Consider the following 233,268-nt stretch of genomic DNA (forward strand, 5'->3'; position numbering starts at 1 on the left):
AACACATTGAAATGTTCTATTTCAGACTGGGGTGGAAAAATATTGTAGCATTACTGCAAGTTATTATCCAAAATCAAATCATTACAAACCCAAAATCAAAGTAATTGTATTTTTTAAAATGTAATTAGATTAGTACTTGATACTCCTTCTACACTAATAACCTCCAAGCCTTCCAAATAAATAAATCCTGTTATTGACATGACACAAAACAGTGCAGAGCTCACTGAGGTGCTGCTAAGCCTCACAGCTGCTAGGCCAGACTCACTAAGCTGTACCTGGGACTCCTCAATGCTGTTCCTTCCTGCGCTTCTGGCTGCTGCGACCCACAGAAGTCAAGGTGGTGCCTCCTCACAGCACTAATTTAGCATCAATTTTCAGAGATTCCAGCAACGGGCAGCAGGAAAAAAATAAGAATAAAAGGATCAGTGAATTTGCTTGCAGTAATCATACAGTCACTCAGTCTTACTTCCAACTCAGTGTAGCTTAGGAAAGGAAACATAACTAAGTACTTCTAATCCTACATGTGTGTAACATTTTTATAAAATCTATATACATTTGGGAAAAAAACTATTTACAAAGGTTTTGGCTTTTATGATATTGTTCAATATTCACCTTTTTAAGGATGTGTCATTTCTGTTTCTACTTGTAAACCAACTGAAATGCATATTTTTATTGTGTTGCTAGCAGTTTATGAAGAAAAGAATAGGTAAAATAAACTATTTGTCTTATATTTGATGTTCATTACTTTATCTTTTATACTCATTACAGTGTACTTCTTGCTTAATCTGTTCTCTGTTTTAGATAGATCAGGATTGTGTTGCAGCATGAGGGCATTGGTTACGTCTGCCTTTCATCACACTTGCACAATAAGTTGTGACAACCATGGTTGTGTGCTGACTGCATTTCCCTCTGACCCCTCCACAAGTTCCGCACTTGTCCTTCTGTTCCTCTGGGCCAATGAGTCAAGATGGGGTTATTTAATGACCAGTTAAAACTTGAGTGGTCTGCAAAGAGATCTGTGCTGCAATTATTTTATTGTAATTCATTATGACCCATGAAAATAACTATAAACATGCAATCTTTAAGAAGACAAAGATGTAGATGTCAAATATTGGATTGTGTTAGTGAAGAAAACCAGAACACTGTTAGAAAAGCCTAACAGTGACCTTCATTACATGTTATGTGACAATAGATTTACTGGACGTCTGGTAGCTAAGCATTCAGTGAGAATTATTTCTGGCATAATAAACTACCTATAACATCATTTTCTTTGTATAAATAACATTTAGTGCAATTCAGACATAATTTGAATAAAGGTTTTACTTTAACCTAGAAGTTATATTTCATCATGTTTAGGATGTGTGGGTGTGGAATGGGCTGAAAAAATATACACGTAACGCAGCAAATGGCTCTAGGATGGAAAAAAGGACAACAGAACAAACATTTACATAACAGTGAAGATGGTAATATTGGGGTCATTTCCATAATGCATAATCAAAGCAAAATTATTAAATATCGGTATTTCAAATAGAATGTCAGTCTGTTTTTCCATCAGTCTAACCTCTATTGTTTTTAAATGTCTGAATTCTAATTAAAAAGAAATTTACACACAACGTAAGTCGCATACCCCTTTTTCTGTCTTGTATCATGCCATGACAATCCATGAACTTTTTTACAAGAGAACTACACAGGTGTTTCCTAAAATCATAAGTGAAATGCACCAAACTCTTTTAAGAATATTCCTTAAAAAAATCCATTTAAAAGATAGCTGTGAAGACGCAGTATGTAAACAGTTGTCTGAAGATTACATAGCTGGCATTCACGTTGAAGTAATAGGCATTGGTGAAGTAGTTATGTCCTCTGCGAAGAGCATTGTGTTTCTTCGGTGTCAGTGCCAACTGAAGTTGCTCCTCCTCCCCCGTTGAGGTGGTGTTCTTCTCTCTGTGTGGTGGTGCAGTGGCCCAGACTTAGGAATTGATCCAGGCTGAAAGAAACTTTCTTGATATATTGTTTCTAAGTTGAATTACTTTCCCAGAGAAAGTTAGGGGCTGCACTGGCAGTTGTATCCATATAATTGAGGGGCTGGGAATGACATGCCAGAGGCAGCTGGGGGCTGTGTAAATCCACATCGCTCTTTAAATTACACCTTCAACTTCTCTTTACAGAACTTCTGACTTTGTCCATCAAAGAAAAACAAAACAAAACCCCAAACAAACCAACAAAAATGAAAACAAAACAAAACAAAAACAAAAACAGTGAAGAAGTGCGTGCTACTGAATCATGTATAGTTCCTTGAATCTTGCAGGACATAGCATCAGGTTGGACACTTCAGGATAGAGAGAAAAGATGACCCACCTAGTCCTTCTGATGGCAGCAAAGTACCTGGACTTCAAATTTATGTTGAGAACCATCTTATGTAAATTATGACCATCATAAAGAAACATGACCTGTTAGGTCTTCTTATGGGTTGCTTTTGGTCTTAGCATTTGAAGCTAAATTGGTCCATATTAGGAATTTATACCAATTTAGTTAGAACCATTTCAGTTAAAGTGATGGACTTTTATAGCAAAGGTTGTTTTGGCCTCAACTAACAAACAGAGCACCCCAACCCTGGCATGGTAAGAATGCGACACCTCCTCTTCAGGGCCATCCTCTTCCAGCCCACCAACTTCAGCAAACTGTATCAAGAGCTGGTGCCAGTTACTCATCTTTATATCATCAAGGACTAAATCCCTTTGGCAGTTTGCTCTGTCCTCACATACTCTTCATTAAGTTATCAGAGGGAAGAGATATAAATAGTAACAAATTTGTAGTTAAACATTTCAAAGCTGCTTATGGCTTACTTGAAAACTAAGTAAAATAACTGTTTTTCCAAATCCACACTGCAAGACTTCCATGGAAATTCTCAGCTTGTTTATGAACAACTCACTCCAGTGGTTTCCATTATTTAACACATTCATTCAAAATTTCTTCGTGTTTGTAATCAGACTTCTACCTTCAAATGCATTTTTGAGAAGCTACTAGCATCACTAAAGCTACTTTAGACTTTTTCAGTATACTAAGCAAAGACAGAATTTCTTCCAAAGGCTTCAGCAGTTAATTCTCAGTAGTTTTACACTTGCTGCTCATTTGATTATCTTACTATTCTACCAAATATTTTCTAATTGACCAGCAGTTTTCTAGTAAAGCACAGCTTCTGTTGAATGGGTGTAACTATTTTGTACCTAATGGGTTAACTGTCAAACCAGGTTATTAATTGTAGGAAGAGAAACTCATATTTAAAAACCTGAAAAGACACATAGAATATATACAATGAACAAAAGGAGGGAGACAGAACTCAAAACAGGAAAGGGGTGTTGTTCATTATTTCAACAAAGTAAATGTAGAATGAAAACTGAAAATTTGCATAAGCAATAGGGACATTACAAATTTTGTATTCTTTGCACTAAATTGATTTTGATAGCTGTGTTAACTTCTGTGAGGCAGAATTACAAAGTTAAACACTTGAAAGCAAAACCCTTTGCAGATAAATGTTGTTCATCTTTTACAAAAATCAAAGATAAGAGTCATTTGGCGCTTTTTTTTTTTTTTTAAACACAGGAATTCAATATCTAGGTTCTCTTCATTCAATGAATAAGACTGACAAGTTGACCTCTACAGACATGTTACCACATCCTCCCATTCTTCTGTCACAATGAGTCATGTGAAATTAACATAGGTTATTAATTCTTATTTGGTGCACTACTGAGTAGTTTCTCAGAGAAAAAAAAAAAGTACATGAACATGGACAAATACACTATGTAATGTCGGAATATAAATGGAGTGATGTATAGACATATAATTCAAAATATACTGTGTTATAATCCCTTGTCACATTACTTTGTATAATAAAATACTGAACGGCAGTAAGACATGCTAAAACACCACGAGTAACAGACTGCAGAGCTCAAGCATTTATGTAGTTTAAATATTATTAAAACTGAGAACATGGGCTTTACACTTCCTGGAACAAGAACTGTTCAAACATTCAGCACAAACCAAACATGACTCATGACATTTGAACGTATCCTGTGGCACCAAGGGGGGAAACACGCACGGAGCTCCTGTTTGTTCTCTCTTGGCATTTTCTGGTTTATTTAGATGAATAAATACAAAACACGACGTCATATTTCAAACGGAAAACACGCAGTATTGAGAATAACTGTTGTAAGGGATGTGTTACAGTAAGCAGAAGCCGTGGGCACTGGCTCGGCGGGGCGGCCTTGCCTTTGCCTGTCGCACCGCCCGCTGCCTCGGCACCTTCCCTTCTCCCCGCTACTCCGGCACCGCCCAGGGTGGTGGGCGCCCCGTTACTCGGAGCAAGCGCCCGCCTCGGCTGGGCCCCTCGGGGAGGCCGCACGGAGAGTGTTATCGCACTCCTCGGGGAGCGGGACCACCACCCCGGCCCGAGCCACAGCTCCCAGCCGTTCCCCGGCCTCACACGCCCAGCTAAGGAACCGCCTGTCAGCCCCCACAACAGAAGTGAGACCCGCCCCTCCCCCCAGCAGCAGACTCGTCCCGCTTCTCAGCCAATGAGAGGCGCTGCCGGCAGCCCCGCGGCGTCGGTTGGCCGGCTTGCCATCCGTTGCGCGCCCCGTAGCCAATCGGCGGCCCCGCCTAGGGCCCGGCTCCTCCTCCTTCCGCGGCCGCTGGGGCTGGGAGTCGCCGCCGACGCCATTTCCTCAGCGCCCCCGCGGCGGCGAGGCTGCATCAGCGCTGACGTTGGGCCGACGTGCGGCTCCGCCCGGCCCAATCCCCCCCACCCCCTGTGACGGGGGCAGCACGTACAGGGCGGCGGGTGAGTGCGGGAGGGGGCGGGGACACGTGTGCGCGCAGCCCGACCCCCTGCGGGCCGGGAGCGGGGGAGCGCCAAGGGCAGCGGCCGGGGCCGGCAGCGCGGAGGGGCGGGCAGGGGAGCTCAGGGGAGCTCAGGGCAAGGCAACTCAGCTCAGCGCAGGGCAGGGCAGGGGGGCGCTGTGCCGCCCGGCTCAGCCCCTGCCGCCGGGAGCGCGCAAGAGCGGGCGGACGCGCGTCCCCGCTGGGGCCGGGAACGCGCTACACTCAGGGCCGCGCAGGGCCCGGCGGCTTCGTTGGCCCGGCGGCTTCGTTTCCCCGGCTCAGCGCTGCTGGGCGACCCCGAGACATTCCTGCAGCCCGGGAAGGGGGGCGTGCGGAGCGCCCCGCTCCGTTACAGCCCGGGAGCCGAGATGCCTGCACTGGGGTGCGGCTCGGGACCTTCGTCCGGAGCGAGGCTTGGGAGGGGGTCTGGCTCGGGAGAGACGGGGCAGCCGCCTGCCCGCTGCAGCCAGGGCCCCGGGACGGCCGGTTCCCGGCGCCTCCGGGGCTCGGTCCCTGCTGCCGCCCGGTGTTCTGGAAGCGGGGAGAGCGTTGGTGCTCGTTCCCCGCGGTCCGTTGGGGCTGGTTACATCCTTGCCCACGGGTTGTTCCAAGCTGGGACAGGAGGACAGCTGGGAGAGGATCACAGTGGGCTTCGTGAGTCCTACATCTTGCTTGAAGTTGGAGGATTTGCGGCATCCTCCATTGCTGTGTCAGCATCTTGGTGCTAAACGAAACAGCAGCATGTATTGTACCAGTTAAACGATTCCACAGGTACTGACGCTTAAATGACCCTCTTCCTTATTCAGGGACTGGTTGGACGACTCTTCTAAACGTGGACCATGTGTCCTCTTCACAGCAGACTCAGCACTGTCTGGTCCAGATTATTGAGGTGGCAGATGGAAAGCAATGGGTAGCATGTTTTTACTTACAGTAATAGCAGGTTGAGTTTTTAAGTGGCTTTTTAGGTTTTTATTTAGATATTATAGGAACAAAGTGATGGGGAAGAAAAAGGAAACACGTTTGAATTTAGGAGGCACAAGAAAGTGTTCTGCTGATACTAAAAATGTAACAGAAAGATTACACTTTCAGAATCTTGCTCATTTTACCTGGCTGAATGCTGTGACTGCCTTGGCAGTCGGTGTGCTTCACAAAACAGTGTAGTAAAACAGATTATAGACTTCATACTTCAAAGCACAAATGCTCTTCTGAAAGTAGTTAGTTCTGAGAGTTTCCACATTTGGTGTGAAGTCATCAATAAATGCAAAACGGGTGTTTGTAAATTCATATCCGTGCTTTCTAATAACTTCCCTGTGAAAGAGATTTGGAGCAAGGTCTTAAACATATTTCTTAGCCTCTTACAATTTCCTTTGTAATAAGCCACCTTTGTAAACACTCTCTGATGTATGAAGTACTGTTGAAATAAAGAAGTTGTCTTTAAAATGTCTCTGGGTATTTAATTAGACAGTCATACATTTCCGGTTATGCAAAATACTCTACCAGTTTGCTTATCAGTTTAATTTCATCAAAATACATTAAATACTATATTAATAATCAGTGATGTACTTGTAAAACAAGCAGCAGTATTCGGGGAGAATGACAGGAATTTTTGTGCTCTCTACTACACAAGCACACATCTTGATAGTGATGCTATCCTTTTATCTGTGGACAAAAATAGAAAAGGCTTGCACCTTCAGCTGTAAAGGCCTTCCAGTTTTCTAGATCACCTGGGCAATATTTTACTTTACCTGATGCTGTCTGGCAGCATTGTCCCATCAGGGATGCTGTTGCAATCAGCTGAAGAAGCTTTTGATGTGCACTAAATGCATCTTCTTAATCAGTGTCTACTCACAACTGACCTACTGGACATTAGTCTCAATGACTATAGTAAATACGTGCTAATATATATTGAACCTCCTGCCAGATCCTGAAGATTTGTTTGCTATTTTGTAGGAAGAAGCAGGTATCTTTGCTGACATTATGAAAAGCCATTTTTTTGCCCTCTTTTTATCGGAGGGGAAAGGTACAACTTCTTTATTAATTTAAAAATCCAGACTAATATTTAAAATTACTGTTCTGTGATGGTAAGAAACCAAGCTGGAAAATATAAGAAACAAGTGTATTAATACTGAATATAAGACTAAAGCTTGTATATAATTAATTGTACAATGAAGAAAAACGTTAGATGATTTTAAGCAGGACTTAAGACCATATATTTAATTTAAACCTGCATCGTTTTCCTTGAAAATAGGAAGAAGGTAATATAAACTACTATGGATACACTTTTTTATAAATGATTTAAAGTGCTTGTCAATAGATTTTTCTTACTTTGAAACTTAAAAGCAATAAATATGTTACAATTTGCTTGCGATGTAGACTGATGGAGTGTGATACACGTGGAAACTGTTTATGTTGGTAGTTTCTGAATTGGATTAATAACTATTACTTACCGCAGTCTGTATAACTGATTTTTTAGGAAAAAAACGTAGTTATGATCTTGCTCTGTATTTTTCTGTATGTTTATTAACAAGTTTGTATTCATGGTAAAATTATACCTGAGATAAGACAGGAAATACAAAACCTGTGTAACTCGTGATATAGTAATCTGAGAGTTTATGAGACTGCATGACAGTGATAACCTGGATTGGACTGTGAAATTCAGGAGTTTCTTGGCACACACACGCTTGACCTGTGCACAAGCCCACAACAAGTGAGGAGACCCTGGGGGCTCAAATAACTTCAGCTGACCTTCACTGCAAGTGTAGGAATCCCTGTGGCTCCCTCCAGCCCAAAGCCCTAATCTTGTAACATGTCTGAGTTATGCTACTAATGTGCTACATTTTGTCTTCGGTTATCTTTTTCATTGAAGTTTTATGCCAAGATAACTAGTGTAGCTTTTAGAATTATGCCCTTTGTTACGTTTGTTTCAGTTTGAAAGGCTATAGTTAGGTCTTCATATTTAAAAGGCATTTTTAGTCAAGTCACTATTTACAAACACACTAGGACTACCAGGTTGTCAAAAAGCAGTGCATTTTAGCTTACCTAGAAAGAGAATTTTGCCCTGTTCTAGGCTAACAATGTCATTTTATGGCAGTAAACAAAACAAACAAAAAAAGCTAATTAAAAGTAGTATACAGTTTTTCAGATTTTACTTGACTTTGCTAAAGATTTTTAAAAGGCAGTAATTTGTGTTAAGAGTCAGCATCTACACAATTATAGGTGGAAAATCAATTATGGGAGAAAAATCCTGATATTCAAAATAGTAAAATAACTTTTTTTTAGTGTTCTGCAATCAGTGAGTAATTAAAATTTAGAAAGTAACCCTATTTTTACAACATGAAGAATGGCTCTTTCTAGGTAAAATTTCTATGCAATGCAGTCACTGAGAATAAAATCGCTTGGTGTTTTTGTGGCTTTTTTTCCAGCAGTAGGTTGTCTGTGACAATTGCCTTTGGATAAGAAAACCTTTTAGGGCCTGTATAAAGTGAATTCATTCTAACTACATTCCCTTCTTTAAGAAGAGATTGCAATGAATATGTTGCCAATACCTGTTCATTATTTAATCTGCCTTGGTGTGTAGGCTGTTCTGAAGCTTATGGAAGCAGCCTGACATGAACCAGAGAGCTTTCATGTCTGAGACCCTATGGATGGTCCTAGTTTACTAAGGAGGACCGTTTATTTTTCTACATTTTTATTATTGTTACATTGAATGCTTATATAAAACCAAAATTATTTAATATGATAAACATCTTGTTATGGAAAATTATGGGGGAAAGCCTGGTGAATTTCAGTAGATCTTTTTAGATTGTATCTAGAGAAAAAGGTAATTAGTGGTAACTAAGAAGATGGGAATGTAGAAAGATTTTAGGTAAAATATTTTGTTATGAATTGATACTGGCACAGAGTATGTTACTTTTGTTGGCAGAAATACTAATGTTAATCCATAAAATCTTGAATTGTGTATGGCTTGGCTACCACTAGCCATAGTACTGTTAAGTCTGGTCAGTAGAATACCACTGGAGGAATAAAAGCTAGAAATATGGTTCTCTGCATCATTTGACTGGATTCGTTTTTGTATTTTCATGCCCTTATTCTAGGCAAAAAGAGTGATTTTAAAAAAGTTTGTTTTCCTTGAAGATTGTGCAATATTGTGTAAAAAAGTGCCGCAAAAGGAGTTGGAATTACATTTAATTTGATTTCATGTAGTTAACTTTTAACATGTGGGACTAAATTGAGGAGCCTGGCAGTCAGGTGCATAGCAGGATTCCTTCCCCATCTCCCAATGTGTGACCTGAGAAGAACCTGCAGTAACTTTCCTCCAGTTGCAGTAGTTGATTGTTGAGTTCAAATGGGCTTGCCATCCCATAGTTACGGTAATTGAACCCAAGGAAGCAAAATTTGCTGCCTCTTAAATCCCACAACTATACCACATCTTCCTTTTGCGGCCTCAGTTCCTTGTGCAATTAAGGTGTAGGAGGGAGTGCGCCTGTGGGGTGTCCTGCCTGCCTCTGCCTGACCCTGTCCTGTGTCTGTTCTGTTTGTAAACTGACCTGTTGGCATGGCAATGTTTGTGACATCACCTGTTTAATGTTGCACCTTCAGTGCAGGGTTTGGTAGGAGAGAAAGGCAGCCGAAGAGAACCAAGCTTTTGTTTTAAAACACACCTTCCGTTATGACTAAGTGTGCCAAGAAATATGGAAAAGCAACTGTCAGGTAATTGCATTTTTATATAGCAGATATATTTGGAAGCTTTCTCTGTGGAGTTTAAACTGGTGGCTTAAATTGAGGGCCAGGGAGTTGCGTATTCTTCTGTGGAACTTACCCCACTTTTAAACCTGTAAACCAAGAATTACTGTTGGAGGTTTTGAGGCACAAGTAGTTTATGGACAGTTCAACTGTAGATCCCAGCTAGGTGTTGGTATCTCAGAAGGTTTAAGAGACTTGTAACAGCGCATGGCTGCTGGTCAACTTGAGCCTTGTCTGGAGGGAAAGGAGAGGCAGGAGGGCCCTGGTGCGGACAGTGCTGGTGGGCTGCTCCGGAGCACTGTGCTCCCAGCCCCACGGGCAGCGCCACACCGGACCCCAGGACTCTGCTTGTCCTTCTCCTGAGAAGCCTTTCTTGAACAGTCCCTCCTTGCGGCTTTCCAAAGTAATTGTTTTAGAGCTCCTGGCTCTATGAATGAATATTTTAATATGGGGGAGTGGGAAGAAAGGACTCCAGTTTATCTGATAGTTTTGAGAGATACCTATTTATTTTCTGTTAGATGTCCGCTCCAAATATAAAATAGTCTGGAATTGCTGTTTTCTCCCTAGGTGCCTGGTATACTTCCCTGTACTGCATTATTTAGTTCTGTATGTACTTACTTTTAGACAGATGACCATGGAAATGGTTGCATCACAACAGGATGAAAATGCAGTGGATTCTGTGCCAGAGAGAGATGCTGCTCGCTTTCAGAATCAGCCAGGCCGAAGTCAGATTTCTCCAGAATCTGAGGTAAGCTGAAATGTGGAAAGATGAGAAGAATCAATAAAATTATATACAGAACTGCTATGATTTTTAAATTATCAATATATATGGAGTTCACGTGTTCTGTAAGACTTATTAAATAGGAAAAATGTAGCAAAGGTATACTGAAAACCATGTCTTGCAGTATTTAACGAAGAGCTAGTATAAAATCAGGTCTGTTAAAAGGTAACAGTTTTAGCAGATTAGGCTTTGACCAGTAGGCACATTTTTGTTTTTCACTTTTCCAATATGATTATGTTATAGAGATGGAAATAGAGTCCTAAAGATTTGAAGTAGCTGCAAGATCAAACATAGCTAAAACGTGTATCTTGAAGATGTCTCATATAACAAAAAATAAAAAATGAATAAAAGTAACCATGGTCCTTTGCTGGTTCCAGTTTTTATACAGAACACGTTTTGTCTTCTTGCAAGTACATTTTTAATGTATGCTTGTTTTGTTTCATCCCTGTGCATCCAATGACAGTGCCTGGAGTTCTGAAAATATACTTTACATGTCCTTTATTGTAGTCATACCTGGATTCTTCTTTGTTAGTTAATGGATAAAAGATGACATAATAATAATAATTCTCAAACGTTAAAAGTATGCACTGAAATGTTCGTCATTTGAGAGAAATAGTGTTCTTGCCAGTACTAAGATTTATAGCTTCAGGAAGCTGTATAGACCCCTTAAAAGGATCTTCCAAAAACACTTTGTGGAATAAAAGAACCGATTAGAACAAACAAACAAACCACAAACCGCCCCCCCAAAAAAAAATCTTACAGAATTTATTTATCATCAGAAGCTAGAAGTTACTTGGTAAGATTTGATGCCACATATTCGGTATGCTAGATACTTGATTTACATTATAGGTATATTTTCAAGACTGAATGCAGCTGCTTTTTGTTGGATCATCAGACACAACAAATAAGCAATCATAAAAATTCTGCAGTTTGCTTTGTTTTTGTTACCTATGTCTTTTGTTGTGGTTTTGATACCTGTAGCATTGGAAATACTTTTTTTTTTTTTTTTTCTTGAAGAATGGAGCATGAGATCAATAATTTTATTTGGTTTGCTTTGTTGATGTTATCCCCTCATTTCTTTGTTCTTTGATAGTTCAGTTCAAATTTTGTGTTTTAACTTCATGGGATGATTTACATGTAAAATCTATTGGCTTGTGCAGTAGTCTCTGAAGAAAATTCCTATTAATTCTGTCACTTGGGATTTCTAACGTTGGTCAAGAGACAAAGCTGTCACTGGTGCTGTAGGAAAGCTTCTGCCACGTCCCTAGGGAAAACACCTTTTTATGTTTATTTCCATTTAATGCTTGAGTACTGCGTATGAAGCTTCAGCCATACTCGGCACGGGGCTCGGATCTTTCAGCTTAAACTAATAACCCTGAAGTACTGACAGATTTCAGTCAATCACCACTCAAATGAAACGTGTACACCTCAGTTTGAAGGCTCAGGCTGGTACTCAAGTTTACATCTGGGAGTCCCTCTTTTTGGTCAGACAAGGTCTAGAGAGCTGGCCTGCACCTGTCAGAGCTGCCTGTCATAGCTGGAGCCTGCGGCCCTTTACCGGGCCGACCACAAAAGTGGGGTTAGTGCAGTTGTTCCGCTCTGTGAGCAACAGTAGAAGCCGGGAGGCCTCCAGCGGCCCGTCCTGCAGCCTGAGCCCCTGGCACTGCCGGGCCTGGCAGCCGCACCCGGGGCCACGGCCGCACCGCCACCACCGGCCTGGGCAGCCGGAGTCCGCGCACCCCCAGGCGGCCGGAGGCTGAACTGCCGCAGCGTTTCTTGATAACACGGGCCCTGGCGGAAATCTTACTGCTGAAAGGCCTTGTCGTGACATTTATTTGGCTTAAGATGAGGAGGATGTTCTTTCCTTATTTCCCTCGCTGGCAGGCTCTGAAGGTGAGGAGCTTTGTCCTGGCGAGGGTTAGTGGCAGTCGTTGGGTGTTAACCCCACACAAGAGACATCTCCCCGCTGCCTGGGCTGGGGTGCGGTGGGAACTCGGGGTTCCTGAGGAATTGGTGGCTGGGCTGCTGGTCCTGCTGGTCCTGCGTCTGTGTGTTCGGACTGGTCCAGAAGGGCACAGAGAGCCCCTTCTCCCTCCCTGGGCTCTGGAGAGCACAGTTATGAGCAGAAAAGCACTTAAACTGACTGAGATGTGCCTTGTGCCAACTCTCAGTCATCTCTCCTACTAACCTTTGTGCAAATGTGCAGAAGTATGAGAAAACAATTACTTGGTTCTTACCAAGAGGTAACATACCTGGTCACTGAAATGGAAGGCTCCTTTTCAGATACTTTTGTGGGTTTTCCGTTTGTTGTGTGGTGGTGGTGCTTTGTTTAATTTTTTTTTTTTCAGCCAAATATTTGTTGAAACTTGGTTTTGTTCACTGAGGAGTAAAGCATTTTAGTACATTCTACTAGTCAATTTGTAGTTTTCTCTGTATTATCAAAGAGCTGCAGGATGGCTGAGGTTGTCAGGGAGCTCTGGAGATCGTAGAGTCCAAGCCCTTGCAGGCAGGGTCAGCTGGAGCTGGCTGCGCAGCGCTGTGTCCAGTTGGGTGTGAATATCTGCAAGGATGGAGTCTCCACAACCTCTCTGGGCAGTGTTTGACTGCCCTCATAGTAGAAAAGGTGGGATTTCTAATGTTCAGATGAAATTCAGTTGTTTTTAATTTGCTCACTTTTTAAATTATGGCTTTGGCCAGGGAATGATGAGCAAAATGCCGAGGGATGCAACTACATAGAAGGTGCTTGTTTTTTGTGGTGGTTTCCCTCCTCCAGAGTTCAGGCTTTTTAAAGAATAACCTTCCATTTACTTTTAAAAAGATGGACAAGGTATTCAATAAGATGATAATATCTAGAGGGCAGACATTGTTTTGTACTGAAGCATTCTTAATGTCTCCCCTTTTGGGAAGGAGGGGAGACATTAAGAATGTCTGTGCTGGAGCACTGTGGTGTGATGGGATAACGTTCAATGTGGAGGAGGACCTATTGTATATTGTTCATAGAGAAGAGCTAATTTTTTTTTTTCTTTTTTTCCTTTTTCCTCCTAGCTTGTGTAATAGATATTGCCAAATACTCCTGCAAATTTTTGGTGCTAAAAGTAAAATGACTTTTTTTGCAAAAGCAAAAAATGGTAAATTTGAAACTAGCAAAAATGATATGCATTTTTCATCCACTGAGGCAAAATCAACAATTTATATCTCTGAAAGGTTATTTTAAAAGATCGTGTTTATAATTGAATTTCTTGCATCCCTCGCTTTCAGCCAGTTCATGAATGGACACAGTATTGTTTTGGTGATCCAACCACCAAAATAATTGGGTAAGAAACTACTAATTTGTAAAAATTTTGGTGGTTGTCCTTAGAAGCTGCTGGAAATATACAGAGCACTTGTACAGAAGCTTGACACCTTTTCATCAGGGAACGACAAAGGTGCAAGGTGGAAAATTTCTCATCCTGTTTTGAGATGGGCTCCAGGGGTTCTGTCTCACATGCAGGGATTTTATATTAATACATATAGGGCTGTTCTTAAGAGGAGATTAATTTGGATTGAAATATTATGATAATGTTGATGGTAGTCAAACTTGTATCTGGGAACAGTTACATCTGCATTGGCATTCAAAGAGAAATTAGTTCCTCTTGCAGGATTTCTAGAGGCCATATTGCATTGTGTTCCCTGTGCCCAGCTACACTAAATGTAACTGTAAAAATGTAAGAGGAATGTGCTTAGGCCTTTTTCAGATTGGACAAAATATATCTATATTTTTTATTTTTATTTTTTTTTCTTTAATCCTATGGCCTTGATGGGTTCCTCTTTGAATCACTTTTTGTAAACTTTGTCATATTTTGTCTATGAATAGAGCTGTCTGCTGTCTTGGTGTGAGATACCGTCTGTTTGCCTCTCAGTGCCGGCCCTGAACTAAACACAGGTCAGGATGTAGAATGTGAGACCTGCTTTTGGAGCGAGCAGAGGGAGTTTTCTGGAACCTGGAGTGCGTTGCCTTTCCAAGCTGGGACTCCTCAGGTTTAGCACTTAAGGGATAATCTCTTTGTGGGCTCTTGGCATCAAACTGTGTTAAATCTTGCTCCCAAAAGATTGAGCCCTGTAGAAGTTTGCCAGGGTGTCTAAAACCAGGCTGCCAAATTCAAGTCCAGGACATTTAGCAAAGTTGATGCTGGAGCATGATGAACCTTCAGCCTTGTCACTATTTTGTGCTTCCTCAAGGGTATGCTGTCATCAAATGGCTGAAATCAGCCTGACCTCGTCTTCCTTGACATTACGTACTGCTTTTTTGGCATTAGCTTTGGGATTGACGAGAACTTCCCTGTCTTCAACTTTTTCTTATAGAGGCTACTCAGTGCCTGAGTGTGGTGAGTCCTTTGCTCTTTTATTAGGTGAATCCAGGATGGGTTTGCCTTGTCTTTTCCTTTTCCAGAAGTACTTTGCGCTGTGCTTCTGGAGTCCTTGTCTTGCTTAGGTTTTAAAGCAGAGACAGAAACCAGATGGAGCTGTGCACTGTGTACTTCATATCAGCAATGTTTGAGGTAAGAGGGGTTGAATGTGAACGTAACCTCTGTAGTATTCTGTAGGGAAAAGTTATCTAACCTTGAGTACCGAGTGTGCGTACATCCACAGTGCAACTGTTCAGATGCAGATGCATCTTGAAGTCAGATAACTGATGAGTAACCTCTTTCAAAAAAGAATGTGTGCCTCGGTATGAAGATAGTCCTTGATCTTTTTCTGCTGGCTACTTTTCTCTGTCCTCTTGGAAGATGGAGCACTTATATTGCCAAATGTATGAAGTATGGGACCATACTGCTATGACAGAGTGCATGGCTGATATTTGTTGAAGTTACTAGACTTCACCGTTGCATACATAAGAGGAGAGAACCCAAAAGGACATTACAACATCTGAAGTGTATTTGCCATTGCCAGGGACAATAATCCTTACACTTTTAACCAGGTACTTAATGTGTTAAGCTTCCCCTCACCCTCTGTGTTCCTGAGTTGTTTCTGTTCATTGTTTTCAGTCATTGTGCCAGGCAGCACTTGATGTAATGATGTTAAAGGTAGCGTTGCTCATCACTGACGTCAGAAAATAATTTTTTGCCAAGTCTGTTTCAGTCAGCATTTATTTGTGATAGCATCAAAAGGTTCTAGAATTTCGGTTAACATGGGAATACTCGGTTTGCAAACAATGCAAAGGGAAATGTGAATCAAAATTGTTTTAATAATTTCTAATATTTATAAGAGAGATGCAGAAGATGAAGTTGGAAAGATTGTGTTCAGTTTTAGTTACAGGAAACAAACCTAATGCAAAAGAATCAGACATTTTAAAATTTGTAGGTTACACATTGTGTAACCTGCAGATATTTGTGGAAACTTGGCAAGCAGCGATCAAATCACATTGACCCATTTAAAACAGATATAAATGAACAAACAAATCACTTTTGGTTTTACTCAGTTTTAAAATACTACTGTCTCCTCTTCCCTTATACTGAATAAGGATCTTTTAAATGTAGTGTTTCTTAATCTTGAGTACTAGCTTAGTTCCTGATTATATGTGCCTGACCCATTTTGTACTAAAAACAAACTCATAAACTGTTCACCTTTTACTGCTTTGTGTGTGTTGAACTCGGAAAGTTATTTCTGATACACTGAGTATTGTATCTGGTGGCAGCTCTCACAAAGATAGCAGTAAATCTAAAGGTTTGATGAAATATCCTTTGTAATGTTTTGAAAAGTTGGCACAGTTTGTAACCATTTGGACTACCCCAGGATCTTTCCTTGAAACCTGGGTTTAGGGTGATGTCAGCTTTGACACAAAACAGATCATACTTTTCAGATCTTCAAGACTTTCTAGATCTCAATCTCAAATATCTATTTCTGATAAATTTCTGGTAATATTTGTTTTACAGGTTGAGAAGAAGTTGTGTGTGACTTGTTTACATATTGCCATTTAAGCCATTGAAGGAATAATTGTTTCCATTCTGGGGTTAGAAATGCCCTCAATTGTTCTATTTCCTGAAAAGCGGTTCAGTTTCCCATAACAATTGAACAATTACATAGTAAATGTTGACAAGATCCTGTCTCCGTTCCCTAGAAACATTGTTTCTTCAAGATAATTCCAGCCGACATCTGGTCTTTTTGACAGTTGTACATCTTAATAGTAAAAATTTTTCTCTTGCCTTAAGGAAGGAATGTTTCCCAGACAAGCAATGGCTTATGGATCAGGAATGAAAGCTTCTTTAATATTTGAAATTTTAAAAAACCTTCAGTGTGAATACAGAAAAATACAAAACTTTTTTTTCCCAATGTTCAGTGTTCAGCATGATTTTCTTCTCACTATCCTCTCTTTTTACCCTTACTGCTTGTACTAGACACCTTTTGGGGCTGAGAACCAATCTAGGAAGGGAATAATACCAGAATTTTGCATATGAGTCTGGGTTTTTTCTTGTACATGCAGAATGTAGAAATAAGGTTTTCCAATGCAGTCTACTTCAAAAAAAACACCCCATGATATCTCTTTATCGTATGATTTATGTTTGTCATTCTCTTCCTTTTCTGAGTTTAGCAATGTTTCATCTCACAGAACTTGGGATTAATCAGAGTGTTTTCCCTTTGCTTCAGTGTTTCTGTTAGTAAACTTAACAGTAATAGCATAAATATTGAACTATTCCTTTTAGCCCGTAGGTGTTTAACTGTTTCTTAACCCATTCATTCTCAGTACCAATGGTGGGGAGCCAAGGGCTGGGGAAAGCTGCGTGTGCTGTAAAATGTCATCAGAAAAGGGATCAGATTATTCCTAAACAGAACACTGTCTTCAGCTTTGCTAGGCTTAAAGAAGAGACAGCTGTTCTTTATTTTTGTTGTTCTACCAGGGCACTGATGCACTCAATTTTTCTTGATATAAAAATATATGTATATATAAAGAGGATTTATAGTAGTAGAACAATTAACAAATCCATGTAATGCTTTATTTAACTTTTGATTTTTTAAAAAAAATTTCTGACTGAGAACGTTCTGCCCTGTAGTTGTTGCATTAACATACCTCTTCAGTGAATATTGATATTTTTTGTTAGAATTCTTAAGGTTCTTCCTAACCTTCATGCTAATAACAACAGATTTAGTGTTTGATAGTTTATGGTTGTTTTAAATTGAAAACATGAAGCCTCTGGCAACAAAAGAAAAGGCAGAAGAAAGATTTGCAATTTGATAGGGAACAGTTTTAAGTTTTCCATACCATTTGGAAAGACCTTTCGCTAGTAAAACTAGTTTATTTCTGTGTGTGATAAATGCACATATATAAGCTATTTTCGATATGGAATCAAAACCAGATTCTTTTAGTATCACTTCTAAAAGCATTTGCTGACATCTTAAGGCATGTTACTTAAACATGGTGACTGTAATTTTTGCAGGTTTCTGTAGCTGCATCGAGTGCTGGCAGAGGATCTCCAGCTGTCACTCTGGTGCAGTTGCCTTCTGGTCACACTGTTCATGCCCAGGGTGTCATTCCAGCCACACCACCCTCAGTCATTCGCTCAGCACACATGCAAGCTGTTCAGGTTAGCTCTTTTACTGTTATGTTTTTATGAATATTTAGTGCCTCATAACTCTTCTCTCCAATCCCATCTTCAGTTTTTCTCCATTCCTATCAGCACAGCAAGATTTACTCATATGATGTGGCAAACGGAGAGGGAAGGAAGGTGGCAAACTGCCAGCCAGGAGCAACTCTACAAACATTGTGGAGCGATTCCTTAATGCTTCTTGTTTATCTTTTAAGAAATTGTGTCTTAGAACCTGCACAACAGCAAATTTGTGTAGTAATGTAGGCTTGCTTTAGTGTATCTTGCAGCTTTTTTGGTTTGTTAAATTTTATGAATGTCATTTTTCTAATGGGAAATACCAACTCATAAATTTGCAAGTATCTCGTACTTTATTTTTGGAGAGCATCTGGATGTAATGGAAGTAAACATATTATAGTCAAATGATTCCGTGTTGTTTTTATCAGGCCCTTTAAAAGCATCTGATGTTGCTTTTTGTGGGTGTGGATATGTAAAGATGAAAAGTAAGGGCAGCCTCAAAATAAACATTTATTTAGCAAATCTTTACATGTTTGAAGTTGCTGAAGTTAGAAAACAGACTGATGCAAAATGCTTAAGAGTTTTCTGAGCTTTTAAATAGTGAAAAAAACTAGAGGGAATGAACTTACAGTGTTTTGAAAATGACTTGCCCCCCCATTGGTGTTTTTCTTGTAGCAAGAAGTGCCTTCGCTCTGGTTTTCTTACAGTGTGTTTGTGAAATGTCAACTGAATTGCTTTTTGCAAACAAAATTTATATCTCTGGTGAGAGGGACTATATACCTGTAATGCGTGAACAGTTTTACCTGCAGTCATGGCAACATGTTAAGGAAAAGATATGTTGTCAGTCTTCTTGAGAAGCTACCTTTCAAGTTGGATTTGTCTTAATACCTTTCAAGTATAATGAATAAAAAGGTATATGTAAGTATCATTTATCTTAGAGATGAAAGAAAAATAACAAAACCTTGGCCAAATACTGAATACTTTATTTGTAAGCAGCAGGTGTAGACAATGTGACCTGGGAAGGTTCTGAAATTCTAAATCGTTATTGAAACAGGTGCAGCAGGTGGCAAGATGCTTGGGTTTAGTCGAACTTGAAGTCAAATCAGAGTATTCAAAATAAATACTTTTTAAATGGATTTTTTTCTAATTGAAGTTTACCAGAGTGGACCATCAGATAAGCGCATTCCAGTCATTCTCAGTTTCTGTCACTGCTTTTCTTCCAATCAGTGTAGTCAGGACATACATGCAAAAATAGAGGACATGCTCCAAAGCTCAGAAGGGAGAATTTCTCTGGAATCTCTTGCCAGCTGCTACTGTGTCGTCTTAGGGGAATGGAAGTCGACTATTTGTTGTGTTGAGTGAACTCTGGCTGTCTTCCCTTTCCCAGAGGAGCAGAGACAGGAAAGCTGTGTCGTGATTAATACTGACTAGTTTGTTCCAGGGTTTTGCTTTGGTAACATTTGAGCGTGCTAATGGCAAATAAGATGACTCTACAAAGAAGGGCTTGAGCATGCAGTAAAAGACTCCATTACAGAGGTTGCTCAGCCTTTCTCTAATCCTCTTAAGTACTTTATCCTGCCACCTGGCATTTCCTCCAGATTGTTTGGCTTTAACTTGATATCCTATCTCTACCAGTTGGGAAATTGGGAAATTATATCAGTTTACTTAAAAAAAAAAAGGTGTGCTGGAAGTTGATGTTAAAGCTTGCGTGACCTCTCCCTCAAACACCTGCGGCTTTAAACTGGAAGGTGTTCAAAATTTTTTGTTGTAATGCTGTTGCATTTGGGATGAAAAAAAATGTTTATCTAGATCATGTTTCTTATTGTTTTGTTAATGTTGTTTTACTTGTAGGAAGGATTATGTTCAGATTGTTTTGCGACTTTTCTACTTGCTCCTCCCTGTAATGTATCAGATATTGGCAGACTAACATGAGCTTAAAGTTAAACGTGAGAGCAGTGTGGTAAAGTTGAAGTCTGAGTTATGTCCAGGAAAAAGTGGCAGTGGCTTCCATTGGTTAGTATTGTGAATGCGGTTGCTTGCTATTAGAACAAGCTGAAACATTAAATTTATCTCTTTGTATTGATGGAAGTTAGAACTTCCGAAATTTCTTGCAGAAAGTGTCCTCTTCCACATTCATATGCTTAAATCTTGTTGTGATTTCCTTATCTTCTTCCCAAAGTTCCTGACTTCTTCAGCCACCTGCTTAACCTAGGGGTGGCTGTTGGTTTGGTAACCCTTAGTGCACTGGGAAGGTTTAAAGGCACTGAGTTCTTGTTTTTCTGCTGTTTGTCCTGGGACAAATAATTTCTTTTTTCCTTCCCCTGCCCTGCAGAATGAGAGTTCTGTCCTGAGCCAGGATGCTGTGTAATGCTGTCTTAGTTTTGAAGGTTTATGTCAGAGGCTTGAAGGTTGATCCACAAGCAGATCGCTGTAGGGCACTGGGGAGAAATGCCTTGCAGGCGATCTCCTTGCTGCTCAGCATTGGCCTGTCCTGCAAAAGGATAAATACAAACTTCTCGAAGCTCTTGTGTCTCTGCCAGTCAGCTCTGAAGTCTGGTTTGGCGCTAGACATCTATAGACATGCAGAAGTGCCTCTCATTATTTTTAAGCACTCTTTTTTCAGTTAGGCAGGCATAGGGTTTTAATGACAGTTCCTATGTATTACCCAGCAAAATGAGGCTACATTAAATATTTTTACACAGAACTGGAATGTAATAAAATTAACAAGTGAAGAGACAATTTAATTCTGCAATAACCTGTAGTTCTTTCAAGGTGTAGTTTTGTAGATTTGAGTTGGGGTGACCCAGGCCTATAAATTTCTAGAACCTTCCAACCAGTTGTTTTCTGTTGGGGTGGTGCAGGTTTTGTTTCTAACGCTGAGCACTCAGGCCTGGCTATCACATTAGTTCTGGAGCTCGTCCTTGACTTCCCTGAGCTGCAGGGAAGGCTTAGGTCAAACACTTGAGACTTCTAGTCACTTAACTCGCGTTTGTCCAGCGTTAGCTTAACCCAGCGCTTAGTCTGAAACTGCAGACTGGTCTGTCTTGATGTGGAAAAGTTGTTTTCCACACTAACTTTACTGCACTGTTTCAGTTTGGAAACCTTGTACTCCCAACAGTTCAGAGTAGTTAAATTAATCAAGAAAACAGCATGTTTTCCAAATTAAATAATCCCTCTCAGTTCTGTGTAATAAGATAGTTGCTGGGAAAGAGTGTGATTCACCTCCAGGCCTTCATGTTGTCTTGGGTAATTTTAAGAGAAAAAGAACCCGTGAAAATACTACCAATAAAGGTCTGAGAAATGAGGCACTGTGGACTTGTCAGGGGTTTCTAAAACTTGCACAGTATTGCTAAATAGTATATTTGTATTTTTGAATGCATCAGTAAATGTAATATGTGTATATGTGTACTTATTTTCTAAGTAGCTTTGGTGTGGTTTTGAAGAGGCTTTTTTATTGTATACTGTTATTTAAGGTGCGTTCGTGCAGTATTCTGTATTTTAAATGTTTAATTTCACTTTAAAAGCTAATTAAATTGCATAATATTTTCACATTTAAATAAGTCTTCTGTCTCCAGTGCTTTTTCTAGGTGTCACTCACAAAAAAGTAACTTGGATTATTTTGATTTTTTTTTTTTCCTTTTCAAATGGAACATGTCATTTAAGTGGCTGTGTGTTGGTAACCTCATAATTTGTGGTTTGCTCTGGAAAAAGAAGTCCAAGATCACACTTAGTGATAAATAAGTGCACAAACTTCCTGTATGCAAACATGGAAATAATTTTTTTTAATCTGTTGCTGTCTTTTTTTTATGAAGTTATGAATTCCAGAAACTTTGCTATTGCAGGTAGCATCGATTGCAGATGATTGTGTAGAATCAGAAGGGATAATTGATTCTCAAAGACGTAGGGAAATACTTTCAAGAAGGCCTTCATACCGGTAAGGACTTTTCATTTTGATTTTGCTGGGGTTTAAAAGCAGCTTATATATTGCAGCAAAGCTATCTGATAAAAGCCAGTGGCTTAGTTTTTTCATGAATATGGAATTTCAAATGTATAAAATTATTTACATTCTTTTTTAGAAAAATTTTGAATGAACTCTCATCAGATGCTCCTGCAGTACCAAAGATTGAAGAAGAAGAAAAGTCAGAAGATGAAGGAGCGCCTTCTGGAATGTCTCCAATGGCCATGCCAACCAGCCTGTATCATACTAACGCAGGGCAATACAGTACGTTTGCAAAGATACTATGTGATGTTGCAGAACATATATAGGAACAACTCTGTTTCCATAATGAAGTAGAGATGTTGGATTTTGGTGAAGAAAAATGAGAACTTCTGTTTTTCTAAATAATTTCAATTTTAATATTTAATTTTTCCTAATGTGGGCGTTGTAGACTTTTAGTCTGTTTCTTGTAATGTCTGTTGGTTGCTAGATTTAGTCCTAGAACTCCTGTGCATTAAAAATGTGGAGGTGAGGCTCAGGCGAAATGAAAAATGCTGACATTTTTATGTGAATGTTCAGTGTTATAAATCACTGCAGTTTCAAATTGCTGTGACTTGCTATCTATTAGTGCTATTTATTACATTAGATGACTATTAGTGAGTTAGGCTTTTTAAAGTATGAGGTTGGAGTATGAAATTATTTATCAACTTTGAATTTCATCTCTTAAAAGAACTATGTCTTTTCCTCTCCAATTGTCAAGTATGAACACTTTAGCTGCAGAATTAACTTAAATTGTGGTCTCCGACATTTGATACTTCATGGAAACAGAAGTTAAAAGCTGGATTCACAGTTCTATACAGTTTTATTTATCATTATTCCTGCATTTATGTTAAACAATGTTGCAAACTCTTTCTCCATAGCTTCTTTGGGCTTAATCGTATATCATCTAAGGGTTAACTTTCTACTAACTCTTTTAGAATTATGTATTGGATAAAGCATCACTCCTACACTTTCGTGGTTTTGGTTTGTTGTTTTGTTTTGTGATTTTTGTTTGTTTGTTGTTGATGTTTTGTGTGTTTTGTTTTGTTTTTCCACGTCTTTTCATGTGTAGCTACATGGAAATGCAGGTGTTTTTCCTTTTATATAATGACAGGAAAATTGCAATAGAAATGTTGTGGGTTTGTTTTCTTTTTTCCTGAAACAACGGAAGTCTATTAAAGCATTGCGGTGGTGTATAAAAGAGGATACAGTGGCTCTCTAGTTGTATTCTAGTCATCCTTAGAATTCTTCAGTTATTTTTAATTTATCCAACTAAAGTAATTATCAACTCTGAGAAAGCAGAATTTCTTATAATATTATCCACCCCTTCAACATAGAAAGCAATTTTACTTGGGCTCCTAAGCTGCTTTTCTTACCTGTTCTGTAAGGTATAGACATAAATAAATGTCTGATTCACGATGTACAGCATCTGAAGTGCTTTTTCTGTGAACTTGTGCTCCTGCTAAATGACAGTTATCCAGTACAGAATCTGTCAGGTATCCTTGAACAAATTAAATTACTTTCTTCAGGTTTTGAATTTATGATTCAGTTTGGCTTTTGCTTATTTAAAAAAAATACATATTTGCAGTTTAAAGGCTTAAAAAGAGGTCCTGTAGTGTCTGTACTGTGTTCAAATGAGCCTCCAGACCTTTAGAATTTCTAATAAATTAGGTGTTTAGGCTTCTTAATTGTAGATTTCTCCAGGAAACCAGAGTTGTACTTTTCTAGCCATGTCTTGCAGGAGGTGACTATTACTTCTTAACTGATGATGTTTTAATTTGAACATAGCTATAAAACATAGTGACAGAGAAGTGTGGTTTTACTTTCTTATTCAATCATACATTTACTTCTGAAAAAATCAAACAACAGAGAGCATCACCAACAATGTGCTTAATTTAGCAGAGCCTACAAAATTTTAATGAAATCTTTAGTTAGACTTGGCTTTTGCCTGAGCCAAGCATACAAGATTTCTGGTTGATGCTGACTTTTCTCTGAATAAGTTATATGCATAGCCTAGAACATGTACTGTATATTTAAAGTAATTTAACTTGTTAAGTAAATTCTCAGCCATAATGAGGCATTGCTTTAGGATGTGATGTCAACTTTCATAGGCTCTCCTGATTCTGGCTCAAAAACTTTGTTTTGAGAGCTTTGGCTTCCTGGATATGTTTTTTCTTACCCAATTTATTAATTCATTAATTTGATTTTTTAATATATTTTTGTAAGTTAAAATATCACACATCTTTTGCTGCAGTGAAGTTTCTGTGTTCTCTGTAATTCTGGTTAGGAAAAATTACATCAAAATCAATCTTAAGATGCTGGTCATTAGCCTTAAAGTTATTGCTTGCCAGAAAGGTTGCATTTCCAGTTGAATCCAAGTGGTAGCAAGGATCATCATCTCCTTGGAGTAGAGAGAGTCTTAATTTGGAATTTACCAATGAGAGCTTGACTCTTCTGGTCCTTGCATGTATAAGGCAGAGATCTGCAGCATGTCTGAGCAGCTGTCCTGTTGGCTGCTGCGATCCTCAGGAACTGCTAAAACCAGGAACACCACATGGGAATGCGGCCTCTCCTGGGTTGATTTCAGCATGGACATGAGGCAGAAGGTCACTACGTGTATCTACTTTACCTTTATGTCTCCTGTCAATAGCTCTTTACTTCTGCTTATTATTGTATCTGAGTACTCTTCTCTTCTTGGCCAGCACGGGTTGTGTGGTTCTCCTGTGCAGGCATCCAGCAGTTTATGCACAAAGTGCGTACGGTGGCTGTGGCAATGAAGAGCTGGTCTCGCCGTGTCGCTACAGCCATCTGTACTGTGCCCTGGTTTAAAGCTACATTTACCAATTTTTTATTTTCTCTATTGTTCTCTTTATTACTGCTTAGGTGAGGCAGTTTAGTCGAAAATATAAATTTTACTGTGTGTTGGATGTCTGGAATGACTATTTTTGGAAGAAGTTGATAAGCATTTTTTTCTGAAAAACAAGTATACTTCTTCCATTAGCAGCAGTGATGGTGGTTGTTTTCTTTTTACCAGACAAAACAGAATGTTGCTATGGTTTTCAGATATCTTTTTCTTCAGAGCTTCTTGGCTTTCTCTGATGGAAGCAGACAGACTGACACCATGACCAGCTGGAAAAATGTCTTTCCTGGTTATCTTTCTGTAAGAGGATTGATAGTTTTGCATAAGGTTGTGTCTTCTGTATGAGCCTTGGATCTGATCTGACTACAAACGTATTCTGTTGGCTGTAGTTCTGTCATGTTGGTTATTGAGTACTGAAAAATATTGTCTTGCCTCAGCTGTGGTGGTGGTCTAACTGTGCAAGAGTTGTTTGTTCAGTTGGAGTGTGTGAATTAACCACACTCGCCCTTTGCCTACTTGTGTATATCGTGATGTTCTGTCTGAAACCAGGCAGGGGAAATGAAAATGACTAGTTCTTTTGCTATCTGTTTGGGTTGCCTGCTGTCTTAGGACAGGTTTTTAATGATTGGAGAATTAAGAAATCTTTTGAGAAAGACCGACTCTAGATGCTTTTCCCAGTTTTGGAAGGGAGGGAAAGATACTTGGATTAGAGCTGTTGATCATACCTGGAGAATGGTATTCGTATCATATTCATTCCTAGCTAGAAGATGCCACTTACATCCATGTGCATGGTGTACAACTCCAGGGACTGTCCAGGAAAGTCCTGTGCCCTCCATAGAAGGCCCAGTTTCTGGTAGAGCTCCAGCACCACAAAAGTCTGTACAGTGGTTGTGATCAGGACAGTGAAAGGGCTGTGGGCTGTGTGGTGGTCTGGTAATACAGCAGAAATCAGTCCTGTAACGGAGAGAGCTACTGCAGTTAATTGACTTGTGTTTAGAAAGTACTGGATTGCGATCTGAATGAATCATTGCTGGGCAGCCGGGACATAATTGTTTACCCAGGCGCACTGTGGAGCCAAGAACTTTGCATGATTATGTGCTCTTTGTTATGTGGTATGGTACTGTTATGGTGTAGACGTACCATTTTTGGTGCTAAGTCTGTGAGAGGCAGAATTCAGCTGTCTGTAACTTCTCTGGGAGGCAGGGGCAACAAATCCTGCTGGGAAGCTCACACACGGCTGGGAACTTGCTCTTGTCCAGATCGCACAAAGTACAGAGGACACAATGATTTACTTGCTTCTCTCTTCTACCCTGCCCCCAAACGGGGCACTTTCAGCTTTGGAGACCAGACCGAAACAACATCTTGCTCATTTTGTGTGTGTTCTGCTGCACCTCACAATGCTTTACGGAGCCTGCATGCAGCACTCAGCTAGTTCCTACTTCACGTGTTCCCCATTCCAAGGACAGGACTTGAGGTCCATGCTGAGCCCTGTTCCAGTATTGCAGATAGGGCTCAGTGCTTTATTCAGCATGAGAGGGATTCCACATTTTCTCCTACAAGAAGCTAAATTAGCTGCTAGGATTTGACCATTTTGGTAAATAACTTTACTACGTGCTCAAAAAATTAGCAGAGCTTGTTAGTAGATAGTTGCTATTGTCTAATTTACTAAAAACAGTTTACTAATCAACTGTTAGTGTTTTAGTGCTCTTTTAAATGTTATTGTCTGATGTTGCCTTTTCAAGATAACCTGCTATTGTCAGGAGAGAACATTTGAAATCGCCTGTCTCCAAAACTCACATGGGTGTCTAACAAATCACGTACTCAGATAACCAGAGCTGAACCTTCAAGAATGTCACCAAATAGTGTGAATCTGACAGTGAAATCAGGGGAGCTGGCAATCCTGAATCTGTGCCTATATATTGACTTGCATACCATCTCAGACCACCTTAAATACAACAGTGGTTGTAATTTAGGTATCTTCTGGGGGAGAAAGACATTTGTTACTTATTTTTTCTCATCTAAAAGTTCCAGGAGTATTTTAATTAGCACAAGAGACATGGATTTGACGGGTAGACCGCTCAGTGGATAGGGAATTAGCTGGATGGTCATACTCAAAGAGTTGTGATCAAAAACTCCATGTCCAGGTGGAGACTAGTGACAAGTGGTGACCCTCAGGAGTCTGCTTTGGGACCAGTATTATTTAACATCTTTGTCGTGGACGTGGATAATAGAGTTGAGTGCACCCTCAGAAAGTTTATGGATGACACCAAGCTGAGTGATGTGGTTGATACTCTAGAGAGAAGGGATGCCATCCAGAGGGACCCTGACAGGCTGGAGAGGTAGGTCTGTGTGAAACTTATGAAGTTCAACAATGCCACCTGCAAGGTCCTGCACATGGATCAGGCAATGCCGAACACAGATACAGGCTGGGCTATGAGTGGATTGAGAGCAGCCCTGCCGAGAAGCACTTGGGGGTGTTGGTTGCTAAAAAGTTGAATATGACGCAGCAATGTGTGCTCACAACCCAGAAAGCCAATTGCGTCCTCAGCCCCAACAGAAGCAGCATGGTCAGCAGGTTGAGGGAGGTGATTCTGCTCCTCTGCTTGGCTCTCACGAGACCCCACCTGCAGTACTGCATTCATCTCTGGGGCCTCCAACATAAGATAGACATGGACCTGTTGGAGTGAGTCCAGTGGAGGGCCACAAAGATTATTGGGATCTGGAGCACCTCTCCTGTGAAGACAGGCTGAGAGAGTTGGGCTTGTTCAACCTGGAGAAGGCTCCGGGGAGACCTTATTGTGGCCTTTCAGTACTTAAAGGCAGGCTACAGGAAGGCTGGAGGTGGATTCCTTATCAAGGAGTACAGTGATAGGATGAGGGATAATTGTTTTAAACTGAGAGTAGATTTAGATTAGATTTTAGGAAGAAACTCTTTACTGTGAGGGTGATGAGACCCTGGAACATGTTGCCCAGAGAAGCTGTGGTTGCCCCGTCCCTGGAAGTGTTCAAGGCCAGGTTGGATGGGGCTTTGAGCAACTTGGTCTACTGGAAGGTGTCCCTGCCCATGGCAGGGGGGTTGGAGCGACATGATCTTTAAGGTCCCTTCAAACGCAAAGCATTCTAGGATTCCATTATGTTTCTGTTCTTAACAAAGATAATGCAAATCTCAAAAGGAATATACAATTGATAACCTCTCTAGGGAATCTGATTTTTTTTTTTACTTTAGGCCTTAAAGCTACAATGATTCTCTGTGACTAGGAGCTGCTATTTTTTCATTCTTTCTTGTAGTAAAACTATTTAGGAGAATTAATATTTCTGGAAGCACAGAGATAAAATGTGTGGAACACTGTTTTTTATCCATTATAAATGTGGCATGTACTATACAACAGGCTTTATATTTGTGGAAATCAGTATTAAAATTATGTAAGTATTATTGTGCAATTGATCTTTAAGCAAGGAGAAGACCAGGAGTCCTACAGACAATGTTGGTTTTAAAAAAGGAAATGTGTTACATCTCTGTTGCCTAACTTTTCTTTTTCTTTTTATGTTTAGTTACTATAACTCAAGGTGGTGCAATCCAGATTTCTAATCCAGCCTCTGATGGTGTCCATGGACTACAGACATTAACAATGACAAATTCGGGAGCTCCTCAGCCAGGTGCTACCATTGTGCAATATGCAGGACAATCCCCTGATGGCACACAACAATTTTTTGTTCCTGGAAGCCCAGTTGTTGTTCAAGGTATGTTTTATTAGTCTATTGCTTTTTATTTTTTTCATATAAACCAATTTTTCTTAAACGGCTGTTTATTTTGTGTTGACATTATTGCAATACTAAATAGAATATTTATGCATAGCAAGATGGAAAACAGTCTTGGGGGGAAGCTCAGTGTCTCTGTTCAGTAAAGCAGCTACTTCTTTTGATTTAAAAAAAATATGAGGAAGAAATAACAGTATAAAATCACTTTCTGCTTTGAATTCTCTTATCCAGACTTTGATAGATGTTTAATTGCAGTACATGTGTTGTGACAGATTGAAATTAGATGCTGTGACTGCATCTCTTTTAATATACAAAACATTTTTTTTCCCCAGTAGTTAATCAATCTTAATAAAACACAAGTTCTGAAGTTCTTTAGGTATGTTTAGGGCAAAAATTCCTTGCAACTTATGACTCTCATAGTTACTGGAAAGAAGATCCTTTACTGGAGCATGTTTCCTCACAGAAGAACACTTTGTGGGTCCTATAAAATGCACACATGTGAACTGAACTGTGAATAGTGAATTACTGAACCTTGCTGTAGTTTATGCAGTATTTTTTTTCCATCCCATGTTCCCAGCCTTTTGGAAATGCTGAGGGAGTTTGAGAACCAAAAGTCTCCTGGATTCTTACTGATGCCAGGGCAAGTAGGGTTGGAATTTGGGTTATGCTGAGGAAAACCTTTGAAAATGGGGAGGAGATTTCTGCATGCAGATATTAAGTTGATGGCTGTGATGGAGGATACAGGGAATTTATTTTCACTTTTCCCTATTGCTTTTTTTTTTTTTATATTCAGTACAGAGAAGTAGGGAGGAAGGGCTATCCATATGCTTTCTAAAGCCAAAACTGCTATCTGAAATAAACCATGTGAAGGGCTAGAAAGACTTTAAGTATGTATTTGTGGAGTGGATAAAAGTCACTGAGTAAATGTAGACACAGATACCTGAGATAGTTGGTGAAGTCAGGTTGAGGTGCCTTTTTTTGCACTAATATGGATATGTGAAATAAGTTTGTTTTTTTAAGTGTCTGTTTCTCTCCCTTTGCTGTAAAGGAAGCCCAGAATGTAAATAAAGCCAATAGCTTGCAGATATCTGAACTTGTTGAGACAATGCTGAATAATGATACCAAATTTGAATTCTTCTATTGCCTCTGGTTAATTCTTTGCTGAAATACATTTTATTTTCCAAGACTTTTCAAAAACCTTTAATGGAAACTATTAGACTAGAATGAAAAACCCTAAGCCAATATTAGTTTTAATCATGCAGAGAATACTGTTATTACTTCTCTAATTATTATTATTATGAACACATTCTTAGCAAAGCTATAAGACCAAAATTTCGTTGGCCCCCAAACAAATTTCCCACTCTGATAGTGTGTGTTTTCTGAGTATGAGTTTGTTTTCTATACACATGTGTACACATCCCTTAAATTAGATGACTTACCCATTTCGCCAGGTTGACTGTAGTGGTTTGTATGTTTTGCTTTGATTCTTCAGAGTTTTGGGGGTGGGTGGTGCGGAGATAGTAGCTTCTTTGTTGTTTCCTAAAACCTCCCTAGTCTGTAAAGAAGCACAAAATTTAGTGATTGTATCTGGCAGCACTTCAGTCTTTGGGAATTTCATTGGACTGGACTTGCTTTCCAGACCCTTTGTTCCAGGGTTGTCCTCTGACGGGGCTGTGCTCTCACCTCCCTATTCACTTCGGTGATGGGCTCCACGACTTGATCATGTATCCCCTTAAGTGTCTTGCCTGTGGTGCATACTTTCAAAATGGATTCAGAGACACTTACTGAACACCTGCTCTATCCTGTTTCTGGAAGCTTCTAGATACTTTGAACTAAATTGACGTGTTCTCTGTCCATGCTCAGAGAAATTGACTTCTGGAGTTCTCTGTTCCTTTGGCCCAAAGTCCAAAAGCTTTAGTGATGCTCATGTCTGTTGACACAGAAGAAAAGTGCTACATACATATACAAAGGGAATAGTAAGTGAGCATGAACTCAGAGATGTTGAGAAGATAAAAGGTTCCAACTCATTATACGTGCTATTGATAGTGGAAAATCTTTTAAAAAATGTTTAATTAAAAAAGTATGAAAGCACCTGGGGAAGTTTATGGTAATGGAGATGTCTTTATGGTAATAATTGCGTATCATCAACAAAACTGAGTTATTCAGGATGGAGTGAGTCAATGAAATCAGTTGGATAGACATCACAGGTCATCTTGCCTACGCTAGAAAGTCTGTAGGAACATAGTTTATGAGCATTTGTCATTTACATACACATTGTAATTGCTCCACCTGATATTGTGATAGCACAGATTGCAACAGGAAAGCAACATTCCGCTTAGTAATCTTTACACTTATGTATATGTTTAGAATGGTTTTGGGTAGGCAGCATATAAATGTTATTTATAATAATAATGAAAGTAAAAGAAAGGAAAAAAAAAAAGTAACAAATGTCAGTCCTAGAGTAGAAAATATCTGTTTTAGAATCTTGCAAGATAGCATACGTATTTGTATTTTTTCTAAAGTATTTGTTGATGTAGCTCATGTAAAAATGGATGACATTACATAAACCCTGTGCTTGATATTTTCTGATAACCTGTGATGCGGAAAAAGGATTAATATAAAAGTGCCAAAGGTGTTGATCCAACTGAGTGATATTTCATTTGCTACAAGTTTATATTCACAGGCAAAATAAGATTCAGTTCTGATGTCCTGATAGTTTTCTAATACAGGTTCAGGATTTCTTTTCCTGGATGGAGCAAAAGAAAGTGTTTAATTATTAGTGCAAATGAGTGTCGAAAAGTTGTTTCAAAAATCATTTTGTTGTGAACTGTATGTGTTTTCATTATATGGTCAGTGATATTTGAGATCTGTGGCTTGAATTTCTTGCGTGCTTCAGTTCTGATCTTCTGTTCATATGATCCTCAAGTGGTCCTGTAATCACAGGGCGCTCCTTTTTTGTGCTGGTGCTTCCATTATTGCTGTCCTTGGCATAGTTTCACAGCTGACGAATTACCAGTCCCAATTTGTTTATTACAGACAAACGCCTTACAATTTTGCTGTGCCCTACATACAGACCAGTGCCCAGACTGGTCTAAAACTAATTTTGTTTGAATTAATGTAAATAAGGAGTAACTCTGTTAGAGCTGAGATTTTTTTTTTTTTTAATTTGTTCTTTTTTTAAAACTAAGTCAACCAGCTCTCTTGGTTTTATTTTGGAAAACAAGGAAACCGAGGAGAGGCAGCCTTGATCCAGAGTTACTGTTCTGCTTATTACAGCATCAGAAATCACTAGCTTTAGGTTGACTGACTTTGGAGCTTTCTTCAACCTTTTTGGAAGCTTTTAACTGAAATTAAATGAGTGGATTGTGGGTTTTCCCCCACTGCAAGGAGCTTTAGCCTTTCATTTACATATTTGCTGTAACTTATTAAGCTTTCCTGTCTCACGTGTCTGTCGGGCAGAGTTCTCTGCCTTTTAGTGGAATTGTTCCAATCAAAACAATTCCATGTCTTTTTAAAATGTCTCTGTTTTCTACCCAATCGTGACTATCATTCTGGTTCCTTCATGAATTCTAGAGCCACGTTTTAACATCTGTCAGTCAGTGCTGTGAATTTTCAGGTCTTGCTTTACAGCCAGCTTTGTGGTGAGGGCTTTCTGCAGCTTTATGAATAATTCAGGGAAAAAGAACAAAGCTGGGCTTATAGAAACATGGAAGAGGAAGAAAAAAAAGCTTTACTGGAAGAGGGCTGCAGTTTCAGTGAGCCGTTCCGGTGACAGAGCATATTGATGACAGTGGTAAGCAAGTGAGGTCACTGTGATGTCAGTGCTCTTGCTTGTAATCCTGCACATGCTTGCTGGTTTGGAACAGTTCACGCTGAGCTCTGCTGGAGGAACAGGAGAGTCGGGTGTGCAGGGGCTGATCATGGCTGTGACAGGCGATGAAACAGGTACAAATTTTGTTAGTCTTTTACATAGCATTTTTGAGTGTCTAAGCAGTGCTTAGTTGGTATTTGTGACGTTTTCTTTTAAAACTGTTGCTGTAACTCTTGCATCTTTCTAAACTGGTATAAATAGCTTTTGTTTATATCTAGTCACTGTAGGATTTCAGGGCAATTTTAACAGTTTCATTTTGGGGGGAAAAAAATCACTGTTAGTGCATGAGTTCTTATACAGATTGATTCAGATAACTAATCTTTACTAGTAGTGCGGGATTTTTCCGAAAAAATCCACCACTCTTTTAAATCCTTTTTTCTTGTGGAGATGGTCATAGATGTTACTATGTTTATAATCGTTTTTTATTTTGTAAAAATGACACTCCTTTTTTTGTTTGGCAAGAAACACTTCCGATTTGATAGCCAAACCAGACTTGAGCGTAGCTGTAAGAGAAAGGTGTGCATTGTTTCAGTAGCGTTAAGAAACCCTGCGCTTTTATTCTTAAAGAAAATACTGAACGCAAACAAATGTGAGAGCAATAATTGTAAGCATTGTGCCGCCTGCTTGTTTTCTCCTCCGCCGTTCTGCCTCTCTGTTCCTCCGCTAATTGAGTTCAAAGGGCTGACGTCACTGCATTTCCTGGAATCGGTTGCAGTAGGAACTGGAAAAGTTAAACTCCAAACAAGACACACATTGACGTCAGCCCAAGTCATGCTGCCATTTAGTCAGTTCCTTTCTGCTCCGTCAGTTGCCTCCGGCACGGCTGCAGCGTTAACCCCTTCGCAGCCGGTGCCTACGTGCTCATGGAGCTGCTCATGGCTTCATTAATCCAAAGATAAGCATCTTCCCCAAGCCCGTGGTTTGGTCCCTTTTTTTTTTGGATTCTCAAAGGAATAATGATTCATGCCTTGTTTAGCGAGTTTAGTGGGGAAGTTCAAACCCCTTTGATATTGTAGTCCCGTCGTTATGACTCACAGAAGGGGAGAATAGCTGCACTAATGCACAGCGTGCACCGGGCTTTTTTTTTCTCCTGGATAACCACTGAAAGAGCACAAGTGCAGGGATGCTCTCTAGTGTTTGGCAAGTTACTTTTTCCAAGAACCTGCTGATACAAGGTGGTTGATATTTTTGGTGTGCTATTTGTTTTGGTTTGCTTTTAAATTGCTCAGAGATTAGTTTACAAGGTTAGTTGTATTCTTCCAAATGTGATTTGATTTTTTGTTTGTTTGTCTTGCTGTTAATAATTTCCTTTTTGTAAGTCTCAACTCAAAGCTTCAGGTTTTCAGTGACTTGTTATTCCCTTGCAGTTTTAAGGAGGAAAAAAACCAACCAAACAAAAAAGATGACTGGGGGCAGTGTGTTAGGGAAATGAACCATCTCCAGGTTTGTTGCTGCTTTGGCAGTCTCAGTCCTAGGTCTGATATGTTAGGAATGACTCTAAACCTCCATGGAGTTTCATTAGAAATGGCCACAGAGATGTATCAGTCTGGATCAAGGTGTGTTGGAATTTTGTCTCAGATGCTGAAATGGAAGGTACCCTTCTCTGTAATATGCAGATACATTGCTAAACTACTGTTTTTTTCAAGAGTATTTTTTCCACATCCTCCCCCCCCCCCCAAGCCTGTTTCATCTTTCCTTACGTCTTTTTCAGAAGAAAACAGTAGTTTATTGTAATTTTTTGAGATTTTTTTTTTAGTTGCAGACTTTGAAATAATTGATTTGCAATAATGTATTGTAATGCACATATTACTGCACATCTAAAAGATACTTTGTCAATGCTATGCCTTTTTTTTTTTTCTTTTTTTTAACTGTGCTGTCTGGGTTTACAAGGTCTATACCACCAAAATGGTTGGTTATCTCTGTCACCACACTGGTTGGTTTATAAGTGAGCCACCTGTTTGGCAGGGACAGACACTACTGGGCCCTGGTCAACCTATTCATGCACCATGGTGTTACTTATCCCAGTGTTTGCTGATCCCAGCTGAGATAGCGACTCAATTCTGTTAAAGCAGGTTGCAGGTCCATTATTGTACTGAGTTCTCAGAACAACAGTGGCAGTGAGTGCTGTTAGCTGACATCTGACTGTAAATCAAAGACATCAAAGTAGTTGGTCTGGTCAGGCTGAGGTGACCTCAGTTGTGGTTCTTTCCCCATGACTTGATCTACAAAATGGTTACTTGGATTTCTCATTCATTGTAGCTAATGCAGACGAAGATAACATCTCTTTTTTTACCTAGTGATGAGAGCCAGAAAAAAATAGATCTGACAATAGTCTATAAAATTTATATAATGTGGCCTGCATAAAGGTGAGACTGAAGAGTTTCTAAAGTTCCATTTTTACAATTAGTAAGTATTGTCCCGGTGACATAGCTGGGATTGCTAAGAGATTTGAAGAACTTAAATAAATGGTTAAGTGTCTCTCTTGTAGATAGACAAGAAGACCAAGCCCTGTGTCCATGGCAGCTGCTCTTAGTGCTCTCAGGGCTGTCCTGGGCTGATTTCTCTCTCCCTCCCCATCCTCAGGGATTATGGTAACCCAGGTCAGTTCACTGGTCTGGTTCATCTTGTAATTCCACAAACACTTTTACCCCCAGGACTCAGAGTGGGGGAGGTGCACAGTGTCTAAGCTGATAATGATTTAAGGACATGGCTGTGGAATTGTAGTCTAAACACAGCTTCTTCCTATTTTTTTAATTAGTGAAGCATGAGCTTAATAAGAATAATAGTAATTTTTTATTAAGTTTTGGGTTGGGTTTTTTTACATCTGCAGTTGACTGGTGTCTCTTTACTGCTCTGTCAGCCTCCCCAGAGTGTTTTTGTCTACATTTTACTTTTCCAAGTTGTTTTTCCATTATTTGAATATTGCTTTAGAGAATTAAAATATGAATTAAGTATAACTTAGCAGCCACTGAAATTTCATCTTTTATATTCCATTGCTTTAATGACAAAATTTAAACTTTTGTTCTGTAATAATGTAAAAGATTTATGGAAAGGAATAGGTAAATACTTGCTCATAACTTGAAGGGAGATACATTCAAAATTTTTTTTTCGTATGTTGAATGAGACACAAGTACTTAGGACTTTCACAGCATTATGAAGTCAGTGTGCATCATGTAAGAGCAAATTACTTCAGAAATACAGAAATGAGGTAAGACTATCCAAAAGGTGTTGGTTCCAAATAACACGTCAGATTTCAGATCTGCCTTTTAGCCTGGGGAGAGCTCAAAATTGTAGGTTTAGGAGCTGAGTCTGAACTTTTGCACTGGGATTTACTGTGTAGCTACAGCCCTTCCTGTGCAACTGCCACTGCCTCCTCTCGCCGGCCAGTGCTGCTGCGTCCCGTTCATGCTCCTCTTGCCCAAGGAACACACTCCTGTTCACCACGAGAGCTTGGCTGTTCTTTTTCATTTTGGCAACAGCAGCCACTGCTGGTTTTGCAAGGGTTGCTGAACTGCTGCTGGAAAGGGAGGAGAGGCAGTAAGGCCAGTACTGTTGCTGTCACAGGGAGGGAGGGGAAAGTTGACTCCTGAAACATCAGTGGCTACAACAGCAGGATTTCATGGGATTGCGCAAACAGGAAATAAATGTGGATGCTCTGACAGGGTTTCTCAAACAGCTTTTCCTATGTTGTCTGGAAAGAACCTTGTGGAAGCTTTCACAGGCTTCAGGCTGGCTGGCTTGTGGGGCCACATGCTAGAGCAATTTAGATAACTTATATTACAACATGGAAATAAATACTAGTAGGATAACAAATATAGTTATGACACTACAGGCCTGTGGAATATATTTCTGTAGCAGGGATCCTGGATATCTCATCAGCAGAAATCTGTTATTTCCAGAGAGACTCCTGTAAAGGTCTTTGTTGCCATAGAGTTTAAAATGTGCTTCTTTTATACAGCTGCCACTGGAGACATGCCAGCTTACCAGATTCGAACTCCCACTACTACCTTACCTCAGGGAGTGGTAATGGCAGCCTCACCAGGGGCTCTGCACAGCCCTCAGCAACTGGCAGAAGAGGCAACACGCAAGAGAGAGCTGAGACTTATGAAAAATAGGTAAGACTGTATAATAATCAACGGTCAGTGGTAAAAAACAAAAACAAAAACAAAAATTTTAATGAAGTTTTCTTCTTAAAATCATGAGCAGTGCCTATGGTTGATGAAGGGAAGGCGAGAAATTGTCAGTTATCCCACATCCTTATAGCATTGAGTATTGTCTGCTAACTCTGGAAAGATACAGCTGACCCTATCACCATGGATTTTTAGTTCTAAAATATTATGGTCATTCAGAAATCAGTGTTGTCCTTTTCTGAAAATTTTTGTGATAATCTTCAGGTATACTTATTGTTGAATTATTGTTCTCCCCACCCCCCCCAGTAAAATGGCCAGTATGGGTTTGTTCATCTTGAAACATCCCAGCAAAGAATTGGCTAGGAAAATATCTCATTACCATCTGTCAATTAATGATGCTGTGAAGAGGACTTATTTTAGGATGGAATGATAATTATAGACTTTCCTAAATGCTTGGCTACTGAGATAAGTTATTGTGCACTGCTCCTGTCATTTTGTGAGGAATATTGTGTGAGGTGGCTATATATGTTTTAATTAGTTGGCATGGACTTGACTGTATGCTGTAAATGCCAGTCTTTCTCTGTGCATTCTTCTTGCTGTTCTTAGGGAGCTCCTTTTAAGTGCATAGACACTGCTATCAATGACAGTTAAATTAATGGAAGAAATAGTATGCTATGCAAATTTTTAATACATTAAACAGCCACTTGCCTTATGATTGAATTAATGGTATTGCTTTGCTCTCATGCCTGTGCTTTATTTTAAATTACTCACAAGAATCACTGCATTGTTGTGCCTCCTTTTGTTTCTTCTCTCTTCAGCTTTAAAGTAGCATCTATGCTGTCTGTCATGTAACTTGCTGGAAAGCTACACTCTCACAATTTGACAACTTATGTTCCAAGATGTTAAAGGAGTGGACTCCCAGTACTTCTAAAATTTCTTCTGGAGTTGAATTCTTGTTCAGTCACATGCTTCTGGAAATACTACCCAACGTGTGTAGCTTCAATATAACAGAATTCCAAGCAGAACTGTGAGAATGGCTCCAGACTGCCCTTTGCCAGCAACAAAAGGAGCCCAGATGCATGTGGCTGAATGTGCCCAGGTGGACAGTTCTAAAATGCTAATAAATTGTATTTGTTTGGACTTAAATTTTACTGCTGATTGTTACATTAAGGTGAAAAAAAATTACAGCAGGTTGTAAGCTTGGTATCTAGCTTTTTATGTGAAGAGAGTAGTGTTATGCTTGTGTTTCCTGAAAGTAAATTCTTTGGGTTTGCTTTTAAGATTTTGATTACGGAAGATAATATTCCTGATGAACACACAAAGTGGAATGTGACTGGAAGAAGACATGCTGCTTTCAGTCTTAATGTTTAGTACAGCTCAAGTCAATACGTTATCATTTACTCACTGTTTTTCTCAGTTCCTCTGTGTTTAAATTCCATCTTTGTATTTGTTGATGCTGAATTTGTTTCAAGCTCTGGTTGTTTTGAATTGTATTTTAACGATGTTATTGCTTATGGCTGTTATCTGCTGTTTCTGTTTGTGCAATCCAGCGGTTGTTGTTGGTTGCTGTTGTTATTGTGGAACTGCAGGGATTGCAGGTAACTTCATTTATCCAGTCTTTGCCGTGTTGTGGCTGTTCCTGTAGTCATTTGCCTTGTATTGGTTCCAGGGAAGCTGCCAGAGAATGTCGCAGAAAGAAGAAAGAATATGTCAAATGTCTTGAAAATCGTGTGGCTGTTCTTGAAAACCAAAACAAGACTCTCATTGAGGAACTCAAGGCCCTCAAAGATCTTTATTGTCATAAAGCAGAATAACTGTCTTTCATTCGGACCTTGTTTATTATGAACTTTAATCAAGGCATGAGAGGAAGCAATTCTACAGATTGCCATATGAACTTGAGAAAGAGACACTTGAGGCCCTTGTGGAACCCAGTTTTGCTTAGTGTTTTCAGACTGATTTGGGAGATATTCCGAAACTTGGAATTCTGTCATAGTCTCCATAATCTGCTGAGCTTTGTAATGGCATGCAAATGGCTTTTTTGTTTGCACTTTCTACTTCTGCTTTTTGCAGGGAAGCTGCTAAAGAATGTCGACGTCGGAAGAAAGAATACATAAAATGTCTGGAGAGTCGTGTTGCAGTGCTAGAAGTTCAGAACAAGAAACTTATAGAAGAGCTTGAAACCCTAAAAGACATTTGCTCTTCCAAAGCAGATTAGTAAAAAATATTTATTATACTGTGAACTGACTGAAATATGTCCAGTTGCTTTATAAGGCAATACATAGCCAACATGAATTATGGCTTTCTCTCTGTGTCATTTATATTATATTCCAACTTCTAACATTCCTGAAATGCTTTCCCGCTTTTTGTCAATTCATAGCTCTAATTTCAGGTTTTCCATGCTCCTCCCTTCCATCTCCCAAGGAGCCAAATGTTAAAAAATGTAACAAAGTAAAAAAACGCATAATTTCTAAAAGCTGTTTCTTTGCCATATATTTACGTACTACTTTTTACATGTTACTGAGTGTCCTGCACATACAAAATATTTTACAATTGTTTTAGATGAATCATAAAGATAATGCATCCAGTAATACAAGAAAATCAAACAACCCAAGCTATCTCAGGAAAGAGTTTATAAAAGAATGTTATGATTACATGTATGTACTAGCATACTAGTCTACAGATGATTTTATGCCATATTTTTATATTAGTTGCTTTGTGGAAAAAAAAGTATTGTATTGCTGTCACTGAGTGCCATGGTTAAAGATAGTTTTTAATAGAACCATGTTGTTTAACCTGTGTAGTGTCTGATTTCCTTTAAACATCTGTTTATTTGAGATGATTTAAACCCCTGAGTATCTGGAGGAGGACAAAGGAAAAAAGCATACCGGAATGCATGACATGATGCTAAGTATGTTGTAAATACCTGAAAGCAGCTGTCTGTTTACTGCTATTTACCGAAGTTTTCTGTAGTCTGTAGGATATTTGATTTATTTGAGATCTATGCATCAAAATTCATTTTGCATCCTGAATATTTCATGTTCTAGATTCTGGACAGTTGTAGACAGTTGCCCATAGCAAACACCGATGGTGTAGTTCTTTTCACACTTTCTGCAAAGTACTGAGAGGAGGCAAATATGACTTAAAGAAGGAAGCTTTCCAATAAACAGTAACTGTCTGCTGATTCACAGGGTTCTGGAGTAGCCTATAGGTAAGAGCTGAAGACTTTTAAAAAGAAACCCATGCTTAAACTAGATGATAGATCTGGTAAATGCCGTACATGCCAACTTTCCATTGTGCTTTGAAAGAAAATAGTGCTTATGCAAAATTGCTTCTGGGTATTTCTTTAATTCAGGAATGACCTAATTGGTTGTTGGCCAGTACTGTCTATGAGCAAGAGTATTCGAGAGCTTTGCTGGAACTAGCAGCACCATTGCCTTACTGATGTGGTAGGAAGAAAGGCTTTAGTTCCTACTTAGCTGGCTTTACTGGGGGAAGTGTTTGTGCGTGGAGGGTGGGAAGGTTGGAATCACACCATTACTGAAGTCCCTGAGACTGCTTCACTTAATTTAAACTGAATTAACATTTAACCCAGTCTTTACTGTGACACTGTTAGGTTGGGGGATGTGTGTGCACTTTTCTTAATATATACGTGGTTGTCTTAATTTTCCCAAATACACAGGGTAACTTTCCAATATGTTTTGAAAATCCCACTAGGTACCCAAGTGAGACCATTTGTAAGAAGAGGTATTATCTCTTGCTTCCCGCAGCCACATCAGTTGATTTAAAAAGGAAACAGGCTACCTTTTGGACCCATGGGCTCTGCTTCAGGTCTGGAACAAAAATAAACTTTGAAACGTCCGTTCCACTGTGAAAATATATCTTAAGTGCTAAAGTCGGCACAGATCAAAAGTTCTGTTGAAGTTGTTGGACAGGATGAGTGCAGTCTGCAGTCTCTAGACTGCAACAAGAGTGTCCAGCAATATTTTTGTTGTGGCTCCATCATGAGAATCTGTTTTCTGTTCCAGGTAGGCATTGCTCCTGACTCTCAAGGGATTTGGAAACTTAAGTGGAAAGAAACTTGGGCGCATGGAGGATGTCTCTCCAGTAAAAACTTCTCTTTATCTTCCCAATAGTATCTGCTAGTAACTGTGGTTAGAAAATTGAAATGAGGAATCCTTGTTTCTTCCGCATCTATGTAGTCTACAGTCTTTTCTTTGCTAATATTTTTCAAACATTTGATTAATATTTCTTTTTATTTAAATAACTCCTTGGGGGGTGGGGAGGATGCTTTTGTAATAATGTGAGCTAAACCCAAATGCTCCTAGCATGTGTTCACTCATTCTGGAAAACTCCATTTGATCTATTTATCTGCACCAGGCAAAAGTATTATGCTTCAGAAAAATAAACTGCACAAAACCTGGCTCATTTAGACTAAGAGTAGGAAAAAAGAAAAGTTTATGACATATTATTCTTTCGTTCTCAGTAATTCAGTTTGGTATAGCATTAATTTTGACAGAATTAGCAACACATTTCTGCATTTTTAAAGTGAGAATGAGTGAGTTTGTTGGTGAATAAGAACATTTAAGATGAATGGTTGGTAAATTAGAACCGAGATGCCTCTTGTGGTGAAAGAAATAACTAACTCAAAAATTAGCAGAGGCAGGTCTGCACAAATGCCAAGAATCTGTTGTCAAATTGCTACTGCAAAAATTACTACTTAAAAACAATACATCCAGTCTGAATTGGTCTTAGGGATGTACCCTGAAAACATTGTGAAAGACTTAAATGAAGATTTGAAGGAAAACTCAGTGTACCACTGGGCTTTGTCAGAGAAATAAGAGCAAAATACTTACGTGAGATGGGACTGATGGAGCCTGGGTCTCTGTTCAAGCAGCATATCAGAGGATTAAAATGATAGATAGGATATATGATGGGATATACAAATTAGCTCAGATTATAAAGGTAAATCATATTAAGTCTTCCCTCAGTTTATGGTTTTCTTTTTCAAGTCTCAGTATAGCCCTCTCACGTTTTAGATCACTTTGGGGACTCATTTTATGTCAGTGTCGTCTTTCTGAAAGTATGTCAGCCCTGGAGTCCAGAGCAGATGCACATGTGGTATGAATGCAAAGACAATTTTTCTTTTCATTTGCTGTCCACCAAGCTTGTATTTGTGCAGGTAAGTCCCGTGCTTGCTAGTGCAGAAAAGCAAAAATGGCTGGAACTATTCATTGTTACTTCTTAACTTTCATGGAGGAAAACTGAAATTTGAGTGGGGTCGGAATTCATAACTGCCAAAGCTTTTGGGAGGTGGCACACATTTTAGGAGCTGTGCTGCCCACAGTCCAAGTGACACTGTCTGTGCTTGTGTAATGGCACCCACATTCCGGATACCAGCCCAAGAAAAGGTCCATTTATAATGATTGTGTTTAACTTCTTAGGGTAAATCTTAGGGCTTTTATCAAAATCAGTTACTGATCTTTTTCCTGAGGATACATGTTCATGGGAGAGAGGAAGCTGCTTTCTGCATTTTGTCTGTCTCCTCACTTTGTGACCACTTTCGGTTCATCCAAAGGCAGAACAGTCTGTTTGCAGAGATTTACCAAGTGGATCAGACACTGAGTATTTCCTTCAGGAACAATGGCTGGAAAAGCTGACCCTTTGAGTTTCTTCACATCTCGTTCTTTGTGTAAATGATAGATCCACCCCTTTCCCTAAAAGTATTATTATCTAAAATGGTACAGTGCAAGCATGCAAACTGTTGATTTTTGTGAGAGGTCCAAGGAAACACGGTACCGGTGGCTGTTGTGGTTCCTGTGAGAACCAGGGAGGGCTTGACCTCTGTCTTCATTTTACCACTTCAGTTCTCAGATGAACCAGGCTTTGAGTTCGGTGCTCTTTCCAAAGAACTCCTTGACTGCGAGACCAAATCCACCTTCTGTCTTCTAACACCTACGTATTGTTGGTTTTAATGCCTTTTCCCACAATTTGACACTGAGGTTGCTAAGAATGTACAAATAGCAACTGAGGAGGTGTTCAGTCTTAATTACCTTACTCGATGACTGTGTCACTTATTTGACAAGGCTGGGAAGTACCTACTTCTCTAATAAAAACATAACTCTGAGCTTTGGATACCAATAAGATTTCCACAGGAGTCTGATTCTGATTCAGATTTGTGAAGCAGAGCACTTGGTATGGTGCAGGAGCAAGGCCTTTTCAACACAATGTTGTCATTAGTACAGAAACTTTAAATGAATCAGTTTATTTATTACAAGATAATTTGAGCACCGCCCAAGCTTTGATTTCTCAAAGCCAGGAATTTGGGGTTTTTCGGTACAAGAAAAAAAAGACTGAAATGATTGTGATTTTCTTTCTGTAGGAAAATTACATCCCTATGGTATGAAACTCTTCTCCCTGAAATCACACAACTGCTTGACAATTTCTTTGAAACAGAGAAATGGAGGATCTGCCTTTACTGGAGGGTGTATACAAGACTGCATGGATGGGTATTTTTCAAATAGAGTTTGATGTAGCTCAGGGGAAATGGTCTCTTGAAAAACGTCTTCAGCCTCCAAGGGCTGTGGGCGATGAGGAATGTAATAGTCAGCTTCCTGTGAAGGTACAGCTTTGAGTCAGAGCTCTGTTCTTCCCCAGCTAAGTGCAATGGGGAGCAGAGGTATAAAGAGAAATCTCTAGGCTATCCAGGCAGAGCTGCCTCTTGACTGTCTGAAACAGCCTCAGCTCTTGTGACTGGAGAAAAAAGGCATTAGAATAAATATATTTTGTAAGTGTGGGTTGGTTTCTTTGGGGATTTTTTGGGTGATTTTTTTTTTTTTTTATTGTTAGTTCCCATAGATTTTTCTGTTTGCAGGAATAATTGTAGTTGTTCTGCCTGTGCTGATATGGTTTTAAGGAGTGCAAGCTGTTGCCTCCCACTTGCTTCTCCAGGGCTTTCCTTCCGTTCTTAACAAAGATCATTGCTGATCTGTACTGTTATCGCAGAATCATGAATGTCCTGAGTTGGAAAGGACCCACTAGGACCATTGAGTCCAACTCATGTCCCTGCATAGGACAACCCCCAAATCTTTATCCTGCAGACATCAGTATAGTAGCTAAATCCAGTGTGATTGTTTTTTTTATGGATGAAGTATCACTTCACAGAAAAGAAAGTGGTCTGCTCAGCTTCTCATTTAGATTGTCTCATTTTGCTCAAAGTTTTTTTCTGTTTTATTCATTTGGTATTTTGTCCGTGGGTGTGTACGTGACAAGAATGTATTGAATGCTGAGCTGCTAAGCAGCTGATGGAAGTACCTGCATTTTGGTTCTCAGCATTCCTGTATGACATACGGACTTACGGGTAGTGGGTTTAATTTGGTTGGGAATTTTTTTTAAGGCACTGTGAGGCTCTTTTGGATGAGGGATAACAATTATTTTGTTATTCCAGCAAAAGGTATGTTAGTTCTAGTATTTGCTTAATCTAAAAACTGAAGGGAGTGAGTTAGTTTCTAGTATCTCATGCAGACTGGCAACGGCAGGTAGGAAAAATCAGTTTATTCTTCTTCTGTCTCTAATGAAGCTTTTCTAGTCTATTTTGTCAGGTTTCTGGTTTTTCCTACTTCTGGAATAGAGCTTCCGTATTGCAACTTGCTTGTTACGAAGCAGCAGCTGTGTATATGCATGAGTCTCAAACAGGGCAAATGCAAGAGTTGAATGCTGTGTATAGACAAAGGAAAACAAATCTTAATTGTATTCCGTATGACTTGCATGGAAAAAAACAGTGCAGGAAGTGTCTCTGTTATGGTAACTGCTGAGGTTTTTCCTCTCCTTTAATAGCCATATCAGTGGAATCGGGTATGATTAATACATCTTGTGAATGGAATTATAACTATAGAAATGTCACAATGTAGAAGTCTCGTTAGCTAGCCAAATCATTGTTTTTCTTCTGTGGTTTCAAAAAACTGATTTCCAAATGGCCTTGAATGAGACTTTTCATGATGTGTCTCTTTTTTTTTTTTTCCCTCTTTCTCCCAAATGTGATTGTGCTCATCCCAGGTAAAAGCTGAGTTGTTTAACCAGGCCAGTCTTGACCTTAGAGTCTGCTTCTTCTCAAGTAGCTCTCTTAAAGATTTTATTGATTTATTTTAATGTCAGCAAGATATTGATCATGTTTTTAGCTTTCATTAATTCTTGCAGAAGTGAAAGAACTGCGAATGCATTTTTAAGTTTAATGCATACTGAGGTGTTGTGCTTGATCAAATAAGTTTTGAAGAACTAGATTGTCAAAGACCCTGGTTGTATGAACCAAAATCTTCCAGAACTTTGTCAGCTGCCATACAAACAAGAAAATGCTTAGATCCTGACACACCTGCCTCTTTATCAGTGGAGCTGTCAGTTACTTCCAAGATCTGGACATGGGCCTGGAACTGCAGCCTTCCTCACGCAAGTGAGCAACCAAAATCTGTTGAGATCTTCAAAGCAGATGTTCTTTATTTTCTCTCATTTGAGGCCTGACTTAATGGGCTGTTCTGAAGTGTGTCTGCTAGGAATGGGTCTAATGTGAAATATGGCTGGAGTGAAACAGGAAAAAAATCAGGATAAAGTGAACAAAGCATTTGAAAGCTGTAGTGTCACACGTATTAGCAATTTGCATGCTTTTTTCTTAGTTCTGTATTCTTTGTGTAAGAATCCTGTTATCTCTGTAGGGATCAGAGCTCTGCTGTATTGAGCACAGGATGGAAAGCATTGACATTTCAAAATTGCTTCCAGTTTGTATTGTTGTATAAATTGTCACCTATAGCTTCCTCCCTCATGCTGACAGATTTATTCCATACATTCTTTGTCCTTTCTCATAGATGATCTTAATTGTCTTCAAGCGTTAATCCTGTTTCCTGTGAAATGACAGCTCGGCACTCAGGTCTCTGTATGATTTCTTCTAGTATGTTTTGAACCTGACAGTCAATTTCAATTAAAGCTGATAGAAGTGGCAAAGATCTCTCTGAAGTTCACAAAAATAGGTTACCAAAGAAGGCATGGACTTACTAAAGGAAAAGCTACAATGTAAGCATACTTAGATATAAAAAAAAAAATATTACTTGGAATTCTCTCCTGTTTGAGCCAGAGAATTAATTCACTGATTGCAGACAAACCATAGAAGACAAGGTTTTATTCGTTTTATTACTGACAACTGTTTGTATTTTGGGGAGATGTTAAAATTTCTATGGAATACATCACGCTTATTTTAAAGGAAAATGTATTTATAGACAACGTGTATTTTATGAAAAGGCTTAAATGCCTTGCAGACCTATGCTGTTGGGTCTGAAGTTGTTCTCTGCCTCTTCACTAAGCCAACAGTAGTTGACTAGAGGGCAATGGAATGTACCCTGACAAAATACTTGCTGGATGTTGTCCCAGATTTTAACAGTTACTGACAATTTTGCACACTTCAGCAAGGCAAATAAGTTAAAAATAGACTAGTTTTGAAATATACAGTTTACAAGGAAAAATACCGCCTGTCTTCACTGTTGCATTGCAGTAGCTTTGAGTGGAGAGTCTGGTAGTTTTCTCTGTTCAATTTTAAATAAGAGTCATTTCTGACCTTTTGGGTGAAGCTTCAATCAAAAAAGGAATGATTTTTTTCCAGCTGTTTTAGGGTGACACCTTGTGGACTAGAAATGTCTACACTTTATTTCTGAACTGATTAGGCAGCCAAAGGTTATTACAGAAGCAGAGAATTTCTTGTATCCCGAGGGGAAGGCGGGATGTGGGATGCTCTGTGGCTATTGAGAACACAAACTCGTTTGTTTTTTTTTTCTGCTGTTTCTCTGTTTTATATGTATTACTAATAAGTGATTTATAATTTGATAGCCTTCTAACAGAAAAAAATTGTACTGACCAATTTTCAACTTAGAGTCTTTCTGACTAATAGTCTCATTTAATGAAAACCAAAGTGAGAATTATTAAATTTTGATTTATATAAATTCTAATTATCATAGAATGTTATCTAAATACTTTAAAAAACATATTACGAATACCACTGTTGAAGCACTGTAGTTACTAGTTCTAGGTCAAAAAAATGAAATATAATGAAAAACGTAGGTATCTTTTGAAACATAACGGTGTGAAGGGAAAAGGAAATAATACAGTTTTTATTCAGGCATATGGAAAGATCATTTTGAAAATAGGAGGAGGGAGGGGATAAAAAGTGGGAATATAGAAAACAGGAAAATATAAAGGCACAGTGATGAAGAAAATCCACTGTTTAGGCTTGATAGATTTCACTTTTCTAATAAATTGCTCATTTCTGCGTTAGAACCGGGAATACATTGTGTTCCACCCCGTAGTCACATCTTCAAGGGGCTGTCAGCATGCACAGATTACACAGGGCTGTGTATTTCCACAGCTCCTGGGAAGCCTGATCTGAGCACCTAAACAGAATTTTTTTTCCTGATTCAAGAAAAATACATAAGTTGTGATCTCAAGATCTGGAACAACAAATGAATTTCTGTATGGTAAGTTGATGAGCTTGTACTACGAAAAATGAAAGGATACATGGTTTCAGAATTGTTGCTATCAACAGATTCATTTAAATATTTATAGAATTTAATTAACAGTTAAATCAGTTTCTGATACCATGCAATTTGCAGTCATAAAAGTAACGTTGACTCAGTCACAATTTAAAGCTGTTCTTAAAGGCTGTGTTGCAGCGGAGAGTCTGGAGGGGTTGGTGTCCACTTCCACTGCAGTGTATAACTGCAAAGCTTGGAAAGCTGAACCGCTGCCCCAGCTGTTTTCAGAGTTGCTGGTTTGGCTGATGTGAGATCTGGTTGTGTCTCTCTTCCCCAGATCTGAGCATCCCTGAGGTTAGAAACGTTATGGTCAGACAACATTTGACATTAGCTCTTGCTGTTTGAGTAGATCAGTTGGTTTCACGTGTCCCCCCGTCCTCATCCTTTCTATACTGAAAGAAAAAAATGCAACATTTCTTTAGCCTGTACTTTAGTCCTGGAGATGCTTCAGTCTTTGCTCAGTCTCCTGCATCTGCCATTAGTGCCCTGAGGAGCAGAAGTGGGTTTTCCCTCATAACACAACTGAGCTCTTTTACTAACAGCAGAGGTCTCACTGTCCAAAAACACATGAGGGGAGAGGAGAAACAACTGGTGCAAATATGTGCAGTATCTGTGGGCCTCAGGTCAGAGCCAACTCATACTGACACACATGTACCAGATCTCCTGAATAAATGACTGAGAGCAGAATCTCTGCTGGACATTTGCCCAAAGCCAGATATAAGGAAACTTGAACAAGTTATTCTCGGTTCCCCAAGTATCACTTTCTGTCTACTCTTTTTACTTCATTTTGCAGTCTTTGCTTTGAGTGATGGCTCTTGTGGCAGAGTTTGGCCTAGTTGCCTCTAGGTAATGATGTTTGAGTTGTTTTTCCAGAAAAGCGACTGTCAGCTTCCACCTTTGGCAATGGAACTTGTTCTGCTTTTTCATCCACACTTCATACTGAGGGAGTCACTACAGACATGCTGAAGAGATTTTTCAATTGTATGAAGGTAATATAAAGGCATATGCTCAAATTCGAAGGTAGGAAAAGCTTCCTCCCAGCAAGAAGGGCACTCCCATAATAAAATTATCAAAGCTGTGCTCTAACATTTCATAACAGACTTTAAATCTGACCAAAGCATTCCCTCACTCCTCTGCCTCCTGCAAAGGCTTTGAAAATATGGAATTGCAGCTGTACATCCAGTCCAAAGAGTCTGAGAGAATCAGTTTACAGCAGATTATGTAAAAAAATCTGATTCCGATGCCTACATCTGCTGAAGTTAAAAGAAAATAAACCTAGTGCTTACATGGGTTTATTATACATGGCCTAAAGACTATATTTAGAAGAGAGAGAAAACAAGATTAACAATGTCAACATAAACTTAAATTTTGGTTAGGATATGGGGCAATTTTATTTTTCTCAGTTACACTTGGGAAAATCATCATATACAGAAAAAAATGACTAATCTATAATGATTTATGCAATTGCACAAGAGAAGTTTTGTATAGATCAAACAGAAAATATGAGTCAATTAGTGTCCCTTATGAAGGAGCACAATGGTTAAGTATGTAGGTCACTTTTGAGAGATTAGTTATCTGCGATCTTGGACAGATGCCCAGTAAAGTGAACCACACTTAATGGAATTGCTGATGTAAAAATAATCCTATTAAAATAAAAGATGAACTATATAGAAAGTGGTGTAAAAACAGCAGCTTGCTTTTAAAATACATAGTTCATAAGGAAATACACCAATCAAATGAGTAAAATCTCTTCATAAGCACGATGACTAAAATAAATTTGAAATGTGATTGAAGATATATTCCTGATTAATTCATCTGCTTTGATATTTTAGCAATATAATGCAAGGTAAAAGGTATTCGAAAATACAGGGAATGTAGCTGATACATGACCAGGTGATCCTTAGTATGTGACATTTAGGCCAAATCAGTAGGTTTTGTTTGCTCCTGTCAGTCGATAATTGTAGCAGAGGCTGGCAGCAGCTTTTCCATGCGAACCAAGAGATGGCATGCTAAAGCTGTTGGGTTTGTTTGGTCTTTTGCTTAGATAGGTAGATTAAAAATAAAAAAAATCAACAACCCAAACTAACCAACCAGCCCTTCCCCAACAACAACAAAAAAAACCCAAACCTGGTAGGTATCTGAGGCAAAATGAAGGAGTTCACTGGAACAAATGGAATGGACAAAATGCCTGCTGTCTTGGCCAAGTATTCCACGTATGCAGTAGAAGTCTGGAGTGTGGTATGCCTGGTTCTCCTTCAGCAGAAGCTGAGTATGTCCAGTGATGAGAGAAGCTGAGGTGCCTGAAGCACAGAGCACTTCACAGCCAGAGCCTGAACTGCAGCTGTATTTGTGCCTTGTCACTGCAGGGTCTCTAGAGGGGGAAACCTTACAGAGCATCCCGTGTTGGTGGTACCCAGAAGAACTACGATGGCATTTGTGAACCTACCGTGGGAAGTAGGAGTACCTTAAGTGCCAGACCTTATATCATACTGTAAATTGTCGCACATCTAAACTCTAGATATCTGGTCCTGGGCATGGTAACTGCATCTCTCAGTGTGCACAAGGTCTCTAACCAATATGTGACTACTTGCATTAAAATTCAGCAATGTTTGTAGGGTCAGACACAGAGAGTCCAGGACTTCTTTCTCCAGGCTGCTGGACAAGTTTGCTAACAGCTTGAAGTACTATTTGTCTTATCTAACGACAGTCATCTGAAATCCAGGTATTCCTCAGTATTCTAATTCTCTGTTCCATGGGAAAGCAGGAATTGTTTCCACAGTACAGTCTATAACTTTCTGAGAATGGAATTATTTGCCTGTGATGAAGCCCCTTTCCTGCCACTGAACATACAAGCAGTTAAGAGAAGAGCTAGGAAGAGAGAGCTGAATTTTCAATAGCTCAAGTAAGATATAGTCAAGATACACCCAACACCAAGGTTACAAATTCCTGACCTTTCTCAAGACAAATCAACCTTTATCTTGAAGAAAAAAATCTGAGGGGAACGGCTGTGGTGAGGCAGTGGAGCCCATGTTGTCAGAACCATGGTGTGCAGGTGGCAGACCCTGACTGGGAGTAGTTACAGACCCCTCCCAAAAGAGCTATAAGGTGGAGTGTTCTTTGGCGGAGGAGGAATTCAATGCAGGTCCCACATATCTGGGCCATGATTCTGATTCTGTGCTGCAGAAGATGCTCCATAAACACCCCAGGCATGGATTGCATCATTTTAATGGGGAACAACAGCTTTGTTGGCTTCATATATCAAGTTTGATGTGAAGGCACAAGGTCAGTTTTGCAACTTTGAAGCTAATTGAAACCCTGAAGGGTATCAGGCCAATGTTTTGGATTCTGGTTCGGTTGAGTGCAAGCAGCCCAAAGAGGACTGAAAAAATTGTAGCTGTTAACAGGAGCAAAGCTGTAGTCATGGCAGGAGCTCCTGATCTTAAGGACAGAGAGAGCCAAGTTCATTCATACCCCATTTTAGATAGTGAAGCCTTTTTTAGATCTGACCTTGTTGCAGTATGTTTAGTCAAATATCATGTTCTCATATATTTTCTACGTTGGTAAATGTGGATATAAATACTTTCACAAGTCTAAAGTACAAAGATATCCATGACTATTAAATACTAGATAATGTTAACAAATACTTTATTTCTCTTTTCTGTATTCTTCCTTATCAGCTAGCAGGTTTTATTTAGCATAACCCGTGGTTTAGTAAAAACTTAAGTATTTCTGCATAGTTCTTAGCCTGTTGAATGTATTCTAGCAATACTTTATGGATATTTACAGAGTTGGACAATTCCAGAAAAATAAAAACAGAGCTTAAACTGTCTAAAGTGTGACCGTGACTCTTGGGAATGAGTCAAATGTTCATTTGGAACTGAAAAAACACAGTCCTAGGAGAAGGTTCTAAAGTGCTGTCAAGCTACTTTGTTAAAATGTGTTGGGTTTTTGTCAATAAGTTGTCAGCAGTGGTATGTAAATGAGAATTAATTGTTACTTGTGAAAGTCTCACACTAAAACCCCTAAACTCTTCACAAGATCTTTTTTTTTTTCTTATTTTTAGGGAGAAAGGTTTAAAATCGAACATTGTACAATGTTCAAATTGTACACTGCAATGAAGTTCCCCAACCTATATCTCTGGTCTAACCTAGATAGTTATTTAGTTTATTTGGATACCAGATATCAACTTCAAAAGTTACGTTTTTCAGATGAACAACATAAATTAATAATCAGTGCAGATCTGAAAATGTTTGAAGTTATTTTTGTCTTCATTTGCAAAACCACTTGCCACTGATGCTGTCAGCTTCAGGACACATGTGATTACTTCTCTGTGCAGACAGAAACTTCTCTGTTATCCTGTATTTAAACACAGGCTTTCAGTCTTACCGGTGCCTCAGAAAAAAATCTGGACTTACAGAGCTGAGTGTGGATCTTGCTTCTACAATTCTGTACGTCAGTGATGTGTTCAGTCCCATCTGGAATACAGTGGTTGTCCTATTATCTTGCAGTTTCTCATGTTACCTTCTGCACCTTGCCATTCTGTTTACTTATACCACCTGGCAGACTGGAATCAAATTGATTTGCGTTAGTAGGTAGGATAGCAAAGTCTTTTAACTGGTGATGGTCAGTACATACAGATACAGAAATACAGATTTGCTTGTTGAAATAGACTTATGGAAGTCTTCCCTGAAAATGTGTGTTATTTTGGTCTATATAGTTACATTACATACATAATAGGGTTCCAAGATGTATGTCCAGCAAATATGGGACTCCAGGAGACGCAGTAAGATCAGTGGTGGAAGTAACAGTGGTACGAAGAGTTGCAAAACTGAGCTCCTTGATTGCCAAAGAGAGATGGGTACATAGACGCCTCCTGCCTCAGAAAGTCCCACAGACACGGGGTTAATCTCTACTGGCAACACATCAGCACCTCAACACCTTCTTCAGCAGTGTTTTTCCTTCATTATATAAAGGAAATTGGTTACTGACAAAGGCAGCTGCCTCCTGCTATAGCTGGCTAAAAGTACTTGGTTTGTGTTGGAAAAATGTTTCATCTCTTTTATTTAAGAAGAAACAAAAAGGACAACAGGCAAAAAAGACCACACAAGAAGCCCCGAACTAAACATACAATGCCAGTGAAGGCTTCTCACTTGACAGACCAGGAGCGTGAAACCCCAGAATGGATATAACATTAAATTTCCACATAATATCCCTTTGGCCTCTTTTGACCTGAAGAGACCAGTGGGTGTGGTGAAGATGCCATCTGGTTAAAGGCTTTTCATAAAAGTTAACTCTGGAAAGTATAGGTGAGGCAAGCAGGGTACCCTTTTTGGAAACTGGCTTGATACCGTGAACACCATTTAACTTGCATCCAGGATGTCCCTAATGCAGGAGGTGAAGGTGGGGGTTACAGTGCCCACTCTCTTATGACAATTCCTCCCTTCTACTTGGATATATGATAAAAGAATAGAGCTGTGCAACTAAGATGCATTTCAAAAGAAGAGACTGAGCAGGACAGAGTATCTTGTGTGCACTTCTCTGTGCTACATTCATTAAATGCTGGGAATTGAAGCAAGAGCTCAGCATAAATGTGTATTTGATGATGCATATATGCATCTCTCATTTTGTTGTTTACTTCTGTGATTTCAGAATCTCAAAATCAATGAGCCCGGAATCTAATTCCTATTCTTACTATATCCAACAAGTTGTTGGATGGATCATAAATAACCACAATGCCACACCAGGAGTGAAATCCTGATACCTTTGTTTCCTAAGCTTCCTATACAATGCTGGGGGATGATAGTCTTGCAAACACAATTCTGTAAGTCACATTGGAGTGTCACTGAGTTTGGTGGCTAATGAAGACAGCGCATCTTTTGTGTGCAAAAGCTTGAGCTGAAAAGTGCTCTGCTGTAGGTCCTGCATCTTATATATGGATATCATGTGAAAAATGCTGATCCAAGTGTGCAACACTTCTCTGTTTCAGGCCTTATTAGAGAGCTGGGGTTTGTGTTCATTCAAATCAAGTGTTTGAACCCCCTTGTTTGACAATTGTGTTAAGCTTTGTACCACCAGTCTGAGAGCTTGCATGCTATCCCTTTTCTGTAAAAAATGCATTTTTATTTTGTAAGAGAGGGACTCAATCTTGTTTCCTTTAACTTGATAGCTAATTACACAAATGAGGCAAGGTTCACTTCTCATGTGAATCCTGTGTTCCCCAGCATTCTGCCCTAAATACTGGATGAAGGTTGGAGGTGGTGGCCTCCTGTGCACATGCAGAGATGGGGGAATGTCTGTGCTGGGAATTGTCACAGGGCTGCTGGCCAACCTGTGCTTTATGCAGCATCATCCCAGGTCTGCAGCATAACCTTGACTGTGAAGGCAGGAATTGTTTCCTTATTGTTATATACTCCAAAAGTGCACTATGGATGGACAAGTTTATTTTAAAAATATTATTTTTTCCCAAATATATTTTTTTTCCTCTCTTACTTTTCTTAGTCTTTATGATTTTCCGTGGGTATACAGGGGGTGGTAACCAAGACAGCCACTACTCAACTCTGTGTGAACTGTGGGTCAGAGAAGCTTCAAAGATGTGAATGATGCCAAGATGAACAAAACAGAGGTACTAAAGACAGCCTGTTTCCCTAATTTACAAAGGATGGAATGAAAAGAATAACTGGAATGTCTTGACAGAGAGAGAAAAGTAGGGTTTTCCAGATCTCTTGGACAAGAAGAAGCAAGTGTACTTGGTGTACACACGTGAATGCTGGGAATATACAGTGCTGTGAAAATTTTCAGAAAATGTGAAAATAATGCACGGAGGTTTGATAGGCAGATGACATGGACAAGCAGTTGTCCAATCTGGACGTATCTAGGACTAGAAATCTTGGGCAAAATCTGGAAAACCTTGATCTCTGCTCATAAAAGTATTTCCAGGGAACGTACCAGCTATGTATACTTGTTCTGTAAGTAAAACAAGATACTTGAGACAATACGCAAGTATCCTTACGTCAAAAATGCCCGGAACTAAAACTGCCCTAGAATTCAAGAACTGAAGGAGTAATTGTTCTCTTTTTTCCAGGTGGAATTCAGTAAACTTGGAGACAGCTGCAAGGAAGCTAAGATTTGACTCTTCCAGGTTATGCTTGTTCTAGGAGTGCGTGAAAATTATTTTTCAAGGACTTCCATGCCAATGCTTCTCATAAAAATAATACTGTGTAATCTCAAAAGCATTGGTAAGAACTGTGAGAGCTTTGCATTTATAGTTGTATCCTCAGAGGAAAAGTCACCTCGAGTTTATTATAATTGGTTATTTCCTGATGTAATATATTTTTGTTGGTTCTGTGTGGGCATCAGGCAGATAATATCTGTCTCAGCCTTCTCTCTTGCATCATCTCAAGCACTCCAGCAGGTTGCTGGAAGTCAAGGCCAGCCTGACACCGCAGCTGGGGAAGCAGAAGCCAGTAGCTTCCATTCCCACACGTCTGATAACGAGCAGAAGCGGGCGGGTGATCCTGCAGGAGCTTTCTGAGAAGTGGCATGAAAAGACATTGTTTCACTTGGTTCTGCAGCCCCTCATATCCAGCAGAACTTTTTTCTGTTGTCAAAAATATGTAACTCATTCCCTGACAGAATGCTACGATTCCAGTTTTCCTTTGACACAACATAAAGCCTAACATCTCTTACTTAAAAATACTTTTCCAAAATTACCCAAGCAGAGGTCCAGCAGCTTTGCTTGTGACATAATTCAGAATTATGATTTCAAGCATGATGGATAAAGATAACAGGATTAATAAAAAGCCAGTGCTTATTTCAATACCCATATTGTATACTTCTGCTTCTTAGTCTGTGCCCAGCAGTGCAGTGTGATGGTTCCAGGTTCTTGAAGTGGGAGGAAATAACAGAACTGATATAAAGAGAATGGCAAGGTGGAAGATTTCAAATAAACTGCTGAAGGTGCAGTTGTCTGGCGCTAGTCAAATTCACTTGACTAAGGATACTGTCCTGCTTTTGTCTCAGCATCTTGGAAAAAACATCGAAAGGTCCTGGAAAAGGAAGTGGCAGTGTAGGAGCAGGAATAGGGAGAGGATTGATGAGAATACATGTGCTCTCAGATATGATTCCCAAATTTAGGCTGCTGTCTCAATCACTTAAGCCCCTCAAGTGAGACCATGACCCAGAAAAACAGCCCCAGTTGCATTTTTCCACTGCTTCTCTTGAGCTGGTAATAATGTTAGCACAACTGCTTTGTAAGCTGGGTTAGAAACTGGCTAATAACATTTTTGGCTGACTTAGCTTCAACCAGAACAGGCTGCTGATGTAGCTTCCTATATGGCCACACAGACAATAATGTTGGTGGAGGGGAACAGACATGATCACACATACGGGAGATCAGGACAGCCAGTTTTATAACAGTGCACACTTATGATGTAGAGTGAGTTTCAGATAGGATCATCTGGCTTTTTGAGGGTATCAATCAGTGTAAAAGTTAGGAAACCGCATCATCAGGGACAGCAGATGTTCCCAACTCACCTGCATGTGTGTGCAGAAGGAAATAACATGCAGTGATTTTCCTTCGCAGAATCACAGAATGGTTGGGGTTGGAAGGGACCTCTGGAGATCATCCAGTCCAACCCACCTGCTAAAGCAGGTTCACCAGAGCAGATCACTCAGGAACGTGTCCAGGCAGGTTTGAATGTCTCCAGAGAAGGAGACTCCACAGCCTCCCTGGGCAGCCTGGTCCAGTGCTCTGGCACCTCAAGTTAAAGAAGTTTCTCTTCATATTTCAGGTGGAACCTCCTGTGCTTCCGTCTGTGTCATGTACTACACTTGTCCCAGGGAGAGGAAAGAGGGACAGTTCCGTGTCTTTCTGTGTTTGCCGTTTTGAAATATTAGGATCTAGGAGTTCTGTATATTGGAAACTTCTATCGTAGGGTGAGACTTTGCAGTGGTGCAAATGAAAGTCAGGATGTTGATTCTGGTTTTCTTTCATTGGAAAGGAAGCATTTACCTCCAAAGTTCAGAGTGGCAAATCTCCCTTCTGAAATGACCCTCTTGGATACATGACACCCTCTTGGTGTCATCGGGCCCAAGTAACTTGATGCAGTGTCAGTGGAAATACACTTTACAGTGTGACCTCTCCTCTGTGAAAAAAAAAGAGTATTCTCAATAAATCTGGACATGCTAAAGCTGAGCAGTGATTGTTGGAGTGAGGATGAACGATGTGTTTTTCTGCACAGGCCCCTGACATGTTTACTGCTTTGATGGCATCTTCAGATTTGTACATTAAGTTTAAGCATGTATATAAAATCAGGATATTGGGGCGTGTGAGCACGTGCAGTGAGATCGTTAACTGGTGGTTGTATTTCTGCTTCTTCCAGTGGCTGTTTCAGGGGAGTTTTGCTCTGCAAAGTTGCAGAGCTGGTTTCGATGTGTGTTTTTGTGTGTGTGTTTTGTTGTTTTGTTTTTAAAACTCTTGTTAATGAGACTGTGCACGATTGAGGGTACAGACCCAACTCAAAGAGTCTGTGAGCCCTAACACTCCAGTAGCATGATTCATCCTGAACTTAAACACTTTGCCAGCACATACTTGATGAGAAATATCAGCCATCACCAATACACATATTTTAGCTAGGTTGGCAGCCCCATACCAGTTGCAAATTCAAAACATATCTCAGTCTGGGAAAATTATGAAGCTGGTTAACAGACTCAGAGAAAATCCTGTATTATCATTATGAGTAAACCACCGTACTTAAACAGTGACATGTATCTTTAGCAAATTTATTATGAAGGTAATGAAGGCTGAGGTTAGAGACTTCGTGTAACTTGAATATATAAAGTCCAAAGACTGGATCTCATCGGCTTTGAGGTTCTAGGGGGCAACTGTGAATACCTGACCTGAACTGCCTAAGCACTCCAAAGAATTTTGCTTTGTAATCTTGTACCAAATTTTGCAATTCAAGTAATTCACCCAGTATTTTAACTCAAAGATTGTAGAAACAAACAACATTTGTTTTAAATTGTGCTTTTGCTATCTTGCTGCTACTTTAGAATTTTTATAATAACATTTGAAGAAAATGTACATATGCTTACAGACAGATATTCTGTCCTGTATTATACAAGATACCTTTCTGGTTTTAAAAATGGATTGGAGGAAGTTTGTGTTGTCAGTTTGGAGCCCAGCATATCAAGGGGGGGCTGCAATTTATAGTCATATATTGTAATATGGTTTCATTTATTAGAACTTAGTAAACTGTCAAAATATGTGACAGTTCAAAGTTCCTGGAATGTAAAGATCTGGTGTCTCTAAATCCTTTCAAGTTAAGTAGCTTTAAAATAAAGGGGCAGACTCATCACCAAATTAGTAATTTTTTTTTTTAGAAATGTCACACTTGCGAGTGCAACAAACTTATGCTACAGTTAACCTGGCAATGCAGTGAATTTGGCCTAAGAAAATACCTGTTCTAATGCAGATATTTTATTTCCTGTAGCAGTCCCCAAGGGGTATTTTATGAGTGACAGGTCTATTAGCAGAGAGGGCACTTTGGTGAAGTGTTGGCTGAAGAGTTCCAGCAGAGAAGGGCAACACTGACTTAGAGCAAAAACCAGCAAACTAGTCCCTTACTTGAGATAAAAATGTCTTCATTAATTATATTGTCTTGAATTTCAAGCAGAATTCAAATTGACTAGATTTTTCCCTATGTTAGTCAGCAGTTTTCTACAGAAATTGCTGAGCTGGGTTCCCTGTTCAACCACCCATTGCAGATGCCGTGACAGATCACAAGGCCTTCTGGGCAGCTGCCACCAGGACTGCAGGAGAGTGAAAATCATAGAATCATTTGGGTTGGAAGAGACCCTCAGGATCATCGAGTCCAACCATAACCCAACTCTGGCACTAAACCATGTCCCTAAGAACCTTGTCTAAGGGCCTTTTAAACCCCTCCAGGGATGGTGACTCCACCACTTCCCCGGGCAGCCTGTTCCAATGCCTGACAACCCCTTCCCTGAAGAATTTTTTCCTAATGTCCAATCTGAACCTCCCCTGGCACAACTTGAGGCCATTTCCCCATGTCCTTTTAATACAAAAACTTAGATTGTATTGGTGACACTTTAAATCTTTGTAATATATAACCTCTTCCTTATAAAGAGCATAAAAAGTATTCCCTGATTTTTATTTTTATTAAAAAGTAACTTTCAATGTGTCATTTTGCCTTTTGATTATTTAGAATAATTGCACATGAATGTATTTTTATTACTTGGGTTTATTTTCATGTTTGCTAGGACACTACCATATGGTCCTACTTCCGTATCCACTTTAGTTCTTGTCACTTTTAACTGTGTGAAGTGGATTCATGGACATCCAGCGGGAAGCATTTGTAGGTCAGTGACTAATTTTCCCCAGCCCGTTTTGCAGATTCTGGTGATTTATACCAACTCTATTTATAGAGCAAAGATGACTTCTTTAACCTGTGAACTTACTATTCTCACGTTGGCATTTCTTCTACCAGCTGATGTATCCGCTTGTTGAGTGATGATGACAGCAAAGTTAATGAGCTACACAAGTGGCACAATGTGTTACAACATACAAGAATTTGTTTCACATTTAATGACAGGCACTATCTGCATCGAGCAATGTTGGCGTGCACATCAGAAGTACCATGATAGATCAGAACATCTAAGATTACAGAGTAATCCAGCCATTTTATTTATTTGGTCCCCTTTCCTATAATACACGAGCAACTTGCTGTTTTAAATCTTTTGGTCTTTTTACCCTTTGACGCAGTGAGATTTTATTGTTCCCATTTCACTGAGAGGGACCTGGGAAGCGGGGATGAAGGGGTTTTCAGAAGCCTTGCGCACAGTCTGCAGCAGAGCAGACAACTGAATGTGGGCTCCTTGACTCTGTGCAAATCAGTGGGTGGTCATATTCAAAACCAATGCAAGTAGTACTGCTATCTCTGTGATTACATAGTTGAAAATTCGCTAAATAAATAAGCAGAAAGATACAGATCACTGACAATGTATCTGACCGAAGGCTTGCTGATAGCAACTGAAGTGAAATGTAAAGCCAGCTTCACCTGGTTAAAGAAAAAAGCCACTTTCTTTTTTTTTTTTGCCAAATGAATGGAAATGGATTCTAGTGATTATGACAGTTTTTGCTATATTTGAGGAAAAAAAAATTAAATATTAATGTGGGAGCCTCAGTTTTAATTCTGTAGGCTTGCTTATGTCCTGGGTACTACTTCATTGACAGGGAAAGGACTTTGAAAATCATACAAAGAGGTTAATGTTTTTATTACTTTTGTAGGCCAGCCTTTCTACTCAAAGGACATTGAGACCAATGCTCATTGACAGTGGACACGATTCACTATTCAAATAGAAAATAAAGAAGAGCTTTTGGCCTGTTCAGGTGCATAGGTTTCAATCTTGCATTATTTCTCAAAGGAAAGGGTACTGCCTAAAGCCATGTAGGACCTGAGGAGGCAAAACAAAATCTTCATGACATACACACTCAATACGTTGTATCTCCTGTTAATTTGTTAAGGGCATTAATTAATTTTTGGTTCTTTACGTCCTTTCCATTTTCTGTATTTTCCAGGCATATACACAGAAACTCAGGGGATTTGTCTTGAGAGGGGTGACTTTTGGTCTCCCTGCAATTCTAAATGAGTTCCTATAGGTATTTACGATTGCAGTACCTGGCTAAAAATCAACAAGCTCATGCCCGGACACTTCTATATTGAAAAGTTGGATACTTCAAGAGTTTAATTTTTATAGTGAGAATTTTCTCACTTTTAAATTTTGCCTCTTGATTGGAAAATTAATTGAGGAAAGTCTATTTTCACTCAATATAGATGTTAATACTCAGCAGAACTTTACTCAGTCTGAAAACGTGTTTCCCAATGCTTGAGATAAGTCTGTACAGTTTACCAAATTTAGCTTGATGCTCTGTCTCTGAAACCTTGAAATTCTTCAAATCTATTCTTCAAACAAAGCCTTCTCATTCTAATTAAAAAGCTGGTCTTCTAGGGAGATGTAGCCTAGAGCAATAAACTTCCCTGGTGCTTTTTTTCATATAGAGGACTCAGCCTGAGCACATGTATGTACAGACACATGTTCTTCTGGTGAGCTATGTTTCTGAATACTTGAATCCTTTGCATATTAATCTGTATTAGTTCAGAATATGGGACTATTAAGCTCATACTACACGTCAACATTACTAACTGCGGGCTGCCATGACTGATACTCAAAATTGCCAGGTATTGAGAGTTGGGTAAAACTTTTTTTTGGTGTCTGAAGATGAATTTGAGAGAAAACAGTTCTGTCTGAACATGCCATCCCAAATTGCTGCACCTGGTTCACATCTCATTCTTAGGGTAAATTAGGAGTAGCTTGATTGAAACTAAAGAAGTTGTACTTGCACAGACTTGTATGAAATTAGAACAGATTAAGATAGCTCTACAGAATGGGATCTTTCACAAACAGAAAGGACTGGAACACAATAGGCTCTTATTCATACCCCATGTAGACTCCAGCAGGCAAAGTGCTTTGTGGCAGCACTGCTTGTTTTTACACATTATTTTGTTTCATTTTCTCAGGCTTTTCTCTACAAGGGGTTTTCTTGTTCAGGAGAGGGCTCTCCCAGTCTTGCTCATAGTCACTAAGCCGTGCTACTGGGTAATCATTGCTCTTTACATGCCAAGATCTCAGACGCAGAAAAAGCAGCCAATCCTGACATGGGGAGACACACGCTGGCACGAAACAAACTAACCTGGGAGACAATGAAGGGAAAAAAGCACAGAGAGACACTGTATGGGATTGTGCTCTGCCCACAACAGCAGCATCAGGGGCAAGGTTGTTTTTCCCCAGTAGCTTTCCAGTATCTTTACTCCATTCACTGATGAATTAAGAGTATGTGAAACTGTGCCAAAGCTAATCCAACCAAATTCCACCCAGCTAGTTAAATCCAATAGCTTGTGCCTTCCTCCACCAAGCAAGAGCATCCATGGAACAATCTGCTGAAGTGACTCCTCCCCTCCAGTTCTCATTGCAGATCTGTGCTGTATGGGTGATCTCTCCTCCTGTGCATAATGCCTGGGGTTCTGGCTGCTTCCAAGTGCAGATCTTATCTTGCTCCATCCCCAAAGAAATAAAATTTTAAAAAGTTATGAATGCTTGTATGTATAAAAATCTTCCAGTATAGTTGTTCTTGAAGTGTTTCACCTAAACCAAGGAACAATCTTTCCCTAGTTGAGGGGAAACCACCTCTTTCTGCAGTGATTTCAAGGTTGCAAATAATATAGCAATAAATAAATAAACTTATCTGGGATATGTATATTCAGGGAAGTATTCTAACACCTGCTCTCTGGTGTATCACCTTCATTCTTGAATTGCCTATTTCGTCCTGTATAGTAACTTAAAATCAATAGGATCCTCTAGTTGCCATGCACTGCAGAGCATGACCTTGACTTTGTGCTCTGATTTATTGCCTAGAATAGAGCTCTTCATTGGCTAGCACCAGATTAACATCCTAATTTATGCACTAAAGTTAAATACATGAAGTAGGTAGCCCAAATTTTTCCCTCTATCTTCAAAAGAAATATTGATTTATTCTTGACATGTTTCCCTCTGATTCAAACAAGGTAGTTGCTTTCTGAGAAACAAGTGCCATTCACCAAAGGACTGACTTCTCGGGCTCCATTTGAGTATTTTTAAGCTGGGTAACACCAGGCACTAACTCCCATCTCTTACATAGTTCTCATTAGGTGTTGAAGTCTTTCCTGGGAGCTGCAGCAATCTGCTGAGTCCCACAGAAACCTCCAGATATCTCTGGTGGCAGCACAATGGTTGGCACAGGCTCAGAAAGGGCCTCCGACAATAACTTCTGACAAGGCTGAAAGGATGTTTTTTGGCAAGCACTGGATTTCTCCCTCCAAGAAAGACAAGACTGCCTTAGTCCTAGAAGAATCAACACCTTCAGCAAGGGGAGATGTGCCCCAGAATCTGTCCATTCACATCCATAGAGGTGGGAATCTAAGACATGATCCCCAAATGTGTTCTCTTAGGGAGCACAGGGAAAGGCTGTGCCATTGGGTTGGCTCAGAATCAAGAGTGAGCCATTTCTAACATGCCTTGAGGAAGAAAGTTTCTTACTGCTACTGAATTCAGGCTTGTAGCAATAAACTTAAGTAAAAACAAATAGAATTATCAGAGGGATAACAACATTCCTCAGGTGTGTTCGTCACTGCGGTTTTAGTTGATTTGGAATTTAATATCACAGTCAAAATAAATTTAGCAATTAAAATCAACAGAGTTTAGGGTATGATTCAGTTGACCAGCCAGATCACTTTTTACATAGCTATGTTCATTTAAAGCTTTTGCTTAAACTCCATACAATGATTAGCTCTGTGATAAATTTGACAAGATGGCATTTCAGAGTGAATGTATGCCCAGATTGCTAGTAGGACTCTTACTGAACATTAGATGGCAGTGTGGGGAAGGCATTGTGTGACACGAATTTCTCAGACTGTATTTGAAAGATTAGCAGAATCAAAATATTTGGTTGTCACCAATCATTTCTCTTAAGGATTTTATTCTAACTGTGCTTCCCATATATTTTGGTTTGCAAACAGAAAGTACTTTTGGATTAAACAATATTTATCATTTTTATTTATTCAAAATAGATAAAAATCTTATTTAAGCAAAACAATAACCTACATCTGCTGGTCTGAAAACACTTACATTTTTCAATAATGTCCCAGGAGGATTTCAAGCACAAGATTTAATGGGTCACATCATTAATATTTAACCTATTAAAATTTACTGTCTTCTGTATAGTGATGCTGCAGATTTAAAAATATCTTTGTGCAGAAATAAGCCCTTTGTAAACAGAGGTACCTCAGTGCTGACCAGTCTTGAAAGCCTTGGCCCTTAGTTTAAGAAACTTTGTGGTATTTCTCATCTGATGCATGAAGGTGCCCAGGATGGAAAACTCAGTAAAATACATAACCTTAAACCTCAAGAGTAAAATGGTCTCTCATCAAAGAAAGACATAAAACATCTTCTTGAGACATACATGACATCTAAGCATGTCAGTAAGGTACGATGAACTGTTCTTGTTTTACTGTACCAATATTTATCAAACAATACGATTACATTTGCATCATAGACTCAATAGCTGAAATAAAGTAATCATAATTGAAAACTAAATATGCTTTGCTGACATATATTTCACCTATGTACTTTTCTCAGCTCTTAGATACCAGTAGGAGACCATTACCCTACAGCAGTGTTCTTTTTCTTTGACTTGATCTGTAAATATGTATTGCAGCACCTTTGCCATTATAATGTACTTCAGCAAGCTCTTAGGGGGAAGGGAGGAGGAATAAAGGTATATGAAAAATTCAGAACAGAAGACTTCAAGGAAGAAAATAGGTAGCTACATAAGAGATTATATGGTCACAACTGATGATTACAAGTTATAAATACTTTATATTTTAAGAACATTTTAAATGTTTACTTTTTGAATATTAGTTTTAAATATAGACCAAAGTTTAAATCATTCCTTTTTGATGAAGAAAACATGTATTTTTATGCTCTGCTTGTCTACTTAAAGAAGCAGAGATGGCAATTAACCCGTCTCCATTATTGTGTCATTGCCTGTTTTGTTTCAAAGCTTATGAAAATTGTGGAGTAAGTATAAATTGCCAGACTTGACTAAGGATTTGCTACAATAGATCATAGAATCATTTCAGTTGGAAGAGACTCTCAGAATCATTGAGTCCAACCATAACCTAACTCTGGCACTAAACCATGTCCCTAAGAACCTTGTCTAAACATCTTTTAAACCCCTCCAGGGATGGTGACTCCACCAGTTCCCTGGGCAGCCTGTTCCAATGCCTGACAACTCTTTCCATGAAGAATTTTTTCCTAATATCCAATCTGAACCTCCCCTGGCGCAACTTGAAGCTATTTCCTCTTGTCCCATCACTTGCTACTTGGGAGCAGAGACCAACCCCCTCCATGCTACAAGCTCCTTTCAGGCAGTTGCAGACAGCGATAAGGTCTCCCCTCAGCCTCCTTTTCTACAGGCTGAACAGCCTCAGTTCCCTCAGCTGCTCCTCATCACACTCGTGCTCCAGACTCTTCCCTGTCTTTGTTGCCCTCTTCTGCACTCTCTCCAGCACCTCAATATCTTTCTTGTCATGAGGGGCCCAAAACTGAACACAGGATTTGGTGTGCGGCCTCACCAGTGCTGAGCACAATGGCACAATCACTTCTCTAGTCCTGCTGGCCACACTATTCCTGATACAGGCCAGGATGCTGTTGGCCTTTTTGGCCACCTGAGCACACACTGGCTCATGTTCAGCTGCTGTCAATGAACACCCCCAGATCCTTTTCCCCCAGGCAGCTTTCCAGCCACTTTTCCCCAAGCCTATAGCGCTGCCTGGGGTTGTTGTGACTCAAGTGCAGGACCCAGCACTTGGCCTTGTTGAACCTCATACAATTGACCTCAGCCCAAAGATCCAGCTGGTCCAGGTCCCTCTGTATGTCCTTCCTACCCTCCAGCAGATCAACTCCCACCCAATTTGGTGTCATCTGCAAACTTACTAAGGGTACACTCAATCCCCTCATCCAGATCATTGATAAAGAGATTAAACAGAACTGGCCCCAATACTGAGCTCTGGGGAACACAACTTGTGACCGCCTGCCAAATGGGTTTAGCTCCATTCACCACAACTCTTTGGGCCTGGCCCTCCAGCCAGGTCTTTATCCATTGCAGAGCACACCCATCCAGCCATGAGCTGCAGCTTCTCCAGGTGAATGCTGTGGGATACGGTGTCAAAGGCCTTACTGAAGTCTAAGTACACAACATCCACAGCCTTTCTCTCATCTACTAGGTGGGTCACCTTGTTCTAGAAGGAGATCAGGTTGGTCAAACAGGACCTGACTTTCATAAACCCATGCTGACTGATTTAGAACTGTTAAAAAGTCTCTAAATACTTAGTGGTTCTGAAATGTTTGCTGTATGCCTAAAAAATTTAGCAGGATTTGTCCAGCGAGGCCAGGCAACACAATGGCTTCCCAGTTAACATTACCCAAGCATGTACTTAAAAGACAATGGCACTGGGGCCCCAGGGATGGTCATGCTGGGAGACTGCAGGTCAAAAAGACCACAAATGGGTAAGTGTTCCTGATTCTGACAGGAAGGTAGAATTGAACAGGGCAGGTCAGGGAGCTGTGGCAGGCAGGTGAACAGGTGATTCTTACAGAGGCCTCTGTAGCTCTGTTGAAGCTCTCCTGTGAGATGTGCTTAGCTAGGCTTTTCAGTAACATTATCCTATGGTATATATACTGAGTTCATTGCTACAAAATTGTGTCTGCTGAGAGGAGTGCAGCCTGCAGCCCGGGTTGAGCAGAGGAGCGGGCTGGGCCAGCAGCTGAGGAGCAGGGTCTGCTCCAAGGAGCCCCAGGTGCCCTCAGCAAGGACCTGCGTGCTGGGGAAAGCACCAGTTAGCACAACATCCTACCAGATAACCTTCCTAGACCAGAGCTCCACCAAATATTTTATTTCCTTTTGTTTGGATGCAAATTATTGAAGACACTAATACGCAAAAGAGGCTAAACCTATTCTTATTCACCTCAAGTTACTCAAACACAAAGGGACAATGTAACTCACAAACTGCTGCGCATCAGTGCTTTGGGGGTGTCAAAATTAGGTGCAGAAACCTTCCTCAAAATATCTTTTTCCTAAACTTTTTCTTGTTGTTTCTTTGTACCCCACTAGGGTTTTTTATTGGCGTTAAATAAACATTCAAAGATAGTTGAAAATTAAAAAAATAGTTTTTCCTTGCCATGTGTGATCTGAAAATGTGGGATGAAAACTTGCAAGTCTTTAATGTAATCATCTGACTTCAGAAGATCTTACAAAAACATCAGATATCATGAGATACCTTGTAGACTAACACGTAATTGTTCCCTGGACACGTGGCTGTAAGTCAAAGCATTTTTTATAAACACACAAATGTGCTTTTCTGTTATCAAATCATCAGTATAACCATTCAACTACCGTGCCTGAGACCTCCAGTAGTCATGAGATTTGCTTAAGAGATTTTTAATATTAAAAAAAAAACACCACCAAAAAACAACTAATCAAACTAATGAAAAACATGTCCTGTCTCCATCTTTAGCGTTCCATTGACACTGAAAAGGTGGATTTTGACTGGGAAAGCTCTGAACACAGTAGAGCGGTATGCAGGGGCACATTACACACCCCTCTTCCTTTTTGGCCAGTTATCTCTGACACCGCCAGTCCAAAGGAGTTCTTAACAACTTCTTAAAGAATTCGTAAATTCTTTAAAAACCTGGAACCCCTCGGTGACAGTTCCCCGTTGGCAGCTGCCCAGACCGCTCACCCGCGGGCCGGAGGGGCCTGGGCGGGCGGCGAGCGGAGATGGCGCCGGGCGCTTCGGCACGTTTCTGCGGCAAAGGCAGCGGGGGCTCCCTCGGGCCGGCGCTCCCCACCGGGCCGCCCGGCAGCTCCGCGGAACCCCCGCCTGGTGCGTACCCAGCCCGGCGCCTCTCCTGGCTGGGGAGGGAGCGCACAGCACGGCAGCAGCTGCTGCTGTTACCCCCGCGCTGGCTCTAGCAACAACGTGCCCCCTCTTATGTACAAATATACGCGTGTGGGTGTGCGCAGGGTGCCCGGGCACGCTCACGACAGGAGCTCCGGCCGGTTCCCGCCGGCTAGCAGCGCTGCCGCGCCGGGCCGCAGTGCCCTCAGCGCCGCGGGCGGCCCCACGGCCGGAGCGGAGGGCGGCTCCGCGAGCAGCGCCGGTGGCTGCCGGGTCGGCCTCTCTCCGCCGGGCCGGGTACCGCCGTCCCCCGGGAGCGGGCACAGCTCCGGCCGCCGCTCTCGCAGCCCGCCCGGCGGGAGGCGTTACCGCCGCTTGAACCGGAACCGCTTGGCGGGGGCCGCCCGGGGCGGCTGCTGGTGCGGCTGCCGCTGCCGCGGAGGCTGCGGCGCTGCCGCGTGGGTGCGTGCGTGGAGCGGCCCGGCGGCTGCGCGGGGGCGGGGGAGGAGCGCGGCGGCCCCGCCGGCGATGGGGCTGTGCTTCGGCGGGCCCTGCGCTGCCTGCCCGCGGAGGAGGGCGTAGCTGCCGCAGCCCACGCCGGCGGGCCGCGCTGCGGGGCTGCCTCCGCGGATGAACCGCCGGGGGGATCCGCCGGCGAGTGCAGCCGCAGGGCGCCGCAGCCGCCGCCTCTGCCCCCGCCGCCCCCCCGCGTCTCCGCCGCTGCCCATGGCTGCCCGCCGCCCCTGCTGACCGGCCGCCCCTCGCCTCCTCCCGAGCCGGGCCGGGCCGGGGCTGGGCAGAGAAGATGGGGAACACCACCTCCTGCTGCGTGTCCTCCAGCCCCAAGCTGCGCAGGAATGCCCACTCCCGGCTGGAGTCCTACCGCCCCGAGGCCGAGCTGAGCCGGGAGGACACGGGCTGCAACCTGCAGCACATCAGCGACCGGGAGAACATCGACGGTGAGGGCGGACGGGCGGCCTGGGGAGCCCCCGCTTCCTTTCTCCTCCCTTCCCCTTCCCGCGGCGGGGCCACGGCTCTGCCCCGGGTGGCTGCCCCGCGGATGGGGCCGGGCCGGCCGGTCCCGCCACCCTGCCCCGGCGTTGAGCTCGCTGCCCTGGCACCGAGGCGCTCCGTGCCCCTCCGTGCCCCTCCGTGCCGCCACGGCCCGGTGCTGGTCCCCTTGTCCGCCCCTGTGGGTCTCCCGGGGGTGTGGCGGTACATTGCGCGGGGTTTAGCCTTCAGAGCTGCTCCTGTCCCCAGGGAGGGTGTGTGGGACGCTTGCAGCCAGCGCTGGGCAGCAGATCCCCCTCCCCGCCGCATCCTCTGGCAAGGTGCGGTGTTGTGGTCCTGGGTCTGCTCTGCCAAGACCCTTCTCCCTCCAGGGTGCCGTGAGGTGACATTGCTGACACCCGTCCCCACCGCGGGGCCCGGTGGCTCAAACACCCATCTCGGTTATCTCGGTTGTGGCCCAGGGCCGCGTTCCTGGCAGGGCTGGGCAGTGCAGCCCCCGCGGTGCACAGCGAACGTCACCTGCCCGGGTGTCACCTGCCCGGGTGTCACCTACCGGGCCTCTGCAGGGGCGAGGATTTAAAGGACAAACCCAGGCAGCAGTAAAAGTGGGAGAACTGTTTGCCATGACAACCTTCCCCATTACTGTCATGATGAGGCACTGCTCTATGATATCATGAATGCCTCCTCTCCCTCTCTTTCTCTGCAGTGATATTCAAAAAAGCCATATCCCCCCTGGTTTAATAATGACTGAATGTGCTCCTGTTCTGACTAACCAGAATACAGCTTAATTTTAAATATGTGGTTTAATGTATACACATAATTTAGTTTTCAATTAGCTGAAGTACGTAGTCCTTAAAACTCTACCTGATAAAAGGTCAGCTATCTCATGGATTAGTTTACATGAACTGCCTTTGGTAGAAAGCCAGAAAGAGGGACCTCGATGTGCTTAAGTTTGCCTTCCAGTTTTTTTCATAAGTTATTTGATTATGATTTTATTACAGAGTTTGATGTTAAGTCAGTTCTCGATGCTGGCAAAGTTATGAAGCCCATAGAAGCAGGCAGATCCCCTGTCTGGTTAAGTTTATTTCTTATAATGATATACGTTCTGGAAATACGAATATTTTTCAGATGTCTTTGCTACATGCAGCTGAAAAATAGGAGTGTAACAGGATCAGTAGATGGAAAAAAATTCATAATGGTGTGGTCTGAGCAAGCCAGGGAGATGAAAGAACCAATTGTTGATCCATGAATGATTGATTCTTCGAGCACCAGTGTTGTCCAGCATAGCAGCATGCAGTGCTCTCTGATGGTACGGATTTCTCCATCTGTACCAACATAGTCTACAGTAAAGTTTTTGGTCTGAGATGTGCGGGTTTTGTGCCTTGTTCTTGATTGTTTTAATTGGGATGGGAAGAAGTGTATAGGTGGAAATAGTAAGTGCATGTGCACTTGTTAAAATATGCATGTAATGCATAGAACTTCCTGCATCTTAGTAATTTGCAAAAAAAAAAAAAAATCTTTATTGCTTGGTTGTTTCATTTGTTGGAGAAAGGCACGCGTGTGTTCTGTTTCACTTCTCCTTTAAACGGTGGGATGTTTCAAGCCTAGAGTTGTAAGCTGTTGTTAGAACACAGAAAATACCTTTTGTGTTAGTTATTTTTAAATTTTGTTGGTTTTGGTCTGGGACCATTATCAGTACAATGTTGCATTTTCTAATGGGCAAGCTATCTTTAATTCTGAAAAAGAGCAAACAATTTTGAGTTTCCTTTTTGTGCCTTACACTAGTCGTGCCCCTTTTTATGGACAGATTCTGAGAAATAAGTTTTCACTGGGGAGACTGACGGACAATAAATGTCTGCACACACAGACCAACTGGAGACGCTTTGGGTAAAACAGCTTTTTGAAATGTCCTTTGTTGCAGGTCTGTTACCCTGGAGTCTTGTTCACTGAAGGTCTTTTGGTCAAAGATGGTAGACTGATTACTGCAAGTAATAAGATGATACCATGATTGTGAAATTTTATTTCCTATTAGACTAGCTATTATGCTTTTGTTGTCAGATTGTTTGAAATTGCACGGCGTATGGATATTTTGGATGAGACACTGGAGTGGCAAAAAACCTTCACAATAGAGAACTCTAATGATATTTTTATCATTTTACAATGATGTTCTTTGCAATGAAAGAATGATAGTCTGGTTATCTGTGTTGCGAAGAGAAAATGCTGGATGTTGATTCCTTAGTGTTCCTGCAAGTCATAAAGTATTTCCAAGAGTTTCTCAAAAGGGTAATGTTCCCAAGTGATGGCAAAGGCTGATGTGCTGAAACTTTTTTGACGCTTGGAATTTACGTTTCTCACTATTGTTGCAGTGAGAGCCCTTCCACGGGGCTCTGAACACGCGGCACTGGCAGTCGGGCTCTGTCCCCAGCGAGCGTTTGTCTTTGAGTGGTACTTTCAGGGCCTGTAACAAATCATGACACGCAGTGTCTGAGTTAATATGTTTCATGTGGAAGTTGCTTTCATGCTCGGATTCATGGAAATTCATGAAACGTTTTATCTTTTGTAGTGGGTAAAGCTGCTTGAATAAAACAAGGACTTTTAGAACCTTTAAAGCAGCTGTGGGCTGTTTAAGCTTTGAAAGAGATGAGCGGTTTCCACTGTTCTGCAGGCCGCGATTCTGGCAGTATGAGGAGGAGAAAGAGGAAAAGTGGGAATGTCAGACCTTTAAGAGTGATTTAAATAGAAGTTTTAGTATGGGGGTAATTGTTTGACGTTTGCCACTCTTAGATACTTCATATGGATATATTTGTTAAATCTGCCTCAAGATCACGCCTTTGAATTGTCTCCTGTAATTCAAGCACAATATCCAGTCCAGTAGCGGTTTTTCAAAGAAGGATTGGAGGAATTCTCCTTCTGTAGGATTGGCTTTTATAGCAAGATTTTACTTCTATGTCACTGGTACCTTGTCAGAAAATCTCAGTTTGTGTAATATTTCACAACTGTTTGTGAAGTGGTATCTGAAAGAGAAGGGAATTTTGAAAGGTATTTGATTAGGAGGGATTTATCAAATTACTTATTCTGGAGAATGATAATGGTGATTTTCACTTTCTTCCTTTGTTTCCTTCCAAAATTTCTAAGAAGGTAGCAGATCTCTTTAAAAATCTACAAATGTGAAAAATTGCCTCTCTGAATATTGTGCAATCACCAGAATGCTTTTTTGTTTTTTCTTCATGATAAGGAAGAACACCTAACAGATGTTTACTGCTGTTTTTTTGGAGAAAGAGCAAGAGGATAAATGTAATGTACAGAGGTTACTGTTTGGTTTTGATGATTTATTGCTGAGAGGAAGCTTCAACATTTTTCAATGCTTCACATTTAAAAATTTGCTTTAAGAAAATGATGGCAGTGGGTTCAGCACTTGCAGATTCCTAGCTCTATCTGTTTGCCTTCAGGGCATTTTTTTACAGCAGTGTTAATGACAACAACAAGTAAAAATGGTAGAAACCTTAGTGTATCAGATTCTTTATCTCATTTGCATATAACCTTTTACCTGTGCGAGCACCTTGGTGTATGCACTGTTTAAATCCTTGGTGCCTGGACTGACCGTAGTCTGGTCTCCACTTACTCCTCACATCAGCTGGATCCGCCACTGGTTTAACTCTCGAAAAAGCTGCATGTGCTCAAATGTGGTTTCTCTATTTGAAGCGTGATTTCTGTAGTGAGAGTTTCAAGTATGGAGCTGTCGTGAGAGGGCACAGGGGGTGTCTTACCACAAATATGGTGGTATGAAGCGAAGTTGATACCCTGTAATGACTTTGACCAAAAGACTGTTCTTGAAACAGAGACTAGATGAAGAGTTCCTTTGAAGGAAAGACAGTGCTTAATGATTAACCCCTTCTCTGTCTTGTCTTTACCAATCTTCCCCCTCTCACCCTCCCAAAAAGATCAGATTTTTTTCCCCCTCTTTGTAAATTCCTGCTAATGTCACTGGGTCATTTTTCATTGCTGGCTCAGATAGTGTCATCCTGTGCAACTGTGCATCACTGATAAACCTCTTCAGCCCTTTTTGTGATGGGCCAATCATGTTAATTTTTTGCTGCATAATGCACAGGCTCTTAAGAATTGAGTGCTGTTTAAAAAGCTCTTTATTTGTTCATTTATATACCCTTTCTCCACCTTCTTGAGTGGGAGTCTCTGAAATGAATTTAGTTAGTATTTGTGTGTCTCTTTCTACTGGGTTTTATAGGAATGGTGAGATTTTTAGCAAAATACAGGAAAGTTTTAAAATGTCTGCCCTATATACCTAATGAAATTTTGTTGAAAGGGAGTGCTGGTGTTTTCAAGAGCTGGGGCATGATGGGTTGCACGTTGTGAAGGAATTGACCTACATTCATAAAAGTCAAGATACAAGCACTTCAGAAGCAAATTAAAGATGTACTGTGTTGCATGCAGACATTCCTGCTAACAGAAAGGGTAGCCCTTCTTTAAAAAAAATTGTCTATTTGGTTTACAGAAAAATATTTTCCAAAATTTTCTCCTTCCCTTATCCAGAATTCCTGCACCGAGGTGATCTATATGCTTTTCAGTACTGTTTGCATTACTGACCTAAGCATTTGTCAGAGGTCATGTATCAAGGTACCACTGCAATCTGGTGCATCAAAAAATCAAAAATAGAACCTGCTGTGGCCTACATCACTGAATGTGGTCCTACGCTGCTGGTGATGCATACCTCAGAGCTCGCTTTTGTCTTCTGCTATCAGCTTCATCTCTTTATTCTGTGCTGTGCCCTCCTTCTCAAACAGACACCATCATGTTGTACAAAGCCTTCCTAAAGCCTCACTTTCACATTGTTCACATTAAATCACTGAATTCATGCTCTTTATGAAGTCAGTATTTTCGTATTTAGCTGTAAAAGCTGTCAAGCACACATGCTAAGGCTAATCATATTTGAACTTCTAACAAATTTTATTAGTGCACTGCACTGTGATTAAGATTTTCCTTGAAAGTGAGTTACACAAGATCAGCAGCCTTGGCTGGGCAAATTGGTCCTTGAAGCAGAATGACAAGACGTAAAATTGTAGGTCTCTGAAAACAGAAGGACTCCTGTTTTAGAGGTGGGTTTTTTGCCTTAAATTTTATATGTAATAATAACAACACATTTAAAAGGAGTGGAAACCTCTCCACTGTGTGACCACAGCTGTTTTACATAATTTTATGTGTTTACTGAAGGTTTTTCAGACTTTCAGGTTATGTTTACTGCATCTTCAGGCATTGCTTGAGGTCAGATGGTACGAAAAGCAGTCCTGAAGTGTGGCACCCATGTGGACACCATTTTCTGAAGCATGTGAGATGCTGTTTGCTGTGCACATACAACTCCCTGATGCTTTTTGTAGCTGCTCTCTGTGATGTATCATGAGGCTGGAAGGGGAATAAGTGAGCAGAGCCTTGCGCTGCTTAATAGCTGTCCTGGTCCCACCAGCCAGCTGCAGGTCAGACAGAGTCTAAATATCTTCCCGTTTAATATCTTTGCAATATGATATACCCTTTATCAGTGGAAAACAGGAACAGTGTATAGCTTTTCTCTGAGCTTTCTATGTAGAGATGAATCAGCATTACTCTTGCTGCTTTTCTTTTGAACTCGGATAACGAGCTTTTAAAATCTGTTATTTTTCTATGTCCATTCTGACATATGAAATGATATTTTTTACTTCAACCTGCAGAATATATAATGTATGTGCCATACATCTCTGAAATGTGTGTGAAGAGCTAGTAAATGTTAATAAACTTCTGAAATTCAGTAATTTGTTATTTAGATAGAATACTCCCAGCAGTATGCTTAGGTGGTGCCTTCACTGGAGTAGCTATTACTCCCTCTGTGTCTTCTGTAACAGTTTTGTCTCCTCACAGCCTAACTTGAAAAGCAAATGTTCCAGAACTGCTGAAATGGACTGTTGGGATTTTAATGTTTCACACGCTGAAACTTTTGCAGATGTTGACCGACATTCGGAGATGGTTTTGTTGAGGTCAGCTGCAACTACCTTTGTTGCAGATTGTGTAGGCCCCATTTGTCATCGTAATCCACATCCTCCAGGCAGTTCAGTTTGAGCGTCAGCAGCTCTTGAGCTTCTTCTGGGAGGATGAACTGAAATTTAGAGCCTTCATTAGTCTGAACTAGATGGGGAAAGAACCGGGAAGCAGCAGTGTTGTCCTGAAGACTAGTCCTTAGCCGGTATAGAAGCTGGCCAAGGAACTGTGGTTGACATTAATGGGCAGTTACAAGTGGAAGCTGGTTGGAGAATTTGCATTGAATCCTTTTTTCCCCCCTTTTGTTTTTATTTGTTTCCTTTCTCCTCACGCTTGTAACATTTCTGGCCTGTAAAGGATTTATTAGACCAACTATCATTCAGCTAAGACAAGATCAGCAAGAATGTACGTTTTTTCCTTAACTGGTGTTATTTACTTCTCTCTCTATTTCTTTGCAGAATAACTCTGTTTCTGTTAAGTCAGGCTAATGTAACCGTTTTACTAAAATACCTTCGCCATCATAGATGCAGTTTGCACTGCGAAAGTCTTACCTTTGTCCTATAGCTTACGATGGTTTGAATGAAATGTATTGGTAAAAGCAATGTTTTTGTCCCTGTGAGTGGCACTTTATTACTACCTTTGTTCCTGTAAAAACATTGCAGGAAACTGTAATGTTTGAATGCTAGGCCAAGTTTATGGAGTAGAGCTAATCCTAGGATTTAAAGTGAATTGTTGTCCACCTTGCAGATTGTTTCCCACACTCTTCTCTATTGTGGTTCTTAGAAGGGGAGAAATCTGCACTGGGATCTGCTCGTATCTCTTTTTGCAAGAAGAAAGCCAGGCTTCAACTACCGATTCATAATTTTCTGTGAAATAAAAAAAACCAAAACAAACAAATACAACACCCAACTTTAGTTAAAATAAAATGTTTCTCAGGCTTTTTTGCTTGCTAGGTTTTGTTTTTTTTTTTTGTCTGCAAAATGCTTCTTATACAGCTGTGGCCGAGATCCAGAAGATATCAGATGGGAAGTGAAAAGATTTACTTTCAACAGTATTGAAAGTAATATGAGACTGTGTTGAAATTTTAAAAGCTTCTTTTCTTTGAGGTATTGTTATTTAATTAAGAGTGGGAATTGATTAATTATTCCTGAATCCAAAAGTTGGATTGTAAGGAGATAGAATTGTTACAGAAGATAAAGAAGATGTGGTAACTGCTCCAGGGTTTTGTAAAGCCAGGCTACCCAAAATGGCGTGATAAGGTGCATTGTTACTAACTGAAGATGTGAGACTGCTGGTACAGGGGTCCTTTTATAGATTTGGAGCAAATTAGTGGATTATTGGCTTGCTTAAAATTGTTTCTGCTATGCAGTTTATCCCTGCACGTTCGTATTCTGGGAAATGGTACCTTTTTGTTGCTGTGCTGTCATGTGTCACATCATCTTACTGGATGCTCCCAACTGATAAAGGAACTTATTACCATCTTTGTTGCTGGAAAGAATGCATTGATTTCAGATATTGCAAATAATACTGCATGAGAAAGAAACTATACTTGATCAGCAAATATGTTTTTAAATACTATCCCATACTTTTGCGCTTCTGTGTGAACTTTCTAAGGATGGGGTAATTTAGGAATTGTGAGTATATGTGAGGTTGTGTATGTGAAGTGACTGGCAGTAGTTCTGCTTCTGTGCTTGGTGGTTTTGTTTGTGTTTTTTAGTATTTATCAATAGTTCCGTTTTACATCTAAATATACTGTGGTTTCTTTATCCCCTTTTCTGACCTTCCTCAGGAAGAAGATTGCATTAATTGAAGATGCAAAGTTTGGGAATTGCAGCTGGTCCTGAACAAGGCAGGACACGCTTCCCTGCTTCGGCTAAAAGAAACTTTCAGGCTGTGGTCAGTGAGCTTTACCACCAGTAGTTGCATCTCTGAACTACATTGTGAGCTGTGGTATTCTGTAAAATGATGCAAGTGATGTAAAGACCTTGTAAAGGCTGATGTTGAGAGTTTTAGATCTTGTCTGTTTTCTGGCTTGAAAAAAGTTACCTATATGTTATACCATCATATATGCAGTTTACATTCAGTAGGATGTAGTCTCTACTGATTTGGTGTGTGTACCCCCGCATTTCCTCCTCCTCAAAGAATTCTGTTAAAATAACCAGGGTGAAATATAGGTTAGAAAAAAGTTATGATTGAGAGCATGCAGATAATCCTAATAGATTTTTTTTTATTTCTAGATGGTTGTTTTGTGTATTATAGGACTGCAGTCTCCTGTGTATTTGGGAGATAGTATTGTAGCTGTTATGTCTCAGGATCTATATAATCTGTTCTAATACCTGTTTGTTTTGTTTTCATGTGGAGATCTTGAAAGGATTTGTTTTGGTTTTAGTAAGTTTATGAAACTATATAACTGAAATCAACAGAGATAAAATTCATAATTGTAAGTCCAGTTATTGCAGAGTGTTTTGCCGAACCATTCAGTGCATTACTGTGTCTGTACTTAGGAAAAATAGAACTGTTTTAGTTCTTAGACACAATTTTATTTCTGGTTGCAAATACAAATTCAACTACAGCTGTAGGCAGGATCTTAAATTATTTGGATCCCTAAACTCAGTAAAGTCTGTTGAGGATGATCTTACTTGTATTTGAAATTCTCTGCCATTATCACTATAAAAATAGGGAACATGAGTAACCTCTTGACGTAATTATTCAGATATATGGTCTGAAATTCTAGTGTTTTGAATATTGAGTAGTAATCACCGGTAGATTTGTCTGCATTTGGAACAGACATTTCCTGAAAAGAGATTCTGAAATGAAGTTACAGGAGATTTCTTGTGATTAGTATTTTGTCATTTCTTGCTATGAGGTCGTATGTAGTAGATTAGCAGTTCAGACGTTAAAATAAGCATCCGGATAAAATCCAGCTTCATGACTGAATGACAAGGTCTTTTGCATGTGCTTCTACTAAAACTACATGTCAGTCCCACCCGATGCTCCCTATGACCGCGGAGCTCTCAGGGGCACTTTGTTCTCGAAGCTTTTTGTTGTGACTGTTCCTCCCTGGCAGAAATCCAGAATTCAGTGGAGTGTGAGAAGTTTGTAGATGCAGTTGTATTTTAAGCTTTGAAACCATGCTTTCTTCAAGTAAATGTCCTCCTTTTTTGAATAATCCATTTGAGATGGTGTCTAGTATACTGCTTGGGCAATATACAGTTATCCTTTCTGTATCAGGCTTAGAAAGAAAGAAATGGGAATTGTTGTAATTTTACTGAGGGGTATGTGCACTTTTCAAGGGTTTTAGATAGGAGAGAGATTCCTCTAGCTGAGGTGGTCCTGGAGAGCCAGTCTGTGATTAAAAAAAAAAGGTAGTAGAGAAGATCTAAATGGTTGGTTGGTAAAGAAAAACAAACCTATACTGCCTTTGAAAGCTAAAGCAGGCAAAAAAAAAATCCATATATAAGCAGTGATGTAAATTCTGCATCTCAGAACTTGTTTGCCCGTGGCAAAATTGATATTTAAGTGAAAAGGACGTTGCCAAGTTAAATTTAACTGGACACGAATGTTTTGTGAAAAGTGAGCTCTTGACCTCAAGTCACATTTCTTTAAAAAATATTATAGTAAACAGTTATTTTTATAACAAGAATTTGAATCACAGTTTATGCAATCCAAACACTGAAGCTTTATGTTACTCCATGGGAATCTGAACTTATATTGAAAAACTGCCCTTATATTTTGGGTGTGTGGTTTTTTTTTTGTTTTTTTTTTTTTTTGAAATTTTTCTGACTTCATCCTTCAATTTTTACATATAAATTTGTAACTCAACAGCAGTGAATTTATGCGTGGCTGTAGGTAGAAAAGGAGAAAAGATCTTAAGGAAGCCATCAGCGGTTCTTTTGTCTTTGATTTTGTGTAGGTGATCTCAAAACGGGTTCATGTGGATATCAATATAGTTGTTATTTGAGAAAGAATGTGTGAAGCATGGTGCTTTTTGAGACTGTGACTTCTGGTGAGCTCGATGTGCTGAAGAGAAGGCGGCTGTGGGCAAGCTGCTGCCCGAGGGAAGGGGCATGTGCAGCGAGGTCCCGCTCACATCTCCCTCTCCCCATTCCTGGTGGCCAAGGTTGTGGCTGGGGGCCTCTTCTGTTCCTGGGCTGCTGGATAACTGCGTGGTGTCCACCCAGCATGGCATTTGTCCTTTGGATATTTGGGAGCTTCAGGAGTCTCCAGAAGTGAGGGCTGTGCCTCCTGGCTCTGTTGGAAACACAGACTGGGGGTAGGCAGCTGACTCTTACCCCCTCCCCGAACTTTTTTGCGTGTGTATATTCTTGAATGAAATATTTGTAGCTAAGATTTTATATTTAGCAAGTGTTTTGGAAAACAGCATTTTTAAAGTAAGGTGTTATTTTCTCTTTTTTGCTTTGTTGCTAGTATAATGTTAAAACTAGCTGTGACCTGAAAGAGAAATGTATTTCTTTTAGATCATTGCCCTCCTCCATACGTGTAGCTTCAGCAAGATTGTCTGATTTTTCTCTCCTTTCCCGTCCCTTTTTGTTGTATATGTCTGTCACCTCACTTGCTTCCTGCCTGTGCTTCTCAGCCCAACCTTTTTCTCCCCACAACAAACACAAGTTCCCATGTCTGATCTCATCACCGCTTCCTCGACCCTGTCTGTTTTGCTGTGCTTTTTGAGCGATGAGAGTACACAGCACATACAGTGTATTCTAGAGCAGGGTCTGTGTGATGACTCCAGGATGGCATCATAACTTTCAATGTTGATTTTGAAACCCGGTTTTAGATTACATCATGTTTGCCTTTTGACATTTGCTGAACTTTCCTGATTTGCTACCTCTCGTGCATGTTGTACAGTCGAGGAAATAAAATAATCCTGTTCTCTCAGATCTGTGTGACGCTTATACACATATAGGTAAGACTTCTGTGTTTCCCCTGGACTTCTAAGGAGCATTGAACCTCTTGTTGATCTCTATAATTTTCTTCATGACTTTTGGAAATGTGTGCTTTATGATGAAATTGTGTCCTGGATTACAAATAAACCATCGTGCATGACTTGTAATTCTTAAAATAGGTTCTGAGGTTGTGTAGGTTTTTTCTTCTTAAAGTGTAGTGGAATGCATGTACAGTGCTTTCTGCTAAATGAAAAGCTGGAAAGCGATTTAGTTAGTAGCAATATTAGCAATTCAAAGGAGGAATTTCTTGGTAATTGCCATCTCTGTAATTGATAATCTGCCCATGCTGCAATGTGTCCAGCTGTATGTAAATCTTCTCTAATTACATATTTTTGCATTTCTTTCCTCATGTAAATGAGGAATCTCCTTGGTTTCTATTTGGGGACTCCGGTCTGATTGATTTGGCATCACCTAATTGAAATGCAGATTCTCTAGCTGGAAAAGGTTTTTCCTTCTTACTGAGAGAGTGGGATCGTGTGACTTCTGAGCTCTGAGGTGGTTGATGGGTTGGTGACGCCTCTTCTGGCCAGGGTGTCACCCTGGGGGTGACAGGGTGGCACTGTTGGGGTGCTGGGTCCAGCCCAGCCCTGTCCCCCTGCGGGTGATGGGACCAAGAAGGAGTTTTCGTCTCCCACTTGTGACCCATGTCTGGTAGTCTTCCTTCCCTTGGTTTTGTTGGTGGCTCCTGTCCATGTGAAGGTTTTAGTTTGTGGCTCTGTAGGTCAGAAAGGCACTCCAGCCCTGTTGTCTACTTGTGCTCGGAAAGAGTGTTTTGCAGAAAGTTGTTGAAATCGTTGTGAGTGCTTCCAGTGCTCTACTTGCTGGCCATGCCAGCAGTTCCACAAGCTGCTTCTTCAGTCTAATCATGCTGTGCTACTGAAGCCTGTAGGGAATGTTGCATGTGAAGTCAGCCTGCTGCCAAATGCTGCTGTAGCTCTATGACTTGTGTTATTTATGTGACAAAAATTAGTGGAGGCATCTAGATCTCAAGAGAAGGTGCTGACTTGCTTGAGCCATCAATTCTTATGTGGGGATTTTAATCCTGTTTTTCATCAAGGCATTTAATGCAGGTGTACCAGAAATAAGCTGTTAGAGGTAACCTATCAACAAGGGGGGAAGATAAGTCCTGGTATAACCACTTTGGCAGGGGTGTAGTACATAATTTGGTACTATGAAGCTTCAATTCAGCAGTACATGTAAAGTGTATGCTCAAGTCCATTGCTAGCTGTAAAGCACTTATATTCGCAAAGATATTAAAGCATCTGAGCTTGTTCTTATCTTGCAGTTAAGTCCTATGATAAGTTTGCTAAACAGGGCCTGTGTGAGAATAACGCTTGTTAAAATAATTGAGAACATGGAGTTTGCTCTTGCTAGATGCTCAGGATTCAGTTGTGTGTTCAGCAAAGCACGTATTGAGAGGCTATTGCGTCTGATTTATAAATAGTCCTGTTAACGTCCTACTGCTCGCTACAGTTCTCTTTCCTCAAGTAACTCAGGTACTTTTTTTTAATATGTTAGAAAATAAAAGGGAAAGTATATGCTGATAAAGTTTTATTGTCGATGTCTTCTAGAGAGTTGGTAATATCTAGCTGTAATCTGGAACATAATTCCATCCAGGAGCCTGTTTAATCTGTGGAAAGATCTCTGCAGCATCTTTAAAGTAAGAGTCTGACAACATTTACTTATCGTTTGGAGAAAAACCGAAGACTTGGTTCAAGAAAGCGATTTTCTGTCCTTGCTAAATGGCATTACCTCTGTCTGTCTTGCTCTCTGTGTGTGGTTTCTTTGTTTACCCAGTATATTTTCATTGGATCCTTCTCTTTTGTCTTCTGTTTATCTCTTTGTGGCAGGGTTTATTGTTTTCCAACAAGTAAGCTTTCTTACCCTAAGAGGCTGAAGTTATTATCCAGGAATGGGTCATGATAGCATTTTTCATCCCATAAATTAACTTCTGTTTAGTGGATTTTCTTGATGGAGCTTAAAACAGATGGGAGGAAAAGGGCACAGGTTTCCTATGACAATATATAGCAGTTAGCCACAGGCATGTGCCTATGTATCTTAAATAACAAATACCGTGGTAGTTACCATTAATTTTTTCCATTAGCTTAATTCCTTTGATTAAAAGGGATCATTATCATCTCCATGGTGGTACATTGACCTAGTAAACAATGGAGAATCAGAAATTACTTGCAAATGAAGGTTGTTGTGATGAACAACACTCTTTATGTATTCATGCCTGTACTTATTAATATAATATATTAATAATGGGTGACTTATTATGTTTTCAAGCTCAGACACCAGTAATGTCCTCAGCTCTCTGTTTACCAGAAGGATGGAATTAAACAAAAAGGATTGATGAGATTTACAAAGAAAGCCGAAGGCAATTTGGATATTAAGTAATCTTGCAAATACTGTGCCAGACTCTGGGAAAAAGAATTTATTTTTGAGTTAATGTATGTCCTCTTCCCCTTAATGGCAATTCTTTTCTTTCCCTGTTATAAAAGACTTTTATTTTTTAAAGGCAGTATCTTGATGCCACAAGCTAGGGCTGAAAATAACAGTGGGCATCTTTCAAGCAAAGCAATCTCCATGTCAACAAGAAGTAAATTTGTGAGGGAATTAAAAGCCCTTGAAACACATGAGAAGACATGTGGTGAATGGGTAGGGAAATACTGTTTTATTCATTGGTATTACAGACTGTAGTAGGAATTTCTGAGTTCCTAAATTGCTTGCTTAAAGACCCTTCTCTCAGCTCTAAAACTCACTTGGGGTTAAATACTGATCGGTTGTAAATAACCTCAACTGAACTCAGTGGAACTACGCATAAGAAAATGTATCTTTATTTTCCAAGGTGATGTATCAAGGCAGCTTTTAAAACCAAGTTTTGGGAGTTCCTTGAGGAACACAGCAGTTTTCTGAGGACTGTAAAGAAAGAAATTGAGAGGTTTTCTGCCAGTTCAGATCAAGTTAAAAGTCAATCTAGTTCTTGTAGTAAAATTACTGATTTGAAAGTAATATAGTGCTGTAAGATTCATGGAATAGATTTAGTTGTGGGGTGAGTTGTTTTTGTTGTTTGTTTTTTTTGGTGTGTGTACATGTATGTATATATTTAGGTATGTATATATAAAAAATGCCACAACTAAAATCCTTCTTTAAAGAAAATGAGGGGTTCTGTGTGAATGTAGAAGTAGAAGCCATGGGGGCATAGGTTTCTGCTGTGAACACATAAATCAAATAGAGCCAAAGGTAACAGCTGAAGACTTTTATTCTTCTGTGTTGTGGTCCTTAGTTGAGGGCTCATGTAGGAGTTTTCATTCTCAGCGCTCCGGGCCGGCAGCTCCGCTGCTGTGGGGCTGGGAAGCGCCCCATGGACTCGTGGGGTGAGCAGCATGTGGGGCTGGTTGGGGCACCTGGCTGGAACGTGTGTACAACAAGATCAGCAGCTTTGCTCTTCTGTAGAAGATGAATTTAACATTAAATGATGCATTTGACGTGCTGTTTTCTTTCTGAGTGAAGTTCATCTCTACTTAGAGCTTAACTTATAGTTGCTCTGATAGTAGTTACAACCTTGAGCTATGGAAATCCTTTCTCAGCTTTTCTAACTCATCACGGGGTTTAGCAAAGGACAGATCTTTTTCTTGTCTCAAATATTTTCTTTCTGAAAGTGTATTTAAAAGGTAGCTGACCAACTGCTCTTCTGGCTCCTTCTCTTCCTTCATACTAAGGGTCTTTTACTGCTGACCATATTTTCTGATGAATATTTGTTTGTAGAGAATATGCTAAGATATTCACTATATAAGGTTGACTTTCATAAATGCAAACCATTTGATTACTCTGTAAGGTCAAAAAACAAATGCAAAGTAAGCCTTTATTAAATGTTCTCTCTTTCCAAAAAGTGCCTTACATATTTATCTTCAAGTGTTGTATTACCATGTAACAGAGAATTTGAGAAATCCCACACTTGGTCAAGCCAATGTATCAGAGGATGTGTGCAGAAACATCTGCACTGTGCTGCATTAGATGAAGAGCCTCACAGAACTGAAAAATACCTCTGAACGTGTAAAAGATGGAGATGGGGAATAGAACTGTCATTGGATGTGACCCTGTTTTTAAATGAAAGATAATACTAGCTTAAAAATATATATAAATGTATATGTCTATATATAGATATAAAAATATATAAATTGCTTGTTTATAAACCTCTGTAGTAGATTTGGGTTGCTTCTTGTACAGGAAAGTTAGTTAGTCCATGGGATTGTTTTGGAGTGTGCTCCTGTATTCCCAGCAGAGGGGCACATGCTGGAGTCCTCCAGAGAGATGCTGGTATGTGAGCAGCAAACATCCTTAGATATTTGACAGTTGAGTCTTGCTGGGCCTATGCTACATTGAGGGTCTATGAGCACACGCTGTGACAGGTTTACTGAGTCAATTAGAATGTTGAAAAATACAAATTATTTTTTGTCTGCTTTTTTTTTTTCCTTAACAAAACCCTGAAGTTCTTAAAGATCGTTATCACATACTGATAAGTTTTATAGGGACATGTGAATCAGATTAGAATTTCAATGTGAAACATGATTTTAGTTCTTATGCGGTAAAATTGCGTGTCCTTACAGACTGATGTTTGCTTTTGGCCTTAAAGGGAAGAGCAGGGGTCAGCTTGCCCAAAGCCGGCTGTGGAAATGGCACAAGCTTTCCAGAAGTAAGTTGTTAGTTTACTTAGGTCCTGGCTTCGTAATTTCTGAGGGAGCTGCCGGTCAGCCTTACGATGTCTCTAGCTGTTAACTTGTTTTCCTTAGAATGCTGGGGGTGATTTGAGTATTGCATGGCCTATAAATACTTCTTGGTGGGGATGCAGTGAAACCATCAGCTGTGCTTCATAGTCCGGGTTTTCCTTGCCTAGGAGCACTGTGTGAAGGGGAAAATAAACTGAAAACATGACACTTCTGTTAACAGTTAAATTTTTGCTGCTCTGTGTGTTGCATTGTTAGCACACTGAGAAGAAAACTGGATTTATCTTGGGAAATGCAGTACTACCGGATGAAAGGAAGCATTTGCTTCTAGAAAAGGTGTCTTCCAGAATATACTGCACTTGATTATATAGGCAGCTTTAGTAATTGCAAAAGTTATGTACTTGAAAGGTAAGTAAAACACAGAAGTTAAGCTAAAGTTGAGAACTAGCCATGTGGTGAAAGCGGATGTGCGTTTAAAATCCAGTGGTGCTTTAAACAATGTATTAGGAGAAAACAATCTAACATTCCCCACACACCCTGTACTGCACTTATTCACAAGATAGATATTCAAGGAGGAAGCAATATTGCTGTTTGAGACCACAGTCAAGTGTTCATGCATTTATGGTGTTATTATTTCAGTTCCCTTTCATTTCCAGTGAGTAGAAGAACCTTTTCAAAGACTGCATTTCACAAAAGATTAGTGTTCAGAATATTGAATTCAGTATAGTCAACAGGTGACATTTTAGATCATAATTTGTATGTATTTTATCTAAAGCTTGTCCAGAACACTGATTAAGAAAATACTTTCACTTTCACCTTTTATCCTGGCAATTTTGAGCTGGTTAAAAAAAAATAATTTCTGTCCATGTCTTTTGAATATCTTGAAGTCTGATGAGGAACCCAACAGATAAAACTTACAAAATGTTGCACCATCAGTATTTTTGAAACTGCCCCTTATCTAGCTCAAATTCTGAGGTTGGGCATCGTGTCCATTTTTAATATGGCTTCTATCATAATTTTAAAGCCAATCCCAGTCATTTCTGAAATTGCAGTGAAACCTCTACGTTGTCTGATGCTACTTTACAAGGTTTGGATGTGGAAGCAAATAGACAGCAGGTGATATTACTCTGTCATCTCTCTGTCACCGTTTGCTGTTACTGACTCCTGGCTGCTGCCTGTGACTTCACTGATGTCTCAGAGGCTCCTTTCTTCTTGTTCCCTGAAAGTTTTATATACAAGTAATAAACAACCCTTTGGCGTTCTGCAACTCCTTGTATCTAAAGATAAGAGAAAAACAGCTGATAAGTACCTCCAGTGCAGGTGTACAGTGTGACATAGAATGTTATATGCAAAATGGGCATTTTAGCGGAGTGTCCCCAGCCCAGCGTTGTTACTCTCTGTTCTTTCTGTCTCTGGCGCTCAACAGATGTGCTCGGCAGTGGTAGCTGTGTCAGGGACAAGGAACAGCAAACCCACCTTGTGTTTCTGCTCGGAGGTGGCTGTATTTAATTGACGGGTGAACAGTCGAAGTCCACTATTGGCTTTAATCCTGCTATTGTTTTTTAACTGGAGCTGGTTCAGTGATGGGCACTGAAACTCCAGGTGGGCAGATGGAAAGACAGCAGAAGGCTTTTGGATTTTAACAAAAAGAAAGTCTTTGCTCTGGCGTTTACTATCCCAGTTCTTTATTCTGTTGTAACTTTATCATGAGGGAGTGCAAGAATGTTGCTCTAATTAATGAAAATTGCAAGCGTTATTACTGTTAATTCTGTTTTTTGTTTATCTACTAACCAAGCTAGAAAAGCTTTTTCATTGTGAGGCTGCTCTTCTGTCATTTTAAGTTAGCTCTTAGACTATTAGTAATTCCAGTTTTATTTGTATCACCGTTGAAATATTCTTTATGCATTCACGACAGATTTCCATGCTTAGAAGAAAATTTTGTTATTCATGAACACTGCTTGTTTTATGATTCGCTTGGACTTCCTTCCCTCATGCTGATTGATGCTTAGAAATCATCATAGATTCCTGAAGAATTGTCCCCTTTCTCCATGACTGTTCTTCCTTATCCCTTGTTCTGAGTAGTTAAATATTCTGATTTTGAAATTAATGTATTTTCAGAAGCATCTTGTTACAACTGAAATCCTACCAATTTACTTCCAACGTTTTCCATTTCACGTGATCCTTTATAGTCCTCTGACTATTTTCTGCTCTTTGTTGCTATGTGGAAAACATCCTTTTTCATAGAGTAAATTTACTGTTTACTGATGTGCTCATCTGTGTTATATACTCATTCTTTGTTTCTTTTTTTAATCCATGTGGTAACAATGACAATTCCTACATATACCTATTTGCATATATATGTACACACTTAAAAACATTGAGAATGGTTTGGCACTTCTGACTGTTTATAAACTGCAGAATATTGAGAACATTGAGATTGAAAGTATTGAGGATCCACGCAAAACACAGCAAAGTGGTACGGAAGCCAGAAGTACTGTTGTGGAGATACTAAGCAAATATAGTATCTCTGTCCCTCCCTCTCTGTTTATGTGTTACCCATTGCTTACTAAATGTTTGATATAGCAAGTTAACATGGATGAATATTTACAAAATAGATGCATTACCTTGAAATGTAAGTGTGCTAGAAACTGAGATGAACAATGGTTAAATGCCATATTAAGAAACTGAGCCAAACTGAGAAATATGTGTATTTGTTTTAATTTTGATTGAAGAATTGATGTTTAATCATGCAAATTAACTTTTTTTTTTTACGCTTGTGAATCTGCTATTTTCGTTATTATAATTTTGATGTAATTACTTATCTGAAATTAATACTTTAAAAATAGTTTGGTTATTTTTCTGGTTTTGAATGAGGACTTCTCACACAGTTAGGAAAGGCCAGGTACATGTGCTGTTTGTAACAATGCTAAATCAGAGTGATGCGGGTCTCTCTTTTTCGGGTAAAGTTTTCTTGTTTTCTGTTGTGCTTCTCAGTTCATGAAGTAGACATCCACAAAGAGAGAAATAAAAACCTCCCTGTAAGGGGTTCAACTCTGTGTATCAGCCAGAATAACGCAACTCTGTGGTACATTCTCAGAAGTCAGAGGGGACCTGCTGTCTTAAGAGACACGCTTGTTATTCAGTCTAAGTAACTTGCTGGGATGGCACTGTGAAATTAAGATACAGAAACTCAATCTTTAAAACCTCTGTTATAGTATTTGAGTGTGTGAAAGATCTGACTGGGTTATTTTCCTGTCCCCTTTGAAGAAACCAAGTGATTTAGTAGCCATCAAGAGTATAATTGAATGGCCTTTTTTCCAGGGAATTTCAGATATGTTATTTTTAGGGAAGCACTTGACAAATCACATCTGTATGCCTTAGCATTTAAGTGTTTAAATTATTAGTTTTGTTTTGATTAATAATATTGCTAGAAAGCATTTTTTTTCCAGTTCAGAGAAGTGGAGTCTCTCTTTTTCTCTTTAAGGCTGCTCTAGGCTGTTGTTTGATGCTGTAATGCAGAGACTGTTCATTTGCTCGCAAAAGTGAAGTCAGAACAGAATTGCAAGTGTGCTGAGAGCGAAAAGGCTTCACGGTTAACCCTGATCTCTGTGCGTACACCGGTCCCTTGGAAGGAGTATCTTTGTGTGTTTTGTCTAACTCTCGCCTTTGCTTCTGTGCTAGAGAAACTTAACCCTGTGGTAATTAAGTTCTTGAACAGATCATTTTCCTTCACCAAATCAATTTATTTACAGACTTTTAAACATTCAAAACTCTTGAAAGTCCCAAATTCTGATGCTAATTCCAGATAAGCCAGTGACACCTGTGCTCATTTGTCTCAACACTGTAATCCCTTTTAAGGGCTTGAATTTTCCTGTTTAATCTGCGAGCTCACATCACAGTGTCTCCTTTCAAAGCCTCTTGTGTGCTCTGAAGTTGATAGCTGATATCATCTGATGCCTTTTCCAGAGCTGGCCTTAAGAGCTTGGCAAAGTGGAAAGGGGACTCTGTCATGCTTTGAGAGAGAAATTGGTTAGTCTTTCCTTATTTGCAGTTAAAAGCTCCTTTACGTTGGTCCGTGGAGTCACTGTGTTGCTGTTGTAGGAGAAGAGTAATTATTTTCTCTCTTTTTTGCCACTACAAATGCTGAGTTATAGCTTCTTGCCTTTTGGGAATCAGTTGTATGTGGACTTGAGGTGGAGACACCTTTAGGGTTCCCCACATCTGAGTCTTTATCAGAAGGGAACTATATAGGTTCTAAAGTTCATGTAAAACAGAAACAAATTGTAAACCAGTTATGCCTTTTCAGAAAGGTGAATGGATAACTAGTAGAGGCTGTATTTTATGTTGTGAAGCAAACTCCTGTCTAACAGAGGGTGAATAAATAATTTCTAGCAAGTATACAGCTTTCAGATTGAGAGGAATTGTGGTGTTTGGTTTAGGAGCAAAAGTAGATAGTGACCATTAAAATATATGGCAGAAGTGATAACCAAAGTGTTAACAATTCTTAACACATTATATTGGATTTGGGAAATTTTTTTCAATTTGTTTTTCAGTTTTGTTTTGGGAGTTGTAAAAGCAGAGGGATCCCAAAACCTTAGTATGTAACTGACCTCTGAATGGGCAGTAGCGTGTGCCTTTTCTGAAGAGGAGATCTGGTTTGCTTTAAGTTATCTGGGTTTGTTTTCTGTGTGTTAGAAATATTTTCAGAGGCCTTTTTCAGAGCAGTATAACACAATTTCCCCTCTCCCCCGAATAATACTGTTAAAGATAAGCAGTGAACTGAATGTGGAGCTCCCTCCTGTAATCTCCCGTCTGACTTGTGGAGTTCGCTTGTTTCACACCAGCATTTGTTTAATTCTGAGATACTTCAGGAGTAGGACCCCATTAATCTTTCAGTTTCAACATCAATGACATTTTTAATGGTTTGATCGATCATGCATATATTATGGCATGTTACATATGAGAGGGCTGAAAACAGCTGTCAGAGAACTGACTCTGAGAAGTTGGTTTTTTGAAGTAATTCTTATTAGGGCTGAGACTGCTGCAAAATAGACCGGAGTTCAGCTGGCACTAAATAGAAATGTTGGAGCTCTGAACAATCTGGCTTTCAGCTTTGTGCTAATAACCATGGGCAAATATTAAACAAGTGGTAAGAAAACTGTCTAAATCACAAACCTCTTGCACAAGTCTTACCTGATAGTAATGACTTTAATGTTGCTTTTACTTAATCTTCCTAAACTTATCTCCTGCTTTGAATATTTAAACTTATCTCCTGCTTTGAATATTTTAACTTATTTTTGTGTGTTGGTCACTGATTTGTGGATATCAGAGGCGCGGATCTCGTGCCTGTCACGTTACACGAGGCCTGACGAGACAGTTCATGTGAACCCGAGGTTTGCCTTTGGCTGCCTTCTTGTCTGAGGACTTTGCAAAGTCCCTGCCAGATTTTGACCTGTTTGTAGTGGTGGAGTCCACACAAGTTGTGTGTGCTCTTGAGTTCCTCAGATAAGTGTTCCTGCATATAGGAACATTGTGCTTCACCTGTGTGGAGAGGTAGGAAATACCACAGGTGTCTTCAGTGATCTGAAACTGAGATCTCATCACATACCCAATGCTTAAATTACATAGCTCTAACATATTTATTCACTCATTGAGTTGTGCTTGGAATTAAGAGCGTTTCATATTCTCTGAACTAATTTGGTTGGCAAGAGTTTCTTTTCCTTTTTTCCCTTCGATTAAAAAATCACACAAGTAAAAAATTTGCCTGTTTTGTTGTTGTATTGAAATGTAACTAATACACTAGAAATACCTTTGAATTTTGATTCTGAATCACATGTATGTTGTTATCTTTTAGTTTATTTTCCCCCAATCATTCTGTCTTCTGAAAACACAAGTGCTACATAATTTTGCTTCAGGAGTCAGCCACTGGAGAACTCTGCATAGCTTACTCGTTACATTTGACAAAGTTGTTTTAATTTTTACAAATGAGAAATTTGGAGCTAGGCTCTGTTTTCCATAGACTGGTAATGTTGGGAGGAAAGTGACCCAATTCCAGCCTCTTTATTGAATTTATGGTTTCTACATGTTTGTATCACTGGGGAAGAATAATTTCAAATTATTTTTTGGTTGCTGAAATGCTTATCTTCTTGCTGTAAATTTAGCTTTTTACCAAATGACTTTGAATAGACTTCTTCCTTCTCTTGCCTGTTCCCAAATAACCCCTCTTCCAAATCCGGTACATTTTAACTTCATTATTTGTATCAATGTATGTAAGAAATAATATTCATTTCAGTGCTGCAGACAGTACTGTTACATTTTCTTGCTTTGTCACAGCTCAAGCAGTCTTTGGGATAGTTTTGGCTCAAGCATTGGCACAACTGTGCACAGACATTCTCCCGGGGGCCAACTGCTTTTTAGTCCTTGTAGTTAAACCACAAAGTGTGTGGCAAACTGGACTATTATCTTGCTTTACTTCATACTTAGAGAAATGTACTGTGAGTAATCTACAGCATAAAAATTAGCCTGCAAATTTAGAGATGCGTTGGCTCCCCAAACCTTTCCTGTTCCCTGAAAACGTCCTTGAATGGGAAGTATTTTGTAGGGCTATGTTTAAATCCCGTTTGAAAAATAACCATTTCTGTTAATCCCTCCAAATCTGAGTGTCCCCTGCCCCATCTTGAGTGGGAAAACTGAACAAACCTGAAGTCTTGTTGTTTATTGTGTGGCTGAGATTGAATGAAAACTGTTAAGAGCAAGTCAAAGCACGGTAACTACACTCACGGAGACAATGACGCGTATTTGTAGCTTGTTGAAATAATTTTGCTTTTGACAGGAGTTGTGGTATTTATTCTTAATTCCTGCTGCTTTCCCATATGCAGCTTAACAGAAATAGCATTATGATGCTAGATAATAAACATCCTGAAGGCAGTGAGGGGCATGTTCTCTGTTCCTTAATCCAATGCAGACAGAGACCTTCTCTGCCACCAGTAGCTGTGCTATGGAATTGGTGGTGCTTTCTTTTTCCTATGGTCTGTCTTGTTCAGAGAAACTCCATTTCTTCTCATGTGTCCTACTAGAAAGTCAGCTGGTCTGGATTAAATGAGAGGAGTTTTAGCGGCATTTGAGTGGACTTGGGCTCAGACCACCATGCTTACTCTATTTTACACTTCAGACTAGGCTCTCAGAAGTGAAATATCTTTCAACCCACACAGCTCCTGCCATACGGATCAATAACATTGGGCTTTTTGATTATTGAGTTAATCTAGAGGAGCTAATTCCAATTATTTTTCTCTTTAAAATGTCTGAACACTGTGTTCCTGTACTTGGGATTGCAAAGTGAGTAGTAACACACTTCCATATCGCAGATTGTTCTTCATGCTTAAAGTGCTTTTCTGACATTTACTTCTGCAAGCTTATAATTTGGGGTTAGTAACTCAAGGTCACATAAAGTAGGTGGATGCTCTTTAGTGACCTCTTTTATTTCTCAGTAGCAAATATGAGCACAGAGTGTTAGGGTCCCACAGGAAAACAGAAAACCTGTTGTATGTTTTAGAATCTCCTATGAGTTACATATGTATAACGAATGGTTTATTTTTATTTTTTCTTGTAACAACAGTCTTCCTTTTCCTCCTGCTGTTTTCATTCCTTCTTCTCTACAAGCTTCTGTTGTTGTCAGATCCTGTATTTGTTTTTAGTGTTGCTTTTGTTTGTATATGAGAGAAGCAAGTTCGGAATCTTGTCATATAAATTGAGATTCATGCTTTCAAGATTGAATGCTTGAAATTAATCTTTTAAATCAAAGAAGCTCAGTCATAACGATGTGCTGAGTGTACGCTATTTCTGTGGAAGCTGTATATGACCAGCATGTTATTCCTCTTTGATTTAGGATATTAATCTTAGGAAAGTGTTCAGCTTTGGGGTTTTAATGATACTGCATGACAAACATGTTTTTGTTCTGGTTTTTAAAATGCGTAAATACTGCAAAGGCTGTGCTTTTAAGTCATTTAAAGCTGTCTGTCGTGAGGCCTTTAATAGTTTCTCTCTTACCTAGATTTGATAATGAATTTCTGGGTTGTTTGGTGGAATCTTCTTAAATGTTCATGTGCAGCAGGAGTAATATATGCAAACTTTTACAAATGGTGATTTGTAGGCTATGTAAGGGAAGCACAGACCTGCTTCTGCTGAATGGGACCAGGATGTCACCTTCTGTTATTTGTCTCTTGTTTCCTTGTGTCAGGTGGCTGGTGATGTCTTTGGTGAGTGGTCTGCCTTCAAGATCAACATAAATAATTCCATTAAGACAAAAGGAGGAACAGAATTACAGCATCTTCCGTCTATTCACAATAACATAATTTGGCTGCTCTTTCTTAATGTACAGTCAGCTAGGAAAGTCTCCTAATGCCCTCTGCAGCCTGGGAATTTTATCTCCTGTCGTTTCTCATGATAGATTAATGGAAATGGGCTTTCCAAGAGCTGTGAAACAGATGTCAAAATGCAGCTAAGAACAGTGACAAACTCTGCTTTCTGTGTTTCTTGTTATCGTTACATCTCAGCATGGTTTTAAATCGGGATGAAAGAAACCACGTCAATATAAGAATTCCTTTTGCTTCTGGTGGGTGTTCCTTGTAAATGTGACCTTCAGAATATTTTTGGTACGTTTAGAAATACGTCTGCTAGAACAGCACAAGACAGTTGGTTTGTGTGTGTAGTCACAAGGAGATGCGGAATCGCTTGCCTTACAAGCGCTAATGTGTGTGATAGAACATATAAGAAATTAAAATGTTGCCTGCAGTTCTCCAGCCTTCCTTTCTCCTTGTGTCTGGAAATGAAAAACATTTTGGGAACTTTTTAAAATAAATTAGTTCTAAATTAATTTACATTTTTAACATTTATTAAAAGCCGTCATATATGAAAAACTGAGGACAGAGCTCAGATCTTAAGGGATTTATTAGCCTGGGAGTTTGCGGTTTAGAAAACGTATAGAAAGTTTAGAAAGTACACTGTGAGTTTGTCTCATTGTTAGAGGACACTTTTTCCTTGCGTTCTCTTCAGTCTGGTCGGTTCTTTACATATTACTCTGAAGCTGATGTGCTTAGGGCTTGGGAAAGAGGAAAATAAATACCACCATACAAAGACTGTGAAATAGAAACAACCTTAAACAGTATTCATGAAGTGTGTTCTGTTGTGAATAGCCTGAATTGGTATAGTGTCTTGATCTATGGAACATTTGCACATACATTACATTTATGGCTTAGATCACCTGAAGATATTTCTATCCTTAGAGTTAAATTTAGTGTCTTTTTTTCTCTTAATAGTATTAGAATGGGTGAGTTGTTACGCTGGAGTACATCTAAACAGAGAATTCCTGCAGTTGCTCAGTTGCTTTATAACTATTATATTCCAGCTATAAAAGTAGCTCCATTATAATTTCATTTCTTGCCATAACTCTGTTCTCATTTACATGTTTTTCTTTGCTTTTAATTAAGATGCAAGGTTTTATGAGCCTGTATCATTTATGAGGGGAGTTTTTGCCATTTGTATCAGTCTGAGCAGGCACAGGCTTTAAAATAGCATTATGTTTGATGGAGATTAGATTGATGTTAATTTACCATGAAGAAGAAAATTCTGCAGAGTTTACCACCCATGCTAACTCTCTGTAGGATTTTACTGAAACAGAACCATGCTACTATTGGGTTTGCAAAGATTTTCAGAGAGCCTGCAGATAAGGATTAGAGTATTAAACAGGTTATTACTTGTCATGGAAGTCAGTGGCTGTGGTCGTATGTCGACACTAAAGGATAAGCCCTATTTCTCCAAATAAAATAAAACAAAACATCAGTTTGAATTTCTAATACAATGGATTGTTTATATCCTTTACTTGAAATATTTTTTAAAATCAGTTTCTAAATTGCTGTCTTAAGAAGTGAAGTTTTGAGCCCATGTGTCACAGTGGAATATGTCAGTGGCAAGAACATGGGAAGGAACCTCCTGAAAGTGTCTGCTGACTGTCTTGTGGTTGTATTTCAAAATCCTGACGCCTGGGTATAGGACCCACTCCTGCTTAGTCTTTGCTCTCAGGGATTTGACATAGACATGACTTGCTGCAAATCATTTAACCATTTAATAATCACTGTTGCATTGCAAATCGCTTGGGTATTTTGAAGGGCTTTTTCTTCAGGCATCCTATCCAAGCATATATCCTTATATATTCCATTTTTATTTTGTGGTAGCAAAATGAAACTGAAGAAAGTGTCTACCCTTAACTTTGGAAACATTCATCTTTAATTTGAACACTTAGAAGAATCACGAGATCAAGAAATACATTTAAATGTAACAATAATGAATCTTTGAAAGCAATTTAATTTTTATCTAAATGTATTTGTCACTGCTTCCAGCTATTAGATTTTACTATGGCTTTAATAATACTTTATATTACATCTACTATTTATGTATGTATGTGCCCCTGCAACTTGGACTTATGTTTTTTTTCCTTAAGAATCCAGAGCTTATCAAAATACTGCTGTCAGTGGTTCTTGGGTGCTGTGCTTCTCACATACTGTCTTTGAGTGGTGAATTTAATCACTACCAGAGTGGTAAATCATATTTTTATTTCCTAGTCTTTTATTCCATTAAGTAATCAGTAATCAGTTTGAAACGCAATCAGTAATCTTCCCCATCCAGCCCATTTATTCAACTGCTGTTATTCCCCACTCTTTCAGAAGGAGCTGGCAGTATTCTGTGTTTTTTCTCTCCTGTTTGTGTGCTACTCTGATGATAATAGAGGGGAAGTTGTCTGTCATACAGCCTCTGGGACATAATTTAGCCGCAATAAGGCTTGTCTGTGCTATCGCTCGTGACAGCCTGTGCTTTGTGTTGGTGCATTATCTCTACCAGGTATGCCATAAACCAACAGAACCTGTGAGAGCCGAGACAGAAAGAAACCAGTCTAATTTATAAACTTTCTAGTTCTTAAAGGGAGCTGAACGTATTTGTCTCAAAGAACGCTTGTAGATGGCTTTGGAGGGATGATGGAGACGAAGGGAAGGTTGTGTGTGTGGTGCAGGGGTTAGGATGTGGCGGGAAGGAGCAGCCTGTGCCCATGGCCTGGCTCCTGCCCGCACCCTCGGGAAGGGCTGGCACTGCCAGAGCTTTGCCTTTCAGTGTCAGACTCGGGTTTGACACGTGAAGAACACATGTCTGTCAGGAAGCGGCTGGTAATGGTGTTACGAGTGCCCACATCTTGCTCCACGCCTGTTGGACCCTCAGCCACGGGGCTCAGGGCGGCTCACTCTGTCTGGGGCAGCTGCTGGCTCTGCTCAAGCAGCCACCATCGTTTCAAGTGACCTGGCCAGGTGAGCTGGCAGAGGTGTGACAGGGTCAGCCACACCTCACCAGAACACCTGAAGCCATCCACGATCCTTCCCGTTTGCTGGGTTTGGGGCAGGAACCCCCGGTCTGTGTGTGTGCGGGGGCGGCCGCCGCGGGGGCCGAGGGGCAGCGGGGGCTCCCCTGGTGCTGGGCGCTCACACATGGGGAGGGAATCGCGGCGTTCCGAGCCCTTCTCTGGAGAATTGCCCAGCAGGGAACTTGGGTATCTTAACAGTGTTTCTGCCTTGTTCTGGAAAGGGGTTGTATTTCTAACCACTTCTGGTCAGGTGGGAATTGTTGCACAATTAAATGCAGCAATGTAGAGACTACACAGCTTTTTAAAAAAGGAATAAGAAAATTGAGACATACAATGCTAATTTGGCCTAATTTTTTAATTTTCTCATGTGTAGATTATACTTCCTTGTCATTTGTTTGAGATGCTTTCATTTTTATTTTTTTTTCCTAGTGGACTTTGGTATTTGAAGAGTATGCAGCACAGACAAGCTCAAAGCTTTTTGCCTTTCTTAACCCTGTACAAGCTTATATTAAGCTTTGGTAGAGCTTTGGGATTAATTAGTTTTCTTCAAGACAAAATGAGCTATGCTTATTAAACAGGGTTTGAATTTTGCACTGATGTTTCATTTTAATAAGGTGACTGAGGTGTAGGAGGGAAACAACTCTGATGTCTGTCCCAGCTGTTTTCTGTAAATACAGTTTTTACAGGGCTAAGCTGTGCATCAAGGCAATATGCAAGTTGAATCTGCTACATCTTTATAATTTAAAAAAATAATTTTAAGAAAGTATGTGTTTTCTCAAAAGTTAAAGCAAAGTTCTTCATTCTGAACATGCTTTTATTTTTCTGTTTAATTTTGCTATCTTAAAAGTGTCTTTGGTTGTATGTTGATTTTTCTTTGGAAGATCATGGTACATAAATGATACTTCACTCTTCTGTGATTCTGTAATTTTTCTAATATGGTGCTAATTTGTGGCTCATTGTGGTGTCATTTTTAAGATGTACAGTAACTGCAAATGGTGGTTGGTAATTGTGGTTTCTGTTACTTTTCTTGCAAACATCACCTGAATTGGGGGTGCTTTCTTATGATTTCTTAGTGTCACCGCTTGTTGCGCTGCAGATGAGAAGGAAAGAACACAGCTCCTCTCGCACTTTGGACTTCTGTCCTGCTTCATTGAATATGCCTGAGGCTGAGGGAGTACCTAATTTTTGATAAATGCTTGTCTCCTCTTCTGAAAATGTTAGACCCTAATACATAATGTTCTAGCAGAAGTTGCTTTTATGGTAAAGATAGATAAAATGGACTGTGATTCCTGAGAAGAACAAAAGCTGTGGTAAATTCCATCAAGATCTGAACAAATGCTTCTAAGTGTTCTTGGAAATTAAAAAAAAAAAAGTCTTCCCATTACTTACCATATGGCATTGGTTTAGATCTTGCTGGGAGGTCTTGACTGTTCTATTTCCTTGGTTGCATGACCCGTCACTTCAGAAGCTTGTTCACATTGATAGCTGGCTAAGGGAAGGATGAACGTTTATCTTCTTTGGGATGTACAGACTTAAAATTTTAGCTTTATGGGGATTCACAACAAGAATTCAAAGCAGTTTTCCTTCTCGGCTTTGTTGCAAGAAGCAGGGGAACTCTTCATCTGGGTAACCAACAGTTGATGTCTCTTTCTTCCCTTCCCCTCCTCGCTCTCCTGCCCAAATAAACTGTGAGTGGATTGGAGAATATTTTAAGAAGAATTCAGGGCCTGAGATTTCTTTCTTTTTTTTTTAATTTTAAGATGGGATGATGTATATGGAGAACAGTTGACATAAGGAATGGTTGACAGACTTGCGTGGTTGAAGTTTATCTAAAAGAATTAGAGATCAAAATGGCTTTTGTAGAATTTTTACCTGTTAATTGTCTACTTTGCATTTTCTTTTATTATAGATGATGTACAGCCTAATATTAGGTTTTTTGTTTGTTTGTTTGTTTGTTTGTTTTTTACAATGACTGCTACTGAAGAGGTTTTTGGTGGTGTGGTTTTTTTTTTCCCCAAACTTCTCAATTTCAGGATGTTATATCTTTCAGACATTGGTATACTTATCATCTTCCTTGGAAGATGCTTGTCATAATTTTGAAGCAAAATTAGTGAAATTTTTTTTAAGATTTCCTCTCAACATCATCTCTCCAACTTCTCTTCACACATCTTCCTCAACTTAAGTAGTATTAGGGGTTGCCCTCAAGATTTTTTTGGGCACAATGTAAGAGGAAATGAACTCCTGCAAGTTACTACATAGCTATATGCCTTTAATGGCACAGGAAATATTCTAGAATATTATTTCAAAGCCCAAGAACACACTACACTAATTGTTGCATTTTTTGCTTTTAGATTGATTGATCCTGTGAAGTATTATGTCCTTTTCTGTTCAGGGAAGAAGTCTTTGCTTCCATAACACAGATGCACATCAGAGCAGCATTCTCATTAGAAGTGCACTGGTTGTATTCTTGATTCACTGCAGATTTTGTTGTTGGATTATTTTAAAATATTTAGTAGCGTAGATACATAATACATTTTTACTTTGCAAGGTTGATAAATCTGCCACTCTGACTCTTGTTGAATAATTCATTTACTCAATAAGTGTAACTTTTTTGTTTAGCTTATACAGTTTATTTGGTAGAAATACTTGCACAGTAAGATACTTTCTAACTTGCAAAAAATCCAATGGCATATTAGATGCACTCTTTATTATATGGGAAAATATTTCTTACAGTTCCTCCTCTGCTATCACAACCTGCTTTTATTATTGTAATTTATCAACAACTGTAATGCGGTTTCATGATTCAGATTGTTATAGAATTATAGACTATGTCAGGAGAGATCTCTTCACCTCAGTCACTGCCAGCTACTGCAGGCCTTTTCCCAGGTGAAAACCACTAGTCATTGCGTGATCACCAGCAGTGAAGCAGTTTGAAGATTTGAGTGGATGTACCATGGGCTTCTAAGGTTGCATGACTGGAATTTTTAGCCCAATGCTAAATCACAGTATCACAGTATGTTTGGGATTGGAAGGGACCTCAAAAGATCATCTAGTCCAATCCCCCTGCTGGAGCAGGAACACCTAGGTGAGGTCGCACAGGAAGGTGTCCAGGCGGGCTTTGAATGTCTCCAGGGAAGGAGACTCCACAACCTCCCTGGGTAGCCTGTTCCAGTGCTCTGTTACCCTCACTGAGAAGAAGTTCTTTCTCAAATTTAAGTGGAGCCTCTTGTGTTCCAGCTTGATCCCATTGCCCCTTGTCCTATCATTGTTTGCCACCGAGAAGAGCCTGACCCCATCCTCGTGGCACTCACCCTTTATATATTTATAAACATTAATAAGGTCACCCCTCAGTCTCCTCTTCTCCAAACTAAAGAGCCCCAGCTCCCTCAGCCTTTCTTCATAAGGGAGATGCTCCACTCCCTTAATCATCTTTGTTGCCCTACGCTGGACCCTCCCCAGCAGTTCCCTGTCCTTCTTGAACTGAGGGGCCCAGAACTGGACACAATATTCCAGATGGGGTCTCACCAGGGCGGAGTAGAGGGGAAGGAGGACCTCTCTCGATCTACTGACCACCCCCCTTGTAATACACCCAAGGATGCCATTGGCCTTCCTGGCCACAAGGGCACAGTGCTGGCTCATGGTCATCCTGTTGTCCACCAGGACCCCGAGGTCCCTTTCCCCTACACTGCTCTCTAATAGGTCATTCCCCAACCTATACTGGAACTTGGGGTTGTTCCTGCCCAGATGCAGGACTCTACACTTTCCCTTGTTAAATTCCATCAGGTTATCCCCCGCCCAACTCTCCAGCCTGTCCAGGTCCCGCTGGACTTAGGTATTTGAAGAGTATGCAGCACTACCCACAATGTTTTTGCCGATGTTGTTCTTCTGAAGCCTTGGAGTGTATTTGTTTTCATTTCCACCAGCAGAAGACCACAGATGGATGTGTTCTTCCAGGGCAGCATGAAGCCTCTGAAACATCCGTCTCCAATTGCCCATCTGTGCTCACGTCTCCCAGGAGTTGCAGAAAGGGTGCCTATGATCTGACCCTTTGTATTATTTTTTCTGACTGTTTGTCTGTTACATGGGTATGCGTGCACTGTCCTTGCTGCCTTGGGTTCCCCGTTTCCCACTGGTGCTCACTGCTCTGTGGGTCTGGGTTCTCTGCGCCTTGTTGCCACAAATACTTTTTGAAACGTTTGCTTTCTGCTGCATTACAGGTTTGTTTCCCGTGGGCATTTTTCCATTATTAGAATGTTGATGGGAACTAGTTCTTGTTCTCTCCTGGTGAAACTGGTGTATCTGGAAGTTATACATGTATTTCCTTCTTCAGGTTTTAGTAATAAAAGGTTTGAACTCTCTTACATGGTGCTGCTCAACACAATTTTCTATGCTGCCTTTCTCCGCTTTTCTCTAGAGGTCTCATTGCTACAATTTGCTCCTTCATTTTAGTAAGGCAGTTCTATTTCATTAAGGAACTTGTTTCTCTTACCAATAGCCCCAGATGTTTTCATCTGTTTCTTTCCTTGAGAAAGAGATCTTTAATTTTGTATGAAGAGTATTCCTAAAATAAGCACCACGTTTCTGTGGATGAATTTGTTCGATTTCTTGTGGTCAGCAGTAATTCTACTTGCATAAGATGTGGAATGGCATGTTGTAGTGTTGTTCTGTTTTGTTACATTTTATAATTTCAGTTGTGCAAGGCTCAATATTTTGCTTTAAGTACCTATCAAGAGAATGTTGTGTATATGATTAAATGCTTCTGCTCATAGGAAGAAAAATATCAGAACTAGAACAAGAGCAATTGCTGGAGTAATATATAATTTCCCTCAGTTTTTCTTGTTGGAGCAAGTGCTTTTCCTCCAAGTTTGTGCCTGCTGTATAAAATGCACAAAACAGCTGCCCTAGGTCTGGTTTGATTTTTTGCCTTCTGTTCAGCCACTGTGGATCTAATCAAAGTCAGTGCATCCTGCTGAAGTGCTGCAGAGGGACAAGCCAGGTCTATGCAGTCACTTTACATTTGTGGTCTCCCATTTTGCATCTGCTATGAACTGTTTCCTTTCTCTCTTTTAAAGTCAGTATCTCATTTGTGTATAAGTTTGTTCCGATTTCAGCTGAAAAAATTTCGAAGTCCCTTTTGACATCACGAAACAACTGAGCTAATTAAATTGGTTTTCTCTCAGCTTTAGAGGCGCTGTAAGGTCATTAGGGATATTTTTCAGTGGCTTACCGTAGTGGTTCATTTTGCTATCTTACTCTGTTTTAAGCAGCCAGCATACAGAGCGTGCATGTGGAGTAACACGGGTTTTACCTCCATAGAAGAGCATGTTTTGTGGTTCAGTAGTTAGTGTCCAAAGAGAAACAAATTGCCTTTTCAAGTATGAGTGAAGCCTGATATAAGGAGTAATTTAAAGGAATAGATTTAATGAGATAAACCCACTTTTGTTTGTTTGATGCACCAATAGAAAATAAATTTGAAAAGGACTTGACTGAACTTCATGCACTCAAAGCTTAAGTCTCCAAAGATGAGCTCTCTGGCACATTAAATTCGTCCTTTCTATCCATGTTTTTCACCACTTGGTGACCACTGAGAACAGGCAGCCCAGCTTGTGTAAGGAAAATTAAATATTTGAGTGATTGGTGACACATGCAAAGTAGTAACAGGAGCTGGATAGAACTAAATCGGAGCAGTACAAACCAAAAATATTAATAGAAGCATTTTTTAACATGATATGTGAAGTGCCTACTTTCCAGGCTTCTGTTTTTCTAGTGCAGGACTATCTTTATTGTAACCATCTTGAAGTGTTATGCGAGATAAAGTTTTTAGCTCTGTTTATGGCACACAGCTGTCACTAATGTGTTTTGTCACCCCTGGTGGAAAGGGGACATTATTTAATTTTAGCGTGTTGAACTGCTGCTCTGGAAGGTAAAAAGTTGAAATTACTGAAAAAATATATTTGGTGCTGAAAAATAGTATTCTCTGTCAGGTGGAAATCCTTGCAGAACTAGGTAATCTTTTGATCAATTTATTAAAATGTGACACTGTTCAAGGCAAACTACAACAGTAACAGCTTATTACAGCAGTGGATACTGGCTTACAGCATTAGAGTTTCATTTTCTTAAGGTAAGCTACTGCCTTTATGCAGTATTTGTGCTCCTATTCTGATCTTCACCTGCCCTGTGAAGAGTTCTCCGTTTTTCCCCCTTTCACCCTCTTTTTGTGCAGGTTCCCAGCTGCAGCTGTGCATCCCCATGTGCCCATCGCAGTGTGTGGGGCATCCTTGCTCGTCCTTCATGAGTTGTGTTTGTAACCCGGTTGGCCAGCTGAGCCCAGTACCAGTGTCTGGTTTACAGACCTTGCTGAAGGTACCTGTTTTTCCTTTTCTCAAAGAAAGTTGGGTGTGATTTCACAGCGGTAGCCCCAGGGTGTCCTCCTGCGGATGGCACAGAGTCCCTGTGGTCACCTCCTTGACATGAGTCTTCTGCTGAGCTTCCTTGCTGCTGTAGGAAGTATTTGTTGCAGGCCAAGTCTGCATGTGTACTGGCCCTGATTTAAACGAAAATGCAATTTTTAATTGCCTTCAGTTATTTTGCTGGATTTGTAACTCCCTCCAGAAGCAGACACTAAGAGGGGCTCCTGGGGGGGGATCCAGCGTCTGGTGCTGTTGAGGGCAACAGTTAAAATCACATTGCTAGGCACAGGGAGAAGGACTAGCACGTTTCTTTTCCCTTATTTGGCCACGATAACCTGTTAGTATATGTAATTTGTCTGCCAAGAAGCTGGCAAGCAGTGGCATTTCCAGTTTCCTTTCTCTCCTGGGCAGTATGTGTTCTGGATAAACTTGGGTCTGGGTCCAGGTTTACAGTGCCTTGAACTTCTGTGGGATATTTGGGTCTGAGGTTTCCAGCTGGTGCTTTCTTTTTGCAGTTTTCCCCCCGTGATGCTGTCCAGGTGAGGTCAAGTAGTGAAGCCTGGTGTGGGAAGGCATCGTGTGTGCTGGTTGTGTGCCTGTCGGGGGTGTAAAAATCCCTGAATGAACAGGGACAATGTCTGACAGTCTTTTGCAGCCCAGGAGGAAGGACATAGAATAGAGAATGGTCTTTAGACTTCTGGATGTACATTATGAAATACATAAATATATCTCTAGCAAAAAAAAAAGACAGCAGAGAGACTCAAGCTGTCAGCTTTTTGTCACAGTCGCAGGGTCACTTCGGGCTTGCTCTGACGTCTTCCCACTGCCTCACAGATGGATTCCACCACTCTCTGTAGGAAGATGCCCGTGGACAGCACTGTCACTCACCCACCACCTCCGTTGGTGACCTGGTGACACGGGGGACAGTTCTGAGTCAGACGCTCTGTGATGTGAATGTTCCGTCTGTCCAGAACTGGCCTGAGATGGAGGGCTGATTTCTTGACTGCTTCTGTGATCCTTTGGGTAGGGATACTTTGTTCTTGCAGTTCCCTGTGCCGCTCCGTTTGAACCCTTTGGTTGGGTGAAGGGGTTTCTTTTTGGTAAATACGGTATAGCAGTGGAACTGCTGGTCTTAATGGTCTGGTTTCATCTGAGCTGCTGACCAGCCCCTAGAGAGCCAGTAATTGGGATTGAATGTGAATGAAGGCCAAATATTTATTCCCCTCACAAATGGATAAGGAAATAAAAAACCAACAAACACTCTTCTATTTTTAGAGGAAAATCTCTAAAGGCTGGATTTTTTTGCTAGAAAGAAAATAAAGTTAACAAAAGTTTTGCCCTATTTAGTGCAAAAACGCAGTTGACGTTTGTGTGCTTGTATGTATTTTGTTTTAACTTACTGTTGTGAAACCAATAGCAGGTAGATCTCCAACGCTAATGCCTGTATGACACACCATAATGCAAAACTTGCTCATGCTTTGGCTGGCAATGTGAGAGATTCATAGGACAAAAATGGTACAGCACAGTAATTCCTCATACAGGTCTGAAGCTTACTTCTTTTAATACAGTGTTGAACACATTTTATCGGCTCTTCTGTATACAGAAAGCCATTATTATATCGCATTGAGCTCAAAATTCATAACTGTCTCCTAAATTGTGGAAAATATCCTTGCAAGAGATCATCAGGCCTGAATTCATCCCACCTGATGAGGCTGGACGTGTGCCTCTGTCATACCTAGCATTTTTTATTTTTAAATGCACATCTGTCTTGTTCAGAGATTTTTTTTCTCACCTCCCTTTATAATGGTAAGCAAACATTTCAGGCTTCAGAACCTTTGCTATTTTTACCAGTAACAAAGAATTATGAGGCATCTACATATATATCTTAAAAATTTAACTGCTAATTTAATAACTAATTTTGCCTTACAAGGATGTGTACCTTTTCCAATAAAGGTATTGTGACCCATTTTAGTCGTTTGGAGGAGTGTCAGTGTAGTCTTAAACAGAAAATAAAATTTGAACTAAGTTTGTCAATATCGCAGTGGTTATTTCATCAGGGTTAGTAGGGTCTGTCCCCAGCAGAGTTTTAAACCTCAGCAAGATGTTTATTCTTCTGTCTTTATAGTGATGTTCAATGAGGTTCTGTAACTATATGTTTTTAACAAGGAAACACATTACAGAGTAGCTGTGAGTTCACAGGCAGCATGTGTGATGCTCATTTCCCTTGTGCTAAGCATGGATGACACGTGTGTTGTTGTGGAGAAGAGATGGCAAAGCGCTCACCCTCAAGACTTGTGTTTCTTAATTTGTTTTTCTGTTTGAAGATTCTGGCATGATAATATACAGCTGAAATATTCTGCCCAAGCAAAAGTTTTAATTCATCATATATTTTGTCCTGCAGAGCAGGAGAAAGTTTCTGGTGCTTCATAATAAACCTAGGCCTGTTGTAATTCAGGGCTGAGTGTTACTTGCCCTACAATTAGTTTAGAATCCTCCCGGGTGTAACCCTCGGTGCTGTTTTCTTTCCCAAAGCAATTAGTTACTGAGTACATGTGTTTTCAAATGTGCCCCTGATGAGTTCACGGGCTGGCTGCTGTGCGCATGGGACTCTGTCTTGTTTGTGCCAGTCGTTCGTGAACAAAGCACAGAAGGAATCGGTAACATAATGTGGGACTTGCAGGATTTCTCTACGTCTGCATTTATGTGGAATTTTTTTTCCCACCTGCAGTTCAGTGTGTTCCAGCATTGAAAAAGAAAGTCTTTGGAGACTTAAATAGAACAAAGCTTCTTTGTCAGAAGATCCTACAGTGCTAGGTGCCTTAGAAATGTGGATAGGTGTTCTGCAGGAGTGCTTATCACTCAGAAAACCATTTAGTTCTGCTCATTCAGTGGGGTATAAACACCCTTCATTTAACCTGATGTTCAGGCATGCCTCTTGAATATAGAACACTGGGAAATACTATTGCTTTGGCTTAGTGCTAGGAAAATTGGTTGGGTTTTACTAAGATTACAAAACAGCAGTGAGTTGGAAACTGGAAAAGTGTTGGACAGGAAAAAAGATCTAGTGCTTTCCTGTTTGACATAATTTGTAACTTGAGTGATGCCGGTGGAGGTGAAAACCTACATCTACCTTCTCTTATTTCTTCTTTTGTCTGCCCCTTTTTTTTTTTTCTCTCTTTCTCCTGAAATCTGTAGTCTTAGTATCTCACAGAATGTCAGGGATTGGAAGGGACCTCGAAAGCTCATCCAGTCCAATCCCCCTGCCGGAGCAGGAACACCCAGATGAGGTTACACAGGAAGGCATCCAGGCGGATTTTGAATGTCTCCAGAGTAGGAGACTCCACAACCTCCCTGGGCAGCCTGTTCCAGTGTCTGTCACCCTTACTGAGAAGAAGTTTCTTCTTAAATTTAAGTGAAACGTCTTGTATTCCAGTTTGAACCCATTACCCCTTGTCCTATCATTGCTTGTCACCGAGAAGAGCCTGGCTCCATCCTCGTGACACTCTCCCTTTATGTATTTGTAAACGTTAATGAGGTCACCCCTCAGTCTCCTCTTCTCCAAGCTGAAGAGACCCAGCTCCCTCAGCCTTTCCTCATAAGGGAGATGCTCCCCTCCCTCCATCATCTTTGTTGCCCTGCGCTGGACTCTCTCCAGCAGTTCCCTGTCCTCCTTGAACTGAGGGGCCCAGAACTGGACACAATATTCCAGATGTGGTCTCACCAAGATGAAAGATGTGGTCTCTACAAGATCAAAGTCTTGGTCTAAGTGGGCAGTGTATCTGATGATGTATAGTGGCTCCCATTGGAGGCTCAGATACATAGGGAGGGGAAAAGCACCTGAACTGTTTCCTGAACCATCTGTGTGAAGTTCTTACCAAGACAGGAGATCGATAAAAAATTCTATATTATTAGGTTATAGTAATTTCGATGCCTGTCTCCATTTGTGTGTGATTTATATGAAGTGTATATTCACAATATACACATTATTAAATCAGATACGCAGCGTATCATGATATTTTATAAATGAAACATCCTCATGTCTCTTTCTTTCTCATATGTATGTATAAATATATATATATATACACACACACACACACTTTTATTTTTAAAAATGTATTCATGCACTTATGTTTATGTTATGGCACAGAACATGTGAAGGAGAGATGCAGGTTTGGTGTGTGCATTCTCCTAACTTGCTTGGTATCCATGGTAAGAGTGCAGGCAGTGTGGGAAGGCTGGGAGCTTGTGAGAGAAATCAGAGACTGGGAGGAGGCAAGGATCGGTTAGATCTGCTGGGAAGAGAATTGCAGATGCTACCAGCTCTCTAGGAAGAATTAAACCATTTGAAAGGCAGCAAGCATGGGGAGATTGGAGAAGCTCCAGACCATGTGTGAGAGAGAACAATGTACTTAGAAAGGTTGGAGAGAAAATCCCATTTCCAGCCACACACTATTTCAGTTTTAAAGAAACTCTAAAAATTTACTCACCATCCTTCTGTTCTTCTACAAACATACCAAAAGAATGTAGTGGTTTAATTGCACATTAATAGATTTTGTTGCTGTTGGTTTAGGTTTTTTGAGGTAATTCTTCTCCAAATTGAGTCAATTGCTGTTTTGTATCTCCATGTTGCAACGTGCACACAGTAACACCTAAGCCTTAGATCCGTCTCTGTCAGCTCTGCAGAGAGGCTGAGATCTTTAGCCCATAATTTAGGCTTTATTTAACAAGATGAGTTGAGTGTGATCCTAGCAGAGGTATTTTGTTCTTTTTTAGGAAAATTTTTTAGGAAAAGTGCAGTTTAGTATTATAGTGTATTCCCGGTTCTCATGCATGTTCTTACTGTTCTTGTGCAAACCCCTTTAATCTTCCATTTTTCTAGGCCACAACCCTCCTTTAAGCTGCTTTGGAAACGCAAATGTAGCACGGCCCTTCCTTGTGAAAGGATTGATGAGGCTTTCCTGTGCCACTCAGCTTCAGCATCTGTGTGGCTCCCCAGAGTTCCAAATCTGCCTTTTTCCAAGTCAGTCCTGGTGTTCTGGGTCATCTCCTCCACCCTGGGCCTTTTTGGCTGCCTGAGGCCATCTGGCCCCTGCAGCAAAGGCGCTGCCTGGAGTCTGGGTGAGCACATCAGTGCCTAGAAACCATTATCAAGTCACCTTTGTGTGCTGTGGCTGTTCCTGGCATGCTTCTCAGCATTTAAGCCCTTGAGTGAGCCCGGCCAGTTCATTTCAGACTTATTTTGGTGCTGGAGTGACAGAGATCCAGGTAACTCAGCTGCTGTGGAGTGGGCAGCCACTGATGCAGCTGCTTTGTGTCTGCTCAGTGCTACATGTATTTATGAATGGATGGAAGTGGGTAAAGAAAATATAGGAAGTAAGTGAACCTAGTGAAGACAGAGCTCATGAGTGCTCGATGTTGATGTTAGAGGAGTAGAGAGAAGTTGTCCCCAGTTTATCTTCTCCTAAGGAAGAGTAAAGGGAGAAAAGGTAAACATAAAACCGAAGCCCTAGAGCAAGACAAATAAATACAAAAGAGGGAGAAGACTAATAGTGTAACTTTGAAAAAACAATATCTGTAGGGAAAAATACTGAACTCTGACTACCGGGCAGGAAACCTGTATTCAGGAAAAGATATCTGAATAGATAATGCTGTATGTTACTGTAACATTAGAGTTTGTTGTGGAAGAAAATAGGACATCTGGCAAGCAAAGGAAAATTAGCACCAGGAACAGGTTAATGGGAGTAGACACGTGGTGGTGTGACTTCCCAGTGGATGATACAAAAGTAATTTACAGTGGTTATCAGTAATAAGGCCACAAACACAGAGGAAAACCAGATGCCGTTAGTTGAGTAGTTCTCCCCTGTCTATGCTTCTCATTGCATCTGCAGATTTTGTTAAGACAGATTGTCTTTATGTCCTTGTTCCTACAGGATATGAGAATAAACATGTAATTGCTGTTCAGAACGAACATTTGTATTAAATAGCCTAATGCAATTTACGTCAATTTTTAAAATTCAATCTGAGCATAATTTTGCCGTCATTGTAAAATTATTAGTGCCAAGGGACATATTTTAAAGATTGTGAGGAGTACTTAGGATCATTTTAATCAGGGATGGATAAGTCCCATTAAACAATTGAGCTAATCTTCCCGCTAAGAGCATAGCATGCTATATGCACATGTATGTATGGTGTTTCATGAGCAGCAAGTCTAAAAAAGTCTCTCATCTTAACAGATGCATGTGACTTGTACCCTGTGCTGCTGTGCCCCATCTTCCTCCCATTTTCCGATCTCTTTGATTGGACTCAAGTGCTGTCCCTGGGCTGGGAATGGCAGGGGCTGCCTGGCCACCCCTTGGGCTGAACTATCACTGCCTCCTTCCCCTTAGCCAGGTCTTTAATGTGCTGCCTGCCCTACACCTGCCTGCAAGCTTTCCCAAAACGTGCAGCAGGTTGTACGTTTGAGATATTTAGCCTTTTATCAACATTTTTGAAGTTGGTTGTGGGTGTAAAAAGTATTAGGAGAGAGGGCTGAGTGTTAACACAGTTGCGTATGCCTGGTTTCCTTAGGAAGTTAGCTAAATATAGTGTTATGCTTTAATATTTATCTACAAGCCAAGAAGCTGACATCATCTATTGTCTGTGAACACTGTTTGTGAACAACAAAAATAAGCAAGTACAGCATTTCTGCATGTGTCAATTTAGAAAAGATGATAGCTGAAATTTCCTGACCAGTGTAGTAAGACTCTCAGTACTTTCATGCTTAGTTTTTTACCCAAATACATACTATATTTTTTCTTTGTTTCCTTTTTTTAAAAAAAAAAAATTTTCTTTTTCCGCTTTTCCCCCCCTTTTTTAAAAAAGAGATGATTGTTTCGATGTAGTTGGCTACCTAGGACCCTGTCTGTATAGTAACATTATATTAGCGAATGATCTGTATGTACAGATATTAAGTGAGAACTGATCTAAATATTCACCCAATTAGAAGCATATCTAGGAAACAGTAAAATGGATTGCATAGTATAATTGTTGCACATATAAAATACTGCTGTTATCATTATTTTACTTCGTGGCAGAGTGCTTGGGCCTTTGGGCTAGGTAGTGTACTCTGCATGCCCAGTAGTGCTTTACCAAGTGGCCTGAGTTTCACTGAGTTTTGCTCAAACTCTCACTGTGGAAGCCAGTTTTAGCAGAATAATAGTAATGAAAATGCTTTCTGCAGGTAGTTCATACTTCTCCCTGTTTGTGTTGCCCAAATCGAGAGCCTCTTTATGTGTTATGTACCTGTTTTTTGCCAAGGTGGATGAAGACAGTTGCTGCTTGAGCCCCCATACAAATTCTTAGATTCCCATGTAATTAGGCTTTTTCTCTGATATCCCCCATTAATTACCTGTGAGTTTACAAACAGTGGAAAAATTGGTCACTTAGAGGGCAGCTCTAGTAGCGTGAAATGTAGCACATACCTGGAACAATCAATAAAGAAATATTGTGTCAGAGACAGATTTGTAATTCAGGTGCTTATCTTTATGACCTGAATATTACCTGCATTTGTTCCAATTTTCCTCTGTTATCAGTGTCTTTTAAGATGATCGTACAAAACATTTTTAAAATAGCCACATACTTTGGCTTTAAATTCTAAAAGAAGACTGCATTTTTACCAATGTGATGATAGTGTTTTGTGATATAAAGTGTGATTTCACGTTGAAATCTGCAGACATATAGCATCTGTTTTGTCAGAATAACCTTCTTGTTTACTCAGTCACTCTTCTGATGTCAGTCTTTTTCGTATGAATTCGAGCTGCTATTATAATGCTTTACTCTAAGCATAGGGCAAATCAGTCTTAGCTGTTTAACCCCACTGCAGGCAACAGATTTCTACTCTGATTACTATTTGCAGTGGAACTGGGAGATGCATGTAAGCCCTTTGTGTTGCTGTTCAATCTGGCGCTCAGCACAGAGAGGCAAACCAGAGTAGTGTTGATCTTGGTAGGCTTGCAGGTGTGTTTACAGGATATAATGTTAGCAGCATAGCAGGCTCTGCAGCGCTGTGTGTGGATGCGATGCTCACGTGGTCGAAAGGCCCCTGAGATGAGGCTGAGCAATCCTCCATCTGCCTAAAGGATTCTGTGTAGGGAAGCACAATTTTTAGAGGAACAAAACCCACAGGGATATGAGCACTGCTTGATATTTAATGAAGAACTGGAGATAAATGACACCAACAGTTTAGCTGCTTTGTTTACTTGGTGAACACACGTCACCATATAAGAGAGCACAAATTAATGGATTTCAAAGTACAGCATTAAAAATTCGTCTGAAAGCTTAATGGTTTTTGTTCTTCATTGCAGACCAAATGACGCTGGGTGAGCATTGACCTATCTCAGTTCATGCATAGACTTGATTTACTTAGTGTTTGGTCAGAATTAGAATCTGTGTCATTACTTAGTAGCATAATATGTTTTATCATTTACAAACAAGTAGATCACAGGTGTGTTAAAGGACTGTGTCATTTATTGCATGCCTGGGAACCTGACAGACAAATAGCTTTTGTTGTGTTGTTCCATCACCGAATTCTAGAGGAGGAACCACTCAGTCTCTTGAACATATTATTTCACCTGACAATAAAAAAATATGTATTTATCTGCTAATTCTTGCCTTCTGGAGGTAATAAATAGATAAGCCAGCATGAAATAAAGTTTAAAAACTTCTTTCAGGGTCGTGCTTGTAATGAAAGATCTGGAATTCACAGTAGCTATTAGAAAACATATTTAAAATATTTGTTAGTAGTATGTGCTCCATTTTTTCATAAGGCAGTGGGGATTTATTTATTTTCATTCTGGACTAAGAGTTTTTTATTGCAAGTGGATACTTCAATAGAAAAAAGATGCTCAGCTGGGAAACCAAAAGAGAAAAAACCTGCTTTTAAAATTTTATAGTGGTCAATTATGAAGCACAGCTCCTGTTACTGAATTTTTTTTATATAAAGCAAATACTGTATAACATTTCTTGAACATGTAATGAAGCAGATGGGCAGTGGGCATTATCTGTATGAATTGTGTTATAAATGCTGCATTCAAAGAATATTAAGATCCAAAAATCAAACACTTGAAAAATAGGAAATGTCAGAAGTTAAAGCTGCCTTTCAAATCTAATTTATCTTGCTATTCCCCTCTTGTTACGCGCTTTCCAGAACCATGGACTCTATCTGGCCTTAGTCATATAATGGACGGGGCTTTTCAGTGTTTTTCTCATCCACTGTTCACTTGTGGGCCCAGGTCTGATCCTGTTCTAGTGTTGTTCTAAGGCAAGTTACACAGCAGTGCTTGTTTTTCCTGTTCTTTCAGGAGTTTTGTCAGGTGTATCCTTACATCGCAGATGGTGAGATGATATACAGAGTGATTTTGAAAATACTCGCTAATTTAGTGGTCATCTTTAAGTTCCCAGGTACTTATTTTTCTGGGGACTGAGCATTATGTAGCAGTTCATGTTCTTGGCAAAACTGGTGTTGGTGGTTGAGGGTTACAGCTCTTTATTACATGATTGCAATGACTTGATTACTTTTAATCAGACCTTAGGAAGAGCTGGACATGCAGAATACGAGGAACTTGGAACAAAGTGTTGCCTCTGTCAAGTTTGGGTTTTGCTGAGCAGCAAACAAGGACTGCCTGGAGGCAGAGGAACCATTTTTTCTGCCATCACGAGAGACTGGTTTCTTATTTTTACAGTCAACTGCACACTTTGTTTTCTGTGATGAGAGGAAGAGATCCTTCAAATAACTGTTCTCCTTGTTCAGTGCTGCAGATGTGTTCCTGCAGCCAGTGTGTTTTCTGTGTTGTGTCTAGTGCCTCTGTAATCGCTGGAGAGATGGAGGTTTATACTCGAGATGGGTAAAGGCTGACAAAGAGAAGGAGGCCTGATTAAAGCTGCACATAAACCAAACCACTTTGGCTGAACTTCCCAAGTCAGAGAACTGTGCTGAAGGCTTTCTGCTCACTTAAAGTTTTCCCAAGTTGTAAGTAATAGGTCAAAGTCTGCATATAGGAAACATAAGGTGATCAGCTGAGAGTGTTGGGGAGGCTACAAGCATAGGCTAACATAAATTTTTCAGAATACAGTACGTAGAAAATTCATACATGAAACAATACTTTGTGTATTGATTTCAGTTGTGAGACCATACCTTCTGTTGAATGAGTGGTGAAGGTTTCCGTAGTCCGACAAATGGGAGATAGCAGGATATCTCAGGATATTTAGAGTAATAATTTAGAGTATAATAATTAGGATAATTATTCAGGATATTTCCTGATAATAGAAATTAACTGGGACCTCATGCTACTTACTTCACACCTTCAATTTGTAGTATCACGTGCCGATTATTTTTAATCCCATTACTGGACATTTTCTTGGCTCCCTTCAGATAGAGGAGCCTGTTGTGCCGTGTGTGCTGATCTGCAAATGCACAGAAGAACCGCTTGAGGAGAACCTCAGAGAGGTGATTCATGAGAACCCCCTTGTTTCTGGAGTGGGAGTTAACACCTGAATTCTTGAGAGTCACATGCGAGTTGTGAGCTGTGTATTAACCACCAGTACTCCAAAATCCCTTTGTGTTCTGTTGTAACTGGCAACAAGTAGACCAACCATTCATTCTGCAGTCACAGAGTTTGGATCTGTTGGACTTTACTTGGTCCTGGTGAGAATTAGTTTCTAGGTAAGTTCTCTTAATATTTCATATAAAGAAAAGAGTGATTTCGCTATGAGACTATGAGGAAGTGTGGTAGGAAGTAGGTAAATAAATTTTGAAGGGAAAGCAGAATGGAAAGGAGTGTTTATGAGTTTTGAACATCCCCTTAGTGCAAAGCCTGGCTTTAGTAATAAAAGCGTTCGTATTGAAGTTATACTCAGTATTGTAATATTCCTTCTGGCTGGTGTCACTGTTGTGAAACACAAATCTTGCCTGGGGTGGTGTAGAGCTCCAAGCAAGAAGCTTTTCAGACTAAATTGATGTGTCACTGTGCCCTGGCCGGCAGGTTGGGGAGCAGAACTGACCATACCATGTCAGACTGTCCGTCTGCCAGCTCAGGAACCCTCCTGCAGGTTCTGCTTAGCACCCTGGCCTGCAGAGCCAAAGGGATAAATGGTCTTCTCGCTAGAATGGCTGAGTCGTCAAGGGGAATCTTGTCCTGAATTTATGTGCTGTAGCGTGGTGCTGATGTTCAGCATTCATAACTGTAAATATTATTAGCCCTCACACTATTCCATGCACCTAAGCGATCCTGCATTTATTCAGTTTAAATAGAAAATATGTCCATGTAATGATTATGTCATGCATTAAGAGGGTAAATTGTGTTTGAAATTTTGTTGCAGAAGCAGATATTAAATGTGATTGTGAAATGACCCTTGTGGGCTGCATGAAATCACAAACTAAGTTTTTTGTTTGTTTTTTACCAATTAAATCGCTATAGGTGTAGTATACTAATACTTGCTTACTCAGAACAAACACAGTAATATATCTGGAGAAATCTCAGATAATACTGTAGGTATTTCTACTTCTAAAAGGCAAAGAGGATCTGGGTCCTGCTTATATAAAAATGTGGAAAAAAAAATTCCGTCAGTCTATCAACTGTATGTCTCATTTTAGAACAGAACTTTATATTGAATTGCACTTTTTTTGACAAATCTGTATGGTTTGGCTGAATCTGATGTGTGCAAGCAATAGCGTTTCTTTACTTTATTATGAAATACAAAAAAATACAGCTCGGCCTACTTTATGCAAAGCATCTTAAGATATTAAAATATTCTTAATATTCATTACCAGTTTGCATTGCCTTGGAACATTTTAGCAATAAGGAGCAGAATAAAAAAAAATAATTCTGTGTTATTATTCAAAATATTTTTGAGTCAAGCTGTTAGATTTTAACTCTCTCATGGAGATAAAAATTACAGAGGTGAGTGACATTTTGTATCTCTGTGTAATCTAGAAAGTTTCAGCTGATGTATTTAAGTACTTTCCTGGTTTGGTGTGAAGCTAAAACTGTTGCTGCCTGCCTTCAGTTACCAGTAGAAGGGAAGCAGCTAAAAGAAACAAAAGAACTGAGCTACTTTGAAAGCAGCCAAGCCAGCTGACTTTTTATTAATTATTCATGAAGAGTACATTCATGTGAAGTCCTTCATTGTCTGAAGTGTCAGACTTCCTGCTATTTAAAAATGAAATATAATAAACCTCTCGATGAAAAGTTTCTATTTTTATACCTTCAAGCTCCAGAAAGGATGATTTTGGTAAATAAGATCCTGTATCTTTTTGAATACCTGATTTGTTATTTTTCTGAAACCTGGTTTGTAATTGTTTACCCTGATGTGCTTTTTGTCTTTTGATCTGCCAGCTAATCAACCCAATCTATATAAATCTGGAATGACTGTGCTGAGATTGTTATTTAGTGTAAAAATTCTCCCCAGTGGCTGAAGGCTTTTTTTTCTCCTCTCTTTTTATTAAAAACAAACAAGCAACCCCACTACAAGTGTAATCATATGTTTTTGTGTTATATCAAAATACTTTGTCCACTGTAAGGGTAATTTGCAGTATCTTTTTCCCTTCTCATTTGTGTCATACCTTGTTTTTTTTATTAGCATCTTCAACAGTTTTACTTCTTTTAATATTGAAAATAATTAGGTTAATTCAACTTTGTTATGTCTGTCTATCACCGTATCATATAAAAAGGATCATGGAAGAAAGCAAATAGAGAAGGAAGGGAGGGAATATAGATGGACCTGCAGGTTTACCCCTTTCCTCAGTGACTGGTTGTCCTGATTGCTGAGTTACCTGTAGATTTTACTCCATCGGTCCTCTGATCTTTTTCTGTGGTGCCCCATTTTCCATCTTACCCTGTCTAAATTGTGAAGGGAAAAGAAAAGGTTAGATTTGGTCAAATATTGGTTTATTTGAGTTTTTGCATTCCAGATTCTATGATTGCATTTCCTTAAATGCAGAGCTAGGGGATGCAAGATTTTCTCAACCTCCATTAAAAAACAAAACAAAACAAAAACCAAACCAACAAGAAAAACCCAGTAAGTTTTATTATTGGTGGCATTGAGAAGCTGGATGACAACGTGAGAGCAGCGGGATGTGCAGTGAGTCGCTGGCAGGGCTGAGCGGGGGCTCGGACCAGCCGGGTGCCCCGTCCCATGGGGATTCTCTTCATCTTTGTGTTGCTGCTCGACCCAGCAGAGAGTGGCCCAAGAGCAAAGCTTTTAATTGCTTCGGGAGAATGGGCCACGTTTCTTCATTTGCTTTTTCAGTCACTGCAGCCTATTACCAGCTATCAGGATGATACTAAAAAGCAATTATTAGAGAAATGCTTGATGAGAGGTACAAATGAAGCTCTTTTTTTTCCTTTTTCCTTCACATGCTTCAGTCAGTCTGTGCTCCCTGTTGATTTTGTTCCTCCAGCTGTTTCTGTACACTGCAGGCACTTCTTGTCGTAATTTTCCTCTTGAGCTGTTTTTCCATGCTCCTTGTGAAAATTTAAACAGAATGGAGAAATCCCTCTCCATGCCTTTTTTTTTTTTGCCCCCCCCCCCCCCTCCTTTTTTTTTCAAGTAAATGTACTGTTGTTCCTCAGAGCTAATAGACTTATGGGAATTCAGGCAAGATGAAAAAGAGATCACCTAAGAGGAAGACTGTATTGTTTTTAGTTGAAAAATCTTTCAGAGCTAACTCCAAGATCTAATGATAGTCCTGTTAAAAACATGTCTCCAAGGAGTAAGGAACATCTTTCACCAACACCTAAAGGGTCTAAAATGTTTTGGCAAGGAAAAAAATGAAGAGATCAAGGTACCAAAGCTGGAAAGTGAGAGACCCAGATATTCTTGTTCGCTGTCACTAATGATTGGTGACATCTCCTTATGAAAAAATAAAGCCACAACATATGTTTTTCTGATCTAAAATAGAACTGTTTGCTAGTCTGCTGACATAATTGTTCACACCATTGATCACTGTAGATTGAAAACAACAGCCTATTCAATAGCCAATGTTGTTATATGGCAGAATAATAGTAGAATATCTGTTCATTTGATGCAAATTAAAATTAACAGAGAACAACTATTTAAGTGTGCAGTACTAGTTGTAATGCATGATGAATTTCAAAGGAGCAGTACAAGAAATGAGGTTCTAAATGTCAAGTTTTTCTTTATATTTTCAACTGTTTATTAATAGAAACTTGATCTTGGAGCAGTTTTGCAGCAAAATGTATTTTCCAGTAGCAACTGTAGATCGTGGTATAAATATTTGAATATGCTTTTCTGTGGTAATTCTGAAGAAGGATGATCATTGTGATCATTGAAGCTCTGTTGCAATGAACTTCTTCAAAGCTTGAACAAAGTCAAGAGGGGAGTAATAAAAGATTGGATGCTATTTTGAGTAGGGATGTATCTTAATCCTTATTCAAATAAGGGAATTGGAAACTTGGATTTAAATCATGTTTTACACTTTCAGTTTTCTAATGGAGAACAGGTTGAATCTGTTTTATTTAGTAGTTGTTCTTATTGGCCAGAGAAGAAAGACTGACAGGTTAGACAGGCAACTGTATAGTTTAATCTTTACTTAACTAGATAGGTTAATCTTTGTATTTATGTTAGAAGATGCTAATTTTTTTTTTTTTTAAATTTACATGAGAATAAGGTTCCCAGAGCTATATGTATCACTAACAATATGCAGACTGCTTCAGAATGATCAACAGTCTGATGTGTAGCCAAGGTAACTACTGGTGATATTTGATGCTCTTTCAAGGTGTCAGTAGGGGTACTTGTGCTTGATAAAAATATGTACTTGAAACACTATGCTAACGCCTAACTCACTTTTGAAATGTGCTGTATGTCAGGCTCTACTTGCAAGAGATTTAGGAATTAAAAGAAATGCACAAAACCAGTTAAAACTGTTTTACTAGGTAAAGTAACCCATATAATAAGAACGGCAAGAGAGGGGAAGTATTAATATATTTCTTTAACTTGTTAAGGAGGAAGATATAGTAACTATTGTTGTATTGTTTCTAGACCCTTTTTCTGAATTTTAGAGCTAATGATTTAATCTCTACTGGTTTTACTCATAGACTAAGCAAGCTTTCCTGTTTCAAGCAGAATTTTCCTTCTTCACTCAGTTATATTAATGAAAATAGCTTCTGCACTTGTAGAAGACCCATTATTGACACAAACTGGTTGATGGCCAGCAACTTGCATCAACTGAACCTTCTTAAAGCATCAGTTGAAAATGTAAAGGAAAACAAGCAAACACCCTGAGGCTTAAGCCTAGGACAGACAAAACTCCCAGGTTATTTAATGGTTAGTTTTTAAAAAGGGAAAAATTTAATTTAAATACTTTCCTTTGACACTTAGTTCCCATTCATCTTGCATGGATTTCTGCCCCAGCCCTTCTGCAGAGCTGTGAGTGCTTCCAAACAGCAGCTCAGTAGAAAACCCTGGAGAAACCCCCAGGTTGCAGCTTGCTGCTACACTGAATTTGCTCCAAAACACTCCTCTGCTGATGTTTTGCACCCTCTGATCATCTCAAAAACATATTTTCTATCAACTTATAACTGCTTACTGGTTCATTTTTCTTAGTTTTTTCCCCTGTACAATTATGTCTGAAGTTGAAGCAGGCAGACTTGCAAAGTGCACATATTCCACTTTTCAATACAGAGGGTAGAATCTTCTGGCTAAGATTTTCTAGCCCATCATGGTCTAGACAGTGTTTAGACAGACATTGTCCAAATGTTTTGTTAGCTAGTAGTAAGATGTGATCAGAAAAAAAACTCAAAGCCTGACAGCATTGGAAACTATTGTGCAAGGGTGTGCTAGAGCACATGCTTGGATGGAATGGGACACGGATAAGGGGGGAGAATGGTAAAGTACGTGTTGGGATGAAGCAATTGGGTGGTAAGTGATGGATGATCACCTGCTACTCCTGATTAGACAACCTTGGTTGTACTTGGAGATGGGGAAATTATCATATTGGTTGCAGAAGGGATTACTTTTGATGACTTGGATAACATCATCCTTTTGCAAGTTTTTGTTTGGTTTACTGAGGACCAGGTAATCAGAGTCCTGGTTGAAGGGTACCTTATCCAAAACATGTCGCAGCGTTCAATTCTACATTACTGAGAGCAGGAGAGTTAATTTTTCCAACAGTGTGATAAGATTTCTGCTTCCTAAAATAAAGTGTCTATACAAATCTCTTAATTAAGAGACTAATAGTCTCCTCAAGAGAGCAGAGTAGGCCCGTGGATGGGGGAGAGCAGCTGTGTGGGCACCGGGCTGCACCAGCAGTGTTGAGAATGGGAATGTTTGCAGATGTTGGGGTGAACTACAAGGAAGATATCCCATAGCAAGGTAAAATCAAATAATAATGGAAAGATAGGTTCCTCTTTTAGTTTAGATTTAATCAAGGACCTTTAGCAATACATTGTATGAACCTTCATCTGCCAACAAATTATGGAGGCTTGAGATAACCAATGGTGGTGGAATTCAGTTCTCTGTGCAGTGATCTGTCGTTTCTTATGCCTTTACTGTTGAGTTCTTCCCTTTATGAACAGAAGATAATCGAGGCTTGCCAGTGTGGGAATGAGAAAGTGAGCAACAAAGTGAGGAAATGGGAAATGGGGGTGAGATTCTGTGAGTCCAGTGTAGACTAGCGCAGCCTGGATTACTGTGAAGTGTCATTTACACGAAGTGACAGATTAGCTGTCATCTTAAGGCTTCTGCACTTCATTTGCTGATGTGTTTATTTGTAATGTTTTCAAAATTTCTCTGGAGAGTTTTGTTTGACAGAAAAGCATATGTCTGAAGGAAAATTAATATGCAATCAGTCATCTGTCTGTAAATGGTGAAATTTGTAATGCTACAGAGGTCACACATAGCTGGCAAAAACTTACCTTCACTTGCTTTTTTTTCATCCCAGAAAATAGGAAGTTGGGTTTAAAAATGCTGTTGGTGGTGTGGTTTTTGTTTTTGTTTTTTGTTTTTTTCCTCTTGGAGAAATAAAATAAAAACTTACATTGGTATAAGAAGGGAAGGTAACTAAAGATATTTTGCAAGTCCTGTTCTGTTCTAATCATTCCCTTTTTTCCCCCTGTTGCTTATTGCTTCTTGTGGTGGATTGAAGAGAACGATTTTCCACTTGATTGTATATGTGTTACTGTATGACAGTTGGAGACATACTAATTCATTACAGAATGGATATGAAATTTTTCTAGTGAAGAGAAGTGGGAGGGAGAGAATGGAGAAAGATTTTCTTATGACAGTTAAAAATAATGAGAAATATTTGCTTGGGAAAAAAACATTTCAGCAGAACTTTCTTACAGCTCTTTTGACAGACCAGCTTCTCTTTGCTAGAATGTTTGTTCAGGTCACCTTCTAGTCAGAAGTGAACAAAGTGGTAGCTTGGAAAGAATGCCCTCTGTTAGTAAAAATATGATTCTTCTGACACTAATGTGACAAATGCAGAACAAAAGTGGGAAAAAAAATAGCTTATGGCTTCTCAGAAAAAAAAAAATGATCCTGTTAGATGTCCAGGGAAATAGGGAAGAGTTTTCTGCAGTGTTCTGGTCTCACGAATTTAAAAAAATGGGAGCAGGCCAACAAGGACTGCTTGTATGGTCCCTTAAACCATAAGTTTAACTCTTTACATGCCTTATCTTTACAGTGTCAGCAAAAGAGAAAGTGGAAACTGTCCCATGCACTGAGGGATTCACCCAGTGAGAGAAATGCAGGAAGTTTGGTTTGTAGTTTGCTGTCTTTTCCAGAGCTGATCTGGCTGGAGCTGACACTGGCCTGTTTGAACTCTCCTCAGCCACCTCTTGGTCTCAGCATCTCAACAGCACTGGCACATCTGCTGTGCTTGCTGTGTCTCAGGAGGCCACGGTATTGTTTCTTTCCTGGCATGTTGGATAGATTTCCTGGTTTTAGGCTTCTTGTTACCCTGTCACAAAATGGAGGTTTCTGTCTTGACTGCTTTAAACTCTCAGGTCTGTGCTGACTTCCAAGGTATTTGGGGCTTAAATACCATCGTGTTCCAGATCTCCATCCGTATTGGCTTTCTGGGGGCATCCACTGCATGTATAGGTGTGTGTTACCATAGAATTATAGAATTGTAAAATACCAGTTTGGAAGCGACCTCAAGGATCATCTGGTCCAACCTTTCTTGGTAAAAGCAGGGTCTAGACAGGATGGCCCAGCACCCTGTCCTGCTGAATCTTGCAAGTGTCCAATGCTGAGGAATCCACCACTTCCCTGGGGAGATTATTCCAATATGTTATGTGTGACCCTATACTTTTAAAGTATTTTAGGACATCATTGCTGTTTACTTAGTCAGATAAAATATACAGAGATTAGGCAAAAGTGTATACCCTCTGTTTCCTCTTCTGAAATACTGTGTTGGCTTGGGTGGAAGATCCAAGATTCTTTTGTATGCACACCCATGTTCATCCTTTCTCCCTCTCAAACCTGCCCAAAACCTGCCTGTGTCAGCTCTGTCCTCTTGCCTCGTTTGATATCTTCCTGTCCCCAAACTAATTTTCTTAGACAGCTAAAATATTAGCTTTTTCAACCATTCACATTAGTCCTTCAAATATTTAGTTTAAGTACAGATGTTTTAGTCAGTCATCCTAATTTGGTGGGTACATGCAAGTGTCCTCTTTAGAAAGGGTATACTAACTTACCCAAACATATGGCATCTTTCTTAGTAGCAACTTCTTAAAATTTGAAAGTTTTCAAAAGCTGTGTGTAAACTCTTCTTCCCCTCAGTCATTAGACATGGTTATCAATTTGAAATTAACTTGTGTTGCTTTAGTGCAGACAGTTTGTTACAGACTGCTGTATGGGCCTTGAGGTGCTATGTTCATACTTAGAGCAAGAAACAACCAGTCTTCTAAAAGGTGTAAAAGTGTGAGTGAGTCGATACACCAAGGTTAGGAATCCAGGAAAACTACTTACGCAAATTCACATAGTAAGTTTGTGGCAGAGTTGAGTAATTACCTGAAATCTCAGGAGATTTCAAGTTATCTCAACTGTAATGACAACCTTTCCTTTACAGTGCTGAAGAAAAGACAACACCAGAAATAGTGGAGACTGGTGACCTATGAGTGCCGTGGAGAAGAGTGTATGTACCCAAAGCCAAGGCATGAGGAACATGGGAAATCTTTGATGGGTGTCTCAAAAATTGTTGCTGTTTCTTCAGATATTGTGGTATTTTGAAGAAATGAAGTACTGTGAACTTGCAGAATGTATTTCCATATTCAGTTGCTCAAAATAATTTGGGACATCTCTTGTCAGCATTGGTGAGAAGTGACTAAGATTTGAAAAAAGACTGCAGGAATAGATTGGTAATTTTCCACTGATTTATTTGGGACTATATTGGTGTCCAGTTGTGGGAGTCTGATCTGCATATCTCAAATTTAAGGTAAAACATTAAAATTAAAAACATAAATTGATGTTCTCTATGCAGATATAATCGTATTGAGGACAAATAATTTTCTGCTTTGAAGTCAGACATTGGAGACAGCATCAAGTTTTACAAGTTGAAACCCAGAAAAAGAAGATGATGTTAATGATTTTTCAAAGGCTGATACCTTTGAGCTAGATTCACCTTGCTATTATGTGCTGTGAAAATGTGTTGAACCTTTTCTCTCTTCTGTATTCTTCTTCAGTTTTGTGAATCTTCAAATAGAATAATTGGAACTTTCCTTAAGATTGCAGTAGTGAATATTAAAGGTTGTTCTGTGGTATTTTTGAAAATCTTAGCCCATTGCTGGTAAATGAAAACAGACTGGCTTCACTGATAACTGGAAGATTTCCAGTTGCCTTAAGACCAAGGCACCCTGAACACTGGCAAGGGAAGAAGGCGGCCTGTGTATCACCGCTGTCACCAGAATCACTGATGTGTTATGTGCCCCAGTGTTTGCTGAAAAAAGGTGAGAGTTCAGCCGGTCCACAGATTCTCAGAAAAGCTGCCACCAACAGTGACGTCAATGTCAGTTCTGGTGGCTGTATTTTACGGTGACTGATCCGCTGGTATTTGGACTGAAACCACTGAAGTTACTGGAGAGTGTAAATTGGTGTAAATCCATTAACTTACTTGGAGTTCTCATTTGTGACTGGACCAAACCCAAGTTATTGAATACATGCCCATGTCTGTGTTCTAATTTTTTGATTTTACTATCTTGCTCATGTAGCTTTTTTTTTTTTTAATAGTGTTTTTGATGATATAGAGTGAAGGAACTCCACTGTGATTTCAGCTACATGGATGTGTATTTTGGAAAAATATGCTGTCAAGCTTTTGAAGGTGTAAGAAGTGTCAGGTTTTCAGGCAAGTCTCCAAATCCCTCCCACACCTCTGGAGGTTATATAATGAAATCCTGTGCGTGTTCCATGTCGCTAGGACAAAGTACAAACAGCAAAGGGAAATTAATTCTTCTCCTTACATAGAAGGCGGCTAGAAGCTGCCAAATTTTGCAGCTTTATTACAGCAAAAGTAGCAGGGAATTTTTTGGGGGGGTGGTGAGGATGAAGTACAGATTGGATCCAAACTGAACACAAGCAGGAGGTAAAATTCTGGTCAGTCGAGTAATTTTTCTGCACAGCTAGGATGTGGATGAAGGGCAGGAAGAGAAAAACAATCCTTTTGTCTTTTTGGAAGTGGTCAGAGGCCGGTCAGGTCTTTAAATCGTAAGACAACACTGTAGGTTCCAGCATTTTTGAAGAAATTTGGGGTAGCGAAGCAACTTTTAAACCTCACAGTTTAATAGAAAAAAATATTTGTTTTGTTATGTTTGTGATTTGTGTCTCTAGCTAGCAGGGGTCATGATTTACAAATGTGGGAAATCTCGATTTTAAAAGGCGTGTGTCAGAATGAAAACACTACATTGAACATGTCTCTGCATCCAAAACCTGTTAATTTTTAGAAATGTGAACTTGCGGTGTTTCGAAAAATATTGACAAGATGTTCTTGCACCAAGGTCTTGGGGTGTATGAAGAGCAGAAGCAGCAGTTTTGATGTGTGTTTACTCAAGTGTTCGCAGTTCCTCTGGCTCTCAGCGAGCAGTGATGTGCTTCTGGTGTCGGCTCTTTGGTGAAGTCAGGATCCAGTCTCTCCTTTCTGCCAAGACTTTTTTAAAACCTTGTTTGGTTGATAAGCTGTTGTTGAATAACATGTTTAATAAGTATCTGTCAAAAGTGTTCAACAAAAGCTGTTAGATGCTCACTCATGAGCCATTACCTTGCTGTCCTGTGGTTTGGTTGTCTCCCCTGCCTGTTTCTGAGTAGACTTCTGTATTTTAGGTGTTTTCTTTTGCTAACTGTTGCAGCTTTGCTTTTCCCCGTGTTTTACACATTATTGCCTGTCCAATATAGTGTCTCTTTCTCTTCCTATTTCTGTTTTTTAAATTTATCTTCTTTAGTTTATTTCGTACTCAGTCTTCCTGTTTCTCACTCTATTTCACATAGATGAAGCAGCTGCCCACTGCAAAATAATAAGCAAAGCAACCCAAGTGAAAGCTGAAATTCCTCTTGTGTTCCTTGCACAGAAAGCAAGGGCCTCCAAAATCCTCTGCTTTCAATCTGTTTTCGGAGTGGCATGTGGAGGAAAAGAACCCCAAACCCAGAACGTAAAACCTCTGTTCCTCTCTGCCCAAAAGTACTATAATTTTTTTCCTGCAGAACCAGCAACACTGTCACTGTTTTACAAATCACAGATATATGGGTTTTAATGTCTAGGTATGCACTGATAGGAAGAAGGAGGTTAGTGACCAGTTCTTTCTGGACCAGTCCAGATCCTCAGGCAATTTGCAGTAGATCAACATGTTTATAGTGTTAGATGGGACATGCGCATTATTCCAACCAGAAAAGCTGCAACCTGGCAGTCCGCTGACCCGAATGTTAACTGCAGCAGTAACACGTCCTGTAGCAGATGAATAATTGGGCCTTCACTGCAAATTTGGTTGGGACTTGTTTCACTTCTGAATCATCTGTATTTTGGTTCCTGTGGTCAATGCTACCAGAAGGACAGATGCATGTCTGATCAGTGTTCTCTGAGGAGGAAAGTCCGTGTGCAGCAATACATCTGATTCTGGAAAGTTGACAAAACTACAGCAGTGGAGAAAAGTTAATGTTAAACTAGTAGGCTATGACAGCTTTCCTCCTTCCTTAAAAAGTACCTGCTTGACTGGTAAATTCCCCGATTTGGGTTTAGGTAATTCAGATATTTTATTAGCTCACAAAGACGAAGGACCTATTTAGTTTAAGCTGTTTATTTTTCTAGTTTGTCAGATGACGATGTAACAGGATTTTAATGTGAGCGGTGTTGGTTATATAAGTTCTCCCTGTCCTGTCTCCTGCAGGGGCCGATGGTAGATTGCAAGAACAGATAAACATATTGATACTTCTGCAGAATACCTAGTTGCCCTAAAATTGCACCTTAGGAGCTTCCTGAGCACCTACTGTATCCTTTCAGTTCTTAGTGAATTTGTCTTCCAGGAACCTGCCTAATCCCTTTTGGGCCCTTTGTAACTCTATGAGCTTCAATGACTTCAGTGTCTTATGGAAAGTGGTTCCAGAGCATTAATGTTGCTGAAGAACATCTTCCATTTGTGTGGTTTTAATCTCTCCCTACTTGGTGCATTTATTCCCAATTCCTACCACATGTTTCCTCAGTAGGAATATTCAAAGCTCACCATTTTGAAGATGAAGTTAGATTACTTTTTTTTTTTTTTCCTATGTGCCCCGGTTTTTTGCATTTATCTACATCTGCTATTTGGTTGACCGGTAACTAAGATGTTCATTGTAGCTGATGCTAATTTGCTATGTTATGTCCTATCATCTTCAGACTTTGCAGTTTTATTAAATTCACTTCATGGCTTTGAATGTATTGAAAACCAGCAGAGAACAGTTGTTGAAAAGTGATACTTGCATCCTGTGTTTAGTTTCCCATCTTTTGAGCAATTTGTGCGTGGCCTTTCTGATCACTGAATATCTGCTTAGTTTCAGAAGTACGTGACCTTGTTAAAGGCTTTTGGAAGCCCAGGTAGGTTATGTCATTATGTAAATGTTTGTTATTCCTTTAAGGAACTTCAGAAAGTCTGAGAGACAAAACATTGCATTACAAAAACCTTCTGGACTTTCCCTCCTTGTATCCAGGTACTTTAAATATCAGGACACTATTGTTAAAAAAATGTTCTTCAGTAGAGTAGGACTTCCAAGTAAATACCACATGTTCATTTTATGTGGTGATTCCTGCATGTATGAAATAGTACTTTTTCATTTTTAAAATGCAGTCAGGGTTTGATTTGATATCTGCTTCTGTACTTGCCGGTAAAACCTCTCCTGTGATGTCAGTTGTCTGTCCCGTTTTAATGAGAAATCTCTGACGAGATTTGAAATGAGGAACTTCTGTCCTGAGTGAAATGACTCACTGTATTTAATTTTTTATTGAGAGATTAGACATAGGCCTTCAGATTGGAAAATTTCACGTCTGCTTAGCAATTGCTTAAACATTTAATCTGTGGTGTGACTAAATGCATTCCTGACAGGGGTACAAATTGCTAATGATGTCGTTTACTTCCCTGTCAGTAGATTCCCTCAGTAGATTGTCTTGGAGGAGACTTGATGAAATCATTCTGATTAGCATGCTGCATTAGGTATTATATTTTCTGATTTAATAGATGGCTTTTTCTGATTTTTCTTTTGTCATAGCAGCTTTGAAAGCAGTATTGTAGACTGACATGAGGTGATTTTTAACTCTTCTGTGGTAGCAATTCGCAGTTGTTGCTTTCAGTGTATCTACCTGATGGGTTGAGCACAGGTGTGAATTTTGCAATGAACATTTGAAAGTGTTGAGCTATTTAAGGCAAAAATAGCTTAAAATAATTGAACTGGGTGAGTTAAATTAGCATTTTCCTGCCAGGCAATAATAGATAATGTTTGTCCAAAAATACTACATTACATAGTGTCTGACATTTACGTGTAATTTCCAGTGGTCTTGGTACATGGAACAATTCCCATAATCTGGAAATGAGATACTGCTTAATAAATACGCAGCACATGGTGTCAATGTGAATGATTAGAAACAGACTACAGCAAACTATGACCGGGTTAGTGCAGCACTTTATGTGTATTTTGAACTAATTCCTTGGTACCTTTGTCAAAAAATGTATTAGGAAAGATAAAGGGTTGGCATGTCTAGAGTACAATGCATCTATTCTATCCCACTCTTTTGTTTTATGATTTAACAAAGAGTCACTGGCCAAACACCCTTCTAGAAGTGTCTGCTTTATTGACTGTAGAGCACCTGGGTGACTAGCTCTGAATTAGGCATCTAAAAGTAGCAATATTGGCTTTGGACAGGATGGTCCTATGGTCCCTAAGTATGTGCTCTTCTTTTCCTGGATATCTAGATTGAGGGCTGAGTCTGATCTGCCGAGGTGTGGACTAAGCGCGAAATGGCACCAGGATTTTAGTGATGCATTGACTTTATTCCTTTGCCACAGCTCCTCATCTGTAATAGAAATTCTAGTACCCCCCTCAGCTTCTTTGTCTGTAGTGTCCATAGCTTAACTTGCATGTGTTCTCTGCAACACGTCTTTGGGTTGCAGTTTCCTGGTGACCTTCCCCTTTCTTACCAGTAGCACAGGTGTCCCTGCCCTGGGTTTGATCTGGTAAGGCTTTATCTTCCTGAATTCAGAATGACTGCACTACTTGGTCAGCCTCAAGACTTGAATATTATATGCAGTGGCTGTGTCCACATGACTGGGAGAAAAATAAATAGGAAGCTGCTTTTATCCCTTTTTCTGTTGCCCAGAGAACTACAAGATATTGGATCTGAAACTAATTACTGGTCTGGGACTGGATGTTACTTGTCCTGGGCATTCAGTCAATGTAATTTTGGGAATAAATGCATGTTTGGGACAAGAACAAAACATTTCTGTATTATTTTGATTTAAAAGTAAATATATGAAACTTTTATGTGGCTATTAGAGTTGTTCACATGTTCAGAGTAATATGGTAAAGCACAATGAAGATAGATGTCAGTGTTTTTGATCATTATAAGTAACAAGATATCAATATACTGCTTTTTGTCACTCTGGAAATTGAACCTACAACAGTTACAATTTCACAACATATTCAGTTGTTATAAGGTGCTTCTCCAAGATCAGCACCTAATGATTCTGAGCTGACTCTTCTGAAAACAAATGTCAATTAAAGAACTCAATTAGAGACTGAGAATAAATGTCAAAGATTTGTGTTAGTTTTCTTCAAAGTTCAATGTACCTTTTTCCCCTCTTCTTACTTCTTTTTCTTTGCCTGATGTAGATAGGACATGTGAGTGTGAGTTAAGGGGTTTTTGAGGACAGACAAAATACCTGGAGGCCACAGGCTTTTAGGTTTCAGAAGCTTCAATGTCTGGAGTCTGGGCAAGAATTACATGGCTACATCTGAAGGGCATATATGTTGAGCGAGCTATATTGTATGTGTTTTGCCGTAAAACCTGGAGGAGACTGAGCCTCCTGGCCTTAGGGACAGCACTACCACTCGGCAATGGAAACGCTTGGTGGCTCAGGTGTGTTTGTCTACATGCACATGTGCTTTACATGGATGTGTTTATGGGCTTCTGCACATGTGCACAAATATGAAGTTTCAATGATGAGAGGTTTTAATTAGATGTCAGTTGCTTTTGAGTTTTAGGTGGCAGTCTGCATGTAGTACTTATTTTAAGGCTGTATCTTGGTAGCATGGTAATGTGGTTGCCATGTGAATACAAATCTGCAGGGGAAAAATGGAAAGCCTGTTATTGTAGTTTACCGAGTATCCTGTGGTATTCCTTGGAAAAGATTGCAAATTATATTTTTGCATGTTCAAAAAGCAGCTGCTGCCCTTGAAGTCAAGGATGTACCCTTACAAGTGTTTCATAATACACTTGCACTAAATTTTCTGAGAAACGAGAACATAATATTTTTCTGTTTGTATTTCATGGGGTACCTATTAGCTGTTTGATAAATACTTTAACTTTAGGTCACGCAGCTCAGCAGGGAAGCAAAAGGAAAAAGAAGAAATCCTGGAAAGGTGCCATTTTCACTGGCATTTATTAAAATAATTTCTCCAAGGGAATGAGGAAGGGTAGCCTCAACCTGCTCTGCTGGGCTGGGCTGTGAGGGCTCCTCAGAACCTGAGTCATTATTCTGAAGTTACTTTTTTCCAGAGAAAGAGTGGAGCTACAGCTCAAACTCCTGTGCCCTGATTAGAAGAACATAACCCATCCTTAAGGTCATTCAGTTTCTTAATGATTCGCGTGGCACTACCGTCTGTGTTTTGAGGAATGGTGAAATGCATACGCCTCGGTGCGATTCAGGTTTATAGTGTTACCTCAACTGTGGTATGATGATGATTATGCTGCTGACTTTGTATTGATCTGTGTCTTCATGTAAAATTGGTTCACTTTACTATAGGCTCACCCAGCGTCTCTGCTGACTCTGATATCGTGTGTTTGACTCGGTGACAAATAATTCCCTGCCAGCTGCCAACCTCTGGGTTAAATTCTTGGCAAGAGTGTCCAGGATCCCAGCCAGCCACACTTGGGGCATTGATGGCTTGAGGCCTCTTCTGGTGGCAAGCATGGTAGTGGTGTTTGAATGTGTTGAAATTAGAAGTAAAACAATTTGGTATGGCAATAGCTGATACCATTTGTTTAGGTCTGTATTGATACTGTGTTTATATCTATAAAAGATTTAACATGTATCATGTTAAATGATTATCAGGGGTGATAAGCAAATCATAATGTATTTTTTTCTGATATATTTACAGCAATAAAAATGAGATTTAAAAAATTATTAATAATATTTTAGAAGTCTTTCACCGCTCTTTATATTCCATTCTTTCTACCTTTAGATCTAATGGGCAAATCAATTTTAAATTGGTGTATACATTAAGTAAAAATGCGTCAGGGAAAAGGCACTCTTGCTGCTCAGTGTCACTGGGGCACTAGGGAAAAGCACAAACTTCAGTTTGAGGATAATAGGACAGCAGCTTTGTTCCTTTGGTTGCTGCATGAGCTGTAAGTGGAGCATGAGTGGTGTTGACAAAAGCAGGCAGTAGTTGTTAAACCCCCGTGGAAGTGGGTGGCGAAGCAGATCAGGTGTGACGTTCTCCACCTTATGGAAAAATCCACTTGGGATGGAGAGGTGCCAGCAGCGTTTCTGGTGGGATACGGTCACATCTGGCGTGCATTAGCTGGCACTGTGTCATTTGGTGGAGGAAGGTTATTGAGAGAGAACGTGGGACTGAAGAGCTTGAGTACCATGTTCTCTAGTGCCAAAAGCGGCATTTAGTAACAAAATGGAAAGGCTGGCAGTGAGAGAATGAGCAATGGTGGCAGCTGCCCAGCAAAGCAAGATAATCTTTTTCAAGTGTGCACTGTAGTTCCTCTTTGTCTTGCATTACTTGAGGACAAACTGTGTCACGTAAGATCATCGAAAAAAGGTTTTGTGGGAATAATGTTTTCATATTATTGCTTATATTACTTAAAACATTCAGAGCAGACCAGGCTTCTGAAAAATGATGGCAAGCCTTGCCCCAGCTTTGTATCCCAACAGCAGAACTGAAACGTTGTGTTTGTATTTCTGTGCCTTTTGGTGAGAAGCATTACACCAGCTTTGTTTGGCTTTGGCTTTGTTTTGCTGACAGTGCGTTCATCCAGAGGACCTGAGGCAGGTGGTTGTTGGCAGAGCTCTGGGGGTGGCTGCTGGGGCTGGCTCTGGCCACCTGAATCCACTGGGCTGAAACCTGCGGTCTGCTCCATGCCAAGGAGCCAGAAGTGATGTCAGCTCTTACTTACATGCCTTGGACTCGCAGGACTCCGCCTGCTGTCCCAATGTAATTTTTTCGTTCTTAAAATCTGCATCTACTCTCAGTATAATGAAAATAGGGGTTTAGGATGAATTTTTGTCTATGAAAACCAGCAATGTCATGGAGAATGTTGTCCCTCATCTCTGGAGTTGGATTGTCTGTATCCTGGCACGTGTCCACATTGTACCTCTGGATATCCTGCATATGAAGAATTTTGGGGTCCAGCAGTGATTCCTGGGCTAGACTCTGCTGAATGCTTCATAAAAAGTAATTTAATTATCTTTAAAACGTTGGTGGGGGTCTTTCTAGGAGGACAGTTTTTAGCTGGGTATTTATCAGTGTCCGTGTACTGCACCAGGCTGTGCACTGGGGCAGGGAGTTGTGCTCACACGTGTGCTTGTCGTTACTCTTGCTGGTTTTAACAGGAAACTGGTTTTACTGGAAAATGTTAAGGGAACATATTTACAAAGTTGCTTCTCTATGCCGGCCTTAGATTTCCATTTGGGTAAGTGAAATGACGTTCTTTATGCCAAGATATGCTGATATAAAGAACTGGCTTTTAGAGTAGACCATGTTCTGCATTCCTTGATTGTATTTTATTTTATTTACACTTGAGGTGTTTTTAGGGTACTGTAATGAAGAATCATGCTTTATGTTATACTCAAAAGCCAGGGAAGCGGTATTTGGGTATGATGTAAATACATGCACAGCGGTATATTTTGCATTACCCACTTTTTACAGTGGGTCATTCTGTTTAAGGTGTTGGGGTGCTCTTGAGTTAATAGTAGCACATAGTAGCACATAGTAGCCTCTAAGTACATACTGATTTCTTCATGTAGTGTGGAGAAATTGTCTTCTCTGTTTTCCTGAGGTGGGATGAGGATGAGGGTGGATATGTGTTTGCATTTTTTTTTCTATCCTCTGCTAACGTCTATATTGATAAAAAATTTAAGCTTCATTTTGGTTACAGTTAAAGGAAAAACTAATAATTGCAGTACTGGAATATAAGACAGACATGAGATGAACTTGAGAGGGAAAAGATTTATTAATTAATGTATTTTCTGTCTTAAATACAAGGAGATGGTAAAAAAAGAGACTTACATACCACATTGTGCCAGGTGATCTAATTTGCTCTTTTGATGTGTCTAGTTGGGAGAGACTGCTGTGAAAGCGAATGCAAGTCCTGAAAAGTGATAAAAATCTAAAAATCCTGGGTACAAGCCTTGTTCAGCCTTTTTCTGTGAAAAGTTATATATGTGATTTTCCTTCTAGAAGCCAAAATAAATACAGTTGTGTCCGTGAGAACTACTCTCTGTTGTAACTTGGCTGACTGGTGAGGAATAACTGTACAGAAATGAGCATTATTTGCCACAGAGGGCTCCTTGTACTGATGAACCATCTCTGTGTGTCCCTCGAAGACCGAGATCAGAGCAGAGCCTGGAACAGAGTCACCGTGTAATTGGAGCTTGCTGGGAAATGTCGTGCCCGCCGTTTGCTTGGAATGTTACGCAGAGAATACCGTAGCTCCAGGGTAGCAAAGATCACATCCAAGTTTTTCCAGCAGCCCAGCCAAACCTGAAGGAGTTTACCCTTCCAGCCAATTGCCTCCTGAAAGCCTTTCAATTTCCAAATTTCTTTTCTTCACATAATCACTGTTAAAAAAAACACTGGAATGTCATCATTAATGTTTGTTCTTACAAGAATACTGCAGGCAGTAACACAGCTGAGAGGCATTTTCATTTGGAGTAGATTAGTTGCTGCTCACACAAGACATGAAGTGCTGTAAAATGGTGCAGATAAATTTTGTGGTCTGATACTGATAAATCTTCATACTGGGATGGTGTGATGTTTGAGTGGCATGAGCTAAAACTTCTAGTAGTGGATCTCACATCCTGGAAGCTTTAGTGTAAAAGCAGATGCAGTTATTGTTATTACCCAGTGAAACCAGCCTTTGTGATTCAGTCTTATTTTGGCGTGAAAGCTATAAAAACTTCTGAACAGAAAGCACCACAGTGCTTTGTTTATTTATTCATCCCAGTAAATTATTTTAGTCCCAGTGCTTGGCACATTCCACATTTTAGAGCCGTTAATGTACAGAAGTCTCAAATGGAAACTTAAGTACTAGATTTAGTCATAAGTTTTTCCAAATGTAAGATTATATTGTGGCTCCTTTGCATAAGTCATGATTTAAAATAAAGTTTAAGAAAATGGAAAATAATGATGAGACATTGCTTTCTCCAGTCTTGTTTCTTTGCTCTCTCTTTTAAGGTAATTTTCTTTTTTTTTTTTTTTTTTTTAAATTCATTTGACTAGAGACAGATGAGGGAGATCCTCATTGCTGAGGTACCCATGTAACTCTTACCAACTCCTGAGGGTATTAGAGTAACACAATAATGCTTAAAGGAATATTTTCATTACTGTACATTTAAATAGTTAATTGCTGTTAATGGAGGGGAGCAGCCCAACAGGGTAAAAGAGGAGCAGAAAGACATGAGGTGCAACGAGACTTCTGAAATGTATTTCAGCAGCTTTTTCTGGGTTCACTGTTGGGGAAGCTCATCTCCTGGCCTGTGCCTGGAGAATACTGTTTCTGTTCCTCTTCCCACAGCTGACATTGACTCAGTCGTGCGGGCTGGTACGGTGAAAGCCACAGCAACGCCTTCGCTCTTTCTGACAGCTGGAGAAATAACATCTGGGGTCCTGCTGGCCCCTGGGAGGTGGTGTAGGTGAGGGCACAGCCACACCACTCCGCATCCGAAAGCCCTGCCCTGGGCCGCTCTGTGAGAGTCCCCTTCCCTTCCCTTCCCTTCCCTTCCCTTCCCTTCCCTTCCCTTCCCTTCCCTTCCCTTCCCTTCCCTTCCCTTCCCTTCCCTTCCCTTCCCTTCCCTTCCCTTCCCTTCCCTTCCCTTCCCTTCCCTTCCCTTCCCTTCCCTTCCCTTCCCTTCCCTTCCCTTCCCTTCCCTTCCCTTCCCTTCCCTTCCCTTCCCTTCCCTTCCCTTCCCTTCCCTTCCCTTCCCTAGGTCACCTGCGCTTCCCTCTCCCTCTGCTCCCACCACAGTCATTTTCTCTTCCCTTTCAATAGGCTCCTGGAAACGCGTAGGGCTTAAACATTGCACATTGCTTGCATTCTTTTAATTTCTTGATAAGCAGCTTTGTGATGTTTTTGTTGTTTTCCACCCACCAGGCCATACCAGGCAGTTGTTCTGTAATGTCAGGTGGTGAGTGGAGAAAAGACAGCGAGAGGCTAACTGGGTTGTGTAGTGTCCTCTGTGGCATGGCCTGGACAGGTCTGTTCTTTTCATACCTGAAGTCCCTTTAACTAACAACAACAAAAAAATCTCTTCTGAGGTGAATAAACATGAATTTATTTCGTTTTTAAACATATGATAGGTTGTTAAACTAATATGTGACACTAACTATTTCCATAATGATGGTGGTTGTGCAGTGGCAGTGATGGCCTGTGGTCCCACGGGTAAAGGGAAGGAAGGTCATTTTACCAGATTATTTCAGAATTGTTTAAGTCTGAAACAAGTGGTTTATACTCCAGTTAGACTTTAGTTACTCATTGAATCAGCATCAGAGGTTTGGCAATGCAAACCTGCCCAACTTTCATTGTTCAAAAGGAAGGAAAAAACATTTTTCTGGTAGAATGAACACGCTTTCAGACCTGCTCTCTATGCTGCAGCCCACGTGCACTGTCATAAAAGCAGCAACTGTGTTGGTTTTTCCTGTTTGTGTCACGTCAGAGCTTTAGTGCATGTTGCTCAGAAGTTAGCTGCTGCAGCACCCATCCTTCATCCTCTTGAGGTGCCTGTTTCTATCTCAATAGACTTGTGAGTTTAAGAAACTTCATTGTTGTTGTTGTTAAAATTTTGCCACAAAAGATTTAGTCTCATCCTTTTCTAGTTTTATCTTGCATAATGTATTCTGACCACAAGTCTTAAAACGTAGCTCTTTCTGAAGATTGCAGCAGAGTCTGGTGCAGTTTTAGAAAGTTTACAGATGTGCCACTGGGATTTGCCGAGGTTTTGTGCTTAATAATTTAAATATTGCTGTTTCTGAAGATTTTATAGAACTTAGGCTAGAGGCCCTTGGGATCATCTGATCTGACCTGCATATGAATCATAAGCCAGTAACTTGCATATAGTTATTCTTAAATTGAACCTAAATACTCATGCTGGACTGAAGCCTAAAGATGTTTGGCTGAAGCCATCTTCTAGAAAGGGAAAAACATCAAAATAAGTTGAGCTCCTTGGGCATGGAGCTTCAGTGCCTAATTATGCTCCTTCTTTTTTCATCCAAGTTCATAATTAAGATCTTTCTGCTTTCATTTTCCACTGTTTTTGTTATGCTGTGTGCTAGATTACAGAGAGCTTTCAGTACTTCTTTTTCTCTCTCTGTGAAGGCACAAGTCAACTACAAACACCTCCTAGTTTTCCTTCTTCGTCAGCTAAATGGTTTGAACTCAGGCTCTCATTTGAAGGCATTTTCTACCATCCTTCAGTTATTCTTGTAGCTCTCTTCTACAGTCATCTGAACTCTATTCCTATCCTCTAAGAAAGGGCAAACTGAGGCTGCATTCTGTATTTTTGCCTTCAGTATTGCTTTTTAAGATCTTGTTTTGAGATTTAAGATCTTGCCTGGGCTTTAGCCCAAATCTGAAACTGAACTGTTTTACAGTTCACTTCTTTTTCTGGCCATATTTGAATGCAGCTACTGTGGCTTCAGGAACCAAGTTTCTCACAGTGTACAGGGTGAATCTCATTGTGATCTTCTTCAGCACAGTTGTGTACCGAATTAAGTTATATGCAAATTCTGCTTTTTCCTGGAGAGAAAGTGAATTTATTTCAACGTGATAAATCAGAATGCCCATTATAATAACTGGTCTTTTGGCATGCCGCTAAGCAAGGAGGAGAATGCAGTCCTGAGTAGATCTCTATGTATTTGTAACTCTGGTCTTGCCCAAATCCTCCAAAATTGTGTGGATTCTATTAGGCATGTGATCTCTTAGCTGAATGTACCTGAAGCTGATTTTACTTTGGCTTACCAAAAACTAGGTTTGATATAAATATGCATATACCCGTTTCTGTATAGATGTATATGTATGTAAACATGTATTTGTAGACACACACCTTTGGCTCCTAATCCTGAGAAGACAAAACCCCTGAAATTTTCATGGAGCATCACGTTGTTTAGGTGTTTACAGAATGGGAGTTAAATTTTGCATACCTTAACAGTCCTTTAGAAATGAAAAAAAGAAAACCTGATCTTTGAACTATGAAAAGATGTAGGAAAATATTCCATACCTGTTTAACTGCAAAGAATATCTACAGTGAAAGATTTTTGATGTGGACTGTCTATGAGACAGTGAGTTTTTCTTAAAAGCTCATTTTGGAGTGCAGGGTAACTGCTGGAAGAAGTATGCACTTCAAATCTTTCCCTTGTAAAGTTATGGTGACTCACAGAGCAGACTGCTGGTAATGGGGAAGATTTTTGTACAGATTTCAATAATTGAAATTCTGGCTCTCATTTTCCTGTCTTTCGAATAGTAGAGTATTGCTTGTGTGACTTTATATCTCTCTTTATCTCTGACTATTCCATTACAAAATGTGTAAACCTTTCATATTGTGGCTGCTTCTCATGATACTTTTGAAACCCCAGAAAGAGCTGTTCAGAACACTAAAGCAGTATGAATATATTATTTTCTTTAGGATGGAAGTAACCTTTTGATGGATAATGCCCTTTGGTGATGAGTTACTAGCTCCAGATATGTGTCTATCATTTGATGTCTTTATTCTGTAACATGGTTTCTAATGACAGATTTGTAAGGATTTGTTGTCAGGTACAGAAAGGCATTTGTTCTCAAGTTGTACTATAAATTAAGACATCTAAGATGAACCAGGGACTGAAGTCTTGTTTGTGTGTTGTGAAGCTTCATCCATTCTAACGCTCCTGTGTGCTGGCAGCGGTGGCATGGAGTGGTGTGGTCCCACGGGTGGCCTGTGGTAGCCCAGGAGACCTTGTGCTGTTCCTCAACTGGAGGTGGGAACCAACCTCTCTCAGCAGCATTTCTCTTCTTGTGGCAACCTGGTGCTGGGTAACCTGCCCTGGCAGCCTTTGCTGCTCCCCTTGCCCACGTCCTCCTCTGATTTTTGTGCAGGTGGTTTGAGAAGGATGGATGTGTTTGGTGGCTGCTGTTGCTGAGGAGGATGCGAGAGAAGGGATGTGGAGAGGACACGTGGTGCTTTGTTGGGTTCTGTGGTGGGAAGGAGCCCTGGCCACTGCCTGGCAGTAGGTAGTTGCCTCTCCCAAGATGGTTCAAAAATCCCTGGTTTAACCTCTGCAGCTGCTGGGCTTGGGCCTTGCTGGCCTTCCAGCTCCTCTCTGAAGAATTACAGGTCATCCAAGAGCCTGTGCTTTTTGGTAGTTCGTGTTTTTATTTTTGAGAAAACCTTTTAAGTCCTCTGCTGGTTTACTGCTTCTGCATAATAGCCTTTTATAACACAGGAATCTTAAACAGTTGCAACTTGACTGCAAGATGCAGCAATTGGTTTGGCTTTATTTTCGGCCTGCTAGCAGACTGTCAGCCTGTACCGCGTTGTTATTACTCCCCGAGCAGATAATTTTCTAGGCCCAGAGGAAAGGAATGCTTGTCTGTTCAGGGGCAGTGTTTTGTAAGCTGAGTTCAGTTTCATGGTGCTGGTCCTGTTTTGTTGACTGGATTTGTATTGCTGTACTTTAAAATATTTGTAGAAAAATCATCTGTAGTGGTTTAAAACAAAAGTCATTTTTTGTTTATGGTGGTTTATTGTGGTGTATAGTAAAAGATGAAGAGGATGATAAAAGACAAAGTATTTCACAATTTTCAAATGCTGATTACTCAATGAATTGCATCTTGAATTCAGCTTAACGGAAAAACTATCCTGAAATGGAAAACAATCTTTACCAGCACTATTTATCTCAATAGATGATTTTTTATTCTTCTCTATGTCTAAATAGGTGCAGAAGGTAACAGGAAAACATTGTTTCTAATTCACAGTCCTTTCATGTCAGAACTCCTAGTAGTAAGATGACCTTCCTAGAATCTTGTCCAAGCTTGGCTGCAAACTGTGGTTTCTCGGAGAATCAAAATGATTTTCCCTTGAAATTCCTAGATTTCTTTTCCCTTATGGCTTTGATAATAATAAGACAACTCTTTTCCAATTGAGGAATTGTTCTCGGTTCTTCCTTGTAAGTAGGAAGATCATATTTATTCCAAAGTTCTGTCCAGGTACCAGCTGCGTGTCCGGCTGCTCATCTCATGGGCTGCACAATGCAGGGAAATGGAAAGGAAACCAAGAGAGGATAAAGGGGTAAAGACAAAAAGTACATTTGTAAAGAGGCATGTGGTCAGGAGAAAAAAGCAGGGAAATGGAAGACCTAGTAAATTAGAAATAAAAGGGAAGGGGAGAAGAGAGTATGGTGATAGATGGTGAAGGAACAGGGAAAGCTGTAGATAGGAGAACCCCTGGTCAAATAGACTTTGTTTTGTTTTCATAAGACCTGGGGTGTAATTTCCAGTTTTGCTGAGCTTTCACAGAGATATGAAAGAGGAGTGAGAGAAAAGTAGAAAACCTGGGATAATCACAGAAGATAAGCACATCAGTGCCGAAAAGTAGTCTCACATAAATGCCTGCATGAAATGCAAGAAAACGCATATCTAGAGAATGTAAGAGAGCTGAGGCTGAGACAGCCGCACTAGGAGAGCAACCAAATTACAAAAAAGTGCTGTGCCATTTTTAGTGGCATGCTTTCAAGTGCATGCAGGCATATGAGAGTTTTGACAAATTTGTGGTTGAGTGGAATTTGGGAAAAAGTAAATTCAATGGCATTCATAGAAGTTTGTATAAGATGTGTTAGATTCAAATACTTTTAGAAGTTGTTGCAGCAAGGAATATGTTCATCTGTGAAGTATCAGGAAAGCTCCAAGTTTTTGTAATCTTGACCATTTAGAACAATCTGGTCCTAGACTTAACTTGTTTACATTCAGCTGCAATAACTATTTATTTTAATCACATCAGATCTTGGAAACCCATCTATCTACAGAGGGTTACGTATTTGTTTTATAATACTTAATTCTTCTATAATTACATAAACCAAGCTGTGTTCTTGTGCTTAGCAATGACTTTAGGGCATGGCGGGATGAAACTGATGGTAAATGGATAATTCCTGATGTCTTGTGTACAAACTTCTCGAGCTGCTTTATCTGGTTTGATCCAAAAGTAGCACTTAGAACCAAAGTCTAATCCCAGACATGTGTTGACGCAAATGCTTTGCTTGCCAAAAAGAGCCACTTGTGTGAAGAAGGATAAAAAAAGTACGCCTCAAGATGAATTTTGTTTTACAATAGCTGCTTAAGTATGTAAACTTGGTCTTATTAAAAAGAATGAGAAAATTTGTGTGTACTGTTGGATAATCATAAGTGTTTTTGTGCTCTTGTTTCTTTCTTTCTTTCTAGATTTGAACATGGAATTCAACCCATCAGATCATCCACGGGCCAGTACAATATTTCTCAGTAAATCACAAACAGATGGTAGGTTACTGAATTTATTACAGTATATGCTATTGCAGTTATCTCTAAACCCTTTGCTAGAATGCATGTGATGACTTTTTAGTATCTCATTCCCTTCCCTAAAAAAAGTGGCTTTTATAGGCATCATGTTAGAGTTGGAAGAACTCACACCTTTGTTAATTATTTTGTCAGACCAGTTGTAGAAGGTACAGCTTTGAGTCCTGTCGTGTCCTGAAATTGTAAGTTCCAACTAGTTGTTGTATCAGAACTACAAATATGGATAAAACTTAATATTATTACAGTTTTTTAAAAAATTCCCTAAATCCAAAAATTTTCTGTGTAACTGTTGGGGTTTTTTTTAAACTCTGAACATTAGGCCAACCTTCTGGGAAATGTCTGGGGCATATTTGCGTAAGAAAATGGCAGTTTACATTAGCAAAGAACACGGTTCAGAGTTTCCTCCAGTATAACTGATACTGTAAGTTCAGTACTAGATTTTAATAACAAAACAATCCCCATCTCACCCAAATATTCTCTCTTCTTCTCTCATTATGGATTTGATAGAATAGTATATTTTTCTCAAGTATTTTTTTTTAATTCATAGACAAAATGATCCCTCTGGAGTCACATCTGTTAAGCAAGCCTCTTTGGTAGAGTTAGTAGAATAGAAGCCATTTATTCTGGCTCTTTCATTCCCTGCTGGACATGTATGACATGTTGTTTTAGAAGCAGATGAATAATCAATGCAAAACACATTATTTTCTACCAAGACTTTCAAAGTGGTGTCTACATTGTAATTCTGACTGCTCAGTAGGAGTTCTTTGTCCTTCTTTCTACTGCTTATAAATGCTGTTTTTGATTTACATAGTAAAGTGCAGTGTCAAACACATCACTTAAAAATAATGTAGTTTTCACTGACTGTAAATTTTTTGCTAATTTTTGATCATGATTAGAACAAAGAGGATGTAAGTTCAGGGCCCAATTGAAGAGTGATTATGTGAGGAGCTCTTCTGCCCCTCAGATTGCCCTTCTGAATTCAGCCCTGGTTCTGTCAGTGCGTTATTATGTGGTTTTGGATGTGATTTGCCATTCTAATCTGGTTTGATAGTCTGTAAAATGAATATAATAGTATTTCCATAGTACACTGTATTATAAAAATCAATGTATGTTTTATAATATTTTTATAGTGTTTTGAGACTGTATAATCCTGTATGTATACTATACATTTCCTGTTACAGCATGTTGAAAAAAAGAACAAAAAAAAAATCCCAAATCCAACAACTAAACTTTTAACCAGACTTGATGATTATTCTTACTTGTAGTAACAGCGGTTAATTTATTACAGTATATAGTTATTTGTAAGCATTTTTTAAATGACAGTCTGCCCCAATGCTAAAGTTGGTTTATGAAACTTTGTCCTAGTTTAAGTAATATGAAGAACATATTTTTGAGTGAGAATAATGAATTTAGTGAAACAATTTAGAAACATAATCAACAGGAGTGTAAGGTGTGTTTACCTATCCTCGATCGTGGTGGTAAAAATGCAAAATCTATGTTGCTTGTACAAAAGAAAAAGATTCTGCAAACATTTAACAGCTGAAGTTTTGCCAAGAACCATCCTGTCCTGATGGGACAGGTCCCAGTAATATGCATTTTGCTTGGCTGCACTTTGGGCCCGTTGTGGAACCAGGGGAGCTGTAGTTCTCACAGTATTCAAGGATGTTCCCTAACACCAAAATGCCACAAAATGCTTGTTAAGGGGAAGACGTGAGATTTTTTTCAGGGTGTGTAGGGTTGTATTCTGACAGTCTGCTGTGAAACCTGGGGGACCCCCAAGGCTTCTTAAGTCAGTGTAGAAGGGGGAGAGCTGAGCTGGCAATGTTGAAACCACTGAACTTCAGCATGTAACTACCTCTCTCCATTACTTGTGTAGTGTTGGGCTGGCAAAGCTTCCTCCTGACTGTAAGTGAAACTATCTATAGACAAGAACTGAAGACATTTAATATATACATACTGGAGAGCTGAGGGACATCAGGTCTTAAGGTTTTGTCCAAGATCTGGCTATGACTCTTGAGCCTTCATGATGTGTTTCTACACCAGGAGAGGACCCAGTCCATAACTATGTGCTAGAGTGACTTGGCAACATTACCTTCAGGCACTTCCACATTTGACTTTCTAGTAGCCCTGCATTCTTTCAGCCGTACTGGTAATCTTGTAGGACTGTCCTGGCACAGGAGCTGTGCTTGAGCTGCTTGTGATCAACATGTGGGTGAAGAGCAACAAGCTGACTACCCCAAATATAATCAGACAGGACATGGCATCTCAGGATATTATACAGTCTGAATTTCCCATTGTTCTGTGACGCTTGGTTGCCATGCTAAGCACCTCCAAGTCAGTAGTCTGAATGCATCCTTAATTACCTGAGGGTTCAATGAGCCTGTAGAAAAGTTGAAGTTACAAAAAATATTAATGAATTTCCTAACTAAAGTAGCTTTTCTAAATGTTTCCAGCACTTTGCAGAAATTTTCTAGGTGCTGAATCTTACATGAGTAATTCTTCCTGCTTAGGGAGCTAGAAAAGAATATCACTTTTTATGTCTTTAACTTCTATGAGTGCTTGATGCAAGTTCTCCCTTGTTTTCTGAGTCTGGCCTGTACGCCAGAAGGTGACTGAAGAGCCACATGCTGTATAGTGTGTGGTTGTGGTTAAGTCAAGGTTTCCAAACCCTAGCACTCCAATAATGTAACTTCCTTTCTTTATAATAGCAAGTGGGCAATGGTTGCCACTTCAGGCTGCTGGTAAAGGCCTTTGCAGTAAGTGGGTTACAGCTCTCCACCTCTTCTAACTTACATTAGGCTTTACACATTCCATGTCCTGGCTAAATTTTGCAGTATCAGTGCAGCAATAGGCTTCGAAGAGGATTTTGAAATTGTATTTATATAGTGGATAGAACTGAAGTAAGCTGCCCTTACTCTTTAATCTTAACTAAGACCAATCTCTTGTCTTGGACAAAACAAAAAGAAATTATTTACAAGTTACCAAAATGTGAGATGTTTTTATTGATATAATCCTCAAGCATTTTGTTTTCAGTCCTAATAGGGATAACACTAAGTCTATAGAGATTGCACAAAGAAAGTTTCTGTTACAGTTAAACGAAAAATACATGCATACATACAGAGACACAAGTGTACGTGTATGTGTGTCCGTGTATTTCACGTTCTTAGGGACATGGTTTAGTGCCAGTCTTAGGTTAACAGTTGGACATGATGATCTTCAGGGTCTGTTCCAACCCAAATGATTCTATAATACATTTTCCTACTGTTGCGAAAGTTCAACAGTAACAGTTAAAAGTGCCTGCAGAAATAAGAACAGGTCATTGACCTTAAAATGAGGAAAACTAAGACAATTTGGCAGCATCTCAGTCTCCACTTAAAGAATGCCATTCCAACTTTCAAGTTTTAAAATGTTAGAAAGTAGAAGTTTAATTGCTTAAACTGACTGTAAATCTGTTCAGCTTCATTTCGTCAAAACCCCATGCCTGAAAGCCAAAACCCTGGAGTTGCAATTAGGAGTTTATGCCACAAAATGATGGTTAATTATAGTGCTGTGGTCTGGTCTGCTGGAGACCATGCTGTGCTGTGTGAGCAGCCCAAAGCATCTTTAAACTGAGTGAAGCCAGATGATGGAATTACCTGTTTGCAGTCATTTTGGCTTGGCAGAAGTGGCCTTTTGCATTGTGTAATACTCATCTTTCCCTTGCTTGTGAACACAAAAGATAGTGGTTGTGACAAAATGGGTTTCTGCTGTGCCCAGTTACCTATGGGCCTGTGTCCATAGCTGGGCCTCACGCTATGGCAGAGTGGGCCAGAAGCACAAAAGCACGACTGCTGCCCTCTAGTCCCTCACCAGGGAATCCAGGCAAACTGAATTTGTCTTACATGGGGAAAATAAGGAGGTCAGTGTGGTGCTTAGAAGAATGTGCAGCACAAGCAGTGCTTGAGCCGGGAGAAGTGAGGGGTATATATAAAGACAATATGTTCGTCTGGAGATTGGAAACAGCAAACGGGATTGAGCTGTGAATTATATTCTTTGGTGAACAGGTGATTGTACTTTCATGGTGAATTGAATAATATAATAGATACAAAGGAAAATACAGAAGAGAAAAATTAAGGTGGGGAAGAAAGGTGATTAAAATTGAATTTGGAATGTATGTGCAGGCTGTCTTTATAGGATTTCATCTGTGTAATTGTTTGTGATTAAAATACTGTTAAATACTTAACTGTGTTCAAAATTTTGCAGTTAATGGGTGTTAATTTTCAGTTACCTACTCTATTTACATGCAGCCTATCAGAATTGTTTACTGCCTGTACATTGCCATATGCAATACTAGACAAATACTTTGGCTGTTCTTAGAAGTGAGTATCTGTCATTATTTTGTTGTTTCCCTTTAGATTACCTTTGTCCCTTGCTGGTGATAAATGCAGTGTGTGGAACATAAATGTAGTGCAGTGTTTTAGCAGGATTTCAAGCAGTTTAACTATTTACTAGATGATCAGAATTTTCCTGCTGTTCCTGTTTAATTGTTTCTTATACAATGTCCGTAATTGTGGATCTGAGCATGTACTAAGTGACATGGCTAACATCTGTCATGTATGATTCTCCTTTCTGCTCCCTGGGAGGAAAATTATGTAAGGATTTTTACAAGTTTTTTCTTATTTTCTTTTCATTTTATGTCTGCATTAAACACAATTAGTTTGCAGTATTCACACATACAGCCTTGTTTATGTGAGATTGCTTGCTTATAAAAAAATCGCAAATAATGGCTTCTCATCCAACAGGGAATGGACAGGCTATCCCACCATTAGCAATACTCTTATTTTGCTAAGTGCATTGGGTTGCATAGCTTTCAAATCATGTTGCACCAAAGTGCATTTAATCACCTACAGCATGAAACCATTGTTATCTTAAACCTGCAGCTTGATTTATGTGTTAGTTGCCTCCAGACTAGTGTCCTAAATGCACTGGTATTTGTGCTGGAACAGAACTCCACAGGCTCTCTATGGGGTGAGTTAATTGGGAAAGTACTTTAGAAAATCGGAGTATATTTAATCAGCTGTAATAAGCATTTGCCTGACAATTAAGACTCCATACATCTACCTCCCTTGTTGCTGCTTGCTTTCTGAATATTTTGGCAAATTGTTCCTTTGACTTGCAACCCTTGCTTACGGTGACTGGTTCATACTCACCAGAGTAATATATTTTCATTGTTACATTCTACATGAGTTATAGTTTCAGGCTTGCAGCTGATCATTACAGGAGGCAGTGATATAATGCATATGGTTGCAAGGCTCCTCTGTGGGAGTTAGTGCACAGTAAGTTATGATGAGAACTTGCTAACTCCATGGCGTAGCTGTTCAGGTGCTTTCAGACCTGCAAGGAAGCGTAGGCCACTTTGCGGCAAGGTCCCTTGCAGGAAGGCACTGGTGACTCAGGAGAACCAGCACAGAGAACTGGTGAAGGATGGCTAATCCATTGCTAGCTTGGACTGTAGCTTACTGCATATTAACTTTCTCATGCAGACCAACACCTGCTGAAGGTACCCAAATGGATGAGAATTTTAATCTATCACCACGCTAGTGAGCATAAATGCATTTATGCATACAGATATATATGTTCCTTCTGTGTTTGATATATAAATATACTTGATTAGTGCAAAAGCAATTATAATGTTGCACATAGATACCCTCCTGTTCTTTTTATTATAAATGGTATGTAAGAAGCTTAATCGGGAAAAATAGTCATGTAATATTTCTATCATATTTTGTGTTTTTGCAGTGAGAGAAAAACGCAAGAGTCTCTATATAAACCACGTAAGTGAAAATGCCTCGCTATGCAGCTTTCTCCTTGTTGTCTACATGATACAGTAAATAAGAGTTATCACACATTATTTCCATATTGGTGAAAGGGTGCTGATGCTTCAAATGTCTGTTCTGCATCAGGGTTCAGAAGTATAGATCTCGGCTATTGAGTTAGTGGAATGGATCTGTTCATTTAAAAACAGCTTCATGCTCACAACCAACGTATGTAGGTAACTAGTACCTGACACAAAGAACCACACACATTAATATGGTTTTCAAAATTCTTACAAAAACTCTCAAAACTTGAAATTACATTTGTGTGTAAGTTTGCTTTGGCAGAGAGCTGCAGCATTTGATATTTATACAGAAGTTCTGAACTGCCTGAACAGTGTTGATGCAATGTCAATGTTGATTGGTATGTGGTGCATGCTGAGTATGAAGATGGGGTTTTGATACACTTGTGGACTCTGGGTATTTTTCAGTTCAGTTCTCTTCTTTTTGAATCAAATTCTTGGGGAAGCTGAGAGCAAATCCCCTTTAGCCTGATTTGGGACGGGACCAGGCTCTTTGCCCCAGTTAATTCTGTCTATACTACTGAAGCACCTGGAACCAGCGGGGTTCCCAGTATGTTAGGCTTTGTGCTGAAATACCTGGAATCACGCCTCAGTAAAAATGATGAGGGAAAGAACTAATTTTCTTCCAAATGGTATTTGCCTTTAGGGTAAATGGGGAGAAGTTCTCAAACTTTTCTTTATCTGGAAATGTAGGCCATAATTTCATGAATTATCTTTAAGCCAGTACAGCTGTTGAAAGAAGCAGATGTGGCTCATGGCCTCTGCATCCCTTTGTGTGGGGGTGAATGTGCAGCTCCAAGTAAACTGAACTGGGGCACAAATGTAGGTAGAGTCATCATGGCTAAAACCTAAAATGGATCAGCTCCTAGATGTGATTCATTCCAGGCTTGTACCTGCAGAAGGAGGGGGAGCCCGGGAGGCAGAATGAGCCGCTGAGTGGGGTGAGAGGCAGAGCTGCTGTGTTTGTTGGCAGAACTGGTTTGTGCTGAATATTTCTGAAACTACTGCCTGGCTTCAGAAGCAAGCTCAAATTTTCATTTTCCCAGGAGTTAAGAGTTTGAGAAGTCATGAGATACTGTGAGGCTTATAAAAGCTTTAAAGTTGGCCCCACCAAGACTAGTGGATATTCTCATTCTCAGTGCTTCTCACCTTCTGTTCCCGTTAAACATTTCCATGGTTTACAGTGCATGTGAGGGTGGTTTGCAGTGCAGTTGTATTGTTACAAAATTACTTGTAAAGTACTGGATTCCCACTAAACTTAATAATGTGTGCTCAGTAACTTGCAGCATGCTTTTTAGCCTCAGACTTGGAGAGTTTAGTACCAAAGAAATAAACATTTAGACACTGCAAAGCAAGTTATTAACTGTGTCTCTGTGACAGTGCAAGTTGTGTCATGAACTAAATTCTTGTGTATCCTGAATCTCTTCATGTCATGTAAAAGATGGATTCTGCATTAGGCAGACTGCGGGTGGATTCCTCTGGTGGATTGAACAAAGATGACCACCACAACTGCTGCTGGAAGCACACTACTGCAAACCCTGGTATAAAATATTTCCAGGCAATGCTGGACTTGTTGCAGAAAAGGGAAGGGTAATCACGTCACTGAGGAGTTGTTAGAGCTCAGGATGGCAGCTTATGCAGTTGATACCCTGAGCACTACACCTCTTCCTATTTTTTTTTTTCAAGTATCTTTCAAAGCATTGGCTAAGGTTGCAGCAATGTAAACTTCCCCCAGTAGTCTGGTTTACTGCTACCTTAAGTCTGACTTCTTAGTATTTATAAAGTACTGCTTCTGAATTACAAAGCTAAAAATAACCTTAGGCAGCTCAAGTCCTTACTATGTCTTTCTGTGTGTGTGTCCTTTCAAGTCAGTTTTTTAGCCAATACCCATAGATAAGCTATATTTTCAAATTTGGCCTGTGATATTCAAGTTGTTACTTTGGCACACCTGTGAGCATTAATTCAGCATCTCCTAAATGTCCAGTCTGCTAAAGCTGGTGCACAAACTGGTGATAATTTTTGAAGTGGTTGCTGTGGCTTTTATCTGGGAACTGTGCTTAGGTTTGTAGACTGCAGGGAACCATTGTTGTTTTCCAGACTGACTTGTTTGAAGAAATTTGAGGGAATAGTTAAATTTAACAATTGTATGTTGCAAATTAAGGATAGTATTTTCATGATAAGCTATAATATATGTTGTGTCCTATTGGCTGATCAGTTCTTTTCCACCATTTTTCAGTGTGTGTCAAGTGCATTTCTAGCAGGAGCTATTGCTACTCATCTGTTTCCGTGTTGATCTGAACTTTCGGGCCCCCACATCTGCGCTGCAGGAAACAAGCCAGAGGACATAAATTTTAGAGTGTTGTTTTGTCTTCCTTTTACAACAACTCCTCACCATAATGCAGAACTCTTCTCTTTTTCCGTAATGTCATCTTTTTTTGTTGTTTTATAAGTCTTTTATATTTATTCTCCTTTTGTGGCAAATAACCAAGATGAGCAACAAAATATTTTTATCCTTTTGTGCACTATCTTACTGGTTCTTTTGCAGGCAGAATTTAACATCCCCAAAATTATCAGGGTGGCAGACTAGCAAGAGAAGTATCAAGAAATGTTGTGCTTTTTCTTCTTTAACTGCTTGTCTAGTTCTGGTTTTTAATAGATCAGAATATTAGTTTATATAAATACAGTTTCAAAATGTTACATATGAAAAAAAATCTATTTAATGAGTTAATATTGACTCTTTTTCATTTAAAACCATGCTTTCTCAGTATGACAACACCACTGTTCCTGTCTTGCTTGCTCTTGTTTGTAGAATATTTTCCTTGACTGAATAGTTTCCTTTCATCTCCAAATACAAATAGTGAGTTCCCACTTTGATTTATTGCACTTCGTCAAGGGCTGGCAGTTGTCAAGTTTCCAATTCACCTTGTCAGTAGGTGAGATGGGGAGGGGAATGAAGAAAGATTTCAGGGCCTTGGGACAGTCAGTGAAAAGAGGCTGAGGCGCAAGTGATTTTTCTCTTCCCTCCTTCCATTTCTGGGTGACTACGTGGGATGGAATAGAAGAATTCAGTCCATAAATGGTTGGCTACAGGACTGGTGCTACAGGCAGGGTTTGGATTATTTGGTAACAGCTGGTTTTATAAGACACCAGTCCAGGCAGTAATACATGGGAAAGTTTTATCTCACAGGGGCAAAAGGATACTAGGACAGGAATTAGCAGGGCTCATTTGGACAGCTTTAAACTAGATTAGAAGGGGGATGGGGTTGCCGCTGGGCTTGCATCAGTGGGGCAGCACTGTAGAATTGATGAAGACTGCGAGGCCTCCCATACCCCTAGGGTGAAATCGGTGTGCTCGGCTCGCTCTCTGAAATGCTTGTACACCAATGCGTGCAGCATGGGGAATAAGCTGGAGGAGTTAGAAACCTGTGTTCGAGCAGGAGATTATGACCTGGTGGCAGTTACAGAGACATGGTGGGACAGCTCACACGACTGGAATGTGGTCATGGATGGCTATGTCCTTTTCAGGAAAGACAGGCCAGCCAGGCCTGGTGGTGGAGTTGCTCTTCACGTGCGAGAGCAACTACAATGTATTGAGTACTGTCCAGGCACAGATGAGGAGCCAGTTGAGAGTCTGTGGGTGAAAGTTAAGGGGCAGGCTGGCAGGGGTGATACTGTTGTGGGTGTCTATTACAGGCCACCAGATCAGGGTGAGGAAGTTGATGAGGCCTTCTACAGACAGCTGGGAGCAGCCTCACAGTCACAGGCCCTGGTTGTCATGGGGGATTTTAACTTCCCTGATGTTTGCTGGAAGGACTACTCAGCCAGCCAGCCACAGTCCAGGAGGTTCCTCCTGTGCATTGATGATAACTTTGTGATGCAAATGCTGGATGAGCCACCTAGAAGAGGAGCACTGCTGGATCACGTCCTCGCTAACAAGGAGGGTCTGGTTGAAGCAGTAAAGGCTGAGGCCTGCTTTGGCTGCAGCAACCATGAGATGGTGGAGTTCGGGATCTCCTGTGGCAGGAACAGAATACCAAGCAGAATCACAACCCTGGACCTCAGTAGGGCCAACTTTAGCCTTTTCAAGCAATTGCTAGGGGAAATCCCATGGGCAAGGGTACTTGAAGGTAAAGGGGCCCAAGATAGTTGGTTTGCATTCAGGCATTGCTTCTACCAAGCTCAAGATCAGAGCATCCTGACATGTAGGAAGTCAAAGAAGGGAGCCAGGAGACCTGCGTGGTTAAACAGGGAACTGCTGGACTAGGGAAGGTGAAGGGGGAGGAATGAAAGGAGGGGTGACAGGGTGCCGTGGAGAAGCTGTCGCCTCTCAGTCTTTCCATGGAGCCCAGGGAGACAGACGTCAGGATGATGCTGGATCCTTTGCAAAACTTCCAGCGTCCTTGTCAGTGCTGGAAGTTGCCTATGTACAGTGTACCTGGCGTGTTTGCTTTCTTCCAGCCTATTTGAATTTCTAAGCAGTTGCAGCAGACTCTGCTTCCCTTTCCTGTTGAACTGGCAGTTGTTTTTTGCTACAGCTTTAATGTTACTTCAGTGTGCACTTGTCTTTTAATCTGCTTAGTCAAGCTGCTGAGGGGGATAAAGATGCAGACTGAGATAGAGGTGTTTCCTTTTTTCAGAGAGGAGAGATTGCATCAATATCTCTGCTTGCACAAGGAAAGCAAACAGGAAGACATATTTCATGTTTTTGGGGGAGGGGAAGTGGAGAAAAAGTGAATTTTTTACTATTGTTTGCAGTAGTTAGTTCTTTGTACTGGGTGATTATTTTTTGCAGGGGAAGGGAGCAGGGCAGGGAAGGAAAAGTTGTTTTCTCCATCAAATCTTTCTAGAAATTTTTCCCTTTCAGACAGGATGAAAATGCTCTGTTTGCCAATGGACTTTCTCTTCTTCTTGACAAGAAATGGTCTTATAGTTGAATCTGTGTTTATGAGCAGTAATATCTAGTAAAAATAAGGGATATTTTTTGAATATTGGAATATTTCTGAAGGAAGATAAAGGGAAGTAATATCTGTCCCCTTCTCTTTTTTCTTCTTTTCTTTTTATTTTGGAGACCCTTCAGCTTTGTAGCAACAGATTCCTTTCACCATTGCCTTATCTAGCAATCTAAATTATTTAGCATCTGGACATGACTTCCCCTGTCTGCTACCCAGTAACTGCATGTTCAGATCCCAGCAGACTAATACTGGTTTTATCATTCCAAATAGGAAAACTAACATCTTTGTATAGATCAACATTTTTTTTCAGCATCCTGCGGAAAGCTTCCTGGGCATCATTCATGTCAGAACCTCGGTCCCTGTAGGTGACCCTGCAGTGATTCACATCAGGACAAACTGCTTCCCAGCGGCAGCCCTGCTGATGGGGGCTACTGGAGAACAGACGGGCCTTTTGCTGTACTTGGTGTGGCACAAGCAATTTCTGTGAGCCTTTTTGTGTGCTTGAAATGATGTATGGTATTTGCTCCTGTGTAGCCCCCACATTTTCCTGTCAGAGTGGCTAAAGAGGCTGTCCTGCTTCCCTGTTGTAAAACTACTAGGCATGTGACTGGTAATCAAACACTTTCAGCTAGTGGTTATAAGAATAAATGTGGTACATGCTGAAGTGGGAACATAGTCTGAAAGGTGCTTTAATCCATGAAAAATGCAAAGCACAACATAAAATGTGAAATTTTATTTTTGTGAAGTGCCTGAGGCCGGCTGCTGTAAAGGTTTATAATTACTGTCCAAATTCCTCAAGATATGTTAATTAACATTCCTTACTCGAAGAACAAGATAAACTAGAAGATAGATTAGAGGCTTCTCAGGTGCTCTTGAAGCTCTCCTGGAGATTGCTTAACCTGGTCTTTGCTCCTCTCCATTGCAAGATCACAGAAAGCAGGTCTAGAGGGGGGTCCTTTATAGGCCATCTGACCCATCTAGCAGATTCCTTCTACTGATGCCATTCTTAACTGGTACAGTTTAAGATGCTTTTTCAGGCTTCCAGTAAATTAGAATCAACAGGTTTTCTTCAATAGCTTGCTTAAACTTCCTGTTTGAAATGTTTTTCTAAAGTCTTTCAGCCCCTTGCTGATCTTCCTGTCCTCTAGAGTGAAGAATTTTACCTCTCCTATCAGCCTCAAGGCAATTAGTTATATGAAGTGGCAAATTTTAGTAGGGGGAGGAACAAAAAATAACTTTTAAGGTGGAATGAGAGCACACAGGAGAGTTATTTTACAAGGTTGCTATATAGTACTTGCTGTGCTGGGAGCCTAGTGAAGTCCCTCTGGTCAAATTGCACAACACTGGCAATTATGCGCTATGTAAATATAAGCCTTTGAGCTGCTTTTAGTGTTCAAAGAAATATTTAATCTTTTCAGATTTGTAAAACAGGGTGCTTTATCAGTGGCTAAGTAGGGCCTGTGTGTGCTGCAGGAGAGTTTCCCAGTGGTTGCTGAGCCCCGCAGGAGCTCGGGGGTGCTCTGACATAGTTTGCTGTAGTTGACATGATTAAGGACGAGCTTGAAGAACAAAAAGCTTGCAAGTACAGATCTGGTCTAAGGCATCAGTTTTGGACATTATCAAACATGGGTGAGACTAATCAACTGAGGGCAAGGTTGAATCATGTCAGAGACTGATGAGGTACAATGGATATTACTTAAGAGTGGTTGGACTAGGTCTTTTTTTTATTGTAAGTGTTGACACAAAAAGGTAAGCATACAGTGGTTCAGTTTCCTGTAGCTTTTTTGCAGGTGAATGTACCCATATCTAGCCAATAAGTATAGACAATTGTGCTGTAGTATCAAATTATGCAAGATGAAAATAAATGCAGAGCTGTGCAGAGAATTGTGTTGCATGGCTTGCTTGATTTTTGGAAGCACTTTGTTGACCTGTAAAATCGTGTTTCTTCTCTGAAAAATGTTGTCAGCACTAAATTATGTCCTGAAGCAACACAAGATCCCCAAGATAGGAACCTCCGTTTCCAGGTCAGAAGTAGTCCTGGTACTTTTGCTTGTTGCTATAGTTTGGCTTCTTGTGTACTTCTACATGGCAGTTTCCCATTAGAGTTTTGGCCACCCTCTGCTGCCTGCAAGCTCATGGGCATGTCTCCCCAGATGGGTGCAAGCAGGCCTCAGTTTTTCCATGGGGGGGAAATACTATTTAATAGTACCTTTTAAAATCATGCAATAACTTACACCTGGTTTGATATAAGAAGAGACAGTACTATCATTATTTAAGACAGAAGCTGCAAATTATCTTGTGATGGACAGGTGCAGAACATTTAAAAAGACGAAAGCTCCTCTGCCAGGCTGGAAGCTGACTGGCCGAAGGCCAGTGCTGGTACAAAAGCCGTGGAGCTTCATTAGGGACGTGTTGCGCCCAAATGAGCAAATCCTGCTGAGCACCAGGGCAGAGCGCCACGCTGGGGGGGCTGGAGAGCTGCCAGGACAGAGCCGGCTGCTGCCCCTGCTGCTCGGCTCTCAGTGGGAGTTTTGGTCAGTACACACCCGTCCGTTAGACAATTCTACTCAAAACCACCCTGAAATGACTATTTCAACAAACGAAATAGCAACACGCCCCCTTTCCCCACAAATTTAGGTTTAATTTCTGAGTGATTCTAAAATGAAGGCTGAGCGAAACGAATCCTTTTGTGTATTCTCATTGTGAATTAGGAATTTGTTGTGATTCCTTTCATAGGAGATACACAGAAGCAGCTCTGCAGAGCTTGCGTGATTTTGATGGCAAACGCAGCCATTCTATTTCTGATAAGATGTATTTTATATAAACTTCAAATAAATCATATTGTTCAAACATCTTAAAATAAGCACGTTTTGGAAAGTTGTAAAGTTTCAGGATGGAGCTGGGAGAGAAAAATAAAGCATTGGTATTTCCTCAGTACTAGCTGTGCAAGGGGGGAAAAGTGCTCTTTTTAAGATCTAGAAACACCTCGCATTAAATTGAATCTTGATCTTAGAGCTTGTTCTGTAACACATGTGAAATATTAGCAAGTTAAAAATAATTTTTTTCCATATGTATTTTTCTGTAAAGACAGGATTTCTGCAAAACAGCTATTATGTATTCATTGTAACCTATATTGCCAGCATTTCTTAATTAACATCTTTGGTTGAAACAAGAAAAATGGCAACTGCTTCTGGAATAGAGCCATGAATCCTCTCCACCAAAAGAAATCGCAAAATGGTGGAAAATTGCTCCAGAATTCATCTCAAGAGTTTGTTCAATCTGGTGTCTTGCCTCAGAGCATCTAAGATATTCCTGGTGTGTTTGTTTTATCTTTTCTTTGCAACTTTCAGTGATGGAGATTCTGTCACTGCTCAAGTCACTCAAGCTGTCTCTGCCATTAGGAAAAGGTGATAATTTAGGGCGGGTATCTTTTTGCCATCATCGCCGCTCATACATTCAAGGCCAGTCTTACTTTTCCCTAGTTCAATATAAGCCTGCTCTTTCTTATCCCATGCATAATGGTCATGGAGAACAACATTACCTTCTTTGGAACTCCCTTCAACACAATGTAAGGCCAATATTGCTGCTTTGTTCCTGGAGAAAACCTCTCCAGTCTTTCAGTTTTTCCTTCTAAATAAAGTTTTTCAAACCTCTGATTAATCTTGCTGCTCTCTCCTGTTGACTCTCTGAAATCAATTAATATTTCATGAAATACAGTGGTCAAAACTGGACATAATATTCCAGCTGAGCAGAGTGGAAGGGTGCTCCATCATGTTGTATACACAGTAGCTCTCTTTAAAAATTCTGTATGATTTTTTTTTTTTTTCCAAAAAGAGATCATTTGTTGTCATATGATCCGCAGCTCCTTTGATGACAGCCTTGGCAGTTGCTTGCCATGTTGTATTTAGACAGATGGTTCTTCTCTAAGTGTACAGCCTTGCTTCTGTTCTTCATGGATTGCAGGGATATACTTTTGTGCAGACCACTTCCCAAATTTGCCAAGATTGTTCTAGATTGTAACCTTGTTTTCTAATAATTTTTTTTAGTCCTCCCCAAGTTAATGCCAGCTGAAAATGCAGTAAAAATACCTTGGTCTGTTTTCAAAGTTATTGCTCAGTATTTTGTATTGAGTAGACCAGACCTCTGTGGAATGTCCCTTACTTCAACCTTCCAGTTTGAAAGCGATCCCTGGGTAACCAGAGGATGGTTTTCCAAGTAGTTTTTACGTACCATGTTTTCCTTGTTCTGACCTTCGGGCAGTTTATGTGAGATGGGAGTCAGAAGTCTTGCTGAAGTTGAGAAGCATGACACCTACTGAGTCTCAGCTTGGGTACCAGAATATTACTCCTGCAAGTTAAAGTACATTTAAAGTGAATCCCACTTCATGACAATGAGGTGATTTTCATTTGTAAAGAAAATATTTGCAATAGCAGAGATTGTCAAGGCTCCACATGTGTCCTGTACTTCCCCATGAAGGTTCACAAAAGGAGTGGTACCCATCCTTTCTTTCCCTCATATCAGCCTTAGTGATGGGGAGAACAGGAGAAGGATCCCATTAATGTTAGAGGGCTTGAATAATTTCTTCAAAGGGTCTATAGTCTTTCTCAGCTCTTTTAATTTTGCTTGCTCAGAGCCCGTCTCACTTGTCTAAATGGAAGTTTTTTGTGGTCAGATGTGACGGATTTGAAATGCGAAGGCAGTAAGCCTTCGTACGGATTTGGGTGGACTTATTCCATTGGAGTGGCCACAGAAGAGGGTTTCTGTACGGGACAGTGCTGAATACTGAGGGTGATGCTCAGTAACCTCTTTGTCCTTTGCAAGGATGGGGAGGGTTCCTGTGCAGCTTTTTATGGCGGTTCAGACAAGTTTATGTGGCTGAGGTGTGGGACTTGGGGTGTCTTTCAGCTTAGTCAAGCTAGAATATGAAACTGAGAGTGTTTTCCAGTAAATAGGAAAAGGCAGAAGATCTGTTACCTGGCATACCATATGGCTGCAGTTGGATGTCAAGAGGAGAAGCTGGGAATGTTGATGTACCGATAGGTTAGGTGTTCACATGGCACAAATGTATATATATACCCAAGATAGTAGGTTTATACTTGGCACCATCTTCAGACTGGGAGAGGTGCCTCTGCCTGCCAAGTTGTTATGAGCAGAAGTGAGGTATGAGACACCACGTATTTTTCTGAAGTGTGAAAAGTTCTAAGCCTGACGGAGTGTGATGTGGGCTGAAAACTGTGGAGAGTTCTCTGATGTGGTAGTTCCAGGAATAAGGTGCTTGGCTCTAATTATTGACATGTATCAAATGTTAGAGTGCTGTTTACATAAGAAAATTTAAATCTGATAGTGGTGTTGCTACAGAGTTGTTTTCTGTTCGTTACTCATACTTGCCTTGAATGAATCCAGTCCATCTATCTTAAATTTTATCTAAGCCTTTAAAACATGTTGACACATAAAATGTAGAATTAAAACTCTCCATGTGCTTTCTTTTGTTGTTGTTGTTGTTTTTTAACGACACTGAAATGTCTGTACCTCTCCCTTTCTTTTTCAACCACTAAACAGTCTCATTTTCAGCTGGTTTTAAGTTGCTTTCCCTTTGTCATGCCTGCACAAGGTACTCAACACACTAATCCACAAATTTGAACTAAGCTGTGATAGAATAAAAGCTGTAAATCACTGGTCCCCTAGTCATTCTTTCTCTATACAGCAATGCTAGATAATACATTTTATGGCATTAATGCTTCCAGTGCTTCTAAATTTTCTGTTTCTTGCCTTGCTTAACATATAATAGCTTGGAAGGTAGATGGATTGGGAGTATTACAAAGTACCTTTCCAAACTCGTGGAGAATTTTTGAGGGACAATAATTTTCGTTTTCTCAGTAAACTTTTTGGCTTCCAAGAGAAGCAGTTCAGCCTGCAAGTTTGTTGGTCAAGTGAGGGGCCTTGATAGAATTTGTTGGTAAGCTTCCAAATCGTTTGAACATTATGTTTCTACAATTGTAACAGCTTCAGATTTTATTTTTTTTTTTTCAATTAACAGGAAACTTTGAATGCTTTTCCACTCATAGCTGGGAAAAATAGAAAGATGACTCAGATGTGTGTAGGTTTTACCAGCAGTCTGTCTGTTCTGTATCGTAATGAATGCTGCCTGTGGAAAATGAGATGATAGTGAGATGATGAAGTGCTGGCACTTGTAGTAGTATCTGTTTTGGAAATGAGGCAGGGGAAGATGTACTGAGGTAGGAGTCACAGGACCATGGTCTAGATACTTGTTTGCTCTGAGCAGGTCAATGCCTGTGGATTCCACCACTGGTGTCGACATTGGTCTCTCCATTGAAACACTGGACACATGCATTGCAAGGCACGTTAAATTTCCAGGTTGATGTGCCAACTGAGTTTTAAACCTATTCTTTTGTAAGTAAAACATGTAATTTGACTGATCTTAACTTTCCTGACACAGGTTCTTGGTCAAATTATTCACTAGTGCAGGTAGAATAAGCAAGGATAAAGTCAAACAGCATTAATGACTGTGGCAGCTATTAGCTGATATGATGAAACTGTTCTCTTTAGACCAGTGGAGTGTTGGCTGCTCTACACAGCTGAAAGAGAAGGCCTGTCAACAAAAAATACTTGGAAATAAGTACTGTTGTCAAATGCCGTTTTGCTGCTGAGCTTTCCAATGTTTTCCTGCGGTAGTGCAGAAATAGCATTGAAATCTGTCGAAAACTTTTTCTATTAAGAGATCTATTTCTTTTTTATTTGTATATCCACTTTCTCTTACATCCTTTGATCAATTTTCTTCCTGTCTAATAATCTGATCTTGATTAATTAATTTTTCTCAGTTTTCTCTGTTGGTTTTTAGAGGTTTAAGTAGTTTTACTGTAAAGACCTCTTTCCCCTACTCCTTTCTGTCATGATTGTGGGGTTTGGGTTTCTTTTTTTAGTTCTCTTTTCTCCAAGAATGGTTTTATATTTGTTCCTAAATCAATTTCATTGTTAACACAATTTCCTTTTCACTCTTTCACTTACTCTTTTGGTATGAGGATAGAAACACAGGCCTTATTCATCTTTACAAATGTGTGTATAAATTAATATTTGAGCAATTCTGCACAAAAAATTTTGCATGATTTTGGGGAAGGAGGGACAGGGGAGATTAGGACTTCAAAACATGAGTCAAGGCTCAGGTGGGGATTGTTGTGATTGTTGCACTGGTCATTATTTCTGAACTTTCTGAACTACTTCAAAACATGATCACATTACTGTGTGCGTCATTGTGAGAGACGGACAAATTTGCTTTTTTCTAAGTTCTTACGTCTCCTCAGAAAAATGCTTTGGTGTTACATAATGGCCATTGTTCTTTTGCATGTTTTTCATAGCATCCTCCTGGGCAGTTGAGAAGGAAATACAGTTCCTGCTCTACTATTTTCCTGGATGACAGCACAGTCAGTCAACCAAACCTCAAGTATACCATCAAATGGTGGGTTTTAGAATTTCTTTTTTGCTAGAAATTACATTATGTATATGTATTTATGTATAAATATTTCTGAACCATTCCTAAGCAAGCTTCAAACGTTTTAGTTTTTGAAGCAGTAAATTTATTTCATCTAGTCATGCTCCAGAGGCAGTGAACAGGATGAGCAAAGGGTATTACTCTTATTTTAAGTCCATGCAGAAAAAAACCCTCTCAATACTGTATATCTCAACAGAAAGCAGCAATTAAGGATCTCAGATTCCAGCAGCTGAAATCCTTGTGCTTCTGCATTTGACTGGGTACCTGCTTTGGATTAATTCTCAAAATTTACTTGGGTTCTTATTTATTCAGAATTTTGGAATTATCTGAAACTGAAGAGCTCTTTCCTGTTCATGAAAAAATGCTCATTTGCTAAGCTTTCCTTCCAGTTTTCTGTTTGAAATGGAAATTAATTGCCTCCAGATTCATCTCCTCATTGAGTACAAGGGCACTGGCAGTTTATTACACAGCAGTGGGGAACTTTGTATGTGGAGCGCACATGGGCTCGCCCTTGGGTGATGTCTCAGATGAGCATTTCAGGTTTCACTGGTGCCTTTTTACATTTGGAGAGAAATGAAATTGATATTTATGGGGTATGGTTCTTTACATTTTGTACAGTAAGGGGAAAAAATGAGAGAACAAATGCTCAGCCATTTTATGCTGTTTGTTTATTATGATTGCTGATATACTTCCTTGAGTTGTTTGTAGGATGGTTACCTTCGTATATTCAAATGCAAAATTTATTAAGACAAAATCAGTGCTACAGAGATACTTACATGAGAGGCAAATGTATTCAGGCTAACACATCCAAAGCAGTTTGTAATGCTGGTGGTCACTAAAAACATTCGTAATTTTTCTGTTTAAGGAAAAAAGAAAGGAGTGGAGAGTGGAGGGATTTGCAGTCAGGCTGCCACCTAATTCCTCATCAGCTATTTCTACCTGAAATATAGTCCTGCTTTTCCTCAGGTTTCTTTAACTAGTAACTTACAAATAATTCAGATGAACACCGGAAAGTGGGTTTTGTGGGTTTTTTTTGTTTGTTTTTTCCTTCTGGAATCTCATAGTCTTCTGGTCTAAAATCCTTTGCATGGAGATTTTTGTAAGTGCTGCCTTCTGGGTGGGTTTCGTGTCCCTTTTTGCATCAGAACTGGGACTGCCCATGGAAAGAGGAGATGGGTTCAGCTGGCTGCAGCAGCCAAGCAGCATTTTCAGTGGGCCACGGTGGCCAGCAGCAGCCTGGAGAAAGAGGAGCCAGACAGATGAGCTGGGGGGGATCAAGGTGGTGACATTCAGGGGGACTGGGGGTTGCCTGGGGGGTGGGAGCTGAGGGCAGGAGTGGGTGCTGGGTCAGGATGGAGGAGCTAGCGCTGGGTTGGCTCAGGGAGGCGTGTGGGGCTGGGACCAAGGGGTGGTGGCTGCAGGAGGTCAGAGGGTTTGCAAAGGGGTTGTGTGGGGTGAGAAATTGGACTCTGGCCCATGAGGCCTGTGGCTGAGGAGCCTTTTCCTCCTCTTCTCTCCCGTCTGGCTGCACATTTAACAGATTGAAGGGTGGTGAGATTGCAGGATTATTGCTTTGGTAGTACAACTTCGTTCCTTGCCCTCATCCTGGCAGTCTTTGCAGATAAACGACTGTTGTATGTCGGTAAATCGATGAGGAGTGTGTTTCGGCCAACTTACTTATTTCTTCTGGGTCGTGTTGTGCACTGGTGTGTTTAAAATATTAGTGCACCTACCGGAGATGTGCAGCGTCAGTGGGATGGCCCGGGCAGGGTGTTGGAAGCTCCATAAGCTCCTTCCCTGCACACAGAGTGAGTGCCGGCTGACCCAGCCTCTGCAAAGCACAGTGGAACTTGGATCTGGGTTAATCTATTACAGCACTGAAAGGCTTTCAGATTCTGATATAGACTTCTAAATAGTAAATATTTTCTAAACTTAATTTGACGTTTTGTTGCAAAAACAACCATATGGGCATCAAGCGGAGCTCTGCATGTAGATTCTTGCATCTGTTTTCATAAGTGAACTGGAGCTGCAAGTGTGTTCCTAGGGACATAATTTAAAATTTAATTGTAGGAGTAATTCATTTTGGGAATAGCTTTCAGTCAAATTAAATTCATTCATAAATAACGTTTTTTTTTTTCTGTTTAGTGAGGACTGTGTCCTTTAAATATCCATGGTACACTGTATCTCTAATGCCTTAAATATGTCTCTATAGAAAAAATCAAATTTCAAAAGCATTTATGATCTAAAATCTTACAGTGCAGCCAGGTAAAAGCTATAATGCTCATACAAAGTTACTAAAATGTATTTACTTGCAACTAAGAAAAAATATTTTCTGCTACGTAGCTGTTCAAAAAAAAAAAGGAGGGGTGCAAAATAACCAAACCTGAAATAATTTAAAATTCTACTAATGGGGTAGCTCCAACATATTGTTTTCCTAACACACAGTATGTCAGTTTTTGTGTAAAAATTCTGGAATAAAATTACAGAGCAAGCAATTGACTCTCTTAAAAGGCCTTTTATGGAAAGAAAAGCGGGGGACTTTTGTGTCATTATAAGACATAAACATCTTACAGTGAATCACTAACAAAACAAACTATCAACAAATAGAATCAGTGAACTCCCTCCTCCTTCCCCTTTAGCTTTGGCGAAGGTTTATGCTGCTGAACAAGCGGGGGATGCTGGTTCTGCTTCATCCCATAGTAAAGCTCTGTCACGTGTAGAGCATCTGTCCTGGGTGATGCTGGAGTCGTGAGCTGGAAACAGGAGAATAACCATGAGAAACCATGTCTTAATTTTCTTCAGTCTCAATTGTGAATAAGATCAATTAATTGTATACGTAATTAAAATCTTAGCTTTCTGTTAATATAAGGATGCATTTTGTCTTTGTGCAGAATGTAAACAGAGGTACTTGAGTGTACGGTTGACAACACGGGAAATGCTTAATGCACCAAGTTGTTCAGGGAGTCGGTGTTCCTGAATTAAAATAAGTAACTTATTGCCGTAAAACCATAGGAGCCTGGTATTTGCGTATGGTATGTTAGTAACTATCTAGAAAGACAGGCAAAAGTTAATGGATTTAAATACAAAATCCAAAGCCAATGGTGCTTAAAATATTTCACGTTAGCCTGTCAACATTAGCAAACAATAAAGAGAATGTCCAAGTGATGCCTTATCTGCAGCCTTGGAAGGCAGTAGGAGTTTTAGCATGGACTTAGTGGAGCAGGGCATTAAATGGAAGGTATGTGCAACTTGGTATGTGGAATATGAGTATTTTTTTAAGGTTCTTCATTACTACTGAAAAGGAGGCACTTGGAGTGTGCCGAAGAAATAGTATAGAATTGTCTGTTTACAGCAGTTTTCCTAGTATGTAACAATAAACAGAAGAAATAGGCTGTTGAGCATAGTTTTTGTCATGCATTGTGCTAGGTTTTAAATTTGCTTGTTAATATGATGTATAATATAATTTGACAGTGCTGAGATATTAACTCTGTATTTTTCTTTACAGTGTAGCTCTTGCAATATATTACCACATCAAAAACAGGTATGTGAATAATTAAATCTTGAACTGAATATATATTTACCCAAAACAAATCAACTACTCAAACCCTAAAAATCCATGCACTGTTTCTTTCAAAATGTTTTTGGGTAGTAATTTTCTTATTTCCCATGTTAGAAATTAGAACTGTATTCTTTTGTGTCTTTATGTATATTATATTATATTGCTTAGAAAAATAAAAGTTGGAGGATTACATACCATAAGAATCTGGAAGTACAGTGCAGCGTTGAAAAACGTGGACGACTCAGTGTTTGGCTTTATGTGCACTGGATGCTTCTGCATTGTTCTGTATCTTGCAATTACATATAGAGAAGCCTGAACAGTGTTTTTCAGATTTATTTTTTGAGGCTACACCTTTATAAAGTTAACTGTGTAAATCAGTGATCAGTTAATGTTAATAGATTTTGAAATTTAAAAAGCAAAATTACACAGTAAGAGAGACATTGTGAATAGATGTAGTTCAAGATGCCTCAGAAACAGAGCAAGTCCTGCCTTATCTTTTCTGGTGCAGTATGTGCTAGATCTCTGATCAGTCAAGTTGATTAAAATAGAATAGAAAATAAGTTCTCTAAAAAGTATCTTGGTGCATGAATTAGCTTTCTTCATGTTGAATTGTGCTTTTGTATCTTGAATTCCACGTTCTCATGTCACATTGTCATAAAATAGTATTTCCTGACATCTCTAACAAGAGATTACATAAATACTTCTGTGTCCGTGGCTTTTCAATGTGTCTTTTCAGAGAACTTGGCTTAGATCTCAATCTAACAAGCCACTTACATGTTTTTTCTTCTGGACTCTGAGAAGTCTGACTAGAACAAAAGGAATTACTGATAAATTTAAAGTTAAACTGGTACGTCATTTGGGACCATGTTTCAGGTCACTGGAACCCATCACACTCCTTGAAACAAGACTGACATCTAAAGAGAAACCTTTAGAAGTGCACAAGGGCAGAAAGGCTTAGAGCTTGATCCCTGCTGAAAGCTCTTAGAAGACTTTCCAAGACGTCGGTTGGCCTTGGACTGAAACATGGCAATACTTAAAGCTAAAGTTGGATTGAAATATTTTTGCAAACTTTTAAACTCATTTCGCAGGAAATGAGGTGTTAGTGGTCATGCTTGAATTACTTGTTTATCCATCTGTGTTCTCTTTTTCCCCTTTCCTCAGTCTTTCTGGGGTTGGTTTGGCTAACTAATCAATTTTACTAGAGTTGACTAAATAACAGAGATCTCGACCATAATCACACTACAGAGTTTTGTGGAAATAAGTTATTCTTAAGCACTCTGTTAAGTATCATGCCAGCTGAATGAAAGGCTCAGGAGAATGGGGAGCGTTAGGGATGACATAGGGTGAGAAACTTCAGTAGGATCTCAGAGTCAAGCAGGAGGAATCCAGAGCCAAAGGAATCCAGACTCGCCGTGTGCCAGTTGCCATGGAGCTGATCTCTGTCTGCGGTAAAATACGCCCGTTCGTGGTCTTAGCAGAACTTGATGCAAACAAATTCGATCCACAAGTGGTAGACAGAGAGGCTAAATCTTTATAAAATAACGAATCCCCTGCCATTGTCTTGAAACAAATACATTCTGACTGTTATCTTTTTGGGAAACTTGCTATCTGTCCTTTCGCTTTTGGGATGGAGAGGGGATTTATTCTGGAGAAACCGATTGCTGTTTCTCCCCTCTTGAAGCTCTCTACGGTGGGCAGGTGTGCAGTTATTATTAATGATATATATATATAAAATAATAAATATATATATAATTAATGGCTCCTAAATGCAGGATGTGAAGTGACCATTCTGTCTGTGGTTGTCTCTGATTTAGGAACGGAGGGACAATGTGATAACATTATTCAGTTGTACTCGCTACTGAAACGGAGATAGCAAAACATGTGTTCTGTTTCCTGCCATTATAGGCAAAAAGGAAGTTGTTGACGTATGTGGTAGATTTTGGTTCATTATGGGAGGCTGGGAGTAAGAAACCACCATGATTTCTATAGACTCAAGGTTGATTTTGACAGAGAATGAGCCAAGCACCTGCTTTGGCAGAAAATCGTTTCCAGACAATATTTATTTGTTCTGCGGACTAGGCTTAAAACTAAATTACTTCCTAATATTCCAAACTCTCACCAATCCCTTTTTTTTTTTTTTTTTAGAAACTATTTGTGAAATAGAATATTCCTTCATATGTTTCCCACATTTCATATGATGGTAACATTCTAGTTAGCATTCTCTCATTTCCCATTGTCTCCTGTCATTGTGCTATTGATTTACTCTCTGCAGCTTTTGTTGTGCTATTCAGCAAGTGGTAAAAGACTCCACCTGCCTTGTTTTTGGAGGAGTGCATAAGCATTCGTCAATTTGCTCAATCAGTAAATAAAATAAATACCAACAAACTAAATATGAAAAATGCTTAGATCAATTAGTAGATGGTTCATTTCTGAAAGATAACAATGTGAATTTGTTCTAATAAAGAAGAAAACCCATCTCTCTCTCTCTCTCTCTCGTAATTATCTCAATCTGGGGTTTTTTGTCGTTGTTTTAATTTAAGTACTACTTAAAAAAAAAAGTGTTTATTTCCAGTGTTAGCAAGCTTTATAGCAGAAAAAATGTCACCTTCAAATGTTGAGGTTTAAATGTTAGCTGCTAATAAGTACATTTTGAAGGCATGAATCCGCTGTAAACCTCGTGTTTACGTGCTCTGAGAGACACGTGCTGTTGAGTAAAGAGACAAAACATATTCAGTGGTTTCTGTCTTAAGAAATCCATGACCAGAGTACCAGCGATGCTATAAATAAAGATGGGATTGTAATAACTGGATCACATGGATGCATCTGTCCAGAAAGTGTCCAGTTCTAACTGGTACTGTTATACCACTGGCTTTTGTGGTTGTTAATGTTCCTGCCAAGATGACACACAGCAAAATCTTACATTGCATACTGGATGCTAGGCTTGTGAAGCTGCATCAACTTGAATGCTGATCTTGAGGGATCTGAGAGAGAAATAGCAAATAAAACCAACGAACAGAAATATTATTTTGTCTGTACTCCTGTATTTTGTATGTACTCCTTTTTGCTTTCAGAAATCATTAGGAGGATAAGGTTTTCTAAATAATTTAAAAGTGAAGTACGTGTATGTTAACTAAAGGATAACTGTAAAAATACTGTTGCATATTTGTAAATGTTCATGATGTCGACAATAGAGGAGAAGGAATTAAGAGATTACAAATATTAACACGATAAAGTTAAGAAAAGGCTGATTTTATTATAAGTGTATAGTAGTACCTCTTAGGCTGTGAAAATGCCTCACAGTAGAGAGCACAAAAGCTGTGTATCTTGGATATTGAGAGCTGAAAATTTTAGCAGACTTTGTAATACAGGTTTAATATTACATGTGAACCTTATGGCAGGATAGGTCCAACTTCTGTTTGAAAATCCCATTACCGCAGTGTTTCTAAGCACCCTGCAGCATGAGTTTTGGAGTTGTAACACTGCACTTGTGTCTGTGAGAGCTGCATGCTGTTGTGTTCAGATAATGACACTACTTTGGTTTTAATACTTTTTAGGGACACAGACGGAAGAATGCTCTTAGATATTTTTGATGAAAACCTTCATCCCCTTTCGGTAAGTTCATCTGCCTCTTCTTCCCTTTCATGTGAACTGTCTTTCTCTCTGTCTGCTTCATTTTGTTTCAGTCACCTATTTGGAAGTATTTCTTCCTTAGAAATCCGAAGTGCCACCAGATTATGACAAACATGACCCGGAGCAGAAACAGATTTACCGCTTTGTTCGGACGTTGTTCAGTGCTGCTCAACTGACTGCTGAATGTGCCATTGTCACCCTGGTGAGTGTCTGCGAGATTACATCAGCCAGTTGACAGACCCGGTTTTGTTCCCAAAGCTTGGCTTTGTATGATTTAATAGATCTAGGTGCTGCCAGGGAATTTTTTCTCACCATGGAGACCAAGGGAATTTCTCGATGGGAAGAGATACTACAGTTCATTTTCTCTGGGAGAGTAAGCGGTAGAAGAAGAGATTGGGTAACACAGAAGCCGGGTTGTGTCTTGCCCTCGCAGAGCGATAGCGTTACAGGCCACGAGGGTGACTAATAGAAAATGCAGGTGGCAGAAGTGGTCTGAATGGGAGGGAATGTTAAAAGCAGAAAGGCTTCCACTTTGGGGAGGTTTGCTGTGTATCATTGCAGCTCCCAGCAGAGACTCGGGAACAGCTGTACGTAATTTAATAGCACTAATAAGAATTGATGGGCACGTGAAGGATTTGGTGAGTGACTAGTATGTGTTGGTGATGGCTCTTTTTTTTTTACTTGCACTGTACTTGCCTTTCAGGACCATGTCATAGGATTGAACAATTGTACTCAAGGCTGAAGTTTAGCTACTTAAAAATAGCATGACACAAAAGAAGGTTCAGATTTTCAGCTGGTGTGGATCAGCACAACAGTGTGGATTAAAGGAGCTAAACTGATCTCCACCAGCTGAGAACTTCTTTGTTTTCCTGAATTTTTTATCTTGCCAACTCTAGCAAGCATCTTCAGCTTTCAGGCACAATTTTGGCCATGTTCTTGACTCAGGAGATTTTAAACAAATGAAACGTGTTATGTTTGGTTGGTTTTTTGGTTGGGTTTTTTTTTACCACTACAACATGTGGTTTCATAACAGCTTTGTTACGCACTTGAGATCGAAGAAGGGGAAATTGGAGAAGGTGGATTTTGAAGCCCAGACCTACTCATTTCCTCTCAATCTCTCTCCCTTGGTTTCTTAGATAGGTGGCAGGCTTTTCTCCTTCAGACAGCCAGAATGAATTGTACTAGCCAGTACAGAACAGGGATATGAGAGAAATAGGGCAAGAAACACCCTGCAGTGCTCCACCCTTGCATTTTGAAGTATTACTCTACCTAGTTACTTGACCCAGCCATTACTTGTTTTCTGAAATGACATTTTTGTCTGTCTCTTTTACATAATTGCACTAAGTACTTGTCCTTTTCCCTTTTCTTCCTAAGTGTTTTCTGCTGGAGGCAAGATATGTTGTGTGAATCAGTATGTTCTTGTGTAATTTAATTAATCCACTGTCAAAGGCAGTGGAACCTTGTTGTAGTTATCTGTTGTTTGATCTTAGGTTGTTTGATCAATGGAGGACACTATTTAGTAGAAAGGAAGAAGGCTTTTTTAATAACAATATCTTCCTGTTATTGCAATGCATGGAAAGTTCTTCCCCACAAATCTTGTTAACCCAGACATATATTTCAATATCTTTCATTTGTAACTACTTCCTTCCCTCGTATGGTTCTCATGTGGTTTCCCTGCAAGTAACTCTTTTGGTGTGATCTGCAATGAAGTATAAATGTTTTCAACTCATTTGTTGCATTGCAGAGGCATTTTCCATAGCTGTTAGGTCTTGAAACCTCAGGTGGCTTGGGGTTTTTTGCCCAACACAAGATAACAGATAAACTGTTTCATTGCCTAGTTCTCAAAGCAGCCATGCAGACGTCTGCAGACAGATTTGGTGTAGGTGATCAGCATTCCTGTTCTGCTATACATGCCCATGTTTTCAGGATGATGGCACCTGCCTGAGCCCTCTTTCCAGAAAGCTTCAGGTTTTTGGTAATAGTGGTTTACAGGTGTGAAATCCTGCTGCTGCTGTTCTCAGTTTCCTCTGTACTTGTAGCTCCTATTTCTTTATTTGTTAGTGTCATCAGGAGGAGCCCCAGAGACAGATCGTGTTGTTTCAGAGATGTTCAAATGTGGAAATGAACCTGTTAAAAAACAATCAACCTTTCGCCCCTCTCCACACTGTTGAAATCTTAACAGTGTTGATACTGCTATTTATGACCCCTCCAAGTGCTTTCAGTTTTGATACTCTGTCTGGAGGAGCAGAGAGCAGCATTCCCCGCTGGAGCTTATGTTCTGCCGTCGTCTGGCCACCCGTCGGAGAGCAATCTGATAGCCCTGGCTGCCACTTGTCCGCCCTGGGAGGCTGCCAGGAGGCGGGAAGTGGATCTGTGGAGATCACAGTGCATTCTGAACAAGATGCTACAAGTATTATCTTTCTTTCACTCACTCAAAGTATTTTTAAAGAGTCCTAACCACCCCTTTTTACTGCCCAGATTATTAACATGGTCTAAGGTGTGCAGTTGAATGCAGTGCTGTTTGTCTCTTCACATGCCATTAGGCAGAAGCAACAGTCACAATTGGTTATATAGCAGTCTGTGTGTTCAGCACAGGAGCTGAGTAAATGTGATACTCCAGACTGTTAGATAAGCTAATCTCCAGCAAAAAGCCAGCATTGTATTGCTTCAAGCACTTAATTAAAATATTTCAATTAAGGCCTCCACTATTACAGCAAAACCAATTTATAATTAAACAAAAAATTTAATTTTCACACAGCCTCCAGAGCTGCCAAGAGATTTACTGTACTGATAGGTGAAAAATTAAAATCTCAGGTTGAAACAATTAAATACCAATTCACGTTATTTATTTATAAAATAATACTATAAGAATTAAATTAGTTTTCAGGATTGTGTTGCTGATTTAAAGTCTTGCAAATATATATATATTTTTTTTTTTGTCACAGTGAGCAGCTGAACTATACTGTGTGACCTGACTTGGTGAGAAAAATAATGCATATGCTTCTCTCTCAACCCAGAGTGTTCCCACTCTTACTAAAACTGAAAAATGTCTGTTTCTTCACCGTCTCCTCAGATGCAGAGGAGACAAGTTGTACTTACGTTAATCTATTAATTAGATAGCAAATAAAACTGTGAGCAGGAGGATTATCCATACCAACAGGAAAACAATACACTGTTTGCATGTCACGGGAATTAAATATTTATGCTTTGTTCTTTCTTTCTGTAGAAACAAAACAACCCTGTTAGGTAGACCCAAGGAAGGGAATGGTCCAAATTTTCTGCTTTGCCTTGCTATGACTTTCTGAGTTTTGTGCAAATAGACCAGATCTCAGGCTCCTAGTACAGTTCAGTGTCCATAGTAGTTTCAGAGAGGATACATTTTGCATTTGCAAATAAGCAAATATGCTACAGACTGATCAGGTATGATGATGTGTAAATACATATAATACGTGAGCTGAGTTATTTCAGTGAAATTCAGAGGAACGTGCCTTTGAAATATGTTACAAAGTTCATAGTGTGACTGAGAGGATTTGATATTAGGAAATTTGAAATGTGAAGTATGCAAGAATAAATTCTCCTTATGAAAAATAGGGATTTAATTAATCCAGCCAGATGTTCCTGAGTTCTTACTGTACTCTGCAGTCACATTCACAGCAACTAGGTAAAGAGAAAATTGTTGAACTGTGTTATGAAAATTATAGTGTTTGAGGAGAATTTTGGTTTTTATGTGTTTGGAGGAAAGGAGAAAACTTTTAATTTGTTTCCTTTCACTGAAATATTTGTACTTTTAAACGCTGATAAAATACCTGGGTTTTTTTCATATTTCAATTGAAGTATCGATAATCTGATATTTGTTTAAAAGAAACCAAAACACAGCAGGAAGTGACCAGAGTCCATAGACACACTTGATCTGCAGCAAAAGTCCTGTCAGCTGGGCCAGCGTAACTGCTGATCTTTATGCAGCTCTTGGAAGGTGCAGGTTTTTCTGAAGACTTCAGAGCACAATACAAAGTATTGTTCATTGCCTGGTTTGAAAGCTCTCACTCTCCATCCAGTGACCATAAAGGGGTTGTGAGTGCAGTTGGGTGAGTGGGGCAAAGCGCTGAAGCTGTACTCTACCTCATGTAAGAAATCCATGAGGACGGTTGTGTATATCCACCTTGGTGGCCGCCTTTGTCCTGGGCTTCAAGCATTCCCTGGGAGATGGATGAAACCCACCACTTTGGCACATTTGCAGAAGGTCTTCCAGGCACAGAGAGAGAGAAGGTCTCTCCACCCATGCTGTGGATCCTGAGCCCCCTGAGCCGGTGTGGGTCAGGGCACGCTCTGGAGAAGGGCCAGAGGAACAGGGGCTTCGTGCCTGTGCTTTGGGCACTGGTGGGAGCAGAAGACTCAGACTCTGATGCCCGGTTTTAGGGCAATTCTCATCTTTTGACTACAGTCCAATATACAATATAGGCACCATTATCAGTTAGCACCTGTAGGTCTCCCAGTTAAGTCTTGCTTTAGGCTTACTGGGATATACACTTTATAAAAAGACAACAGTGAAACTTGGGGGAGGGATACTTTTTTAATCCCCAAGAGAAGAGGACATTCATTCGAAGAATGGGCATCTGTTTTTTGATGCATCTCTAAGGGCTTCTGTTTGGGCAAAGAATGAACACTGATCACAGTTTTAGACTGGAATGTTGATGTTGCCTAATAGCTTGAGCGCATTTTATATGTGTTACAGATTTTTGTCTTAAAATGAATAGAATAGAGGGCAAACGTGGAGATGTGTGACTTTTCTCTCAGTTCCTTTAGTGCTTTTTACAAATATCTGCAATGGTACTTTGCAGTCGTTCACATTTTCAGAGTTTTGTGACTGCGTTTGTTACTCTTTTTCAACATTTGGTCTCAAAAAATAAAAATCGGATGCATTTGCAAGGACCACGATGATGTGATGTCCTTTTCCACCAAATGGATGGCATCAGACCTTTGTGGAACGTTTTAAATGCCCAGCTGGGCAATTGCAAAGCACAGTTATTTCTGGAGAGCCGTGGTAGGGAACTGGCTGATTGCTTAGAACAGAGCATATGGCAATTTAGTGATTGGATAAGAGCTGTAATTTGGCTGTATGGGACCCACTACCAATTATAATTTTTTTCCGTACAAATATCTTTTTAGTTTCAAGGCATTGTGACACACTGAGGTTTTCTCATTAAAGAGACAGGACTGTGTATTTCTTCGTAGTGTGTTGTGAGGGAAACTGTCTTTGTTAGTTATTCTGTGCTGGTACAACTTATAATGTGAGTTACTTAGTGAGTTCATATGGAGTCTAAATGAGAAAGGGAGGGAATGAGGTTTTAGCAAATACATGTTCATTTCTAGATTCTCAATTATGGTAATTAAAATACCAAAACCATCATCTCCTTTCTGTCAATGTAAGCCAGGTGAGAAATAATTAAAGCCACTAGAGTTTTATTGGTAAAATAGAAATGGAATTTGACATATACCAATATAAAAACAGCATGTGAAAAGCTAATGCTTTACTCTTGCTGCTGCTGCTTCAAAATTTGGAACTGTTCTAGGAATGTCAGTGATATTTCTTGGTGATTGCCTGTTCTTCAATGTGCTGATACTCCCACTGACCCTCCTTGGACAGCACACAACTTCAGCCCTCACCATGTTGCACCACAGGGCACTGCAGACAGACAGGATCATTCAATATTAAGGTTGGAAGGGACCTCTGGAGGTCACACCTGGTCTGGCCTCTCCTCAAAGCACAACCAGCTGGGTCAGGCTGATCAGGGCCTGTCCAGCTGAGTTCTGAATTTCTCCAAGGATGGAATTTTCAGAAACATCCATAGAAAACCTGCTCCACTGTTCTAGGGAAGTCTAAAAAAAGAATTACAGTGTCTGGGTGCTTAGGCTACAACTCCAGTGTGATAAGAGACATCAGTGGAACATTGGAGGTTAAAGTTGAACAGCTTCAAAATGAAGTAACAAAGAGAATCAAAACTTCCATAAGAACCCTATGGTAAGATTTTAATAACATTTGAGTGTTCCTTTGGATTATGAAATATGAAATGAATTGACACTCTCATATTTGGTAGATATCCTCCTGCAGGGAAAATAAAGAGGAAATAAACCTCCACTGATATGTTAACTTTTCTTTCTACTTGAGAGTGTTATATAATATACGAAGTACGCTATAATGTCCTCTGAGATGGAAGAAATGAGATGCTGTTTCGCGCTAATTAAAACTGAACACTTCAGTGCTATCTTTAGTTTTCAGTTTATTCAAACGGATTTATGTTCTGTTGATTGGGATGTTGTGTAACCAACTCTCTGCTATCCAGGATCATGGGAGGCAGGACATCCTAGATAACTGGGACAACATCGGATGCTGTGGTTACTATCAGACACTTGGGAAGTTCAGGATGGATTCACCCAACTGCAAATAAACACCCCAGGGATTAGTTCTGGCTCAGCAGTGGCCTTGCTGGATCTTGGGTGCTGTTGCTGATCCCTGCTAGTTTGTTCCATGTTATGATTCTGTGTCTGGATAAAAAAGTTCCCCAGGACTAGTGGTGACAGTGGGTGGTTAAGCCAAGCCATTGCAAGACCAAGTCCTGGGAGTAACAATCAAAAGCATCCAAACCGTCTCAGCATGGAGTCATTTTGGGTCTGGCAGGTTTATGAGCTCAAGATATGTGCTGAAACAAATTATTTCTGTACCTGTGCTGGACCTGAAATGGTTTTGGAGGCCAAGTTACCCAATTGGCTTATGATTAAATAATAATTTGCCGATGTTCCAAGTGTAAAGGTCAATCATTGCAAAATCTTGGTGCGAGTCTGTGGGAAGAAATGGAAAATAATAATCCAGTATTGCTGTTCTGAAATCTTCAATCTGTACAGTGTATCTTCTGATATGTGTTCAAATTATTAAAATGTCTCCAATGAGGTGCAAGTGTTGCCCATCAAAACTTGTTAGACTGACAGTCATCTAAAACCGCGTGGTTCATGTCAGACTGAGGTATCGAGTTTGTAAAAAAAATGTATTGACGGACCAATGTCCATTGGTATTTTCCAGATCAGAATTGCATTTTCATTTCAGCTAGGAATTGAATTGTGTTACAAATAAGTTTTGAAGGTTGTAGTGTTGTTGGTATTAACGCTGAGTTCTACTTCTTCTTTGCAAGGTGAGAAAAAATGAGAAAGGTATGTTGTTTGGCTGAAGTCACTGAGAGTTTCTGCTAATAACATATCAGTAACTTTCATATTTTATTTAAATATTCTTGTTATCATTCTGTAAAAAAAAAAAGAATCTATAAGCATACAGTCATAGAACTAAGTGGGTAAGGATGGGTGTGATGAAGATTGCTCTTGGAAGCTATTGAAGTGTTTGAGGAGAACTAGATGTTGAATTCAGGCAGAATCAATCTGTTGTCTTTTTGGAATTACAATTTTGAATGTTCAGTAGAGAAGCACTCAAATTTTGCTACAAAAGCTTACTTGCAGAAGAGGCACTGCAAAGGATGAATTAAATTAAAGTAGAAATTAACATTGGTATAACAGCTTCAATTTGTTTTAAGCTTTAGTTCCACTTTTAAGTACGAATGCAGCTGTTAAAAGTGGGTGCAGGCAAATGATAGCATTTATTTTAACTTATGTCTTCTAGATGCAAAAAGCTCATTTTATCTTTTATTAGTTCTGATTCTGCAAAGGAACACCTCCCAAAATAATCCAGAGATTAGCTTTTCAGACTTTTGTTTAAAAAAAAAGTGTTTCTCACATTGTTGCTTCTGCATTTTTTGGTCTTTTAAGGTAATTAAATTTCTTCCGGCGTTTTGGGATGCAAGTTACAGTATTCATTTCTACAGTGAGCTTTTAAACTTCAGCTTTCTCGTATGACTTAAGAGCAGCTAGTCCTAAAGAAAATGTAGAAAGTGTTTTGCTTTTGAAAATTAAGCCAGTGAAACTCATTACAGCACATGAATATACTGAACCACGTAGTACACACAGAATGCCGTGTCTGTTTGATACAAGCCCCATTAGTTAAGAAAATGACCCCTGTGTTTAAGACGTTATTCAATGTATAGTCATAATTGGATACAAATGGCATTCAACGTTTCAGTGATGTTTTTTTTCTGTTTTTTTCCTAACTGAGGTGCAGCATGCCTGCCTGCGTGTGGGAAGGCTCGCTTGCTTTTGCCAGCAAAGGCAGGTGGTGTTCTCCCACCAGCCACGAGTTTGTTGGGGGTGAGTAGCGTAGTGATTAACCACCCCCAGCCTTCCCCATCAGACGGGCTGGGAGCCACCTGGCCGCCCTCCAAAAGCCGCCCTGATTCAGCACATCTTCGCAGCAGCATCCGTCCCCTTCAGCAGTGCCGCCAACCGCTGCCTCTCCTTTTTACTCTGGTGTCCCATCAAAGTCAAAATCTTAGTGCTGGGGCTGTTACTGTGTCCTGGGCCTGGTATATTGAAATGCTCTGAAGTTAAAACCAGCGGTTGACAGCTCCATTTGTCAGCAATGATGGACTTTCTCACGTTTGCATAGGAGACAGAGCTCACTTGGCTGTGTGCGTGCTGCTGGTACGAGGATACTGTCTGTCAGTAGGGCGAGAGCTCAGGTTTGTACCAGCTTTTCCTCTGCCTAAATTTCACTGTCTACAGAGTCACCTGGTTCTCTCCAAACTAGAGCTAAGGAGAGCCAGAACGAAGACTGTGTGTGTACCTGAGTGGGCTTGACTGCAAGTTGAAGAGCTACACTAATGTGACAGCAGAGGCACATCTCTGGTAGACAAGTCCTGATTGCAGTGAATTCCCACATTGGCCGAGGATCTCGATAAACTTTTACAAATGTTTGCTGCAAGTCTTGTTGTTTTTCTGTCTTTTCTTACTTGAACACATACACTTAAAACGCAAGGCTGAGTCAGGGAACCCACAGCAAGTGCGCAAAACAAAGTGCTGTCTTGTAAGGCATTTTCAGGAAAGGAGCCAGGAGCCACACTAAGCACCTCTTTCCTAGTGAGATATTTATCAGATGCTCAAATATGGTAAAAAAGCTAGTATATGGATAGTGTCTTATTAAGCTCCTATTTAATTTTAAAGTTGGTTTCTCAAGTATATGCTGTTGAGAAGGTAGTAGCGGTCTTTCTTAGAACTCATTTTGTTTAGCAATCTGTTGTTATTAATGTAATTGTGCTCCTGTTATCAATAGCAGATAACTGTTCACACAGCATGTTGACAAACTCTCTCCCTTTTTACTTAGGTGTGAGTTTATCTGTTATGAATTATTCTGCTTTATGTCGTTCCTAGCAATGTCATTCTTACCTGTTCTTATCAGTTTATTTTTTTATCTCTGAATGCCTCTGAATTTGAGGCCACAACAGAACCCTTCCTCTGTTTTTGTTTTGTTTGTTTGTTTTTTTCCTTTCCTTTTTTCTCTCTCTTTCTAAACTAGAGCTGCGCATAAGAAAGGATACTATTTTGGGGGGGGTTGTATGCTTTCTATATCTATAGATGTAGAATATTCATTCAAAATCTACTAAAACTGCATGCAGAGCATGCAGATACTGGTGAGATCCATGCGCCACCTTTTTCCTGAGTTGGGTGTTTCTGTGGCTTGATCAGTGTTTGGTTTTGGACCACGCAGAGGAGAGATGAGTCTCTTGAGTCTCCACCACTCTTCTCATCCACCCAATTACACGCTCTTGTTTCAGTTTCTGTCTTGAACCCTTGCCTTGGAGGGAGCCCTTGCTTGTTTTTAGGGACTTAATTTTAGTTTCTCAAAGCATTTAAACTGTACTGTTTATTTTTGATTCATGCACCACTTGAAAAGACTTCATAGGCAAAACTCCCAATACCAAATTTTATACATCAAAATCTTTTCAGACTGAGTCTGAAATCTGTTTTTAATAATGGGCTTGACACATAATTTGCAATTTGTAATTTTGTACTTAAATAGCATCTATGAGATGTTGCTTTTCCAGATAAGATCTCTATGCATTTACCATTTTGTATGTACTCTCCTTTTATAAGTTAGTTGTTGTTACTTGTTTAAAGTTAGTCCAGTATTTATTTGAAGGTAGAGATATCCCCAAAACTTGGGATAAATATTTTCTAAATGTTTTGTGGATTTCAGTATTTATCTATTAATCAGTCATAATACCTCTTAAAAATGTTTTAAATTGGTGAGTAAAAAACTTCAAAATTATTTTAAAACATAAATATCTTAAAGGAATATTTTCAGTTTTCTTAGTGGCCGTGTATTTCTTTTGCTAGAGCAGAAGTAAATTTCCTTCAGCATCTGTAGAAGAATATCTGTAGGTATTTAAAACTCAAAACAAAATGCTGGTCGTTCAGAGTCCGAAGCAATGTTCTGTCTTTATAAAATATGCAACCTTTCCAGTAGGTGTGGTATTCTGCATGTATGTTGTACTTCAATCAAAGTATCTCATAAAATCTCCTGCTAGTTTCTGTCAGTCAGTGAAGACTCTTGTAACTACCAGCCCACATCACCGCCTAATAGCTTTTTGTCTCAATGCAGTGAAGAAGATGTAAGATCTGTAACAAGATACAAATAATAGGTAAATGCAAACCTGTATTTTTATAGAGTAGCATATCAGGACGAATTGTTTGTTTTAGTAAATGTGTCCATGTTGTCATGTTGAAGCACTTTTCAGTTTCAACTTCTGCTCTGTCGTGCACAGCAAGTGGTTCCAGGGGTGAGAAACCAGACCACAGAACACGTTCACTGCCTGGTGCCAGTGAGGGCAGTAACAAAAGTTTCCACCCGAATCAGAGCAGCATTTACTAAATGAATGACTGCATCTCAGTTTCCTTGAATCACTGACAGACGTGAAACTTGTTTGAAACAACCTCAGAGTGAACTGAGAAGTTGCTCTTGGGAGAGGTAGTCTGTTGAGGAGAGAAAATTGTGTTCTTTCAAAACATGAATTAATTGTCATATGACTTTATTAGTGACCGTTACAGCCACTGTAACTCAAGTTTTGTTTTCCTTCAGTAAGAGTGAAGACCTTTCTGGTGGCCACTTCAAACAAAAGTTGTCTAATATTGTGTGGTTTGTATTTTTTCCCATGATTTTCTTGCTCAGTAGGCAGTTTATACTGTGAGATGGTTCATTTTGTGGACTGTGTACATGTATTCAGAGGTTTAATATTTCTTTCATAAAATATATTTTCTTCTGCAAAAGTTTAGATTATACAACAGCTGTCTACTGTTTTCAATGATCTGTTGCCAAGCTCTAATTACATGTGCGTATCACAATTGTGAAAATTAATGGACAAAACTATGCGAATGATGGAATAGGCCTTGATGTTATTGTGCATCTGTAAAAATACATGGGATTCAAAAAATATTAATTATTATTTCATTATTAATTGAATCCTATTTTCTACTAATGTTAGACCGTTCAAGAAGCACAGATCACCACAGCAGCTCTGTGTGCTTGTATTAGTGCAAATCCTTATAGAAAGCACTGGTGAGCTGTTCTGGCTTTTAGAGTTTCCCCCCTAAGGTCACCCTTTCCCCATCCCCTCAAGTCCCTACCAGCATTGAATTTTTGATGTACTAGTTGTTCTTCAGATATTTATTTGATTTTATTTTTTTATGTATTAGCTATTCTTTGGGTATTTTTTCATAGATACTAGCTATTCTTTGGGTATTCTTTGATTAGGTGCCAATAAGCATTAACTTAATCAATCTGCAGGAGATTTATTGTGTCTGCTCAGCTAGTACATAAACTGTTTTAATGTTTTGGATTGCAGAAGTATTCAGTTTTGTTTATCGTCTCACAAGTAAATATTCGTAATTGTGATTTCCCTTTCCCTAACAGGGAGTAGGTAGCCACACAGATCACCCACAACTGATATTTCTTAAAATGCATTTTGTTTATCAATCTGTTATTACTGATGTAATTGAGTTGCTGTTACCAATAGCAGGTAACTGTTCACACAGCGTGTTTACTTACTTGGTCCCATGGATCACTCGTGCATTCCCTCATAATGGCTGGAGCATCAGTTTGGGGGGGCAACCTAGCTCTGTGTTTGGAAACAGGGGGCCATACTGCACCCCCCACCCTAGCAGCTCCTTGGTAGGTGTTCAGAAAGTCCCTCCAGGGTCCCTTGTTTCATCAGATGTGCTCATATAACCCTGTAGTCTTAGCAAGTTGTAGCCACCACCCTCTGGGCTGAGGTCTGGGCTGTGCTGGTGGCCTGGGCCAGGTTGGGCCAGACTCTGGTGTCCTGAGCTTACCAGTTCTTGTAGGTCCTCCACTATTATGAATTAATTACCTTCTTAGCATGTAATTTCCTCTCTGTTCAGCCTGCTGTTTCTCTGGTAACTGTTCCTCTGTCCACGCTATAGGTGTCTGTAGAACCTCTTCACACAGGCTCGCCAGAGAGGCCCTGTATGACGTGATGCTATATCTGATAAATTACCCATAAATTACAGCTATAGTTGTTTGTATGATAGCTAGTAACTCTTATTAGTAGGATACCCTTGCTTTCCTCATTAGTAATTAGCATTTCATTTGTTTACGTTATTAATTTAATTATTTAAGCTATCGTTTGAATTCATTCCAACATGTGGCTATATTAGCAACAGTTACAAATAGAAAAATGAGAAGTTTGTTTCTGTTAATATGGTCAGAAGGCAAAGGCCAACTAAAATATGAATTTACTACATCCAGTCTTGAGCTTGGCATAAATGTGTGTATTTAAATGTACAGCTTTTATAAAAGAATCTTCTTGAGAGCAGATTGTGGTTTTAAAATTTCTGGAATGAATTTTGAGAATAATTTTCTTTTTCATTTCTACTTAATAGCGAAATAGATTAAGTCTTGATTTTAATGTGCTTCCACAGGTATACCTTGAAAGACTTCTAACTTATGCAGAGATAGATATTTGTCCAGCAAACTGGAAGCGAATTGTACTGGGTGCAATTCTGCTGGCATCCAAAGTTTGGGATGACCAGGCAGTGTGGAACGTGGATTACTGCCAGATCCTGAAAGATATCACGGTTGAAGACATGTGAGTGCAGTATGTTTATCTTTGTCTATGAATGCCAAGATCTGTGTATATGAGGGGGATGGGAGATTCTCTCATAAATTACATAAAGTTTGTGTTTCTGCGTTGTATATAAACATGGTGGATGCTAATAGATGGCATGAAGTCTACTTGACAGTTGCTTACATAGAAGCCATACATTATCTTTTTTTTTTCTGGTTGGAGTATATTGTGCCACTGGATGATCATGCATGGTGGTGAAAACAGACCTGCAGAATATTTAAATGTATGACTTGATAAACAACCCCACATCCAATGAGCCTGCATGTGTTCACTTCAGCAACATTGACTGTCATGCTAGTTCTCTGTGCAGACAGTAAACCAACATGTAAGGCAGGAAAAAAATTGTTGTGACCCTAATGACCCTAAGATGATCATCCACTTATTTATTGCCATTATTCAAAATAAGTACTTTGGGGTTTTTTCCTTTTCCTCCCTTTGTATTCTGCTGCATTCGTTTAAAAGATGTTAAAAATCTAACACTTTTGCTTGCAAAGAGAAATTTCCGTTTTTCGTCTTTTTTTATCTGATGGCATTCATAAGAAGTGCATATTATAACAGCATAGAGGGTTGTGATATCTGGCTGGATACTCCTGAGACATATTAAGACCAAATAATAAAAGAAACTGTAGTAAGAATAACCACAATTAAGATCTTAATGTTTACAAATACTAAAATGAATGCTCATTTCACTAAATAGTCGAGTGTTTTGCTTTTTTGGTTGGTTGGTTAGCAGATATTACATGTATTGGTTGAAGTGCCCAGGGTTTGTATCATATGTGTGTCCAGGGCTGGGTCACATCCCATGCACACTTTCCACGGTGGTCTTGCCGGAGCTGCCATGTGTGGGAGAGCCGTGCTGGAAGGGCTACAGCTGGAATTGGTGCTGGGATGGGGCCAGAGGGGCCGGATGCCTCATAGAATCACAGAACACCAGGTTGGAAGCGACCACAAGGATCATCTGGTCCAACCTTGGCAAAAGCCCAGTCTGGACAAGATGGCCCAGCACCTTGTCCAGCCCCTGCGGCTCATGCGTTCAGAGAATCACCTTTTCAGTCTACTGGTGCACCTCATTTTTATAAGAACTAGTAACAATCAAATGATTAGCAAGATGTTTTAGTACAGTATCTGTGTGTTTCAGAGCTCTTCTAAGCCGAGCTTGGTGTCTGTAATGAGAAGTATATAGACTTGTCTCTGCTTTAACTCACTTAAATCAGGATGGCAGCCACTGAAAAGAGTTGGCTGTGCATAAGCACTCTGGGAAGAGGGAAGAATGAAGGAGGGAAGTAGATGAGAAGAAATGTTTACACGGACAGAATGTTTTTTGAATCTCAGTTTGCAGTCTCAAAGCAGTGAAAGGCCAAGCGTTTTTGCTAAAGCAGCCCTAATTTAGTTTCTTAATAGCTCACCGTTTGTCAGATTTATAGCTGGTCTAAAAATGATCTGTAAGGGAAAGGTTGAGTGTTAGGAGTCAGCTGATGGCTTTAAATTAGGCATGGTCATACACTACTAGATAAGACTTATAAATTGTGAGTAGCTGTCATTGTTCAAGTATTAGGAAAGTTATCTCTAAATCTGTATCAACAAGCAATTTGTTATAAGGTGTTTTTTTCCTGAGTCAAAGTGAAAAACACAAAGCTTGTGTGGCTGTGGTATGCCAGACTTACTTTCATTAGTTTGGGGAAAAACTCTCATTTCAAAATAGAGATGGGAAATACCACATAATCCCATTTCAGTATCTGTTTTAAAACATATAAGCTACTTTAAGGACTTATTTTCCAAAGTCACCCAGATAGAACGAGATTTCCAAAATAAAAGCGGGGCTAAGAGGGGCAAGAAGCTGAAATCAGGCCCTTCGCATTTCTTTGTGCAATATTATTCCGTGCAGAACAATTTGATAACGCTTCCTTGACTGTTTTGAGTGTTTCTTGAGTGATTTTTGCAAAGCTACTTTTCCCTTGATCCTTTTCTTATGCTTTCGGGTGTTCGGTGGCAGTAAGTGCCTCCCTCCCTTCACTCCTTCTTCAAGGCAAATCTGAGGACTTTTAAAGTGTTTCTGAAGCTGGGACATGAGCTGGAGTGCTCAACAGCTTGAAGCAGACTGACAGGTTTGGTTGTGCCACATGACAGTGTTAATCAGGAATGGTTATAAATATGAGTTTTGAAACTGCTGATTCTCAGGGCTTTTTGTTTCTTTTTTTTTTTTTTTTGAAGGCAGGCGATGAGGCCAACTGTGATAGTGTGAAAGGAAACAAAAAGAAAAGAGGTTATTGTTTTTGACAAACACATACGATGGTGCTGCTGTTAGCAGTTACACTTGAGCTATGTAACACCGTCACTCACGTGGCAGGCCTGTGCTGCCATGTAACGTCAGCCTGCTTTCTGCACTGCGGATTCCTTAACCAAGCTCTGAGGCCTTGTCCTCAAAGTTTGTAGCTTCTTAATCTCTTCAGAGTTCTCACAAACTCCAGAAGCCTTTGGAGGCCCAGTGCTCTCTATGTGGTTCTTGGTAATCTGGCTCATAGGCTTTCTGTTTGGAGCTTCTTGACAATCCTCCAGTGAAGATTTTGATGCTTGTTGACCTGATGTTTATATTCCTGTTGCCTGTTTTTCCAATATTTTTTTCCTCCTATCCCTAGTGTGGTGGATTTTTTTTCTTATTTTTCAGGTAGTTAGGACAGTACAGTATTATGATTTTTAAGTGCCTAGCTCTGTGCAAGACAGGGCCTTTCATTGTTTATATTAATAAGGCAGAAAAGCTCTAGGTCAAAATCTTCAACTGCTGTGAATCATTCAGCATAAGTGGTGCAGGCCTTTCAGTGTTTTGTAAGTCACTAGCACTACATTGAGCTGTGTCTAAAAGCTACTGGAGGACTTGGAAGGACTGAACTGCAGCGTGTGCCTGTGGTCGTGTGTGTAGCATCACCTGGAGTTTCTGTGTGAATCTGAGGGGTGGCCACAGGAAAGCAGATGCCAAAGCAGTCTAATGTATATGTATGGAGGAAGGAGGGTATGGTGGCTAGTTAAATTATGTTAGTTAAAGTAAGAAGCAGCTGTATTTTTTTGTTCTTTCTCAGCTGTAGTTAGTCTGCTGATCTAACCTTCAAATCTGAGAGCTAGGGGATAGTAAGAATCTGAGGCTGCATATTGTTCTTAAAGATTTGGCGGTACTCTTCAAAAGAGGTACATACAATGTCTTTCTGCATTAAAATAGGCTTTATATGATCCTTTAACATAGATCTTTAGGCTTAGCTTGCAGAAAGTAAAATGGTGGCAGGATAAAAGGACATTTTAAAATAATCTACTTTGTTTATTGATAGACATCTTAAAATGGTTTTTTTTTTTCATTTTTATTGTTTGAAAGATAGAATCTTCCACAGTGTGAATTCATTCCAAGAAGTCCATATCTGTCTTTCAGATAGCCTTTTAATGTTAACTAATATTTATAATTAGAATTTTGGCAGAGAGAGAGTGAAGGTAAGGAAAGACACTGATTATGATGTTAGAGTGATGTAAGAGTAGAGTGACAAGAAGAAAAATCATTCAGGGTTGAAAAACTACTGTACCAGTACCACTACTTATCCTCAGATCCTTCCTTGTCTGTTGCCAACTGCCTGCACATCCCTCGCACGCTTACACCGCACTCAAAAAGTAGCTTAAATGCAATGTCATAGTCAATACCTGCTGGTAACACAGCTGTGTGGTCCATATACTCTTCAGCAAACATACAGCTTTTACCACACATTTATTTTTTTATTTCTCATGTCTTGAAATCACTGTTTCGAATTTTATCACGTGTCCCTGCATGAGTATTATGTAGGATGTCTGGTTACTGTGCAATTTGTGAAAATTTCCAGTCCTTAACTTTGTTGGTTTGCATATTTCTTAATATACTTCCTAATGTAATAGTGTAGGTAACCAAAGTTTTCACAGTGTGGGAGCTCAAATAGAACCTCTGCTCCTATCAGGTATTTTGACAATGTCATTTGTTTTAGGTATTGAAAAACAAATGATCACCACTGTGAATTTTGATTGCACGTCCTAGGGAAAAATTGCTTCATTCTGTTTATAAAGAAAGAAAAGACAGTATGCTGAAAAATTCAAGTTTCCCATGACTAGTTTTAAATGATTGATTATGAAAGGCTGAAGAGAGTAAATAAGTTCTCCAGTAATTTAGGTGTTCAGAATAGTTTGCAGCATTTATGAGAGATGTGTGACGAATTTAGGGCACGTTTGCATTTTGCATTTGCATAGCTGTGTGTGCAGATCCACCTAGTGGAGGTACAGCAGAAACTACAAGAAAATTGTTTTCCTGCTAGCTTTTCTTTCCCGCATTGTATTAGCTGAACTGATAAAGGTGCCCTTCCGCTAGCAGAAGTTTGTGTCATGGTTTGATGGGCATTGCAGTAGCAGCTGCAAGGGGCAGCGTCTTTCATATTCCTCGCTGGTATACGTACACCAATAGCACTTGGTAGACTAGGTCAAACCTTAGGCTAGGATAATTGCATCTGGCAAGAATAAGAAATGAACTTGGTTTATACCATTTGCAGTTTAAAGTAAATTACATTCAGAATGCAGAATCTGAAATACATTTTCACATTTATCTTCTTTCTACAGGAATGAGCTGGAACGCCAGTTTCTTGAGCTGTTGCAGTTCAATATTAATGTTCCCTCCAGTGTTTATGCCAAGTATTATTTTGATTTGCGTTCCCTGGCAGAAGCGAATAACTTGAGTTTTCCTTTGGAGCCCCTCAGCAGGGACAGGGCATATAAACTTGAGGTAAGACACTTTCCTTTTAGGTTGCTCAGAGTTGAATATATGTGGGGATTTGGAATTTTTATGTTGTTTCTCCCTTCTCTTCCCAAATATTCCCATCTGTAGTTAGAACATAAATATCATGTGCTCTGATTTCCGTAACTATTTTGTGCTTTGGGTATTCATGGACGTGAAGACAGCTTTTTGAACTTCATACCGTGTCTTGCTTTCCATTTCTTTTTCAGTTCCAGTTGTCTGAATTGGGCTTGTTTTTGTGTTTTCATTTGGTTTCTTGAAACTCATTATCCACCTGAAGGACAGAATATTAACAAATATTGCTGAAAATAACTATTCCACGTGCTTGTTATTTGCTATCGCTCCACTTCACGTGGATCCAAGTCTGTTATCTTCCATCGTGTTTTTCTCAGTAATGGGGAAACAGAAATGAGCACACGTCTTTAGTGAATAAATCATGTATGCTTATGAGACCTGAATATACCATGTGCAGAAAACACAATATTGGGTGGTCTGGACCTGCAAAATGCAGGGCACTATGAATTCACACACACACAGGAGGAATTTAAAATAATCTTGACAATATTGGGCACTTTGCAAGTCTGGAATCTACTTCTCCTGAGCTTTCATATATGACTTTTTCAAATAAGGGCATTATTGCATGAGCGCATACGCATTTTGTTACTAATTTTGAAATTCATCATTAGGTGCTAACTGCTTTTAACATTGCACGTCTTTAATTGTATAACAGCTTGCACCAGAGGTGAGCTTTGCATGTTCTGAAACTCGTAGTGCTTTTGTAAAACAGGCAGGCAGCACTATACAAGTTTTTGTGGGGGGAAATGGTGTGTGGGAAGATTAATTGACTTGTTTGTGACTGTAATGGGAACAGAAAATGTTTGAGAAAGAATCAAAGCAGATTTCACTGAAGTTGTATTTCTCATTCTTTCTAGATATTCTTTCTAAATTTCACAGGTAGCTCTAATAAGAATGTATCTTAATTCTGTGTATGGAGTGTGATGTAGATTTGCGTCAGATTTTTGTTTCTATTGAAGACAATTTCTAAAAATGAAAATTCATTTGGATTGTAATCTGAAATGAAAGAGATAGTTTACAAAGTTACTTAGATAATGGATCTTGATAATAAGTTCTGTTACATAAACTAAAATTGAGCAAATTGCTTTTTAAAGATAATTTAGTACACAGTTTTTCCCCACACTGTTAGTCTGTGTTGCACACAATGTACAATAGCAGGTTACAAATGAAGGTAACGGCGATAGCTCCTAAAACCTTAGAAGAAAACAGGATATGACTGTGAATACCCAGAGGATACTGATGGTTCTTCTTTACTAACTGAAGAGAAGGCATATTTTAAAATAATGGGATTTTTTTTTTAAATAAATCCTTTTCAATAAAAACTTGCCCGTGTTGGGGATGCTTTGCGCTGCCGCACGCGCTGGCTGTGAAGTGACCCTGCCAGGCGAAGCAGATGTCTGCAGGGAACAGGAGCTGCCGTGGAACCAACCTGGTCCACCAGCTCCTTGCCCCAGTTCTGTAGCCAAAATGAAGGGGACATGACAGGAACTGCCTCGTTCCCTGGCAGTTCTTGGTTGTCATTAGTGTGCCCTTGAAACTGGTTGACAGCATAATTTATAGCCTAGTTCCTTGAGCACAGTTAAGCATTTCGTTTGCCAAGAGTTATCAAAATGCATTTGCAGCACTTTTCTAGGTCTCTCGTGTGCTGTTCAGCCCAGAGCTCTCTGTTTTTAAAACAGTTGCTGGGCTTGTCAAGTGGAGGAGATGTAGTACCACATAGGCTGTGATAGTTTTGATCCTGAGAGAAAAGCTGCAGTCTGTGATGAGGGATAACAGACTCGTAGTGAGTGTATATGTGCAGTGGAAGGATTTGCCTTGTCTGGTAAATGGAAGGGAAGGGACCTTGCTCGGTCCTAAGATTTTAAACAACTTATTTACTGACATTTGAAGTCATGAAAACTCTTGCATAGAGAAATGGCTATATTATAAAAGATTTTTTCTGCTTTTATGTTTTCAAGCTATTTTATGAGTCCGAAGCAGGAGCATTAGATATGGCATGGCAGAATCTGCATTGCTATGTCTGCAAATATCATGAGGTTGACATACCTGTGGTAAAAACAAACAAAAACCCAACACCAAGAAGACCAAAGACAAGGCTAGTAAATACCATTCCTCATCAAATGGAAATGCTGGACAAGATCCATCAGCTTTGAGGTGTTGTAAGAGGTTGTAGTACTCGTTAAAAAAATACAACTTTCTGGAGCATCTCTAGGGGATGTTTTTCCATATATAATGTTCCCACAAATGACGCTTAAGTACCTTTGTCTTTTAAATTGCTAAATGAAAGTAATTTTTTTTTTTTTACTTTACCTGTGGCCTAAAAGTGTACTGAATTTGTTATACCAGTCTACCTAGTAGCCAGAAACCATTTTCATGACCTCTCTTTCTTTTTTTTCCCCATTGTATGGGGAAATTAAAAATGGCAAATAACCTTTCATTAGATCATCCAGTCTGTCCACCTGCCAATGCTGTTTTTTCAAACTAGCATATGTTGTAGTGTGTTTTCTCCTTCCTTTTAATTATGTCAAATGTTGAGGCTTCCTTTGCTTCTCCTGAGAAACTATTTTCTAAGATGGGTGATTTTTCTGCCAAGAAAGTTGTTAGATATCCAACCTTAATCCACTATTTTGCAATTTCCTACTCTTGCACGGGGTTATTCTTCCATGTACTGAGCTGAATATGAGTCAGATTCTGCTCTTGGGGTAAGTCCTCAGAACGCACCTACCCTGTTTCTGCTGTGGTCTCAGCACTGTGCTTGTTTCAAGGCTAGATTTTGTAAGAGCATTTGTTAGTGCACTCCCAGCTTAACTGACTGTATGTTGTCCGAGCTTTTCATTATTAGGACAGTGCTTGAGCACATGGTTCAAACCCTTTGAACTATGTGCTGTATTTTCTTGGCCCTAAAGAGGTGCAGTCCCATAGATCAGACAAAGAAGAGGAGCAAAAGATATAAGTAACAAGCAGTGTCTTTATATCTCTCCAGCCTCCTGCTGTCACAGTGATTGATTGTGATCCTTCACGTTTTCTGTGTTCAGAACCCTCTTAGCCAAGAAGTGAAGACAGAGCTAAACTCCTCTGCCCTGTTGTCAGGAGTAACCCAACTGCTCTTCTTTTCGTTCCCTATAAATTAAGGATAACCCCCATCACAGAATCATAGAATCATTTTTGTCAGAAGAAAACCTCAAGACTGTTAACTTAGCGCTGGCACTAAACAGTGTGCCCAAGAACCTCATCTACGTGTCTTATCAACACCTCCAGGGACGGTAACTCAACCACTACCCTGGACAGTTTTCCTAATATCCAATCTGAACCTCCCCTGGTGCAGCTTGAGGCCATTTCCTCTTGTCCTATCACTTGCTACTTGGGAGCAGAGACCAACCCCCTCCATGCTACAGCCTCCTTTCAGGCAGTTGCAGACAGCGATAAGGTCTCCCCTCAGCCTCCTGTTCTCTAGGCTGAACAGCCCCAGTTCCCTCAGCTGCTCCTCATCAGACTTGTGCTCCAGACCCTTCCTCTGCTTCGTTGCCCTTCACCGAACTCTGTCCAGCACCTCAATGTCTTTCCTGTAGTGAGGGACCCAAAACTGAACACAGGATTCAAGGTGTGGCCTCACCAGCACCAAGTACAGGGGGACGATCACTGCCCTGGTCCTGCTGGCCAGCTAGCGCTGACAGAAGCCACACACTGTTTCTGATACCAGATTCCTTTGCCTTATTGTAGAATGGAAATAGCAGGTTTGAAATTTATGTGGTGCTCAGGGAAGTTGCTGTGCACATGCAGTACTTAAGGTGGTTCAAAACTTAAGTGGCAATGAGCAGCAACTCTAAGTGTATGTACACCAGTGATCATCACTGATCTGCCCATACACACTTGCATTATCCCAGAGATGTGACCCTGTTAACACTTAAGTGTTTTCCATCATCACAACATCTAGTTGTTCCAGTGATTTTTCTTCTTTCTTCCATTTTCCTTATATATAACCCTTCCAGACTTAGTGCTGTCTGTCCCTGCTAAGCTCTCTGTCCATTTTTTGGGGTGTTGCAGCACTGGCAGTTGCCGGCCTTTGTGCATTCCCAGCAGTGAAGCCATGCTCAGCCCTGCTGCCGTCCTGCCCTACACAAACTTGTGCATGCAGCCAAAATTCATATTACTACTACGGCCTTTCTCTTCTCTCCCTTCTCCTGACTGGCCCCCTTCACCACTGGCAAAGTCTCATCTAGAGTCATATAACTCAGCAGAGGAACTGACTTCTAGTTCTGTATGCGTATATATATATATATAACGGAAGAACATACATGTATGCATTTTTCCAGTTGATGACAGATATTACAATCAAGTTCAACATCTATGTAATTGAATAGTGTTGCTGTTTTTAGGAATGTTTTGATTTCATAATGAGAAATGGTACCTTGCAACTGTCAAAAAATTCTTTTCTAGCAATAAAAGAAACAGAAATATCAGATGACATGTTTATAAGTTTATCTGGATTTATTTTAACTGAAGGACAATAATAAATATTTATAATTTTCTGCTTTTGTCTTCTTTCCTCATATGTGAGGCTAAAGTTTACTCACTAACTTGTCAAACAGGCTCCAAATGTTAATTTTGCAACTTATTTGTAAATGAAGAGGCATCTGTAGACAGAGTACTGCTTTAAACAGCAGTCCATGTGTTCCTTATCTATATGATTAATCACCAGGGACTAGAGGTGCCAAATAAGAAGCGCCACTCCCAAGCAAAATTTTGTTTTGTCTGACCAACTGCCAGAACAGAAATTCTCCTGTGAAACAGGCAATTTTGAACTCTATACTTTCTCTGGCTGTTTGGTGCCTAAGGTAACAGCCTGATTTTGGCAGCTGAAAGACGCTGAGCTTCACCTCACTGTACCTGTTGGCCAAGCTGTGCCTTGGAACATTATTTCATGATTGAACTCTTTTCATCTATTGGATTTTAAATCTGATTGAATTGCATAAACTTTCTTAGTCCATTGACTTCCTGGTTAAACTAAATAAAATGTTACTAAGCAGTTTAAAGTGAGTTAAGTTATGATCTACAAAGCAACAGGAATATTTGTGTTATTTTATTCTGTTGTGTTCTTCATCTGTACCAAGGAAGTAAACTTGGTTCAGGAATGGTCTCAACAAAAGGAAATTTAGTTTTCATATATAAAGTAGCAATTGGTTTGCTTGTGGTGGTGATGGTGGGATTTCATGTGCGTGTTTGTTGTATTTTTTTTAAATTTAGCCATGTTTTGTGGCTGCCTTGACCAAAGCATTATTGTACTTGCTCTCAGAAGCCCAAGTTGTTTGCTTCTGTCATACCTACGTCTGGTCTTTGCAGGGCTGATGAAATTGAAGGGCTCTTCATCACTTACTGCAACTTGCTGTGCTCTGAGAGTACACATCAAGAAAAAGAAAGATGATCAGTGGAGTCAGGCTGTTAATTTGTAATGTCTTGGTTTATAATCAAACACTTGTACTAGTTTTGTCTGTACAGTACTTCTTATTAAAAAACATCCTATCTTAAGACACCACTTAAAAGCATTCCTCGGTAAATAAAAATACTGGTTTAGTTCATCTTATTTTATAACCTGACCTTGATGGCTCCTTGCAGTGAGCTGTCTCTGCGGGTCTGTGGGTCCGAACACCAGAGTTAACATCACTGCTGATGCCAAGTGTGACCTATCCCAACCATATGAACTCTACTAGATGCGTTATTTTAGGGCACAGTAAATTTGTGCATGTGAGATCTATAACAAAGATTTGGCGTAAACTTGGCTAAGAACAGTAGAAGAATGATAAGACATTAACTGCAGTGTAGTATAGTAGGAGTTGACGTTTGAATAATCTTTCTCTCTCTCTTCAGAAGGTTTTTAACATTTCTATGTGAGAAGCTCTTCACATGTTTTGCTTAATGAAGTGACTTTCTGTAAATCTATCTTTATGTAGAAATTCATGTTTAATTCTATTTTACCTGTACAGCTGTGGTCAATGCAACTGAGGTTGTTTCATTCTTTTGTCTTACAGGCCATTTCCCGCTTGTGTGAAGATAAATATAAGGACTTCAGGAAAGCTGCAAAGAAACGGTCAGTCAGTGCTGACAATCTGACTGTGGTTAGATGGTCCCCTGCTATTATCTCCTAACAGAGGAGACTGGAATATTCCTATGGACGTACTGTTTCATCCATCCATTTTTTGGGGGTGGGCTGGGGGTGGGGGTGATTTAAAAAACAAACAAACAAAAAAGACTTCTGATTTTTTTTTAATTTTTAAATCTGTCAAGCTGCCTTTACAGTGCCTCCCCATTGTGTAGCACACGAGTAAATACCAAGTGGAAGGAGAAATGGAGAAATCAGTGTTCGGGAGAGAAGATGGGCAACAATTGTTTCTCACTTTCACTAACAGCTTTACCCTTTTTATGAGGAAAGAGCCAATCAGGTGCTTGGAAGAAGAAACAGAAAAATGAAGTAGAGGCAGAAAAATATTGAAGAACTGTGCTGTTTTCTAATATGCTGTACTCATGAAGAGAAATGGCAGCCTGAAAACAATCCGTGTAGTCAGATGACTGTGCACGAGAGGAATGAAGTTGGGAAGGTTCCATCTTAAAGGTTTCTCTTAATATCCTTTTTATTTTTTTGTTGTTTTTTGCATTCCTCGTTGCTGCTTCCCAGGATAAATTTGTCCCTTTGCACAGCAGCAAATACGAAGTCTGTATTTACAGTAGCACAAGCCCCTGAATAAATAGTGTTGGGTTTTTTCACTGCACTTTTCTCTGTAAGCTGTCTTATTAGCATTATTCTTCATAATTATTATGCATATGTTATATTTCTTGTATGCCTTTTATTGTATTTCAAAAGAGAGAACTTGACCATAGTGCTGAACCAAAAGTGTGTACAGGGATCAGAAGATCTTCGTAATTTCATGATGTGTTTTATTTATAGTATACTTGGGTGCGTGTGCCTTCCTGAGTTCTTGGAATCATTTATTTTTCCGTAATATAAAGATACAGTTATTAAAGTATTTAGATGATGATGATAAGACTTGGGCCAAATCTCTGAAATTTGCAACAGATCTTGTGATCCTTTTTGCAGATTTTCATAGCATTAGAAGTTTAGCAGGATTCATTTTCATTTTTTTTATGGCCTGACTAGTTCATTCCTTCACCTCCAGCTCCATTGTTGCAAGCAATATTCTCAATTTTTGTATGTTTACTTTAAATCAAAGTGAGTCTGTTTGTATAAAATAAAAAATAATATAAAAAAAAAGAAATGTTCCAGTGAGAAGGCCTGTAGAAGAGCAGAATGGGAATCTTAAGGTATTTCTCACAAGTAGATTCAATTTCAAAGCTAAAATAAAAACCCTTGTGTTTTTCAGCATAGGTGCTTATAGAAATTAGAAGTAACTGAACTGTGAACATCATTTTCAACTCTGATTATCAAGCTCTTCTGTTGTTGTTACTGGTTCCCTCTTACTGTGGCTGTTGCCCCCTTGGAATTTCTAAGAACCTTTTATAGAAAATAACTTGTCGGTATAAGCATATTTGCTTTATAATGCCCCAGGGCAATTTTTTTTCCCCCATTTTTTTTTGCACAGTTTAGAAAGATACGGCTGAAAACTCTCAGTTCCCTGAAATCCTTTCTTTGCGACTATCACTGAAATGAATGGCAACAGACGTCCCTGATTTATACACTACTGTGGTAAACCCATAAAGATTCCATATTTGTTTTATTAAGCCCTATGGGCTTGTAGCGAACCTTGGGGCCCCGAGCTCAGTGCAGGGCTGATCGGACACCCGCGGGTGCTGGCGGGATTGATGTGGTAACACCAAACAGTTTTCACTTGCTGATGTGATTTGTGTAGTTTGAGACATGAAGCTTTTGTCCATAAATTCTCTCCTGAGGTCCTTTGGGCCTTTAAAAGAATCGAATTCTCATCACTTCTTGTTGTGCCAATGTGTCAGAACTGTGAGTCTCCACGTCCATTTTTCCCTTGAACATGGAATGTAAGGAAAGTGTTTATAAGAATACAAATGCAAATGACAGCATTTGAAACCTCTTTACAGATAGTATCAAAAGGAACATTTTCAGAGCATTTGAGATTCATCTTTATAAGCATAAATTTAGGCTTTAAAATATGTAAAATATTTTGATTTATCAACACTTTGCTAAACTATTTTCCATTTAACTTGATATCAGGAATATTGGTTTTATCCATTTCTGGGTGATAGAGATATGAACTTTGGATTATGTAAAGATCTCAATGCATCTACTATAATTTTTGTGAAGTTTATTAAACTACTTTAAAGATTGTATAGTCTATTTATTGTATGTATGTACATAACAGTCTGATACTTTTAAAAGTGGATTCCGTAAAACCTGGCTCAGTCTTGTTTAGACTATTGAATATCGTTTTAGCCTTGTGCACTGGACTCTACCTCTGTATAGGAGAATTTTCCATATTCCTAACTAGTACTGATTCTGTGATTAACTTGGTTATGTTTCTTGCACTAAGAATTAAAAAGCAAAATCTGCTGTAAGCGTGGATTTTTTCTTTAGCTTAAGTTTTGCCGTATGAATCCTCAGCGTTTAGATGGATGTTTCTTTCCCTCATGGTTATAGAATAATTCTTTGCTTTTTCTTCTGGTTTGTTCCAGGGCTGCCAAAAAATACTGTACTTGCCAGTAAATCTTAATTGAGTGTCTTTTGTTTGCAAGACATTCTATACCATGTAATTAAAAATGAATTCTTATTTAGGATTATGTTGTGTTTAGTGTAGTTTTTTAAGCATTACTGTATGGAAAATGCCATTGCAAGGTTAGAGAATCACCTGGGCTGTGAGAAGGGAGGAAAACCAAGTAGTGTTTTAATTAACAGCACAAATACATTGTGTTTTTCATTTCAGAACCTGAAACTAAATTCGCTGTAAATGTTTTCTGGATTAAGGTTTTCATTATTATTTTGGTCACCAGCTCAGAAACAAAAAGGTGTAGGAGATGTAATAAACCTGTCCCTTCAAGCATCACTGTCTTAATGGATTATTTTTGTATGTTGAGCCAATGGGCCATTCGTTTGGTCATTTATACATTGATAATTGGATAAATATTTGGGAAAGGTGTCTTGTAAGGGTTTTTTATTCATGCAGCCCAGAGATGTTTCCATCTGCAGACTTGTTGGTATTTCATTTTTTATTTCTATTTATTTCTTTGTAAGTGCTACATATCATTCTGACAGACACCGTTCTTTGGGACTGAGAACACTGGTGAAGTGTCACATGGTAAAGTGCAAAAGGAAGTAAAAGGTCAAATCACATTTTCCACCTTCTGCAAAACCCTCTCAGTCCTTCAAAGTATACACGTTTTCTAGTGCTAGAAACATAAAAAATCCTGTCCCATAGCAGGGTAATGGTATCCTTTTCAATAACTGTATTTTTTATGTATCTTTTTTATTTTTTTGAGAGTGGGAGAGAGAGAGAGATCAGCATATATGGCTTAGTTTCCCTTAGCTTATGTAGCTTAGTTTATCATGTAAACTAAACATACGATGGAAGAACTGTTTACATTTATGGAGTCTTGGTTAGACTTTGTTTTTTAACACCTCTTTCTCTACTTCCTGGCTCCCCTAATGCCAGAAACCTTAGATACAACCTCAAGATTAGAAGTAGCAAAAACCTCATGAGAAAAGGGTGGCGGTGTGTTGGTGGCAGATGACAAAGTGACATCTGGTCGTGTTTACTATATATAAAAATAGCAGTATGTGGGAGTGGATAGAGGAATTGAAAGGGCAGAACGAGAAAAAAAAAACACAAAGCCTTAACAGCTGAAGCAACAAATGATTTACAGTTGTACTTTATTGGTAACAATCGTTGCATTTAAATGACATTTAAACTACAGACTGAAACACTGCACATCACTGCAGACTCATGTTGCTTCTGCTACTATGTGGTCTTCATAAGGACTTCACTGGACCTCACTTTTAGCACTTTCCTCACTCCTGTTTCAAACACATTTCTGTAATCAGAATGTATATATGTATATTTTTTAGTGTGAATTGACAGTTGTTGAAAGCATCTGCCTACCACTGCAGTGGAGTGTCCCGTTAGTGTCTTTAACAGGTTCTGAGAAAACAACTCTACATATAAACACAGTCATACCTGTGTGAATGTGACTGAGATGTATACGGAAATGTTAGGGCAGTGAGTGTTTTTCTTCTGTTTCTGCTTTTTCTTTGTAGCTGAACTACTTCTTGAGGAAACCACAGACCTGAGGAGAGCTCGAGTTGTGTAAACTAAAGGTAATAACAGAAGATATGTAGTAACCACTATTAGAAAATGCTTTAAAAAAGAAACAACATTTAGAAGAGAAACTGCTGATCATAGGGAAACCAAAAGTGATAGCAGACAGAGATTATGATGCTGAAAATAAAAGTTTCGTAGTGTGCATGAACCTGCTTTCCTGCGTCCTCTTCTGAGAATCCACAAAAAGCAACTGGTGAGTCCCGGAACCACAGCTTGAAAATGAGTGAACACATTTCTCTGGGCTTGGTCATTGGGCTCTGCCCGTTAGAAAAAACAGGTGATAGGATGGCAGATTGAGGAAAAGCAGGTGACAGAGCAGTACAAATAGGCTGTATTTCTTACATTCCTTCTAGAATGGTTGGTCCGATGCAATTCGATGTGAAAAAAGAGTTGTTTTTTTCATGCCCTTTACATAGTGTGTAATGTGTTTCAGCATTATCAGCAGAGCCTTTCGACTATTATTAGCTGGAGATACTCTTCAGTGATGGTACACAAAGCAAGCTCCTTGGTGTGGTGATGAGTGACAACAGGATTCCTGCCTTTCCCATGGGTTGTCCAGAATATCTCAGTTTGTAAAGCTCACTCAAGGCACTGGGCAGTATCTTTTGTGACGATGTCAATGGCCTCCGCAGATTGAGAGCAGCAAATAACAAGAAAGATGATGTAAAAAAATTATATTTGTGAATTATGGTTTCACAATGTACTTACAGGATTGACTTACTCAATGTACTTACATAGTTTAGTTTCAGACCTGCTTTTTTCCTCGCATCTCTGACACTTAGACTGGGGTGCTGTGGTAACTAATGCAGTGAAAGTTTGAAGCTAGAAAATCTTTGGAACTAGCACTACTGCCCCCTTTGAATTAACTGTGAACACAAAAGGCAGATGAAGACTTGCTCATGGGACAGGAGGGCTTTACTAACCAGGCGTTAAGAGTAAGACACCTCCCTCACGTAGGAGATTCTGCAGCACACGCAAGTCTAGAGCTAATTCTACTCTATCTTTTCTTGCTTCACTGCCTCCGGGTTTGCATGCCCTTTTATTTTAGACATTAGTACAAACTATTCTCCATGGAAACGGTATCTTGGGAACTGGCAGCTGCCTTATATTTAAACAATACAGATCATCCTGTGACCACATAGTTCTCTTTCATGTGTTTCAGGCAAGCTAAGCATTCTTCTGTGGGAAAAGGAGAGCCCAAAAAGATGGGGATTGGTGTGCTAGAAGGGTCATGAGGCAGAATTAGGCGTGCATAGTTTTAAAATAAACCTGGGCATAAAGACAGAAAAATGTATCTTCTGTGTGTTAATACCAAAAGGCATTGATGATACTTGAAGTAGTGTGATGATGTTTGGAGTCTGAGGGATAATTGTCTCCCTGCAATGGGACAGGAGGTGCAGATTGTATTGCCATAAATCCTGGGAGGAGAAAGATGAGGTTGTACTGACTAAAATGGCATAGAAGTAACACGTAAAATACACCAAATAAACTTGAATAAGCTGCATTAGAATTGAAGTACTATCTCAGTGCTGATACACAATCTAGGATTGTTTGGAAAGTACTGGTCATCACCTTACTTACATAATTACATCCCATTTCTTTTGTGGCCTTAAAGTAGAAGGTCATCCTGTGTATGCAAAAGCTTAGTTCACCTTATCAGGTACTAGAATACAATTGATAATATTTGGAGGTAGACTTTACCAAAAAAAAAAAAAAAGGCAAAAGAACCCCTGTTAAGAACAGAAGCTGCTGGGAGCAATTTGACGGTGCTGTGGAGCTTGTGTAAAGAGAGGGGTAAAGAGAGTCTCCCGCTTGTGACACCTCCCAGTATGTGTCAGTGACACTTTTGACGTCACAGGGTGGGAGGGTAAGAAGAATTACAGACATACACCCCCATCCCACCCCCCACCTCCCCTGCCTCCCCAAAAAGTCCATTTGTTACAGTTACAGGAATTCTACCTTGGCACTGGTAGAGTTGTGATCGAGATGGGAAAATGGTTTAAATAACATTAAATATTTAACATACTTATTACTACCAAACCGTATGCATTTTACCATGACTCCACAATCTGAGTGTGCACTTTAGTGTAGGGCACCAAGTCTTAAATCTGTCCTCTAAGAAACTAGAGGATTGATTGTTATATCCTAGGAAAATAGTTGGGTTTATCTTGAATATTCTTTTGATATTGTCAGATAAAGTCATCTTCCAGATTTGCTTGGATTTAAGGCTTTGAATCAATGATTTCTTCAGCTCAACAAAAGTAAGTACTACACAGTATAAAGTGGCAGTATTGGCTTCATCTAGAGAAGCCGTGATCGAGTCTGACACCGAACTTCAGTGAACAAAGGACTGGCCTGATCTTCTGCGTCCCTGTTTGATAGTGAATCTACTCCTGAATCTCAGTGAAAACATCTTCAGTGTTGCTGACCTGGGAGAGATCTAGACCATGAAATCATGGCTTTTCTGTGGTGGCCTGTCATTATGGCACATCAGAAAGGCTTTCTTTTTCTGCTCTGTTTTGCTGACATGTGGCAGAACAAAGTTGTTCTGCTCCTGAAAGCACACAGACAGCTAAAACATGCGCTGCCTAGAGCTGCGTGCTTGGATAGCTGAGCACACTTGCGGCATTTTCCTTTTAACTCTTCTAAAATAATCTTATTTTAGAAAAAGAAACCAGGGCAAGAAATCAGACGTGAATTTTCTGTGAAATACAAAGATTCCCAATCAGCATCTAATTTTCCCATTTCAGCTCACGTTGGGCACTGTTAGATACTTGCTTTGTCAACACTAGAGGAGTTGAAACCTCTAAACCTGGGGGATGAATCACGTAATTGCTGAAGGTAGGAAGAGTCAGGCGTGCACATTATGTGAAGTGAAAATTACCGTTGCCAACTTCTGGGCATCGCAATCTGGGGCAGGAACTCCTGCAGGTCACAAATGGGTGTCTGGAGGTCTCTGACACAAACCACTAAATGGAGCAGAAGTCAGTACCTAAGTAACCATAACATTAAGCAGTAAGCAAAAAAGTCCTCCTGACTGTCTTAAATGTGTAGAAACAACAGTGTTACTGTGGGAATGCAGTTTAGACGTGTCCTGAGGGACTCATGCTGATTTTCAAATATAACCTTCCAAAGCTGTATATTTTTGCAGATAAATGCATTTGATCACTGAAGGAAAGGTTAATTGTCTAGATATACATAAACACAACATAACTTCATTTGTCATGTACATTAGAGAATACAGTTATATTCAGGAATGCAGGTATTTGGTAATTTATAGGATTGGCTTTCCAGAAATAAAACCATCATGGGCAAATTGAGTGGGTAAAAGTACTTACACAACCATTCTCTGAGATGTTTCCTAAGACTTTATGGATGCCCTAAGTACTTTTCTCATATTAAGGAAAATGAAGGTAACAAGAAAACAGTAAATAAATACATACATATATACATGCATGCATAAAAAGGGAAAGTGAAATAGCACCAGCAGTTAGGAGGCACAATATATCCACATATCTATGGCCAGTTGAAAGAACTAATACAATTTTTAAATGTGTCAGGGACACAGTAATTGGTAGCAATTTTGTAGATTAGACTAAAATGGCAAAGTACCTGTCACAATGCAGAAGAGACAGAAAGATTGGGCTAATAGTCCTGGTTTGTCTTTCCACGCTGTGTTCTTGCCTTGCTGTAGTAATGAAATTTCATTTCTATTATCAGTACTAAAAGAATTTTCAATGAAAGCTGTTTGATATCTTGGAATGGGCAAAAATCACTTTACTCAGGCAAACTGAAGGGTTTTGCTGAGACAAAATTTGGTTTGCTGGAGACCGTTCTTAGGTCTAGGGAGAAGCCGCCTTTGGAGCAAAGCTGAAGAAGAATAAGTCTAGAACTGCGAGATCGTTCTGGCTGCATTTGCCCTGGGCACAGTAAGGGGAAGGCTGAAGTGCCATGGGAGTGGTGGGTAGGTAAAAGGAGCATAATTTTTTTTTTTTTAAATAGACTGTCAAACTATCATTTAAAAAAAATAATAAGGATGGTAGAGATAGATTTCTTATACACTTTTATGGGTGAGGCTACTGATACATTCTGTTGGATCATATTTGATGTATTTGCTGTATATTTTCTTGCCTGTTATAGCCTAGGTTGTGTCTCCAGAAGCTATAGTGTTTCTTGGCCTCCTCCAGTAGCACGAACCATGCAGGACTTGAGGAATCCCTCGCTTCTTCACTCCGCTCTGCAACAACCAGCCTAGTGAGAGATGTCTACAGCAGCGTGTTCTCAAGAGATTTGGTTGTAAAACCTTTGCTAGCTTAAAAACTAGATAGCTGCTACTAATAAAAACAGCTGCTACCAGTATGAAGCCAACAATTCTGTGTATCAGCAGCATCAGCCAGCAGCTCTGTGGGAGGCCGAACTCAAGAACAGCACGGGCTGTGTTTCATCTCCCCTTGCCTAAACGGGACCTGAAGCAGGACCAGAATTGGTCTCCGTATCTGTTTGCATCCTTGGTAAAACCCTTTATTACTCTCTGCTTTAGCCCAAATGTGATGTTTGACGATGTACCCACCACCTGCGGTTTCCCATTCCCTGGTCCCGGGAGGTGAGTGGTGCTGGTGGGTCCCAGCCCACCTTGAGAAGGAGGGTCCTGCAGGGAAATCTGCTGTGGGGATTCTCATCTGTTTTCTTTCAGTCTCTAAAACATCAGAATAAATCTGTCAGGATCCATGATACCCTTTTGGTGTTATTGTAAATATTTCAGTGGTATAAGTGAAAGTTGGAGATACTAAGGACTGAGCCATCAAGCTGAAGTTTATGATATTTTTCCTCTTTAAAACAAAAAATCCTTATCGATACAATACCTTAAGTATGAATACTATTGCAGTTTAACAAGGGAATTCCGTTTGTCCCGCCAGTCTGTTCTGAGTTCATTAGCGATGGTTATTAAAAATTCTCTTTGGGAGAAAACAGAACAGAAACCATAGGCAACTAGCAAGATGGGTCTGTATTTTAAAGCAAAGATTTTGGGGTGACATTCAAATAGTGATTTCCCCCCTCCCCGCAGTGTTACGGAGGTTGGCCTACTTACAGTTTGTTTAAAATACTGTTTACAAGGCCACTTAAAACTTCAATAAACAGACTATTAGCAAGTCACAGATTAAGGTCGAAAGAAATCTTGTAAAATGAAGTCCAAAAACTCATTTATGTATTGTCCTATAAATGATATTCTATTTCTAGATGTACGTACAGAACTTGTACATCCTGATATTGATTCAAGGAATCTACTGATTTTTTTCCCTAGTAAGTTGTGAGTAGCAGCTACAAGGAATATTAGATTTTCCCATTATTGTTCTCTAAAAACAGATGAAGATCGAAGTCTCTTGCTGTGAAAAAATATGATAAAAGCACGTGTTCTTTATAGACAGGTAAGGATTTTGCTATGTACAGGATACAGCTTTTGGGGGGATTTAAAGTCATATTTTTGACATGTAGATAAGATATAAAAGAATGTAACTTTTGACTTCTGCAAAGGAGTGAATTTAACTTGAAAATGACATTTCTTCACATGCAAGAAGAAATCCACAGTCTGTACCACCTGCAGTCATTCCTGAGGTTTAAACTGTGTGTGAAATAGAGAGGAAAAAAAAAATCACATTTCTATTTTCAGCTCCCCTCTTTCATTTCTGTGTTCATTTAGCCTTTTCCCCATGGTGCCCAGTGCAGGGTTCAAATGACCATGTAGTTGCAATTCATCTGTCCATAGTGAAAGAAAAAGAAGTGTCAGTGTTCAATAACAGAGACAACAGTATAGGTTTTGTTTCTTAAAATGATCGGCCATGAAATACAAGAAGGTGCAAAGAATTCTTATTTTGATTCCACAGTGGCCACCTGTATGTTAAGTCTGGGATGACAGATTTATTTACTGATATCGAGAACCCACACAATTAGCCCTTTTGTTGTGCATGTTGAAAACAGGGATCTATTTGTTCTCCACAAATCTGGCAATGTTCATACCGAGAAGCGATAGCATATAAGTCCTAGATTTACAGCATAATCAGCCAAATATATTATTGCCATCCTCTGTTTATTGTGAAATCTATTTCCCAATTGCTTGAGGCATTTTTCTTACTTAAGCAGTTTCCACAATATTGGTCCACCATCCTTTTTGCCTGCCTGAACACTGCTGGGTTTGGACCCGCCTGAGCAAAGAACTCAGCCTCTCATTAATGTCAGGTGTTGGGCATTGATGAAATGTGTTCACCAGCCTCATTGTAAAATACAGGAACTCAAACTTTCCAAACCTTCAGATTTGTACTCACAGTGTGCAAAAATGTAAGTGTCAAACTAAGTGTCAAACACTAAGTGCAAAATTAAAACAAAACAAAAAGATGGAACCTCTCTTATACTAGGGGGTTTTTTTGAGTTTCAGCAGCGCAAATTTCAGTAATAATGTCATGTACTAGTGTAGCTACTCATTTCAGTGGGAGTTAAGCAGATATTAATAATATGCTTTTGAAAATCCCATGGACTCACTTTGTACTTTTACCACTTAGTAAAATTAAATACTTTTGAAGAAATTGGCCCTGAGCTCCTGAATGAGAATATACTTCCCATTACTTAATTCCTCTTCAGATCAGTGTTGAAATGTTTAAAGTTCTTGGCTGAATAGCTTTGAGGTTGCTGAACCAAATTCTGAAGGAGAGCTGCCTTTTTCATTCCTCTTAGAAGCAAGTTCCCTTTAGAAAGGTGACCTTTCCAAACCTCCAAGTATTTATAGTAAAGGGATCTGTTTGAGGAAAGAGTTAGAATAATCTAAATCATTGAAATCATGCAGTAAAACACAGTGGTATTTTAGATTTACTAAATTAGCAGAGGAAGAGAGATACAAGAAGATGTGAGACACTATAGGCACCAGGCTTAAGTATCTGAGATGACCAAGCTAGTGGGAACTTATCAAGTCAAATCAATATGAGTGGCTAAAAATGAGCTGCTCCGCTGTTCTGGATGTCCTCCTGGACTTTCACACGCACATGCATATGCATTTATACATATTTGAGCACGGGGAGTGGAAGGCAGACAGAAAGGGAAGGGGAAGAGGGAAACGTTCTTTGAGAGTTTCCTAAAAGACCTTCTGAACGATGTCACTTCTGGGGACCGGTGGGGTTGAGGCTGAGCAGTGGGGAGTAGGGACATGATGTTGAGGCTCCCTGTTCAGTAGTTCATGATGGAAAACATTCACCACGCCCCTGCCTCTGTGTGTGTAGGCTCCATAGCCCTAATTTTGGAGTTATAGCTTTCTTGCTTTCCGTATGTCTGTATAGCTGCGACAGCTGCTTTGTGGAGAGACTGCTTTTGAGCGTATTCTGCCTGCAGTGATTATCCGAGTGGCAGACGGACAGAGGTCCCAGGGAATGCAAAGTGTGCAGCGCTGCGTGTGCCTGCGTAAAGCAAGGGCTTTCCATGCTGTGCTGTCTCCTTCACTCTGTGTGCTGCCCTAGGATTTACACGCATTGTGGGATTACTTTGAAGATTGTCTGACGTGTTTATGTGCGTGTATACACATTATGTGTGTCTTAAAAAGAACATTTGTTCTGGGCAGCTTTTCCTGCTATTTGTTTGCTGTTGTCCTTCATGGCTAGCTTGTTTTCCTCTTCTCACCCTTCTGCTGTATTTTATCAATTTTAAAAACAAGTCCATCAACATTAATAGCCTTCATTTTAATGTTTACTGTCCCTTCTGAATAGATCACTTTTTTCCTGAATTTACAGATCACCTGCTGAAGAGCTAGATTTACTGCAAGATTGGTCATCAATACATCATTTTTGCTAACTAGAAAAGTTCTAAACAGATTTTAAAATTAGTCTTTAAAGTATTAGATACACATCTGTGTTTTTTTCTTTCTTAAATAATAACCCGCCAAAGAACCTGGACTGACATGCCAGGTCCAATTCTGTTTTAGGGAAACTGCTGTTCAACTCACTTTGCTCTAACACTAATTAAATTGGTAGAGAGAGGTTGTTTTGTTGTCAGGTGCTGTGTAGGGTGCAACTCCTGTAGTAACTCCCACTTCACTGCACTTAAATATTGGAAGTTGTTGACTGGGTGTTGACTGGATAAGACAGATGTGGTTGGGATTTGCTGTACCAGTGGAATCCCTCTAGTTCCGAGGGGGTTTTAGCGTGTGATGTAGACTGGGGCGCCCTTCAGGTGTCTCTGACTTGCTCCTGGGTTGGAAAACCCTGAAGTGGCTTAAAGCTGACTATACGTCACCTCTGAATGTCGTTCAGAGCCAAGGTCTGGGTGAAGTGTCTTTGCTGGGCTTTGTGCCAAGTAACACAGGTCTTAGCCTGGGGACGTGATGTGGGTCCACAGTGAGATGCAGTTCCAGCAGTTTGGAAGGTTTCAGTGGGTCACTCACAGTGACCAAGTCACATCTGTGAATTTTTGCAGGATCAAGCCCTGGATCTGTGTTAAGGGGTTAAAAATGTGGACAGCAGTTGTGAATTTTAAAATAGATTTAATTGCATCTTCTTATGTTTCATTGTTGGTCTCTGAAAGTTTTCCAGTGGCTTTTAGGACCACTTCTAAAATCAGACGTGATGAGATACCACTAGATTTCAACGTTTAGCTTTACCCCAAACCATGTCTGTATTTTCTCTCTCTCTTGTATTTAACTAAAATTCAGTGCAAGTTCGTGGATTTGACAACTGAACTTTATTACAGCCTGGGAATGGTTTCTTTAAGATTCTAGTATCGGAGTGCATACAGAGGGATGGGGCTGTGCACCACGTGCTTGTCCTCTGATGAGGAAGGTGGTGCCAACTGGTGGAACTGCAGAGCTGGAGACCTTCTGCTGCTATGCTCATGCCTGTAATATTACTCTCCCTTTCTACTTAGTCTTTACAGGTGAACATGAAATCCAGGGAGCAGCTACAGATAAATAATAAATGAGGGGAATTGTATGCTTAATATCTTCAGATACAACATTGAATATCTTCAGATGGGAACCCTGGCCTGATATGTGGTGCTGAGTCAAGGGATGAAGAAACTACAGTCTATATTTTTTGTACAGACCCAACACTTTGTAATGACCACCTCGTTTCATAGCCTATAGGTGGACTGATGAGAGACTTGTAGAGCAGAACAGGCCCCTGGCCGGTGTTTTTGTGCTTCTACAGACATGCTGGTGCTTCGAAGGCAGTTTTTGTCCCTGCAGTGCCCTGAGGGCCATGCCCTTCTGTTGGCTAGGATTATGTTCCCTGCCTTTCTTTTACCAAACTGCTCCAGATCACAGCCAAAGGAAGCCTCTGGGTACAATAAATGGAAGTTGGCTCTCAGGTGTCCTGGATGGCTAGGCAGATGGGATCTCTTCCTAATTTGACCTTGGGGAGAGAACACACTACAAAAAGGAGAAGTGTTGGACTGAAGTAAGATATGAGCTGTCTGGAAAAGCTAAAATAAAAAAGCCAAAGTTGTCTGGAAAAAGCTAAAACAGAATTTGGGGTTTTGGATGTAAATCCAGCCCTCAGGCTGCACAGTGAGTCTGGAGGGTGGTGTTGCTTACTTTATTTTAGAAGAAAAGTGGCCGTCCTACCTCAGCACATCCATGCTGTGGGATCAGATGTTGTTGTCTGGTATTGTCCTGAAGGCAACAGTTCGAGGGCTTGAATCCCTAGCTGTTATCCTTTTCACAAATGGCAGAAGTCTCACAGCAGCAACAAGCAAGGATATTTTAACTGGCAATATTGACAGAGACAATTTATAGTCTATTGTCTGGATGCAGCTGCTGACCATTCATACCCTGCCGCCATCTCGGCATTCCTGACTCTATTTTTGACAAAGGAGTTTTAACCAGGAATGCCTTCATATCTCAGCATAATGTATGTCTTGGCCATTTGCATCTTTTCTCTGTTCCCTTCCTCCTCATTCCCATACTTCTCACAGACGCACATCTCTGAAAAAAAAAGTGTGTGTGAAGGAAATGAAGCTACAACCACCATCATATATCATAAATAAATACAACTCAGTAGCAGAAAAAATGTTGGTTTGGCAAATATTTTACATAAAAAATCTGAAACCAAGAAAACTCCTGTATTTACTACTGCAACTAGAGATCTCTTTACACAGTTAATGGATGAAGAGTTTTTAAGCGCCACGCTTTCAAACTCCACTTTTAGGGTTTCCTTAGGATGGGCCTCACTATGGAAAGAATGCTCAGTGTGTTCTGCCAAGGCATTGCACACCCTGTGAACAGAGAGCTGGGGAGAAAAGGCCTTTGTGCAGTTACATTTCACTTTATTAAATTATTAGTTTTACCTTTTTTTTTCAGTAAGTCACGTTCAGTCGTCGCGCTTAGACTAGTCACACTGACCATGAGTAACTCACGTGGTACCAGCACAGAGCTCCTTCTGGCCCCAGGAACAAGGTTGTGGGTGGCAGCAGGCGAGCAGGGTTGCAGTGACAAGCCTGTGCCCGGACTGCTGGCAGCCCTTAGGTGTGAGGCTGTCACGACATCACTTTTCTTGCTTGCTATACCACATGCAGACTCATTTTTCTTCTGTTTTTCTAGTTACTGATAAGATTTTGTGACAATAAATCTCTGTATTATGTTTGTTCCTATTACAGCACAGACTAGAAAGGACAGAATAACGTATAATATCCCATAAGTAGTTGAGCGGTGGGTGGATATTGGTAGTAGATTATTTTCCCCAAGGGAATCTGTTACAGTGGGGGTGAAGAAAGAAAAGGCGAGAGTCTTTTTCCATGTACAGTTCTTTCCTGGGGTGCAGCGCAGTCACGCGGAGTCAAGGGCACACTGTGCAGCTGCCCCTCGCGGTCGGGGAGCGTGCACCCCACGGGCTGTCCTGCTCCAGGGAGACAACTGACTCCATCCATTGCTGCAGAGGCTTGCTGGGCTTTCAGGTTGCTGGGCAATCAGCCTTAGGCTCTTTTGAATGATGTTCAGAGTACCAAGCAGAAAGAACTGAGATAAATTAGAAGTTATTGACTTGTGACATCTTGAAAACCAGGTTATTTTATTTATTTAATTTTATTTGATATTATGTTTTACTTTCTTTCTTTTTAAAAATGATTTTTATTTTGCTTGCCCTGTTTTTCATCATGCCTGCAGGGAGGCTTGGCCCACTGGCTGGCTCAGCACACAGGAGAAAATTTGGTGCGGCTGTGATTGACAAGACCATGATGTCCTGTCAGGGAGGCTGCGTTTTAGAAATAAATTGCTTTGGGAAATTGCAATGGGATAGCTGCCAGTGAGCTAAACTGAAAGTGCCTTTCAAACATAGGGATGCTCGTCCTTCTGTGTGCCCTTTCCTTCTGTTGTGCATCTGCAATTCTCGTGGGGAGACAGAGGAGTCTCCATTATTTCCTGATCTATTATTTTCTTCCCTCTCTCCCCTCTCCCTGTCTTTCAACACCGAAGCATCTCAGCAATGCCAGGAGGCTGGTATGCCCCGGGAGGGTAAGAATAGTCCACAATGGCAGAGATCACTCCTGTTGGTATTTGTCTACTTGCAGTTGTCTGGACAGAGGAACCACACAAGAGGTAAGAGCAATTGGATCCAAGAAGCTAGAGCTTTTGCAAGACAATCTTACAGCCTTAGAAAGATTTATCTCAACATCTGAAACTAACAGTCCTGTTCAAATAATAAAAATAATCATTCATCAATACGTTGGTGTGGCTGGGTTTCTCATTTCCATCTTTTATCCTTACCAAAAATTCCTTCCTCTATTTTTACCTCTTTATTCCAGATCTAGGTGTAAACTCCTTTGGAAATGTTGAAATCATTGGGACGTCAGGAGCTGTAAGTGGTGTGGACCTGTTCAAACATGGAGCGCTGGGACTCGCTGGGATTTTTGATTGTCACACTCAACTACAATGTGACTATTGTAGGTAAGTACTTAAAAAAAATCTCTTCTTTCTTTTGCTGCTCCACATCCTGAAGCCACCCAAGTGTCCTACTGGTAACTGACTTTAATATCTAGCTATGCGTCTGTGATCCTTACAGTGAGAACATGTTATTTAGATATGTGATAAGAGTAGTTATTTTGATATGTTATTTAGATACATGATTAGAGTGGTTCTTGTTAAATAGATTCCTACTCCCTCTCTGAGAGATATTTTCTGAAATTCATGGAAAAATTCTGGCAAGGTTTTCAAATTTGGCTCTTCTTGGTACCTGGGTTTCCAATCAGCTCTACTGACTATTGTAGGGTTCACAGTGAAAACAGACAGGAGTAGCACTTTATTTATACCACGTAAAGTGAACCATAGAACGTATGCAATAGCTTTAGCAATGAATTTAAAAGTTTAAAGAAGGGAAAAAAGACTCCTCTTTTACAGGAAGAAGTTCGTGGTTTATTACTATTGTGGTTAATTACCATTGCTTTTCATTCTTTATTTTTATAAATAAACAAAGTTCACATGCATTAAAAAAAAAAAAAAGCAGTATGGTTTTCCTGAGCTAATAGTAGCCAGAGTGCTTTTTTTTTCCTTCTTATTTAATTAAGGCACTGATCCTTTTTTGTGGGCTACTTTGATCAAAGTGTGAGCCAGAGGAAATCCTTCACAGGCATTCCAAAGGCCCTTCACCTCCAGTCGTGGACAGTTGCTGTAGTTTGTGCTGTGCATTGCAGGGAATATCCGACTAAGCCACAGGGGGGTCGGTGAAGGGGCTTGTTCTAGCACGTTTAATCAAGACTGAGTCATTAGGGAAGGTGATGTGTGGAGGGGTTATCTCTAAAGTGTATGACATACTAAACAACTTCCTAAGGAACCACTGATTTTTCTTAAGCAGCACTCCCTATTGTACATGTTCTAATTAAAAACTGATAGTGAAATAGCATGTAGTATTTTGAGCCTAATTAACTAATGTGCTTCAAATACTTTGGGGTCCTCACAGGGAAAAAATGTTACCTCAAGATGAAACTTCACTTGCTAAAGATGACTGATTCTGTACAGCTTTTCGTATTGACTCACAGTATGTCAAAATAGAGTAAGAGTACAGCCTGTCCCCAAAATGCAGGACACTGAAAACACCGCAAAGCCATAATTAAACTTCAGGTGATTAAAGATAAAATCAAAAGGCCTCCATTTATTTATGGTTAGATAAGAAATTATTTTGCTAGGAGCACCAGTTTCCTCTGATGATCTCTCCTATAGCTTATGTATCCTTAACCTTTTCCTGGCAGTTTTTGCACTTCAGAGGACAGTTTTACTGTTCTGGTCCATAATCAGCCTACTAGCCACAAATGGTTTATATGGGGCATTCAAACTGCGTGTTCAGTACAATAAAAGTTATCATACAAGGCTGCAGAAATATTTGAATATTTTAAATTCACACCTACTACAGGAAAATGGCTTTATGGGCAATAGAAAATAATACTGTTCAAGACAATACCTGTAAATATTAATAATTGTATGTCTTATAGAAAAATGCTCTGAGATCTGGATTTTTATAAAGCCTTTAGAATGTGCATCGGTGTGATTTCACAGACTGCCTTTAAAACCTTGAGTGCATCTGAGAAGTGCAATCGCTATTAATTATTTGAGCTTTTCAGTTTCTAAACCATTAACTCCATATAGGATTCTTCTCTTTGGTCACGGAGCCTTGCTGTTTGTCTGCCTGTGGTTACAACTGGTTTCTTAACCATTCCTTAGAGCACAGAATTAATCTTATCATTCTTTTATGTTTTTGTTGTTACTGGTGGTTTGTTTTTTGTTGTTGGTGGTGGTTGAGTTGTGAGGTTTCTTTCTTTTTTTTTCCTTTTTATTCCAAAGTGGGATTTTTTTTTTTTTTCTTTTCCTGGCATGTTTGAAAAATATGTGAATTTAAAACAGGGGATTATTAAATTAAATTACTTTTAAAAAACCACATAGGGAACTAGTGACAGGACTCAAAAGGAAACTTGGGAAATTCGAGTGCTAAACTTAACTTCAGATGTTGAATTTTTCCATTTATTTGTCCAGAATACCTGTTTTTAATGTTTGACAAAATAACAGTGTATCTTTAGGCCTTCCTGTCCTGCCCACAAAAAAGATTTAAAAAAAAAAAAATCAATAACTTTGTCAGTAATACATCAGCGTATGTAACTTTACAAAGGTTTTGAATAAAAAGCGACCCCAACCAGAAGTCCTCCAAGAAACTGTCAAGAACCACACAGTCTCATTTAAAAGATGTGTAGGGTAGCAATGCCTGATCTTTCACTGCTCTTGGTGTAATAGAATAAGGGTAAGGCCTGATCTTTCCCACCAAAGTGGATGGGACCAAGCCCTACCCAAAGAAATCATATGAAAAAAATCAGGGAAAGATGAAGTAAGCAATGTATGAAAATATCAGACTTGTAAGGCTTCACGTGGTATTGCTATCAAGACAGAAGGAGCTTTTGGTCTGAATGGAGAGAGAAGCTGCACACCAAGGTGAACAAAGGTTGGAAGGCATGATCAAGATGAGTTTAACCAAAGAAGCAGCAGAGAGAAATCACTGGGGTTCACAAGTGCAAGTAAATGTACATTTGTAGAACATTTTGCATAAGCTTGCTAATAGCACCTGTTAACTAGCTCACTAGTAAATACCGGTCTAGACACAAGAGAGATTTTGTTTTCTATAGTAAACTTTACGCAAAGTTTCATGGCCAAGACCAAGAACAAATACTGTGTCATGGAACGATGTTTTGTATCTAGAAGGATTTCATTCTCTGTTTGCAGATCTGTATTATTGAAATAGGACAAAATTCAGGTGCAGAGGTATGAACCCAATAGCAAAGAAGAATTGTACGTGAAATTGGATTATTAACTCAATTGTGAGCTCTTTTTATCAGATTTGGACGTGTTCACACTGTTTTTGTTAGGCTGAGGTTCCAGTTGGCATGGCTTACTTTGTGTCAAACTCCAATACTGTCAAATCTAGATGAAGGTTATGGAATGTGTCAGCTAACACATTTTCACATGAGTTTCAGTCAAAACAAAGCCAAAGAGGAGCTTTCAGGAGGGGACACTGAGTACGGAGGCTATGTCTTCAAATTCCTTGTGTATAGAGAGACTATCACTACGTTATCTACTTTCCTTTCTTTCTCAGTGTTCTGACTCTTTTTCTTCCCTTCTCTTCTAGGAAAGATCTGGCTAATGTTAATAATTCTGCTGCGGATGGCAGTGGTAGTGTTAGCAGGCTATCCACTCTACCAGGATGAGCAGAAGCGCTTTGTCTGCAACACCCTGCAACCAGGATGCTCCAACGTTTGCTATGACTTGTTCTCTCCCGTATCTCACTTTAGATTCTGGCTCGTTCAAACTGTGTCTATCCTGCTACCTGATGCTGCATTCACCATTTATGTTTTGCACAAGGCAGCTATGTACATTGTAAAAATGCACTGTTTGGTGCATGGATACAAAGGGAATAAAGGTTTATCAAGCCCCAAAGACCTGAAGATGCTCTGTAGAAGTGCTCTTGTTAATCAATTAGATTGCAGTGCAGACAGCCTAATTGTCCTTAATTTTTCTGGGGCATATACTGTTCATCTTTTTTTTAGGACACTGCTTGAGGCTGCCTTTGCAGCTGTCCAATATTTTCTTTTTGGGTTTTTTGTTCCTGAGCGTTTTTCCTGCTACCATTCACCTTGTACAAGCACAGTTGACTGTTATATCTCCCGGCCCACTGAGAAATCCATCATGATGGTTTTCATCTGGGGGATCAGCAGTCTGTCTTTTCTGCTTAGCCTTGCTGATCTTGTCTGTGCCCTCCGAAGGATGACAGCAAGAAACCAGAAGAACAAGCTGCTGGCAAATCCCCACGTAGAGGATGAGTGTGTTTTAAATCTTCCCCCAGTACAGCATGGCAGCTCTTCTCCACCTCAAAATCAAGACTGTCCCATATCAAATAGCAGCCAGACCACTGATGGCTCCTGCTCACTTCTCTCTGAAGAGGAAGAAGAGGCTGTTTTTCATCCTGAGGCGGTCTCTCAGCAAACTGCCAGCACTAACCTTAACAGCAACAGCAATAAGCCCTGTATATCAGGAGATCTTGCTGTTGAGCAAGACAGCACTGAAGAACCTTTGTGTGCTGGTGACCACCAAGGAACGGCATGCGAGCGAGCCAGACCCGAGCTTCAGCAAGACTTCATTAAAGACACGGCCCTGACTTTGAGACCTCAGATCAAGTCTGACCTTGGAGTTTCTTCCTCTGTAGTTCAGAGCAAGCTTTTAGGATACTACCCTTCAGCTGAGCTAAAAAGCCCTGATGCACAATCAAATTATAGCAGTACTAGTTGCTTGAGGTCAAAAAAGTCAGAATGGGTATAGAGCCTCCAGTGACACTGGCAGGACACATCGTCGCGTCACTGAGGAGGTTTCAGGTAGTTTCAGCTGGATCCCTCGGCTGAGGTTATGCTGCAGGGACACTGCTATGCTGTGTTCCTCCACTGAAGAGGAAGCTAAACACTTGTATAAGAGTTTGAAGGACATTGCATTAAGGGAACTGTTCTTCGGAAAATGTAACAATTTTATGTTTTTCAGAGTGTGACTTTAAAAAGCTGTGGACTATCACTGATGTGACTGACCTTGTTTTCCAGGAGTACGTGTGCACACTTTTTTATCCTAACCTAGTTTTTTTGCAAAAGATTGAGTTTAGGAAAGGTGTGACTTTTAAACACAGTTATACATTGTCTGCTGTCAGAAGGTTAATTTATCTCCTCATGCTAAATTCTCTAAGCCCTCTCTAAGAAAGGATACCCAAGCAAGAAGAGTAGACAGTGAATAAAATAAAAATACATGTTTTGTAGTAAAGTTAATGTGTAAAAATACCCTTGGGTCTTACTGATTGAAAGCTACATCTATCCTGGTTAGCAACACCATGGCAGTACCTTTCTCTGACCCTGAGACAACTCCGTTAGCTTCCAAAACAGGGTGACTGCACCCAGATTAGCTGTTGAGAGCGATCCTGTGCTGCAGAGTTGCTGAGGAGGGGAGCAGGAGGTGCAGGGGGTGCCCCAGCAGCTGGGCAGTGCAGGGGCCTGAGCTCCGGTGCCCCAGCTGTGGCGCTGCTCACGGTGCCCTGGTGTGATGTCCTACTGACGTGTCTGCAGGTGCTATGTGTCTCAACCTGAAATTGTAACACTAGGCTCTGGATTGCAGCAGCAGGGGGGGGGAAGGTGAGTCACCTGACCTGTTTTAGGCATCTCTGAAGGTCAGATGAGTCACTTTCTAGATATACCTATTTCTTTTACAGTGTGATTATCTCAAACCTGGGCTTAGGAAAAGTGGTTTATACCCCGAGAGAAGCACATAGCGGCAATGCCTATATCAAAGTACTCAGCCTCTTTGTCTGACAGACTTCTTAGTGCTAATCATTTGAAAATGTGTCTAAATTGAGTGAATCACAGATTTTATTACTGTCATGCTTTGTGCTTTCTTTGAGTGTTAATTCTGTTACATTTACATAAGCGTGGCCCAGCACTGAAGCACAGCAGCGCAAGAGCTGAGTTATCCTTTAGCTACAAGCCAGTGGGGGTTGAAGGTTGCATATACCTGCAGATCACCAGTGGGAGTGGATGTGGAGGAGCATGTACTCAGAGAAATGTACTAGTGGTAGTGTCTTACAAAACGTTATTCAGAGGGTGGCAAGAGCTGGTATTTGTAAATGCTGCTTGGAGCTGGAGTAGCTCTCTGTCCATTTAGACCCACACAAAGAATAAACCACACACAGATACAGTTTTGCTCTTACTCTGCTGTATGACAAGATTCTGTGACAGCTTGATGATTGGCTCCTCTGTGCAGAATATCAAGGAACAACAGCTTTCACATTGTTCTTTTTCTCTCCTGTGGATGCAAAAGTGTTTCAGACAGTTTGGCTCATAGCGTCTGTGTATAATTTCTCACTGATGCCAGGTAAAGGCTCGCACTTAATTATCCCTCATCTTCTGTATTCCCTCAAAAATTAGGTAGCTTAATAGATGGACAGAACTGCTCACTGGGCTGGGAGGCAGAACTTAGTTTGGTCTGCAAAGTACTTTGAGATCCTGAGGTATGCTACAGAGGTTTTTAATTACTACCTTCTAAGTCATTTTTTCCTTTCTATTAGCTATGTTTGTTTCTTTTATCATGAGTGCCTGTTGTATGATTTGTCATTTCCAGGGTAGGAGCAGCATTAATTATTTAACTTATCATAGGCAGAAAACTATTAAATATTTAAACTTCTCATCCTCTAAAGCCTCTTAAACTGGGCCTGTGCTGATTACACATACCATGACAAAACATTGCAGCAATGAAACCTCTTTTGAGTCATTGCATCTTCTCAGCTGCCAGAAGGAATGCAAGGAACAGATGTGGATTCAGTGTGTCGCGTACATCCCTCGGTGTAAGATATAAATAGGGTAGGATAAATAATAAATGCGTTGTGGCTGGACACAGTTTGCTTTTTTGTGTCTGTAGCTAGACATCTTTTCATGGCTAAAGAGTCTCATTTCACATCAGAAAGATCCTCTTTGTGCCTGAAATGGAAAATGGAATTAGTTAACTTCTTCCTTATTCTGTTTGCAGTTTCTTGTCGTGAAATTGTGGCATTTGGTTTGTGCCACTCAGCTGCAGACCTGACTGCTTGTAGGACTTGTGGACCCTTTGATTTGTAATTCAGAGTCAGTGTAAGAAGCACTTAATGTGTTTACAAAACCTACATACTAAAAGAGCTGGGTTTGTATGGGATTTTCACTGGGGACTGAATAGAAGCTTCTGGCATCAACGACCTGCTCTAAGGGGATGTCTCTGAGTCTCTTCTAACAACTATTTCCAAGTCACATTTATTAGTTACAAAGACATGGTTTTACAAACTGGGTGGGTCTACTAGCAAGGGAAGATGTGCAAATGTGTTTGAACTGTTCTGAGCTTCCACAGCTCAAGCAAATGAGATCATTGGTAGGGGTACCTGCAATGGGGAGGAGGAGGTGGGAAACAAGATCTATTTTGAAAGAACATAGAGGATCATCTCTAATTTCTCCTTATATTCAATATCACTGAATGTTAAGGTGCAGTGAAGATATCTAGATCTCCTAGAAAGAGTGAATAAGGGAAGTAATAGATGTGAAGCAAGGAAGAAACAAGATTTTCTGCTACGTAGGCAAAAATTTAGTATTTTAAATTTGTGAATTGGTTCCGTAAGTCCTTCAGAATGTATTTCGTACTCAGAAAAATGTTACAAAAGCTGCTTGTTAAGTTTGCTAGAGTGTCTTTAAATCTTTTCTTAACTCATCTACTTCAGAAAAGCATTCCTGAAGATGTGCTGAAAACACATTACTCCTAATCCTGCCCTCGGGACGCTTTGTCTGGCGTTCAGACAAAGCTGCCATAGCTGCAGCGGCTACAACTTGCACCCTGAGATGGGTTTATGGAACAATACATGAGCTACATATATTGCTTATCCAGCCTCGTGTGGTCCTGAATATGAAACTATACAGAAAACAACTGGGATCCCTAGAAATAAGAGAGCTGGACCTGATCTGGAAATCTGTGATAAAATAGTTTTCACACAGGAAACCTTTTTTTTTTATTGGAAAGTTATAAAATGCCTAAAGAGATGTTGTATTCTTGGTATCCTTAACTGCATCATAGCACTTTTGCTAAATTAATATCTACTAGGTTACTGGATACCCAGAACTTACATGTTTATCACGCAGCAAAATCAAATGTCACTGTGAGTTACTGCAGTATCAGCATGATTAGAAGAAAAAAAAAAACACAATCATTTTTTTAACCCTAGATAAGACAGTTTAAAAAACTTATTTCTAAACAAAATTTTAAAAATTCTGTTGTTTTGTTTTACTTTGGAATATGTATTTAAACACTAAAATAGAAGCAAAACACCAAGTTTCAATCAGTTATAATCACTTTCTCCTCTTTCCACACACTCTAGGTTGGGTCACTTTGATTTACTCTCATCAGCACAATGGTAAGCTGCGACTCTCCCATCTCTTGTGAAATACACTGTAGACAGGTGTCTAGGGAATGCATGATTTCCTACTAACAGCAGTTGTTCTCCACAAGTCTCTTAGTTCAGACCAGAATAAGTATTAAATCTGAATTTAACAATGTACAGAAATCCTTAGTGTATTCTTTCAAGTTATTAAAATTATCTGCCCTTGTGTGATAGATCATTATTGCAGTGATTATCTTCCTAGAAGGGATCATTAAAGGGGATATTAATTGCACATTATTTTATTTTAATGTCATTATTACAATAGAGAACAGATAAATTATTACTGCTTGTAGTATTTTAGGATAATAAAGAAATGCATCTCCAAAAATAGGAAAGTAGAATAGTTGAAGAGGCTGTTCTTTAACTTCTGTCTTTTGTACTAGTTTTAATAGCCCGATGTTCAACTGATAGAGAAGTAATTTTACAATGTAATGCTCTTACATTGTAATTTTGTTGCTAAAACGTTCTGCAAATTAGCTGATCTCTGTTCAAAGTCGGAGCATGAACTCTTGGCCTGCGAAGTGCAGCAATACCAGCCCTGAAAAATGAGTTCACTGAGGCAGAAACCTCATCAGAAGGTATGAATTGTATCTCTACAACTACAATTATCCAGCATCCATGGAGCTAGCTTACAACCACAACCTACTTCTCTAGCTGTTGCCTTCTTCCAGTTCCCCTTCTATTTTCTTCCATTTGGGCTTGGCAGGCAGGATGTCTCAGGCCATGTCCATAACTATAATTTAGTTATGGGAGTACACATACCGTGCTAACTCCAAGGGCTGCTTCATGATTCTGTGCCATTCACGAGGTGGAAATACCAGGAGCTAGAGAGGTGTCTCTAATTCAGGTTCTGCAGCTAATGCTTTGGGTTGAGCAGTGGATTAGCTTTGAAAAGCTTTCACTGGTCAACAATTTAAGGAGTGAAGATGATGGCAGATTCTGAGCTTTTCTTCAGAAACACAAGTTTACATATGAAGTCCTCAAGAAAGATGGAGGACTTGGGGCCAGCAATCAGAAGTAAGTCCCTTCACTTCTGGCTGCCCTGCGTGTGTAATATTTATTTTGCATGTGGGACTTCAGGGACCACACACTGGAGAGTGTTTGGGGATTTTCTGGCACTGAATGTATTGCTTCTGGCAAAGAAATTACAACAACGAAAAGAAATGGAAGATTTTGACCTAGCAGAGTGAAATTTTCTCTGTGGTTTCCTGCCTTTTCCTCATATTGAAGGTAGGTGTGGGGTTTGTTTATTTGGGTTTTTTTTGTTTGGTTGTTTTTTGTGTATTTTTTGTTTGGTTGTTGTTGTTGTTTAGAAATGGATAAGATGCTTTTAGAGCCTCATGGGGCTTGTTAAGCAATGCCTGCCTTATCCCTGACAAATTAGGCACCCACTTAGACACCCACTCCTGCTCACTTCTCTACAAGTCCATGTGAGTGATTCTTATTCCTGGCAGGCCATATACAGGGCAATCAGCTCCTTCTTTCCAGTACCTGCTTTTTCCCCAAAGCTCTGTGCTATCCTTGAAGGCCTAGTTATATTTATATTTAAAGGTAGGCAGATGTACAACTCCTGTATATGCTGGCTAACAAATCCAAGCTTCTTTTCAGCTTCAGTAAGCCTCTTTCTAAAGCCTTTTTCTGAAACATAAACATGGAATAACATAGTTTACTAGATGCAATGCATTGATAGATATCTGTATGTACAGGTTCAGCAGTGACATTCACATATATCTTGGTGCTCAGCGTGGAAAGGATTCTGACCTTTGAATGACTGGAGAAAACCACAGAATTTGCATTGCAGCCCCACTCCTGTCTCCCACCAGTCACATGAAGCACAAACTTGTAGGAAATGCAAAAGATGACCCTAAATTAAGGAATTATCTAAACACAGATTTATTCATTTATTTTTTCATAATGAAAATAGGTAGGCAGGTAGGTAGATAGGCAGTTAGACAGACGGATACACAGACAGACACACAGACAGACATGGTAACAATTATCCAGCTCACAGACTGGAGACAGGTGAAACACGGAGCTACTTCCATTTAGAAGAAATTCATCTCAGTTTTCAGAGTCTGTAGTAGTAAAGGCAAGGTTGAATGGAGCTTTGAGCAGCCTGGTCTTGTGGAAGGTGTCCCTGCCCATGGCAGGGCTTGTTAAGCAATACCTACCCATGGCAGGGTGGTTAGAACTATATAGTTTAAAGGTCTCTTCCAACCCAAACCATTCTACGATTCTATGAAATGTGCAAATAAATAGGGAATAACTTCTCCAAATTACTCGTGTCTGAGAAGCATATTTCCTGACTTCTGATCAGAACTACTGACAACCCCTTAGAACAACAGTCTCATGTTTCCTGTTTAGTTAGCTGTCCGTACTTCAGCAAAAATTCTTAAAATGGTACAAGTATCATTTAAACTTGGTAACTGACATTTCATTCCTCCTCAGGATGGTACTACTCTCACACACAAAAAAAGGGAGTTCATTAAAACATCCAAGCAGCTGTTTTATTCTTATGTGAGATTCCTATAATATTCCTACAAAACTCACTTCCAGAAAAAATTTGGCTCAGCACACTTCACCTTTTGAGAAGTTCTGCTAGTATAACCCCAAGATCCCACAAATTAAAGATAAAGGCTTCAGCAAAACATTTAGGCTGTTCACGTCTGTTGAAACGCTTGTTGATACCAGTGGATAATATTCTAGTTGTGCAGGACCTCAGGTCCAGCCTACTAGAAGCTGAGCACTAGCTCAATTTAAATATTGTCCCACACTGCTTCTGACATCAAATTCCATACAAATTTTGCCCTAGTTTTGAAGTGTATGCATAGAGATCATAAGAACAGTTCAGCTGGAGCACCAAAATACAACCTTGAGGACTTTCCAGACTACAAAGCTGCCCACTGCAGCCCTGCAGGTCCCTGCCAATACAGACTGAACTCGTTAAACATGGAGTTTCTGTTGATTCATGAGAAATTAGTAGATTAGTTGAAATGAATCCATGCTTCAGGACTACAATGAGGAACCGTTGCTAAGCTAAGGCCACCTTGCAGAGCAACCCTTCAGTAGGTATGTAATACAACTGCACGCACACCTCTGTGCCTGCAAAGTTAACAACAGATAAATCTATCTGGACTGGAGAATCAACAGGATCTCCCTTGAAACTGGGCTTGACAGAAGACCTTGCTCACCATCTCAGTGAGGGCTGGGCTCCCTCGGTTGAATCTTCCCTGCAATTTGGCACACCACCATGCAACGTGCATTTAAGTGTTTACAGGAATTATTTTGTAAAGAGAAAGTGCTAGTTAAGTGTCAGCTACTTCCAGTTTTGCCGGTCTCTTTCTATTCTGCCTGCCTTGATGCCAGGAGATGTCTCATGGTGCAGAAGGCTGTGGTATTCCACTATACCAGCTGCACCCCATGTGGGGTTGCCCCAGCTGCCAGCATGTGTCTCAAAAAGCAGCAAAGTAGAGCCTCCACCACCAACCCTGGAGTATCACTTCCACCCTTTTCAGGATCTTTGTCACAGTGTGTTTCCAAAAATGAGGCAGAACTTGTTTACCAGACCATCTGCATTGCTGTACTGGTTGTATCTGACTGTGTATCTTCACTTTCCAGCTTACCAGCAGAAGCCAGCCAGTGCCACACAGTTACTGAAGGGGCAGGACCCTGGTATGAAAGATGATCCAGGAATGGGGAAAATGTGGTGATAAGCATGGTCTTTAGCTGCATAGGAAGCATTCCCTCTTGCTGTGCTTCCCCTCTTTGCCTGTCTTTGCCCCATTACCCCACATTGCACTTGTACCAGGATGAGATGGGCATCCTTGAGGCAAGCAATGGAAGATGCATATAGGCACTATCCACCTCCTGGATCCTCCAGCCCCCTCCAACTTTGTCACAGGCCAGCCCGTCTGTATCCCGGCCTAACCTCCTGTGTGCCTCAAACTGTGGTAAATCCATTTTCCAGAAGCTATTTCAGCCCCTTGATTTGGTGTGGTCTTGGCAGTAGCTCTTTTACACTGGCGATGTTTTCTGTCCATCCAGAGCCACCTCTTAGAGTCCTTTGTGTTCACTAGAACTCAAGTGGTTATTTTGGGGAAGGTGGTTTCCATTTGTACATCGGTCCCTGATAATTTGAAGCAAATGCCACCAGGAGGGGTGGAAGCAGTGATGAAATGTAGTGTGGGTCGCTGAAAACTTCCGGAAAAGCTGCTCTGCTTGCAGCCCTAGGCCTTCTGCAGATCTGGGGTGATCTTAATTGGCTTAACTGGCCAGGCTTGTATGTGAGAGAAAACCCTTTGCAAAAACTGCTGTAGACTGTCAATACAAAGTCAAGCATAGGCCAAGAAGCTTTAGTGGAAGAAAACCTTACCAGAGACAGGCCTGCAAACATGACCCTGTTTTTGAAATCACTTTTATATGTTTTTTCCTGTTATAAAGAGTTTGCTTTGCTGTTAGGTCTGTGTCGTCTGTGTGAGTGCTTGGGCAGGCAACTGTCAATCTTGCTTTGGAGACTGATCTTAAAGAACAGAAAGAGCTTTGTCCTTCTTTTGAAGATTTGTATATTATTTAGGTCCAAACACGTGGTGGTGTTAGTCTGAAGAGGTTTATAGCTGGGAAGACTTATAATTACTTTGACATTTTCTTTTAAAAAAAAAAAAATCATGGCTTGCTGTCAGGTGTCAAGTTCCCTTAAGGCCTAGTGAACATCAGGAGACAGAGCCCCATCTGTCAAACGCCCACCCATGGCCAAGAGGAATGGAGAGCCTGGGGGTGATTTTCAGAAAGTGCTTCCTCTTGGTTGACAGTTGTGTGAATAAGGACGGGAAGCTTCACAGCCCACGGGTCTGGTAGGCATCCAAGCCTGGTCCCCGGCCCACGGGCTGCACCTCTGTTGCCTTCCTTCTCCCCTTTGCCATCAGATGTTGGTGAGTGTGGGCTGGGCTCAAGCAAGGTAGGAGGCTGCGTCCGTGCCAAGTGTCAGGGCTAGGACAGGTCTCACACGATGTCTGAAAATGCCACACTCGGGTATAGGACCTCCATTCCTCATAGTTCTTTGCTCTTTGTCACTACTTAGCTAGCTCAGTTAGTAAATACTGTGAGTGTTTCAGGGAATATTAGGTTGAAGCGTATTATTATTTTATTTGAATGTATTTGCTGCTCTCTAGAGGAGCTGATGGAACTTGCATGGTTTAAGGATACATGTTTATGCACTTCAAGCCATCCTGAAATCTGGATAAATGAAGAGAGGAAGCAAACCAAAGTAAACAATAGTCTGCTTAAAAATTTGCCAGGAAATGAAGGAGCAGCAAAATAAATTTTGAAGTATAAAGAACAGATGAGCTAATATGCTGCAAAGAGGCAGAAGACAGCATACAGATGTCATTACAGGTGAGGGGACTGCCAAAAGAGATGATACTAAAATAATACCTTTTCAATAAATTATGATTATACTGAATAAATTATGATTATACCAATTAAAGGCCTCATCAAGAAAAACCCTTCCCAAATCCTTAGCAGACAATGTACTGAGTGCTTTGAAGAGGGTCAGTGAGGCCCAATCAATGGCTAAGAAACAACCTCTCTATCGAACGATCAAAACTAGAAATTGTACCAGCTTCTACAAAGACATGATAGAATCCAGTAAAAAGTATAAAACTTGAGGAAACAGCAATTAAAGAATTCACCACCAAGAAAATACTGGAATCTTGCAGCAGAGATGTGATTGATGATAAAAAGGATCACTAGACTCTTTTTCCAGAATTCAGCTCAAGATTAAGTCACCTACGTTATGTCGCATAGCTGCAAGGTAGGTGTCCGAACTCCCAATACTCTCCAGGGAGAGCTGGTCAAATCCAGACCTGGGCTTCAATCAGTTGTCCACAGAAGGTGTTCCATGTTATCAGAGTCGCCAGAGGATAGCTGAGATATTCACCTGGGGCTTTCAGACATGACAGAAAATGACAGGAGACCCATGCTCTTTTGGAGAGGCAGGTAGAAACTGGATAGGAGCCTCCAGGACCACCTGGAGCCTATGTCTGGGCCACTGAATTAAGGCCCACAACTTCACTTTAGAGAGAATCATCTTAATTTCCAGGACCCACTAGCTACATTGCTAACACTCTGTTGACTGCGATGGGAGTTTATGTAATAGCTTACCTTCAAAAAACATATATTCAAATACCTACTCCATTTAGATGTCTTGGTCTTGAGCTGAACCTCAGCCTTCATCTAAACATGGCACTTGCAAGGACAGGATGAAAGAAGAAAGAAAAAATGAAAGTTTAAAAAATATTGAGAAATATTTAAGCAATGTTCACAGCTGGAGAAATAGTACTGTAAAGGATGTTACCTTTCACCAAATGTGATGTTTTTCCTCAGTAAAAGACAGAGAAAGCAAATTCAGGGAAACAGTATTGCTATTGACCTCGAATATCATTTAATTTAAAACATTTTTGCAGTAGAATTATTTAGGAAAAGAGCAGGAAAAGCAAAAAACCCCTGGTCATACCTTTCATGGATTTCAAAAAGACATTCTGCAAGTCACCACTGCAACACTGAAATCTTCTAAAATGCCAAAAGAAAAATTTGCACTAAAGTATAACCTTCGCAAGTGCAGGCAATATGGCCACACAGCTATAGACTGAGTTATTTTAGTTCTTGTGTGTATTGTTGCTGATGAGTTTCTTGAGAAAAGTGCATAAAAAGAAACATGGTAGTTCTCCAGGAATGTGCTAGGACATGTAAATACACAGCTGGAACAATGCTTCAATAGAAACTAAAAGGTTGTCTGGTGCTGACAGAGATGTATGATCTCTTATTATCAGAAAACACAGCACATCAGGATCTGCCACCTCAGCCATTGCTTCAAAAGACGAGATATTTAGAGGTAGACACACTGCATTTTAGGAGATATTAAATAGAAGTTTGTTATGCCCAGTGTTTGTGACAACTGACTGGAAAAGAAAAATGTCAGGAGTTTCCTAAAAGCAATTATCTCACTCTCCTCAAAGATAGAATATAATATCATATGCTTTTTCTTCTAAGAGACTGCGATTATCTATACATTAATAATACTTTATATTCAAATTTTCCGTAATTTAGTTGGGATCAAACCAGCAGAGAGTCTCTGGAATTTGCTCTGTGAATGTTATTCACTTTCAGCTTCCATGGACTTTTTTTCACTGCTGGCTTTTGGACCTTACAGAAAATTCTACTCTGAATAATTCTACCCAGAATAACTCTCCATTACATTCTTTTACAACATGCAGAAATATATAGATATTTATATATTATTCTCATCTATATTGTTTTCCCAGAAGGAATTATGTTTGAAAGCACTGTGTAAATTCTTGAGTTAAACCCTAATTCAGAAAAGCACTCTTGTTCAGACAAACGTTTACGCATATGCCTACTTTAAGCATCTTAAAAAATCTCACTGAAATCAATAGGACTTTGGCATGCACTTAAATAGTCCTTACCACCCTACATGCTTATGATCCACTTCTATTCAAGTAAGCAATCAAGCACAAGTTTCTGAATCAGGATCTAAAGGTATTCTGTGAAAACCATTTCTATTCCAGGCTCTACTAATAAATAAGGTTTTTGTGGTTTTGCCTTTTTTTTTTTTTCATTAAGAATGTATAACATGAATGTGCTTTGCTTCGTTTTAAGCTGCAAAGGCCCATTTTATGTACTGCTTGTTAAATCAGATTCTAATGATTCTTTTCCTCATGCAAATCTTTCCTCTCATTCATGGATTGTATTTAAATTCTGCTCAGCTTGCATTCATGATGCCTTGTCAGTGATTTGCATTGCTCTGATGCGTTTGCCCTGGTTGCACCCCTCACTCACTTTGGCTTGAGAACATAGAAGCCATAAATAACTCTTTAGCTGCTAAAAACAACACACACAATTCTTGTACACTAATGAGCTGGAGGATGGCAGCAGTGAAGCTCCTTGTGGGTCTCTCTGGTTTCCTGATCTGACTATTCTTGACACCCTGCTCCACAACCTGGAAAACTGTGGGTTTTCAAATTGTTACAGGCAAAATATTATTTCCCTAGAGTTTTGGAAAGAAAAAAAAAAAAAAAGTAACTTTAGCTCTTCCAAAAAGTTAGATTTTATTTTATTCCATCTTATATTTGGAGAGAAAGCCAAAGCCGGTCATTTGTTTCATAAGCCAGATTGTGACATTTTCTAACTGTCATTGAAGGAGATCATTTGTATTTCAACGATGAGGCTATTGTGTATAACACACGTTTTGAATCATCAGTTCATAGCGTGAAACTTATTCTTTCTAATTTCAGAAGATATGAAAATGGGACATTCTAGTTGTAGGTTTATTTTCTAGGAAAAAAAAAAAAACAAATTGAAAAAATATTTGAGACTAATGCTTCTTTGTGAAAAATGTTAGGTATAATTTAGCAGGGACAAATGTTTAGAGCAAAGAACAGCTAGCCAACATATTTAAAAAATATAAGAAAGCATGTAACAAGTCACATAGAAGGTAAACATTATTGGAAAAGAACCATTGTTTTCCTGCAACATATTTTTAAAATCAGATGACAGTACCCAAGAGAGATAGCCCAGCTTTCTCCTTTATAAAATATTGGGCATGTGTACTAACTTGCCCACATCTTTCTGACTACATTTGTATTTTCTAGGAAAGCTGTGTTTTAAAACACGACGTCACAGTTCCGGATTCTGACCTTTCTCTGGTGGTGGCAGTGACAGTCACGCCTGCCCAGAGGGTCACAGCAGCAGGTCTGTGCCCCTCCCGCACCGAGCAGAGAGGAGCGGCCGAGAAAAAGGTTGTGAACGTTTCACTGCGGAGAGCAGGGAACAGCGGAGGGGTCCCGGGGTGACGTTCCCAGTCTCTCCCAGTTGAGGGCACTGCTGGATGGCGAGCTGAGCAGTGCGTCCCCCCCAACCCCGCGTCCCGGGCCCGCCCGCTGCTGCCGCCCCACCGAGGCTTCAGCTGCTCACCCACTCGGGCCGAAGTTCCCCGTTTGCCGGGATTTATTGTCCGATGCAACTCCCGATCTGCTCTAAACCCTCTTTTCCACACCTGCCTTAGAGAATGGGAAGAATGAGTCTTTTTTTCTTCACTCTTTTGAAAGTCGGTTTAACTTCAGCCCCCGTTTAGGGTGGGGAGCCTGACGTGGTGGCCCCACTGGTCTGTTGCTTTTCACCTAAATCACTCAGACCTTTTTCCTTCTTCCTGATGAAGAGGATCACATCTTTCAGCCAGGCCCCACGTAAAGGCAAGGGTCCTTTCTAAATTATAAAAGCAGCAGTGGGATTGGTGTTTGAGAGCACCAGTTTTACCAAAAAACAGTGACGGATTTGGTGCTGGGAAACTGTGCACACTCAGCATGTGGGGCTGCGGCTTTTGTTGGGGATGAATCGGTGGGGAGGGCACAGGTGTGAGGAAGAGCTTCTCAAATGGAGTGTTAATTGAAAACACCGACCAGAGTCAGGAAATCCAGGTTCTTCCCCTAGAGTTGTCACCTAAGTTTCATTAGCTTGGGTATTACTGCTTTTTTTTTTTTTTTCTCTCAAGAAGAAATTTGGCTATTAATTCACAAGTGAATGTAGAGTGAATGTTTTGAGATCACAGATAAGAGACTTGTAGGAGTGAAAAAGCATTATCTCAGCATTCAAAAAGCTTGGTTCAGTATTTGACCTTAGGTACTAGTTTCCAAAGTGATTTGACTATCCTTAGTCACCTCAGATTATGGCTCCACATTTTAATACCAGACACTAGTTATTTCCATACCACCATGGCATTTATGATGTGTGATCCTTTCTGCTGAACTAGTGAAATTCATATACCTGATTACAGAAATGATGGGCATTTATAAAAGCTTAAATAAATAGAGCTGTCTGAACAGTTCTAATTGCTTTCTCTTAAAGGCTGCCTAGAACTCACCATGACCACATGGAGGAAATCTGCCCTGTTTAATATTTTTTCCTTGGACCATCATCTGTAAATCACTTTCATTATTCTTCTAAGGCTCATTCTGTTGCTTTCAGGGTGACCTCTGCTGCACAGCTGCTTTAATTAATTTTGGTGTGCAGGGCAAAATAGAGGGAATATGGCCAGGATGGGCAATGGAGAGAGCTTGTTCCTCACTTGCTTCCTGTTCAGCCAGAAACTGGGTAGGCCACAGTGGTTGGGAGGGGAAGAAGCGTATGCCCAGAGAAACACAGGCTGCATGGCTCTGGAAATGGGGTGCAGGAGCAGGACAGGTTGCAACAGGCACTCTGGAAAATGGTTGTGATTCTACAAGCTGGTTTGACTGGCCCACACTGAGCTTTCCTCCAGTATGATCATGACAGTAGGTGAGCTCTTACTGCAGGAGCATCTTTTCTTGCTTTTCAACATTCATTATCACCAGTTTGATTTTTCCTCATATTAGGTAGCCTGTCTATCCCATATAAAACTCCATGTCTTTATTGGTTAAGAAGAGGGTTAACTTACGGAGCAGGCTAGGTTTGGCTTTTACACTATGCTGCTTGTGAAAGCAGCATGTTAGACACAGCCACTGGGATCAAACAGTGATCTTATTGGTATTGAAATTTTTATGTTCCAAAGTGGACCTGGGTTTGTCCCAAGGACTCTGGTATTTCTCACTTACTGATTCCTTCTTAGACTTGGACATTCTGCTTTGGCTTCTAGTACTGGTTTCCTCTTGTGAAAAACCATCGTTGATTTTTCCCTACAAGCCACCTTCAAGTGTCTAGCAAGGTGTCCGCCTGAGGGAATCTGGGAAGAGTTGAGGCACTGAAGCTGGGGTGAAGCAAGTTGTGGGTAGTGTGCACACAGAGGCACTTCTGCCTCTGGCTTTCCTACCCCACCCAGGAGACCTTTTAGGACTAGTCAAGCACATTTGAAGAACTCTTTCATGGGTGAGTACCCCAATACTTTGATTTTAGAATATTGTGTAAGAAAGAAGGAAAAAAGACTTCTTGTGTGCCAGTCTTGGCCTTCATAGCCTTCCCAGAAAGACTGGCCACAGTAATATTATTTCATTACATAAGAATTTCTCAATTCCTCCCTGTCTGAAGTCCCTTCCCTTCTGTGATTGATTACCAAAGCTCCAGGGAATCTCCCCCTGCACAGGGGAAACTTCGGAGCAGGTTGCAGGGCACCTGAGGCAGGAGCAGGGCCTGGGGAGGTGTGGGGTCCCTCCCAAGGCTCTGCAGGACCCCCACACTGCTCTGCCCCTTCCTAAAAGGCCCATGGGCAGCTGGGCCAGCTCCTTCAGGGGCTGTGGGAATACTCAGTCATTACAGCAGGAGGAGAAGAATCCACAGGATTTCCTTTGGAAGCAGGAATACATAAAGCAGGAAAGAAAAGGAACACTCGAGGTATGTTGCGTACTAGAGAAGAAAAAAAAACAAATCCTGAACCACGTTTCTCACCCAGCTTAGTCACTCTCTTATATGGAGCAGTTAGTTAGACCTTTCTGTGAGCTGCATGCAGCTCTTAGTTGCCATCTACCCAGCTCTCCAAATGTTGCTATACAAGTTGTGTCGTGGAGCCACACCAGTGATAACAAAGCTTTCCCTCAGCTCTCATGGGCTGGTGCGGTTGCCGGGGCGCTCGGGTGCTGGCCCTGCCCGCGGGTGAGCCTGCAGGCCAGGGCTTGGGCCACGGGGCAGCTGGGACTATTTTTAGTAGCTCGGGCAAATTTAGGGAGAAGGCAGTTTGTCATCAGACCTTGAAAAGCAATGTGTAACTCCTACTACCTCACCAATAGATTTTGGATCTTCACAGCAAATTTATCATCTTTGAAGCCTGGTAAAGGGTATCATAATAATGTGAAGTTCTGTGTAGCTGTGGATTTTTACTTCTTATGTACCTAAATACCTTATTGTTGTTTTTTGTTTTTTTTTTTCATTTTTTGTTTGTTTGTTTTTCCATAGACATAAATTTTATGTTGATTCACAAACAAAAATATGCACCTGTAAATTAAATTCTCTAGCACCATTTCCCCAGGTTTGTGTTTCTAGCAATTTGATTTTTGTCTCGTTTTTATTTGTTTGTTTAACTTTTGCATTGTTACTTCCAAATGCCAAAGCAGGCATCTTGTTAACCCAGCCAGCTCTGTGAGTGCTTTCCTAGGTCCACCTGCACCTCTTGGCTCATTCCAGGGCAGGCTGAGCCACAGAGCTACTTCCTATCTTTTACCAAAAAATGCTTTTATCTCAGCACTAGCAACCTGTTGCAGCAGTGAACTTGTTGCAGTCTCCAAGTGAACTATCTAAACAAGTTCTCAGAGAACAGTTGTGGCTGTACTTCCCCTCGATCTTCCTCCCTAGAATCCACTGGAGGGGAAGGAACAGAGATTTTTATCTGAAGAAGTGATTGTGCTTCTGCATGTGGGGCTTCCCCAGCAGGAAGAAGACCTCTACCTTTGCTTCACTGATAGCAGAGAAAATTGCCATGTTGATTTAAATGTTTCAACAACTGTTAAAAAATGTTTCCAACAACACAGGAAAATACGAGGGCCTTTTCAGCTTACAGGTATGTCAAGATTCTGATCCTGGTCAACTGGTGTATAAATAGGCACCATGCATAAATCCAAGTGCAACGTCCTTTGCATTTGAGAAGTTAAAAATATTTTTTTCCCTTCAAGGAGATAGGGATTGGCGTTTTAAATTCCTCCTTTTCATGATCCTGGTAACTTTGTAGAAGTGGAAGAGTCTATTAAGTTACGGGATCTTTGAAAGGGACACCAATAATCAAGTCAGTGCTCAATGGAACAAGTTTTTTTCCCACAAATCATGATTGATATCTGTGTCATTAGTAGGGTAGCTGCCCATCTCTTATCATGATTGACAGGTTAATAAGGGACCTGGGGCTATCTTTTCACTGCTAGCACACAACCTAACCAATTGCTTTTAAATGATGGCTAATTTGACAGAATATAAGCAGAAGGCATAAAAATATCTGGAATAATGTCTAATGCAGCTCTTAGTCCTGCTATTCTGAGTGATCCCATTTTAGAAAACAGATTAGTTAATGCATTTTCATTTTTTTAGACACTCAGTTTTAAAATAAAATCTTGTAGTTGGTCTTTGGTTCAATTAGGAGCAAAAAAGAAGGGAGTTTTGTAATGCAATTGTCCTGTAAAGGAAAATGTTTTAAATTGGGGAGATTATGTGAGCAGACCACCTGTAGGGCATTCATAGCTCTTTTCTATAATGCTCCAAGCCATGCCTTGCTGCCTGCAGTCTGGCTAACAATGCAGGGAAAAGCTGTTTAAAAGGCTGTTCTCCCTTTTCCCTCTGGTGTTCACTAACTGTTACAAGTCTTCCTCTTAAAATTAAAAAAAAAAAAAAGAAAAAAAAAAGGAAAAAAAAAGTCCCACGTCCCTTTAATTGAAGAACTTTAAGGCTCCATGGTGGCCAATTGGTCTGCAACAAGAGGAACCAGGCAGCAGGGAAAGAAACTTCAGACTATACATCACTTTTGGTGAAGAGAAAAGATCAAAGTTTTCCCAAACTCAAAAGAAACCAAGTTCCCTACAGATTAACCCTATTCATTTAGCTCCTCTTAAAGGAATGATGTTCTGAGCCACTGGGCAGACAGGTAAAAAGTTCAACAATTGCCAAAGCATTCTTCTGTTAATTCAACAGCCTTCTGCTCAAATAAATTAGCTTAGTCCTGACAGAAGAACAATACCTTTTCTCTTGAAAAAGAACCATATTTGATATACAAAAGTTAAGTATGAAAGGTTAAGATGTTAGTTTAATCTCTTAAGAGATTAATCTAACAAATCTCAACTCGCTGTTCCACCATAGTACAATGATCTATGAATTTAAAACATTAACCTCTTACACTTCAGTATGCATCCCCAGAAAGGCAGGTGCTTACAGACACAGAGACAACAGATATGAGAGGTGTGTGTGCACATTCCTAAAACAACACCCATTTTAAAAGGATACTTAACACACTATGTGAGATGACTCTTTTGTAAAGGCTCAGTTTAAAGACACTGCCATCTTTCAAAAAGCAGAGAACTCTGGTAAGGCACCTCCCAGTTTTGGCAAACACTTCTTCAGAACAACTTGTTGAATTACTCAGTTTTCCTTGTGTCTATGTATCTCACTGCTTTAACAGAGGCAGCCATCTACTATACAGTAATGACTGGGGCATGAATGTAGTTTGCAGTTTACAGAACCACCTAAAGCCATAACAGCTGGAATAACCAGGGCAGGAGTAGGGGAAAAGCTTGAAAAAGTCATTTATCAAAAGTCATTTTATTGACAAAATAGAATACTCAGATTTGTTCTTACAGGGGTAGCCTCTACACTTTTTTTTACAAAAAAAATTTACAGACTGTATAGCTTTGGATATATACATATTTTACACATCTGTACAAGGTAACAAATAATTATATAAATACATCCCTTAATGTAGGAAACCCGTATTTAGCTGGGGTGTATAATTAAGACATGTTTTGATTCAGTCTGTATTGTAAGGCATTTGCCTGGTCATCAATATCTCAAAAACCTGCAGTCCCAGCAGACTCCCACCTCAGGATAGGGGGGAGGAAGACCCTCCCTCCCTTGAGCAAAGAGCTGCTGTTAGTCCAGAGTGAATCAGAAGCTGCAGTGCCTTGCCCTCTGCAAGACACGGGTGAGCTTCTACCCTCCTCTGCCAGCAAAATAATAAGCTGGCTCCTTGAAGTACATGCTCCCTGCATATGAATGGAGGGGAAGGAGGAGGGGGCTGGAGCCTGGGGCCTCCGCCAGCTGCATTGTTCTATACAAGCTGTGGCTAATAAGGACCATTAGGGGTTCATTAATGGCACCAAACAGTGAGGGTGCATTTTAGGCAGGCCGGTGTCCCTCATTCCCTAACCTTTGGCCTCTTTCTCCCTCCTCACACTTGAGACAGGGGCATCTGCTTGGGGTAGGAGACAGAGCTGGCAGTGCCTGACCTCCACGTCAGGCCGGTGCTGACATCACTGTAGAGGGACCCACCACCTCCAGCCCCAAGTCCTCCTGCTGCAGCAATTGCCGCCTGCCCGCTTGCTCCTGCCCCTGTGCCCCCAGCCACGGCAGCACCTTTGCTGGCCCAGCAGCAGCGGGTGCAGAGGGCCCTCCAGGACTCGAGGGTCTTGCCAGACCAGACCCAAACACCAGAGGTGATGCCCACCACCAGGCACATGAAGTACTTGAGCATGAAGACAGCATAGTCTGGGCGGCGGGCCTGGTCAGGCTGCTGGTCGCGCAGGCAGGGGCAGTTGTGTGTGGCCTCCCAGCGGGGCCGGTTGTGCTGCTCATAAAAGAGACAGGCAACCACGCTGGCAGCTGGCACAGTGTACAGCACGGTGAAGAGGCCCAGACGTATCATCAGCTTCTCCAACTTGTGGGTCTTGGTGGGGCCACCCTGCTGCTTGATGACACTGCGGATGCGGAAGAGCGAGACGAAGCCGGCGAGCAGGAACATGGAGCCAATGGCCAAGTAGATGAGCAGTGGTGCCAGCACAAAGCCCCGCAAGTTCTCCAGGCTCTGGTTGCCCACGTAGCAGATGCCAGCCACGGGGTCCCCGTCCACAGAGCTGAGCGCCAACACGGCGATGGACTTCACACTAGGGAGCAGCCAGGCGGCCAGGTGGAAATACTGAGCGTAGCCAGCAATGGCCTCATTGCCCCACTTCATGCCAGCGGCAAGGAACCAGGTGAGGGAGAGGATGACCCACCAGATGGAGCTGGCCATGCCGAAGAAGTAGACGAGCAGGAAGACCACAGTGCACAGCGCCGGGCCAGTGCTCTCGTACCGCACGTGCTCGGCCACCGCCAGCTCCGGCTGCAGCTCGGCCGCGCCGCCCGCCGCCCCGCGCCCCCCCGCCGCCGCCGCCCCCGCAGCCGCGCCGCTGCCAGCCCCCGCCGCCCCAGCCCCCGCACCGCCCGCCCCCGCCCCGCCGCTGCACGCCACCTTCTCGTGCCCGGCCACCAGGCGCACCAGGTAGCCCAGGGAGACGAAGAGATAGCAGGCGGCCAGGAAGATGATGGGGCGCTCGGGGTACTTGAAGCGCTCCATGTCAATGAGGAAGGTGGACACGGTGGCGAAGGTGGAGAGGAAGCAGAGCACGGACCAGAGCCCGATCCAGAAGGCGGTGAAGGCGCGCTCGTCGGGGCTGAAGTAGGGGTTGTGGCAGGGCAGGGCACAGTTGGCGATCTGTCCCGTCTTGACGCGGTTGTAGAGCGGGTGCCGCTCGCTGGACACCGACACCATGGGCGCTCGGCACTGGCAGCCCGGCTCGCAGGGCGGCGGCGGCCGCGGCTTGCGCGGGGCCTCGGCCGGCGGGGCGGCGGGAGGTGCCTTGGCAGGGCCGCCGGGCTTGGCGCCGCGGAGCGGGGGCTTGGCGGGCGGCGGGGCGGCCGTGGTGAGGTCGGTGCGGTTGTAGTCCATGCAGAGCGTGTCCGGGCTGCCCTGCTCAGGGAGGCGGTCGCAGCGCATCCTGTCGGGCCAGGCGAAGCCGTACTGGCGCATGAGCGGGGCGCAGCCGGCCTTGGCCCGCTCGCAGACGCTGCGGCAGGGCGGCAGCGGCTTCTTGTAGTCCTCCAGGCAGATGGGGGTGTACATGCTGCAGAGGAAGAAGCGCAGGTCGCTAGAGCACTGGATCTCCACCAGCGGCCAGAACTGGTGCACCTCCAGCCCGGCCTCGTCCTGCGTGTCGTGGTTGAACTGGTTGGGCATGTAGGTGTAGTTGTAGCCGATGCCCTTGCAGAGTGGCACGGTGATCTCCTGGCACGACAGCTCCTTGGCCGAGGAGGAGGAGGACGCGGCGGCGGCGGCCGAGGCGGCGGCGCAGCCAGCGCGCTGCAGCAGGGACAGGGCGGCGAGCAGCGAGGTGATTTCCAACAGGTAACTCCACTCCATGCTCGGCGGCGGGCGGCGACGGCCCCGGTTCCTCTCCCGTCCCGCTCAGCTGCCACGGGGAGCGCGGCGCCACAACAGCCCCCCGCCCCGCCTACCCCTCTGGGGGGCGGAGGGCGGCCCCCTCCGTGCCGGCCGCAGGTGAGAGGGCTCGCTGCTCCCGCAGGGCTCCGTCGCCCGGGAGAGAGGCGGCTCCGTGAGCACCCGGTGAAGGGGAGCCGCCGGCGAGCCGCGGCGCAGCGCCAGGGGGTCCGCTCAAGGAAGGCCCCTCAGCAGCCGTCGCATCGCTCCTCGCGAGGCTGGCTGCACAGGGGAGGTCGCCGCTTCTCTCGCCGCTTCTTCAGCGCCGGCCGGGCACAGAGTGGCGTCGACAGACAAGTTTCGCCGTTAGACCCCGTGCGGCGCGGTCAAGATGGCTGAGGCGTCCCGGGGACCAGACAGTGCGTCCCGCGGCACCGGGCTCCCACCGTCCCGAGCAGGCGGGCAGCGGCGGGGCCGATGCTGGGGTGGCCGGAGCGGCTTCTCCTGCTGCCTGCCCGAGCGCCCGGCTCTGCGGTAAAGCCGTCAGTCCTCGCCCTCCGCCGTCTCCTCCTCCTGTGCTGCCGGCAAGGCAAGCCGGCTGCCAGGCGCCACTGGCCGCGAGCGCGCCACCTGAACCGCGGGTGAGTGCGGCAGCTCCTCCGCGCAACTTCTCACTCTCCGGCCCCAGCAGCGCCACTCCGGCCGCCGCGCGCTCATAAATATTTATAGCGAGCGCCACCAGGCTCCGCCCCCACCGCCTCGGCCGCCTATCAGTCGGGCCCGGGCAGCGGGCGAGGGGATGGCCCCCAGATCTTCTTAAGGTGGAGCCGGCGCCCCGGCTGAGGCGCGGCGGGTGCTCCTCGGTTCTCTCTCAGCCCTTGGGGACGTGGCGGCGGTTTCTCCCCGCGTTGTGCGGGCTCCTGTCCGTACGGGAAGCGTGCAGTTGTGCACCGGGAAACGCTCCCTGCCGGGTGGGCGGGCCGCTGTAGGGCACTTCTCTCGCCTTGCGAGGGTCCGCGGTCAAGTCAGGTTCACTCCCGGAGCAGCAGCGGTTCAGCCACTGCTTACGGCCTCCTCGGAAGCGGTTTATCTGTCAAACTTTCGGTGCCCGCGGGAGCTCTCAGCCGGTGCGGGCCGAGCAGTACAAACGCCGGCCGTGCCTCCGTGCGCGCTGGGTGACCCGCACCGAGGTGCTGAGGCCGCGTTTAGAGCGGCTGCTGCACGTGTTGGCGTGGGCGCGGCGAAGCTGGCGACCCGGTGGCACCGAGCGGTGCTTGGCCGAGGCCTGACCTCGCTCCCCGGAGTCACCCACAGCGCGGCTGTCGGTACACGCGTGTACGGTGGGAATTGCGGTATTGGCGCTCTCCTACTAGGGGTCAAGGCCAGAGCTAAGTAGGAGGAAAGAAACATAAAATTGGTCAAACTGGGGTTCCTGGAGCACAGTCAAAGCAGAATTGCCAGGCGAGACACCTCGGTGAGAGGTACACGCAAACACGCGGCACTGCCTCCGCACCTGCCATGCGCGCAGGCTGGGAGCTCAAGTTCCCGCGGGACAGCGCGGAGCGGCCCCGCCAGGTGGACGCTTCCCCACGGGGCCAGGGCGGCCACCGGCGGGGCAGCTCCTGCCGCAGGTGGGCGCGCCCGGTCGGTTCACGCCGCTGCCCCTCCAGCCGCCCCTGGGGAGCGACCTGGGGCCCAGCCGGAGCTTCGAGCGCCCGGTTCCAGCTGGGCCGCAGCTCCCCGGGCTTTCGCCTCCGGAGCCGCGCACAAGTGCCGAGGGCTGCGCGACCCGCTCGGGTCGCCTTCTGAGGGAGCAAGGCCGGCCCGCGGCGCGGCACAGGAGCCGCCGCGCCCCCTTACTGAGGCGCAGCGCGGTGGCTCCCGCAGGGCTCCGCCGGTGGGGCCGCGCCGCGCGCAGCCGTGAGGCCCTGTGCGGGTAAGGCGGCACGCACCCGCCTCGCCCCCCGCGCAGGCGCCACCGCTCAAGGCCGCGGGCTGCCCCGGCTCGCCGCACCGCAGGCGGAGGCCGCTGCCTGGCGTGCTGCCCTCCCGGGGGGCGTGTGGTTGCCCTGGTGGCACTTGCTGCTTTCTCCCGCCCGTGCCAGGAAAGGGGGGGGGGGCCGGCGGTGCCTCCGTATCCGGACCACCTTAAGGGGAGCGTCTGCGGGCGGCGGGCGCGGGCTCGGTGCGCGGCGGGGCCGTCCCGGGGGGTTGTCGTCCTCCCAGGACGGGGCGTTTGTTTGTTAATTGACGCGCTGTTGCGCTTCGCGCTTGTGTGGAGCTCACGCTGGGGCTGTAATGACTGTAATCTCGGGAACACGCCGCTCGGGGAGCCGGCGGGGTGGCGGCGCGGCGGGGTTTGTCTTTTGGCGGCGTGAAATTTTGTGGTTCTTCGGATTCAAACCGGGAGAAGCGGTGCGCGGGCGGGGGGAGCGGGCGGGGGGCAGCCCGCCTCGGGGGGCGGTGCGGCAGTGGCGGAGCGGGCGCCGGGAGGAAATTAAACGCATGAAACAAAACAAAAAACCAATCTGAAGTTTGTTGGCTGTGCTAACAGGATCCTCTCCACTCCTGTCTGTCTCCCTATTTAAATGAACGCAGGGATTACCCCGTGAGGAGGAAATGGGCAATAATGGGCCAATAAACACGTTTACTATGTAATCATTGCGGTAATTTGCAAACCCCCTTTCTGTACCCCCGTGCCCACCTGAGGGAAGGTTTTGCGTTCAGACGACAGTGCTTGGAGGACGCGGCCGTGCTGCTCCGTGTTGTCATCTCCCGGGCTATGAAATCAGTCCCATTACTACAGTGTATTGTTATTTCTGGTCAAAATCAGAACTTTTCCAAAAGTAGCAGTGTTTGTGTGTGTGTGTTTGTTTGTTTGTTTTCCTACTACTTTAGTTAATACCCACTGAGAAGTGTTAGGAGATTGAACAATGCCCAGTGAAGAAAACGGAATAAAAAAAATGTGTCATTTGGCTGAGATCTCTGTGACTGGCAGAGGTTTAAAAAGTCTCTTTCCAGAGCTGGGTACGATGCTCCATTTTAAGAAGTGACTGTTATGCTGTTGGCTCCTTGAAGAATACCTTATTTAAAAGTCTCTACAGGGTGTAAAACCGAGTGAGTCTAGTCAGGAGAGCTGGGTGAGCCTGTAAATTACCGCTCTGTCAGGATTCCTATTGCCTATTACAGAGTACCTTTTTACCCTGAATTTAAGCTCTACACTACAGAGACAGCAGATGTGAAGTGATGGCTTCCAAAAGCAACACAGATGCTGTAAAATTTCCATTGCAATATTTCAGCAAGGAAACTCAGGAGACATGCTGAATGCTACAGTTTAGAATTACACTATAACTCTCCTAGAAATGAGAGAACACCAAGTTTCTCCACAGTACAGTTGTTCATATGCTGTTGTTCTCTTACAGCGTGGAAAGAGATGCAGTACAAAGATGCTGTGTGTCTTGAAGCTGTTCAGTAGTAACAAAATTGGTAATGGGCAACTTTTTGGCAATTTAGTAATGACTGCACATCCAAATTCTCTAGTAAGACTGGGATAATTTTTGAAATTGTCTTTCAGGTGTATAAAACAGCTGTGGGGAGGGTGCTTTACTTTCTGTGCCTGAAAAGCAGCCTGGATTGCTCAAGGCTGTGGAAGCACAGCCCATTGTGTGTTCCTCATGCACAGTGACTTCCATGAAGTCAGTAGAAGTACTGAGATGAAGGAATCAAAGGTCAAGTCTTGAAAATGGTTTGTGTGTTTATTCTAGAACATAGAGCAGCTGTGGGTTTTGTTTTTTTTTTTTTTGTTTTTTTTTTTTTTTTCCTGAAAAGCTGAGCTTTGCTGTAGCAATACAGATTAGAGCACTTTTTGCGGAGATTTCAAAACAGATGTCCAGCCACCAAGTCACGCAGAAATATAAAGCTGGCAAGAGTGTTACAAGACACCACAAACTTTTGCAAACCTACAGATTTGACAAGTAGAAAACTCTTCTACATGTCTCTGTTGGCACAGATATTCTTTCCTCTTTTATTCAGACGTTGAAGTTTGTCACTGCCCTCTCTAACACAAGCTTATTTTTTTGTGTGTGTGTGTGTGCATCTAAGGCTTGCAGTTGAAATTATACAGATCACACCATGATCAAACCAGGTAACGGTAACTACAGGGCATTTTAGTTCAAGATTCGTAAATTGGCACACTTTTTTTGGCCTTTTTTTTGTCACTGCAAGAAAAATACCACATAAAACCCTGCATTCAAAATGGAAGCTTGTTTATTTAAAAGTACAGATATTTACTTTATAAGAGTAAAAAAACGCTTTTTAATTCCCACCTAATATTCTCCAGTCAATTTTAGTGTGGCATTGTCTGCATTGGATAGGTCAATGAATGGTGCTTTTATAAAAATGTTTGAAAAGAAGAACTCAGTCCATGGAAATTGTTCAAATAATCTTGTTAGAATGAAGCCTTGACTGAAGGCAGTGATTTCATGGATTAAACTCAGAAGGGGCTGTCTAGGCTGATCTTCTTCCTATCACAGGCCACAGAGCTTTATCCAGAGACTGTCTACTCAAATACTGGTTAGCTACAAGACATGGGGGATTTTGCATGGACAATACATTGAACAACACCATGAAACTAGAAACTGGAACTTTTTGAGAACAGGGTAAATGAGAATAGGAATAAAGAGTTTTTACAGGCGAGTTAGTAGACAGCGTAAGGTGGAGTTGTGGTATCTTACTGTGTTCAGCTTTTCCCTAAAAAAAAAAAAAAAGTATCAAATAAGGCAAGAAAACCAGGTTTTTTTAATCCATCGTTTTCTCTCATATGGTCCAGAACTGAGCAACATGATGGACAGTCCAAGTATGGGAAGGAACACATTGATTTGT

General features: G+C 40.6%; 4 protein-coding genes across 15 annotated transcripts; 3 read left to right on the forward strand and 1 right to left on the reverse strand.

Annotated features, from left to right (window-relative positions):
• Positions 1–4,697: 4,697 nt before the first annotated feature.
• Positions 4,698–39,367, forward strand: CREM (cAMP responsive element modulator). 10 transcript variants are annotated; one of them, XM_065831638.2, is made up of 9 exons: positions 4,698–4,837; positions 9,478–9,588; positions 10,246–10,369; positions 17,815–17,961; positions 21,822–21,913; positions 22,056–22,201; positions 28,368–28,556; positions 36,404–36,560; positions 38,646–39,367. In XM_065831638.2, the coding sequence occupies exons 2-9, from the start codon at positions 9,548–9,550 to the stop codon at positions 38,788–38,790; spliced, it is 1,041 nt and encodes a 346-aa protein (XP_065687710.1). In that variant the 5' UTR covers positions 4,698–4,837; positions 9,478–9,547; the 3' UTR covers positions 38,791–39,367. The 10 variants fall into 10 exon arrangements, with proteins under 10 accessions (XP_065687710.1, XP_065687709.1, XP_065687712.1 ...); XM_065831637.2 differs by having other exon boundaries at positions 38,245–38,872; XM_065831640.2 differs by lacking the exon at positions 38,646–39,367 and adding an exon at positions 37,394–38,387.
• A 27,811-nt stretch (positions 39,368–67,178) lies between these two features.
• Positions 67,179–189,727, forward strand: CCNY (cyclin Y). Of its 3 annotated transcripts, XM_065831172.2 has the most exons (10): positions 67,179–67,673; positions 137,619–137,693; positions 143,508–143,542; positions 155,930–156,030; positions 159,569–159,604; positions 163,177–163,234; positions 163,335–163,454; positions 176,123–176,289; positions 180,943–181,105; positions 187,219–189,727. In XM_065831172.2, exons 1-10 carry the CDS (start codon positions 67,520–67,522, stop codon positions 187,333–187,335), a joined length of 1,026 nt encoding a protein of 341 aa, XP_065687244.1. In that variant the 5' UTR covers positions 67,179–67,519; the 3' UTR covers positions 187,336–189,727. The 3 variants fall into 3 exon arrangements, with proteins under 3 accessions (XP_065687244.1, XP_071661403.1, XP_065687245.1); XM_065831173.2 differs by lacking the exons at positions 67,179–67,673; positions 137,619–137,693 and adding an exon at positions 138,854–142,360; XM_071805302.1 differs by lacking the exons at positions 67,179–67,673; positions 143,508–143,542.
• Positions 189,728–202,790: 13,063 nt separating this feature from the next.
• GJD4 (gap junction protein delta 4) lies at positions 202,791–209,692 on the forward strand. Its single transcript, XM_065832871.2, has 3 exons — positions 202,791–203,047; positions 203,254–203,395; positions 206,613–209,692. The coding sequence occupies exons 2-3, from the start codon at positions 203,332–203,334 to the stop codon at positions 207,797–207,799; spliced, it is 1,251 nt and encodes a 416-aa protein (XP_065688943.1). The 5' UTR covers positions 202,791–203,047; positions 203,254–203,331; the 3' UTR covers positions 207,800–209,692.
• Positions 209,693–225,718: 16,026 nt separating this feature from the next.
• FZD8 (frizzled class receptor 8) lies at positions 225,719–229,119 on the reverse strand. The gene has a single exon (XM_065832136.2). It carries the CDS (start codon positions 228,367–228,369, stop codon positions 226,363–226,365), a length of 2,007 nt encoding a protein of 668 aa, XP_065688208.1. The 5' UTR covers positions 228,370–229,119; the 3' UTR covers positions 225,719–226,362.
• Positions 229,120–233,268: the final 4,149 nt, after the last annotated feature.

This window comes from Patagioenas fasciata, chromosome 2 (genome assembly GCF_037038585.1).
Source record: "Patagioenas fasciata isolate bPatFas1 chromosome 2, bPatFas1.hap1, whole genome shotgun sequence".
Lineage (NCBI taxonomy): Eukaryota > Metazoa > Chordata > Aves > Columbiformes > Columbidae > Patagioenas > Patagioenas fasciata.

Bases quoted from the DNA above. Each gene is read 5' to 3' on its own strand.
- CREM (XM_065831638.2), top strand. From the start codon at position 9,548: ATGACTAAGTGTGCCAAGAAATATGGAAAAGCAACTGTCAG. The intron at 9,589-10,245 runs GTAATTGCATTT...ACTTACTTTTAG, and splicing joins TATGGAAAAGCAACTGTCAG to ACAGATGACCATGGAAATGG. The intron at 17,962-21,821 runs GTTAGCTCTTTT...TTGCTATTGCAG, and splicing joins CACACATGCAAGCTGTTCAG to GTAGCATCGATTGCAGATGA.
- CCNY (XM_065831172.2), top strand. From the start codon at position 67,520: ATGGGGAACACCACCTCCTGCTGCGTGTCCTCCAGCCCCAAGCTGCGC. The intron at 137,694-143,507 runs GTAGGTTACTGA...GTGTTTTTGCAG, and splicing joins CAGTAAATCACAAACAGATG to TGAGAGAAAAACGCAAGAGT. The intron at 143,543-155,929 runs GTAAGTGAAAAT...TGTTTTTCATAG, and splicing joins AGAGTCTCTATATAAACCAC to CATCCTCCTGGGCAGTTGAG.
- GJD4 (XM_065832871.2), top strand. From the start codon at position 203,332: ATGGAGCGCTGGGACTCGCTGGGATTTTTGATTGTCACACTCAACTAC. The intron at 203,396-206,612 runs GTAAGTACTTAA...CTTCTCTTCTAG, and splicing joins CTACAATGTGACTATTGTAG to GAAAGATCTGGCTAATGTTA.
- FZD8 (XM_065832136.2), bottom strand. From the start codon at position 228,369: ATGGAGTGGAGTTACCTGTTGGAAATCACCTCGCTGCTCGCCGCCCTG.